General features: G+C 43.6%; 2 protein-coding genes and 1 long non-coding RNA gene across 5 annotated transcripts in view; 2 read left to right on the top strand and 1 right to left on the bottom strand.

The window, feature by feature from the left end:
* Nucleotides 1-7,643: 7,643 nt before the first annotated feature.
* ATP2C1 (ATPase secretory pathway Ca2+ transporting 1) lies at nt 7,644-225,604 on the bottom strand. 3 transcript variants are annotated; one of them, XM_068236269.1, is made up of 28 exons: nt 169,957-170,058; nt 169,662-169,875; nt 122,453-122,563; nt 113,739-113,855; nt 105,047-105,136; nt 102,438-102,473; nt 100,387-100,448; nt 97,311-97,419; nt 86,827-86,982; nt 83,575-83,643; nt 77,323-77,398; nt 76,848-76,914; nt 70,881-71,005; nt 64,864-64,961; nt 52,812-52,907; nt 45,956-46,045; nt 36,848-36,952; nt 35,620-35,776; nt 32,913-33,083; nt 31,414-31,511; nt 29,227-29,277; nt 28,343-28,509; nt 27,754-27,822; nt 25,430-25,546; nt 18,876-19,023; nt 15,004-15,099; nt 12,065-12,206; nt 7,644-8,965 (listed from the first exon to the last, which is right to left on the bottom strand). In XM_068236269.1, exons 1-28 carry the CDS (start codon nt 170,028-170,030, stop codon nt 8,835-8,837), a joined length of 3,042 nt encoding a protein of 1,013 aa, XP_068092370.1. In that variant the 5' UTR covers nt 170,031-170,058; the 3' UTR covers nt 7,644-8,834. The 3 variants fall into 3 exon arrangements, with proteins under 3 accessions (XP_068092370.1, XP_068092371.1, XP_068092372.1); XM_068236270.1 differs by lacking the exons at nt 169,662-169,875; nt 169,957-170,058 and adding an exon at nt 225,456-225,604; XM_068236271.1 differs by lacking the exon at nt 169,662-169,875 and having other exon boundaries at nt 169,957-170,024.
* Nucleotides 170,066-194,424, top strand: LOC137518430 (uncharacterized). Its single transcript, XR_011020809.1, has 3 exons — nt 170,066-170,180; nt 175,863-175,967; nt 194,204-194,424. It is a non-coding gene; the product is annotated as an uncharacterized lncRNA (long non-coding RNA).
* A 62,384-nt stretch (nt 225,605-287,988) lies between the features above and the next one.
* The window catches only part of PIK3R4 (phosphoinositide-3-kinase regulatory subunit 4), a 69,044-nt gene continuing 68,674 nt past the window's right edge, over nt 287,989-288,358 (top strand). The window contains exon 1 of the mRNA XM_068236273.1: nt 287,989-288,094. Within this exon, the coding sequence (XP_068092374.1) occupies nt 288,021-288,094 (74 nt within the window). The 5' untranslated portion in view covers nt 287,989-288,020. The remainder of the gene's footprint in view (nt 288,095-288,358) is intronic.

The raw sequence follows: 288,358 nt of genomic DNA on the forward strand, positions 1-288,358 counted from the left end.
CGTTCTTCTGATCGCCTCCGGCGGCCAAAAGTAACACGGAAGGCCGCAATAAGCAGCCTTCCGTGTTTGGCTTCTCCTGTCGCCATGGCGACGAGCGGAGTGACGTCATCCGACGTCCTGACGTCAGCCGCCTCCGATCCAGCCCTTAGCGCTGGCCGGAACTATTTGTTCCGGCTGCGCAGGGCTCAGGCGGCTGGGGGGACCCTCTTTCGCCGCTGCTTGCGGCGGATCGCCGCAGAGCGGCGGCGTTCGGGCAGCACACGCGGCTGGCAAAGTGCCGGCTGCGTGTGCTGCTCTTCATTTGATCAAAATCGGCCCAGCAGGGCCTGAGCGGCACCCTCTGGCGGTAATGGACGAGCTGAGCTCGTCCATACCGCTAAGGTGGTTAATCATGCAACAATGGCTGAACAGATTTGGCACACACATAGTACATTACTTGGAATAACATATAGGATACTTTCTATCCCCATAACCAAAAAGTGGGTGAAGACAAATACAACATACAAAAATACAAAACAGCCAATCAGATTTGTTTCATTTCAATGCAAATTATTGATGCCACAGACTGCAAAGCTCACAGACTTGGTCATTGAGTAAGAAGAAAAAGTAAGTAGAAAAAGTGGGCACAGCCAACGGCCTCTTGCACACTGCATGCATTTCTGATTCCGCTTTTTAATCGTTTTTTACATCCGATTCCGATTTTTAATCTTTACTGCATGCTGCGTTTTTTTATCCGTTTTTCTGTTGAATGTATTCAGGGAAAATCGGAATTGAAAATCGGAATTGGAAACTGAATCGGAAAACGGATTTGCAGTGTGCAGGGAGCCAAATACATACCCGGGGCAATGCCGGGTCATCAGTGGGCAGAGACAAATGCAAATTTCACTGGGAAAATTTAAACTGTAGCCATTCTTACACTGTTAATGGTGGGGTTCTCAAACTTTGCACAGTTGGTGATTGGGATTAATATTCAGAAAAGTGGGTGGAACCTACAAAAGCCAATCAAAATTTACCTATTGATTTTCAAGGGTAATATTTAATTTCTGCCATTCTTGCACTGTTAATGGTACAAGCCTCAACCCTGGTACAGTTCAGGGCCGGCCTTAGGTTTCACAGCGCCCTGATCGAAACCTGATTTTTGTGCCCCCCCCTTTATCCTCGTGCGCACACACAGGCCTTTATGCAATTCACCTTTTCTCCTAAAATATATATCCTAGGACAGTGGTTCCCAACCTTTTTGACGTCGTGAAATAAAAACAGGGAACACCAAGAGCCCCAATAGTGTAATTCGTACTGGACAAGGTGGCAATAAGTTTGTATTGCTAGATACTCACAAGTCAGGGTCACCAGCAGGCAACCACTGTAAAGGCAGGTGGGGAGATTGTCCTGACCCCACTCAGGATTAAGAAGTCGCTCTCTGTAGACAGGAAGAAAGGGTAGCAACCCTCCACCAAGGGTGGACTCAAAATTGTATACAATGAACAGAGGCGCCAAAAGTATAAGATTAGATTAAATGAGCTTAAAAACCAACTTAAATGGCAAAATTGGAGGAAGTGGTGGTCTTACCTCCCTCAAGCAGACACGACAACGACTGCGATTCAGACAGTCAAACACATTTAAATTAAGCGCCTCTGTCACAGAGGCGCTTAATTTGAATCCTTGTGCAGATTGTTTGATACTCCTCCCTATATTGCCTGATGAAGCGGGGTTGAACCTGCGAACCGCGTTGCATTTCTTTTTGGAGTTCCTAATAAATGTGTTTGACTGTCTGAATCGCAGTCGTTGTCGTGTCTGCTTGAGGGAGGTAAGACCACCACTTCCTCCTTCAATTTTGCCATTTAAGTTAGTTTTTTGACGTCGTGACACATCACACCAAATGCTTAGATCTTTGTGACACATCACAAATGTATAATAGAAAAAATACTATTGATAACCAATAATGGATTGAAAGAGGGCATTATCCTTTATATACTTAAAAATGAAGCCCAGAACTTTTTTTCCGGTATATTAATAAAAACAATCAGTGGGACAGTTAGCCGCTCCCCCCCCCCCCCGGCCCCCATTTAGAATGATAGCACAGCACCGACAATTTGCATTACCCGTTATAACCACAGCACGCCCCCCCTCCACCAAAAAAAAATATGCCCTCAGATTCAGTATAGGTAGGCAGCCAAGTATAGGTGCCCCCAGTATAGGATCTCATGTGTAAGTGCCCTCAATATAGGTTGCCAAGCATAGGTGCCCCCAGTATACGAAATCAGTTAAAGGTCTCCATCTCCTCCATAGGTAGCCAGGCGTAGGTGCCTCCAGTATAGGTAGCCAGGTGTTGGAGCCCTCAGTAAAGGTAGCCAGCTATATGTGCCCCCAGTATAGGAAATCAGGTGTAGGTGCCCTCAGTATTGTTAACCAGCTATAGGCACCCCCTTGGAAGCTGGCGCCCTGAGCGACCGCTCCAGTCGCTCAGGTCAAAAGCCGGCTATGGTACAGTTGCTCATTGGGTGACAGGTACAAATTCAGAAAAGGGGGTGGAGCCACAGCCAGATACCCGGGCAACACCAGGCCATGAGCTAGATGAAATATAATTCAGATCGGCGCCGTCCTTTTTATGTCCAGTGTATAAATGCGCATGTAATGTGTGCAATTAGACATTACCTGTCCTGGGTAGAAGTGCCCATCCATCTTCCGCAATCCGCCACTCTTCCGTTGTGCAATCTGCTGGCAGCGTGTTATGTATAAATGCACACATTACTAGAATATGATCCTCTATGAGGTACAAATGTCCATCCAAGATAAAATCAGATGTTTGTGGACATGCTGTACAGATTTGCAATGGTTAATTTACATAGATAAGACAAAATCTGCTACAGTCAACTCAATTTGGAAGATCTTGGGACCGATTGTGCCACCTTCAACTCCTATAAACTTAACAGGTTCATGGTAGCAGGTGTGGCATTAACTGAATACAAAAATCAATACTTCTATAAAAATCCATAGACTGAAATAAAAGTTTATTTACAAATCAATCATTTTACTTTCTAAATAAGCCTAAAATCTGGACCGTTTAGTTCTATCAGGTCAGAACGCCTTTATGATTATGAGTGAATTTTAAAGAGTTTTTCACTACATTATAGATCTTGCCTAATGTATTGAAGGAGCAGTACAGACTAATGGAGAACATTGCTTAGTATTGGATGCACAGTGAATTCTAACATGATTGACTGGCAAGGGGGACTGTGAGGGGGTCAGTGCGCAGTTAGTGTCACACATACAGGGTTTGGACATGTGGTGCAATTTGTAGAATTGTTGCTGTAGATCTTTTTATATGCATATTTTTGATTGACTAAATAGGTACTCTAAGGACCCTTTTCCCAATGAAAATTGCAAACACACTGTGATTGCAGTTTTACCCTTTACACTGCATTTGTTTCCAGCCTCTATTTCCAGCAGAAAAAATAATTAGACTAAGGCCCTGTACACACAGGCTGCATAGCGCTGCGATTCAAAATCCCATGCGATTTTTAATCGCAAAGCTTTCATGGGAAAAAAAAAAAAATCACATTGCACCACTGAGTACAGCTCCTCACGATTAGCTTTATTTTCATGAAGGCTATATGATTAAAAATCACATGCGATTCTAAAATCGCAACCCAGCCAGCGTGTACAGGCCCCAAGTTGCAAAATGCTGGAAATGCAGGTAAATGCTGTAGACAATCAGTTTGTGATGGGCCAAAAATCTAATCGCACTGATGGAAAAAGGGTGTCACAGTAACCATGTATATCGTAGTGCCCTTGCCATCAGCAAATCAGACGTGATCGAAACATTGGATCAAAACAGGGCTGGTGGAAAAGCGACCTAATTGGTTGTGGAACTGCTGGCATTTAGACTGATATATTGAACATTATTGGGCTTAATACAATCTGTTGATTTAGGATGGTATTATGTAAGTAATACATAGTGTTATAGTGCCCCCTTAAAACAAAAGCTGCAGCTTCCTGCTATTACATTTGACATCCAGAATTTCTGCACCCCTCAGATAGTTTACACATTATAAAGCTACATATTCATTCACTCAGTGAGCCCAGACTGATAATCTACACAAATATTTTCCACCTTTATGTTTCATAGACAGTTGAAAAGAACCTTTTTTTATGTAAAAAAAAACAAAAAAAACAATGACAAATGAATCAGAGAAATAATGTTATATTTTCAGAATAATTTACACTGGTGTTTTACTGCACATTATATAAACCATGAAAAGAAATCCCAAGATAATTCTGACTTTTTTTTTTAAAGCAGAACTCCTTCCAAAAATGGAAACGTTTATTTGGAGACATATGAGTGAAGACTAGCCACCAATGCTAACTCGCATGGAGTTTCCTCAATGTCTCACATGGATCCACACTTTCCTCCGCACTCCAACATATTGCCATAGTCAGTGGCAGCAGAGGGCACCGCTATGTATGCAGTGGGGGCAGCAATGAATGTACGCCTTTCAACCATCTAGCACAGTACTCAGAACTGGCAACATGCTGATGGAGGAGGTCAGGAATGTCCGCTAGATCTATAGAACTCATGTAGGAGAAACATGCAAAACTAAACTTCCAGTTTTGGAAGGAGTTGTCTTTAGTAGTCCATAAAATTAAAAATGATACAAAAGTAATAAATAACACACATTCTCTCAAGTCCATTGCTCATGAATCTGTTGCCTGGGATGGATCCTACCAATGGAAGTATTTTACCCCTCGATTCAGAATTTATGGACATTATCTAAATGAACTACAGTATGTGTGACAGTTTTCTAGGAAACATTATTATGCAATCAGCTGTGCAAATAAGAAGACATAAAAGCAAATGATAAACAAAAACTATTTGCCATAAAACAATACTACAGTGTATCAGAAAACCAAAAACCGCTATTTTAGCCTGGAACGTTTGGAAGAAATTACATGGGGCTTCCACTGCTTTCTAGAAACCAGGCATTATGGGAAGGTCTTGAAGCAGAAAAAAAGAAAGACATCTGAAGAAAGGAAAGCATACATTATGTGCTCATTACTATTATATGTACCTTCCTCCCACAATGCTTCAGCATGTTCCATTGCCTGAGGTACAACACCTTCTTAAAAACGTACCTGAGCCAAAGCCAGATACTTACAGAGTACGAAATCAGATACTTACCTTAAAGAGGAACTTCAGCCTAAACAAACATACTGTCAGTAAGTTACATTAGTTATGTTAATGAAAATAGATAGGTAATATAATCTCTTACCTACCCTGTTTTAAAAGAACAGGCAAATGTTTGTGATTTCAGGATGGCAGCCATCTTTTTGGTTGAAAGGAGGTGACAGGGAGCATGAGACACAGTTCCAACTGTCCTGTGTCCTGATCATCCTTCCCAGTTGCTAGGCAATGAGATCATCATCATTAGAAATCGCGTCATGCTTTGCACAGCATCAGGGGAAAAAAGCCCGGGCAGTTTTCTTTGATAGGGCAGAGCTTAGCTAAAAATGCAGCTAAAAATGAGACTTCGGTAAGAAAAACAAGTTCTGATGCTGTGAAACTGTTAAAGAAACACCAAGCCTTTTCAGTGCTGCTGAGTAGATTTTTAGTTTGGAGGTTCACTATAAGAGGGAAGCAATTACATCAGGGCTGCGCAGCTCCTCTTCCTGGATCATGGCTGCACAATAGCCAACCGAGCCTGCCCGCGCATATGCAGTAAGCTAGAGCCTCGGGCTCGCAAGGTCAAGATCCAGGAAGAGGAGCTGCGCAGACCCGATGTGAAGGGGGCCACAGTCAGCAAATGAGGGAAACCTCAATAGGATCCTGAGGCTTCCCTCTCGTCAGGTCTTCAGGGTAAGTATTGGATTTAAAGTTTTCCCTGACAAACATATAAAGTGTGGCACAGTAATCTAAGCATATACTATGCACAGCATGCTTAGTCTGGGAAATAATTTCCCTGATCAAAAAAATCAGTAAATCATTCATTTTACCACCTTGAAGAACCTGTAATTGGTGCTTTGAGTCCACCAGGAGAAAAGCATAATGTTCTCTGGCTTGTCCTTTTCAATCAGGTTTTTGCTAACACTTGAACTTAATGGTGGAGCTGCTAGCTTCATACCTGAAGCAGATAGCATAGCACAGCCTGAAGCAGATCAGTTCCACTATGGAACTGATCAGAGTGGAGGCTGGCATGTGGCTGTGAATATAAAGCACTATAGAAAACAGACTGTTAAAATGTTTCATTCTTAAATCTACACAGCATGTATTTATAGACATACTGCATCTGTCCTTCAGATTTATTTCAGTGATCCTTTTATAGACGGCGGTGGTGACAATCACTAATAGTTACCTCTTCCCACACATGCTGTAACTGTACAATCCCAATGACTGACACAGAGACTATTAAATCAAATTCACCATATCTTATGAATCAATATTTTATACAAACTAAACCAGGTTCCATAATTGGATCCTCTGACTCCTGCCCATGCCTTTGACACAGGAGACCTGAGTTCAAGTCTTGGCACTTCATGTTCAATAAACCAGCACCTATTCAGTAAGGAGTCCTTGGGCTAGACTCCCTAACACTGCTACTGCCTACTGATCGCACCTTAGTGGCTGCAGCTCTGGGGCTCTAAATCCGCCAGGAGAAAAAGCGCAATGTAAATGTTATTTGTCTTGTCTTATGTAGCCCCATATATGATGAAATTTGAGTACAATTCCGCCTTTAAGCATTCTGGGAGGCTTTAATGTGCGACTGGCGTCAGTGGCACCATCCCTAGTTCTTCTCATTGGAATGTATTGTTACTGAAGGAAAGTAGGAAGATACACGTCACGCTTTTAAGCATGTTCTTCAGTATGTTGAGAAATCTCCACAGACTTACTTCTATGGTACCAGTTGCTTCAGTGCACACTACAAAATATACACAGAATCCAAGGTGCACAGGGACTTGGTGGCACAGCACTGCTGTTTATTTATCTAACAAAACTGTGAGAATTGTGCACTTGTTCACTAAAAGAAACACAGAGTCAAAAACAGAACAAAGTGCAAAAAAAGTCTATACGTATCTCTAAGTGTGTGTCATAGCTAAAGCACACTGGTAACTATAAACTGCTGATACCTTTAACCTCGTTCAGTCAATCTCTGCATTCATAACATATGGAGATCAACTGTAAGAAAATTGCGTGAGATTTCTTTTGCCCATGTGCTTTTTAGCCCTTATTTTAAGCTGTAATTTCTAGGGTTGTAATTCTTATTCACACTTAAAGTGAACCAGAGACGAAGCATCCTCATGTATTTTACCATATATATCAGTGGGAACATTAGAGAAAACACCTACCCTGCTCTCGGTTTCATTATTTACTGTTCAGATTGCTTCTTATCAGCCCAGATAAAATCCCAGACTGAGCATTCAGTCTGGCTTTGCTAGAATGACTCAGCTATAATGATTCCTGAGCAGAGCCACAAGGGGGCAGGCTTGGGCTTGAAAAGACAGCACAGAAGACAGACTCCGCTATAAAGATTCCTGAACAAAGCCAAACTGAATGCTCACTCGGGGATTTTATCAGGGGTTATAAGAAGCAATCTGAACAATAAATAATGAAAGAGAGAGCAGGGTAGTGGTTTTCTCTAATGTTCCCACTGATATATATGGTAAAATACATGAGGGTGCTTCGTCTCTGGTTCCCTTTAAGGCCTTGTTCACATTAGAAAATACAGATGGCCGCGTGTCTGGAACGCATGTCCTCTGCGTAACCGTGCGTTGTGCTGCTTATTGCAATAACTAGTGAATGGTCTGTGCTGCATTTTGGGCGAAATATGTGCAAACATATAGTGTGAACGAGGCCTTATTAATCCCAATGACCATTTCACTGACCCTCATTATGCAGCAGCTGAGTATCAGGACATGCAGAGAACACTTGGCTTGTTCTTTATCAGCGATTTCCCAAACACAAGGATAACCGTAACAAAGCTTACATTTTTTAGAAACAAGTAAAACACATCAGTTTCCATAATTCTATATAGACCATTTTCTTTAAAGCTCTTTACAAAGGAAAATACACCAGCCTACTGTCGGGATGAAATATTCTGTGATGGAAATGGCTATTCCATACAAATGGTGAATGCCTAGCCTCCAACCTTCAGACCCACGATAAGAACATCTATCTGGTTGTTAAAACAATATAGTCGCTTCTAAAGCCAATTATTATGCTAACAGCGGACACTTCGATTGCAGCTAAATAGATAGAGTAACTGGAAGTTAGTAGAACTGATAAACTAAACATCACATCCGAAATTTTCAATCCTGGGTCAAGTCCGTACACATCTTTTTTCCCATGAGTTGGAAGGCGTGACATACAACACAAATATGATCAGAGGAACTGTGACATGATGTGCGTTTCAGCAGAACACATTAGAAAACGGTTTAAGTAATAAAACCCACCATAAAGCAGAATATAATTATATCATTATGTACATATATAAAAAAAATTCTGACTACATACGGCGATTTGACTGTACAAAATTCCTCAAACCTAAATTCTGGTAGAGGGAGAGAAGGCATAAACCCAACAAGATTGTTCATCCTTTATGAGTCAGTCTTGCAGAACATTAGGAAACAATAAGAGATGTGTATGGTTCTTTATCCGTTGCAGCTCAGTTTATAAGAGTTCCACTTGTCGGAAATACCCTGTTGTGTTAGACAAGTCCATTCTGGTGTACGGCACCTCAAGACTTCACAATATCCTGCAGGTGGTTTCCTGCTGTGTGAACCGTCACAGTACCTTGGAGATGAAGCATTGTTTCCCAGTGTGCAGTTAAAAAATGCAATATGCATCATACATCGAGAAACAAACAGCCGGAAGATCCTTTGCGTTTCTGATGTTCTTCTTTACTCCGCTCAACCTTCTTAATTATTTCTGACACAATGCATACAGAAGACGTCAGTCCTATTAAGAACACCAAATCTGAAAAAAAAAAAATATTCCATATGAAATAATAAAAAAGTCACAACAGTCAAATAATGTAGCACTGGATTAATTTATCAGTTAAAGAACATTTATCATTTATTCAGTATGGGCTGGTGCACACCGTGCGGCTTTTTCCGCGTTTTCAGATCCGCTTGCGGCTGCGGATCTGCTTGGTCAATGTATCTCAATGGGGTGGTGCACACCAGAGCGGCAGGCGTTTTGCAGAAACGAAAAATGCCTGGGTGAGGCATTTTTTGGATTTCGGATGCGTTTCTGCCCCAATGTTAAGTATAGGAAAAACGCAAACCGCTCTGAAAAACGCCTGTTCAGAGCGGTTTTGCAGGCGTTTTTGTTACAGAAGCTGTTCAGTAACAGCTTTACTGTAACAATATATGAAATCTACTATACTGAAAACCGCAGCAGCAATCCGCAAAACGCCTCATAAAAATAAAAAAAAGCGTTTAAAAATCTGCTAGCGTTTTGCGGATCTGCTAGCGGGTTTTGGTGTGCACCAGCCCTATGTTGTCATTTGAGCCCCTATTTCCCGTTACAAAGCAACTGCAGCCAAGTAGAGGTTTACCATATTGTTTACCAATGTAGGTTAATATTTACAGCTAGCACATTGAGAACAAACAAAAAAAAATGTTATCCTTAAGGGCCCATAAGTTATCCTTAACCTCTTGAGGACCATGGTGTTAAACCCCCCTAGTGATCAGGCTAATTTCTGCAAAATTGGCCACTGCAGCTTTAAGGCCAAGCTGCAGGGTTGTACAACACTGCACACAAGTGATCCCCCCCCCCTTTTCTCCCCACCAACAGAGCTCTCTGTGTTTATTTTTTTTTTTTAAATAAATATTTGTGTCTGTTTTTTTGTATTATTTATTACTTTTTTCCCCCCCTTTATTTAAAATCCCCTCCCTCCACCCAGCCGGCCAATCACGGCGATCGGCTGTCATAGGCTTCTGCCTATGAGAGCCGATCGCTCTCTTGTCCCCCAGGGGGACAGCCGTGTCACACGGCTGTCCCCAGTACAGCGCTGCTGCTGATCGCAGCGCTGTACATGTAAATACACGGCGATCGCCGCTCAGAGACTGAAGGCTCCGCCCACCAAGCGGGAGATGCGCGCGATCTCCTGCAAACTGCTGCCCCAGGACTTTACGCCAATCGGCGTTAGCTGGTCCTGGGGCTACCGTCGCGGCCACGCCCATTGGCGTGACGCGGTCGGCAAGCGGTTAAAGAGACTAACAAAAAAAATTCCCCTGGGGGTACTCACCTTGGTAGGGGGAAGCCTCAGGGTCCCAATGAGGCTTCCCCCTCCACTGTAGCTGCAGTCAATCCAGCGCTGGCTCCCCCAAAGTCTCCTACAATCCACGCTCGATGAGCCTGACATGGCTTGCTATATTTACCTTAATATAAATAATTTGGGGTTTGCCAAGGGGTTGTGGCCATGCAGTGCAAATGCTCAATTTTAACTTCAAGAACCAGTGGTTTGGGGCAGCCAGTACTCAATAAGAAAAAACAAAACAATTATTAATTGGCCTCACGCTCCATGTCATCTTGGTTCAAACAACGATTACTTTTATTGCACAAACATGATTCAATTCACCAACGGGCTCCTTTATTGGATCCAATACACAGGTATCAGTTAAAAACTTTTTTCTGCGCAGAAAGTTTCTACATTAAAACCACCAGAGCCTGCCCACATTACCCCTCAATAGATACCGGGCTTGCGTGCATGGAGTCTGTCCTCAGACTATTATGCTCCATGCGCCCAAGCCCAGGCCACCCAACTGTCATTCAACAGCACACCACCAAGCACACAGCAGCTGCCTCCCCCTATTGGGGATAAGTCCTTTCAGGATATAAAGCACAAAGCTGCAGCACAAATAGGTTAGCCGGTGTAAGCACAAAAAGGCAGGTTAGTAGACTTGGCAAGCCACATCGAGACAATGCTGCCCAGACATCTTTCCTCCAGCATTAATCATGGATTATTATACTTGCGTTAGTCCACAGGGTATAGCTTCTCCCAACTGGATGCCAGAGCGCTCCTTTCATCAGATGATCTGTGGCTGTTACTGTTAAGGGCAATCTCATATTGATCGCATTCCTTGTATGGGAGCTCAGTCTCCTCCTGGCGCTTCCCAATATCTTATACCAGTGCCACCTCACACGTGCCCCCTGTTTATGGGTCGCTGCACTCAGCTGCCATCACCCTCTCATGTCTTTTAGTTGGCGCTTGCTGTTGCCGGCTGACTGTGTCAGTGTATGGTGGCGGGGGACGCTAGTACAGCGTGGTGCGGGGTCAGGCTCCTCCCACCGACCAGTTTCGCGTCACATATTTACCTTCCCTGGCTCCAGCGGAGCACGGAGATTACAAGTGTGGTTTAGGGCCCATTTCCACTAGACACGAATTTCATTCTGAAATCTATTGGAAATCTGTTCCTAGTGTGTGGTACACATCAGATAGATTCTTGTCAGATTCGACTTGACAGGCATCTGACAGAAATCTATCTGATGGTCCAATCTGCTGAAAATCTGTAAGTGTATGGCCACCTTTACCCACATGATCAGCAGAATCAATTTCTTGTAAGCGAGAGCCAATATCTGCAAACCACAAGCTATGTGCATGCTGCTTGTGTTTTAGCATGGCATGCAGTATATACATTTTGTATAGGAAAACTACCAGCGTTTCCCACAAAAATAAGACATCCTCTGAAAATAAGCCCTAGCACATCTTTTGGAGCAAAAATGAATATAAGACAGTGTCTTATTTTTTGGGGAAACACGGTACCAGGATAACTGAAGCTCCTCCCACTCTCAGTGCTCCACTTAGAGGAGGGCAAAAGGATGCCTAGCCTTCCTGACAACTTTTCTATGCTATGGAATGGTGATCAGCAGTAATCACCATAAAATGTAAAGTACACCTAATATCACCATGACACAGGTTTTACACATAGTGTAATCTATCTGCATGTAGTAAGATGATATTTTTTTACCTGTGAAATAAACCATTTGATCAAAAGATCAGACTGAATAAATCTTTATTTTATAATACCCAATTAGGTCAGAAAAAAGCAAACATATCTTTCCCAATACCTTGTATGCTGAGGCTTTCAGTTTGAAAAACCTTCTGAAGAGGTGGGAAGTAAATGACGAGCAGCTGACCCATGATGGAACCAAGGACGGCATAGCAGAACATCTTATTACTGCACAGGCCTATCTCAAACACAGATTTTGTCTGCAAGAAAACATGAAACCGTTAACAAAGTATGGGTACTATTCACAATCAAGCATACACAAAACATTTACAAATCCAAGTTAAATCTCGAGGAGGCGTCACAAAGTATACACAAAACATTTATAAGTCCAAGTTAAATCTCATTTTCAGCAAATTATGGTTAACAAGACCTCCCACACAAGCTTCCTCTACAGTGAGGTGAGCAAGATGCAGCTTGTAAATTAATCAAAGGCATTAGCTGCATACACTTACATACAATAAGTATCAACTCAAAAGTATCTCTATTTATCGTTAAGATGGCCATACATCATTCGAATGGGCAACCAATCGACCATATGATTTGATTATAATAATTAGATAAAAATCGGTGCCACCAAGTGCATGCCCGATCGACTATGCAACCAATTGTGGGCCGAAATTGGTCGCATGTACAGTCCTGGCCATAAGTTTTGAGACTGTCAAAAATATTATAAAATGAGAAAAGTTGGTGCTTACGTTTTTATAATACCGATTTGCATATACTCCAGAGTGTTATGAAGAGTGTTCATATGAATTGCATAATCGTCCTTTGCCATGAAAATTAACTGAATCCCCAAAAAAACCCTTTCCACTGCATCTCATTTCTGTCATTAAAGGACCTGCTGAGATCATTTCAGTAATCGTCTTGTTAAATCAGGTGAGAATGTTGACGAGCACAAGGCTGGAGATCATTATGGCAGGCTGATTCGGTTAGAATGGCAGACTTGACCTGTAAAAAGGAGGGTGATGCTTGAAATCATTGATCTTCCATTGTTAACCATGGTGACCAGAAAAGAAACGCATTCGTCCATCATTGCGTTGCATAAAAATGGCTTCACAGGCAAGGATATTGTGGCTACTAAGAGTGTACCTAAATTAACAATTTATAGGATCATCTAGAACGTCATCTAGAGCGTCTAAGAAAGTCCAGCAAGCGCCAGGATCGTCTCCTAAAGAGGATTCAGCTGCGGGATCAGAGTGCAACCAGTGCAGAGGTTGCTCAGGAATGGCAGCAGACAGGTGTGAGCGCGTCTGCACGCACAGTGAGGCAAAGACTTTTGGAAGATGGCCTGGTGTCAAGAAGGGCAGCAAAGAAGCCACTTCTTCCCCCCCCAAAAAACACCAGGGACGGATTGATCTTCTGCAGAAAGAATGGTAAATGGACTGCTGAGGACTGGGGCAAAGTCATATTCTCCAATGAAGCCCCTTTCCAATTGTTTGGGGCATCTGGAAAAAGGCTTGTCAGGAGAAGAAAAGGTGAGCGCTACCATCAGTCCTGTATCATGCCAACAGTAAAACATCCTGAGACCATTCATGTGTGGGGTTGCTTCTCATCCAAGGGATTGGGCTCACTCACAATTTTACCAAAAAACACAACTACGAATAAAGAATGGTACCAAAACACCCTCCAACAGCAACTTCCCACAATCCTACAACAGTTTGGTGAAAAACAATGCATTGTCCAGCACGATGGAGCACCAGGTCATAAGACAAAAGAGATAACTAAGTGGCTCGGGGACTAAAACGTTGAAATTTTGGGTCCATGGCCTGGAAACTCCCCAGATCTTAATCCCATTGAGAACTTGTGGTCATTCCTCAAGAGGCAGGTGGACAAACAAAAACCAACTAATTCTGATAAACTCAAAGAAGTGATTATGAAAGAATGGGTTGCTATCAGTCAGGATTTGGCCCAGAAGTTGACAGAGCATGCCCAGTCGAATTGCAGAGTTCCTGAAAAAGAAGGGCCAACACTGCAAATACTGACTTTTTGCATAAATCTCATGTAATTGTCAATAAAAGCCTTTGAAACATATGAAGTGCTCATAATTATATTTCAGTGCATCACATAAACAACTGAAACAAAGATCTAAAAGCAGTTTAGCAGCAAACTTTGTGAAAACTCATATTTTTGACAGTCTCAAAACTTTTGGCCAGGACTCAATCAGCCGGCAAGATGTAGGGCAGACTTGCATGATCGGGTGTGCAGCGGTAACGGCGAGCGATATCAGGACGAGTGATGAAAGCTCTGATACTGCCCCCCCCCCCCCCCGATGTGCAATGTGCGCTGTCCCCTCCCCCCCAGTGCACTATACATTACTTGTCCGTGTCTGCCAGCTCCGGGCGCAGACCTTGGTCCATACTCGCGCCCCACCTGGTTGAGTAACGTGGGCGACCATGTGGGGTGCCTGTACGAAGGATGGAGCCAGCGGCGGACACGAACAGGTAATGTATAGTGCACTGGGGAGCACATTGCACATTAGGGGGACAGTGTCAGTCCGGCGATGTGGCGTCACAAAGCCTATTCAGGATCAATTTCATCACTCTCTGACTCATGGGTCGAGACTGCTAACAGGGTAGCCAGCGCAGGAACGATGGGACAAGGAGAGGAATTGGAAGGCTCTATAGGATCCAGAGCCTTCACCCTCCTGATGCCTGGCATACACGGGTCAACCGGCGGCTCGATTAGCCGCCGGATCGACCCCAGCTGCGCCCCCGCGGATCGATTACCGCTCGTCCCCGCCGGCGCTTCCTTATCAGCGCTCGAGGGATCGAGCGGGCGAGGGTCGAGCGGCATGATCGGGCCAGCTGAATATTATCAGCTGGCCGGATCAGCTGAATATTATCAGCCGGCCGGATCAGCTGGTCGATACACGGTACAGAAACGTATCGTGTATCCCCAGCATGAGACAAGTATCTGTTTTCTATTTAAGATTTGGCTTCAGACTCCCTTTAAGCTTGTGGAGAAAAAAATAATACATCATTCAGGAAGTTCTCTTACCTGTGATCTTGAGCTTAAAGCATTGAACATGTCAAAGAACACAAAGCATGTAAAGGTCATTGTTGTGTCTCTTGGAGTGATCAGGTTATCTCTCAGCTGCCAAACAAAAAGATAGAAAGGTTTAAAGCCATTCAAATAGCTCAGGTTTCCACACAAAACAAACTGAACAATACAAGATTACGGTAATTGTATACATTTATTTCCTGAGGCAATCAGAGCATTTTAGAAGCTGGCTATCTATACAGCTACAGCATATTTTTCAGGAACTAAAGGTGCGTACACATGCACTACAAAAGGAAACGACGGGTCCGCGGGACCCTCCCGCTGGGCGGTCTTTAGCAGACAGTATGCACGTGTGTACGCGCAGTCGGTGGATTGATAAGGCTGTTTCTTAAAGCGGTATCGTCACCATAAAAATCAAATTTCAACAGCAACTGGTCTGAGTGTATTAAGTGATAAAGATGCTAATCCTGCATTCAAAACTTTCAAAACTTTTTATGCTGTTATGATTTGGAGTTATCACATACTTAACCTTCTTGGCGGTAACCCCGAACGTAGTTCGGGGTAAGCCGCCGGAGGGTGCCGCTCAGGCCCTGCTGGGCCGATTTGTTTAATTTTTTTTTTGCTGGACGCAGCTAGCACTTTGCTAGCTGCGCCAGCACCCTGATCGCCGCCGCCGCGCGCCCGATCGCCGCTATACGTTGCGGCGCGCGGCCCCCCCCCCCCCAGACCCCGTGCGCTGCCTGGCCAATCAGTGCCAGGCAGCGCCGAGGGGTGGCCCGGGACTCCCAATGACGACCCGACGTCAGTGACGTCGGTGACGTCATTCCGCCCCGTCGCCATGGCGACGGGGGAAGCCCTCCAGGAAATCCCGTTCTTTGAACGGGATTTCCTGATCGGAGATCGCCGAAGGCGATCGAAGAGGGCGGGGGGATGCCGCTGAGCAGCGGCTATCATGTAGCGAGCCCTGGGCTCGCTACATGATATAGAAAAAAAAAAATAAAAAAAAAAACTGCCGCGCTGCCTCCTGGCGTATTTTTTTATACCGCCAGGAGGGTTAAGGAACACTGGCCCTTTAGTAGTCGTGCCAAAGAAATGCATGCTGGGGGTTCTTTTTATCTATAATATATTCCTCCTCTTCCCTTTATTTTCCTGCCAGCTTCTTATCTGAAACCTAATCCCCTACTCACTTGTGTTTACAAGCAAGGCTGAGGCGACTCAGTGATTGGAGGAGACAAGAAAAAAAGTAAAGGGCAGAAATGACATCACGAGTTAGCCTTAACTGTGGGCAAAAGACATGGCCCCCACCAGGAACAGAATTCTCGTAATTTACTATAGAACATTCACTGAAATCAAAATGTGAACAGTACAATACATTTGTTATGTAAGTAGATCAAGTATTAAGTATCTACTTATATATGTGTTTTTTCCCCTGGCATAGTATGGCTGATACTACTGCTTTAACGATTCGCTCAGCGGGAGGGTCCGGCGGACCCGTCGTTTCCTTTTGTAGTGCGTGCGTACGCACCTTAACTCCCCCTGGCGGTATAAAAAATTCCGCCAGGAGGAAGCGCAGCAGTTTTTTTTCTTATATCATGTAGCAAGCCCAGGGCTCGCTACATGATAGCCGCTGCTCAGCGGCATCCCCCTGCCCGCTTCGATCGCCTTCGGCGATCTCCGATCAGGAAATCCCGTTCAAAGAACGGGATTTCCTGGAGGGCTTCCCCCGTCGCCATGGCGACGGGGCGGGATGATGTCACCGACATGACGACGTCATTGGGAGTCCCGAACCACCCCTCAGCGCTGCCTGGCACTCATTGGCCAGGCAGCGCACGGGGTCTGGGGGGGGCGCGACGGATAGCGGCGATCGAGCGCGGGGCGTCGGTGATCGGTATGCTGACGCAGCGCAGCAAAAAAAAAAAAAATTAAACAAATCGTCCCAGCGGGGCCGGAGAAAACCACCTGCGCGGCTTACCCCGAACTACGGGGTTACCACCAAGGAGGTTAAAGCGGAATATAACCCTGCATTTCAACTTTGCTCTAAAACATTATTTACAGTATATTATATGCAACCAGCATTTTTTTTTACTAGACCAGCATTGGAAGGGTTACACACAGAGCTTTAAAGTTCCTGGAGAGAAATGCAGACCCATCCGAAGCTTCCATAGATACATTTTGTTTACTTAAATGTATCTAAGTGTAGAATGTGACTCACTGACTGTGCAGGAGCTGGAGGACAGCCAAAGAGTGTGTAACATTTCTCACTTGTTACATTCTATTTAGTTAAATGTATCTATCTGAACTTCGGATGACTCTGCATATCTCTCCATGGAACTTTAAACCTCTGTGTGTAACCCTTCCAATGCTGGTCTAGTAAAAAAAAAATGCTGGTTGCATATAATATGCTGTAAATAATTTTTTAGAGCAAAGTTGAAATGCAGGGTCATATTCCGCTTTAAAAGTGGCCATACATCAGGCGACTTGGTGGCTGATCAACCATCAGATTAGATTGTTATAATCGAAATGGATGAAAATCGGTACCGCCAAGAGCATTCACAATTGACGATGCTACCAATTTTGGGCCACATGTATCAATCGGACATGCTGCAAGATGTAGGGCCAACATGCTCAATTGACTGCATAGCGGTAATGGCGTGGGATTTCGGGACGATCAACGAACACGATGGAATGCTCACGTGGATGCCAGCTTAACGTGGGAGGCAGGTGTGATGTCACACGCGCGTTCACATTATGCCGGCAGGCAAATACGCGGAGCACGTCTATGTGAGGAAGTGTGGAGACAGAGCCGGCGGTGGACACCGACAGGAAAAGTATTCACGCGTGGGAGTTAAAGTATAAGTAAAGTTTTCACCCCATTGGGTGGCACAACAAAGCCTGGGTGACGTCACTAGGCCGAAACCCGAAAGATTTCATGCAGAAATTGATTGGGAATCAGCCTGCAGTGCACGGGCAGCTGAAATATTTCTCTCTGATCAGATTCGACCAGAGAGCAATATGTCCCTTGGTCAAATCTGTCCATCATCGCTAGATGTATGGCCACCTTAAAGTGTACCTGAGATGGGGCAGGAGAGAAAATGTATACATACCTGGGGCTTCCTCCAGTCCCCTCACTGGCCATCCTCCGCCGCCTCCTTGTTCATACACAATCAGCCCCGGTAAGTTGTCCAGTCGGCGCAGGAGCAGTCTGGCCGCACACGCACTCCCCTGTCGCACTCCCATAGCCAGGGGAGTTCTGCCCCAGCGCAGTAGTACTGTACAGGTGCAGAACGCTCCCAGAAACAGGAGCACTATGGGGCGCGCATGCGCAGTTGGCTCCAGACCGGTCGACTTAACAGAGCTGATTATGGACGAACGAGTAGGCAGCGAAGGACAGCGAGGGTGCGATCAGGCCAGAGGAAGCTCCAGGTATGTATAATTTTCCCTCCTGTTCCATCCATCTCAGGCTTACTTTAAGCCGCCACACACAATTACACATCCACCAGTATGCATGGGACTGGTGAGTACACGCACCAGCAAAAGCATGGAGTATAAGGTGCAAAGGATAGCCATTCAGTGATAAACAAAGGAGGCTCCCTTTGTTTTCATGGATTTAAAGGGCATTTATAGTCAAAGGTTTTATGTTTTTAAACTATTTTTACTACCATAGTTGCTATTATTTATTATTAAACAAGGCACTACCCAGAATATATACATATATTTTTAAATTGCTGTAAGTCTGTCATTGGTCTAGTATGAAATTTGTACAAATCTAATTTTGATGTGAATTAATAAATCTGAATGGAGTAATCATATTTGAGGTTTAAAAATAAGACAAAAGAGACAAAAGCAATGTGAACAAAGAAATAACAAACCTCTCTCCAGAATACAAACAACGTGCCGCACACTATGATGAAAGATGATATCAGGATCTTAATAATTAGGTTCTTGGTTAGAATGCTGTCCTTAAGATTTCTTGGTGGCTTTCTTATTACATCCTTGTCCACAGGCTCTACCCCAAGGCTTAAAGAAAACAAAAAATAAATTAGTAAATACCGACCATTAGGCTGAATACTGAAACATAAGGTAAAGTGAAGCCAACTTTGCCCAGTCTGCACTGTGCAAGATACTGTACTGTATATGAAATATGTATAAATGTATATGAAACATGGCAAACCTAATTTAGAGCTCACATTACCTAAAACTAAATAAAGATTTGAGGCAGAGTTGGGAATGGAGAAGGAAGGGGGGGGGGGGGGGGGGGGGGGAGGAGAAGGTAAACGAAGTTAAGGTTAGTAACCTATTACATTAACCACTTAAATTACCTTTTTCACGAAAATCTTACAATTTGAAATACATGTAAATATATACAAATAAGAAGAACGTTTCTTCCTAAGTAAAATGAGCATACTTTTCTCCTATGTTGCCGTCACTTACAGTAAGTAGTAGAAATCGGACATTACCGATAGATTTTGAACTAGCCCATTTTCTTAGGGGGGGGGGGGGGGGTTTCTCAGGTTTTTTTTTTTATTTTTAAAAGCACTTAGTAAATGGCAGTTGCTCCGTCCAACTGCCAAAACGTGTGCAGCGAACACAGAGGCTGGCCAGCATCTTTGTATAAATCTTTTTCACGGTATGTATTTATAAAGAATGAAGGCCATGCTGAGAATCCCCTGTGGAGAGATGAACTGGCCCAAATTCTGTCAGGCAAAAACGCCTGGTCCTGCGCAGTATGCTCCGGTCCACGTGGGGGTGATTAACAGCGCCGCGTGCGCAGTACAGGCCGACCTCCAGGTTGGCCTCGCCTCATCACCGTGGACTGGGAGTGAGAGGAGGCAAACGGCTGCTGGCAGAGCTGCGACGAGGGGCATGCTGGGAGCTTGGGGCTGGACGAAGCCCATGGTAAGTAGCACTTATTTTGCCTAATAATGCCTGATAACTCCTTTAAGGGGGGTTAGGCAGCTGGTCCCCGATAGGTTAAGCACCACAGTGTTAAACCTCCCCTAGTGACCAGCCCATATTTTACTGATTCGGCCACTGCAGCTCTAAGGGCTCGCTGCAGGGCCACATAACTCAGCATACAAGTGATTCCAAACCCCCCCCCCTTTCTCCCCACCAATAGAGCCCTCTGTTGGTGGGGTCTGATCGCTCCCTAGCTGTTTTTTTTTTCTCCTTTATAAATATTTTTTTATTTTTTAATAAGTTTGCCTGTAATTTTAATTATTTTTTTTAACACCCCAACCCCCCCCCCCCCCCCCCCCCCGGCTAGCCAATCAGCGTGATCACTTTCCTGTCTACAGAGGGGACAGCCTTGGCACACGGCTGTCCCCAGTACAATGCTGCCTTTGATCGCAGCCCTGTACACAGTTATTCCCCGCTGGGAGACAGATGGCAGGGCGGAGCTCCGTCATCCATGTGGAGATGGGCACGCATCAGCGTGCGATCTCCTGCAAACCCCATTCCCATCCATTCATGCCAATCGGCGTGGAGTGGTCCTGGGGCTGCCGCAGGTTAAGGGCCCCTTCATACTTACCACGTCATGGCCCATTTCAGTATTCCCAGTGGTTCCCAACCTTTTCCGGCCCGGGGAACACTTTCTGACCAAATTTTTCTCCGGGGAACGGCGGGGGAGGGGGGGGGGGGGATTATCGGGATGGAGGTGTGCGCGACCTAGTGGTCAGTTGCCCCAGTGTAGGGAGTTTAGTTGCCTCAGTATAGCTAGTATAGTGCCCCAGTATAGCCAGTATAGTGCCCCAGTATAGCCAGTATAGTGCCCCAGTATAGCCAGAATAGTGCCCCAGTATAGTGGCCCAGTATAGCCAGAATAATGCCCCAGTATAGCCAGAATAATGCCCCAGTATAGCTAGTATAGTGCCCCAGAATAGGGCCCCAGTATAGCCAGTATAGTGCCCCAGTATAGCCAGTATAGTGCCCCAGTATAGCCAGTATAGTGCCCCAGTATAGCCAGAATAGTGCCCCAGTATAGCCAGAATAGTGCCCCAGTATAGCCAGAATAGTGCCCCAGTATAGCCAGTATAGTGCCCCAGTATAGCCAGAATAGTGCCCCAGTATAGCCAGAATAGTGCCCCAGTATAGCCAGAATAGTGCCCCAGGATAGCGCCCCAGTATAGTGCCCCAGGATAGCTAGTATAGTGCCCCAGGATAGCCAGTATAGTGCCCCAGGATAGCCAGTATAGTGCCCCAGGATAGCCAGTATAGTGCCCCAGGATAGCCAGTATAGTGCCCCAGGATAGGCAGTTATTACCTTAACAGCTGCCGCTCTCCCCTCTCCGGCGCGTGTATTTATTCAAGCAGCGTATCTCCCGGCTGCTCTGTGTGATCCGGCAGGAAGCAGGGCAGCGGCTTCCTGTAGCGGCGATATGTATCGCCGTTACTTTGGTAACCAAGCCCTGCTTCCTGCGCATCACACACAGAGCAGCCAGGAGACACGCTGCTTGAATAAATACATGCGCTGCAGAGGGGAGAGTGGCTGCTGCTAAAGTAATAACAGCGGCGGGGACGGGCGGGAGAAGAGGACGGCACACCAGGCAACGTCCCGCGGCACACTAGTTGAAAAACACTGTTCTAGTCCACCGCCGTGTGTCGCATTGGCCATTTATGTTTATGAAACATGCCACAGTACCCATGGTATGACAGAAGTGCTCTGGCCGCCACAGAGGTAATGTACACACTGATGTGCGTTACCCTGTGATTCCCGGAAGTGGTTGGAAAATCCCATGTCAATTTGTTTTTGTTTTTTTTATGGTTGCACCATGGCTATAATGCGTGGTGCAACTTACCTAGCTTGTTGCAATGCAATCGGCCAACAAATGCTGAATGATTGCACTCCACTTGTCAGTTTTTGTGCATGAGTTATCTGACAGTTTTGCATTGCTGTCAATTGTTTTTCTGCATGCGAAAAACGCAGTTAGTTTGAACTAGCCCATTGATTAACATTGGTTGCAGTATTCTTGTGCAGAAAATGCACAGTGGAGTGGAGACAGGCCCTTAGGAATGATACTAAAGGCTTGCACGGGAAAGGGTGTGTCTTTTACAGGAAGTTGAAATTTACATATTGATTCAGCAACCTATTATCTATGAACCTACAGATCATTTTGACATGTAAATTTCCCAAACCGTAACCAGATTATATAGGGTTTTTTTTTCATTATGTGTTTGGTTCCTTGAGCCCAAGTTTAGGACTTAAAAATGATATGTGAAAGTAAGCATCTCTTTATATCCTAGAGTCCCAAGGCACTCTCAGGCCTGGAATCCACTATAAATTGCAAAGTGCTATCGCAATCGTTTGCGTTTTTACATTAGCGTTTTATAAGCGATTTCATGATCATTTTCCTGTGATTTTGGTAGCGATTTTAAAAAGTGTAAGATTTTTGCCAGCGATTGTGGTAGCAATTTGCGATTTTAATTCTGATTGGTCCTTTCAAATTATAATTTTTTTTACAGTTTTCAGTAGTTTAAAAATCACACAAAAATCGCTATTCATGAGCGATTTGACAGTGCTTATATACTTTACATTGAAGCGCAAAATGCTCACAAAATGCTGCATGTCCTGAGATTGTGATTTTGCTAATCGCAATCGCGATTGTGGAATTTGTTACATTTATTTAGATTAGCTGAGTGTTTAGGGGAATCGCTAGCAATTTAAAAGCGCTACCTAAACGCTCAAAAAAAGCACTCTAGTGGTATCTAGCCCACATACAGGAAATCGATTGTGTTCTTTGCAGTTCTAGTCTAGCCCTTTCCTGCCTCTAAGCTGCATGACTGGTTTTTGAGCCCCTTTTCACCTCCAAACCTTACTATCCATTTGCAAGGCTGTTCTTTAACCATTTCAGCCCGCGGGAATTTTTCACATTATGGACGAGAGTAATTTTCCCATTTCAGCGCTCCTCTCTTTCATTCCCCAATAACTTTATCACAAAGAAATGATCTATACCTTGTTTTTTCCGCCACCAATTTTGCTTTCTTTGAGTGGTACATTATGTTAAGAATTATTTTATTCTAAATGCATTTTAACGGGAATAATTAAGAAAAAATTGAAAAAAATCATTATTTCGCAGTTTTTGGCCATTATAGTTTTAAAATACCACAGGCTACCGTAATTAAAATCCACACATTTTATTTGCCCGTTTGTTCCGGTTATTGCAACGTTAAAATTATATCCCTAGTATAGTATAAATTACTATAGTATATGTATGAAGGCAATATTTTATTTGGAAATAAATGTACATTTTTTTCAGTTTTACATTCATCGCTAATTTTTAGCCCATAAATTTATAATAAATATGCCCTCTTGACATACATATAATTTTTTTTTTAATCCCTAAAGTCATTAGGTGTAATTTTACTATTTGGCAACAAGATATCCCCGCTGAGCAAATCTTATGTAGCGTAAAAGTACGCTACAGAGAAAACAATGTGTTGCTACATTGTAACTAGGGAAGTGACAGGTGGCCAGCGGGGACATTAATGCATTCATAAATCTGTCGGCGGTGAAAGGAAGCATGGCAGCTCTATTTAAGAATAAACACAGTTTTTGAACAAAAACAGTGTTTATTCTCAGCTGACATGTATAGATTGGCACAGGGGGCATCTGCCCGCACAATCGAATGCAAACCCTCCCCCAAACTGCAGGGACGTGACTAGCGCATCCCTGCTGCTGTGGACATCAGGCTCACATCTGCGCACCATAAATGGTTAAAGAGGCAATCAGAAGGGTAATAGAAAGGGTTTGACCACAGCTGCAAAAGGACAATTGTGGTTTGTCTTATTCGTGTGGCACCAGATTATTCATGAGCAATCTTGGAGATATTTATATAGCTGGTATATGGACGGTCACAAACTGGGTGGCGTGAAAGTAATGTAAATACAGTTTCACCTTAATGTGGAGCTGGAAGTATTTAGACACTTGTGGTTTCTGAACAGGATTTTCACGTCCAGTTTAGTGCTTCTGTAGGTTTCTGGACATGAGATTCAAGACCTGCACTTAATAATAAAGTTGCTTAACCTCCCTGGTGCAGGCGCAGAACGCTCCCGACAATGGGTGCACAGCAGGGCGGGCACGCCCAGGCCGCACATATGCAGTACACCTGACTGGCCGCAGAGAACGGAGCTGCTACCGGGGGATCTAGGAGGTTTTGGACTGCACGGAGGGGGCTGAAGGAAGCCCCAGGTTTGTATAAAAAAAACAAACCCACTTTTCTTCCCCCTCGTCTCTGGTTCACTTTAATAAGATCTGTTGACACCTGTAATGGCTGCCGTACATAGCGATCCGAAATGCGATCACTAGGGCAACAGTTCGTCAACCCAACGCTGTACAGATGCATCACTGTGCTGTTGCCTAGTGATGGCATCTGTTCAGCATTGTGGTCCCCAAACTGTGCGCGCTAGCAATCGCATCCAATTGCTACAGACGCACAGACTAAAGATAATGGTCCGCTACATGCACTAGTATTGTAACCATGACATTTATGGTTTAATTTTAACAAAGACAAACCTAAGAATATATTTTGAGGCGTTTTTATAACTGTGGCACTTGTCAGATAAAAAGTAGGAAAGGTGAAATATGAAAAAAAAAGTGTATTTTCTTAATTTACACCTATTTTTCCCTGTAAAATTGCCACAAAATTAAACAATTCTTGGTAAAACTGTTGCCCAATGACAGCTTATGCTATCCCAAAAAATAAGTGTTATAAAAGTTTCTGCTGTATCAATAGCATGCAGCCAAAATGATCAGGAACCTTGAAGTGAACGCAAAGTGAAAATAATAAACTAATGAGATAACAATTGTATTTATCCTCCTTTATTTTATATTTAAACATTTACAAAGTGGATTGGATGTTTTATTGTCTTTGCTAAATGACAGTCTATTAAGAGTCCTAGAGTTAAAATGCATGAACTATTGACCTTTTTTTCCCTCTCCCCCTACCCTCAGAAGTTGTATTCTGCCAGGAAAACTTTTATGGCTGTAATTTGCTTATCAGTGAGGTTTATTATATCCCAAAGGTGCCAAGACAGAAGCGGTCACTTGCATACCTGAAAATTAACGCTTTCAGGCAGCAAAATAAAAAAAGATAAACAGCCTGGTTATATAATACACGGATACACTTTAAGGGGTGAAAACCCAGAACCTGAAGTGGTTAATCTCAAATTAGAAACTGCATCTACTGTAAAAAAAAGTTTGCAGCCCTTGTCAGCAAAGCAGATCTGGTCAACGTGTTAACAGGAAGTACATCTTTTGTGCCCATACTTATGACTGTCATGTTCAGTGAGAGAGTGAAAGACACAGATTGTGCCTATATTATTAATGTAATTTACGCGATCATATGTAGGCTCATAAATCAGAATATGAAAAGAATGGCCAAATTTATCTTTGTTCCTTAAACACATTGCAATTACTTTTCAAACTTACCTTTGAGCAGGAGGACCATCCATTATGATATTAATCCATAATATCTGCATGGCATTGAGAGGGTTGGGGAAATTCATCAGAGTTGCAAGAGAAATTAAAGTAAGTGCAGCAATACTCCTAAAACAAAAACATTTCAAGAGATTTATTAGCTCATATTAGATGAGGCAGCCACAAGGATAAATTATGTGCTGAGATCAAAATAAACTGGTCCCTTTAAAACAGCAGGATCAACCACACCATTATTTGAATGATTTTGTGTTAAGGACAACTGATTCACTGTAGGTATTCTGTGGCAAGAATGCCAAATGGAATAATGTTACCTGTTGAGCACTACATAACAGTATATTTATGTATGCTGATATGTAAATATAAGCTTGCAGCTTTTAAAAGGCACTGGACACATGCCATTGTGCTACTGTGCTCATTTTCCCTGGGTTCTACACAAAACTACATTCACCAACTGATCAAGGAAGCCCAACCTGTTGTTGGATTGTTCCTCCCTCTATCCCTGTAGAAACTGGAAACACAAGGATTGCTGGGTACAAGTGCCAATACACTATGTGATTGGTGGTATATAAGATGCACAATCAATATAACAGAGATATCGATCCTCAGATATTGACCATACTTGTCTAATATCGATCTGACCACTGCAGTTGCTATGTTTGTCCCGTCTGATGCATGGATTGTGCACTGCTGATACCTGCTGCACCTCTGCTGGGACTCAGGGATCGATCTCGCAAAAGAACAGATGTGTCAGCTCTATATTCATTCGGTATATTGATGGAAATATAGATGGAAAATGTCATAGTTTCAATAGATTTTCATTTGATTTGAAACAATTGTCAAATGTATTCAAAAACAAAATTGACCAGTGTATATGCACCTTATGCATTATATTTACCTCTCTACTTTCATGCAGCACCTTTATGTTTGGTGTGGAGCATGGTGTTCCCATCCACAGTCCTCCTCACCAATCATCAGGCCAGAGGCCAGGAGAGGCTTAGAAAAAGCACTGGGGATGGGATAATTATGGTCAACACCACAGGCACAGGGCGAGGTGAATATAATAAGTCACAGCACTTCTCCCTCATGCCAGGGCTAGAGCCACTATTGGAGGCAAAAATGAATGGGGTGCACTGTAAGAGAGATGGCAATATATAGGTGGCACTACAAATAAGGGATGCTATATGAAGGGGAACTAAGACAGGACATTGTATAAGGGGCATTATAAGGACGGTAATGTGACCTTCTTGCCCACTTTTACCATTACATTTTTAAATAATAGTACAAGGAAAAAGTTTACAAAGCAGAAGAAATGTACTTTTTATTTTAAAATTGAATATCACCATACATCGTACAGGCAACAAAATTCCTGTTTTTATCTAAAGCAGCAAAATAAATTGACTTTGCTGTTTTGTTTGCCACGCCTCCTCTAGCACCTCCCTCATACATATTAAAATATTTAAATGTCCTAGCTTGAGGTGAGCAGTCTGGATTTTGTGTTTTTCTTGTATTTAATCATTGTGGCTAGAATTTTATACCAGTGCCCTCCCTTTTTCCCCATCAGTGACCATTGTCAGCTTACACACAGCTTATGCTGGTGTGCGCATGGTACACATGGATGCCTTTATTCGCTCCCTTGGGGGATTAGTTTGATGCAGATTAGTCTGTCCCAGGAGAGGACGGCAAGGATATGTGCTCCTATTCGTTAGATAAGTTTGACGCACTGAATGCTTGCAGGTTTGTGCTATGCATGTTGCAGGGCCAGCATTAGGACACATACTAAAATGAGGAACCTCTACGGGGTATATGTGACTGTAACAAAGACACCAGTTTTTAACTTAGATGCAGGGATAACGTTTGGTACCTGCATGAATTTTTGTGAAAGAATTCAGAAGATTAATATACTTTGCTGTTTTGTTTGCCACACCCTCTCCAGCACCACCCCATTACATATTCAAATATTTAAATGTCCTAGCTTGAGGTGAGGTTTTTTTTCTTATTTTTATCTAAAGTAGCACGGTTTGTGAGAGAGAGAGAGAGAGAGAGAGAGAGAGAGAGAGAGAGAGAGAGAAGGCACACACAAACGTTTAAAGATAATATAAAGTTATTGCTGAATTGGTAGACAGAGCAGAAATGAATTGCTCTGGACCAGAAGGTATAAGCATACGCTTTATGTGAAGAAGCTATTAGAAAGAAACAGCTGTATTCTGTCAGAGCCATGCCTGTTGCTGATACACAGTGAGTTAGACAGTAATAATAAGGGTGCAATGCATATATTGATGCCAAGGCAGTAGTAAATGGAATAACACTACACTTACGTGCTAAGCTGGAACCGAACAAAGTTTTTAATGTTATTGTAGATTCCTTTCCCTTCTTCAATAGCTGACCTGTAATTACAGCCATTTGACATGTTATTTCCTGGAAAAGGAAATGCTACACTGCTAACAAAAGTGAATCAATGATAATATCAAATAACAGGCTTTCTTTGCATCCATTATATTACAGCCACAAGAAAAAAAGTTTCCAAGATCTGTAATACACACATTAAAATTGTGTCTAAAAGATACTATCAACAGTATTATCAGCCCAACACACTGTACATAATTCACTTTTAAATAATGAAAGAAGAGAGGGGAGACAAGAATGACTGATAAGAGTAAATGGAGATGATAAGGATAGCTGGAGGAGATAAGGAAAGTGTGTAGATGAGAAAGGAGAGGGGGGATGAGAGGGGAATGGAATGAGGAGAAAGTGCAATGGGAAGTGAGGAGAAACAAGAAGGGATGAACAAAAGGTCTGACTAAATTTCTCCAGATATTTTGCACTGCCCCTACTCTCTCCTTTTACTGTTTAACAATACTTCATGTACAATCATGCTTTATAATAGCAAAAACATATAGCACTCACATTATTGTGTGGAAATCATCCTCCACCAGGATCATGTCAGCTGCCTCTTTACAGACATCTGTTCCAGCCTTGCCCATTGCAACACCAATGTCTGCAGCCTTCAGTGCAACAGCATCATTTACACCATCCCCAGTCATGGCAACCACTGCACCAATATTCTGCAGACTCTGAAAAACATTAAAACAAGTTCATAGGAATTCAATAGCTATATGCCACTTGAAGAGTGAACTAGGGTTTTGCTTCATTGACAAGAGCTCTCTTGTGCTACAGAAACACAGGTTGACAAATAAAAGTGACAGGGACTGGTGATACTGGTTACAAAACCTCACAAGAATCACAAAGGATCCAATTATCACTGCCAACCAGGGCCAGGACAAGGCTCTCCAGCACCAGAGTTAGTGATTCCAAAGTGCACCCGACACTCCTCCCACCTCCAAACACCCCCCCCCCCACACACACACACGTTGTGCCCATCAGAGTATAGGTAGCAGAGGGGCCCCTGGTAATAAGTAGATCACCCTCCACCTAGTGTATGTTGGCCTTATCACACCCCCCCCCACGAATTTAGAAAGCATTATGCCCACCCCACCCATCCCCCCCAAAAAGTATAGGTAGCCAGATTACACCCAGTAGAGGTGGCCTTATGTCCCCCTCCCCAGTATAGGTAACCAGAATCCCACCAGTATAGGTAGCCTCGCCTTAACAACTATAGGAAGCCCTCCAGTATAGAAGGCCTTATGTCCCCCACAGTATAGGTAGCCAAATTCCCCACCAGTATAGGGAGCCTTTACTTCACTCAAAGACCAAAATTAGCTCTGTAATCTGCAGCTAAAAGGTTTCTATAATCCCCAATACCTATTTTCACAGAGAAAGTAATAACTTACCTTTACAATTTTTAACTTGTGCCTGGGACTGGCTCTATAGAACACAGATACCTAAAAAAAAATTTAAAAAGAACACTAAGCAATTTATATAGTTCTGGGCCATGGTTGATTAGTATTTTATAGGTTTATCTAAAACAGCGGTGGCAATTACATTTTCAACACTAAGCATAATTAGATACCATGTGTATTTACCAGAAAAAATAATTATATAGGGCTTCTGGGCTTCTTTACCACTGAGACTGACCTGAACCACTTAAGGACTGCAGTTATAAAACCCCTTAAGGACTAGACACTTTTTTCCATTCAGACCACTGCAGCTTTAATGGTTTATTGCTCGGTCATACAACCTACTATCTAAATTAATTTTACCTCCTTTTCTTGTCACTAATACAGCTTTCTTTTGGTGCTATTTGGTGGCAGTGACAGGTGGTGACAGGGGGTGATTGATAGGTGATCAGTGGGTGATTAGAGGGAAGAATAGAAGCAAGCTATGCACTGGCGAGTTGATCAGAGGGGGCCTGAGGGCGATCTGAGGGTGTGGGCGGGTGATCAGGTGCCCGCAAGGGGCAGATTAGGGTCTGATCAGATGGGTGGCAGTGACAGGTGGTGACAGGGGGTGATTACAGGGGAGAATATATGTACACAGTACACAGGGGGAGGGGGGGGTGGTCGGGAAGGATCTGAGGGTGTGTGTGTGTGTGTGTGTGTGTGGGGGGGGGGGTGATCAGGAGCCCCCAGAGGGCAGTTTAGGACCTAATCTAAAATATAGCGTTGACAGATAGTGACGGGGTGATTGATGGGTGATTAGGGGGGTGATTGGGTGCAAACAGGGGTCTGAGCGGGTGATCAGGGGGGGCCTGAGGGGTGCTGTGGACGATCAGCGGGCAGGATCAGTGTGCTTGGGTGCTTACTAGGGGGGCTGCCTCCTGCCCTGGTGGTCCCTTGATCACTGGGACCACCAGGGCAGGAGGCAGCCTGCATAATACGCTTTGTATACATTACAAAGCGTATTATACGCTTACTATGCGGCAGATTGGGGGTTAACAACAAGAGTTGAACTTACCCGGGGCTTCTAATGGTCCCCCGCAGACGTCCTGCGCACGCGCAACCACTCACCAATGCTCCGGTCCACCTCTGAAAACCACTGCGCCTGTGTGGCCCATGTCCTTGTTCCCACTGACGTCACCAGGAGCGTACTGCACAGGTGCAGACCCTACTGGGCCTGCACAATACACTCCTGGTGACGCCAGTGGGAGCGTGGGCACGGCTGCGCAGGCACAGTGGTTTTCCGACTTTGAAGTCGGAAATTCCATAAATGAACCGGATGCGGGGGCAGGGGCATCGTCGAGTGGCTGCGCGGGCACAGGACGCCTGCGGGGGACCATTAGAAGCCCCAGGTAAGTTCAACTCTTTTCCCCCTACCCCCTATAGTATTCCTTTAATTAAATGAAATGTCGTATATACACTAATCTTGGGGCTGGAGGAAGAGGGCTAAAAGTGGTGCACACAAGACTGGAAGGCACTCAGGGATGCCCTTTCTCATGCGAGGCAACCAGGCAATCATATTTTTCATCAACAAGTCTCACAGTCCATCATATTTCAACAATAGGAATGATACAATCTAAACCGTTCCAATATGCAGCCCTATACACTAATCCAACCACCCCTTCTAAGCTCCTCCACTTTCTCTATCCTCTAGCAGCCTCCACTGCTTTAACTGAACATAGGCCTCTATTCGGTAAAATACTGCATTCTGTATTTTACACTTTTTTTTTTTCAAATTCACAAAAGATTTTTTGCATGAGGTAGAAGTTTGGTAATTTACCAAACCCTGCATGACCAGGGTCGCCCCACTAGTATTTTTCATCTCTGTGGTGCTTATCTTCTTGTGGTTTAGTAATTGAGCTGGATATTCCAGCTGTACTGTACAAAAACTACTGATGCATTTATGGTCCTCAATATTGTCTATTGTATAGTAACTCTGTATGATGCCACAAAGTATGATGGCACGATACAGTATAAACAATGTGGCATGCAGATTTGGCTAAATATTTGCCGAAAGGTCACAATTCATTGCTAGAGCACCGTATCCACAGTACATTTTTGGATCGCAACACTGTAAATGAATTACAGTTGTGCTTTGAGAAGACATAACACATGTATGGTAGTTGATGGACTTTTACTGACCTTTGGTACAATCTGAGAGAGGTGCTGAATGTCCATTGCATCTACCTCTTCTCCAGAGACAGACTGCAGGCCATTGGAATAGAAACCCAGACGGCTAGCTGCAAGAATCAGAAACTAATGGTGAGACATTATATGCTACAAACACCTGTCAGTCTGCCTTTGTATTAAACACAAATGGCTCACCCCTTCATTCTCCATAAATGGTCATTAAAGCGAATCTGATATGAAAAACTAACTATAACAAGTACCTTGTCTATATATCTTATCTAAAGATTGGATAGTTTACACAGCAAATCTAGCTGCAAACAGCTTCAATAGAATATGATTTCTTCTTCCTGTGATACAATGAGGGCAGCCATGTTGTTTGTAAACATTACATAGAGGCAAGGTTATCTGCATCTTGAGCACTCGGCCTGTGAAAAAAACCTACCCCCCCCCCTCCTCCTCTGAAATCTCTGGCTAGTAATACCTCCCCTCCTCCTGTCCAGAATGAGCTCCCATAAGCCCTTGCTACTGTCTGAAAATGCCTTGGCTCTCTGAGAACCTGTGGGCGAGGCTCGTTTAGTTTACAGGGAATTAGAGTATTAAAACTAAAACAAAAAAGTATTTGGCTTGAGGAATGCCCTATAAACAATAGGAAAGGAACACAATTATGCAATGAGTAAAAGTTCATCTCAGATCCACTTTAACAACACCAAATGCCCAACCACAACGTCCTAACCCTGTCAATTAATGCTAACTACCCCTAGCCCAATGACCTAACGCTAATCCTATTAATCTCCTAACTGTAAACAATACTCACCTACTATTGGTTTTGGCTCCAGTATAAACTGATGACAACGCCCATAAATTCTTCATGGTGCACCAGTGTATGCCCAAACTGGGCACCTGCAGCTAATCCCTTTGGTTATTCTAGTGTTGAATGTTTGCCCGGAATCCACCCACTGTGGATTAGCCATGGCCTACTCACCACAAGCGTACGAATTAGGTGACAGTCATCCAATGTATGCATGTAGCTTTTAGGCAATAACTCATTCTAAGGAGAGCTTAGCTTCTTGAAGTATACAGCGCACAACAGTTAAACCAAAGTTAAACAATAACACTTACCTAATTAAATTGAGAATGTGAGTAACAAGTATAATCTGCTTTGCAATATAAGCTATCACGTTAACTAGCCACCTGGTTAATTTTAAGTATACATTCAATATGACCTTGCCAAGTGCAGTCAGTAAAAAGCACTCATTGCAATCAGCTTCCATTTAATGTGATCCCTACAACTTAAAATGCATTGTGCATGCTTAAAAGGCGAATTTACAAGGAAAATTGACAGTGCGCACTCCAACATCATTAAAGCTAAGAAGACACCTATAAATACAATTTATATGGTAATGCATGAAAGACCCAAGTGTTTAATCACTTTTGCTTAAATACGATAGACAGAAAATGCAGTCCTGCTCTAAACATTAGAATGAAGCAACACACACTGTTTATTTCTTTACCTATGGCAACAGCTGTTTCCTGAGAATCTCCAGTAATCATTTTAATGGCAACCCCAGAGTGTATGAGTGTAGTAATTGCTTCCTTAACACCAGTTCGAGGAGGGTCAATTATGCCTACCAGACCCAAAAATGTCAGCTGCCCCAATTCTGGACCAGATGCTAGTGCAATAACTGCAAAGAAAAATAAATATGCTATAGTGAGAAAATATATTCTGGTGAGATAAACCACATCATATAAAACTGACATTATTATTTTGTATTTTTACGGCGCCACCATATTCCGTAGCGCTGTGCATAGTGCAAAACAAATATTGGGGAACACATATACATGAGAAGTTCAAGATACTGTGCGATCATGACATCCAGCAATACAAGTACAAAATACATACACGATTAATGCGTGGTTTGAGACATCACTAAAATTGGCACCTGTTCATATGATGAAAATAAGAAACAATAGGAGAACATTCCTGCCCTTGCGAGCTTACAATCTTAAGGACCATGAATAAATATATTGACTCAAGAGGGCGTACTCAAGCCTTTATGAAGATACAATGTATGCAGTAACAGCAAAATACGATTAAAGGAATAACATCCTCTGACACAGAAAAATCTTCTTAGGTGTTCTTTTGTGCGAAGGATACATAGCTGTGCGCTTACTAACTGTAGAGTTTTGGAAAATAGCCCATGAATGTTCTGTGCTGTTGATGAACAGCCATTGGTCTGATCTTCCAGTCTATAAACTTAGAGCTAGAAAGAGCTACCAAATTAAATCAACTTGGGTTGCTGCAAATGGTGTTAGAGGATTACAATCAATGAAAGTGATCAATGTAAAGGTAAATACAGTACATGCACCAAGACAGCCCCTCAAGTGATCATATCTTCCTGCCCAGCTATACCCTATACATGCAAATCTGGGACATTAATACAGACTCTGCAATAAACAGACTGAGCATGTATTCATGGGCTTGCATTACAGTGACAGAATTAGATGCATTAGATTATTACATCTCAGTCTGGATTATGTTTAACCACTTGAGGACCACAGTGGTAAACGCCCCTAAAGACCAGGCTCATTTTTACTAAAATGGCCACTGCAGCTTTAAGGCCAAGCTGCAGGGCCGCACAACACAGCACACGAGTGATTTCCCCCTCCCCCTGTTCCCCCCACCAACAGAGCTCCCAGTTGTTTTTTTAAATAATTTTTTTTTTTTTTTTACACAAACCCCTCCCTCCCCCCAGGCGGCCAATCCTGGCGATCGGCTGTCATAGGCTTCTGCCTATGAGAACCGATCACTCTCTTGTCCCCCAGGGGGACAGCCGTGTCGCACGGCTGTCCCCAGTACAGCGCTGCTGCTGATCGCAGCGCTGTGCTGTGTAAATAGACGGCGTTCAGACTGCAGACGGGGCGGAGCTCCGCCCCCGAGAAGTAGATGCGCGCGCAGCCTGCGCACGATCTCCTTCAGTAGCCGGCTCCAGGACCTGACACCAATCGGCGATAGGCGGTCCTGGGGCTGCCGCCGCGACCACGCCCGTTGGCGTGGGGCGGTCTTGAGGTAGTTAACCACTTCAGCCTGCGGGTTATTTTCCCCTTATGGACGAGAGGAATTTTCATATTTCAGCGCTTCTCCATTTCATTCGCTAATAACTTTATAACTACTTATCGCAACAAAATGATCGATACCTTGTTTTTTGCCTCCAATTAGGCTCTCTTTGGGTGGTACATTATGCTAAGTATTATTTTACTCTAAATTAATTTTAATGGAAGTAATAAGAAAAAAAATGGAAAGCATTCAATATTTCTCAGTTTTCGGCCATTATAGTTTTAAAATCATATGTAAAACTGTGGTTAAAAGCCACACATTTTATTTGCCCATTTGTCCATGTTATTGCAATGTTTAAATTATATCCCTAGTACAATGTATGGTGACAATATTTTATTTGGAAATAAAGGTGCCTTTTTGGTGCATCCATCACTAATTACAAGCCCATAATTTAATAATATACCCTCTTGACATACATAAAATATATATATATATATATATATATATATATATATATATATATATATATATATATATATATATATATATATATATATATATATATATATATATATATATATATTATTCCCTAATATCTGTAGGTGTAATTTTACTATGTGCCCACAGTATGTCCTCACACATTTTCTATTGCGTACAATAGGTTCGCAAATAGGAAGTAATGCGTGGCTGTGTTACTTTGGAAGTGACGCAGGCATCTCATTGATGCTGGCAATCACGGGGACCTAGAGGGGAGATGAATTAATGGGAACAAAGTCCCCATTCATTAACCTAACAATCGGTGATGGGAGCAGCGGGACCAAGCGAGCGAGAGGAAGCGCAGCCGCACGATCGGTCCTACATTTGAGAATAATCACTGTTTTTGAACAGAAACAGTGATTATTCTCGTTGCACAAGTACAGATTGGCTCAGGGGACTTCCGCCTGCACGATCGCTTCGCAGCCCCCCGCAAACTGCACAGACAGCAGCACCAGCCGTGGACATGAGACTCACATCATGCGGCTGAAAAGGTTAAAGACAAAACAAAAAAAACAAAAAAAAAAAAAAAAGTTATTTCTCTGGGTGCATAAAAGCAACCATAACACAGTCAATTCATCAACCATTTAGGTACACCATTATATAAAAGTATAACAATAATAATATACCTCGTAGCCCTGCAGAACCCATGTATGCAGTCTCCTGCTGGTACAGGTCTCTTTGCTGTTGGGTTAGAGGCAAAGACTGTCCTTTACTGCAGTAGCTTGTACAGTATCGAATAACTTGCTCATATGCACCTTTCATAAAGCAAACTTCTGCTTTATCCTACATTGGAAAGACAATTATATATACAAAGTTAGTTTCATATGTGTACATAGCAAACTTGAAAAGTGCCTTAAAACTCTTTAAAACTCATATACTGTAGGTCTTATCAACAAAGATATTGCCAAGCTGGAAATAATCTTTGAGCCTGTAATTCTGGCCTGGATTAATTAGAAGGGCTATAATAATCCCCCCCCCCCCCCCCCCCATCCATCCACGCTTGCCCTTCCTACCCCTACAGTGGTCAGTAGTCTCCCCCTCCTGTAACAAATGACTGCTGTAAAAACACTTGTGCCTCACTTACTCCAATCACTGTACCTAGAAAACTGTATGGCTCTAGCTCCTGTACCATTATTATGCAGAGAGTACAGCAGAAAACTATGGATGTGGTGTCCAGAGCATTGTGCCGATACTGCATTTGTGGGCAAGGTTTAGGACCTGTTTCCACTACACGCAGATTCTGGGTGCAGAAAAACTGACTCCAATGAATGCCTATGGGCCTGTTTCCACTAAACGCGATTTTTCAGATGCAGATTTCCCATAGGCATTCATTCATTCAGAGTCAGAGGCATTCAGAGTCAGAGTATTTTTGTACAGACGCCACAGCCCTGCCCACTTCAGCTCCTTTGACCTCACTTTTACTAACCCACTATGCTCGCCCAAGCATGGAAATATTATATATATATATATATATATATATATATATATATATATATATATATATATATATATATATATATATATATATATATATATATATATATATACACATACATACATTTTATATATATATATATATATATATATATATATATATATATATATATATATATATATATATATATACATATACATACATAATATATATATATATATATATATATATATATACACACACACACACACACACACGCTTCCACTTCTCTAGGTCAACCACTTTACAACACCTCTCCTGCACATCCTACAACAAGAAACCACCTCTTACCTATCCGATAATCCCACTATAAGGTTTTTCTCATTTACCTGTCTTGCCAATCCCCAATTTGTATTACCAAGGTTATCAAAACAGCATACCTGTTGAGTTCTGTGCACACATTTCACCGCCATCCACTTTTGCTCAGAGCTAAATGGATATTCTGCTCTTCGGATATAATCATGTCGAAGCCCTTCAAGTCCCATCTATTCATAACAAAAAAGGTGTCACATTGTCAAGGAACAACATAAAAAATGACATTTCAAGTGAACTACCTCGAATGATAAAGAATTCTTATTACATTGAAGTCAAATTTTAGTTAATTATCTGTGTGGAGTTTTGATTTTGAACAATAGGAGGCTATATTCATATTTACTTGCCAATTATATTTTTAAATGCTGAAGGATAGGATAACTAAAGAGTTGTTATAGCTACATATTCTCAATACATTACAGTGCAGTAAAGTGAAAGTTTTAAGGCCAAGATTCCTATTATTTCAAGTCAACTGGGGAAGTTTCTGGAAACCAGCAAAAGTGGAATTTCACTTTGAAAGTGGAACAAATCTGGTGTATCTTTCGAAATTTACTAGTCATGAGGGAGGATTTGGCTACGAATGGTCTTACACTTGAAAGTGTGTCAAATTTACAACTAAATCTTTGATTATGCAACATAGCTGTATGGCACAATTCCGGAATACGTGCCATTTGTACTCTAATCACGTAAGGCTGGCACCACAATAAATAGTAAAAGTTCTTTATTGATAATTCATTTAAACGACATTAAGTCCATATAAAAGTGAAAAAAGTTATGGCCATGGCGACAGCCTGCTGTTTCCAGCTTGCCACCCTTTATCAAGCCATATAGCCCTCATATGACTATATGGCTTGAAAAAGGGCATCAAGCTTGAAACAGCGGGCTGTCGCCATGGCCATAACTTTTTTCACTTTTATATGGACTTAATGTCATTTTAACGACTTATCAATAAAGAGCTATCTTTTACTTTTTTTGTGGTGCCAGCCTTACTCGATTGCTGATTGACTGGTCTCGTTGGTACTGAGACTTTGGGCTTGGGCGCTCTACAGGTCCTTTAGCCTGGGTGCTCCTCCATCACTTATTTCTGCTATTTGTACTAATAATATTTTGTTACTTTTTTATTCAATAAACATAATTAAATGTAGGAAACAAATACAAAGAATGGAACTAATTGTGTTTTTTTTTTAAAGCAACTGCTCTACCTTTCTCCTAAAATAAAAAGAAAGCCACTCTGTTGATGTCATAATGTTAGTAAAAGCAGTGTATAAAGTCCCCACTTAGTATAATGACATGGGGGGGGGGGGGGGCAGCTATATAAAATAACATATTAAGACAAATACCGGTAACTGAAACAACACACATTTACTAAATTTGTTACCAAAATGCATTACCTAACATTTACCACTAGATGGTACTAATCACACATGAATAGACACTGAAGCGAAAAAAAATATGATACCATTGGTTGTGTAGTAGAGGTAATTACTAGAACATTGCTAGCAAAAAAAAATATTCTCATTTTTATTTTCAGTTATACAGCTTTTTTTTGTAACATTGCTTCATTCTGTAATATTTGCAGTTTACACATTACTCAGCATTCTACAGGCCCTAAAAGTTTTTTTACAGAACAGGAAGTGAACTTTTGATCTGTCCTGAACTGTTCTCTGCAAAGGAAAAACAATACAGCTGAGATAATTTAATCTGAAGTCAGAGCTCTCAGCAACTTTCAAAGTGGCAGAGCTCAATGGCTATTTGCATAGATAACAACTGGAGTTTCTTAACTCTTCCTGACTGGAAAGAAATATTATGCTGGGCATACACCGCTCGAGAATGTGCCGGTATCGAGCCAGCGGCTCAATGCCGATGCATCACCGCTCGTCCGCACGTGCACACAGATCGATTCCTGCTCGTCCCCGCGGGCGCGGCTTATCAGCATTTCGTTTGCTCCCATTGTTCTCCCCGCCGGTATCGAGCGCAGAATCGATCCGTCTGTGTATCGGACAGGTTGGAAATTATCAATCGAGCCATCAGCGGAGAGCTTTGGGCTGTTGCTGTCTCCTGCGTTGATCGCCACCTCTCCCCCGCCGGGTAGAGGCGGCGATCAGCGTAGATGGACGTGAGTAGAGGCAGAGCAACAGCCCAAAGCTCAGCCTTTACACGGAAGCGCTGCCAAAATCTTCCCCGGGCATTCCGGTGGGTTATAGTGAGCATTCAGCCGCGGGGATGCAGCGTTTCAGGTGGGTCATTAATACTTAAAAGGAATATGAAATAAAAACTGGGTTTTTTGAGACTTCAGAGAGTCTCTTTAAAGTGTACCAGAGATCTTAATAACTAAAGAACTGATACTTACCCAGGGCTCCTCCCGTCCCATAAACACGTCTGAGTCCTCCCGTGGTCTGCCGTGATCAGCCCGGTAACTTGCTCAGTCGGGTCCAATCTGGGTCTTCTGCGCATGTGCAATAGACCCAGACTGGCGCGACTAAGCCTATTACAAGGGCTGATCACAGCTGAATGGCAGACCGCGTGAGACTCATATGTGTATATGGGGCGGGAGGAAGCCCGGGTAAGTATCAAATCTTTAGTTATTAACCACTTCACCTCCAAGGATTTTTTTCCCTAAAAAAAAAAAAAAAAGCAACTTTCACCTGTCAGCTCGCTCACATATATATCTTTATATATCTATATCTATATATATATATATATATATCTCTATATATATATATATATCTATATATCTATATGTATATGTATATGTATAAAAACTTATCACAACAAAAGAGTCTATGGCCCAGTGCACACCGAGCGGTTTTTGGAGCGATCCGCCGGCCGCATTCGCCTACAAAACCGCTTGTCTAATGTATTGCAATGGGATGGTGCACACCGGCGGTTTGCGGTTTTTGCCAAGCCGCAAACGCGCCTCCTGCTGTGCGTTTGCGGATATCGGAAGCGTTTTGTCCTCAATGTAAAGTATAGGAAAAACGCAAACCGCTCTGAAAAACGCTACTTCAGAGCGGTTTGCCAGGCATTTTTGTTACAGTAGCTGTTCAGTAACAGCTTTTACTGTAACAATATGTGTAATCTGCTACACAAAAACGCACCCAAAACCGCTAGGTATGTTTAGAAAACCTCTCTAAACATACCTAGAATCGCTCTGAAATCAGCTCCCAAAACCGCTAGCGTATTGCGGATCTGCTAGCGGTTTTGGTGTGCACTGGGCCTATATCTTGTTTTTTTCGCCACCAATTAGGCTTTCTTTTGGGGGTACTTTCTGCTAAGAATTTTATCCTACCTGCATTTTAACAGAAAAAAAGAGAAAAATGGAAAAAAATGAATCAGTTTTCGGCCATTATAGTTTTAAAATAATACATGGTACCGTAATTAAAACTCACATTTTATTTGCCCATTTGTTCCTGTTATTGCAACGTTTAAAATTTCTCCCTAGTACAATGTATGGCGCCAAAATATTTGGAAATAAAGGTGTATTATTTCAGTTTTGCGCCCATCACTAATTACAAGCCCATAATTTATAAAGGAACAGTAATATACCCTCTTGACATACAAAGTTCAGTCCCTAAGGTAACTATGTATTTTTTTTTAATTGTATATATTTTTTTATTGTTTATTTTTACAAAATACATTTTTGGGTAACTATTGGGGAGTGTGGGAGGTAAGGCGTTAATTCTACATGTAAAAATAGTTTGTTAATAGAAAAAAAGATGTCCTCGCGCATAGCTTTCCTATGCATAGTATTACTACGCAAGCAAGAAGCTATGCGTGGATGTGTAAGTATCCGTTTTTGTGAATGGCGGCATCATCTCCTAGAAGGCGGCGGGCATTTACACGGGGACTCCGATCATTGATCTCCTGGCTAACGGGCACAGGGGAGGGGGGGGGGATTGGGCGAACGGGAGTGCACAGCAACAAGGGACATAGTAGCTACATTCCTGCAAGAATATATGAGAATTTGCAGGGACGTAGTTACTCATCCCGGGGGAAGTCTGAAGACAAATTTTTAAAGTGGACCTGAACTCTTAAAACAGAGAGAAATGCACCCTGTATGTATTTAGAGAGCTTAGCCTGCTTAATTTCCCCTCATTTGTGTCTTATCACAAGTTTTAATTTGATCTCTCCTCTGTGTCATGACTGCCATGGCAGAGAAGCTCATTTGAAAGCACAGGATGTTAACAATATGTCTGCTACCATGAATAGGAAAGTAGAAACGGTGCAGATTTATTTTAGGATTTGTATCAGCTATAACAGAGAAATGTTTTTATGCTGTTGCGTATCCTTTAGGGCTCGTTTCCACTAGTGCGGCGTGCGCCTCGCAGACGCACGCCGGCATTGAGCGGGTGGGCGGGATCGCAGGCAAATCCCATGAGCCGTGCCATGCACGGCTATGGGATTCGCAGCCTCCGCCGCAAATTCTGCGGAGGGTTCCGGCCGAATCACTCCCGCAAGCGATTCCGCCGCAGCGTCGTCATCCCCTTTGGCAGAGTTTCCCCGTGCGATTCATGTGCGGGGAAACTCTGCGGAATCGGAAACCGCGATAGTGGAAACGGGCCCTTAGAGCAGAGGGGACATTCTGAGTCCAGATCTGCTTTAACCTCTTGAGGACCACAGGCTTACAACCCTGTAGTGGCCAGTCCTTTTTTACAATTCAGCACTGTGCAGCTTTAACAGATTATGGCTCGGCCATAATTTTTTCCGTTTTTAGTAAAAAAAAGTCGAGTGGTTGCCGTGGCAACCAACCAGAACCGTCGCCATGGCAACCAACCAGAACCGTCGCTGTGGCAACCAGCAGAGCCGTCGCCATGGCAACCAACCACAATAGTTGCAACCAGCAGAGCAGTCGCCGTGGCAACCAACCAGAACCGTCGCCATGGCAACCAAATGGTTAACGTGACAACAAAATGGTCGCCACGGCAACAGACCAGAACCGTCGCCACGGCACCCAACACAACCGTCGCCACGGCACCCAACCAGAAAGTCGCCACGGCACCCAACCAGAAAGTCGCCACGGCAACCAACCAGAAAGTCGCCATGGCAACCAACCAGAACGGTCGCCATGGCAACCAACCAGAACGGTCGCCATGGCAACCAACCAGAACGGTCGCCATGGCAACCAACCAGAACGGTCGCCATGGCAACCAACCATAACAAGAAGGCGTAAAGAGGCACCCAATGTAGTATAAAAGAGTTAAAACCACTAAAAGCTAAAATGTTGAGGTGGCTTACCTCATAGACAACTCACTTTAAGAATATTAAGTTATAAGCACAGGAAACGCGTTTTGTGGGAACTACCCCACTTCCTCAGGCCAAATAAAGTGCCACTGCAGTCTGCCGCATTAGAGGCGCGGCAGACAAACTGCAGTGGCACTTTATTTGGCCTTAGGAAGTGGGCTAGTTCCCACAAAACATGTTGCCTGTGCTTATAAATAAATATTTCTTCTTAAAGTGAGTTGTCTATGAGGTATGCCACCACAACTTTTTAGCTTTTAGTGTTTATAACTCTATTATACTGCATTGGGCGCCTCTTTACCCCTTCTTGTGTCATACTCCTCCCCCCCCCCCCCCCCCTTCCACTATCCAGTGAGGGGAGTCCCATACACCCAGCCTGAGGTGGAATCCCACCACCTCACGGTCCTAGAGTGCACGTGGTTTTACACTTAGAGAGCAACCGCCTCCAGGATTGCTGGTATACCTGAGTGGAGCCAGGTTGAAGACACTCCACCTGTTCGAAGTGGTCGGTTGCCCCGCGTGCAACCCACCTTTGTGAGTATTCCCTTTTTAAACAATTCCATTTATCCATCCATCTGTGACATACTGCACAATTTGGGCTCCTGTTGTCTGTGCGTTTCTTTTCCCAGTACCCCATATAACCAACCATAACGGTCGCCACGGCAACCAACCATAACGGTCGGCATGGCAACCAACCATAACGGCCGCCATGGCAACCAAAACTGAATTCACTCCAAGCCCAGTGAGCGCGATTGTGAGCGAGGCAACCGCGTGCTCGCGCAGAAGATGCCAACCTCACAGGAAGCGGAGCTGCGGTGAAGGCCATATTGGCTGCCAGGGTCTAGAGCACATGTGTCGAACTCCAGGCCTGGAGGGCCAGATCAGAATCAGAATCATTTATTTCGCCAAGTACGTCGTGAGTTGTACCCGGAATTGATTTTGGCACAACAGGGTCGGTGGTGGTACAGTACAGAAATTGAACAGGCAGCATACAGTAGGTACACAGTAAATACATATAACGCATACATATATACGGCGATACATACAGTAGGTACAATGCATAATTACAGAGTAAAGCAAAACAGGTAGAGAACCCATAAGAAATGGACCCAAAAAGAAGGATCAGGTGGACATCCGCTGCCGTCTATGGCACTCAAAACGCTTCTGCAGCGATACTTTGATTCAGATGCCCCTGGTCTATCTTGGGGGAGAGAAAGAGAAAGATATACAGTGCATAAAGGATATATACAGTACAGTGCATACCATGCATGTGCACAGATAAGGGCATGGATAGAAGGATAGAAAATGAAGAATCCAGATGAACCAGGGGGGTAATCCGCTGCCTTCTATGGCACTCAAACGCTTCTGCAGCGATATTTGAATCCATGCCAGTGTTTAGGATGGACTGAGAAAGAAAAGGTATGTGTTCTACCTGATGGACCACACCATTCCTGATTCAGACCCATCCATTCATTTGAGCTGTATCAAAAATGTGTGAGGACCCCGGCCCTCGCAGGACCGGTTTGACATGCCTGGTCTAGAGGAAGCCTCCGTAAGCAGTTTCCCCCCCCCAATTTTGCTCAGATCTTACCCATTACACCTAATCTAGTTTCTGCCTCTGACAAAACCACATAATGAAAGACCTGCCTATTCAAATGTTTTATTCTGCATAAATTACTGCTATGTCTCTATTATGTAAAGTATGGCTGTGAATGATGCTAACAGCAGCTGCAGTATTGTCTTGAAGCTTCCACTTTTTCGTAAAACCTGCCTATTGTACCCCATAAATATAGAGTCCAGGACTTTCTGTAACCTAAGGGCTACAATTGGAGTGTATAACTTCGCATCAGCATTTGTTATTGAAATTGGTTGGAATTGTGCACAATCTAGATGTGTTTACCCATCTTTTGGCAGGACAGATTTTGCCGCCTTATTTATTTCTTTTTAGAAAATATGGTATTAAACTATCTAGACAACAGTAATAATGCTAACCATTATGCCCAATCTCTTTCCTGCCATTTTAAATCCTTAGTTGTGATGACAGCTGGATTTGTGCCTGATGCATTACATCTATGGAAGAGAAACACAAATTGGATCTCAAAAGACATCAGATTATATCCATTGTCTTTCAGGACTAATTACAAATAGAGAAGTGAGGGAGAGTGCTGTTATGCATCACAGGATTAAATCTTAGAACAGCGCATAGGATCATTTTTTTAAAGCTCTTTTTTTCTGTTAAAGAGTAGCGGTCAGCCATACGATCTCAGGAAAAAAAAACACAAATATATAAGTAGATAAATACTTGCTCTACTTACATATCATATGTATTGCATTGTCCACGTTATGACTGTGAATTTTATAAAGGAAAAGTAGAGAATCCTATTATAGACAGTTTACATATTACTGTGGCTATTTTGAAGCCAGTCGTGATGTAATATTCGCCCTTAGTCTCCTCTGCCTGATTTGCCCCCCCCCCCCCCCCCCCCCCTTCACTATAGAAAGTGCATTGTTTCAGCCTGAGAAATTTTGGCCAATCAGAGAGGAACAGAGGTGTGGGAGGGGAAAACAGGAGGGAAAGAGGCTACAGCCAATCAGGCTGCATTAGTTAAGTCTGAGGGGAAGTAGAGAAGCAAAAAAAAGACAACCCAGCATGCCCTGCAACTTCTCTTTTGTGTACTACATTTTCTGTGTACCAAATAAGAGTCATGTAAACTGGGGAATGATAATTTATCAACAAGAAAAGTAACAGTGATTTTAACTTTTGGATTGACTGATTAGCATCCTTATTACTTGTTTACCAGATAAAAATAAAGAATGATTTATTGATTTTATGCCCGACAGTTACTCTTTAAAGCGGACCTTAACTCAGAACTTCCTCTCTGCAAAAAATGCAGTAAAAACACAAATACAATACAAAAAAAAAAATGAGGACATGAGGGACTGAAATGCAAAAAATAGAGAGGCCAGTAAGACAAAGAGGTCCAACAGCCCAGCTTGGCTGCCGAGCCCCTATATAGGAACCGAGAACCCTCCTACCCATAACCCCAACCCCAAAATACAAACAGAAGAGAAATGAGAGCGAGAGGGAAAAAGAGAAAAGAGAAAAAGAAAGGGAAAAGAAAGGAAGATAGACCCAAACCATGGAGGCCCACTAAATCCGATCAGTTTTCACTCCGTTGCCACTCAGCTGCTTCCGTCTCCATTTCCCCATATTCAAACCCCCCCCCCTCCCCCCCCCCCTCCCCCCCCCCCCCCCGGTTTTCCCATTGCCCCCAATGCAGTGCTTCAGTATTCGTTTCAGTTTCGCTGGGCAGTCCAGAAAGATTGCTGCAGCAGGAAATTTGCGGTCCGTTCAACGGATTATGCGGAACGGATCTATTTTAACAGACCAATGTCAATGGATCCGTAGGTTAACATTGGATACGTTTGCACCCGTTAGGATCCGCAAATGGACCGTTTTTTACTGCCAGTGTGAACTGGGCCTTAACATAATTATTTCTTTGTTACAGCTGATACAAATCCTACAATAAATCATCTGCACGGTTTCTACTTCCTTCTTTTGTGGAAGCAGACAGATTGTTAACATCCTGTGCTTTCAAATGTGCTTATCTGCCATGGCAATCAGCTGACACAGGGGAGAGATCAAATTACAACTTGTAATTAGACACAGATGAGGGGGAATTAGACTAAACTCTCTAAATACATACAGGGTGCATTTCTCTCTGTTTTCCTTCTGTCCTGTGCAAATGTTCAGGTCCACTTTAAAGAGAAACTGTTTTGGGTAGTGTTGCAATGATCTACATCCTACAACACACTACTTGACAATACCGGCACAAAGACAAAACCACTAAGATACAGTAACTATATTAACATAATATAAAGGTGCTGCTGCTGCAAAAGAAAAAAAAATACTTGTACAACAAAATGTTATCATTCACCTTCATAGACAGGGATATCAAAGCCCCTTCTGTTGGCTTGCCCATTAAGGTATTATTCCTTATTTCTGCATCGTTGCACACACATCCTGCCTGCAAGAAGAAATTTATAAAAATGATGTACATTCCACACCAAGTTATCTGTACAAGTTAAATTAAAGGTACACTTCGACATGGTCTTTAATGACTGTTAATTTAAATTAATTGTTGACGTAATGCATTTAATGAGAATTGATTTAGAGGAGTGGTTGTGTCCAACAGTGTGGTTATAAGAAAGGAGAACGTAACTGAGAATAACGCACTGGCTCTGCAGCCCCTGATGAGGGAAGGACGAAACACATTGGTAGGAGCCAGTGCATTTGACATAATTCATTGAGCTAGCAGCCTTCGGAGTAAGGTAGGATGCATGAATACAGGGAGTGCAGAATTATTAGGCAAGTTGTATTTTTGAGGAATAATTTTATTATTGAACAACAACCATGTTCTCAATGAACCCAAAAAACTCATTAATATCAAAGCTGAATATTTTTGAAAGTAGTTTTTAGTTTTAGCTATTTTAGGGGGATATTTGTGTGTGCAGGTGACTATTACTGTGCATAATTATTAGGCAACTTAGCAAAAAACAAACATATACCCATTTCAATTATTTATTTTTACCAGTGAAACCAATATAACATTCACAAATATACATTTCTGACATTCAAAAACAAAACAAAAACAAATAAGTGACCAATATAGCCACCTTTCTTTGCAAGGCCACGCAAAAGCCTGCCATCCATGGTTTCTGTCAGTGTTTTGATCTGTTCACCATCAACATTGCGTGCAGCAGCAACCACAGCCTTCCAGACACTGTTCAGAGAGGTGTACTGTTTTCCCTCCTTGTAAATCTCACATTTTATGATGGACCACAGGTTCTCAATGGGGTTCAGATCTGGTGAACAAGGAGGCCATGTTATTAGTTTTTATTCTTTTATACCCTTTCTTGCCAGGCAGGCTGTGGAGTACTTGGAAGCGTGTGATGGAGCATTGTCCTGCATGAAAATCATGTTTTTCTTGAAGGATGCAGACTTCTTCCTGTACCACTGCTTGAAGAAGGTTTCTTCCAGAAACTGGCAGTAGGACTGGGAGTTGAGCTTGACTCCATCCTCAACCCGAGAAGGCCCCACAAGCTCATCTTTGATGATACCAGCCCAAACCAGTACTCCACCTCCACCTTGCTGGCGTCTGAGACTGGAGCTCTCTGCCCTTTACCAATCCAGCCACGGGCCCATCCATCTGGCCCATCAAGACTCACTCTCATTTCATCAGTCCATAAAACCTTAGAAAAATCAGTCATGAGATATTTCTTGGCCCAGTCTTGACGTTTCAGCTTGTGTGTCTTGTTCAGTGGTGGGCGTCTTTCAGCCTTTCTTACCTTGGCCATGTCTCTGAGTATTGCACACCTTGCGCTTTTGGGCAATCCAGTGATGTTGCAGCTTTGAAATATGGCCAAACTGGTGGCAAGTGGCATCTTGGCAGCTGCACGCTTGACTTTTCTCAGTTCATGGGCAGTTATTTTGCGCCTTGGTTTTTCCACACGCTTCTTGCGACTCTGTTGACTATTTTGAATGAAACGCTTGATTGTTCGACGATTACGCTTCAGAAGCTTTGCAATTTGAAGAGTGCTGCATCCCTCTGCAAGATATCTCACTATTTTTGACTTTTCTGAGCCTGTCAAGTCCTTCTTTTGACCCATTTTGCCAAAGGAAAGGAAGTTGCCTAATAATTATGCACACCTGATATAGGGTGTTGATGTCATTAGACCACACTCATTCTCATTACAGAGATGCACATCACCTAATATGCTTAATTGGTAGTAGGCTTTCGAGCCTATACAGCTTGGAGTAAGACAACATGCATAAAGAGGATGATGTGGTCAAAATACTAATTTGCCTAATAATTCTGCACTCCCTGTAGACTGCAGGGGGAGGAGAGAGCAGAATACCATGGTTTCAATACCCAGCGCTCGGGTGGACGCTGCAAAAGTATACTTGTACTATCTTTGAATCTTCAGAATGTAAGTGCACATTTAGAATGAAAGGTGAGAAGGTTTTAAAGGATTTTACACTTTTTTGGTTGTATGCAATACATTGAGGAATAAAGATGAAGATACTGTAAAGCGCCAGGATCCAGTAATATGAAATTAACGTTCATAACAAGTAAGATAACCACCTGTGACCAGAGGTAATGTATTTTTGGCTCTATATGACACTTTCTCCCGCAAAAGGGAGGGGAAAATGTTTCTGTGTCTTACAAACCAAATGTTGCATCTCTGCAGAGTCAGTGACAATACAAAGAGACCTGTCGCAGTAACACTGGATGCAAATACGCGTCCAGTTACAGTTTCACAGCTTCTACAGCTTTAACCACTTAACTCTATCTGGACGACTAGACTCCAGATACAGTAGCAAGAAACAGTATTTGAACCCTATGGAATTAAACAACAAACAAACACTGAACACTTATATCGCACTTTTCTCCTGGCAGACTCAAAGCGCCCGAGCTGCAGCCACTAGGACGCGCTCTATAGGCAGTAGCAGTGTTAGGGAGACTTGCCTAAGGTCTCCTACTGAATAGGTGCTGGCTTACTGAACAGGCAGAGCCGAGATTCGAACCCTGGTCTCCTGTGTCAGAGGCAGAGCCCTTAACCATTACACCATCATTTAATTATATAGATTTCTGCACAAATTGGACATAAAATGTGATCTGATTTTAATCTAAGTCACAGCAATAGACTATTACAGTCTGCTTAAACTAATACCGCACAAATAATTAAATGTTTCCATATTTTTATTGAACACACCATGTAAACATTCACAGTGTAGGTGGAAAAAGTATGTGTACCCCTAGACTAACGGCATCTCCAAGAGCTAATTGGAGTGAGGGGTTAGCCAGCTGGAGTCCAATCAATGAGATGAGATTGGTTACAGCTGCCCTGTCCTATAAAAACACAAAGCAGTTTTGGGTTTGCTTTTCCCAAGAAGCATTGCCTGATGTGAATGATGCCTCGCAGAAGCTCTCAGAAGAGCTAAGATTAATAAGTGTTGACTTGCATAAAGCTGTAAGGGGTTATAAAAGTATCCCCAAAAGCCTTGCTGTTCATCAGTCCACGGTAAGAAATTGTCTATAAATGTAGAAAGTTCAGCACTGCTGCTACTCTCCCTAGGAGTGGCTGTCCTTCAAAGATGACTGCAAGAGCACATGATGCTCAGTGAGGTGAAGAAGAATCCTAGAGCTAAAGACTTACAAAAGTCTCTGGCATATGCCAACATCCATGTTAGCTAGTCTACAGTACGTAGAACACTAAACAAGAATGGAGTTCCTGGGAGGATACCACAGAGGAAGCCACTGCTGTCCTGACCTCAACCTGATTCAGATGCTGTGGCATGACCTGAAGAAAACCATTTACACCAGACATCCAAAGAATATTGTTGAACTGAAACCGTTCTGTAAAGAGGAATGGTCAAGAATTACTCCTGAACACTGGGCACGTCTGATCTGCAACTACGTCAAACGTTTGGTTGAAGTTATTGCTACCAAAGGAGGTTCAACCAGTTATTAAATCCAAGGGTTTACATACTTTTTTCACCTGCACTGTGAATGTAGGCATGGTGTGTTCAATAAAAACATGGAAACATTATTTGTGTGGTATTAGTTTAAGCAGACTATTATTGTCTATTGTTGTGACTTAGATGAAGATCAGATCACATTTCATGACCAATTTGTACAGAAATCCATATAATTCCAAAGGGTTCACATACTTTTCCTTGCTACTGTAGAGGGTGGTTAAAGCAACAACAGGAAAGAAAATACTCAAAATAATTTTGCTAGTACTGTTTCAACTATTTTTGGTACCTTTTCAATTGTTAAGTGCTGAAAATTTTAAAGAGAAGATGAAAAATTATCTCCATGAAAAAGCTTCATGAAGAAAAAAAAGTGAATTGATTAAGGGTCATAAAGTCAAACATATGATTCAAATATCATAACAATGTAACAAGAGGAGATATAAGAAGGTTATCACAGTAAAAACTGAAACACAAAGTAATGGAATGCTGTAAGGCGCATGTTCAGTATGGTTTGCTGTATGCTCCCGGTGAGCAGGAGCAGTGGTTTGCGACTTTAAAGTAGCATTTAAAGTAGCAAATTCCGGAAGTGATCCGGCGGCAAGGACTGGAGCATCGGGGAGTGGCTCAGCGGGCACAGGACATCTGCGGGGGAGCATTAGAAGCCCCAGGTAAGTGAGACTCTTTTTCCCACCCCATCTTACAGCATTCCTAACAAAACAGTAGCAATTTTCCTCATACTGCCATAGCAAATTTACTAGTCATTGAGGAGCACCTGTGATAATGATTATTAGACTTCAGACATATCAAGATCCTCTGCAACATGACAGAAAAATAGTGAAATAGCCAACAGGGAAAGTAGGAAATATAGATATGTTCCAATAAAAAAAAAAAAGAACCTTTATAATGGTGTGTGTGTGTGTGTGTGTGTGTGTGTGTGTGTGTGTGTGTGTGTGTGTGTGTGTGTGTGTGTGTGTGTGTGTGTGTGTGTGTGTGTGTGTGTGTGTGTGTGTGTGTGTGTGTGTGTGTGTGTGTGTGTGTGTGTGTGTGTGTGTGTGTGTGTGTGTGTGTGTGTGTGTGTGTGTGTGTGTGTGTGTGTTTTCAGATAAGATATCCATTTATCCAGGAACTAATTCCTTCCCATGGATGTGTTGTACATGTCCTGCTTCATATTGTTATCTAGTCACTGCTCCCATAGATTTCTTATAACAGTGGGACTTTAAAGCTGACCTGTGTCATTTTACTACAGTCATTAGAGAGGGTCAGTGAGATGCTGATTATTTTGAGTTCATGCCAATTTTATGTTAATTGCTTGCAAATGTCAGCAGCTTAGAATAGGATAATTAAAATGTAATAGCTGATGATTTTAATTGGTCCAGTTCCCAAAAATGTTATATGTATTGCATCAACTCGGCATTCTTGGTCATCTCTCATAGTGATTAGGGATGAGCTTCCATGTCCGCGTTTAGTTTCATATAAAATGGCAGCTATACACCTGCAGGCTGCAGCGGAGGTTAACCCGCTGAGTTGTTTATCGCGTTTCATATCACTCCAATGCTTCCTCCTTCTGGCTATGAAGGAGGAAACATTAGAAAGATGAGGAATGCAACAGCCAAAGGCAGTTGATAAGTGCGAGTTTAACGCTACTTTTGTTACCTGCCAGTGTGAAACTTCCGTTTCATAAGAAAATGTGAATGTGCACACAGACGTTCATCCCTTAGGCCAGTTTTACACCTGGCCAGTGCGTTCACACTGAATCGTCATTCATATGGCTCTGCGGCAAAATGCGCTGATGGTCATATGAATAGCACCGCCCCCTGCATGCCCTTCACTGCCCCTCACCCAGTGACGTACACCCTGCTGGACAGGAAGAATGTCACTGGAATTCCCGACTTCCGCATGGTAGTTGCGTCGTTCCGTGCATGGGAGCCGAAACGCGGCCAACAAATTTAACAATTCTACATCACTCATCGACTTCCATGCATTCCACCGCCACTGTGTCACTGCAGAAGTCCAAGGGCAATGCTCTGTTGACTTTATGGCGGGTCAGCGGCCAATCGGAAAGTGATCAATACTGAGAAATATAAAGCCATTCAGTAATGCAGTACTGGTCATCATATTGCTGGGACCGTAGTAGTATTTGTGAAATAGCTTATGCCTGCCAATAAACCAATAAAACACTGGGAGAAAGGCGTCGTTCTAGAGTAAAATAAATTAAAGACTATATAGGCTTATTAAGGTTCTTAATCGACCCCCCTCCCCGTCATGCTCACCGAGTCCCTAGAAAACTCAGAACTAGGGATGATAAATGAGATACAATTAATTCAGAGTTGCAGGGTTCTGGGAAATTTGTATGTAAATTTATGCCACTTGAAAATGGGCCAACTGAATTCCACCTTGATGGGGCTGGTTCATTTTTAAGTTGCCAAAGTTGACCATTCCTACTCAGGACATTAGAACCAAGCAAGTCTCAAGGACATCACTCTGGGTCATGCCTATTACATGCTCTGATCTCCTCCCCTACATATCATTTGAGCAGGGAGGGGAGGGTGCTATCGTCACGTGGCATAGAAAAGGTCACTGTAATGTTGGATCAGCATGGGGGAGCTTGTAAGATGGGGTGAAATTAGGACAACAACCACTGAGTGCCTTCATGCTTCAGAGATTGGTGGCTTTCAAAACCACATTAGCTGTTTAACCTCCCTAGGGTTACTGCTGATAACAGAGAGGTGCACTCTAAACTCAAACACAGCAGTTCTCGTGCACTTAGTATAAAATACTGCAATAGTGTTTTAACATAATGCCTTACTGTATTAAAATTCAGATCTAAGTACAGTAATGCATAAAGGTAGAATGTACCCTCATGTATAATAAATCCATTAGACAGTCTCAGCATCCAGTCATCTGTGCAGCTGGGGAAGAATTCCATAGCCTCTAACAATGCCATTTTTGGAATTCTTATTGGCCTAAGTCATGTTTACTGTTTTTGTCTACTGACCACTTCAATCACTTCTGTGGAAAATAATGACAAGGTTAGCACTGGCATAATGAAAAGCCCAGCCAAGCTATTCATCATAAATAATACACTCTCCATACAGAAGGTCATTGCTATAAATGTTTTACAAGATGCTGTGTAGTTACAATTCATTTATTTAACAGCAGCTCTGTCTGCAGGTCAAGCTTGAGACCTGGTATAAATCAGTTTGCCATGAAAAAGAAAACGGCCTATAAGGAATGGAAACTAAAAAACATCTTACCTCAACCACCTTGGTGATAGATTGATTAGAGAAACCATGAATAATATCACCATCAACAGTCACTTCACCAAAACGATTGTAGCCAACACCAGAAACCTAGCAAAGAACACAAAAATGTGATTGTTAAACCTAAGCTAAGAGGATTGTAAAAAAAAGTTGTGATTCACTGTTTAAATCAAACAGAATTAACACATACTTTTTATTTATTCATTTTCTAATTCCACCGACTCAGATTCCTCGTCTCTCTCCAGGCCCTAGGCAACTGCCTAAGTTGCCTTCTGGATGATCCGGCTCTGCATTTCAGCCATCTCAACCTGTCATTGCAAAGTTTGTACAAGATTCTCTGGAGCTCCATATCAGCCAGGTTTCAGCGTGTAGCCCTGTCACCTTGCAGAAAAAGGCCTCTGCCTTTTCTACATCTGATATGGAAAAATCCTGGGCCATTTTCTGCAAGGGGCAGAGCTATGCACCGGAACTAAGCTGATCTGGGGTTTCAGTGAATCTTATTAAACAATGTGTTGGGACATCCTAACTTTTAAGCATTAGTGTACCTGTGTGTGTTTTTTTATGTACACCAGGGATGCATTTAACTAAACTTAGGATATAGCTGTAGAGTAGCTGTTAAATAGAAATCATTGTAAGAGTACTTGTAGAATGTAGAAGGTGCAGACAGGAACAAAGAACCACGATCGGGGGCGAGGCAATCTAACTGTGGGTACAGCCAAGAGTGATGTGCAGGTACTCTGCAGGAGAATGAGGGCATTTTTCCTGCACGATCTAAACCAGGTTTATGGGTGATAAACAACCTCTGCGGTCAATGTGCACAACATTCCCAGTGGATTCACTACAGCTCTGCGTGGAGCACATATGTCTAGTATAGTATTAGGGCTCTTTCACATCTGACAACGCGAACAGGAGCCGTTCTCCTGCACGCGTTGTCTGCCTGCGGCGTGCCGTCGGGTATCTGCGGTGCGACGCAATCAGCGGCGGTAGCTGGTAATTAAACCCGACGGAAACCGCCGGCTCGCGGGTGCGTTGGAGGAAAAACTGCGCCGGGGTGCGTCGGAACCGCAACGCATCGAAACGCAGCGTCGAGTGTGAAAGGTAAAATGAAAGTCTATGGACTTTCATCTTACCTTGGTTAACGCAAACGGCTTCCGTTTGCGTTAACGCAGAAAGTCTGCCCTAATGTGAAAGAGCCCTTACTGCATGACCCCAAATGTAACAATGTATCAAATTAATGGATTTCATGAGCAAAATGAGTACATGCATTTGCAACTACATCAATGCAGAATTATATGCATCTCTTTGGCCATTCTTATTAGTGACACAACTACACATCAGGTTTTATTCTTACAGCAAATGTTATTTATTTTACATTAAAGTGGACCCAAATTAAAAATACAAGATTTCAGAAAATTAAATTATAATAATAAATAGCAGCCTTTTTTCATCTGCATGATGACAAATCTAAAATATTTTACATTTATTGGAGGAACCCCTCCCTTCCTTTCATATTGCCGGGTCAGAATCCGGCAGACTGGTGGAGGAGATAAACAAAACACAGGCTGCTACTGATGATGTCACAGGGGAGGTGATCTCAGCTAGTGTGAGATTTCACAGACGACTCCCCTGTGAGAGAGGGTAGCTGATGACAAACACACCCATGATCTAAAACCTCCTACTAAGCTCAGAAGTAATGGCTGCCACCTGTATAACCCTAGTTATGAAAATAGAAGCGTGAAAAGCATGCACTGAAATGCTCATAGGCTTGAAGTAGTGTTTATTTATCTTTGTATGCATCAGAGTGGTGCAACTAAATATTATGAATTAAAAAAATGTTTGGTTTTGGTCCGCTTTAAAGATTCCTGTGTACACAAATATACAGTCACAATCAGATAGGTACTGTATGTCTGATTTTAAAAATACAGTGACTGCTTTATTGCAGCAGCACAAATAACTTTTGATTCTTTTTTTGTTTTTGTGGACTAAGCACTGCATATTAGAAGGATACAAAAATTGAAAACCCGAGAGCCCAATATAGTGCAGTATGTCAAGACAAAGGAGCGTAATGCAAAAGTATGAGAAAGTTATACTTACAAGTCTAGGTTACCACAAAGGTAACCACTGACGGTGCAGGTGGGGAGAATTATAACCTGACCCCACTCAGGTATAAGAAGTCGCTCTCTGTAGATCGAAGAAATTGGGGATACACCCCTCCACCCAGGGTGGACTAGATAGATGAATAATAGATAGTAACAGAGGCGCCAAATTAGGATAAAATAGTTAAAAACTGTTTAAAAGGAGGAGGGTAGGTGGACACCACCCTCAGGTATCTAATGATCAGCCAACGAATCATTGTAAACAAACAATTACATTTATTACAAGTTCTCCAAGTATGCAACGCGTTTCACGGGTCAACCGCCCGCTTCATCAGGCAATCAAAATTTGGAGGTACACTGTTAAAACAAACAAAAACAATACACCAACGGACGCTAGGTACATAGTTCAGCCAAATTACATGCAACAATCTGTCTAGAGCAGGGGTCTCCAAATGTTTTAGGTCGAGGGCCGGATCAACATACTTCAGACTGCTGGGGGGCCGGAGTATACATAAAATGATGTAGAAGCCGGACAGTGAAGCATACCCAGGTGACTACCTGAAGTCCAATTGGACAGCAGTGTCACCTGATGTGGAATTTGATTGGAAACCAGCAAATGACTGCTTTCTGGCTTCCATATGGCTGGGTGGTGCCAGTACTGCTATTCTATATGCTTATAACCAATATTTAAAGATGTAGCTGACCGCACCTATAAGCAATACATTTTGTGTGTGGAGGGCCGGTAAAAAAGCCTCAGGGGGCCACATTCGGCCCGTGGGCCTTAGTTTGAGGACCACTGGTCTAGAGTATGTTTATACAAAGTGTGATATATCCACTCAGGAGCATAGTAATTAGCTTATCATTTGTGACAATTGCCATACGTCTATATGGATGCATGTTCAAATCTGAAATATAAGTCTATATGCATGTATTATAACCCTAAGCACAAAGTTGTATATGTAAAAATTGGGGACAGCACAAAGTAGTATATGCAAAAAACACTGCACAGACCAATCAACTGATAAAAGTATATTTAAACAAACCAAGTCCGCCTCTTATGAGACCTTTTGATCACCAGTTGTACGTCAATAGTCAACAATTGCATTAATCAGAAAGAGAGACAGTGTATTGTCACTTACCAATGCTGCATCCGTCTATGGGCCAAGCGCCTACTGTGAGAACCTGATGCATCTGGCGTAGTAGATATAGTGTCCTTGGCGCCAAAGTAACTGGTCTCTTGCGCGGTGCGCACCACCGCTGTCATTTTCCGGTAGCGGGGAATTACAGGAAGGCAGCCCTATGTGACTCTGCCGTCGCTCTGTTTGTTGCGTATAATGGGGGCGGATGAGGCCAAAGGGACGCATCAATACAATTGCTGACGTGGGGAGCGCATGCGCAGTGCGGCCAAAGGGACGCATCAATATGGCAAAAAGACGCATCACTATGGGTGCTGGCGTGGGAAGCGCATGCGCAGTGCACCGCTGGCGCCGCCATCTTGGTAATGGGCTGCACATGGTTCCGTGCTTCGTATAGACCCAGAAAGGGTAGTTATTCAAATGTCCTAGTTAGTGAACAATTGGGGGATATGGGGGAAGGCTAAACAAAGAGTATTATTTCCTAAAACATCTATTCAGATGGAACGTAGCATAAGGGGATTTTCTATATAGACTGCTGCCATCTAGTGGTTGTTTGTGATAACGCATTAGTAACATAAAATATGTAGCTGGATAAGGTTTGATTGCACTCCATATAACCTTATTTTAAGAGACATAATGTGCCATCCTCTGTCTCAACTCCATAAAACCCATATATACATATATTCAAATTAAAAGATAGTACATAAAAGACATAAAACAATGTATATACATAAAAATACATACTCATATGTATATACACAACTATACATACATACACACAAAAAATTACCACGACACATGTACAGGCACCTTATACCAGGATTGCCAGAGTATGTAGTTATATAAACATAAATATACTATTAATAAGAGAACCATTTTCAAAAAGACCAAAAGGAGAAATAAATTAAAGAAATGCTAAAAAGAAGGGATAATAAAAGAGAGGACCAATCAGGATAAAAATGTGATAAAGAAAGGCCAAATCAGTATAACTTGTTTCAGTACATACTGAAACATTATCCCCTTCACAGCGTCTCCAAACACTTTAGCACTTATCACGGTGGAGACCTTAATCACTCACCATCACTCTAATCGATTCTATACAGTCACCCAACAATATTTTTGAGGTTTTGAGGAACAGGGAGATGTTTTGGATACAAATTCTCAGGACCCTAGCTCCAGAGGGCCTGAATCACAGGTGTCGAACTCCAGGCCTGGAGGGCCAGATCCATGCCAGTGTTTAGGATGGACTGCGAAATGGAGAAATGTGTTCTAGCTGATGGACCACACCTTTCCTAATTCAGTCCCATCAATTCATTTGAGCTGTGTCAAAAATGTGTGAGGACCTCGGCCCTCGTAGGACCGGTTTGACATGCCTGGCCTGAATGAAGTTTTAGAAAAGTTATACTGATTTGGCCTTTCTTTATCACATTTTTATCCTGATTGGTCCTCTCTTTTATTATCCCTTCTTTTTAGCATTTCTTTAATTTATTTCTCCTTTTGGTCTTTTTGAAAATGGTTCTCTTATTAATAGTATATTTATGTTTATATAACTACATACTCTGGCAATCCTAATATAAGGTGCATGTACATGTGTCGTGGTAATTTTTTGTGTGTATGTATGTATAGTTGTGTATATACATATGAGTATGTATTTTTATGTATATACATTGTTTTATGTCTTTTATGTACTATCTTTTAATTTGAATATATGTATATATGGGTTTTATGGAGTTGAGACAGAGGATGGCACATTATGTCTCTTAAAATAAGGTTATATGGAGTGCAATCAAACCTTATCCAGCTACATATTTTATGTTACTAATGCGTTATCACAAACAACCACTAGATGGCAGTAGTCTATATAGAAAATCCCCTTATGCTACGTTCCATCTGAATAGATGTTTTAGGAAATATTACTCTTTGTTTAGCCTTCCCCCATATCCCCCAATTGTTCACTAACTAGGACATTTAAATAACTACCCTCTCTGGGTCTATACGAAGCACGGAACCATGTGCAGCCCATTACCAAGATGGCGGCGCCAGCGGTGCACTGCGCATGCGCTTCCCACGCCAGCACCCATAGTGATGCGTCTTTTTGCCATATTGATGCGTCCCTTTGGCCGCACTGCGCATGCGCTCCCCACGTCAGCAATTGTATTGATGCGTCCCTTTGGTCGCATCCGCCCCCATTATACGCAACAAACAGAGCGACGGCAGAGTCACATAGGGCTGCCTTCCTGTAATTCCCCGCTACCGGAAACTGAAAGCGGTGGTGCGCCCGGCGCAGGAGACCAGTTACTTTGGCGCCAAGGACACTATATCTACTACGCCAGATGCATCAGGTTCTCACAGTAGGCGCTTGGCCCATAGACGGATGCAGCATTGGTAAGTGACAATACACTGTCTCTCTTTCTGATTAATGCAATTGTTGACTATTGACGTACAACTGGTGATCAAAAGGTCTCATGAGAGGCGGACTTGGTTTGTTTAATATACTTTTATCAGTTGATTGGTCTGTGCAGTGTTTTTTGCATATACTACTTTGTGCTGTCCCCAATTTTTATATATACAACTTTGTGCTTAGGGTTATAATACATGCATATAGACTTATATTTCAGATTTGAACATGCATCCATATAGGCGTATGGCAATTGTCACAAATGATAAGCTAATTACTATGCTCCTGAGTGGATATATCACACTTTGTATAAACATACTCTAGACAGATTGTTGCATGTAATTTGGCTGAACTATGTACCTAGCGTCCGTTGGTATATTGTATTGTTTTTGTTTGTTTTAACAGTGTACCCCCAAATTTTGATTGCCTGATGAAGCGGGTGGTTGACCCGTGAAACGCGTTGCATACTTGGAGAACTTGTAATAAATGTAATTGTTTATTTACAACGATTCGTTGGCTGATCATTAGAGACCTGAGGGTGGTTTCCACCTACCCCCCTCCTTTTAAACGGTTTTTAACTATTTTATCCTAATTTGGCGCCTCTGTTACTATCTATTATTCATCTAAGCACTGCATATGTTGGGGCTTTATGAATACAATATATAAATAAATATGACTGTATATACAAGTTATTTATGATAACTATTATCTGTGAAACATTTTATTATATTTTCTGTTTTAATTACAGTTTAAATGTATTAGGAGTCGGAGTATTTTGTTCCAGACCGACTCCAGGTGCCAAACATTGCTCCGATTCCGAATCCACAGCCTTGTTTACAAGTACCTGTATATTAGGCTAAGGCTGCTGCACTTTCTTTGTATAGCACTTTTCAGAAATCCAGGTTCTAACCCAGTGGGGTCCCTGTTGGGAATCACTGAGGTGTATGTTATAGGAGTTATAGGATTTGTACAATTGGTGATTTATGTACAGTATATTTTTGGGGTACCGTATAATAAATGTATTGATTTATATGAAGACAGGATCTCGTGTGCTTTTGGGAGGCAAGCCCACCACTTCCTCCAAGCAATTTTTAAAAATGTTATTGACTTATCCTGCTGGCGCCTCTGTTCTACATACAAATATGTACAGTATATGCAGACTGGGGAAGACATTATGCTTTTAGTTGTTTTTACTGTATTATGCGTTATACATGTAAAAATAATAAAGATTTATACTATTTACTGTGGCACTGATTGAAACCTCTTTTTGAGAGCTATTTTACAATCTTATGAAATTGAGGGGTCGTCTAGCATGCTGTGGTTCTTTCAGATTTCAAAATCTTACAGTTGAGAATAAATATGATCAAAAAGATGCTAATAATTAGTAGTAATAAGAGTTGGTGCGCATCTTATGTAGCTTGGAATTGGTCCAATCAGAATTATCAGCTACTGAATTTAAAGCAAACCTGTGCGTTTTTGTTTTTTTTTCTATTAAAGAGTTAGATAATTACCTCCAGCTTCCAACATCCTCATCCACCCCAAAGTACCAAGCCATGCTCTCTTATGATAATGAGCATGGCCGCACAGTGCCCACCCAGTAGCACAGACCCACTTAGGCTTTGGCGAAAAAATCCAAGCCCGATTAGGTCTGTGCTACTGCACAACAGTGAGCCGGCAACAAGCCATTGTAGGTGGTTTTCTGTAGGACACAGCGCTGGTACAACCCAGTGATGATGGAGGATGGGGGAAGCCTCTGAATTATCCAGAAGTTTTACCCATTTGGGGCACTTTTTGTCACAATTGGGGGGCAGAATAACTTGTGGCTGATGGGAGTCCAGCTGATTACACACCTCGTAGCAAGCCTGTAAGTCTCCTACATGCAGGCTGGCCGCTGCCTCATACGAACCTGATGGCAACGTGCAGCCGAACTCAGCTAAGATGCTGGAACATTCGCAAAGGAGCCCCACGTCAGACGGGTGAGATCAAACAGCTTCATGTTGGCAGTGTCAGCGGCTAAACTAATGTTTGCTTCATTGCACCAGCTGTAAGCTTGTCATTCGAGTGGAGTCTGCTTTGAATTGTTCGTGCTTCAAATGCGATGCTTTCCCTGTACATGGAGGCTTGCCAAGTTCTGGCTTATTGCAAACTGCTTAGGATTCTGGCTAACAAACCCTTTCATTTTTTGGATGAACTAAAACTTGCCATATTGTATCTGCTACTCAAGTGGATTGTGAGTTGAATTGACCATGCAATTAATGCAATGCTTTTCCTGTGCATGCAGGGCTTTTTGCTTACCGCTCAGCTGGAATGCCACTTACAACTACTATTGTTTACAAGTCAGTTTAGTTGGGAAGATATTAGAGGAGCTGAATGGTACAAAAGGGTTCTGACATCCCTGCACCATTTTTGAAACTGTGGACTTCTTGAGATCATGAATATCCCATAGAACTTAATTTTATCCCTTTAATGACCCATGCAGATGTGGACCCCCTCCCCCCGTTTATTGCAGTGTGTGTGTGGTTGGTGTATGGTTGTATAGAGGACTGCATGGTAGCTTGCAAGTTTTTGCATGCAACTGCATCATGGCTTTTAACCTTTCTTTAACCACTTATAGACAAGCTGACTTATAAAATCGTCCTGCTAGAGCCTCTTAACCTCCCTGGCGGTTTAATTATTTTGCCAGGGAGGCTGCAATGTGGTTTTTTTTTAATAAAAAAAAAAATATTTCATGCAGCCAACTGAAAGTTGGCTGCATGAAAGCCCACTAGAGGGCGCTCCGGAAGCGTACTTTCGATCGCCTCCGGCAATCGAAAGTAACAAGATAGGCCGCAATGAGCGGCCTATCTTGTTTCGCTTTCCTCGTCGCCATGGCGACGAGCGGAGTGACGTCATGGACGTCAGTCGACGTCCTGACGTCAGAGCCGCCCGATCCAGCCCCTAGCGCCGGCCGGAACTGTTTGTTCCGGCTGCGCTGGGCTCGGGCGGCTGAGGGGACCCTCTTTCGCCGCTGCACGCGGCGGATCGCCGCGGAGCGGCGGCGATCGGGCAGCACACGCGGCTGGCAAAGTGCTGGCTGCGTGTGCTGCTTTTTTCAGAATGTAAATCGGCCCAGCAGGGCCTGAGCGGCGACCTCCGGCGGCATACCCCGAGCTCAGCTCGGGATTACGGCCAAGGAGGTTAATGGCTCCAGGAAGTTTTTATAAGTTAGACAGTGCTGCTGCTGTGCGCACGCCCCGCAGGTGCATTCTTGTGCACGTGCACGTGAAAATAGTGAAAAAAAACAACCAAAGAAATAAATACACCTTTATTTCCAAATACTATATTATCCCCACACTTTGTACTAGGGACATAATTAAAATCTTGTGATAACCAGGACAGATAGGCAGATAAAATGTGTGGGTTTTATGTACAGTAGCAGTGTTTATATTAAAACTATAGCGGATGAAATTGGAAAAAGTTTTTTCATTTTTCCTTGTTTTTCCCTTTAAAATGCATAGAAAATAAAGTAATTATTGAAAAATATCAACCCCAAAAAGCCTAATTGGTAGTGAAAAAAACAAGCTATAGATCATTTCATTGTGATTAGTAGTGATTAAGCTATTGGCAAATGAAAGGGATGAGCACTGAAAGGTGAAAATCGCTCCTGTCCGTTAGGGTAAAAACCGCTTTGGGATGAAGTGGTTAAGGTGTGTTCACGCTTATTAAAATTCACATGCAATTTGGGAATGTTAACCATGCATATAATGAAAGTCAATGGAGATTCTTAATGCAAAAATTTGCGGAGCTGTTCGCACGTGTGCATAAAAAAAAAAAAAAAAAAAAAAAACTTACATCTTTTACCATAAATTTGCACATTGCATGCAAATTCCCATTGACTTTCATTAGCTGCAGTAAAAACCACGCGCAAAAAAAATTAAATGTAAACCAAAGTTTTAATGCGAAAAACGCACGAAAAACATTTTTCTAAATGAAAAAATGTGAGCCCTGCCCTAATATTCTGCATCACCACATTAACTTGTTAAAGGAACACTATCAATTAACCTCCCTGGCGGTTTAATTATTTTGCCAGGGAGGCTGAAATGGGGTTTTTTTTGAATAAAAAAAAAAATATTTCATGCAGCCAACTGAAAGTTGGCTGCATGAAAGCCCACTAGAGGGCGCTCCGGAAGCGTACTTTCGATCGCCTCCGGCAATCGAAAGTAACAAGATAGGCCGCAATGAGCGGCCTATCTTGTTTCGCTTTCCTCGTCGCCATGGCGACGAGCGGAGTGACGTCATGGACGTCAGTCGACGTCCTGACGTCAGAGCCGCCCGATCCAGCCCCTAGCGCCGGCCGGAACTGTTTGTTCCGGCTGCGCTGGGCTCGGGCGGCTGGGGGGACCCTCTTTCGCCGCTGCACGCGGCGGATCGCCGCGGAGCGGCGGCGATCGGGCAGCACACGTGGCTGGCAAAGTGCCGGCTGCGTGTGCTGCCTTTTACAGAATGCAAATCGGCCCAGCAGGGCCTGAGCGGCGACCTCCGGCGGCATACCCCGAGCTCAGCTCGGGATTACCGCCAAGGAGGTTAACATGACTTTTTTTAACCTGGGATTGAGAGAGTGTTCCTAAAGTGCTGGTAAAAAATGATGTATACAATTCTCTTGCTTATCATTTGTTTACTGTATCAAATTCCTTTCACTCTAAACTGACAGCAGTCTGCTCTAATCTGATGGCCATGAGGAGCCATGAGGAGAGGGGGAATTCCCTCAAAGTGCATCTGTGTGTGAGAAAGCTCTCAGCAGCTGTAGTGTCCTGTGTCATGTGTCCATGGCTGAGGTGTCTGAAGATAGCAGAGGAAATGTAATTTGTTAAAAACATTTGTTATTGTCTGTGACACCACAGTTTTTCATACTTTTTTTTTTCCTTTCAGAGAAAAATAATCTGTAGTCTGATATGCAAAAAACAACACTTGCTGTGCATTGAAGCAGACACCCCTTTTGAGAAGGATTTGTCCCAATAGAGCTAAATCCTACTCACAATGACTTAAAGGAATACTATCGATACCCAAGTGTTCTAAAATGACAGTGTGCAAATAATGTCTAAGTAGCTGTGTAAACATTTTCCTACTTTTCATGTTAAATATCAGAGGCAAAAGCTGTAATTTATTGAGGGTAGGATTTAGCTATATTGGGACAAATCAATTGCAGAAGGGGTGTCTGCTTCAATGCACAGCCAGAGTTGCATATCAGACTACAGAAAGAAAATATCAAACATATCAAACTCTGAAAGCAAAAACAGTATGAAAAAGCTGTGACAATTAGTTACATTCCTCTGCTCTCTTCAGACACGTCAGTCAGAAACACAGGACACAGGAGCTGCAGCTGTTCTCTCTGTCACACACAGAGCTACACATAGAGTTAACTGATCAAGTGTGAGGGGAACTTCCCCTCTCCTCATTGATCAGTCAGCCGTCAGTTTTGGCGTCAGTAAAGTTTGAATGTATTTTGATAACAGTAAACAAAGAAGTTGCTACTAAAATGTATACACCAGTACTTAGCAGCACTTCCCAAACAATTCCTGTGTCAATTGAAAAAAATATGTGAATCGATAGTATTCCTTTCAAGCATTGGCCTCTGATATTTAACATTAAAAGTAGGAAAATGTTTACACTGCTACTTAGACATTATTTGTTCAATGTCATTTTAGAACACTTGGTTTGATAGTGTTCCTTTAACTACATCTATTTGCAACATGTTCTACCAATTGTGTCCTCAAAGTGTTCTGAAACTGACATTCCATTCAATAAAAATGTGTTTTCCTACTTTTTATTACCCATACAGTTCTTATATTTGCTTTTGAGCATAAGTAGTATTGCCTGTTTGCAAATTACAAGTTACCAAAGCACAGTTCATCTGCTCTGAAAGCTGCCACTGCATTTTATTCAAGCGGTTTTTATTATATATTAAAATCGTCTATTGAGCTTTCCTGAATGGTGTGTGCATGCTAGAAGCACAGACATCTCCATTTGAAAGCAGCTAAGCATGTAACTGTGGAATGTAAACAAATGATAATGGTTTCTCCACTTTGGATACAGATCATAAGCTGAAGTGGCTTTTCCACTGCAGGACAAAGTGCTGTGTTCAACTGTTTAAATGCGGTTCTGCCAAAAAAAAAAATAAAAAAAAAAAAAATGTGCTAGTAGGTTTAACACTATAGGGAATCTTTTAGAGCAAAAAGAAGAAATGCTGAGTTTCAGACCACTTTAACAGATGTGTACAAGAACACAACTAGTAACTGAAAAATGCAGAGCAGAATTTTAGTCAATGTTTTTCACTGTTTATTCAAAAGACACAATCATAATGCAATGCATTCCCCTCTGTGTCTCAAAACAAAATCAAAAGCAAAGGGAAAACTCACAGGGCCATTACGCCCACATACCTCTGCATGAATTCCATCTGATGTGAAAATATGTGTAACCGTCATCTCGTTCTTTGTTAGAGTCCCAGTTTTATCAGAGCAGATTACATTGCAGCAGCCTGAAAAACAAACATTTGTCACCATTACAGTCTGGAAGCATATTGCAGTATTACATATGTTTACTTAACAAAAGGCAATGTTAAAGAGGAACTCCATGGGTCTCAAAAGTACCTCATACACTCCTGACCCTTCATGGATTGGGGTCACAAAAAAAAAAAAAAACCAGCTTGCAGGTGGCCTGAAATAGTTTTTAATATCCTAAGGCAATACCCCTTCAGACCTCAGTGTACTACACTAGCAGCAAGGCTTCTAGGAGGGGTTGGAAAAAGCAGGAGAAATACCGCTCCACTCACAGAATGGAAAACAGTGCTGGAGAAAAGGGGCTGCCTAGCCCGGAACACTATAGGAAGCAATCGATATCCGCACAATGTTTCCAAAAATCCAAAAGTTAATTTATTCAGGACGTATCCCAGTCATATAAAAACGAGTACTTAGACTGACATGTTTCGAACCATCCCGGTTCTTAATGGGCTATGATTAAGAACCGGGATGGTTCGAAACATGTCAGTCTAAGTACTCGTTTTTATATGACTGGGATACGTCCTGAATAAATTAACTTTTGGATTTTTGGAAACATTGTGCGGATATCGATTGCTTCCTCTAGGAGGGGTTGGTGCTGCCTCCTTGACTCTATTGCTTACCCAGATGGCTGTCAATACAGAATAATAACCCCACAGTACCTAACTACAATTGTAAGGTGAAAACAGGGAGCTCAGCTATTTAATACCAATTATAATTGTGTATTTCCTGCTTGATCTGGAAAACATATGCACAGAACATGAACGCTTTAAGAGGCCTCAATACATCCATTCTGATTATATAGCAAATGGCACACTTTTTAGTGCCAAGGCAGTTCTGCAGTGTAAGTTTATATTCCCCATCTTTCTTAAAGCGCCTACAGGCACAATCAATGAGCCCAGAAGCACAGCAGACTAATTAAGAAGCTGTAGTAGACGATTACTTCAACAGGTTAGCATGAAATCATCTGCTTGCTTTATAAAAAACCATCAACAGCCTCCCCAGAGAGTCAGCAACATCTCCTCAACAGCATTCCAGACAATCTATGTTCACATTAGAACCTCTGAAGGCTCAGAGGAGCAAAAGAAAACACACCAAGTCTTGCCTATAAGGGTGGGGAAAAAATGTATAGGACTTTGTACAAAGCTAATAGCAGCTGCTAGAATCTTCTCTGTGGTGGGTTAATGAAGCCAATTTGTACAGTTTGACAGCATTCCTGCAGTGTTTGAATAAATCACCGCAAGCTATTTCAGTCTACCACAGGATGTTAAAGTGTATTTCCACTTTCCCTAAATAAAAAAAACTGGTGTGGTTGACAGGTCAAGAAGGGTGAGTATGGAAAATTGACCTTTGGATTTGGCTGTAAGAAGGTCATTGGCCACTTTGGTAAGGGCTGTTTCCGTGGAGTGGTTAGAGCGAAAGCCAGACTGGAACTGATCAAGTAGCGAGTTAGCAGATAAATAATGGCTTAATTCTGTATGTATATGGCGTTCAAGTAGTTTGGATGCAAATGGGAGAAGTGACACTGGGCGGTAGTTGGCCAGTGTGGTAGGATCTAGAGGAGGTTTTTTAAGTAGTGGTGTCACAACAGCTTTTTTGAGTGGGGATGGAAAGATGCCAGTAGAGAGGGACAGGTTAAATAGCGTTGTTAGTGCAGGTAAGAGAGATGAGGATAGCTGTGGAATGAAATGGGAGGGAATAGGATCCAAAGAACAGGTGGTTAGATTAGCTTTGGCAATTATAGAGTAGAGAGAGTGTTCAGAGAGTGGAGAGAAGGCAGTTAGAGAACAGTCAATGAGAGGTGTGGAGGTGGGATTTGAGGGTTGCGTGGAGAATTCAATTTTATCAGTGAAGTATGTTGCAAATTCTTCAGCTGATAAGCAAGATGAAGGAGGAGGGGGATGGAGAACGGAGTTGAATGTGCTGAACAAGCGTTTTGGATTGTGTAAATGGGCGGATATTAGGGAAGAAAAATAGGACTTTTTTGCCACAGAGTGCGTTTCTGAAGTTGTTCAAGGCAATTTTATATGAAATAATGAAATAATATAAATATTTCATCTTTACATAGATATTTAGAAAGTTTAGACCCTTAGCTAAATATTTGTGTTTTTTATTGTAATTTTTTTATTATTAAACATTTTATTTGGGTATTTTTGGGAGGGTGGGATGTAACTAGTAATTTTTTTAATGTAAATATATGTTTGTTTTTTTTATGTAGATTTAGTTTTACTTTTGGCCACAAGATGGCAACCTTAGGTTTGTTTACCTGACGTCACTCTAATGGCCCATACTCACGGGCTACAATTGTCGCCGCAACACGCGGGGCGCGCGTGTTGCGGCGACAGGTCGCCCGTGAGTATGGGCTGTCGCACGGGCGCGCACCCCGAACTGTCGCCCGTCGCTGATGTCGCCAGGCGATTGAAACTTTCAATCGCCTGGCGACAGTCGCCACAACTGTCGTTAGTCCGCGTGAGTACGCGGACTAGCGACAGCAACCTCCATTGAGGTATGCGGAGCTTCCGGCGGGGGGAGGAGGAACGTCGGCGACAGCTTCCGTCGCACCGCTGGTCCCTCTTCCGCGTGTGTACGCGGAGGGACCTGGCGACATGCCACTTTTGCTGCCCATGAGTATGGGCCATTAGCGTAACATGTACGCTTAGGGGGACGTAGGAGGCAGAAAAAGCGAGGCTTCCGAGAGAAGCTGTCGCTTTTTCTGCGGGGGAGAGGAATCAGTGATCGGGCACCATGGCCCGACTCATTGTTTCCTGGGCTAATGATCCGCAGCCGGGAGCCTGCGGGAGCGCACATGGCCTCCTGGACGTAGCTTCTACGTCCAGGAGATGAAAGTAGTTAAGGAAGTACCTTATTCACTTCAGCCCACAAGTGTTTTCACCTTCAGGATGGAAGCAATTTTCCCATCAGCGCTCCTCCCATTCATTTGCCAATAACTTTATCACTACTCATCACACGTAAATGATATATATCTTGTCTTTTTTCTGCCACAATTTAAGCTTTTAGTGAGCAATACTTGTTTTCAGCAATTACTTTATTTTCTATGCATTTTATAGGCAAATACACACACAAAAAAGAAAAAATACACTATTTCTCCAATTTCATGTCCTATAGTTTTAAAATACGCAATGCTACTATAAATAAAACCCACTCAGTCCTGGCTATCACAACATTTAAATTATGTTCCTAGTACAATGTATGGCGTCAATATATTATGTGGAAATAAAGGTGTATTTTTTCAGGTTTTTTTTCGTTCCCATCAATTGTAAGCCCTTATGTATTTATAACAGTAATACGCCCTCATGACATACATATTAAACAAAACAAAAAAAAAAGCTACCGTATATACTCGCATACAAGCCGACTTTTTGACCCCCAAAAAGGGGGCCAAAAGTTGGGGGGTCAGCTTGTATGCGAGTCTTGGGTGGTCTTGATCCGCGGCGCCCCCCGCCCGCCCGCCCGCTCGCTCCCTCCCTCCGCGGCCGCCGCTGCTATTACCTGTTCAGCTGGCGGCCGCTTCCTCTACTCCGGGTGCCTCTCGCTCTGCTCTCCATTTCTCCATCACGCGTATTCTTCGTGTATGCCAGCAGCGCGCCCGGCGCTGCTGCTGTGACGAGGCAGGAAAGAGCAGTTCCCCTGGTAACGGCGATGACGCCGTTACCAGGGGAACCGCTCTCTCCTGCCTCGTCACAGCAGCAGCGCCGGGCGTGCTGCTGGGATACACTATGCGTGATGGAGACATGGAGAGCAAAGCGAGCGGGGCACCCGGAGTAGAGGAAGCGGCCGCCGGCTGAACAGGTAATAGCAGCGGCGGCCGCGGAGGGGGAGGGGGGATCGCTATACTGAGCACTATACTAGCTATACTGAGCACTATACTAGCTAAACTGGGGCACTTTACTAGCTATACTGAGCACTATACTAGCTAAACTGGGGCACTTTACTAGCTATACTGAGCACTATACTAGCAATACTGAGCACTATACTAGCTATACTGAGCACTATACTAGCTATACTGAGCACTATACTAGCTATACTGAGCACTATACTAGCTATACTGAGCACTATACTAGCTATACTGAGCACTATACTAGCTATACTGAGCACTATACTAGCTATACTGAGCACTATACTAGCTAAACTGGGGCACTTTACTAGCTAAACTGGGGCACTATACTAGCTATACTGAGCATTATACTAGCTATACTGAGCACTATACTAGCAATACTGGGCACTATACTAGCGATACTGGGCACTATACTAGCGATACTGGGCACTATACTAGCGATACTGGGCACTATACTGGCTATACTGGGCACTATACTAGCTAAACTGGGGCACTATACTAGCTAAACTGGGGCACTATACTAGCTAAACTGGGGCACTATACTAGCTAAACTGGGGCACTATACTAGCTAAACTGGGGCACTATACTAGCTATACTGAGCACTATACTAGCAATACTGAGCACTATACTAGCGATACTGGGCACTATACTGGCGATACTGGGCACTATACTGGCTATACTGAGCACTATACTGGCTATACTGAGCACTATACTAGCTATACTGGGCACTATACTAGCTATACTGGGGCACTACCTACCCATACTGGGCACTTTACTAGCTATACTGGGACACACTCGGGGAATAAGGCGGCCAGCATTTCCTACCCCCGGCTTATATGGGGGTCAATCATTTTTCCCTGTTTTTTCAGGGAAAAGTTGGGGGGTCGGCTTATGTGCGGGTCGGCTTATATGCGAGTATATACGGTAAGTCCCTAAAACAACCATTTATGGATTTCTTTTTTACAGGTTTTTTTTTCAATTTGTTTACCTGTTAACTGGGGTGGGGGTAGGCGTTGGAAGTGATTTAATTATATAATTTTTGTAAATTAAAAAAAAAAATTCTGTGGTATGTAATCCAATTTTTTACCAGGAAGGGTTTTGTTTGTTTGTTTTTTTCACTTTCATTCATTCTTATGAATGGACATGGCCCCTGACCGGGGTCAAGTCCATTTATTACACACACTGTAATTGGTTTGGGGAAGCCTTGCTTCCCTTCCACGATCGCCAAAACGGAAAACTGATGGGGTATGCAGGGCCACGGCCCCGCTCATATGGCTGCTTAAACAATGAACGAGAATACTTGTTCAGTTTGCCTTGAGCAGCGCCTCTCTGGACGAGTATACTCGTCCAGATAGACTGTGGTTAACATGATGTCATTTGTTTTCTCGTGATGAAAGCAGCATTGGATTCATGTGCTAAGGGTTATGTACTCTGACAGAATGCCAGGGAAGAGGTAAATATTGCATTTTCTCTCCCTCCCCTGACTTTAGTTATAGTCTGTACCCAAAATGACAACTCAACACTCACAAGTCTGACAGCTTGCCTTCAAAGCTGAACATTCAGGAGTCTGACTTAATTCATATATTAGTCAAAATATACTAAAGTATATGGGAGCTGTCATATCTGGAGGCATGTTATAAAACAAGTTTCGCTAAACCAAAATGACATACATAGAAACCAATTTTGTTTAAACACCTATGTGAACCATTCAGGAGCTAATCAACACGTCACAGCTTGTGATTTCTCACTAAAAACATACAGTGCTGCGCATGGAGATGTGAAACTTCAAGTAAAGCCCTTAAGACAAGATCTCTGATTAGCGAAAACAGAGTCACATAGAAAAACATCTTTCAATGCACACTGTGCGCTTGCAACTCAGAAAAATAATTGTTCGGAAAATACAAACAACAATAAAATATATTTACATCTATGTCTAAAAGATTGTAAAGTGGCCTTTCCTCAGAAAAGCATTCATTCTTATCAGCTATGAAGAGTGCAGACAGTTAAACAAGTCTAATACAGTAATTTTATTTGGGATTCATACCAAGTGTTTCTACAATGGGCAATTTCTTCACAATAGCCCTTTTTTTCACCATTCTCATCACTCCAAGTGCGAGTGTTACAGTTACCACAATGGGTAAACCCTCAGGGATAGCTGCCACAGCAAGACTGCAAACAGAGAATAAAAAACACATTATAGCAAATATATTTTTAAACATAGGTTGCAACATTTGAGCACATGTACATATTTGCTAGTTAGCTGGGCTTTTAGAAACTACTATGGTACATGCACTGTAGGCAGCTACCGGAGACTGCAGATATTTTGTAGTTTCATCTGAAAGGTCTCCCATGCCTTCTCACCCAAAGTACTAAAATATAAAAATACCAACCACACTCGCTGAACTTTATGTTGGACTCTCCCCCCTCCCATACAGGGGGGGTGAAGTCAGAAGCAATATTTAGGTCACCAAAGTCTGAGCTAATAAAAATGCATAAATGGACTCTTAATAAATGTAAACACTATATACATGAATATGAAGAGATAGTAAGTAGTATAAAAAGGCCCCCTTTTTACCTGAGAGAGCATAAAGTTTTGTCCTGCTTAAACTGAACGGTAACTAAATATTTGCAATTTCTTTAACAATTAAACCAATAAGCCAAAAGGGCATAACTACACCTCTTAAACTCGAGCGTTAACAGGTTATGGTTCTAAAAAGTAGCCTGATGATTCACATTGGCAGTGATCACAACAGGAAATGTTATTTGCATATTTATAATTTATTTCCTATATCTATATTTAATTAAAAGGAGTGAGGGGTGGAGGTACCATAAATAAACCAATTGATAGATGAAGGGTTTGTGTGCCAACTCCTCAGTCCTATACCCAAAGGTTTCCACCTTCACAGTGTTGTGCAATAGGGAGGCACAGAATATAAGGAGTGGGAGACTTTCTATAGAATTAAAATCTGAGTATGGTATACTTCTAGAAATCTCGGAGATTCCGGACACTGTCACAGATTTAGGCTGCTTGCACACCAAGACGTTACAGGCGCACGTTAGTGCGCCTGTAACGCTCCCCCAACGCACAGCAATGTAACACAAGTGGGCTGTTCACACAGCCCACGTTGCGTTACATGTAATGCTGCACGTTCGGTGCAAAGTGCAGCATGCTACGGCGTTGGAGCGGCTATAGCCGCGTTAGACTGTTTGCACATGCGCAGTGGGGGGGCGGAGAGGAGGCGGGGAGAGCCAGCTACAGTAGCCGCGCACATGGCTACTTAATATTCACTGCACTGGCGGCAGCTGATTGGCCGGCGGGACCACGTGATGCGGAGTGTCTCGCTCCGCATCACGTGGTCCCGCTGGCCAATCAGCGCCACTCTGGGAGACATTATAGGAATCGAGCCGCCGAACGCGGCTCACTCTACCGTTGGCTTTTGCAGCACCATACGTTGTGTTAGGTGCACGTTATGCGACCTTAACGTGGCACCTAACACAACGTCTTGGTATGCAAGAAGCCTTAAGGTAAAAAATTACATACAATAGGCATTGGCTGTTTTTTTTTTTCTTAAATACGGGTACAATACTTAAAGAGATGAAAACTTTTAAAACAGGCCATTTAACTTGCAAGAAGTTTGACACCAAGAAAACAACCCACAAGAGGTAAAAATGAATCTACTCAAGTAATTCTACTTGCGATTCGGGGTATATTTTGGTAACAGTTTAAGCTGATTAGATTGGACAGAAGCTGGGCATGTGTGCAGCGTATACCCCACTATACAAAATATTTAAGGTCAATTACGGTATATACATTTCTTATTAAACAGGATGCAGCAAAATTTGGCCATTTCCTAATGTTCTCAGTGGAATGTATTGATAAGCTGGTGTACAGCTATACTAGCAGTGTTTGGCTGTGTTTGAATACAGTGATATTTCACTCTTGTTAAGAGATTCCTTCAGATCAGATCTATAAAAAGGCTTTTTTAAAACCTGTTATACTCCAGTAACTCCCCTCTCTTTGTACGTGTGATTAGCAGCACACAGCAGATTGCTTTGCAACTAGAAGCACCAGCTGCACTTATAAAAAAGACATAGTTAATACTGCTTTTGCTGGCAGGAAAGCTTGAGCTATGCATCTGGATGTCTCTACATATAAAACCAAAGTACAGTAATACATTTGAAATGTTATTTTTCAGTGCAGGCTATAAACGCAACTACATACTAATGATAATCGGACCCAGCTTAATGAAATGCACTGCAAAGATCTGGTGTAGCATTTCAGGTATGTACAGCCAAACTGTGTCAAGTTCAGGTTGTATGTGCTAACTTTAGGTGTGTCAAATGAGTTATTATATAGCTGGAACAGTGTCTGCTTAAGACTGGAGGCAAGAACTGGTTAGATGTACAGAGTTAGAGGGTTAGTTATAAGGCAGGTTTGCTTTACTTATTAGTCAGCGTCAGGGTGAAAGGTCAGGTTAGGCAAAATTAAGAGACCAACTTTAGGGGTGGAGGTCAGGCTAAAAGTGGCGACACACGATACAATAAAATGACCAGATTTAAATGAAATTAAAAAAAACAATTGTTTCTACAGAAAAATCAAACTTTTTCTTATTTGATTCGATCTATCGGATTTCCGATTTTCTTTTTCTCTATCTAAAGTGCCAGAATTTATTTAGGGGGAATTTTCAATATTTTTTCTCTGAATTGGGGAAGATTGAACACACATGTTGCACATTGGTTGGTTGGATTTTTCAAATGTTACAATCAAACAGAAAAATTAATTGTACATCTTGAATTGAAAAGAAATGTAAAATACTGTGTGGTGTGTGGCCACCTTCAGGGTGACAGGAAGAGATTAAGACATTAAGGATAGGAAAGATGATCGTTGATATGAAAATTGAGAGATAAAAATTAAAACCCCATAAAAAATCCAAAAGTACAGTATTGGTAAGAGCATACTATGGATACCCTAACCATCTTTTGGGATTCTCGCACTGAATCCAACATAAGTTCATGTGCTGTTCCTATGGCGTTTACTGGGCATTTTTGCATTTCACACACAGCTCTAAAAGGTTTACTACAGAATTTGGCCTTCAAAAACAAACACACAACAAGATGGAAACTAAACATGAAGCTTATTTTTAAGAACATCAAATCACAAAACTATTTGTATACCTCTAATATATATCAGAACTTTTTTTTTAAGTGGAATTTCGCTTAAAGCGGGATTGTCACCATAATAACCAAATTTCAACAGCAACTGGTCTGAGTGTATTAAGTGATAAAGATGCTAATCCTGCATTCAAAACTTTTTCTGCTGTTATGATTTGGAGTTATCACATACTTAAGGATCACTGGCCCTTTAGTAGCCAGTGCCAAACAGTTGCATGCTGGGGGTTCATTTTATCTAGAATATATTCCTCCTCTTCCATTTCCCTGCCTCGCTGCCTATCTGAAACACGATCCCCTGCTCACTTATGTTTACAAGCAAGGCTGAGGCGACTCAGCGATTGGATGAGAAAAGGAAAAAAAAAAAAAAATAAATAAAAATAAAAAAATCGCTGAGTCACCTCAGCCTTGCTTGTAAACACAGTGAGTGAGCAGGGGATCGTGTTTCAGATAGGCAGCTAGGCAGGGAAATACATGGAAGAGGAGGAATATATTATAGATAAAAAGAACCCCCAGCATGCAACTGTTTGGCACCGACTATTAAAGGGCCCGTACTTCTTTAGTATGTGATAACTCCAAACCATAATAGCAGAAAAAGTTTTGAAAGTTTTGAATGCAGGATTAGCATCTTTATCACTTAATACACTCAGACCAGGTGCTGTTGAAATTTGATTTTTATGGGGACAATCCCGCTTTAATACTGCAGATGGGAAAGAAAACATAGCAACAGTTGCAGGTCGCATTGCTTCAAAACATGATGCACTGTATAAAGCAATATATAAAATCATTGATTCTAGTCAGAATTCTGTAGTAATTTGCTCACAATCAATTCAGAAGTATAAACAAACACAGATGAAGGCACGGTGTTGTCTGATATCAGGTGTATATATGTATATATCTATCTATATATATATATATATATATATATATATATATATATATATATATATATATATATATATATATATATATATCTATATCTATATCTATATCTATATCTATATATATATATATATATATATATATATTCGGAGTAAAGTGCATGAATAAAAAAAACAAAAACAAACAAACTTACCCTAGTGGTTTGTGTCTTGAGGAGGTAAGATCTCTTTACTCCGAATATATACAAACTTGATACTAGACATACAGGGTGTCTCCATCAGTGTTTGTTTAGACAAGCCATACCCTCAGGGGTCCCCTATTGTAAACTCTAGCGTTCAATAAGTCCAAGGAGTGCGACCAACCAGAACCTGCTGAGCAGACCTGGAATACCGAATGGGAACGGTTATTTTCCTCGCAGGCTCTAATGGTGGTTGCAGTTCTTTGCAACCCACCCTTGCGAGTATAAAATGTATATACTCTTTATCATACCAACACGCACAAAGTAAACAATACTGCACCATCCGGCTCCTGGTCTCTCTCGTCTAGATACCTGCTGGAAGTTTATTCGATCACCAGGAATCGCACCAGAATTCAGAAGTATGGCTTTTCAATCAATGCTTCTGGGTCTACATTTCAATATTGATATGTAGGCATTGCTGAGCATGTGCCAACATTAGAAGAGATTTGTCAATCTTCAACAAACCACAACGGCACAATTAGGTCTTTGACATATTTCTAGAGCTCAGATTTCACAAGAACATTCATTTACATCTTCTTATGATTTTTTCTGGTGATACATAAATATGTGCACATTAACCCTAATACAAGGGCAGGGCTCTCTCACCTGCTTGTGTCTTGGAATTCATTATACATTTTATTCATCATGTTACTTTTGTCACCGTAATTACCAATTCTGTATTGATTATTTTACCAATTCTGTATTTTGTTTATTAGTGTATACCATTGTCTGTATTATGTACGCCAGGATTATTTCTTACTATGTACAGCGCCACAAAATACTGTATGTTGGCGCTTTATAAATAATAATACATATTGGATTAAGGCTACGCTCATAGTGGGACGTTGTTGTCCTGCGTTACTAAAGTGTTAGAACGCAGATTACCGCACTGCAATGTTAAGCCTATGCAAAGTGCACAGTGCAACGTTAACGTAGCGTTGTAAATGTTGCGTAATGGTCATGCACTGCTAAAGTGTGTTACCTCTAATCGCAAACATTAACAGATACAGGGAAGCATACTTTGCCTTTATGCTCCACTGTATCTACTGTATGCAACAGTAACACAACATTAAAGGGAATCTAAAGTGAAAATAAACTTATGATATAATGCATTGTATGTGTAGTACAGCCAAGAAATAGAACATTGGTAGCATAGATATGAGTCTCATGTTTCCAGTACAAGAAGAGTTAAACTTCACTTTTTATCTATGCAAAAGAGCTTCTCTGAGATCTCCAACTGATTTAGTCAGAGAGCAGTGCTATTTTTTGAAGCACTTTGTACATCAAAGAAACAATGAAAGACAAATTCAGTTAACATTTTACTGCTACTACAAAAAGGGTCATTAGCTCTGCTCTGTTTCATAGTATAAAAATACAGAGTGTAGTGTGTAAACTGTAAATATTAGAGAATGATGCAATGTTATAACAAAAGCTATATACAGTACCTGATAATAAAAATATGAGACTATTTTCTTTGCTACTAATGTTCTATGAATTATCCATACTACACATGCAATTCATTATATCATACGTTTTGTTTTCGCTTCAGTGTAACTTTTAGGTGCATTCAGCAACTTTTTTGTTGCTTTGCAATTCTGCATTGCAACTAATGGCGCATTGCAACGCAAAGTCCCACTGTGAACCTAGCCTAAAATAAAAAAAATAAAGTAGTGTATTCCTTTCCAGTTCTGTATAAAATTGCTGGTACAGTAAATGACCTACCTTACGCCAATTGTAAACATATCAAGTATATGCTTCCCTTGAAGCCACCCTACTAGCATTATAACACCTAGACAAAACAAATGGAAAAGAGACAGTTCAGCATGACAGCCCCAAGGCACCACAGAAACTGCAATCATTTTAGAAATAAAACAGAAGACCTTTAATTTACAACTTAACATGTGAAACATACTGTAGCTCAGCTTATGGACAAATAAAGATAACACAGAAAAATGGTGTTACATAAACAGGCCATCTCCCTAAAGAAGGATGATGTGCTTTAATTCATAGTAATGTTTGATGTTCTGCGCAGAAAGATGGAAAGCAGCCAAGAACACTGAGCCAAAAATACCTCCTGACACCCTGAAAACAAGATATCATTTTCTGCTGTGATAATTGAATGACAGTAACTGTGAAGCACAAATGATAAACACTCCGCACTGCCAGGGGGAGGCAGGAACTCTGCATCCAGGCTTACCTATTATACCAAAAGAATACAGGGAGAGCTGCTTTCCTAAAATATCCATGCTCTTCTGCAGAGGAGTCTTCGGCGCCTGGAGAAAGAAAATGTTCTCTGTGAAAAGTCAACACAACCAGACATAAACCAAACAGGAAAATTACCTCTGTGTCTTTCTAAATGGCATCTAGTAAATCATAATAATGAAATATTCGCGTACTCTACTGTAAAGTCTGAAAACACTCCTGGGTAGCTAATTCATTACAGTTTGTCAATAAAACTTGCATTGCTTAATATGAGAATAAAGTAATGTAAATAAAATTATATACACATAATGGAAGTGTTGCAAAAAGCAAGATATTAAAATTGTAGTAAAAAGCTCCTAAAAGTAAACTTGAGACAGATGGGAGGAAAGGATTTTTATTTACTTGAGGCTTCCTCCCGCTCCCTGTAGTCTGCTGCCTCACCGTCCTCCTGGACCGTTACGTTGTGCTCCTGTAAAGTCCTCAATCCAGCCGGGTCGTGGATTGATGCACAAGAGCAGCCCCGGCCATGCGCACCACCCAATTGTGCTGCAGTCATTGGAAGCAGTAACAGTCTTAATGAACTGCACATGCACAGAACACTCTCAGCCATAGGAGCACATGGCCCGAAACCTACATGCACAGTAGTCCACAACTCAGCTGAGTTGTGGACTTTACGGGGGTTCCAGCGGCACAATGGAGGGGACCGGGAGGCCAGCGAGGGAGCAGGTCTTGGATACACTTTAACACTAAGGCTACTTTCACACCAAGACGTTGCGTTTTAGGGGACGCTATGGTCGCATAACGTGCCCCTAACGCAACGCATGGTGGTGTTGAAGTTGGACGTCAGATTGACCTGCGTCAGGCAGCTCTCAAAGCTGCCGCTCCAGGTTAGTGATTGGAAGTCCGGATCTTTTTAAGGATTCGGATCATTTGAATCGGATCATTGAAAAGATCCGGATCTTTGAACCGAATCGTTTGAATCATTTTACTAGGGAAGCAGACTGGGTGAAATGACTAGCAGGACAGGACTTTCCCTGCACTGTACATTCTGTATGTTCCTGTTTCTTCCAGACAGACATCCACTGTGAACCAAATCTTTCATTGTGATGATCCGGATGATTTGACTCACAAAAAAGATCCGGATTAAATGAACGATTCGTTCATGATCCTGACAACACTACAGTCCCACCACGAGTCACCACAGTGCAGTGAATATTAATTAGCCATGTGACTGGCTGCGGAGGAGGAGGGGAGACCTCCTCCTCCAACATTACTGAGCATGTGCAGTCTAACGTGGCTTAGCCCAGTATGACGTACAGCATGCAGCACTTTGTTTAAACGTGCTGCGTTACTATGTAATGCAACGTGTGCACTGTGAACAGCACATTGATTTTACAGTGCTGTGAGTTAGGCTATGTTACTGGCTGCTGTAACGTGGGACTTTAACGTCCCACTGTAAAACCAGCCTAAAGCCATGTACAAGCTAGAGATGACCAATGAGATGCAAACAATTCTGAGTTGAGCAGGATTAAGCTAATTTCAATGTAAATTCATCAGCTTCATTTGATTGGTCTATTTTCAAGTTGCAGACATTTGCATAAAAATTGTCATAATACTACATAAACTAGGATTTATTTGCATCTCACTGACCATCCAAAGAACAAAATGTAAAGAAACGTTACTTGAAAAGAAAGTTTCAGGTGACATTTCAGTAGTAACAGGCATATTGAGCAGCATGTTCCACTTTATGGAGAGGGGAGGGGGCATGGACATGCATGCAGTGCCCCTGCTGCAAAAACCGTCAAAGAGAAAAAAAATAAACAGTCCTGCAGGGTGGTTGGCATGAGGTGATGCCTGAAAACATGTAGATGTTCAGCTGAGGAAATCCTAAAGTGTTTTTAATTAACACCTGAGGTGAGAAGGGTATGGTGGTTACCACATCTATTCCTTTGAAATAAAATCAGTTGCCTGGCAGTCCTACTGATCTCTTTGGCTACAGCAGTGTGACACCTGAAACAAGCATGCAGAAAATCCACTAAAACTAGGTCAAACATCTGATACGCATGCTTGTTTACGGTCTATGGTTAAAAGTATTAGAGGCAGAGGATCAGTAAGACCTCCAGGAAAATTACATTGTTTAAAAGCAAATAAATATGTCAGCCTACATATACCTCTTACTTCAAGAATCCTTTAACTGCATCTAAACTGCCCCACACATAACTAATAATAATTTTTTTTAAAAAACGAACAGCATAAACTACAACAAAATCTGAGTTTCCATGAAAGTCTTGGACAGTGTTCCCTGCCCTTTTCCTCAGAACATATCAATAGTACATGTTTAAAACGAGTACTTAATCTTTTGAGGACCGCTCTACGCCAATTGGCGTGGATGCAGCGGCAGCCCAAGGACCACCTATCAGCGTGTAGTCCTGGTGGCGGAGTTTGCAGAAGATCACGCAAGCATCCCCACTTGAATGACGGAGCTCTGCTCCGCCATCAGCCTCCGAATGGCGATCGCTGCTTGGAGACTGTTAGACGGCGAAACCACTGTCTAATAACAGTGTACAGCGCTGTGATCTCCGTGGGGGGAGACAGGAGTGTTCGGCTGTCGTAGGCTGACGGGGGGGAGGGAGGGCGGGATTGAAAAAAAAAATACCACGAAAATGGTCAAATTTATTTTAAAAATAGTATAAATATTTATAAAAAACTAAAAAAATTTGGGAGGAGCAGTCATTGCTCACCAACAGAGAGAGCTGTTGGTGGGCAGAAAAGGGGGGGATGGGAAATCACTTGTGTGCTGAGTTGTGCGGCCCTGCAGCGAGGCCTTACAGCTGCAGTGGCCTATTTAGTGAAAAATGGACTGGTCTTTAGGGGGGGTTTAACACTGCGGTCCTCAAGTGGTTAATGTACACTGCTAAGATACTGGTATTTACTGGTCCACTATAGATAATGCACTGGCAGTGGGATATAAAGACTGGCTCAGTAAGTACGGTTTGTGAAGCTTTCTCTAGTCCACTCTACAGAACTTGAGCAGAATCATGTTGTAGTGGAATGGTTACTACAGATGCAATGATCCGGTTTACCAATGCTTATTTTAATAAATCCAGGGTAGCCTTAAAGGATCACTTATACTCTTCAATGATCTTCAGCCTTACAATATTCTTAGTGGATCATGCTCAGATTTAATATGTGCTGCCTTTATTAAAAGAAAGGAACAGATTTCCCACTTAAACATTTATATTTGAAACTCATAATTCAAAGTGGTCTAGGATCAAAACAAAGCGGAGTTTCTAGCTATAAATAGGCACCAAGAGTTTACATTTCGTCTAGGTATAAAGCCGAAGCAATGGCTGCCCAGTCAGGACGCTTCTGGCTGAACTTAGCAAACTTTGGAGTCCTACAAATGTTTGGCCTTGCCCTGCTATGAGAATACTTATCAGCTGGACTGACATACTATTGCATGCATACTACAAACGTAAATACTCCTCTGGGAGATCTCCTGAGCCCTGCACAGAAAGGAACATTCCACTGTGTACAACTGCATTTTTTTTTTTAACTTTTGTTTCAATAATCATTCAGTTTCCAGACTACATTTTACAGGCTCTGCTTCCATCCTCTATATCTCATAGAAGTACAGAGACAATTTCAACTTGTCCAAACTGACAGCAAAGCAGCACACTGCCTCCACCCACACCCAGCTGCAAATGCCAGGTAATGGAGTCTCTGGTTTCCTGCTGGGTTCTCTGGAAAGCAAAGCGTATGAGCAGCCACATAAGTTGTATTTGCGGTAGGGAGTTTGATGGAAGCAATTTCTGTGCCAACGCTATTTGCTTTAGTCATTAGATAGTTTAGCATTCCCTGCAGTTTTATGTAGGGGTATTGCAAGTATAGGATCATAGTTCGATCACTGCTTGTCATTGTTGGGTGTTAAGCCCCATTTACATCTTACAATTTTTTGTCCGATTCGTTGATTCGATTCAATTCAATTGGGATTCGATTCAATTTGCCATTGCTAATGGCAAATTGAATTGAATCGAATCCCGATCGGACATGTCGAAAAAGAAGAGCTTTACTTACCTGGGGCTTCTACCAGCCCCCTGCAGCAGTCCAGCGCCCGTGCCAGTCCTCTATGATCCTCCGTTTTTCCGCTGCAGCTTAGTTTTGTTTTCTCTAACACTGAGTTGGCGGGTCACTGCACCTGCACAGCCCTGGCAAAACGTATACGACAACACGAGCAAGGATAAGTGTTGTGAGCTGCGCAGGCGCAGTGGCCCACCAACTCAAGAGTCGGTGTAAACGAAACTAAGCTGCAGCAGGAGAAGGGAGGATCATAGAGGACTGGCACACGCACAGGACAGCTGCAGGGGGCTGGTAAAAGCCGCAGGTGAGCAAAACTTTTTTTTTTTCACATGGCTTAAGTATCCCTTTAAAAGAACTCCAGGCAATTTACCTGGATTCCTGGAGGCTCTGTAACTAAAATTGTAATTTATACCTATTAAAAAAAACCAATATGGCATCCAAAAGTCTTTCACTGCTGTCTGGTAAGAAGCCTTCTCAAGCCTTTAGGGCCTGAGCCCACTGATGCAGTTGTGTCCGCTTTTCAGCCACACATCAATGTTACAGATGCTGAAAAGCGGACAGAAGCGGATACAACTGCGTTAGTGAGTTCAGGCCCTCAAGCAAATCTTTCAGTTTCAATGGGTGCAAAACATGCAGGTCTTTAGAAAGTCATTGGAGAGATGAAACCTTATGATGGTTATGGTTAGAATCCGTTCTAAACTACAATTATGCTTAAGGAGCCCCTAGTAACATTGGTGAATTGCCTGAAATTTTTATTAAAGCAGCATACTAATATGAATATTTTGTAGCCAATAGTCTGTTGTCAGTGCAGAGGTCCAGTATCCTCTACATCTGTGTCTCATGAGATAAAGTTCAGTGTTACTATATTCCCTGCAGAGGGTGGCCTCCTCCTGCTCTCTTCATCCCTTCCCTATAGTAATAGGTCTGTTCTAGGGTCAGTGCGCATATGTACCCAATATCAAGCAATACCAAGACTTACAAGTTGCTATATCCGGAGTCAATGCTGCTGCACTCCTTCAGGCAGGTACACAACTGTCACCACATTGTGCACTATATAACAGAGGGAGGCACTCTGTAGGCTTAAACTGCTTTCAACAGTATATTTATGTGCATGACACAAAAACTGTTGAAAGCAGTTTAAAAGTGGCCACACACCATACAATTTTTTAAGTATCTGTTCAATCCTAGAATAGCAATCAATTGTTCTGAATGATTGTAACAATTCAAAAATCTGACCAATGTACTACACACCTATGTTCAGTTTTCTCCAATCATGAATAAAATAATTGAAAGCTCAGAAAAAAATTGATTAGAACTGTGCATCAAGTAATTAACAATCCATCTCACACACACCATACAATTCTTGATAAAGTTGGTTTGAAATTTCTCCAAAAATTGAAAAAAATGGGAATTTCAATCGGATTTACTGATCGAAAATAAAGAAAAGCTCTTGATTTTCTGGGACAACTGATCAAAATGATCGAATTGGTGAAAAATTGGATCTTTTAATTGTTTGGTGTGTGGCCACCTTAAAGAGACTCTGAAGAGAGAATAAATCTCACTTCAGAGCTCATATTCAGCAGGGGCATGTGTGCCCCTGCTAAAACGCCGCTATCCCGCGGCTAAACGGGGGTTCCTCCACCCCCAAATCCCCCCTTGCAAAATCCACAACCAACTTGGTCGTGGAGTTTGCTCCTCCTGAAGGCAGAGCTAACGGCTGCAGCCCTGCCTCCAGTCGCGTCTATCAGCGGCGCATTGCCGCATCTCCCCCGCCCCTCTCAGTGAAGAAAGACTGAGAGGGGCGGGGGAGAGGCGGAGATGCGCGTCTGATAGATGCGCGTAAGGCAGGGCTGCGGCGGTTAGCCCTGCCTTAATAGGGAAGAGATCCCCCGCTGCACAGAGGGGATTTCCCTGACCCCCGTTTAGCCACGGGATAGCGGCGTTTTAGCAGGGGCAAACATGCCCCTGCTATCTATGAGGTTTGAAGCGAGATTTAGTCTCGCTTCAGACTCTCTTTAAGCCTATAGAGTGCCTCCTATGTTATATAGTGCATATGTACCCAATTTCTTCGTAACAAAAGTCTCATGTATGTATATAGTAGTAATAATAATAATAATAGTCTGAAACAAAAAGCTTCCATTGTTCCCACGCACACAAAAAAACTCACCTCTTCTGCCTGCATCATTTTAAATACTTCTCCAAATTCAGAATTTTCTCCAGTGCCAATAACGATTCCCTGCAACACAAAGAAAGGATGAAGTCTTGAGCAGAGGAGTTTTTGTTCTAAATCTCCTACTTACTAACAGATTCGGTTGCCGGAGATTACTTGTAAGAGTGAGTGTGTGTGTGTGTGTGAGAGTGTGAGAGTGTGAGTGTGAGAGTGTGAGTGTGAGTGTGTGAGTGTGAGAGTGTGAGAGTGTGAGTGTGTGTGTGTGTGAGTGTGTGTGTGAGTGTGAGTGTGAGTGTGTGTGAGTGTGAGTGTGTGTGAGAGTGAGTGAGTGTGTTTTTAGATATACTTTTAGATCTTTTTTTTATCATTTTCAATGCACTTTGAGGCCTCTTTCACAGTGCAACGTTAAAGTCGCACGTTACAAAATGTTCCAACGCAGACTACCGCACAGCAATGCAAAGTCTGTGTGACATTAACAGTGCACACGTTGTGTTGTGTGTAACGTGTAGCAATATTTAGAAAGTGCTGCATGCTGTGCGTTTAGCAATACATTTGCTGCGTTGTGTGTGTTGCACATGCTTAGTAATTTTTTTTTAATTTTTTTTTTAAATGTAACGCATGCGCCTTTTTTGTTCCATCAGTATGCAACGAAAACGGCGCATCAAGAGACACATAACGTAGTACAAAATAACATCCAATGTTATAACCTACATGCGCTGCATTAGGGGCACGTTGTGCGACCTTAAAGTGAACCTCCGGACTAAAAATCTACTCAGCAGAACTGAAAAGGCTTGGTGGTTCTTTAACAGTTTCACAGCATCAGAACTTTGTTTTTCTTACCCAAGCCTCATTTTTAGCTGCATTTTTAGCTAAGCTCCACCCATCAAAGAAAAAAAGCGCAAGCTTTTTTTTCCCTGATGCTGTGCAGAGCATGATGGGATTTCCTATGTTATTATTCACGTTGCCTAGCAACTGGGAGAGGTGCTCAGGACACAGGACAGTTGGAACTGTGTCTCATGCTCCCTGTCACCTCCTTTCAACCAAAAAGATGGCTGCCTTTATGAAATCAAACATTTGTCTGTTCTTTTAAAACAGGGTGGGTAAGAGATTATATTACCTATTTTAATTAACATAACTAATGTAACTTAATGACAGTAGGTTTGTTTAGGCTGGAGTTCCTCTTTAATGTCGCATCAAACGCAACGTCCTAGTGTGAAAGAGCCCTTAACAACAGTTTATACAATAAGTAATAAGGAAACAGTGTAGTTCATTTTGTACACAAGGACCACTTTGTATGTATAAGACATTGTTTACAACTGTTGGTAAGTAGGGGGCCATCTGCGCTTCCAGATCATATAAAACTATCTACAGCTAAGTGTGGCAGCACCCATAATTAATATGTACAACCATCAGCTTTAACCATTTACAGTTTTTTTTCTTTAAATAATATATGATAATCTTTTTGCCTCACTTTTGTGACATAAAAATCCAGCACCAGAAGGCTGTGCTTTCTGTTCATGTTTCTATACTGAACTAAACATTCTGTGAAACAACTTTTAAACCATACACTTATACAACATTAAATGGCCATACCAACCAAAATGGGCTTCTCCATTTTAAAATACTATCAACGTTAACTAAAATTCTAAATGCCACATATTTCCAGTAATTACTAGCAAATAGCAATACAAAGTGTTTTTTTTTTCATCTTTTCAGGCAGTGTAAGGTAAACAGATTACAGCCAGGAAGAGCTAATTCTGAATGGTTAGTGTAAGCATGCAGGTACAGGAATAAAGTACAGGTCTTTCTCTTCAGATCCTTTCTCTGTAGCTGAAAATTCTCTCAGCTGTTCTCAATGATCTGTGAGAAAGTAGTGTGTTTGTGTGGGCAGGGCAGATACAAACAGTAAATCATTCCTCTGTGAATAGTGACAGAGAAGTGGAGTGACAAAAGTACAGAATTACAGTTTCTTTGATAGTTCCTCTTTAAATGGTCCAAGGATTAATCATACGCTATGGAAATTATTACTGCCTGGGACCATTGTTCCACTCCACAGGTGCACCAGTCCAAACTTAGGTATATTAGCTGATCTACTAAAAAAAAAAAAAAAAAAAAAAAAAGCTTAACTCAGTACCCTTTCATTTTCTGTGCTGGAAAGCAATATCCAGATTATGACTTTCGGGTGTCTGAATGCTCTCATTTTAGATAGGCTACTCCAATCTACTGAGATATGGACACCCATGATTGACTATAGTGGGGGCCTGGGAGTCCAGTCTATACTGCAGTCATAGAAAGAAATGATCCTAGAATATTGTCGGTTTGGTTTTATGATACCTGGGCTCATGCCATCTATTGTGTAGGCACTCTGTGGTCTTGACAACCTTTATTTTGTGCAGACCATGGCATCATCCGGTTCTATTTTTGCTTAGTTAATTTTCCTTTGTTTTCCTTTCTTGTTTTGATATGCTTTGTACTGTCCACGAGCACAAACTGGTAGCTCACTCCTGAATATTGTAGGTTATGTTACCGACTTTTTTATTCTAAAAACCATAACTTTCTAATATTCCAGTGGATAACTCACTATAAAACACAAGGATGAACATCTTGGCATTCTGAGTTTTTATTTCAGACAACACCACAACTGATCACAGAGGAAGGAGTTTTTGCTGGAGTGGGTAAAGCAGCAGCAAGAGATTCGAAAATTAAAGGGAACCTGAAGCGAGAAATAAATGGAGGCTGCCATATTTAATTCCTTTTAAACAATACCAGTTGCCTGGTAGCCCTGCTGATCTATTTGGCTGCAGTAATGTCTGAATCGCCCCAAAAACAAACCTGCAGCTAATCTTGTCAGATCTGACAATAATTGTTAGAAACACGTGATCTGCTGCATGCTTGTTCAGGGACTATGGCTAAAAGTATCAGAAACAGAGGATCAACAGGGCTGCCAGGCAACTAGTATTGCTTAAAAGGAGATACATATAGCAGCCTCCATATACCTCTAGCTTCAGGTTCCCTTTATAACAAGCTCGTTGATCAAAACTATTTCAAATCTTTTAAGTGGCAGTCTGTAAAAATTCTGTTATTTACCTACAGCAGATTACATTCAAATTGAGACAGCTTTTGCTGTAATTTTGTAATGAGTGCTTCCCACATTTCTCTTCTCTCTCTCTCTCGAGGATTAGTTTTAGATCCATCATGAGCCCCCCAAAAACTTGTTTGGATAACAGAATCCATTAAAGAAATTCTTACCTTTGCTTTGCCACATCTAACTAGTGTTCCCATAAAAGCAATGTTGCTCCTGGATGTTAAATCTCCATTTGTTGCAGCTGGCTGTGGGGTTGTCGATTTGGAACATGGAGCCGTCTCACCTGTTAAACTGGATTCATCCACAGAGAGATCTATTGCCTTGGAAAATAAACATTAAATTAATCTGTGAGCTAGCCATTCAACACAAAATCTATGAAAATTTTACATATAGCTAGTTTTCATTAGCTAAAATGGTAACTAGTTTATACTTTTTTGCACTAACCGCTTTTTTTTCCCCTCAAAAGATTTTTATTAAACAAAATAGAAAAATACAGAAATGCCATATACAACTGTATACAAATCAATGAACATTGTAAAGTACCACCTAATAGTTTAAATAGGAAAAGTGCACTGTATGGATTTTGTTGCAGTAAGGATGTATGAATAAGTCAACCAAGTTCACTGGCTTTAGGTTGAAGTCTAGTCTGCAGCGTCTTGTGTACAACTCCAGCCATTTAACTCACTAATACAAACAATACACCTCCAAAACAATGAGAGAGATTAGTTAGTTATTTACTGACACAGAGGCAATCTGAAAGCTAGAATGTCGCTTCCTCATGCCTAGTACACACCATGCAATTTCCCGTCAGACGGGTCTAATCTATTTCTGATCATTCTTCTGATCCATTTTCCAAACACTTCAAATCCAACCTGTTGGAAATAAATCGATTCGGCCCATCTATCTGATGAGAAATTGCATGGTGTGTACCAGACATCAGATTTCTGTACAGACTGGCATTTTTGGATTGCTAATATGTAGGCAGAACATACAATCAGCCACAGCAGCAACCCTTATAGATTAGCTCTGTGATCAGTAACTAGCAACCACAGGTTTCAGTTGTTAGCCTAAGCAAGGATTCTGAACGGTTGATTTGGTTGGCTGGACTACTTTTGCTCCAGTTTTCTTTACATATGTTGACATATTGACCCCTATGTTACTACATGCACATGTCAACCTGAAGGTGATAGCGCACTAGCATGTCAAAACCGCCACAGGTCCGGCACGATGTGCTCTGAACACTAATCATCAAAACATACTGCCGACAGGATCAGTTTATGGCAAAGTAATCTGAAAACCCAGAGGCATGAAGTAGTAACGGTAGTAACTAGCAAATTACTAAGTGCACTGGATCTCCTTAACATCTGGGTGACCACTTTGCTTGGGCACCTTTGAGTTTCCGTAAATAGTCTGAAATGAAATCACAGCTGACATGTGCTCCATGTGCAGTTACAATAAGAGTAAGCAGATTTGTACCAACATCTAAAAACACGAGTTTTGCGAACAGTGGAAGGATGCACAGATCCACTTACAGAAAGCTTAAAAAAAAAGGTACTGTACGGAACAGTCACAGAATGAGCATAAAACGTTCTACTCCTTAGGCTTACTATTAAAAATAAACTTTGCCACTTCAGAATACAATACTGAAAACCTAATGTCTAGTTTGCTTTATTTGTCAGGAATTATGAAAAGCAATGCCTTCCCTGTTGAACATATGTTAACTACAGGGTGCCCAACAGGAAAAACTACTTATTTAGTTGAACATTCAGCTGCAGAATAATCTGGAGAAAGTGGTAATCTGCTGTCCCTCAGCAGTGCACCAGTTAATAAAAGCAATCTTGCTTCTCTAGTGGGCAGGCAAATTTATTTTCTTCCAGTGTCCCCTGGGCTTCCAGCGCTTGACAATTTGATGTATCTGAAAGCAACGGGCTAGATGCACTTACTCCATATGCATTCTGATCAGCTGTGAAGAGTCACACAAAAAAAAGAATGTCTGCACATAAGCCTCCCGTGCTCGGTACCTAGACTGATCCGTCACTCCTTAGCTATAATCACATTCTAACAGGGTAAGCTGAACCAGGAATCAAATGTGCATTTTCATACACAACTACTTTATCATATATTATAAAAAATACACTGCCAACAGCCTTCTTGTTAATCCAATGAACAGGTTTACTGCAGACCAAACTAATAAAATGGGTGGTCAACTTAAAGAAAATGCATCAGCGAACCTGAACTCAGAACTTCCTCTCTGCTCTAAAAGATAAGCAACAGCATATCATAACATATAGCACCTTCAAAGAAAAAAACTTTTCTTTGTTACAGCTGATACAAATCCTGCAATTAATCTGCAGCGTGTCTACGTCCTGCTTTCATGGAAACAAACAAAGGGCCTGATTCACAAAGCGGTGCTAACAGTTAGCATGCTGGTGAAAAGCCCTTTATCACGCCTAAACTCAGTTTAGGCGTCATAAGTTTAGGCTTGATAAGTTTAGGCGTGATAAGTTTAGGCGTGATAAGTTTAGGCGTGATAAGTTTAGGCGTGATAAGTTTAGGCGTGATAAGTTTAGGCACCAACTGGGTTAGCACCGCAGTGCACAGCTGATCAAAAGTTTTGCGCTAGCAAAGTCTGGTGCACTTCGCATAGAGTTTAAATGGCGCCTTTGCGCGCGGGACTTTGCGCGCAATCTAAACTTATCTAAAATTATCATGCCTAAACTTGTCACGCCTAAACTAGCTTTTCACCAGCGTGGTGCAATGGTTATCACGCCTAAAGTCTCTAACTGGGTTAGCACCGCTTTGTGAATCGAGCCCATAGGGTTAACATCCTGTATTTAAAAATGAGCTGCTCTGCGAGACAGCCGCCTGACACAGCTGAGAGATCAAATTACAGCTGTGATTACTCACAGATGAGGGGGAATTAGACAGTCTAAACTCTCTAAATATATACAGGGTGCATTTCTCTAGGTTTTCCTTCTGTCCTATGCAAGAGTTCAGGTCCACTTTAACACGGCCACACGATTTGCTGTCCTTTTGAATGGGCCCATTTTCAAGCTGCACAAATTTTCATAAAAAGAACGTGAAATCTGAATCGGTTCACAATAATTAGAATCTCATTGACCATCCCAATACATGATCATGTTTGGATGGCTCTGGGAGGGTGACTACTATCTGAAGATATGGAGCTAAAAAGAACACCCAACGAGATGCTCCAGCCTGCATTACATAGAAGTGCCCACAGTTTTTCAGCTTGCAAGCTACTTTGAAAATTACAAATTGAAAATGATCTACCAGATAGAATCTACTAATAGATGTAAGCCACAACTGCATGCACAGTGGCAGTCCATCAATGTTTACCACAAGCCGCCAGTCACATGGAAATCAGAGTCCTCTTCAGTAATCAGCAGTAGCACATACTGCTTCTAAATGTATGGCTCACCACCTTGCAACATCGTAATCCTCTTCAGGACAGCATGTCACACTAAGCTCATCCAAGTCAGAGTACAACGCGTACATCACTCAGGCGGGTGGTGTGGGATCTACCCAGAAGAGATCACAATCTACCTAATGGGCACCCTTGCATTAGGCCATTCATCTCACAATGCCCAGACCAAAGCCTTCATAGGAAGCCAAGCACCTTAGTATGTATTATTACCATATTTTGCGATTGTCTGCAAGATTTTTTTTTACGATATCTTTCAATGCCGTGGCCATTGTTTTCAACCAATTCAATTCACAGTGAAAAGTTCAAGTACTCCCTGAACCCAACATAAATATTTTGGGGAATGTACAGTATATTGCATGTTCAGAACCTAATCCATATGACAAGACCTTGCTTCACTCAAGTCACGTATGCAGTATTACACAGCCTGACATCCTTACACTAGAGTTACATACATCTTACCCAGTGCTGGGGGTAAGCGTGCAAAGAAAACATTTTACCAATCATGGTACAGACAGCTGCAGTGTGAATATTGGTAGGCTGAATTCATTTGACTTTTTTCTTTATACAAGGTACACATAGTAAAAGAGAAGAATACCCTTAGAAGCACTACTTCACAGCATTGGTGCACTTGCCTTATACCTATTAGTTTCAAGCTCTTATCGCATTTTAAGTGTCCTCTTTCTTCCTAATAAATCACCTACTGCCTGGCTTAGCAACATAGACCACAACCTTCAAGAGCTCAAAGAATGCAAGATATCTTCTCCTAAGTTAAAGTATTTCTGTAAGAGACACTATCATATTGATTGATTCCCCTCATCTGCGGCCCGGCTCTCCTTCAAATCACCCTTCTGGCCTTTAAGAATTACACTTTGAAAACGTGTTTCTAAAAGGTGCTGTTCAGAACCATTAGGAAATTGTACATTTCAACGCATGCTGTGAACTTAATTTTCGCAAATCTGCTACAGACAAAACATATATAATGGATAAATATTTTGCCCAACATTATATAGCACAGTAAAGTTGTGCTGCTAGGTAAGCTGGCACATGCAGAAAATGAATGGTTGCATTACTCAGACAGAATTAGGCGTAGATGTATTAGGTGAAAAAATATAAGAGGCTCATCCATTTCCTAATATCCATGTAATATTCCATTAATTTAACCACTTAACCTCCAAGTAGTTTTCCACTTAAAAAAACCAGAGCAATGCTCAACTGTCAGCGCTCCTTCCATTCATTCGCCTATAACTTTGTTACTACTTATCCCAATGAAAAAAAAAATCTATATCTTGTTTTTTCTGCCACCAATTAGGCTTTTGGGGGGTACTTTTTTTTTTACTAAGAATTATTTTATTCTGAATGTGTTTTAACAGGAAAAAGTATGAAAAATGGAAAAAAAATTCATTTCTACTCAGTTTTCGGCAATTATAGTTATAAAATAATACATGCTACTGTAATTAAAACCCACACATTTTATTTGCCCATTTGTCGTGGTTACTGCAACGTTTAAAAGTTTTCCCTAGTACAATGTATGGCGCCAATATTTTATTTGGAAATCAAGGTGCATTTTTTTTGTTTTGCGTCCATCCCTAATTACAAGCCCTTAATTTATAAAGTAACAGTAATATACCCTCTTGATATACATAGTAAAAAAAAAAGTTCAGTCCCTAAGGAAACTTTTCTTTTAATTGTAATTATTTTTTTGTTTACAAATTTTTTATTTTTTTTTGGGGGGGGGGGGGGGGCAACTATTGCGGAGTGTGGGAGGTAAGGGGTCAATTTAAAAAGTAAAAATAGGTCTTTTTATATAAAAAAAAATGTTTTTAGGTGTAATTTTAATATTTGGCCACAAGATGTCCTTGTGCATAACTTCCCTATGCATAGTATTACTACACATAGAGGAAGTACGGTAATGGGTGAATGTGTAAGTATCTGCTTTTATGAATGGCGGCGCCGTCTCTAAGATGGCGGCAGTCATTCATACGGGGACTTAGATCAATAAATGGGAACTGGGTTCCCATTCATTGATCTCCCGGTTAACGATTAGAGGTGGTAATGATCGTGGGAGCGCGCAGTGGGCGAGCAGGAAGGAGATATTGCATTTTGCAGGAACGTAGTTAGTCGTCGCAGAGGAGGGGAAGTAGTTAATAGAATTATATTTAAAAGCTCAAAGGGAATAAAAAACAAAAAAAAACAAAAAAAATAAAAAATAAACTTTCAAGTACTGCATGATTGAAAGTGCTTCTTTAGTAAACATAGGATAGTAAGGATTTAAAAATGGCAAATCAAAAATCTATCAGCTTATTGCTCGTTAAGAGTAGATTCGAGTATTGAAGCAAAAAACAAAAACAGAAAATCCCTATGTAGCCAAGATAGGATCCAGTTCTGGTTGGCACTGTCGTTATAGGTCAGGCGTAACTTCACATTACGGATATTGTTACTATCAACATCATCTGTCCTAGTACCGTTAATGCTGAATACACATTAACGGTAAATATATGGCCAGCTTAAGTGGTGGCCAATAGACCTTTTTTTTTTAAACACAAATCTGTACTGTCTTTGGCCACTCTTATGCTGGATACACACGGTGCGTTCCCACACTCGATTTCCCGTTCGATTCCCGTCGATTCGTTTATTTCCAACATGTCCGATTTGCATCGCAATGGATCGTTAGATCGATTCGCATGCAAAGTATGCAAATCGGACATGTTGGAAATAACGAATAGATGGGAATCGAGTGGGAAATCGAGTGCGGGAACGCACCGTGTGTATCCAGCATAAGAGTGGCCAAAGACAGTACAGATTTGTGTTTAAAAAAAAAAGGTCTATTGGCCACCACTTAAGCTGGCCATATATTTAACAGACTGCAACCTGATGTGGCAAAACAATCAATTCCTCTCTCATAGCAATATAATTCAGAAAGGAATCGATTTCTTCCACAGACAACACATTAATTTTCAAAAGATTCCAGTAGGGAATCTAATGAAAAAAAAAATAAAAAATAAAAATAAAAAATCGATCAAACTGCAGCATTGCACATTGTGATGCAGTGCAGCGCTATGGTCTATTGATTGACTACAACTCCTGCACCATGCCAAATCAAACTAGATTTATTATGGTTTCCTATTGATACTTTTGAACGAATTTGATCAATCAGACATTTTTTGGGAATAGAATCCCAGCAGATGAATTCAAATGGGGAACCAAATGGGAAATTAAACAGACACCAACGTAGCATAGTTGTCAAACTCAGAGGGTGGTTTAAAAATAAACTGCGGTGATCTCTTATTTTTCCCAGAGCTTTATGTCCACAAACAAGTTTTTATACTCTTTTGCATATTAATTAGGTTTACCTTTACATCTCTTCTGCAGAATTATTTTGAGAGTAACATGGCAACCATAACTATTATTCTTTCATTGCCTATGCTGATTACTAGTCTGTGGTCTTTCAAACACCCCTAATAATCCACTGATAAACAATTTTAATTTAGCTTTGTATTGACTAAGGCTGGAGATGAGGCAGAGACATATGGACGGGAGATTGACCTTATCAAATGATTCCCTGGTGTGCAATTCAGCATCGTCTCCTTATAGCCTTAGTAAGTAAAAAGGTACTTATCCGTTAGCCGGGCACATCCGGCAGGTGGCGACAAAGCTCCACCAGAGTTACAGCTTTCCCTACTATACATGTCGGCCTGGAGGGGGAATAGTAATTAGCGCCACCTGCCGGATGCGCCCGGCTAACGGATAAGTACCAGTAAAAATTCCAGTGCAGTATGCTACAAATAGCAGTACAATATTATCTATGTCATTTTAAATACATCATATGTGCACATCGGCACCTGACCCCATCCCTCCACAGCAACGGACGTCGCTCCATGCCTGCGCACTCACAGCTTGACACGATCGCAGCACATGAACACAGAATCCAAGGCTTTTATTAGGTAGAATGGTAAGCCTGTACAAACAAGACTGCCTCAGTAGTGGGCACCTTAATACAATCTTACCACTTCTATGCAAAATATATTCGACCAGTTTACCCTTCTTTGCCCATATACTACATAGTTTTGGTAGGATGGGAGAAAAAAAAAATATTTCATCATTTGTGGGCACCATTGATGGCGATCTTGCTTGCACAATCTTACCAAATCTACATAGTCGACGGGCAAACTGACTATACTAGGAATGCATACTGTAGGCCAGTGTTCCTGTCCTCAAGGCCCACCAACAGTATGTTTTGTGGAAATCCACAGAGGTAGTTAATCAGCTCTGCATGAGACAAATTACCTCACCTGCATGAGACTAATTACCTCACCTGTGTATGTTTGTGATTTACTGCAAAACATGTACTGTTGGTGGGCCTTGAGGACAGGGTTGGGGAACTCTGCAGTGTAGGCAATTCCTCACTCCCTCATGTTGCATGGAAAAGGTAAGATTATTGGTGGGCATTCCCATTCCAGAACCTTCAATTTTAAAAGTCTTACTTGCTAGAAGAAAGTTTGGTACTTATCCGTTAGCCGGCCGCATCCGGCAGGTGGCGCTAATTACTATTCCCCCTCCAGGCTGCCATGGATAGTAGGGAAAAATGCAACTCTGGTGGAGTTTTGTCGCCACTTAGAGGATGCGCCCGGCTAACGGATAAGTACCGAAAGTTCTTTTTTTTACGATATCCGGCTGTCCCAAGAAACTTTGTTGTTTTGGGGATAGGACAAGCCCTGGCTTCAGGAAGCAGCGTCCTACACGGTGTCTCAGATGCAAAACAAGACGTCTGTGCTGCCAACCTGACACTACATTTTCTAGTGCGCAGGACTAGAATCTAAGTACTAGGGACGGTCAATGAGATGTAAATAATTCTGAGTTAAAGTCAATAGGAAACATAAAAAAAAAAAAAACAACATGAACATTTGTATAGCGCTTTTTTTCCTGTCAGACTCAAAGCGCTCAAGAGCTGCAGCCACTAAGGACACGCTCAAGAGGCCACCCAGTTAGCTGGCTATGAGCCAAGTATGCAGATCTGTCTGTGGAAAACCACTGCCATTCTTCCACAGGCTCAAATGTGACCACTGCCTAATACCAGTAGTAATGCAAAGAAGTGGGTTAACAGTTATTTGTAAATGCTGCCTGACAGAGTTTCCTTGTGAGAATCCCCTGTGGTTATGGGGCAAAGTGTACAGATGCTTGAGGAGACAAGCAGTAGCTTACTCAATACAAACATAACCAAAATTTAAACATAAAATTCTTTATCATGTATTAACCAGCATGAAGAAGAAAATACACAAAATATACATTTTTCGTTACAACCAAAGAGTTTTCTGTAAACTTAAATTTCAGGCGCCAGAGCTTGTGATCGCCTTTAACACTTATATATCATTCTTATTCCAGGGTATTAACCAGATTTCTTGTAAACCAGCTTTCCCTTCAATCCACAATTGCAGACATGGATGCAGTCATAGAAACAGATGGCATGTCGTTAACACAGGCTTTCATCTACTTCTTAAAGCCGGTTATTGCAGATGAAAGAGCTCCGAGAGCATAATACTGACAAAAGCTCTATTCACTTGTTACTCAGTTTTCTGTCACATGAGCATAAGCAAAGACATTACCACGTAGCACATATTTTGCTGCTTTACCACACTTCTCTAAACCTCTAGCCTTTATATCAGTTTAAAGTGGTTTGATGTAATGACAATATACCTAAACTATTATAAACAATAGATAATATTGACATTTCTTTGAACTGTACATATTAAATTGCTTAAAAGTCAGTCAAAAAGCTCTAACATACAATTTTTACAGCAGAAATTCTTGCACGACACCATTACTGTCACAGCTGACCTGCATAACCAACAGTGTTCCACTTAAAGGGAGGATCCGAGGTACACACACACACACACACACACACACACACACACACACACACACACACAAACAAAACACTCCAGGCCACATGAGTGTAATAAGGAGCGGTGCAGCAGCGCAGGCACAGAAGGTCGGCATCTCCAACTGAGGGGACCCCGGGCCATCAGCTGGGAGTGAAGCTGCGGCAAGGGTAACATCGGCTGCCCGGGGCTGGAGGAAGCAACGAGTAAGTAGAACTTTTTTTTTTTTTTTAACCTTGGGTGGCTCTTGCAGACCACTGCAGTCATTCTGTGCCTGCGCTGTCCTTCCACAACCCTCCCGCCACCAATGGCGACCCCCTCAAACTGGGAGGCCATGGCCAGTTGGAGGCTACTGTGCATGCGCGGGCCTCAGCAGCGTGCACTCAGATCGCTCTTCCATTGCATGGAGCATTCTACATATGTACAGTAGTGATTTTCACATACTAACACATAATGCAACCGATTGGCAACTGGCAATTGACAAGGCTAGATATTATTGGCAGGGTGCTTTGCTCCCACATTATTCATTTTTAAACATTAAACTGATCCCAAGCCAAAGCTCAGGTTCATAATTAGATGTTAATGAGGGAAACCACAGGATCCTAATGAAGCTTCCCTCGGTGGTCCGATGTCCGCGGCCCCTCTCCACACAAGCACAGTCGCACAGGCACAGTAGCACAGAGCAAGTAAGTATCTCATTGTGCACCCGAGCTTCAGCTTGGGTACACTTTAATGCCTAGACACTAAACTACATAAAAACACTGAATATAAGGAAAAGCTATAAAAGATAAAAATCCTCTCAAACTAATATTTAATAGCGATCAATTATTGTAAATAAATGACCAGAAAAAGGGGTTGGCAAGAACAGGTGGGGAGGTTGCCAGCACACGTGCGAGGACTACAGCGCTTTGTACTGCCCTTTTTAAGTACAAAACTAGCAGTGGTGTGCTTGTTATTAGAAAAAAAAATGTCTCTCCTGAAATCTGATCTAATATGGTGCAAGGTGGCTATAAAACTATTAATTTAAGGTAAATATCCGCTGTTTACCCAATTCAATAGTGTATACCTAGCATTATTCATAGGGAATTTCAACCCAACAGATGTAAACAAGCCTCATTATGCAGGATTCCTAAAGGAAATATGAAGCATAAAACAAAGAACTTTACATTTAAAAGCTGATGCTCAATGGTGGACAGTCTGCTAATTGCATTGCAATTTAACAAACAAAAAAAAAAAAAACAAAAAAAAGAGAAAGACAAGGGAAAAACATCGAGTTTTAGTGCTGTGGTGTTACTTTTCCAAAAGAAAATCAAAACAGAACACCTACCTCAAACAACCGTAGATCAGCAGGAACTCTGTCTCCAACTGACAAGCAGACAGTGTCTCCAGGCACTAGTTCCCTGGCAAGTGTGTGCTCCAGTCTCCCCTCTCGAATACTAGAAAACATATAGAAAGTCATGGCATGAATACAATGCTTTTTTTCTTTCCCATTAGAATGTTTGTTTTTAAGACTTTAAATCAGATCCGTAGGAAACCGTAGCATAGATTCCAAACATATCACATGAGGCTAACGAATGCACATTCAGACTGAAAAAAATGCTCATTGCTGCTGTCGGGCCCCTTTTACACTAGAGCGTTTTGCCGGCGATTTCGGCAAAACAATCAAGCACTAGCACTTTTTAAAGCGCTAGTGCAATAATAACCTATGGGCCTGTTCTCACTTGGGCGATTTGCGTTAATCGCCGGCGATAAAACGCAAATCGCCCCCCAAAAAAATCTGTATCCTGCACCATTTTCAGGCGATTTCCCGTCGATCGCGTTTAGTGCTATAGAAGCGCTAATCGCGATCGCTGGGAAATCGCCACAAGTGTGAATGGCATTAATCGCCAAAAAACGTCAGAGCAAAATGCTAGCAAAAGCGCTAGCGTTTTTTAAGTGTGAATGGGGCCTTAGATCTGATAACTCCGCACTTCTGTCTACTAACAAGACCTACTCCAGAGCGCTCATTAATATATAAATGTATGGCAGTTTGTTAACTTGCCAACCTTCTAGAAAATGAATAAAACAGACCAACAAAATACACTTTCCCTACATTAACGAAATTCCACACAACCACAAAAGCAATAGACACAAATGTATAGTATAGTGTGTGGCCACACACACACACACACACACACACACACACACACACACACACACACACACACACACACACACACACACACTGTTAAAACAACTGGATAAAAACCTGTTGTACGGAAAGAGTTTTACTTTTTGTTTTATTTTTAGAGAGAGAATTCAGGTATTCCCGGAGGTTTTTTTTTTTTTTTTTTTTTTATAAAAAGATCGGGAGAGGTGGATTTTTATGATCATTTTTTTTAATTGTATGGTGTAGGGTAGATTGTCCATTTTTTAATGTATAGACCCAAGCAGTATTTTAGGCTCGGTTCACAGTGGCATATAGCACATATTAAAATGTGTGAACTGCAACAAAGACTGGACATAGACTTTAATACAACGCCTGCATGCAGCTAGTTAGAATAACGTGATCAGTTACAACGCAGTACTGTGTGCAGCCCCATAAAACTGTATGGGCAGTGAGTTGACATGCAGAATTATTCTGCAATACAACTAAGCACAACAGGGCCTCAGAGTTTTCAATTATTTTTTTTCATAATTGAGGAAAAATTTTAATACGTGTGAAACATTGGTTAGGATTTCTGAAATGGTACAATCAATCAGCAAAAATATTGTTTATAGATACATACATACTTATTGCGTGTGGTCACCTTAAATCTCAACTCCACAGAAAAACTTTTGATAAATGGACAAATCTCTTTCGATTTATTTATATTTACAAAAAATATTAATGTTAGGGAGGCTGCAGAAGAGGTCTCACCTGCTTGTCGAGGCTGGAGAAGCCTGTAAAGGTTTGCCAGCTGTCAACCTTATGTCGGAGACCCGGCTTGCACAGGTATCTTCGTGTTCTTGGATGGTGATCCAGTCAAGATTCCACAATGGTTATTTTGAACCAGCTGCAGTGGGCGTGTATATGTTTTATGCACTCGGCCGGTACGAACCTGTCTCCCAGGCTGTGAATTCAGTAAGAGAACAGCTAGGAAAGCAATGTGGTGTTACTCGCAATGATGTGCAAAGGCTGTGTTTAAAACTTCAAGCATTAAAACGGCCTTGCTTTGCTAGCTGTTCTCTACATCTTACTACACTCACAGCCGGGGATTAAGGCACCGGCCAAGCGCATAAAAAAAATGTACCGCACCTACCCCATCGTGTTCCAAACAACCATCCTGGAATCCTGACCGGATCACCATCCAAGACCACAAGGATACCTGTGAAGGCCAGGTCCTCAGCACAAGAGGGACATTAGCATGACAGCTGACAAATCTATGCAGGTTTCTCCAGCATAGACAACCAGGTGAGACCTTTCTTATAGGGCCCTGTGCCCTCACTAGTATCACAGTATGCAGTTTTCTACCTTCTGTCTCCATATCCAGCACTGTACTATACAGGTAACAGCACCTGTAATACAAAGGGACCCACAGATCGCACTCTGAAAGTCAATCCAACTACCAGAACTGACAGATCTACAAGTAGGGATGATCAATGAGATGCAAATATCATCTCCTTGCATTCACATTTAATGTAAATGTTATGTAGCTTGAACCTGGACCAATGTAAATTGACAGGAAGTTATTTTGGTCCTGTTTCAAGCAGCATAACATTTGCATGAAAGTTGAGTGCACGGAGCAATTATTTGCATCTCATTGATCATCCCTAGTTACAACCACTGCATTTTAGTAAGGCTCCCAATATCCCAAGGGGCTTTTGGAGATTGTATAATGCCCAATACACACAATGAGATTTTCTGGCAGGTTTACTACCAGATCGATTATCTCCAACATGTCCGATCAATTTTCTGTTCCCTTCTATGGAAAATCTATCACAAATCAGATCGGATATAATGGAAGTAATCGATCTGGCATTAATCTGCCAGAAAATCTCATTGTTTGTACTTAGCATAAGGCCTCTCTGCTGGCAGCCAAATGGGTCCTGGCCTTTAACTAGACATATTGGTCCCTCAAATAAAAAGTAGGATTGAATTGATTACGAATACAGATAGATAGTTTCAATTATATTCAGAATTCATATCACAAACTCCTCTCCGATTGAAAGAACAGATTGCTTACAAAGATCATGCCCATGGACCGGCCTGATTATTTTGCTTTATGATTTTTTTTTATTTTTTTTTAAACGAGTGCATTCCACAGTTGGATGAATGTTTAGCCATTTGCTGGATCACCGTTTTGAAACAATTTTGTTTTTATAATTTTTCCATAAAAACCCATTTGTAAGCAGAAAAAGAAAAAAAAAAACCTAAAACCTACCAGTGGCATTCTGGAGGTACCAGCTTGCTTAGTTCTTCCAGAGATTTCTCAGACCGATACTCCTAAATAATGGGTAGAAAAATAAGGTTAAGATATACTAAACACCACCAATTAAGAAAAAAAAATAGTAGAGGTCCACAGCAGCTAAGTATATCTCACACTCGCAAATTGTAGGTAGGTCAACAGCGCTACTTACAACCTGCAGCCAACAACTTGTAGCTGGTAATACAACTAATAAGCAGAGTATCTAGCTAGGAGACCTAGCGGCCTCCTGCCGGGAGATGCACTCGCAATGAATGACTACATATCCCAGCATGCATTGTGGTGGCAAGGCGCATGCAACACCACCGGGAGTACTTCAAACTTTTGCAGCTGTGGGTTTGCTTGGAAAGATGGGGGACCCCATATAGGGATTAGGGAATTGACGTATTTTGTCCATTGAGGAAGCGGACCTAATCCCCCCTTGGGCAACATTGCCTGTACAGATGCGTGACAGCTATGTAGCTGACAATGCGTCCTGTACACTATGCAGGAGGGGAGGGGTCAGAGGGACGACGGAGCGGTGCATACATGATTTCATGCTGCGGGCAGGAACAAAGGAGCCGGCTGTTGCTCAGCCAAGATGATTGGGCGGAATGCTTGCAGAGCACAGGTCAGCGACTACTGTACACAAGACTATCGGCTGAGGTGGTCGTTATTGGACGACTTTAGGCGTGCGAGCGTATGGCGCTTTAGTGTGGGAACTGGGAAGTGAATAGTATATTCCTTGAACACGAACTGCCCTGTGTTTGTTTAATCTTATCAAATGCAAAGTTTTTGTTCTACAAAATTCAACAGAATATAAAAACAAGTTTCTATAGTGTGGTACGCCAGACTGTAATTCCCCTGGAAAGTTAAACTACAAAAACTGTAACAGACTTCTCTTCTTGCTATAGCTTCAGAGGAAAACTGCAGCAAAAGGCAACCAATCCAAATCTTTGATCCGGTCAACTGTTCCACTTCTGCTCCAATCTTCCTTACAGTGGTTTGATAAATCTGTCCCAGTTCTTCTAAAGCTGGCCATACACTCAGATTGCCACCAATGTGAATCGATTCAGAGAAGAAAATCAATTCCCACCACAAAGAGCACTTTGATTTTCAATAGCGCCCTGCACTTGATCTTTGAAAATCCATTGAGCCACAGAGTTGAACTGTTTTATGTAGTGCAACGCTATGGACCGTTGAACTACTGCCACTGTCATCAGACTGAACTAAAGTACAAAAAAACAAAAAGTTGGAAGCGCTGGATGCTCAGTAGGGAAGGTTAATGATATGCATATACCTGTAATTCAAAGATGATGCAGAATTGAACAAAGTGGAATAAAGCGGAGGTGGGATTCAATTGATGCATTTGCACGTGGCATAAATCTGCATAATTCTGCATCAACTTGGAAGTAAGTATTTGCATCTCACTGACCACCCATGCAGGACAGTTAGCAGTGGGTCGGGGAAATTGGAAAATCCCTAAAGATATAATGCCAGGTGAATTTATCTCATCTAGACATTTGGAATGAAAAGTGATCTCCAAATATCCTCTCCCATACCAGGTATACCACCTAAAGCTAAGTGCGCACTCAATTGTCGAGTTTTGTACAATTGCTTGGCTAGTCTACAGGCTAGTGACACATCTGTTGCTATGGAGGGAGGCTTAGAAACTGGGAGCCAGGCGCTACAACATTTCTTCCTGTGGGCAGGGGGAGTGGTGAGAACAACGTGTTCACGGCTGCTCAGGCATCACTAAGGATCCAGCATGCTGGATGTTTAGGCGACATTGAGAGGGCACATTAGATTCAAGCACATTTCTCCCGAGTGACTCTAGTTTGCATATGTAGCTTAAGACCTTAGGTTTGATGGCACTGAAAACAAGTAATCATTTCCATGCTGGTAAAATAATTTGTTGAATGTGGAAGCAGTACCAACAATTAAAACTGTAGGATTCAAACTCGTTTGGCTCAATACTTTATATGAAATGAGAGTTTCATAACAACCACATTGATGAAAACACATCTTACCTGAACAAAGGCCACTGTGACGACAATAAGTATTGCCTGCCAAAACACAAAAGAAGATAAAGCCATGTAAACCTCTATGATTATCTGTGGCAATGGCAGGATTAATTAGCCTCACCTGGAATCCCTGCAAAGTTCTGGAACTGAATGAGCTCTACTTCTCTAACACTAACATATTGTCACTTCAAATTCAGAGCTCAAGTCAATAGTCTATTTAAGCTTTAATTTATACAAATTTCCATCACAGATGTCTATTCAACTGTTAGTTGTTTGGCCAAAACTTCACCGTGGCTACACAGGATGCTTTTTCATTTTCCTTAATTACACCATTAAACTGGAACAGGCATTTCAAATTGTACTAGTGCAAGTTTTCCCTGCTGCACTGAGAGTGCTCTGTCAGGCCTCAGTACCACTATGTTATGACAATTATACTGAGATCTGCCCTGAGCACTCTCAGAAGAGCCTGGAGTTGACAGCCACACACAACAACTCTACAATAATACACATTCTTGCTTCATCATGAAAAATATACAACACATGCATTAGTAACTTTCTAAGAGTGCTTTTTGTCACCTTCATGCCTGCTAACATTACCACACATCACACAGTAGAGTGATATGATTGCAAAGGAACAAAGCGTAAGCAAATGATGCTTTCTGAATATTCATTAGTCTGTCCAGAAATAGCAGCTGAACAATCCATGAAGCAGGTTGCCAAATGGAACAGAAGTACAATTCTGTGCTTTACTGAAAAGTTATTACGGACCAAGGCCAGAACCGCCTTCATTAATGCCCTCCCAGCAAAGCTCACGACACAGAAAGAAAAGAATAGGCAAATGTCCAGCTTTCTGTAAACCCCTTGTTGGCAACCAAAATCAATAAAATGTTATTTGTATCCATTAAGGTTTACTTGTATCCTTCCTCCAAGCTTGCATTGTGGTAGTGTCAGAACAAGGTACACAAACGGTACACCCACGACAAAAACATTAAAAACGGCCTACAGTTGCAATAAACAAGCAAAGCCCAATATACACCAAAATATAAACAAAGATTATAATAAAAAAAACAAAAAACAACAACAAAAAAAAAAAAAAAAAAACTTACACATGCACAATCAAACATACAGCTTGAAAATTATTTATAATATCCCTTTAAACAAATTAAAGCATATACCTAGAACAGAGCCCTAATTAACCGACAACGCCCCAGATTCACTTAACTGTGGTAAGACTGCAGTGCATAGGCAGCGCACAGCAATATTACGGTTCCTATCGCAGACAGCGTATCGAGAGTTGCCCAAGTAGCGTAACCTGCGTCACCCAAGTAATGCAACCATTGCAAGGGTATAGTGCACTACAATGCGCATTATCTTAGCAACCCTCCCGTTACTTAGGTAACGCGGGTCACACTAATTAGGCAACTTGCGCTATGCTGTCAGTGGTACGAATGTAAAATTGCTGTGTACTGCCTGCCCACTGCAATCTTAATGCAGTTTACTTAAAGAGACACTGAAGCGAAAAAAAATATATGATATAATGAATTGGTTGTGTACTATGAATAATTAGTAAAATATTAGCAGCAAAGAAAATATTCTCATATTTTTATTTTCAGGTATATAGTGTTTTTTCTAACATTGCATCATTCTCTAATATGAGCAGATTACACAACACTCAGCATTCAAAATGATTCTTTCAGAGCAGTCTGTGAACTAATGACCTCTCCTCTGGCAGAGGAAAAGAAAACAGTTGAGATAATAAAAGTCAGATAACAGCCCTCTCCACGACTTTGAAAGTCGTAGAGCTTAATGGCTTTTTTGCATAGAGATAACAACTGGAGTTTCTTAACTTTTCCTGTACTAAAAACAATTAGACTGATGTGTCTGATCTTAATGTTTTATTTCTTAGCTGTACTACACATACAAATCAAAATATCATTTTTTTTTTTCACTTCAGTGTCTCTTTAATCAGACCTAAGGTTTATAACTGCATTTGTTAAAAATGCATTTTAAAAAGTGAATAAAAAAATGTGCAAAGGCAATTTGTTACAGCAAATTTGTAACAAGTTTATGCTAAAACAGATTACAGTTTGCAAACTGTTCATAGCTCCTCTCTGTCAGCCCAAACCTGGTGAGGAGAAAGTTCTGCAATCGCTGTATACATATGCCTCCCTTGTGACTGACAGTCAAACCACTTGTGAGGGTTAAAATGATACCACATATTGCCTCATTTAGTAACAAACTGGTGGTGCACTCTCCACAACTACACTGGACACATATATCTGTCCAGTTATCTTTAAGTGGTTAAGCACAGCCTGCAATCGACATCACAACTGACATCACAGATCGATCGCAGCAAAAACTGCCTATGCCAATTGTGGAATGTTGACCTGGGTGACAACTGCTATGCCGTGGCTAACCACAATTTCTGCCCAATTAAACATTTTTGTTGAATCTAACATCTAATTGGGCAAAATATTGCATAGTGTATGGATGTCTAAGAAACGTTACGTTAAAATGAACTTTTCTGCATATATGTATATAATAATGAACTAGTACAACATGCCAGTAAAATAAGTACAAGTACTTAGCAATGCATTCATCGGTCAATTTCTTACCACAGTGATACTGACGGCATCATCAAATTGATGCATTAAAATACTGATGACAGCAGATGCCAGCAAGAGCATAAGAAGGGGATTTTTAAACTGAAAGACAAAGAATTAAGAGTTACACTCAATAACTACCATTTTACATAGTTGTTACTACAGCAGAGCCAGACTTAGAAACGTGACTTATTAAGATTGGTCTCTATCTGAAGCAGAGATGAGTGGTAATTTGCAAATTTGCTGACTTGCTAAAGCAGAAACCAAGAATAATTTGTCACTGGTGCCTGTCAGGCTTGAAGATCAATGGGAGTCAATGGATACAGTGCTATGTCTTTGCTCACCTCACAATTGACAGTACGGCCATGATGAGGGAGGAGGAGTAGCCTCACATTCATTTTTATTCTTCTCTTGTAATCCCAGCTTCAAGGACACCATAACCAGAAAGTTTACTTTTCTTCCCCCGGAGAGAGTTGTAAGTATTTCATTAAAGAGAACCTGTGTCAGACAGTGTTTCACCTTTGGTAAAATTATATAGCCTATGCAGCTTTACAATCCTCCTTGCCCTGCCGATTTTGAAAAGGAGCGTGTATGTAGTACTGGTGGCTCATTCTGCTGTCAGTGCTTTCTGGCATACGCTGAAGAAACGGTTCCTATGCCCCTGCCAGCCCGTGTGACCATACAACAGTTCCAGCTTCGGCGTAAATGATGGCTAAGGATCAGGTCAGTGGACAAAGAGTGTGGTTGTGGATGAGCACAATAAAAGTGGACCCAAACCAAAAATTTTATTTAATTCAAAATATTTAATTGCACCACTCTGACACATACAAAGATAAATAAACACTCCTTCAAGTCTATAAGCATTTCAGTGCATGCTTTTCACCCTTCTCTTTTCATAACTAGGGTTATACAGCCATTAGCAATTCCTCCTTTGCCGGACACCGCCTACTCCACCAGTTTGACGGATTCTGCCCCGGCAATATGAAAGGAAGAGAGGGGTTCCTCCAATAAATGTAAAATATGAAAAAAGGCTGCTATTTATTATTATAATTTAGAAAATAGATTTTATTTCTGAAATCTTGTATTTTTAATTTGGGTCCACTTGAAGTTTAACCTCATGCTGCCCACATGATTCCAAGTGGCTGGCTAAATGCCTCAGGGCCCTTTCACACTGGCACGGTGCGTCTGGGAAATTTACTGCACTGCTAGCGCAGGGCAATTAAAATCTATGAGTACTATCATCAAAAACAGAAGTTGGAGGAGCACTCATCCATAGGAAGGAACTGTTGTGTGCCCAAGCCTTGGATCCCTGTATCCTCAGAATCCCCAGTAGTCAAATGTAGAAAGGAGGCTGGCACCACCAGAAGTAGAAAAGTAAAAATTAGCTCTTTATTGATCAGTCATAAAATGACAGCATGGTCAAAAATAAGGCTTTGGCGGCGACAGCCCGCTGTTTCGAGCTGTTATAGCTCTTTCTCAAGCCGAACAGCCCATACAATGTTAGCAACAATGACCACACCCTTATATACTGGTCTATGCATCAATTAGCCAATCATTTCAAAATCAGAAACACCAATCAGAGTGCAAGGGCATGTGGATGGACCTGATGGGGAACAGGCAGTGTGTGATGTCATCAAAACATACCTCCCAGTCAGCTGACCAAGGACAGCCCATCGCAGCATGGTAGAGAAAGTTCCACATGTAAAAGCAGGAAGTGCATTGTAAACAAAGATCACATGCACCAATAGGGACAGGCTCCAACAGCCCACCCATCATAATATGGCATGGTATACGCGTACAAATGTCCGCATAATACGCGTCCTATAGACGCAATATCAATGCATAATAGCCGCCGTAACTCGCCATCCAAACGCATTATCAAAACGATGCGTACAAAAAGACGCATAATGCGTAATAATGGACGCTGTAAAACCGCATACCGCTACTAATAAGCTAATAAGCACCATGGAGGACATTATTACTGGGGATACCCCAGAAACTTTATCCTACACTGCTGATCAGGCCAACAGGATTATGGCACGATTTGATGGTGAAGCAGGTTTTCTTCAAGCACCGGATATTAAATTGGTTAAACGAGAGTTGGAGAATTTACGCAAACGGTGCATTGATTTGGACTTGCATGTCAAAACCTTGGTGGAGTATTGTAAATCTAAAAAGATCCCCAGGGCAGTACGCTCCCCTATTTACCCTATGCTGTTTACAGATGATGTTGATTTCTGTTCCGGATGGGTGAGGATATGGAATAAGGCCTCTTTTGATGCCATGATACATACGGTGGCACGGATCCAAAAATAATTACCCATTATCGACAGTAAGATCAATGTCATTGGTGATCGATTAAAGGAGTGTATGCCGGATGGGGAATTTCAGTCATATGTCGATGGCTTGAATAAAAAGATGGAGGAGTACAGGAAAAATGGTGAGGAGATCAAGAGATCGAAATATCATCGTGATCTCTCAGATTACACTACGGGCTATGTTTATGCCTGGCAAAGGGCCTCTGGAGCCTCGAGAGGCAGAAGGAATCCTAAACCTGGACGCCCTAAACTGAGGGACCCTAGACCAGTTACCTCTGAGCCACAATCCTCATCCAGTGATTTTTTACCATCCTCCCGGGAGGTCTCACCGAATGGCCGAGGAGGAGGAGAAGGAGAGGGGGCAGGAGGTATAAGCAAAGTAGGCACCAAAGGCCAGATGACCCTCAGACAGAGAAAGGACCAGAAGGTCCCTCACTAGTAGTGAATATCTCCAGCTATGAATTATCTACCATTGAAGAACGAGTACTGAATTATGGACTCTCTTTTTGCCCGACTCATAAACCAGATTTTTTTGTGATTGATCAGGAACTGTTTCGCTTCTTCCGTAACATCAAACTAAAGCATTTTTTTGGTACTAGACATGACTTTCCGGTGGAAAATAGCGAAAACATGGATGTGCTGTCACTGAGGAACACTGGACTTAGGAACAAAAGTCGTTTTACACCCCTTAGCCACCCAATGATTGATGTGTTTATGGAGAGAGTTAAGGAAGAGATAGGTGGGATAGAGTCAAGGGCCGGTACCTTTAGTGTGGACTTTAATTTGAGTAGGGAGGAGCATATAGCATTAGTTGGTTTAGGACAACGCACGGAGATAACAATACGTCCAGCAGATAAAGGAGGTGCAGTTGTAGTGTTAGATACATTGTATTACGAACAGGAGATCTTGGGACAATTAGCACAACAGGATGTATATGCTAAGGTGGAGGGGGACCCGACAAGAGCAGTGCAGCTGTGTATCAAATCTGTACTTGATGATGCGAAATCTTGTAATATTATTGATGATAACCTTTTTACTTTCCTCCAACAGGACTCACCCAAGATCCCAACTTTTTACACTCTTCCTAAAATACACAAGGACCCACCCCGGCCACCGGGGAGACCCATCGTGGCCGGCGTGGGTTCTGTATTTGTACCCCTTGCCCAATATGTAGATCGTTTACTCCAACCTATTGTTACCTCTCTTGCATCCTACATTAGAGATACTGACATGTTCCTTACCAAATTGAGATCACTTGACATCTCTGGAGATGAGACTCTCCTTGTTACTCTTGATGTCGAGAGCCTCTACACCTCCATCCCTCACGATGGGGGTGTAGAGGCTGTAGAATGGTATTTGATGCAATATGCAGATATGTCTGAACCTCAGAGACAGTTCATTGTGAAGCTGTTGAATATTATTTTGAGACGTAATTATTTCTCTTTTCAGGATTCTTTTTATGTCCAGCGACGAGGTACTGCGATGGGGTCGAATGTGGCCCCGTCCTATGCGGGACTTTTCATGGGTCAGTATGAAGACAGTTTTGTATACACCCACCCACTTTTTCACCAGCACGCTAAGTGCTGGTGGAGATATATTGACGACATTTTTTGTTTGTGGGCGGGGCCACATTCGACCCTCGTTGACTTCGTTGCCTCCCTACATTCTTGTTGTCCAGCGATTAGACTAACTGTACATGCTGACAGCTGTGAGGCAACTTTTCTGGATACACGTATTATTAGGAGACAGGATAAATTAATTACCAATTTATATGTAAAACCCACCGATAGAAATTCATTGCTACACTACCAAAGCTTCCACCCTCCCCCAATAAAAAATGCCATTCCAACCGGCCAGTTAAAACGTGTTGAAAAAATAGTCTCTTGTGATGCTGAGGCAGTAACTCAGAAGAATATATTGAATCAAAAGTTTTTGGACAGGGGTTATCCTGACAGGACCCTGATTCCAAGAAAACACAAAACTCGTCGTGATCTTAAGCAATTTCGTATGCCATTTGTCTCTACATACAACACGTGTAGCGAACTGGTTGGACGGGCAATTCGACACCATTGGCATCTGTTACAAGATGCGTTTCCCACGATACCTGAATTTAGGTACCCTCCATTAATGTCTTTCAGAAGGGCCCCTACTGTTAGAGACAAGGTCTTCCATCAGCACCAGCCAAGGACACAAGTCATGCAAAACAGACATGGTACTTTTCCGTGCCTCAGTTGTCATCTTTGTAGCCATATAGCTAAAGGTGGGTCTTTCACGCATCCCACCACAGGGGAAAGATTTACGGTTAGACACAGATACACCTGTGATTCTAGTTACGTAGTGTATTTAATTAAATGCCCCTGTGGATTGGGATACGTGGGTATGACCACCAATGCTTTGAAGCGATACGTGGCAAGGATATGACCCAGGCTGTGTCCAGCCATTTTGTTTCAGCTAGACACAATTTGTCCCAATTTAAAGTTCAGGTTATTGACAGTGTTCCGAGTAATTGGCGAGGGAGATTAAATAGACAGGATGAGTTGGCCAAAAGAGAGGCCTGGTGGATTAAAAGGTTGCATGTGATGGGAAAGGGAGGACTTAATAGGGAATACGATCTAAGTTTTTGTGTTTAATTTTCCTGTTGAATCTGTAAATAGTGATGTGGGATATTTACTATGATAAGAGGCAACTATTATGCTGTGCTAGGAGGTGTGGAGTACTGGTTGGGAGCATTATAATATTTTTGAATACTCTGATACTTTTTGCAGTGATGTGTTTTTTCTCTTTCTTTTTCTTTAGTCCCTGTGAGCTGATGGAGTGAAGAACTTTGTGGCCTGGTGAGAATTGTTCTTTCTAGCTATGCGATTTCCACGTGTATAATGTTGTGCATTAGTTCTAGGCGTGACTTGATTTAAGTTCCGCCATGATGCTATGCATTATATCCTTTTTTTTGTGCATTCATTTTGTATGCACCGGAAGGCATTTTTGCGTCGTTTTTTTCGCATTAACATGGCATTGGTATGAACAGTATGCGACTATGTTGCGTTCAGTACCACGCGTTATGCGTCTTTTTGTACGCGTCCATTATAGAGTTATGCGGCCAGGGGGGCGTTTTTACGTCGGTTTGTACGCATTATTATTGCGTTGGCATTAGTAGCGGTATGCGGTTTTCTAGCGTCCATTATTACGCATTATGCGTCTTTTTGTACGCATCGTTTTGATAATGCGTTTGGATGGCGAGTTACGGCGGCTATTATGCATTGATATCGCGTCTATAGGACGCGTATTATGCGGACATTTGTACGCGTATACCATGCCATATTATGATGGGTGGGCTGTTGGAGCCTGTCCCTATTGGTGCATGTGATCTTTGTTTACAATGCACTTCCTGCTTTTACATGTGGAACTTTCTCTACCATGCTGCGATGGGCTGTCCTTGGTCAGCTGACTGGGAGGTATGTTTTGATGACATCACACACTGCCTGTTCCCCATCAGGTCCATCCACATGCCCTTGCACTCTGATTGGTGTTTCTGATTTTGAAATGATTGGCTAATTGATGCATAGACCAGTATATAAGGGTGTGGTCATTGTTGCTAACATTGTATGGGCTGTTCGGCTTGAGAAAGAGCTATAACAGCTCGAAACAGCGGGCTGTCGCCGCCAAAGCCTTATTTTTGACCATGCTGTCATTTTATGACTGATCAATAAAGAGCTAATTTTTACTTTTCTACTTCTGGTGGTGCCAGCCTCCTTTCTACATATGAGTACTATCAGGTTACCTGCGGAGCACCTAAAGTGCTCAATCTTCGATAACTACGCTGCCGCGCGCATCTGCATCGAAGTGCGGCGGACAGGTAGTCATGTAAGTCTATGGCAACGCAGGGATTTTAAAAATGTTGGCCGCCGTGAGGAGACATTGTGATGCACACACGCAGAAGCATATTTTTACAATATGCTTCCATGCACTTACGTATACCCGGAAAAGGAAGTCACTGCAAGCGTCCATCACTTCCTGTTTGGCCAGATGCAGAATAACGCAGTATTCCCCGAAGGCCTGTTTTTGGTGGTGCGATGCAGGCAATAGTGTGAAGCCGGCCCCAAGCACAGGGGAAAAGGTAAACAACCAGTGGTGTAGCAACAGGGGATGCAGAGGTTGTGACTGCACCAGGACTAGAAAGGCCCAATCAGGGGCTCACCTTTAATCCCTGTATTAGCTCTTTAATGGTGCTATGCTGCGAATGATCACCTCCATCATCAAACTGTTCTCCTTCCCTGACACAGTGGCTGTCCTTGGCAGGTTTTGCTGTTCATATCAACTGTTAGGTATCGAGAGCTTGAGGAGGTCCAATGAAAAACACACACTTAAGCCTGTAGCTCCTTAGCTATGCAACTAATAACACATGGTACAGATTTCTACAGACTAATTCTCTATAGTTGTCTATCATCAGGTGACTTTGTGGGCTGAGGCGGTACAGAGGCTAGCAACGCGTTCTGTTGCTATGCAGTGGAGCGGAGGGCGGATAGAGAGGCGGTTTTAATCACATTCATGCACCCCCGATCGACCATGTTGGCTCTACATTTTCCAGATTGCTTAATCAATACATTAGACCGATTTTGACCCAAAATGTTTGTTGCACCACCGATTTTCATCCCATTCGATAAAATGATTGAATCTGATGGCTGTTTGGGCCCGCCAAGTCACTACATGCATGGCAATCAAGGTGATCAATCAAAATCACAGATAATTAGTTAACTGGCTCCCCCCTAAATTAGCCCTAGACTATGATGGACATATAGTAGGACTATAGTAGAGATTAGATTGTGAGACCCTCTGAAGGACAGTTAGCGACAAGACTATATACAGTATACACTTTGTAAAACACTGTGAAAGATGTCAGTGCTATATAAACACTAATCCTATATAATAATAGCCCTGTGTCTCTACGTCCCATCCCTCACTTCCTGTGTGTCCCGTGTTTTGCGCTACGGCGCATGTGCAGGGAGGGATGCAGAGACTGAGGAGAGCTGGGGGAGGACAGGGCCAGAAGAGGCGGGCATGTGCAGCGGGGGTGCATGCAGGACGGACATGCATGTGGAGGAGGGGGGGATAAACCTAGCCCGTTTTTAAACAGGATAAGGTCACTAGTTAGTAACAATATAACTTCTATACGTTTTCAGCAAAGAACATGCACCTTGAAAACGAAACAATGAAACACATGTTCCATGTTAATTGCAACAAATTACTCTCTCGCTGATCCTCTAGTGACATTGGAGACTGCTCAAACACACTTCTTTCCCCAACCTCCACCTTGCCCTGCTCACACCTCAATAATGCAAAAGAATATGTTTGATGTATTAAGAAAAAGGCATCGATAGCTTCAATGATAGTGATATTTATGCATCAGAGCCGTGTGACAAACTTCTGCTGTAGGTTCTCTTCTACCTGTTGGGCAAAGGTACATGTACGGAAGGTTATTTGGGTAAATATACCTTTTGAGCACATAGAGGTTATATAGGGATATAGGTTATGGTTGAGCAGTCAACTGACCTCCTTTCCAGTAGGAGGAGTACAGAAAGGTGACAATATTTTGATAGGGGGCTCTCAGGAGTCTGCCAGTTAGTCGCACAAAAACATGGTATATCGCATGTTATGTGATCGTTATGCATATTACTAAAATACATTTGTTTAGCCTTTTTTTTTAATATAAATTGTACATATTATTCTGCATTGGTGAGCTAGATCGGAATGGAAAATTTGAAGGTAGAGAAAACATGACTGCACCAGTATTAAATATTACGTTTGTAAATGCTATGTAAAACATATTTACCTCAAAACAACATAAATCCATTTGGGAACTAATTATCTAAAGATTTTCTAATTAAAATACCAGTAAATACCAGCAGTGGTTCCCTTTAAAAATAACAGGAACACCTTGAAATCATATGTGACTTCCTCATATCAACAAGAGAGGCCTCTGTTGTAATTAAAATGTAAGAAGCAGGTGCCGATTAGATCTCTTTTGCTGGCTTTCAGGGATGAATGCTGGAAATAATGTTTCAAGCCTAATAAATCCTGCTGTCTTCTAGACCAGACTTTATCCCAGTTTATTGCAAAGCATGTGCAAGGCACTCCCCCTTCAACCCCCCCCCCCCCCCCAAAGAAAAAAAAAGACAGTTAAGTGCCCAACACAATTATTCAGTCTTCAAATGAATGCTGTTACTCCCTAACCATCTATTATCCACATGTACACCTGGTTATACTGCAAATTGTCTTACAGTGTTACCAGCATAACCAGGCTGGAAGTCGTCACAAATACAACACGATTCCTCTGCCCTGGATTTTAGAACAGCTGTCTTCTATCTGAAGTGTGGAAGTGCACATCTTACCTGTGCAATATATTTCTTCCACAATGGTTCATCTTCACTGATATCAAATTCATTCCAGCCATGGGTGGCTCGTCTGAGACAAACTTCAGCATTGTTCAATCCACTCTGAAGATCAGCCTGTAAACATAAAATGGATGAATGCATCTAAAAAAACTGAAATACTCTACACAGAGTGGACAAATAATTAGACATATCTCCACTGTAAAACCATTCTTCCCTGAAGCTTGGTAGTACAACTGAAAGCAGGCATTGTCAAAAGATTTCAGGCCATGGACAGACGAGTTAAAAATAAATACACCCCCCCCCAACAATAAAAAAATCAAAATCAAAGGGCTTATCAATTTCCTGAAGGCACAATAGAGAGGGACCCAACACTGGAACAATGGGTTCGAGGAGGATCGTGAAAACCTGTGGACTATCCAGAGGCTTCCCTCTACTGAGATGAGTAGAAACTTTTATTTCAAAGCCTGCAGCAGGTTCACATTAGGAAGTGGAAAAGGTTGAGCACTATTGGAAACATTCCTAGATGTTATTCCTCAAAATTGGATGTAAAAGCAAGGATGCTGGTCAAAAATACTGCTATTATAGCTTTCATCTTGCTGTAGTACGGTAAGTTCCATTGGGTAAATACAGCAATAAAAATCATTTTTTAGTCATTTTCATTGCGTGGTACAAAGCACCAGTATGTGAATATTTTGAAGGAGAAATTTTCTTCTGTGCCACTGTTTCCATTCAGATCTGGCATCTTGCAGCACCATGTGCATCTCAGTACGTCTATACACAGTCATTTATATGCAAAACTGGCCACAGCCATCAAAGCATGTTGACAAAATACTGCACTTCCTGTAGACAGCCAGAAGAGAGATGCAGTCAGACAGGTCCACAACCTGCCTCCCAACTCCTGGAGGCTGAACTGTGCATGTCTATGAAGGCCTCTGCACCATGCACTTCTACCGTATGGTGATGTCCTTTGCACTACCTATAGCAGGGCATAGAAAAAGCCAGACTCTGTATTCTCCCCAGGCTCTTCTAGCCTGGTGCTTCACCCGGCTAGTTTTGGTGATCACCCAGCTGTTATCAGCTCCCATCCTCCTATGCTTTAAGCGGAGTTGCACACAGAAGCACCGGCCCTGCATTCTCTCATCTCACCCCACCCGGCTACTTTTTCCTGCCACCCGGCAGGAAAAAAATTCTGGTGAGAACAGTGCAGACTATACCGAAATAAAAGTTGTGTCCATTAGCCACAAATGAATTTGAAGCATACATATATTGACTCCATGTGAATATGTTTATAAAGTGAAACGTTCCACATTTCTGCCCAGGTATTGGTGTGCTTCCATGAGTGCATGCGTCACCAGCCTTTGTCTTATGGTTATGGCTAGGGGTGTATTGTATGGTACATGCTCACCTTTGTGCAGCATGGCTTCAGACTTTGGCATTTCCATTATGTACAGCGCACAAACTTTCAAATCAAATGCTGTAACATTAACGCTGTACTCTGGTTTTTTTGAGCCTATCCTTACCAGTGCTACCTGAGTATTACCAGCCTGCCTAACCTGTTTAATCCATACTTCCATTTTGGACCTGGCTTGTTTGACTATTTTTGATATTCTCTCTTCGTCTGACTTCAGGCAGTGACCTCAACTATGCCTGCCTGCATTCACCATGGCCAGTGAGCTAGAATACGGCTGCCAGGAGTCTGCTACGACCATGGCCTTTGACCTCAATTACACCTGCCAGAAGCCTGCCCAGACCTTTGCACGTGGCCTGGTCTAGCCAGCTAACAGCCTGCTTTGGCCTTTACCTTTTTGTATACAAGGATTTTTAATAGGTTTTTAAATGTTAATGTTAACATTATCAAAATTAATTTGATCCAAAAACTACAAGGTCTTTTTGAAAAATGTTTTGCCTTATTCCCACTATTCCCCTTAACAAACCCAGCAATGTTTGTTACAATAGCATGTTTGAGGGCTTTGCTATTAACTGCTAAATTTGGAACGAAAAATACACGTAATTATGATTTTTCCCAAAATGTAGTATTACGTTTTTGCATCGTAATTGCGAATTACAATAAGAAGTTATGATTATGGGAAATTCATGCTCATTACTACAAGTAATACATGCAGATGATTACAACAAATAATAAAATCTGGCTTCGGACAAGTTTTTAGCATAACCTTAAAAGTCAGAGTTGCTTTACAAAATTCCTATTTTACGCTCCCCACCTTCATTAAAAATACAGTATAAATGTCTGTAGAGCTCTTGTAAAAGAGCAGACACATGACTGATGGCTCTCACACGGTGCTGGGGGAGGAGAGCTGCATTTAGTATAAAGCCTATAGTGCTCTCAGGGGAGATTAATTAATCTGCCTACAGCTTGTAACCTCACAAGTAAGGTTACAGTAGAATGTACTTTGCAGTGTAGTGCAGCCTGTTAATAATACTGCCACCCTACTGCCCTCTCATACAGTTGCATAGAAATAGCATGTGTCTTGTAGAATTTATTTCTGTGCCTTTTTTCTGGCCCAACTGCTTTTCAAATCCAACATGTGCTCATACACTATGCAAAGTCATGGCAAATCTGCCAAAATCAGAGGAGACATACGGAAGTGCACATCTCCCTATATAAAAAAAAAAAAACATCAAACAACCTCCAAACATTTGAGTATTTTAACAAACTAGTACTTAGACATACCTATGGTTGCTCATGTGTTTTTGTAAGTCACTGCAGCAGCTCTGCTTGTCCCATTGTAAAGGATGCCTTTCATGCCTGTCTGAGCCCTATTGCTACATACACTACACACTCTAGACTAAAAACGTGGCTGAGGCAGCCATTTGGGGGCATCTCAGGCAAGAATCCAGCTTGTGTGCTGGTGTTTTTAGAAATGGTGCCAGTGTGAGAGTTCTTTGTGTCTTGGCATGATCGGATCATGCATAATGTCACGTGTGTGCATGCTGAATAGTGTACAGACCAGTTCATAGGAAGAAAGCTTGTCAGGCCTGGAACCCACTACAGCGATTGAGTGTTTAGGGAGTGCTTTCAGTTGCTAGCAATTTCCCTAAACGCTCTGCCATTGTAAATGGATGAGACAGATTCCACTAGAGCGATTGCGATTAAGGACATCGCAATTGCAGGACATGGAGCATTTTGGATGCGTTTCCATTCTGATGAATTGTATAGGAGCAGGGAAATCGCTCCCAAAACGCTAGCGATTGCGATAGCGTTTTGCGCTTTCTAGTGGGTTCCAGGCTCACTGGGGAAATGGCATAAAGTACTGCAGTTTTTTTTCCAAAAGCCAAAATTGTCAATTTTAAACAATATTACTGGTTTTTATCACAGTCTAATGTGTACATATATTTTGGGAGCACAACCGGTCAATATTGACTTGCGTTTTCACAATGTAATATGCAGAGCTACTAAGAGTAATGCGAGATAACACAGTCATCACAAATATGTCTGTGTAATAGTTTCTTAAAAGACCTGATCCATATAGAAGTGATTGATAATGATCTCTTTATACATGCATGAACTTGCACACAAAAATAGTTTTAATTATACCATCGGTACCGAAGAAGTTCTGTGGCCTGATCTTGTCTGCCACATCAATAATAGTTGTATTAAAGTGTACCAGAAGCGACATGTGACATGATGAGATGAACATGTATGTACAGTACAAAACAATGTGTGTCCTCCCGGGTCCAGTGCTTTAACTACCTGCGGACCGCCACAGTATAAATCTACGGCGGGCAGGGGGCGCTGCGGTTCTGACCTGACGTAAACTACGTCCCATTGACCGCGCGCCCCCGCCCGTCCTCGCCGCTGTCGCCGCTCGATCTCCGCCGCAATATGCTGCCCTGCCGCCTCTATGACGGCAGAGCACTGTGAGCCGGGCAGGAGCCGTTTTCATTGGCTCCTGGCCCTGTCATTCATGTAAGCCGTTCCCATTGGCTTACATGGAGTGACAGGGTTAGGAGCCAATGAAAGCGGCTCCTGACCGGCGCACAGCGCTCTGCCGTCATACCGACGGCAGAGAGAGCAGCCTGCGGCGGGGACAGAGCGGCGGATTTTAGCGGCGATTCGTCGGGAAGCGGCGGTTTACTGGACCAGCACCCTCTGGTCCTTAAGGGGGCAGAGGGTGCTGCTTCCCGAAGTGGTTAACCTCTTCAGGAGGGCCGGCAGTATACAACACGGCAGCATTTTAACTATTCCAATTGCAGTCAAGAAGAAGAAAGCTGGGCACCGCTTAACAACTATTTATTGTGGATGAGTTAGCGCCACGCCACATACAGCAGTGGGGGTGAAAGAAAAAAAAAACTGACAGCTGTTTCGCAAGGTCTAGGACTTTGCCTCTGACGAAGGAAGGCTAGACCTTGCGATACATCGGTCAGGCTTTTTTTACCCCCACCGCTGTATGCCACGCTAACTCATCCACAATAAGGGGGTTTTATTAAGTGGTGCCCTCCTTCTCCTTGACTGCAATTGGACTACATATTACAGAAGTACGTTTGAGGTGAGCCCACTGTGGATTGTCTGTCCCTCTTGCATACTGGTGCCAGGACTTTGTCTTTTTTGTCTTTATAGCATTTGAACTAGCTTGTCTGGACCTGGGAGGACACATGTAAGTCGGACAAGTGAGAGTACTGTTGCTGGCTGGGAGGGGTGAAAAGATGGGGGGGGGGGGGGGGGGCCTGGGGCGGCAGCTTCACAGATTTTGAATCAATTTCATGCTGAAATCGATTCAAAAATCTGTGTGCAGTGTATGGTCAGCCAATAGACCCTCTCTGATTAGATTCAGAGAGGTATCTATAGAATAATTAAATGATAATAAATCTGGTATCCATCCAGAAGTGTATAGCCGACGTTACTCTGGGGCACTTAATAGGCTGCCATTGAGTAGAGACAATTTTGTACTAATTCTGTATTTTGGTGTACACCATTGTCTGTATTGTTTTGTACCCCATGTTTGTTTCTTTCTTTGTACAATGCCACAGAATATGTTGTTTCTTTATAAATCAATAATACTAATAATAATGTCAAAGAAGAAAGTGCTACAGCTAGTCTACACCATCAGCAGTTGGCTGATGGTGTAATGGTTAAGGGCTCTGCCTCTGACACAGGAGACCAGGGTTCGAATCTCGGCTCTGCCTGTTCAGTAAGCCAGCACTAATTCAGTAGGAGACCTTTGGCAAGTCTCCCTTACACTGCTACTGCCAATAGAGCGCGCCCTAGTGGCTGCTGCTCTGCTCTGGCGCTTTGAGTCCGCAAGGAGAAAAGCGCAATATACATTTTATTTGTCTTGTCTACAGCTAAACATCAAGAAAATTAAAGTTATGATATTTGCTCCAATGACCTATCTGCAAACAGTAGGAAAAAGTATGTTCTGTAGAGTGAATATAATTGTTTCATGCAATCAGTTTATTGATGCAAGTTTGATCTTAAGATTTAAATTATTGTTATTATGAATGCATAAATTCATTATGGCAGTCCACAGGCTACTATCCATGTACCCTGTTTAGGGTCCATTCCCCTTTTTTCTATTTACCACTGTAGGTTATTTCAGATGCACCCCACTAAGGACAGCTCAATTGATTATTTTTAATCATTTTTAATTAATGTGTTATTCATGGTATATATATTGAATTCATTTTTATTTTACCATAGGCTGTGAACCCTTTTGTGTGTTTATTCACAGACACTGTACTGTAGACATGAGGAAGTGGGCAGGTCCCGCAAAAGGTGTCATCCTTTCCTGTGTCCAATAAAATGATTATCCTTAAACCTTCTACCTGAGGTGAGACTGTTTCATTATCCACGTTTACCCATTTCATACTACATGGGGCACCTCCTCCCATTTTGTGTACTTTACCATCAAAGGTTAGGATCGGTAAAGCTATGGTCTTCCCAGTAGTAACGTATGGCTGTAAAAGATGGACAATAAAACTCATGCATAGAAAAATGGATGCTTTTGAGCTGTGGGTGTGGAGAAAGCTACTAAGAGTTCGTCGGTCTGCCAGAAGAGCTAACGAGTCAATAGTACTTAAAAAATAAATAAAGCCAGACTGTTTACTAGAAGGGCTGATACTAGTTAACCTCAAATATTTTGACACATTGGCCCATATGCATTTCACTTTTTCGCCTAAGTTTTCTCCCCGTTGATACTTTCAAACTTGTCAATAAAATTACCTTTAACTGCTTGCCAACCGCCTCACACTGATGGGCGTGGCGGCGGCGGCAGCCCCAGGACCGCTTAACGCAGATCGGTGTAAAGTCCTGGGGCAGCAATTTGCAGGAGATCGCGCACATCTCCTGCTCGGGGGGCGGAGCTCCGCCCATCCTTCAGTCTCCGAGCGGGAGACTGTTAGATGGCGAAAACGCCGTCTAATTACATAGTACAGCACTGCGATCAGCAGCAGTGCTGTCCCCTGCAGGGGATCAAAGGTGATCGGCTGTCATACGCCGAAGCCTATGACAGCTGATCACAGTGATTGGCTGGCGGGGGGGGGGGGGGGGGGACAGGAGGGAGGGAGTGAGGGGGGGGAGAGTATTCAAAGCACTAAAAAAATACATATTTTTATTTAAAAACACACACAAATATTGTTGTGCGGCCCTGCAGCTCGGCCTTAAAGCTGCAGTGGCCCATTTTACATAAAATGGCCTGGTTTTTAGGGGAAGGGGGGGGGGGGGGGTTGAGCACTGCAGTCCTCAAGAGGTTAAACCACCAGCAAGAAAGTAAATATGCAAAATAATTTTGATAGTATCTTTTCATCTATTTTTTGGTACTTTTTCCATTGCAAAGTGCTAAAAAGTTATTATAAAATCGAAGATGAAAAATGATCTCCTAGGAGAAAACTCAGGAGAAAAAAAGTGAATTGCATATGGGCCTTAAAGGGAATGTCCAAGCAAAATAAAAAAATGAGTTTCACTTACCTGGGGCTTCTACCAGCCCCATGCAGCCATCCTGTGCCCTCGTAGTCACTCACTGCTGCTCCAGTCCCCCGCTGGCAGCATGCCGACCTCGGAGGTCGGCGGGACGCATTGCGTACATTTTTACGCATTCCCGCCAGTGCAGGAACATTAACACATACATTTTTACGCATTACTGGTTCAATGCATAAAAATTTACGCATTGAACCAGTACGCGTAAAAATGTATGTGTTAATGTTCCTGCACTAGCGGTAATGCGTAAAAATGTACGCAATGCGGCCCGCCGACCTCTAAGGTCGGCAAGCTGCCAGCGGGGGACTGGAGCAGCAGTGAGTGACTATGAGGGCACAGGATGGCTGCATTGGGCTGGTAGAAGCCCCAGGTAAGTGAAACTCATTTTTTTATTTTGCTTGAACCTTCCCTTTAATGAAAAGACCAGATTCTCGGGAGAAATCCTTGCCTGGAAACAGAAATGGATAGACAGCATATGTGAAGCTATGAACATGCCTATGCAATAGCTGAAAGAAGCAGTAACTTACAGAGAAATCTGTCGTGCAGACGTGCATATGGTCAGGAAGAGTCTGAATAGACTAAATGAATGAGGAGACCACACCACAAGTCACTTGTACTACTTGTATTACTAATAGCTGTATATAATCTGAAATTATGAAGAGTGTACCTGAGATTACCTTAATTGCTAAAAGTTATTTGTACCTGGGGCTTCTTTAGTGGACAGATAAACTTTGTGGGCCCTCATTTTATTTGAACTCCCCTTCATAGTTCTTCCATAGCCATCTTCACTATCGCAAACCCTGTTCTATCGCGCAATATTAGATCAGATTTCTGTTTAGATATAAATATTGAAGCAATCTTGCAAGGTAGTAAATAATAGAAATGTACTACCCATCAATCGTTGACCACAGAGGTACCCACACTTCCTCATCTTAAAAAAAAAATTATCTACGAGGAATAAATATACCTACAGATGCAAGCCACAACTGCAGCACATGCACATCACTCAGGTGGGAGATGTGAGATCTACCCAGAAAAAAAAAAAAATAATCACATTATAAAATTATTTTCAATGGCATTTTCTCTTGAAAGTGAAAAGTAGATTGGCATTTTCACTCATCACTGCCCAGGATACCGTACGGTTGAGTCAAAACCCTTATCCGGATACTTGATCTTGATTAAACAGCAGCCAGGCGGCAAGTGTTTTTTTCTTTAATTAGCCAGAGCTTGCAGAGGAAACTTTCATACTTTATCAGTAGAGGTCTAAAATAAAACTTGTCAAGCTCATCTAACCTTTGACCTGGTGCTCACAAATGTGCGTGCCCACCTGCATTCATATTTTCATACAGGGATGCTCCTTATGGGCCGCTTCCTTGCCTTCTTTGTATTGCTATACCAGGACAGATGCTGGAATGGCCCAATGTGAGTGCATTACGATATTTCATTAATTAGAGTTCTGAATAAGTAGTTTTTTGACTTATAGCAGTTGTCAGTGGCAGATTCTTACAGAGACCGTCTTCAGCTGCCTTTTTTGAATATGGTAGTTATAAACTGTTTTCATATTGATGGTTTTTAAAACCGAAATAAGGACAAGCACATTCAAAACAGAGTTCTGTGTCATAACTATGGATCAGGCTCAGGTATGCTAAAATAGATCTCTCCAGCCCAATGAACATACTATATGAAGAAGTTGGACAAAACAACTATCATTTTTTCAGTAAGAATCTTATATACTTTTAACAAAAATTATGTTGAAACTACTTAGAAAATAGCTCACCTTCAAAGTCCAAGCAACTTCACTGACCGGTAATTCACTCGCTTTTTTTGAAGACAACACAGGAATCATTTTATCATTTTCACTGTTCACCGTTTCATTAAACTTGGATGCCTGCAACAAATGAAAATGCTTTAACATCGTCCAGAAATTGATATTGTTATCTTGAAGCACAACCATGATTCAGTATGCAAAAAAACTAGGACAGCCAGCCAGCAAATGGACCAACCCAGCAAGCGGTACATGTACACGTTATGACATGACATGTTCAGAAACTATTTCTGATTGCCAAATTTAGAAAAGCTTTAAATTAGTAAATGAAACAGGTCATGTATATTGATGCTTAGACTTTACTTTGCTTAATAGTTGGACATGCTTACTTGTCAGATTACAGGTATGAATGTTACTTGCAGCATAAAGTACCATGTTTAAAGGTATTCTGGCAACTGGAGCGCCTAAGTATGCTGATAGCCCTAACATAATGAACACAAGCGCAGGATGCACTACATTAAAGCTGACCTAAACTCTTGCACAGGAGATTTGGAAAACTGACAAAGCCACTCAGTTTCTGTTTACAAAAAAACAGCCCAATTCTTCTTTATCTGCAAGTAATGAGCAAATGTAAATCAAGTCTGTCAGCTTTGTCTGAACTGTTGACTGTGCCCAGGTTCTGTGCTAATATGTAAACACAGAAGGTTAACCCTTTCTGTGCTCCCAGGAAAGTAAACAATGCAGGATCTCTGTTGGAGTTCTAGGAATTGTAACAAATAAAAAAAAATATTATGCTGTTGCTTATCTTTTAGAGCAGATAAGAATATTCTGAATGAATGTCCACTTTAAAGGGTATGTAGATTTCTTTTTTTTCTTTTTTTTAAACGACGTTTTATTGAGAATTATACAAATTTCATGAACAGAGTATCATTCCCTCAATGAGAAAATAAACTACAGAAACTTAAAAGAAAACAGGCAGTAACTTTTACAAACCAATTTGTACAATCATAAAAGGTCCCATGAAAGACTACCCCTGTAATGACTTGAGAGAGTGTTCTCCAGATCATCTTTACCCACCCTGAATCCCCCCCTCCCCCCCCTCCCTTCCCCGTCACTCCCGACCAGAGGCTTCTGAAAAACCTTAGGATATGTCTAGTTTTCCCAGCGTGCCCAGCAAGTGTTCCGTTAAATACCATTTCGTGTACTTAAAGTGTTCCATCAGGTCTCCTATTTCTTGTTGTGTATAAACCTTTAAAATAAAGAGTTTCCACTTTTTAAAGAATGTCTTTGTTTTCTTATCTTTATGGTTTAGCGTATCATGTTTATCCAATTGGTGAAGGTGCATGAGTTCTTCCTTGACATCTCAGATTGAGGGAGGGCTTGAATAAATGCACTTGCTGAAAATCACCTTTTAGAGCTGCGATTAAAATCAGATGAGCTACTTTACTCATGACTTTGGTAGTTGACTGAGGATTGTCCTCCGCCTCGGATTTAGGTTTTCCTCATAAACAACAATAACAATGAATGCAATTCCAATTGAACTTTACACAACTGCTTGGTGTAGTACAACACTTTTTTCCAGAATTCTGAGACTATTGGACTACTCCACACACAATGGAATAGGTCTGCATCAGCTTGATTACATTTGGGGCATTTGGCGTATAATACGCTGGTGGGCTCTTATATTTATTATTAAAGGCATACTTGGCTTTATGGATGAATTTGGGATGGGAGTCTCGCCAATTTTCCCCAACTATCAGCTTATGGACCACCCCATATCCCTCAAGAATTTTGTTTGGGAGGTCATCACCTGATATATGTCTGGACAAACTAGCTAGGTTATTTGCTGCTTTTTTAGATACCGTTATTTGTTGGAGGTCTGTCTGAATCGCAGACAATGTATAGTTGTATGTTTAGTGTAGTTATTCTTCTGAATTGATTCCCCTTACTTTCTAGGAATGATCTCAATTGGCTGTCATAAGAAATGATGGCGAGGAATACAAAATTTTGACCTGATACCCCCAAAGGATAACAATTTACCTACATTTAGATCCAATAATTGCCCCAATCGATGAATTCCTTTGTCCTGCCATTCAAAAAAACCTCCATGGGCTAGGCTCGCCAGGAACTCCGTCAATCCACATAAAGGCATATATTTAGAGACCAGATGAGGGCCCATTCACACCTGAGCGGGAATCGCACGATTCCCGCTCGCGGCAAACCGCTAGCGGTTCTGCAAGAACCGCTACACATTGTAGCCAGTGGCCGTGTTCTCACTGCCGCGGTTGCGGTTAGCGATAACCGCAACCGCGTTGCATGCAGCGGTTTGCCGGCGACGAGCGTTCCGCGATTTGCGATCGTGATTAGCGTGCATAGCACGCTAATCGCGATCGCTCCAAAACCGCCGCAGTGTCCAGTGATTTTTCCGCGCTAATCGCGGGAAAATCACTCCCGCAGAACGCCGGCGGTAATCGCCGGCGTTCTGCGATTGTAAGTGTGAATGGGCCCTAATAAGGCAGGTTAAATGTTTTACAAAGCTCTCTCCAAGTCACTATAGTATCATTCAGAATTTTGCTACTTCTAAATTTTGGTGGTAGGTGTCTGAGTGATGTGTGTAGCAAGCCAGAGAAGGACCATGGCTCGGCACATGAGGACTCTAGATCATAGTTTAAATAAATGCTCGAATTGTTGATCCAGTCCCGTACATGGCGGGTTAGGCAAGCTATATTATATCTCCTTATATCGGGTATAGCTAGGCCCCCCCAAATTTTAGGTAGCTGTAGCTTGGAGAGCCATTCTTGCTTTGCCTTCTTCCACAGGAAGCGAATAAATGCACTGTACAAATCTTTGCCATCTGAATGCCTCAAAAGTAATGGAATCGTCTGCAGGGGATAAAGCAATCTGCCAAAAGACACCGACTTGATTAGTGAAGCCCGTCCCATTAGATCAATGGGCAGGTTTTCCCAATTGGCTAACTGGCGTTTGATATCTACTATCAGGGGGTGATAATTTTTTAAATATATAAGAGATGGATCCATGGGGAATGTAATTCCTAAGTAAGTTACCTGCGAACAAATTTTCACGGGGAGGTGGGTCAAACTTATTTTCGGGGCCAATTTGGATAAGTACATTAACTCGCACTTGGAAACGTTAATTTTAAAACCACTTAATTCGCCTATTTCCCCTATTATTCCCAGTATCTCTTCTAATTGAACCATGGGATCCTGTAGGAACAATAGTATATCGTCGGCAAACATGGCTTGCGAAACCCTGTGTCCCCCAATATTAATTCCCGCTATATTTGCCTCGAGGTATCGAGTCATAGGCTCCAAAGCAAGATTGAAGAGCAGGTGTGACAAAGGGCACCCCTGTCTCGTTCCCTTCTCAAGTGTGAAGGGGTCAGACAAGAAGCCTGGAGTGTAGATACGAGCACTAGGATTTATGTGCATAGCTTTTATTACATTTCTTAGCGAGCCAGTTATTTTCATTTTGTCCAGAACTCCCTCTAGCCACTACCAGGATACATTATCAAAGGCCTTTTCCGCATCGATTATTAAAATGGCATAATTTTTGCATGTTTCGGGGTAGGCCTTGGCATAGTCTTGGACCAGAAGTAGTTTCCTAACATTGGCTACTGCTGATCGGTTTGTAACAAAACCCACCTGATTTGGACTAACAAGCTTGGGAAGTAAATTAGCCAAGCGATCAGCCATTATTTTCGATAGTATTTTTATATCTTGATTGATTAGTGATATAGGCCGGTATGATCCTGGGTAGATTTCTTTTTAAGAACAAAATTATAAAATTCTATGTTTTTCAAACAGTTGACTGCAGCCTGGTGTATATGGCTCTGTAAAACTGATCAGCTATAGATGAGCTACAACCAGCAGGGTGGATATATGCCTGGCTTTTTGGGCATATAAATAAATTATTTGCATATTCGGTAATGGAGCTGAAGTGATGTGCAAAAGCAGCACCTTCTGAGTCTGGTGCATCTAAATACTTACAAACAACTTCAGTTTTAGAAAGGCAAAGTGTACTTAGCATAGCATTTATAGGAGGGGGCTTTTTGGCTACATTTGGCTCTGAAAAATCCTAGTGGTTCTGGCTGTCCATTAGTTATTTAGGTAAACAAGCGTGAAAACTCATGGTTTAACCATATTCTTTCTTAGCTCAGCAAGCGCCATTTTTATGTGTTGTTCAGTGTTTGCCTTGAGTGTGAGCCTTTTCCTGCCTCACTAAGCTGATCCATTTGGCTAACTCATCTCTAGTCATGTGATGTCTGTGACCGAATTAGTGGGCACCAGCCTTCAGACATAAAACTGTTGCCCAAAGCATCAAATTTGGGAAGCATTACTTCCCTTTACTTCCTGGACCCCCAAATAATTGAAAACTTAAATTAGTAAATATACTTATTGTAAATGGGAGAATAAGATGTCAGGTAAGTTTTTATTACTGCCCATTATATCTAAATGCATTCAATTTGTTCAACACATTTTTGATACAGGATTGCCTTAAATCTTAATGGCTGCACTTTGATGGACTGGAAATAGGAGATAAGTTGCTGCTACAAGGAAGCCAAAATTATACTTTCACTCACAAACATTAAAAACTACAAATAAGCACTAATGCATTTTGTTATAAATTGTGGTGCCCCAATTGCAACTCCACTAGGAAAAATCTAGTGTCCAGAAGAGAAAGTGGGGCTCAACCATAAATAGAAGTAAACAAATCAAAATAAGTTGGCACCCCAACTGACTGTTAACCCAATTAAACATAAAAAGAATGGTCAATATTTTGGTTGTACTATATGAACAAAGCTTCATAAAACCACTGGGATAAACAGATGGTCTAAAAATGGGAAAAAGCTAAACAATACATTGAAAAGATAACTTGCGGAGATGTCACATTAGATAATTTAATCACCTGAAGACACCCTGACAGGTTTCTAGTCAACAAACTACACCAGTGGAAAAAAAAGGTAGCCATACATCTAGCGATGTATGGGTAGATTCAACTAAATTATCGAGTCTGATGAGAGATCTGTCAGCTGCCCATACATCACAGGCCGATTCCCAATCAATTTCCTACTGCCTCCTCTGTGTACCCCCCTAATGCCCGCCGTACCAAAGAGTATAATTTAACAGTCCACGGCCTCCGCTTGCCCCCTGCTGCTCCGGGTGCATTCTCTTCTGCATACATGCAGGCCCCACGTGGTTTCCTATCAAGGGAGCGTGTGTGACGTCACACGTACGCCCTTACCAGGAAACCACATGGAGCGTGTGTGTATGGAGAGGAGAATGCACCCGGAGCAGCGGGGGACAAACTGAGGCCGCGGACAGGTAAAGTATACACTTTGGCATGGCAGGCATTGGGGGGCATAGCAGTGCGGCGGATGGTTTCGTGGGTCGTCGGGAAATTGCACGCCATTCCCGCTGCGCACCTGACCAACCAATTTTGACTAAACATCTTGCAGCATGCGCTGTGGATAATGTGACCAATTTCCGTTCCGAAATTGGTCGCTTTGTCAGTCGGGCATGCACTTGGCGGCACAGACTTTGGCTGATGCTTAAAGTGGACCTGAGCTCTTGCAAATAACAGACTGAGAACTGTTCATTGCATGTAGAAATCAGCTGTAGTAATCAGCTGCATGCTGCACTGAGCAGTGTTTGTTTATTTAGATACAGTTGAGTGTGTAATCTGTAATCAGTAGGCATGACTCACCTCCTGAGTTAGCTGTACAGGAAAGACAGAGGCTTTAACCCTTCCTTTGCGCCCTGAAAGTTCATCCGGTAAATTTTCAGGGGGTTTTTTGTGGGATTTCTGTGCATCATATCATAATTTTTTTTCTACCTGGTTGTTTTTATACTGTCCCTAATCTTTCAGAGCAGAGTGGAAGTTCTGAGCTCGGATAAACTCAAATGTTTGGTTAAGCAATGTCAGCATTAGAATAACAGGCTATATACAAGTTAGTATATGTAAGTAACACACCACGGGGATCCCCACTCAAGAGGCAATGCAGTATGAGCAGATGCTTATGAGGTTTGCTTCCAGAAAATAAACCAGTTTCCCTTTAAAAAAAAAAGAAATCATCACTAGGTCAGATTTTTTTTGGACAACAAAAAGGAATAAGTTCTCAGTGATCTTAGGTTTCATGCAACTCATCCTAATATGATATGTTTTCTGCACAGAGGGGAAATGTGCAATACAATCATAATAGCCTTTCAGTAGTCATGCAAAAGCATCAGTCAACGTTATTCCCTACAACCAAAAGGAAGGAAGTGGTCCGCAACAACGTCTCTCCAAAAAGTTCAACTTTTATTTAGGACATATCCTCAATGCAGGTAAAAAAAGTACAAATGCTGACATGTTTCGGGCTGTTCAGCCTAGCTCACATAATGTGAGCTATGATTAAAGAGAACCCGAAGCGGGGTTCTTACATCGCAATCCCCATACAGAGGCTGGGTCTGCCTATAGAGCCCAGCCTCTGTTGCTATGTAGCTTCCTCCAAAGCCCCCCCTGCGCGCTGTGAGACCCCATTAATAACAGCCTCATTGTCCGAAATCAGAAATCAGAAACTTTTATTTCGCCAAGCACGACTGGGTCGTGCCCGGAATTGGGCTTGGCACTTACAGGGTACTGATACACGGTACACAGTAGTTACAGATAGAGGACATGCAGTAGTAACAGAACATTATACAGAAAAACAGAGCATTAAAGAACATGTATGCAGAGGGAGACAATGGCATAAGTTACAATACAATAAAAAAACAACCAAAAAAAGTACGCTTGAGCTATGTGCAAAGTGCCTCAGTGCGTCTTGGTATTTTGGGGTGGGGATAGGCATTTCCATGGCGAGAGTTCAGGAGGTTGACAGCAGAGGGAAAGAAACTGTTCTTATGTCTTGAGGTCCTGGTGTAGATGGATCGGAACCGGAGCTTCCGGCTCGAGGGGAGCTGATTAAAGAAGCGGTAGCCTGGGTGTGAGGGGTCGTTGGCGATCTTTAATGCTCTGGTGTTCAGCCTGGAGTGGTAGAGGAGGTCCAGAGTGGGAAGGGATCTTCCGATGATCCTCTCTGCAGATTTGATGACCCTCTGCAGTTTGAGCTTGTCGCTGGCGGAGGAGCTGGTGTACCAGACCAGGATGGAAGAGCATAGGACGGATTCGATCGTGGCTGAGTAGAAATTTGTCAGCAGTTTTTGGGCCATACCGAACTTTTTCAGTTGGCGGAGAAAGAAAAGTCTCTGTTGGGCTTTCCTCTGTGTTGAGGTCGTGTTGGTGTTCCACCTCAGGTCATTGGAGATAGTTGTGCCCAGTAGGCGGACACTGGGGACTCTTTCCACTTCCATGCCATCCATGTGGATTGGAGGCGGGGTAGAAGCGCTCCTCCTGAAATCAACAATCATCTCCACCGTTTTTGCTGTGTTTAGGACCAAACCGTTCTCTCTGCACCAGCTGCATATGCTTTCGACCTGGTGGCGGTACGCCTTCTCATCGTTTTTGGTGATGAGACCCACAATGGTCGTGTCATCGGCAAATTTGATTACTTTTACCGAGTCCGAAGTGGATTTGCAATTGTTCGTATACAGAGAGAACAGGAACGGCGACAGGACACAGCCTTGTGGGGCCCCTGTGTTGGTGATCCTAGGTTGTGAGGAGATGGTGCCTAACCTAACGACCTGGGACCTGTTGGTGAGGAAGTCCGTGATCCACAGGCGTAGGGTGGGGTGGACTCCTAGCGCAGCGAGATTGTCCTGAAGTATTTTAGGGCTGATAGTATTGAATGCTGAGCTGAAGTCCAGTAGGAGGATCCTGGCGTAGGAGTCCGGTCTATCCAGGTGATCATAGACGTGCTCCAAGCAGAGGTTGATGGCGTCATTTGTGGACCTGTTCGCTCTGTACGCGAACTGGTGCGGGTCCAGCAGTCCCTCAGTAGAGTGCTTAAGGAGAGGTAGCACCATGCTTTCAAAAGCTTTCATGATCACGGATGTAAGTGCCACGGGCCTGAAGTTGTTGAGGTCGAGGATGCCCTGCTTTTTGGGGACCGGGATAATGGCAGACCTCTTAAAGCACGCAGGAACTTTGCCTTCCTGGAGGGACCTCGTGAAGATGGAAGAGAGGGTGGGAGCGAGCTGGCGAGCACAGGTTTTCAGGCAGGCTGGCGACACACCGTCCGGACCTGAGGCTTTCCTAGCATTTAGCCTTAGCAAGTGTTTCAGTACATCCTCCTCCCTCACTGATGGTGGGGGTGAGTAAGGGCCTAGGGCTACCGTGGCAGATTGTGCAGGTGGCTGTGGGAGTCCTGCAGGTGCTGGCTGACTCTCGAATCTGCAGTAGAAGTCACTGAGACTCTCGGCAAGCTCAGAGCTCGGTGTGGCGTGCTGAGGGGGGGGCTTGTAGTTGGTGGCAGCCTTCAGTCCCTTCCACACGGCTCGTGAGTCGTTTGAGGAGAGGTTCTGTTCCAGCTTTTCCGCGTAGCCCCTCTTAGCGGACCTCAGTTCTCTGTTTAGGTCGTTTCTTGCCTTCTTGTATTCCACCTGGTTGCCGGACTTATGTGCGGCTTCTTTGCTACGACGTAGTTGTCGTAGTCTTTTTGAGAACCACGGTTTATCATTTGGATACAGTTTGAAGGTTTTTGTTGGGATACAGGAGTCCTCACAAAAGCTAATGTACGAGGATACATTGTCTGCCCACTCGTCCAGGTTAGGCGATTCCAGAGCCTTCCAGTCTGTGCAGTCAAGGCAGGCCTGAAGTTGAAGTTTAGCCTCACTTGACCACACTTTGGAGGACTTAGTGACAGGTTTTGAGGTTTCCAGGCGCCTTTTATAACTAGGTACCAGGTGGATGATGCAGTGGTCAGATGAGCCTAGGGCTGCCCACGGTGTCGCTTTGTATGCATCCTTCAGGGCCGTGTAGCAATGGTCGAGGGTGTTGGCACTCCTGGTGGGGCAGGTGATGTGCTGATGGAAGCGGGGCAGCTCTTTGCGGAGGTTTGCCTTGCAGCGTGTCGCTGTGCGCTGTGTTTACCTCACTGATGCCAGTCTCGCCGATCCCCGCCTCCTGAATCGCTCCGGTCCCCGCCCACATCCCTTCTCTCGCCGCTGATTGGAGGGAAGGGACGCGGGCGATGACCGGAGCGATTCAGGAGGCGGGGGAGAGCTGAGACTGACATTAGTGAGGTAAACACAGCCGCATAGCGTGGCTGTGTTTTATGGGGTCTCACAGCGTGCAGGGGGGGGCTTTGGGGGAAGCTAAATAGCGACAGAGGCTGGACTCTATAGGCAGACCCAGCCTCTGTATGGGGATTGCGATGTAAGAACTCCGCCTCGGGTTCTCTTTAAGGGCTGAAAAGCCCGAAACATGTCAGCATTTGTACTGTTTTACCTGCTTTGAGGATATGCCCTGAATAAAAGTTGAACCTTTTTGGAGAGATGTTGTTTCGGACCACTTCCTTCCTTTTGGTTGTCTCGTTGGGCTTGGCTGCCTTGAGTCCAGCACTGCTTTCCAATAGTGCAGTCGAGCAGTTAAGTCTTTCTTTACTTTATTCCCTACAACCAAGGCATATATGGCTGATGGTTTCCCATCTACTGGTGATTCTGTGTTGGACAAAAGCTAGCAAACATCCAAACTGACATTCACTAGAATTTCTGCCCTACTTCAAGGCATTTTGCTGGGCTAGCGGCTGCACCATTAATTCTGTTGCATTTTTTAGTCTTCTACAGATTCTTGAATTAAATCTAAACTAATGAACTCCCAGGTAGATGAAAGATAGAGCAGTGAATAAAAAAAAAAAAAAGCACATTTTCCCTTAAGAGGCCTACTAAATTGGCCCCTACAGTAAAAACTTATAATTGACTGATAAGAGTGGAATTCCAGCATTAAATAACCAGTGCCTAGACATGGGAAAACCACCAGAGGGTGAACAGAAACAGCAGTAAAAATCAGACATATGTTCTATTCCACTTCCCACATTGTGAGAGGTATCGCATGATTTCCTTTTGTGGTAGTGTTCTGTGGACTGATAAAACAAATTAGAACTGGTTGGGCCCATGGATCAACGCTGTGTTTGGAGGAGGAAGAACAAGGCCTATGAAGAAAAGAACACCTTGCCTACTGTGAAGCATGGCAGGGGGTCAATCATGCTTTGAGGCTGTTTTGCTTCTGCAGGTACAGGGAAGCTTCAACGTGTGCAAGGTACCATGAATTCTCTTCAGTACCAGGAGATATTGGAAGAAAATGTGATGCAGTCCGTCACAAACCTGAGGCTTGGGAGACGTTATACAATACAATACAATAACATTTCTCTAGCGCTTTTCTCCCATAGGACTCAAAGCGCCTAGGCTTTCTCAGATTCAGTAATTGATAGTAGGATGAAGTATTCACACAACAAAAGTTATATTTCTGCAAATGTCAAACTGAACAGGTGGGTTTTCAGTCTGGATTTGAACACGTCCAGAGATGGAGCTGTCCTGATCTGTTGAGGTAAGGAGTTCCAAAACGTAGGGGCAGCATGACAGAAGGCTCTGGGACCAAAAGTTTCCAAATGGACTCTGGTCCTTGGCCCCCTACTGTTCTCCCTATACACATCCTCCATTGGCAAGGTTATCTCCTCCATGGGTTTTAACTATCATCTGTATGCAGATGACACCCAAATCTACCTCCACACCCCTGACATATCCACCACTACCATGGACAAGGTCTCCTCCTGCCTATCTGCCATCTCCTCCTGGATGTCCGCTACGTTCCTGAAATTAAATCTAGACAAAACAGAATTTATGATCTTCCCACCCCGGCCATCCATGGATCTCCCAGATGTGCAGGTCACTGTTAACCACACTACCATTCACCCTACCTCTCAAGCCCACTGTCTGGGTGTCACCCTGGACTCCACACTCTCCTTCACTCCCCACATCCAAAACCTCACAAAGTCCTGCAACTTCCACCTTCATAACATCTGTAAGATTCGCCCTTTCCTGACCCCTGCCACCACCAAACTCCTCATCCATGCCCTCATAATTTCCCGCCTCAACTACTGCAATGCCCTTCTGTCTGGTCTCCCTAAGACCCGAATAGCCCCACTGCAGTCCATCAAGAATGCGGCAGCCAGAATTATCCACTCCTCCCATCGCTCCACCAGGGCGGCTCCCCTCCGTGAATCCCTCCACTGGCTTCCTATCCAGTCCAGAATCAGATTCAAGATATTGTGTCTGACCTACAAATCCGTCCACAAAACCTGTCCAACCTACATTTCTGACCTTACTCAGAGATACACACCAAGCCGCACACTCCGCTCCTCCAATGAACTTCGCCTGACCGTCCCCCGCATCACCCAGTCCCATGCACGCCTCCAAAACTTCTCAAGAGCCGCTCCAACACTATGGAACTCCCTACCTCCACCCATTAGGGCAGCCCCCTCCAACACCTTCAAGAAGGCCCTTAAAAAAACTCACCTTTTCACTCTGGCCTACCACCCCTCACAATTGCTCTAAACCCACAGCTGAACTCTGGTCCCCTACCTCTCGTGTCCCTACCTCTCCCTCTAGATTGTAAGCCTTTGGGCAGGGTCCTCCTCCTTTTGTGTCCTACCTGATCATGCACCTCCATTACTGTGAACCCATGCTATGCATCTGAGTGAACCTAACTTGCCTAATCTCCATGCTCCCCTCCAGTGACTGACTAAGCATTACCTTGTACTCATACTGTGCTGTGTGATCTGGTTTTCTTGTATTCCTGTATTGTCATATTGCTGTTTGTCACCCCTAAATATTGTCTGTAACCTAAATTAATGTCCAGTGCTGCGTAATATGTTGCGCTTTATAAATACAATAAATAAATAATAATAATAATAATGTTATATTTGTCTGACTTACAAGTGCCTCTGATTTAATTGTTAACAAGATGACTGAAATGATCAAAATCAATGTCAAACTGGCCAAAACACTCAATTTCAGTGGGGGTTGAATAATTTTGAACACAACTGTAAAAGATAAGGATAGCCATATCATCCGGATTCCAAACTTTCTGCTTTTCTGTCAGGTATGCCTTCAACTGCTGTTGGTTATTGATGGCAAGTATGTTTTGAAAATTTTGGCTGGAAAGCAGATTTGCTTTCACCTTGCAAAATGAAAAGGCCCACAATAATGAAAAAAACACAACAACTCAGCTTAGTTTGACATAGGTTGAAACAGAATGTTCTTACCAAGATATTGGGAAACACTAAAAATTGCTGTTGGACAGAAAAGGTTGTTTGCCAAACTTCAGGTGTGGTTAATAAAAGCTTATTTGACTATGCTATCAGACCTGAACTGACAAGGCCAAGTAAAATATTTAGCTACTTGAATATACAAGCTCATCGCCTCAGAACGCATGTGCATTCTTCTTCTTCTTCTTCTTCTTCTTCATTTCCTTATTACAGGAAAAAGATAGGGATTTGACCAGTACAGGCAAGTTGAAGGTCTAATTTCAGAGGTGAAAGACATATGGATGCTGACATTTATTTCCTTCAGTTCACATTGTCTGTCTGTCCTGCTGATCCTCTGCCTCAAATACCTTTAGCCTTAATGCTGGGGATACACGGTACGTTTCTGTACCGTGTATCGAGCAGCTGATGCCGGGAGCTGATAATATTCAGCAGGTCCAATGACCACGCTCAATCCCCGCTGGCAGACAATGGTGGGGAATCGAGCGTCTGATAAGGAGCGATCCGCGCGCACACGGGGACACGCTGGCTCGATATCGGAGGTGTCTGACAAGATTAGCTGTAGGCTTGTTTCAGACATAACTAAATAATGACAGCGCTCCTCTTCATCTGTACTGCGGTGTCACCCCCAGTGTGGCTTTGCCGTGACAGTGCTGGGCTATCAGCCCGATAGGCTTGCAATACATCTGACTATGTGAGTGCGCAATATGGTGCAGGGAAGTGTCGGTAATTTTAATGTTTTACGATATGATTGTTTTATTATTATGTATTTTTTTATGAGGATACTGGATTAAATACTTGAACTATCTGCTGTTGGAATGCTTCTGGCTGATTCATTGAAATTTAACGCTAGACCCACCTGGATTTGAGGTGGATGACCTCTGGTGAGCTGATAATTTAAAGGTGACGTGTATGGTTTTGTGCATACAGTGAAGCACGGGTGAAGCACTAGGCACTTGGGGTGTTTGCCTGAATGATTTTAGTCCAACAGTTACGCACTATGTTGAGCTCTATTTAATTTCACAGATTGTGCAGTACAGATGAAGAGGAGCGCTGTCATGTATTAATATTTATTCCATTGGACTTTGTGGATAGCGAAGACTCAAATGATTTAACTGTATAAGCGAATGATACGATTGGGTGGGCGCAATTTGAATATTACATGTTGTTTCAGACATTACTGACCAGAAAGAGCAGCAGGCTTGCCAGGCAACTAGTATTGTTTAAAAGTAAATTAGCATTGCAGACTCCATATGTCTTTCTCATCAGGTTCCTTTTAAGAGAAGTACACATGCTAGATGCACAGGGGAGAAGTATTACTGTGTCAGCTGAAGCCCTGCCTCCTTGTTGACTCCGCTTATCGCAGCAGTGAGATAGCGCATCGCATGGCAGCACGTATAGTTTGAATGAGCCCTAACTGCCTGCTCACACATGCTGATGGGAGGATTTACTGCTTTGTCAGTGAAGCTCTCCCTCATTATTGGTTCTGCCTATTGGGGACATGCATATGTGGAGATATCTAAAGGCCAGCTCTAGTCTGTGCTAACTCAACCTATCATGTATTTTTTTTTCCTTTTATAAAAAAATTTTTTTGTAATACCAATACATATTAAATTTAAAATTCTGTTGCAAATAATGCATATAAAAGAAAAAAACTGTGCCTGAGTTTTTTTTTTTTTTAATACATGGAAAGCATGGAAGAAAACCCATGGTTACTACCCCTGCATGTTAAATAGTAAGCATAAGAGAATAATAACTTCAAAGCAACACGCAGCGGTGTGATAACAGAATCCTTTAGCACAAGGGACTGTAGCTGCTCCAGTTAATTACTAATACTAGATGGCCGTTTGCAGACAAAACGTCCACAAGCCGAGAATACATAATGAGGCTGCTGGATTACTGTACTAGTCTGACGAGATCTGCAGTAACAGTAGCATAGTTTCACATATATTCATTGCTAGTCAATGTAAGGTTACCTTGATATGTGGTGTGAAACGTGGCTTAGAATGTCAGCCTGACCTTTCAACTCAGCTGACTCACAGCTCCGATAAACAGAAGCATTTAACTGTTGAGTGGCAATATTATTGTCTATTAACATTGTGTGCATTGAAAATAATGTATGACTAAACCAGATTTTACACACCAAATACTTAATATAAAAAATGTCTCACAATAAAAAAAAACTGATCATTTGCATATTCAGCAGCAGTGCATTGTGGGTAACCACAGGTACACATTTATTGCTATTATTGATTTATAAAATGCCAACATATTCCGTGGCGCTGTACAATTTAAAGCTGAATTATCACAAATATCACAAATACCTTCTGTTTTAAAGAGGAGCTGTTAGGTATAGGGTCTCAGAGGAAAAAAAACCAAAAACAAAAAAAACATATCAGTAGCTAAATATTGGCTGTACTTACATTACATATGCATTTCACCGAATTTTTATATAGTATTTGCAGAGATTGATGCTCCTGACAGCTCATGGCAGGTTCCATGTTTGACTTGTATGAAGCCAACTGTGATGTAATATCCTTCCTCACCCTGCTTCCTGATTGATGATTCTTTAGCTCTCCCAAGTTCCAGCCCTCAGACACTCCCACCAGTCTCTGGTCTAACGGGGCATATTGTCTGTCACTCACCGAATATGGGGGGTTGCGGGCGATCATGCTGTCAGAGGGGGGGGGGGTGTGGGCAATCGTCCCGGGGAGGCTGTCTGAACAGAGGTGAGCCGTTTTAGTTCTATACTGGAAGCTGCAGTTCCTGTTTCTTCCAGACATCCACTGTGAACCGAATCTCGGATGATTCGCCTCGCAAAAAAGATCCGGATCAAAGAACCGAATCGCTCATGATCCGGACAACACTACTGTGCAGTGAATATTAATTAGCCATGTGGCTAGGAAAAATAGCTGACTCCTGCAGTATACTCTAATGAAACATGTGCACTGTGAACAGCACATTGATTTTTCAGTGCTGTGAGTTAGGCTGCTGTTACAAGCTGCTGTAACATGAGCCTGTAACTTCCCACTGTGAAAGCAGCCTTAGGGCGGGACAGGGAAATGAAGGGGAGGGACCAGGGAGTGCAGTAGGGAGAAGAAGCAGCCCCAGCATGCTCTGCAATATCTGTTATGCGGCCTGCAGCCTCCTTAGGAGCTTGGGAATAAAGAGGGAATAAAGAGGATTGCTATTCAGCAAACATCAAAGTAAGAGAGATTTTTAACTTCAGTATTGCCTTTTTGGCTTCCTTCTAAACTGTTTAACACAGGAGAATAGAGGTTTAAATTAGCTTTTGTAGCCTAAGAGTTACTCTTTAAGAAGGCAAACCACACTAAGCATTGCTTTCTAGTAGGAGGGCTTTTTGGTCTCTTTTAGTCCTCTACACTCTCCTAGCGGTTTTGGGTCACCCCGAGCTGCTTAGGTACTCGATTGTACTGGTCCAAGCCCTATCCCATAGAGCCATATCAATCCCTGCCATGCACGGAGGAGGACCAAAAGTCCGAAACAGGCTGTCTGCATGTGGGGTTGATGTGGCTCTGTAAAATTTTATTAGCTATAGGCTTGCTATACACACCATTGGTACTGGATGTAAACCTGGGCTCAGGAGCATAAAGAGAATTTGCATATTCAGCAGAGGTGCATTTTGAGTAGTCACAGTTACAAATTTAAAGCTGAATTATCCAATTGCCTTTTGTTTTAAGAGGCAAACCACAATAAAAAACAATGTTTTAAATAAAGGAGAAACTAGATTAACCACTTAAGCCCAAGAGCAATTTTCACATATCAGCGCTGCTCCCATTAATCGCCAATAACTTTATTGCTACTTATCACACCTAAATGATCTATATATTTACTAGGCCTTAAGTATGGCCAGTAAAGAAGTGAAGCCAGGGGTTTGCTTCCCAGGAATCGCGCACTGCCTGCTAGGACGTCTGAGACTTTGAGGTCCTGCACAAAGGTATTTTTTGGGGGAAGCTAGAGTGATAGGCTGGTGCACTTCCAACTTCATCTGAGATGTATCATTTAAAATTCACAGTGGACCTAAAAGTTTTGAAAAAAACAAACATGGTTTTTAAAAAATGTAAATCTCATAGGTATGGAGGAGGAGAGTGATTTTTCTATCAGCTGAAGCCACACCTCCCTGGTGACTAATAGGCTATCAGGAAGCATGTTTTCAGAATGACTAAGAGGTGGAGAGTGAGAAACAAGCTGATTTAATTATACCTATGCATAAAAAAAAGTTGTATTTTTTTCTATAATTAGTGTTAATTACAGATTAAAAAAAACAAACCGTATGTTGGAAAAAGCATGTCGAAATGCCCTCTTGTGGTTAGTGTAGGAAATAACCCTTCTATCACAGATGTGTCAAGGTTGTGGATTAATTTACTTTCGGATAATGTGAACAGAAACTGTAGCACCAGTTGATAGTTTTACTTGTTATATGGTAAAATCTGTCTCCCCCCAAGTGCTAAAATTGAGGGGAACTCACACTGCCATAAGCAAGCTGAACTCTGTGTTTCTTTTCCAACAGAGACCAGACTTGTCTACACAGGTTTTCAAACTATCTACAAACAGAATGCAACGAATGAAAGGAGCTGGGTAAATAATAAAAAGGTATACAGATCTATACCGATCATTATTCCACTCTACCTTCACTCTCCATGAAGACAATTTGAACTGTAGCTTGTAGACCACAGGAAATGAATAGAGACCCTGCTGCCTCCTCTCAGCTCATTTCTGGGCCAAAGGAAAGCAGACCGTAAAGCATAAAGATCAATACATAAAAGAGCACTACGTTGTGGTAATAACTCAGTGGTTTTCTCTAAATAAAGCACAGTGTATGAAAAGAACCCACAGAGTTCAACGAGAACACTTCCTTGTAAGCTACACAAGAAAACATTTTTAAGAGGCTTTATAGGACAACACTGGAGCCCTGCTTGCATGAGGTTTGTATGTGCTCCAGTGTTTGTTTTGCTGTTGGGATTTGGTGAAGGAACCAGAAAATGTAGGAGTAAACACACAAATTGCTTATTCCATTATCCCAAGCATCTCAGCTCCACTGGGAATGTGGTCACATTTCCTCTGCAAAAATGAAAGACAGGTTGGTAGTGAGATTAAAGCGCTCTACGACTATGAATTATTGCATATCTAGCAGAGCTGAGTCATAAAGGAATATTAAAAACTTTGCTTCCCTGCCATCTCCATCCATGTAACTTGGCTTATCTCCCTTCAGGGAAAGGAGGATGCTGTGCAAGTATATTCGCAGCATCAATATGCCAAGACATTCTCATAAGAAAGACCCCAGGGATGCCGGCATTTACAGAACTCCCTTCTCCTGGGTACTGCTGCACGACAACTAACTGTGCTTAGCTGGTTTGCCGAGGAACTCACATCAACGTTAAGAATTAGGAAAGGAGAGTAAAAATATTATTCACTAGACCTGCAGATATCTAGGACATAGATCTACAAATGGAAACCCTACTTTTATCTGATGTGAAGCTCTGCTTAGCACAGATCATAGTGGTCACACAACGGAGAGCAATAACAAGCTCTGCTCTCTCTACATCAGCTTCATCCCTGACAAGTGTGCAGGGGAAGCTGTCTCCACAGTCCTCCTATATAGTGTCCCATGTATGCACTGCCGTGCCTCCACAACTGAGAGCAATTAAACAATGTATAGCAGTGACTTGGATTTACTCCCACACTAGAAATAAACAAATTATTAAAGGTGGCCCACACACTTTTTCCATCTATATTCTGCCATTTCGATAATTCGACCGAAACTGTTGGAAATCCGTGTCACAAACTACTCCCGAGCTATTTTTGCTTGAAATCGATTGATTCGGTCAGTTCTGGTTGGAATATTTTGCTCAATCTGCAGCAAGTCAGGAGTGTGCCGTTAGCAGTATTCAATTTCAGGCCAACCGATGCAGTAACGGAGCTACTCTCACCAATCCGCCAGCCCTTCTTCCTCTTCTCTCCACTGTAGCAGGGCTTCTCCCAATCTCTTCACTCTCAGGGAGCTGTGTGTCATGTGACAAACACTAGAGGTCAAACACTAGAGGCCAAGTATTGAGAGAAAGCTATTTGATGGCCTCATCATCCAGTCTATGGCCAGATTCACATGCAGTATCATCCACCAATATAAAAGTCAGCCTAGACTGTTACAAATGAGATTCACAATTGTATATGTATAGTAGTGAAATGAAACAAAGCATTTCCAATTATTTAATCCATTAACAGCTTCAACAGAGTTCTCTCATTTGAGATATGTGTACTGCTTTTAACCTCAGTCGGCAGAACTTGTTGCGCTGTAAATTCTTGGAATGTTTCAATATCGGTCTGCTAGCAGAAAATAAACACTGAAAGCAGAAATCCCCTGTTATTCTCACACTGTCCCCTAGTGTCAAGCAGCCATTAATACACATCACAACAGTATTACGGTAATTATTAGCAGGGAAATGTAACAAAGAAATAAATGTGCTAAAATAAATTGGCCTAGAGTACTTACATGCCTCTAAATAAATTGGCTGCTAAAGGCACTGCCACACAAATCAGAAGTTTGGCTCATCCTGCAACATACAGATATTTCTGGTATAACCACAAGTGTTGGTCAAATAGGTTCTCGGAAAAGCTAACGAGTCACTGACCTATAAATGGCCACAATATAATTTTAGAATGAATATTTCCTTTTAGATGGAAAATAAAAAAAACATTTTACTCTTTCTTGCACCCAGTGATAAACATATGGATGGGAACCTTGAATTTTGTGTTCTTGGTGTTTTTACTCCTACACCTCAGAATGTCATAGCTCAGTGCGTCTGAGCCACTTAAACGGAAGAACAGACTCTGCTCCCATGATGTGAAAAGCACTTTCCCTGCATGTGCTGCGCTGCCAGGAACGGAACTGTTGATTAGCATACAATCGCATTGAAAGGGAAGCAGGCAAATTTATATGGTTATACTTGGCAATTCAATGCACATTAACAGCAGTATTTGAAGCTCCAACCAGCTCTTGGCCAGGCAGCACTGACTACAGCCAAATGCAAACTAATGTGGATCGGACTCTCACTAAATGCTCATCTAACCTGTGTTTAAAGTGAAATGTTGCTTTACTTCTTAAAAAAAGAAATTGCTTTTAATACAGTTTATACACTGCAAGGATTAAACGCATGATGTTTGTTTTTTTGCATACAAAAATCCCAACAGATTCCACAAGCTTTGTGAAAAACTCTAATGCTGGGAATACACGATGCGATCCGGCGGCTCGATTAGCCGCCGGATCGACTCCCGCCACGTCCCAGTGGCCGTCCGGATCGATTCCCGCTCGTCCCCGCGGGCGCTTCCTTATCGTCCGCTTGATTCCCCGCCCACGGGTATCGAGCAGGGAATCGATCCGGCGGGCAATCGGACCTGTCGGATATTATCAATCGAGCCATCAGCGGCTCGATTGATAATAAAAAAACGAGCCGTGTATGCCCGGCATAAGGCCTTGAATACACGTATAAGACATGTCGCCCAGCCCCTTCCCTTGGGATTACATTGCTGGGCCAAGGCTGTACAGAAGTGCCACTAGCCTGTGGGAGGAGAGTGTGACTGACTTCATGCATCAGGCATTGAATAAATCTTTAAACATATTTTATGTCCTTATCGTAGGTAGGCTAAGGGTGGCCATACACAGATTTGCAGCAGATTCGACCATCAGATAGATTTCTGTCAGATGCCCGTCAAGTCGAATCTGACAGGAATCTGATGTGTGCCACACACTAGGAACAGATTTCCAATAGATTTCAGAATTAAATGTATTGGAAGTCAATCTAAAGTCAATCTAAATGAATTATTGGACCATTAGATCCAATGCAACTCTATGGGCCATCGATCTGCTGCCAGCAGCAGATCGACCTAGGTTTTCCATCCTGTCAAATAGATCAAAATTGAGCAAAAAAAGAGAAAAACTGGCAGGCACATGCAGGATAAAAAACCTGACACCACTTTATTTAGCATTCCATGAAAACTTCAGTCACAGACTAAGCAGACTGCTACATGTGACATGTGGGAACCACAAACAGCCCATACATAGATTATACACATAAGCACAAAAAGCATGTGTAGCACTTGCGAAGCAAAAAGCCCAGAAAGCATGCGGGGAGCAATGATTGCAGCAGTGCAGACAATACTTGCGTGTCTTTGTGGTGGCAGTGTGGGATCAGTGTAGAGCCGCGGATGCACTGCAGAAGATCGAAATCGGACACAAATCGATTGATTCCATAGAAAATCGATCAATGCCTGAAATCAACCAGTGTATGGGCCCCTTAACACTTACTTCCTTTTTAACAATTTTCAATCATTTTATGCTTTTCGGGCATCTCTTCCCGTTTATCTTTGACATGTTTGACTGCATGCATAGATAATGTGGTGCATAATGTACTGATAGTACCACTGGAACAGACTGCTGGATGAGTGCTCAAGCGGAGGTTAATCCACTTACACAACTTTGGTAAAATGGAAGAGGCAAGGTACAGTTTGTTTGTTTTTTGTTATTTTTATTATTTTAACATGTGCTAAATGGAAGCCATTATGAGGCACTTTAAGGTGGACTTATGCTAGAAGTATAAAGTTCAGTGTTTAAATTATTTTTATACATTAACAAATTTATGTCTGGAAGCCAACAAACATTATTAAAGGGGAACTGAAGAGAGGGGTATATGGAGGCTGCCATGTATTTCCTTTTAAGCAATACCGGTTGCCTGGCAGCCCTGTTGATCCTCTGCCTCTAATACTATTAGCCATAGCCCCTGAAAAAGCATGCAGCAGATCAGGTGTTTCAGACTTTATGCCCCCCTTTGCATATCCCCCTCCCCCCCCCCCCCCAAGAATCTATAGCCAGATGTCCCCCCCCCCCCCCCCCCCCCATCAGGCAGCCCCCTCCATGCAGAGAGAGTTTAAAAAAATGCACAAGCAAGCAGCCACACTCACCTACCTCGGTCCTGCGACTATCCTGAAGCCTGATCCTCCGATCACCGCTCTGCAGTCAGCCGCATATTGCCGGTAACCCGGGTCCCGGCTTGATGACGTCATCAAGCCGGGACCCGGATTACCGGCAATATGCGGCTGACTTCAGCGCGGTGATCGGAGGATCAGGCTTCAGGATCGTCGCAGGAACGAGGTAGGTGAGTGTGGCTGCTTGCTTGTGCATTTTTATATACTATTTGTGCGCCGAGGGGGACAGATGAAGGATCGCTGCAGTTCACTACTGCAGCGATCATTCATGGGAGGGGGGTGGACTAATTGGCCAAAAGGGAACATGTTCCCTTCCACCAATTAGTATTGCAGCTGACAGTGCCGGAGGGTGCACTCTAAAGAGCACCCGACCGTGCACAGCAGGGCTGCAGCCAGGTCAGTATATCTACGTCGCTGTGGCTTGGAGGGTGCCACGCTGACGTAGATATACTGTAGTGGAGGGGAAAGTGGTTAAAGTCAGATCTGACAAGACTAGCTGCATGCTTGCTTCTGGTGTTATTCAGATACTACTGCAGAGAAATAGATCAGCAGGGCTGCCAGGCAACTGGTATTGATTAAAAGGAAATAAATATGCAGCCTCTGTATACCTCTTACTTCAGTTCCCCTTTAAGCATTTTTCCACCACTACATTATATCGATGTCCTCTGTGACTTCATCTAAGCCACGAGGACGTAGTTATAAGTTGTGTAGCTGAAGCAGTTGTGCACGATTGGGCTTGCTCCTGTGCACTCATCCGGCACCATTTGCTGCAGCACTAATTAGTGAAGGGGAATATAGGTTTCCTGAACCAATAAGATTGATTTTTACCATTAAAAACACTTTTATTTTCTAAGTTCATAGTGAAAAATACACACTGCAGCATTATTTCAGAAACAAATATCTTCACCATAAACTGTGACAGGAACGGAATTTACATTTTGTGATAAACCGTAGATAAACCGTAGAAATAGCCAAAAATATGTGTTTTTATCTACGATACTGTTTTTATACTAAAATTGGTAAAAAAAAAAAAAACTGAGAAATGTGTTTTTTCAAATTTTTCCTCTTTTTTTCCTATTAAAATGCATAGAAAACAAAATAGTTTGAGGGAAAAAAATTCCATACAATGAAAGCCTAGTTAGTCTTCAAAAACTATATTTCATGTAGGTGTCATAAGCAGGGAAAATGTTATTGCTGATTAAATAGGGGCATAGCTAAAATGTCAAAACTTATCTGGCCCATAAGGGGGAAACAATGTCTGAATGCAAAGTGGTTAAATTAGATGGTCTTCTCTTTTTCCGTCAATTAAAAAACAACAAGCAAAGCAATACTAGGTAAATATCTTCTAATACAAATGCACACTGACTTATTTAAACACTCTGTATGTTACTCTGTATGTTTGCTCTGTATTCCCATTGCTGAACACTGCAGACAATTATTTATATACAGAGACTGATGGGTAGCTCTGCACCAGTCCAAGATCCACTATTTAAAAAGTGCAGATGGACTATTTAAAGAATGTTAAGTAATATTGATGGTCATCACTGTTTACTACAAACCAAACAGATAAGAATCAATCCAAGCTAAGAACTACACTGACTAGGCATCACTGGCTTGGAACATATTTCTGGAGGAATGTAAAGTGACACTGTAATCTTACAGAACAATGTCCAGACACTGAACAAGGTTATAGCAAATGATAGGCTTTTCCTATTTACCAACAATAGACTTTCAGGATTGCTAATGATGGTTATACACAGTAGATGCAAATCTAATGATGGTCCAAAATTGTAAGATCATTCGACCACTAGCAAGTGTGTTTTATCCAATGTTTTATAAGCTGTTCTACCTGCAGTTGTCATCGGTTGGAGGTTTAAAAGCATGTTTTTGGCTTTTGTATTGGTTATTAGAGATGGTCAGTGAGATGCAAATTAATTCTGGCTCGCATGCAAATTTAGTTTACAAAAGGTTTTATTGAAAGTAATAAAAATACAAACAGATTGCATAAAACATATAAAAGGGCACACAATCAGATGGTCTTAAATCCACATAGTGGAAATATTTACACACATGATATCAGTAGAGTAGAAACATCAAAGATAAAAATGATGCAAAACTGATGTTTCGGCAAACTAAACACAAACAAAAAACATATATACTGTATATACTTGCGTATAAGCCTAATTTTTCAGCACATAAAATGTGCTGAAAAGTTACCCCTTGGCTTATATGTGAGTCAGTGAAGCAGAACAGATGGTAAAGCTTGCTGGTAAACAGATGGTTACTGGCAGGTTTTATTACTGGCTCCCCGCTGTGTCCGTGCCCCCCATCCCCTGCAACATGGTGTGCGCTGCTCAGGACTACCTGTGTCCCCTGGCTTGTGGAGCAGAGCGTGCACACAATGTGTCAGCAGTGCAATGATTGGAGATTCTTCCTGTGTGGCAATCGCTTTGTCTCATATATATGACGCCATCTAGTGGGGCCTTAAAACACAGCTGTATCATCCTTGGGGTACATCTGGCTATGGGGATGGATGCTGACTTGTACTGGGGGCACATCTGGCTACTGTGGAGGGGGCTTTTATGTGAGTCAATCACTTTTTCCTGGTTTCTGAGGGAAAAGTGGGTACCTTGGCTTATCCGTGGGTAGGCTTATATGCGAGTATATACAGTAATCCTTACAGGCAAACTAAAGAGCTACTCAAATGTAATACAATAATTTCCAACCCATAGGTTAAAGAACCCTGAAAATTAAGAAGAAGATCCAGGTGAATGACAAGTTAGCCATCCTGCCCAATTATATTGAAACTTCTCATTAGAGGCTGAGATTGCATGGGCCAGTCTAACAGTTTCCATCAAAACATCCAAGTGTTGTTCTAATTGTGTGTGGGGAAGAGTGGGAGACTTCCAATTGTAAGCAATCACCCACTGGGTAGCCAAGATGTACGGTAAGCCTAGTAAAACCTTCTAAATGCCTTAGAGACACCAGGAGCATATGCATATATCAAGGCTTGGGCAGAGGTATGAACAGAGGTGACATCATGTAACAAAGTATACATCTTACCCAAAAGGGCCTGCACCTCCACACAGTCCCAAAAAAAACATGCACAAGACTCCCCATGCCACCACAGCTACGATTGCATGCAAATTTAATGCAGGCTGCATGCAGCTTTTTAACTGGGCCAATCAGATGAACGTCTTATTTTGACTGGCCTAACTACAGTCCGCATATAGTCGGCATGAAATCTGCATACAAGCTGGCATCATTTGATTCCCATTGACCATCTCTTGTAGTTAACAAACAAAAGTTGTCTGCTAGTGGTTCATCAGGCAATTTTGAGCACAATGGCATTCAGTGGACTAGGGAGGTTGGGTATGTCACTTGTTGCACAATTTTAATGTGATGTTTGTGTTGTATTATCAGATGATCGGCCTCCGCAGTGACCTCCTTCCATCTGGTGGCAGAAAAGTTTGGTTGACAGAGACTGATAACTTTCTTATCTGGTGAAGCAAATGACCTGTTAGATTTTTATCTGCTGTGTATGGCCACCTGAATTCTTGCACAGGACATAAGGAAAATAGAGAAATGCACCCTGTATGTAGTTAAAGAGTTTAGCCTTTCTAATTCTCCCTCATCTCTGACTAATCACAACTGGAATTTGACCTCTCAGCTGTGTCACCAGGCTGCCTCGACAGAGCAGCTGATTTGTAAACAGGATGTTAACCCTAGGTCTGATTCCATGAAAGCAGGAAGTAGACACACTGTAGATTTATATTAGCTTTAACAAATACTTTTTTCTTTAAAGATTATGCTGTTGCTCATCTTTTAGAGCAGAGGAGAAGTTTGGAGTTCAGGTCCACTTTAATCTCTGGGTTGGGGTGAATAACGTTGTACAGTACACTAATTTGCATGCCTCCACATCTTAAAATCCTGGGCTGTTGAGTTGGGGTCGGAGCAATTTTGGGTACCTGGAGTCGGAGTTGGTGGTTTCATAAACTGAGGAGTCGAAGTCGGGTGGTTTTTGTACCGACACCACAGCCCTGGATTTGTTCTCTGCAGCAGGCTAACAACTTGCAAGATCTCCACAGAAATGGTTTTGTGGCCTGAACCCAAGTCAAGAGAGCTGTACAGCAGTGCACAATAGGAAGTGTACAAATAGTACCAGTGCTATGCCTCTGTAAAGAAACATACATGGCACTAGATGCATGGTGCCTACTATAAACTAAACAAGATCACTCAAGGATATCCTCCTTCAGAGATTCAAGAAAACTGGTATCCAAAATGCTATCTCCACCAGAATCCACCACGTGCCAAGCATGAACTTCCCCACAATACCTGGGGACAAATCAGTTGGTTGAAGATATTCTCATTTAGAATCCTACCAAATTTCCAGAATTTACAATCTCGTGGAAAATATAGATAGGAGTCTCAATTGATTAAAAGTCTGCTCAGCAATCGATCAGAACATTTTATTTACACTGAAGGCTACATCAATTTTGTGTACTGTTATTTGCCTGCCATCATAACAATGCCATGCATGTTCCCTTAAGTTGGCCACTAACTGTCCAATTTCTAGTGAAAAATCGTTCGAGCGATCAGAAATTCTGATCGGACGAAAAATCGTTCACTACACCATCAACTAACCAATCATTGCTTCCTATCTATCACGACCACCAAGAAAATCCAAATTTTCGTTCGACGAAAATTCATTCGGGCGACATTTTTTTCACCCATTCATAATCGATTGTGTCCACCAATGGAGATTATTTACAACCAATCCGATCAGAATTTCTGATCGCTTGAACGATTTTTTCGCTAAAAATTGGACCGTTAGTGGCCAGCTTTAGTATCACCTTTGCAGACTTAGGAGAGGGTAGGTAGGCACTCAGTGCAACTGCAGATGGAAAAGGTCTCGCTGAAAGGCAGTGTGTAAAACCTTTGTAGATAGAGGTTAGGTGATATGTACTGCTCGGTACAAATAGTGATTAGATGCTATCTCACTATAATGATCTGAGAGCATGACCATGGTGATTGTGTAATAACTAATTACAAGTATTAATGCCAGAGGAGTGAACAAAAGAGGAGACCTAGTTTTGTACTTCTGAAACCCTAAATGTTGCAGGTTTCTTTATAGATTTGTCAGGTTAAGGAGCTCTTGAAATGCAGATTTCAAGCAACATAACCACATCAACTACATCTTATGTATGAACTGTCCTCTTGACAAGGCTGTTGGAACATCTACTGTAGTTCCTGGGTGTGCCTCCGGTTCATCCCCCACCACCCCTTTCCACATTCAGGGCTCTTGCACACTACAGGCAGCGGTAAAAAGGCTAAAACACTGCGTTTTGGCTGCAGGCGTTTTTAAGGCGTTTTAACGCCAATACATTAGTATCAATTGTAAGGAGAAACGCCGCGGTCAGCCCTAAAAAAAGCTCCTGGGAGCTTCAAAACGCAACGCTCCAAAACGCAGCGTTAAGTGTGAAAGGTAAAATGAAAGTCTACGGACTTTCATTTACCTAGGAAAAACACCAACTTCGGCCGTGGCGTTAAAACGCCGAAAAAGCCCTCTGGTGTGAAAGGGCCCTCAGGAATAGGCTGCTCAGGAAATAGCCAATGGGCATGTTTATACAGCAATCGATCCTAAACAGTCACACAAAATGATCGTAAATAATTGTTTTGGGTGGCAGAAATCTGAAGTGTTGACTAGGGTTGCCGCGATTTACCGGTATTACGGTATATCACGGTTTTACAATGCACGGTAATCACTTTTAGGAAATACCGGTTTTTGCTGTATTTCCGCATCCCCGCCACTGCTCCGGCATTGCCCTGCTCTGTGTCTCCCTTCCTAACAAAGACAAGCTCCCAAAGCTTGTTCTTGATTGCGGGAGGCTTGCCGATATGAGTGCAGGAGCTGGGCGGTGATGCGCGTCCTGTAATGACGCGGCCACGGCTGGAGCGCACACGGCGAATGATTTTCCCCGGCAATGTATCTGCTTGTGTTTTTTTTTTGTATTGTGGACTGTACCACAAAGGCAGAGGGGGAGTCACCAGGTCATTCCTGCAAAATAAATAGGCAAATGAGAAAAGGCTACAGCCCGTTCTCCCTTCTGCTAGATGCATGCAGCCCCCTGCCTCCCCCGACTGCAGAGCTGACATAAACACTGATACAGATCAGTGTTCAAAGGAATGTCCAGCGCTCCTCCCCCATGAAAATGATGAGTATGCCGCCCGCCTGGGAGAAGGAGCGAGAGACACACTGCACGTGGGGAGCTGAAGCTTGCGACACCAGATAAGCAGTGCTACTGTGTGAGAGGTGCTGTGTTTGTATGAATGCAGCCAGTGTGTATACGTACTATGGCATGTGGGTGTGAAGTGTCTGCCTGATGTATGTGTGTGTGATGTCTGGTGTGTGTGTGTGTGTGTGTGTGTGTGTGTGTGTGTGTGTGTGTGTGTGTGTGTGTGTGTGTGTGTGTGTGTGTGTGTGTGTGTGTGTGTGTGTGTGTGTGTGTGTGTGTGTGTGTGTGTGTGTGTGTGTGTGTGTGTGTGTGTGTGTGTGTGTGTGTGTGTGTGTGTCCTCATGCCCAACGCTCCCCCCTGTTCTACTCTGTCCCCCTACTTTTTAATGAAATCGCCCGCAGTGGCTTAGCACAGGACTTCACCTAATTCATGTCCGCTCCACCCATTTGCATTTTATTTTTCAGCTCTGGTATCCTTTAAAGGAAACCAGAGATGCAGCATAGTGAAAGTTTTATACATAACTGCGGCTTCCTCCAACCCATTATGCGCACAGATCCCTCCCTCGCTGCCATCCTCAGCCTCTTCTATCGCTGTTACTGAGTCCCGTAACTTTGGCCAGTTGCGGCCAGTTTTACGCATGCGCAGTGCACTCCCTCCATCTCTGGCAGAAAATAGTACTACGCCTGCGTAGTATTATTCTCCGCTGAAGAGAACGCACTGCGCATGCTCAGACTGGCCGCGACTGGCTCAAGTTACCGGACTCAATACCAGCGATAGAAAAGGCTGAGGATGGCAGCGTGGGAAGGATCCATGTGCATAATGGGTTGGAGGAAGCCGCAGTTATGTATAAAACTTTCACTATGCTTCACCAACATTTTTGAAGTGGACCCGAATTCAAAACGTCCTCTCTGCTCAAAAGATATGCAACAGCAATTTCTTTCTTTGTTACAGCTGATACAAATCCTAAAATAAATCTGCACAGTTTCTACTTCCTGGTTTATGGAAGCCGACATATTAACCTACTGTGCTTTCAAATGGCCTTATTATCTGCCCTGTCTGCCATAGGCAGTCATGTGACACGAGAGATTGAGATTTACTTTTGGTATTGTTTTTTTGACATGTAGAAGAGTAAATATTTCAAGCATGACAGGAGGACCCTAACCATTAAGAGTTTAATAAAGAAGAGTTTGTTCAACTTTGACATTTTCTCATTTTTATAAGGGTAATTGTAATGAGAATAATTGAGTAATACCGTATACCGTAATACCGTCATACCGTGGTATTTTTTTTGACGGTTATCATACCGTGAATTTTCATACCGTTGCAACCCTAGTGTTGACGTAGTTAAATTTTGCAAGTCAGAAAACATGCTTGTTTATGTAACAAGGAGCCTGGTATGGCCATTTCCTCATGGCACCTTCAAGAGTGGAAACTCTTATCCTTTGCAAAGCAAAAACTAAAGAGATATGTTTAAACTGAAGTAACCTCATTATGTGGGAAGCAGAGTAAGGACTGCTTTACAGCAAACAAGTGACAGAAATGGAACATGTGATAGAAAACCACAATCAGAAGGTCGTCCACAGCAAAAACGGCATGTGTAAATCTTCAGTAGTTCCAGACATTGCAGTCAAATGTACTAAAGCAAGGTGAATGCAAGCTGAGTTCCCCCATTTGTTAGTGAAGCCATACTTCACATTAAAGGGCAAAAAGCCAGGCCTGAAAGTTACAGGGAGTGGGATTTACAAATTACATTTGTACACTTGACATTGTAATGGATCCAAGCTTGTCAATACACAAAAATATTTAGAACAACTGCTAAAAGTCTTTTGTGTTGTTTATTGCTGTGTCTAAAGCTAGGCACACACGCCAGGGCTGTGGAGTCGGTGCAAAAATCCAACGACTCCGACTTCTCAGTTTAGGATTCCACCGACTCCGACTCAAACTCCTCGACTCCGACTCCTCTAATTTGCATATTACAATTTTGTTGATTAACAGTATGTAACGTGAAATTCGTCTCCTAACTTCCAACGCTTAGGAATTTTACAAGACAACTGAAGTGAGAAGGATATGTAGACTACTATATTTATTCCCTGTAGACTAAAATTAGTCCTTGGTAAGGCCCGGTTCACATTAGCGGTGGCCGTCCGGAATCGCCGTGCCGGAGCCGGACCGCTTTCAGAATGGACGGAACGGACGCACGGCATGGCAATGAAAGCCTATGCGTCCGTTCACATGCGTCCGTTCTGCCGGACCGGAGCCGGACCGGATCCGGGCCGGATCCGGACTCCGGCGTCCGTTCCAACATGCGCTATTTTTTGGTCCGGCTCCTCCGGCAGCCATATCCGGAGCGGAGCCGGACTGCACCATCCGGCCAATACAAAGCAATGAGAGCCGGAGAGCGCACAACACACTGGCTACAAAAACCGGACGTTCTACCCCACTTCCTATGCATTTTGGATGGGGACCACATGGGCCCAGCGAAGAGTGGGGCAGCAGCGATTTCATGCTGGAGCTCTTTTTGCCAGCAACATGTCTGATATGTCTGAAGGAGGCGAACAACAGAGAGAATTCCCAGGTTTACGAGTAAAAAATGCCTGGATCCATGGTCCCAACTGCAGTCTCTGTATCCACGGATGGTCTCCACACGTCCACCTGTCTCCAACAATGACCCCAGACCCTTCTGCTGACCTCCCAGACCCCAGGTAATTAAAAGGATGTTATCTCCTTAAGAAACCGGATCCGGACCGCAACCGTGTTCACACCGCACGGAAACCGGATGCAAACGGACCGGATCCGGACCGGATCCGGATAGGAACCGTACGGATCAGGTCCGGTCCGGATACGGTGCGGTCCGGACATCCGGTGCGGTTTTTACTAAACCGCAAGTGTGAACGGGGCCTAAGAGTACTTGTAAAAAGGTACAAACCGGAACAAAGAACATCTATCAGGCCCTAGGCAATGTAAGTGTGGGTACATGTAAGAGTGATGTGCAGGTACTCTGCAGGAGAATGAGGGGATTCTTCCTCTATTACACATCTGAACATGGATCAGGCCCCAGGCAATGTGACTGTGGGTACATGTAAGAATGATGTGCAGGTACTCTGCAGGGGAATGAGGAGATTCTTCCTCTATTACACATTCTTCATGCACAATCTGAACCAGGTTTATGGGTGATAGACAACACATCTCTGTTCAATGTGCACAACATTCTCAGTGGATTCCCTGCAGCTCTGTGGGGAGTGCATATGTAGAGTATAGTACTACTGTGTACCAAAGTAAACCTGAGACAGATGAAATTAAAGTTTTATACATACCTGGGGCTTCCTCCAGCCCCCTTCAGGCTAATCAGTCCCTCGCTGTCCTCCTCCGCCACCTGGATCTTCTGCTATGAATCCAGGTACTTGAGCCAGTCTGGTGTAGTGCGCATGCACACACTCCACCGCCGGGGGCGTACTACACCTGCGCAGCACTATTGCACAGGTGCAGAATGCTCCTGGCTGTGGAAGCGGCACGTAGCCAGACTGCTCTGACTGGCTGAATTACAGGGACTCATAGCAGAAGTTCCATGTGGTGAAGGAGGACAGAGAGGGACTAATTAGCCTGAAGGGGGTTGGAGGAAGCCCCAGGTATGTATAACACTCTTCTTTTCAGCCGTCTCAGGTACCCTTTAATTTGTAGTCACCAAACCAAATTTTAACAACATATCAAATTATTTGATTTCATGAGCAAAGAGAGTGCATACATTTGCATAAACCAGCATCAATGCAGAATTATTTCCATCTCATTGACCATCTCTATTAGTGACACAGCTACACATCAGGCTTTAGTCTTACAGCATAGATGTTATTTAGTATATATAAAAGATTCCTGTGTACACATCATATATACTGTACAGTCACAATCAGATATGTATATCTGACTTTAAAAATACGGGGACTGCTTTATTGAAGCAGCACAAGTAACTCATTTTGATTGGTTTATGTCATTTTTGTGGACTGAGCACAGCTATTACTGTATATATACATTATTTTTAATGACTATTTGAGAAATAGAACATTTTATCATATTTTCTATTTTAATTACAGTTACAAATTCATTCCAGTGTCCAGTGCTGCTGCCGGAATGGCAATTCTTCCTGCCGTGGGCAGGCTGCCACTCAGCCACAGAGGAGATGGTGCTGCTCCCCTCACAGTGGAGCTGGCTGCCGCATCTGGGCATCGGTGCCCTGCCACCACCAAAGGTAGACCTCCATGGTCTGTCCACCACTGCTGCCCAGCCGGGGTGCCCCAGGGCCCCACATCCACCACCCAGGGGTGCCCCCGGGTGCACCCTGGCCCCACAGGGCCCCCACTGTGTCTGCGCCCTCATTGCCCAGCCGGGCGGACTCAAAATCGGGAGCGCTGCTCCTCGGGCAGCCTGGTCCGAGTGAACTCTGCTTTCCGCCTCCATCATGATGTCCCTCAGCTTTCTCAGCTGCTTTCTCAGTTTCTCTCTCTACTTTCGTGGACAAATCGGAGCACCTGTCTTGTTGAGAGCGTGTCGCTGTGTAGCGTCCAGTGCCGAAAATGGCAGCGCTCATGTCAGCTCTCAGGCTGCTCCTCCAGTCCCACTCTTTTCTGTTCCTGCTATCAATGTATGCGTTGCTATGTTTGTATTACGTTAACTGTACGTGTATGCTGTAATGCTCTGTACTGCTTTTTATTTTTGCTTTTATTGTTTATACGTATGACCCATGCTTGACTGCATGTGATGCTGCACTCTGCTTAATTGTACGCACAAGCTGTAATGTTGTCCTATGTATGCTTGTCCCACGTCTATGTATGTGCCATGCTTAACTGTATGCTATTTCTTGTCTCTTCACCAACGACCCTGTATGTGGCAAAACCAATAACCATATGATTAACTTGAAAAAGCGGAGGGCGTGCCTCCGCAAAACGCGGTGTTTGTTCTTAATAAATTTGTACTTTCCCAGTACAATTTTAGTTTGATGCACCTCCTTTCTCCACGCAGCCGTGGGATTTACCCACAGCTGTCTTTCCCGGATAGTAATACGACTCGCCGCCTCTGGGGGCGAGCGTCCTGGTTGTCATAGCCACTGGTCCCGAAGGAGTCTGGGACGTGACGTCACATCCGCCTCTACGTTGAGAGCTCGGTCCCCGGCTCTGCTAAGCGGGACGCAGGCTTGCTGAGGCTGTGTACGCTGTACCAGCCACTTTGGAATCAGGTGAGACCTGCCTAGTAGACGAGGTCACTGTTTTGTATAGAAGGCTAAAAGCGCCCCTACTTTTTATGAAAAACCAATTCCGGGTACAATCCACCGTTGTACTTGGCGATAATAAATTCTGATTCTGATTAGGAGTCGGAGTCGGTGCATTTTTCCCGACTCAGACTCCAGGCACCCGAAATTGCTCTGACTCCGACTCCACGACTCCGACTCCACAGCCCTGACACACGTTAGATTAATCTCACCCAAAGCATCTATTAAAGTAAACCAGAGAAAAGGAAGATAACAGGTTTAATACTTACCTAGGACTTCTACCAGTCCCCTGGATTGCGCTTCCAGAAGTGTTCTGGGCATGCACAGATCAATCCCGACCACGGGAACGTGATTGAGTAGGGCACACCTGAACTGAGCCACATGGCTGGACAAACACAGAGGGAGCAGACAGACAGGGGGGCTGGAAGGAGCCCCAGGTACGGTAAGAATATATCCTCTTCTCCCCCTTGTGACAGGTACACTTTGAGGACTGTCTTGGCTGAGAATCTAGCATGTACAGGAGCATGAAAACCTGCTGGGAGGATAAATGGCTTCCCCTCAAAATGCACTTGAATCTGTAGGGGTTTTAGTCTGTGAACCAAGCTAAAGGATGGTTAGTTACATGATTTACTTGACCACTTAGTACTGTAAAAACGTGTCTACCCTATAATAAATGGATAATAATAGAGAAATAATAACTACTGTGAGTGATGGAAAGCATAGTAAGGTTGGTTTGACAGGAAAGGGGAGAGGCCTGGCCTTATTGACTCAGACAAGAACAAGTTTCCTGTCTATATACATTCTTTAGTTCTCTGGGGAAAAAAAAAAAAAAAAACTTACAACACTAAACGGAGCTACCATCTGGGCTGTGAGCTAATGATTGCTTCACACTTGATTAACACATGATGCAGAAAATGGTATAAACCTGTGAAGTAGGTGGTCTGCGAATATTCACATATGAATTAAAATTGTATTTTAGGAAACCTCGTGCAGGTATGAACTAAGTGCAGAAAACTCGGAAATTTTAACTGACTGTCACACCAAAGGTCTGTGATCATAAGACCACTGGATCCCAGGTGTCACACCAAAGGTCTGATCATAAGACCACTGGATCCCAGGTGTCACACCAAAGGTCTGATCATAACAACACTGGATCTCAGGTGTCACACCAAAGGTCTGATCATAACAACACTGGATCCCAGGTGTCACACCAAAGGTCTGATCATAACAACACTGGATCCCAGGTGTCACACCAAAAGGTCTGATCATAACAACACTGGATCCCAGGTGTCACACCAAAGGTCTGATCATAACAACACTGGATCCCAGGTGTCACACCAAAGGTCTGATCATAACAACACTGGATCCCAGGTGTCACACCAAAGGTCTGATCATAACAACACTGGATCCCAGGTGTCACACCAAAAGGTCTGATCATAACAACACTGGATCCCAGGTGTCACACCAAAGGTCTGATCATAACAACACTGGATCCCAGGTGTCACACCAAAGGTCTGATCATAACAACACTGGATCCCAGGTGTCACACCAAAGGTCTGATCATAACAACACTGGATCCCAGGTGTCACACCAAAAGGTCTGATCATAACAACACTGGATCCCAGGTGTCACACCAAAGGTCTGATCATAACAACACTGGATCCCAGGTGTCACACCAAAGGTCTGATCATAACAACACTGGATCCCAGGTGTCACACCAAAGGTCTGATCATAACAACACTGGATCCCAGGTGTCACACCAAAGGTCTGTGATCATAGACAAAGACAAATAAGACAAATAACATTTATATTGCGCTTTTCTCCTGGCGGACTCAAAGCGCCAGAGCTGCAGCCACTAGGGCGCGCTCTGTAGGCAGTAGCAGTGTTAGGGAAACTTGCCTAAGGTCTCCTACTGAATAGGTGCTGACTAACTAAGCAGGCAGAGCAGAGATTCGAACCCTGGTCTCCTGTGTCAGAGGCAGAGCCCTTAACCATTACACCATCCACCATAGGAACACTGGATCCCAGGTGTCACACCAAAGGTCTGCGATCACAGGAACACTGGATCCCAGGTGTCACACCAGAGGTCTGTGATAATAAGACCACTGAATCCCAGGTGTCACACCAAAGGTCTGTGATCACAGGAACACTGGATCCCAGGTGTCACACCAGAGGTCTGTGATCACAGGAACACTGGATCCCATGTGTCACACCAGAGGTCTGTGATCATAGGACTACTGGATCCCAGGTGTCACACCAAAGGTCTGATCATAGGAACACTGGATCCCAGGTGTCACACCAAAGGTCTGTGATCATAAGAACACTGGATTCCAGGTGTCACACCAAAGGTCTGATCATAGGAACACTGGATCCCGGGTGTCACACCAAAGGTCTGTGATCATAGGAACACTGGTAACGGAGATTTGATAGCAGTTATGAACCACAAAAACATGTAAGTAGTTTCCAGCCCCCTGGCTTATCTGAATACAGTTTATCTAAATATGGTAGGAAGAGAAACGTTACACGTTATGTTTCTCAGAGGTTGCACTGAGGCAGGAGTCACACTTCTGATTCTCGTGTTTAGCCGCAATGCAAATTCTTATTAGAGCACAATTATGGGCTCATTCATATCTAGTGCAAGTTTTTGCATGCAGGAAAAAAGTTGACATCCTGATGCATTGTCAGACACTGTGCATGTTTTTATTTCTATTTCTATACATTAGCGGCAGTAGAAAAAAACATGAACATTTTACCCGCGAGTTCATATGATATCTGAAAACCGCATGCGAAAATACATGCACTTTTTCAGGGCGTACAAGTGGCACTCTTATTTCAATTTAAAATCTAATCGACCTGGAAAAAAAAACAAGTCCTGAAGTATTTAGTACTGAAAAAGAAATTTTAAAAAATGAGTGTGCTTCTCTCTCTGTCATGGAGGATCATGCATCTCTTGTGCCACCAGTGATTAAGCAGAGCTATACTAAGAGATTATGAAAGCTGTCACTGGTTATTTATCTAAAAACAAAACAAAATGTTTCCCTGACAGCGTTCTATGTGTACAATACTATGAGGAGGAACATCTGGATTTCCGGTTACATGTCAGCAAATGGCAGCTTTCATAATTTATTAATGAAGGTCCTAATAAAGTTTCTTTACAGTATCCAGAGATTTCAATGAGGAATCACAGGCATTATTTGGAAATAAATGCAGGTTGTAGCTTTTTTCCAACGCTATGCAGAATCGCAGATACCTCCTTCAAGGGAACGTAAGCGCTAATTAAGAATGTAACTTGGATTTGGCTGCCTCCAGCCACCCGTAGCCCGCGAGGTCTCCAGGTGTCCTCCTGGCTCCTCTCCTGGGCTCACTGGTGGCTCAGTTAATCGTCTGTTAATCTGTGACTTCGGCTTGAAGTCAGGCATGCGCGCCCCGCCGCGCGTTATCACACTGGCTAGTTTGGATGGCAAAGGACTGCTGGACATATCTACATATTTACAGTGTTACAAACAGTGGAGCACTGTTAGGCTAAACAGTATATATACTGTTTAGTGTACTTTTACCAGGACTATAATAGTCAGCTTTTATATATGCGGACCAGGGCTCACACTTGCCACACATATAATAGGGCCAGCTACACACCGGACATCCAACTTATCCTTGTGACCCGGTGTGACTTGACCAGCACAAAATCAGTCCGTTAGTGTTTATTTTTATCTCGAACAAAACTTTGTATGTATATTTTATACAAGTTGCTTATAGATGACGACTATTTATGTGTACGAATAGGGCTCGAGTCTCTTATGACCCATGTGTTGCATATTTTAATCCCCTGTACGTTATTGCTGCATCAAAATCTGACAACTGGACACGTCAGAGAAGAGCAGCTTACTCCAAACTTCTACAGTCCAGTTCTTATGGTCTTTGCTGCGCACATTTTTCGATGAAGCTCACTCGTTCACTGTAGTGAAGGGGTTCAGCAACTCACAGCAGCGCAGATGGTGTGCGAATGCGTACATTGTGTTCTGATCGCACAGCCATCTGCGTTTGCAAGTGTGAACAAGGCCTTAATATTAGCAATATAGAGAGAAAATATAAAAGTACCAAGATGGAATAGAACAAAGGGCACTAATGCTGACAGAAGCTGGGTTTTGTGTATTGTGGGGAAGGAATGTGAGAGGGATGAGTGGGAAGTGTTCTGCTGCTAAAACCACAATAGACTCAACAAAGATTTTCTGTCATCACTGAAGATAAAGCCACAGATGTCAGGGCCACCTGTATATATTTTCATTTAAAAACAATCACAAAATTCTTTCAGTAGATAAAAATCTCATGCGTACATTGCTCTTGCACTTCTATCAGTTCTATGTGTGGATATAACATTATCCTTCATTCGCATCTCTATCCGTGAACTCACATACAACTATTTTAGAACTCTTGGTTATGCTGAACTGAATGCAATGGGTTCTGGCCACCATTAGCTAGCTTTCAGTTTTGTTTTTCATTTTTTTTAATGAATTGCAAATTTATGCATACACCTGAATCCAGTTTTACACCTAGCCCCTTGCATTTGCGGTGTGACGCTCCGATCACATCGCACAAAAATTAATTTCATATAACCCTGCAGCAGAGTGCATTGACAGGGTAATATATATAGCGCCGCCACCCCCCAAGCCTCACCACCACATGCCCCTCACCCAAAGATGTACTCCCAGCTGTTCAGGAAGTATGCCACTGCGATTCCCGGCCTCCCCGACGAATTTGCGTTGTTTCGTGCATATGCGCTGCCGCCAACATATGAAAGCATTCCGTCGCCACAGTGTCAGTAGCTGATCAGTGCGATGGGTAAGTGTACTGGGCCCCATAGACTTTAATTGCCGTCATGTTACCCTGCGTGCAATGCATAATTAAATTATGTAGAATTGTAAGAAATCTTCACAAGTTTCCTTAAACACTTGCCAACCATCATCTGCTGCTTACACGTTTTCAGTAGAACAGATTGTTTGCTTCTATTCCTGGTTGCAAAGTCTGCTATGATAACAAATGTATAGCATTTCATTCACTTTATTCAATGCCAAGGTATGGCATGGATTACCAGCTATAGGCTGTAATCCACACCTATACGCAGAAAGCAGAATAGATTCCTAAACACGAACACTCCCCAAGGCTGCCACTATCATGTGAATTCTTATGATGCACCAAAGGCTGTAGAATTACTGGGATGCTGTGTCTGCAAGACCAGCCTTCACATCAGAGCAAGTCTGCATGCCTGCTGAGCAGCAGAGACATTTGTCGCCTCCTTTAGTTTCACCAACATTTCAGGTCTGTGGACAGCTTCATTAGCAACAGTTTACTACATACTGCAATCTAATATGAAAAGAATATAAAATTGCTTTATAGACATTTAAAATAAGCACTACATCAAAAACTTAAAAATGAGCTTTAACCATCTGTAGCGGTTTGACAAGCAAAGCCGATCAGATCATCAACTCAAAAATGGTAGAAAAGTCTCCAAATAACCGCATGGGCCAGAGAAGAAATGGTGCTTATAGAAAAGCTATCATTATAAAGCAATCTTTACACTCAAGATGGAGACAACCACTGAGAAGATCGCTCTGCTCAACACTCCTAGTTATGAATGGCACTCAGTAAAGTATCCCCTCTGACCTCCTTCTCTTCCTTCAAACATTCTTACATGGTGTGCAGAAACATTTGCATTACTCTACTGCAAGAGTGCATTGGGCCAAGGCTGGATGATAGTTTTCAACATTACTATCGGCTGTGATGAAAGGCATTCCATCAGGACACTTTTCATTACACATTGGGACAGCATCATATCGTAAAAGTTCAAAGACAATATTTTCTGTATACACAAAAATGCTGATGTGGGCAGAGAACTGCTGACATAAGTCATTTCTATTCTAGTTGCAGTTTGTGGTCAAAGGTTTCTGTGCTCCAAAATGATTTTTTTTCCACAGTCTAGTACAGCAGCCATACTACTGCTCACCAAATAAAATGAATGGAGGCATCAATACCCACTGATGCTTTGCCCAATAAAAATTATGCTGTCTCACAGGGTCCTTGACCCTGTGATGTAGTCGCAGGTGTGCGTGTATGTGTGTGTGTTTTGCCAATTTTTCCCTTAAGAAAAAGTATATCCGATTTATTTGGTTTTATTTATTTTGCACTAAAATCCAGCTCTTAAAATTTAGATCACTGTATTGTCCAGTATGGTTTTTTAAACTGTTTTACAAAAGAACATTAAAGTGGACCTAGAAGTCATTTCTTTACATTGCACTTACAGCCTGCCATAGCATGCCTTAATTAGAGTAGGGGCAAAGTTTTCACAAAAATACATACTTTTCTTACCAAATTGATTTTTTTTCTGGTAGGCTTTGCCACGGTTTATTGCAGCTGCTGCACATGCCAATATTGATCCTGAAACTCTGCCCCCGATGCCTTCCTCCGCACTAATAATACACAAAGACACCCACCCTTGCACTGGAATGACATGCTGTGCAATGACATCATCATGCTTGTGCACCGAAGGGATAGGGTGGATGCTCTAGGAATGGAGCTGGCCTCAGAGCAGTCCTTAAACAAGTCAGTGAACATAGGGGTGGCAAACCAGGGACAGTCGTCCTTTGAATGGTTAGAATTACAAGCACAATTTAGGTGCAGCTTGCAGTCTTAATTGCCAGTTGTATACAATGCTGGGTTCTGTAAATAAAAGCCCACTACAGCCTTATTAGCCATTATTATACATTAACATAAAAAAAAATCTGTAACTACAGACCCTCAGCATGGAGCGCTCACTAGTGAACACAAATATGAAAACACATGGAATAACCTTATACTAATTCTCACACCAACTTTTCAAACATGGCCGCCTTCTGTATCAATTATAAAAACAAAACAATAACAACTTGCCACTAGGATCACTTTAGTGTTGTAAACCTGTGTGCATAAAGTAGTGCTGTATGTCTAAAGCCCCATCTACATGATACGATATTTTGTACGATACGATTACGATTCTATTTACGATCCGATTAAATCAGACATGTCCGATCGGGATTTGATTCGATTCGCCATTGTTTTGCAATAGCAAATCGTATTGAAATCGTATCGTATTGAATCGAATCCCGATTGGACATGTCAGATTTAATCGGATCATAAATAGAACCGTAATCGAATCGTACAAAGAATCGTATTGTGTAGATGGGGCTTAATAAGTGCTGTTTGTGCAGGAATTGTGTGTCCCAAGCCTGTAGCTGAGTGGAATGTGATGAAGGGGTCACATTTCCTCATTGCAAAATGTTCTGGGGAAGGCACACTTATCCCAATATAATGCATCAAGTGATGCTTACATTAAAAGTAATTACTTATTAAAAAAAACATGATTGGTTTAACCTGAAAATCCAGAGGCGCCCTCTACTGTTTAAACTTCCTGCCGGGCAGGAAGAAGTGAAGCATGCCGGAGACCAGACCAGAGCGGAGAAGACAGCAGTGACAGCAGGGATTCGCGCCGGCCGGAACAGGCAATGTATACCCGCTGTATTGCGTCGGTCGTCGTCGGGCATTCGAACACCGCTATCGAAGCACTCTCGACCTGCCGGAGATCGAGAAAAATCTTCCGCACGGACGGATCGTCGGGAAAGATCGATTTCGGGCGGAAATCGATCGTCCTGTCAGCGGTGTGCGCAGCGATTTCACAGCCGATTCGATCACTGTGATCAAATCAGCCGTATATCGGCGGGAAAATCGTTAGGTGTATGGGCCCCTTAAATTTCCCAAAGGAATAAAGCTTCATGGCATTCTTTAATACTACCACCACTATGCTCATAACCCTGGGCATCTAGAATATTGATTCACATGCTAACCTACAGCTCAGTAAAGTCCCACCACATTTTACCATGGTGGCAAACCTGGAATGACGCACCTGTCTCCATCTCTAATAAAGTAGAGCCACAGACTTTTGAATAGAAATGGTCTGAGCTCCATAAGTATGTGGATACAGAGGCAACCATCCATCTTACCATTATTGTAATCAGGCACTGAGTACGTGCGAGAGTGGATTTCACCTAGAAATCAATCACATTCCACCAGTCATTACTCAGAGGCTGGTTTGAAAATGAAGGGGAGAATCTCAATGACTACTGCAGACAACATACACTCCTCATGCTAATGCGCCTCCGATGCAGGAACTGCATAATGCATGCTATAAACCCCGCCGATGTTTGGTCACCAACATAATGTGCTGTCATTTTGAACCAGGACAAAATAAATAAATGCAACACTCTGTGCTAGTTACATGTACAGTATTAATTCACTAATCTCCACAGAAGCCTCCAACACTGAATCTTTGTAACCATGTATATGTTATTGGTAAAACCCAAAGTCTGGCCATTTCAGGACCTGGCTGGCTAATGGTAGAAGTGGCCAGCTACTGTGGCCAATACAGGAAATGTTTTGAAGTAACTGGGCATGATTGCACTTCGGCCGGCCAGAACACGACCTGACAAGAGCTGGCCGGCCAAGTCCCGAAAATCAGTAAAGTGCAGTGGCTGCAGCAGTGTGGGTGTCTGACATAACCAGGCTCCTCTAACCTCTCCACTCTGTGTCCTGACTTCTGCACGCTGTGTCACCTCACAGTGACGGCGTCATAGATGGGGCAGCCCCTCCCAGCAGCGGGCCTGTGTGTGTGTGTGTGTGTGTGTGTGTGTGTGTGTGTGTGTGTGTGTGTGTGTGTGTGTGTGTGTGTGTGTGTGTGTGTGTGTGTGTGTGTGTGTGTGTGTGTGTGTGTAGCCTCTCCGGCTTCTTATTGTATCCTCATGTGTTGCCGGTATTTGCTTCTCTATGAAGTAAAACACACACACTGCCCCATCTATTTTGCCCTCACTTATGGATGTAGGTCTGGAGAGGATAGAGGAGCCTGGGGATGTCAGACACCACCGCAAACGCTGCACTTTTACTGATTTTCGTGACTTGGCCGGCCAGCTCTGGTCAAATCGCGTTTTAGACAGCTAGTCCGAAATGAGGATTTTTTTTTGAATACTGACAGCATCAGATGGCCAGGTTGGGTATTAGCTGGCCAGATCCTAAAGTGGCCAACCTTGGGTTCTGGTCATAACATATATTCACATTATGTGCAGTGCGATCTGCATAGTAACATGAAAACCCATTGACTTTCAGGTTACCATTCACAGTACAGAAAGAGATCCTGCGTGTTCCGATGTAACACGTCTTGGAACATTTTACCACAAAGGGCAAGTTAATTTCCATGGAGTGAATAGTATTGCACCCGACGTCATCCACGTTACAATGTACTTTTTGGAAAAGCATGCACGCAATCCTTTCATGCTAACGTTGTGTAGTGTGAATGACCCCCTTCAGAAAGAAAATTTTAACAAGATTATTAAGAAGTGTTAATGGATTGTTTATTCAACAATTATAATCATAGCTTGTGAACATTGTTTTGACCTTTAGTATAAAAGGTCCTTTTCCACTAGCTGCTATCCACATAAAAAAAAAACTGATTGCTTGCATTTTGCCGATCGCAAGAGCTCTTAATAGAAGTACTTTTTATTTTGCCCCAAATCGCTATTGCCGGCCTGCACGATTTTTGGTGCCTTCGTCAGGGGATTTGTCAGCCTGATGTATGACCTGACGAAGGCAAACGCCGAAGCCCTGGGTCAGGATAACATAATTTGTGATGTGCTAATAAACAAGATCTTATGCGAGTGGGACATTATTGGCACAGCTTCCACCTTTGGGCGCAGTCTGCACTATTTGGTTTTTTGTTCCTCTTCTCCCTCCATAACCAGGAAGCTGTGCTGCCAACAGATGCTTGGTCACATGACTGTAGATGTAGCCAGCTTGCCCCACTGACATACGCTGCAGGACATCAAAACGAGCAGGACACACGTGCGGTTTATATACCAAACTATCGAGCCCATCCGAGGGAGGTATCCAAGATTCCACCAAGTGTAAATACTGTTAAATTTCATGTGCTCCCCGCAGGACTGGCATATTAAAATGTGTGCGATTACTACTTCACAAGGAGTTTGGACTGAACTTTTAATAGTTTAATATAGATATAGTGTGTGCAGGGGACACGGTTTTGTATGTAAAATTGTGCAGAATTGGTCGCCCCTGGAAGCACTAATTTGCATTTCTCTGTATTTTGAGTAGGAAGCAGGAAATACAATTTATTACACCCCTCTGCATCAAACACACTCCGCTAGATTTACTGGAAAGACATTAATTTCTCAGGCAGGTGAGATTCTATATAAACATGGGGATACTTGCACTGAACAACAGCTGAGACGGATTGACTTCTTATCAGTCTCATCAGCTTTTTGAACAATAGCAAAATACTTTTTTTTTAGTTATTTCAACTTGTTTCACGACAAAAGTCTTTTGACAATTGTGCTGCAAGACCGCTGTTAGAGTACATTTGAAATCAGCGCCGGTAGACTTGGGTGCAGGATACAACCGGTATATGGCTGATCCTGCATCTGCACAAGTCCGGGCCGATTTAATTACTATTCCCCCTCCAGGCCGCCATGGATAGTGGGGGAATGAAATAATTCGGCTTCCAGCGATTGCTGGAGACCGAATTATTATGTTTTTAAGCAACTTCGGCTCTGTCTTCTGGACGGCTCCGACATTACTCACTGAGCGCTGCAATAGGAATGATTCCTATTGTAGTCTATGGAGGCGCCGGCTGCGCCCAAATCTAGCAGCGCTGAAAAGCAATGCTCCGCGCTGTTGAGCGTTTGTATGGGGCTTCAGGAGAGAATTAGATAAGGATTGTAAAATTATGTTTGTAATGTGCCCAGATTAGCCACAGTCCCCCAAACTGATGCCCACTGGACGTTTTACTGACATACTGCACTGCTGGATGGAGGAGGTTATTAAAACATTGTGTGAATTAAATTATCTCAAGCAATGGAAAGTTATATTTGTTTTGTATTTTTGGCCATGCAACACATTTTAAAACCCTGGTTAATGCATTTTTTAAAAACTGCATAAAAAATTGTATGTATAATAGGGGAAATGTACTTGATATTTGCACAATGTAACGTATGGCTGTTAGAAGTCACTAGGGCTGCTGAGTAAACAGCCTACAAGCCTCTCCTCCCCCCCCCCCAGAGAAAACCCAGCATTCCACTGTGATGGTGTTACTGCAAGTGCTAGGCCAGTGGACAACTGAGGGAAAACAGGTGGGAAGGGGGCAATGTTAGCAAGCGGTTAACAAAATCCGAGTATTTTTTTTATTTATTTATTTATTTATTTTTGCAATATTCCTTGGTTTAAACTGTACAAGTTATATAATAGCATTTCTGTAAAATACAATAGTAAAAATGAAGCGAGAACTAGGGACTTTAATCCAGGGTCAACTGCATTTTTAAAAGCAAACTTGAACTACTTTAATAAAAAAAAAATGTAACTAGAGAAGGATTGTGTGATAACAGCAGTTGATATTTTCCTGCCAATTTACTTATCTGAATATTTTGGGGGTGTGGGAGGAAACGGGAGTGCCCGGAGGAAACTTACCCAGACACGGGGAGAACATACAAACTGTGTAGATAGTGCCCTGGCTGGGATTCAACCCGGGAACCCAGTGCTGAAGTGCGAGTGCTAACTACTACGCCATCATGGTGCCCAATATCCTTGCCCCTTTATTGAGCCAGGATAATATACGGTTCTAAGTGCATCTACAATTTTATTCTAAGCCCATTTCCTTCCCCCAAAACTATTGCGAGCCCCATTCCATGTAAAACCCCTAACAATACTCACCTGGACGTCACAAGTTCCAGCAATGTTATCATACTGGAGCTTTACAACTGGGTGTCATATCAGCTTCTGTAAAAGTGCTGTTGCATCATCACAGCAGCCTAGCCTCCTGCTGTCACTTTTTGGAGAGACAATGCAATTTAACCATAAGTGGCGAGATGGGGCTGTAGCAGTTTGCTTGATGGGTGGAGTCATAAGACCTATCTGGAGGGTACAAGGAAGGAGAGAACAGAGGGAAATAGTGTTGAAGGATGAGGATTGCAGAGGAAACGGTACAGAAGTTTGGAGTCAACTGAACGGTGGATGTAAGGTGATATAGCAGGGGGAGAAACTTCAAAGAATGAAGCCATCTGGGGGATAAAAATGTTAAAGTCGCATTAACAGTACAATTTTTTCATCAGATGTGATCTTTGAAAAACATATTTACAATTGAATTGTACAGAAAACAGCACAGTAGTGAAAAATCGATGTGAAACGATTCTTTGGTTGACTGGAACTAAATATTCCATCAATCGAATAGTTCGATTTTTACGATCCTATCTAAAGAGAGAAAATGCCCTAATTAACTTGTTTATGAGAACAATCGCGAATTACCTTCCGATTATTTTTGATCATAAAAAAATGTGTTGATGGATCGCATCTGATGATGAAAAAATACTTCCGTTAATGGCCAACTTTAGTTTAGTTAAGAGATTGGAGGTGTCAGGTCCCCTTCACACTCGGGTGTCTCTTTCCTGCGATTCGCACTTTGCTGATCACCGGCGATCAGCAAAGCACTGCTGCACAAGTAATCCTACTGGATTGTGGCGTGTTTGTGATTATTGCTGATCACAAACGACCTGCATGCAACATTTTCCCAGTAATCACGTCACAAATCTCATTCACTAAAATGAGAATAACAAAACGGGTAGGCTCCAGAGTAGGATGTAGCCGTAGCATAGACAGGAAGTCAAGCATTTTTATAGTCTCTTGTCTGTGGAATGGGCAGATTCAAAATTAAAAATCTGATTCTGAGACAGAAGAAGTGTGTGTGTGTGCTCAGACTAATATTACCCTAGAGAGTGGGCACTAAGGGTTTTTGGTTATAGAGTGTTCTCTACATTTAAAGGCAGCAGAAAAAGACAATGGAAAAATATCAAATTTAATTTTACTCACATTAAATCTGAGGAAATAAACATGAATGCAGAAACAGCAGATAAAGACTTGAAGTAATAGGGTCGAGAGGTGAGGATCTGAGGGATAGATTTGGGTGTGATAAGCACAGACGTGTTACTGAAAAACAAATGAGCCTATTGATTGACCCATGCCATGAGTGTAAATGGAAAAGAGAAGGGGTCCAAAGACAGAACTTTGCAATATACAAGACAGTGAACACGGGGAGGAGTTATGAGAGTAGGAAACCGTTAAAACACATTAGAAATCGAAAAAAAAAAAACTTGCAAGATGCCCATACCTGGGTCTTCTTAATTGCCCCCATAAAATGTGCAGATCCTCAGCTGCGCCATCCTCCCCTCTGTGTTAGAGCTATAAACCACCTCCTCCACCATGCTATGTCCAACACACACACACGTCTCAGCTAGGAACATCTTCGGCATGTGCAGCTACAAATGATATAAAACCGTGTATGCCCAGAGCACTCCCAACCATGGCTGTTCTGCACAGTCGTCCCGGTACACAGTTGAGGAGGGTGCACAAAGTGGACATTGATCCAGTCATAGATTTGAACAAGAGGCAGAGCTCCAACATGAAGGTGAGGCTGGCAAAGCTGAGGATCAACAGTTTACAGGGACACTGAAGAAGTCCCAGGTAAGGCCTTCTAATAAAAAGACTGAGTTCAGGTACCCTTTAAAGAAGGTTCAGACAAATTAGGGGAAATTCAAGAACAGGCTAAACTTAGATACCTGGTGACTAGAGAGTCTGGAGAAGCAGAAAATGATTGACAGGGTAAGAGACAGAAGATAGGTCAAATAGTAGGATTATGGAGAACGTGTCTTTTGCTACCAGGAAGTCAGTGACTATAGTAAGGATTGTTTCACAGGAATAATGTGGACAGAAAAACTGAAGAAGGGTCAAACAAAGAGTTAGCAAAAACACAAAATTGTGAATGGATGTGCCATTCCAACAGTTTAGTAGCAAAGGTGAGAAGCAAGACAGGACAGTAGCTAGAGAGATCTGTATGGTCCAGAACTATTTAATGGATATGTAGCTGCTGGCTGTGATTCAGCCATTGCCAATTCCATTTCCTATCAGGTATTTTGCACATTTGTCAAATATTCTGTTCAATTGAGCAAAAGTCAAGCAGTTCCTCAGAGCAACCAAAAAAATGGTTCTAGCTGGTAAAGTAAACAAAGCTTTTGATTGGCTGCTCTGCATTTCTGCCTGAATTTTCTTCCAATTTATTTTGCACTTGGTTATTCCGCCTAGTGAGTGTGTAGGCATTTAGTGAGTTGTATAAAAACAATCCTGGACCATAAACAAACATAAGCAAGATCAGAATGTCACCCACCAGGGGGAGTGTGGTCCACTAGGCATTTGCTCTCTTAAACACAGAAGCAAGAACACAGTAAAGTTTAAAAGGAACCTCCAAAAATTAGTCAGTTATGTGGAACTATTCAGACATGACTCCAATGCAGGCTCTTCTGTATGTAGCCAGCTGTTCTCGCGTCATAGTGACATCATATGGTGTACACAATTCAGGCACCACAAGCTACTTCCCATTCCCAGCATTGTCTCACCGTGACAGGAGAGCCGCTGTCAGGCTGCGATGTGCCGCCTCCTCCTCCCCGGGCAGCAGAACCGTCACTTCTCACCTTCCACCCCGATGCCACTACTGCCCCTCCAGCCTCCGCCACAGACGTCATAGCCCCTTCAGCTGGCAGTGATGAGGGGCGGCCCCCAGCGCAGAGCCCCGCACCGCATCCAGGAAGCGGGGACTTGTTGCTGTGACACCTGAGATACAGCAGCACACATCAGATCAGAAGCCTGACATATGGCGAGCATAGAAGCCGTGCGTGCTGCCGCCACACGTACCTGAGCCGGTGTCTCCTCTCCGCTGTCTCCGAGCACTGCCTGAGTCTTGTCTCTACCGGAAGCAACGCTGCCATACACTTCCCTAGCTGCGCTTGTCCCGGCCCCCAGCTCCGCTAACAACCAGTCAGCACTAGGTGCAGAGGCATCCAATAGCGGGGCGGCTCTCACACCCAGTCTCTGCTGTGATAAACCTACGCTGATGGTTGGCTTATGATGACAGAGAGGTACAGGGAGGACTGGGAGCTTCCTGTATATATATAGAGGTGGAAGCAGCGTAGCAAAATGTAGCCAACTAGCCATGTGGAGGATTGAAGGGGACAAGCAGAGGAAGCAGCATGGAAGGAAGTGGGCAACAAATGGCTGTTGTAGCTATCTGGAGGCTGGGATAAGGGGACAGCAGGGGGAGCAGGTTGGAAGGATGTAGCTATCTAGAGATTGAAAGTAAAGAGACAGCAGAGGAAGCTGAGTGGAAGGAAGGGGATAGCTGAGGAAGTAGCATGAAAGGCTGGTAAATGGAAGGAAGGGGACAACCGAGGAACAGCATGGAAGGATAATAATAATAAAGGATATGGCTATCTGGAGGTTGGAATGGAGGGAAACAGCTTGGAAGGATGTTGCTATCTAGATGTTGGAAGGAAGGGGACAGCAGAGAAAGCTGTGTGGAGAGAGTGGAATGAAGGGGATAGCTGAGGAAGCAGCATGAAAGGCTGTAGATACCACCTGGAGAATGAAAGGAAGGGGACAAGAGGGACAGCATGGAAGGATGTAGTGTATAGGGTGGAAGGGAGGGGACAGCAGAGGAAGCTGTGTGAAGAGAGTGAAATGAAGGGGATAGCAGAGGAAGCAGCATGAAAGGCTGTAGATACCACATGGAGAATGAAAGGAAGGGGACAACAGAGAGACAGCATGGAAGGATGTAGTGAATAGGGTGGAAGGAAGGGGACAGCAGAGGAAGCTGTGTGGAGGGAGTGGAAGGAAGGGGATAGCTGAGGAAGCAGCATGAAAGGCTGTGTAGATACATGGGGAATGGAAAGAAGGGGACAACAGAGGAACAGCATGGAAAGATATGGCTATCTGGAAACTGGAATGAAGGGGAGAGGCGTGGAAGGATGGAGCTGGAGGGAACAAAGAAGGAGAGAACAGTGGATGAATTGCAGAGGGAACAGCATTGAAGTTTGGCCTCATCTGGATGGTGGTAGTAAGAAGGAGCAGTTTGGGAGGATGTGGCTATCTAGAGGTTGGAAGGAAAGGGACAGCAGAGGAAGCTGTGGGGAGAGAGTGGAAGGAAGGGGATAGTTGAGGAAACAGCATGAAAGGCTGTTGATACCTGGAAAATGGAAGGACGGGGACAACAGAGTAACACCAGGGAAGGATGTAGTGATGAGGGTGGAAGGAAGCGGACAGCAGAATAACCAGCATTAAAGGATGTATCTGGGGGCTAGAAGGAAGACAATAGCATGGAAGGAAGTTGTGCAGCACGGTGGCATAGTGGTCAGCGTTCTCACCTTGCAGCGCTGGTTCCCCGGGTTCGAATCCCAGCTAGGTCAACATCTGCAAGAAGATTGTATGTTCTCCCCGTGTCGGTTTTCTCCAGACACTCAAGTTTCCTCCCACATCCCAAAAACATACAGATAAGTTAATTAGCTTCCCCCTAAAAACTGGCCCTAGACTATGACACATGGACTACACGATACATACATAGACATATGACTGTGGTAGGGATTCGATTGTGAGCCCCTCTGAGGGACAGTTAGTGACAATATACTCTGTACAGCGCAGCGTAATATGTCGGCGCTATAAAAATACTCTAAATAAATAAGTTGTCTTCTGGAGGGTGGAAGGAGTTAAAATGATGAACGCAAGAACACTATGAAAGGATGTTTTGATCTGGAGAGTAGAAGGAAGGGAATAGTGGAGTGGTAGAGGAAATAATATGGAAATATATGGCCATCTGCAAGGTGGAAGGAAAGGGAAAACAAAGGAAGCAGCATTTAAAGATGCAGTTATCTGGTGGGTGCAATGGGGCAGAAGATAAGGCTGTGTAGAATGCTATAGTTATTTGGAAGATAGAACAACAGAGTGTATAGCGCAAATAGAAGTAGGCAGCAAATTAGTGCAAGTCTTCCCTGCAACAATATAAACTGCTATGGAACAGAGAGCAGCAGCAGTGGCATCCTAACTATAGTGAATGGGAGTCTAACCTCCAGAAATAATGCCAGTGGTTGGATGTGCTCCAATTGAGCTGCTCTGCATTCTGGAGCATTTTAACAAATAAAACATCTCATACAGTTAAAATGTGCAGTACTCTGATCTACCACTAGGAGGCAAGTTCCCGGGGTTTAGTTGGGCTTTACAGCAGTGGTACTCAAACTACGACCCGCGGACCGAATGCAGCCCCCTAAGGTTTTTTCACTGGCCTTCAAATAAAAAAAAAATGTATAACTTACCGGTAGATGTTGCCCACAGCACCTTTAAATATCGGCGGCCCGCGTATAGAATAGCAGTGTTGGCACCAACCATCCACATACTGTAGTGTAGAAGCCAGCAAGCAGTAATTCGCTGGCTTCCAATGCAATTCTGCATCAGGTGACACTGCTGTCCCAGCTGGAAGGCAGGTTGTCACCTGGATATGCTTCACTGTCTGGTGCACAAAGATGTTCTTCGGGCGCTGCATGGCTGCTGCTGAGAGTTGTCCTCCGGGCATGATTGGGGGAAAGCAATACCTAGATTCAATGTTTTTCAACATCATTTTATGTATGTTCCGGCCCCCCAACAGTCTGATGTATGTTGACCCGGCCCTTGACCAAAGTTTGGGGACCCCTGCTTTACAGCAAACCTAATGTAGTCTTCTATTGTTCTCATATCTGTCCTGTTCTACAAGCCAAGCCTAAAGGTGGCCACACACGATACACTAAAATGATCCGATTTTACAGTACTTCGATAAAAACGATCGTATCTCTCGAAAAAATTGAAAGCTTTTTTTTTATTCGACTGAAAAATCCGATCGGATTTTCCGTTTTTTTACGATTTAAATCGATCCGGAATGCCAGATATTTCTCTTCAACTTCTACTAAAGATTGTATGGTGTGTGTTGGATTGTTAATCTATTAATATACACACCCTAGCAATTTTCTCTGAGTTTCCAATCATTTTTATCATAATTGAGGAAAGAATTGAACATAAGTGTGTGGTACATTGGTCATATTTTTGAAATGTTACAATCAGTCAGAAAAATTGATTGTAATTCTTAAATTGAACAGATATTTAAAAAATTGTATGGTGTGTGGCCACCTTTATATTGTTTCATTAATACACTGTTAGCTCTCTTTGTTGGCCCAAACTGCAGAATGTCAGATCTATGTCATGGAACGTCTATCTTGCACTCTGCAAATTCTAAAAATGGTATTGCCTGTATCTGATTCTAATTTTCTGTCTCTAAACAGTTTATTTGACCTTATAAAGTCTTGTACACATGCTAGACAAAACTTGGCTGAGGCAGCCATTCAAAATCTTTTTGGCCAACAATCTAGCATGTGTCCAGCTGCCTGCAAATTTTCTGGTGAAAACACTGGTGAACTTGCTAGCTTAATGCTGCATCTACCCTATATTTTAGGGGAGTGCTAAGGAAGTATATTTCAAGATATTTGTACACAAAATCCACTATAGGGATGATTGGAAAGTCCAAATTCCGTTCCACCGGAATTCCGCCAGGGCGAAATTCAGTAACCGTTAAATGTCCGAGGAATTTTGCGAAATTCCGCGGAACTCTGCGCTCCATCGGAGAAATTAAAGTAATCGCAATTGAAACCTCGATATTGCTAAATGGTAGCCCATGGGACCTAGTGGCTGTTCCACCGGTCATTTTTTGGGGGGGGGATTTTTTTTTCCGCAGCAGCAGCAGCAGGAGTTGTCACTTAAGCCATGGGGTTCCATTACAAGTGTGGTTTGGAGCCGCAGGAGTTGTCACGTAAGCCATGGGACCTAGCGGTGGTTCCATGACGGTCATTACAAGTTTGGTTTGGAGCCGCAGGAGGTGTCGCGTAAGCTTTGGGACCTGGCGGTGGTTCCATAGCGGTCGTTTTGGCGCCGCAGGAGGTGTCGCGTAGGCTGTGGGACCTATACAAAATGGGTGGGATAGCTCAGATAGCTAGGGAGCTGGTTGCTAACATAGGATTGATTGGTTTTTGTTAAGACTGTAATTGGTGCTGAAATAATTCCGATTTTCATGCAGAAATCCGTTTGGCTGGTTTTTGTTAAGCCTCTAATTGGTGCAGAAATTCCTATTTTCAAGCAGAAATCCTGTTGTTTTCACTTTAAAGAGGAACTCCAGTGAAAATAATTTAATAAAAAAAAGTGCTTCATTTTTACAATAGTTATGTATAAATGATTTAGTCAGTGTTTGCTCATTGTAAAATCTTTCCTCTCCCAGATTCACATTCTGACATGTATTACATGGTGACATTGTTACTGTGGGCAAGTTATGTAGCTGTTTCTAGCTGCTCTGGCTGTTACAGACAGCTTTAAACAGCCATTTCCTGTCTGTGAACATTGTTACATTGTGGCAGTTTGCCCAGAGTACCGCGGTATTCAGAGCCTCTTGTGGGAGGGGTTTCAGCACAAAATTAGTCACACAGCGCCCCCTGATGGTCTGTTTGTGAAAATCATTCTATTTCTCATGTAAAAGGGGGTATCAGCTACTGATTGGGATAAAGTTCAATTCTTGGTTGGAGTTTCTCTTTAAGCTTCTTCTAGGGGCTTCCTTGTGATTGACTTACAAAAATCTGCATTCCGGCGGAAGTACGCATCGCAATTCCGGAATTCCGTTGGATCGCTAAGGCAATTTCGTTTCGATGCAACGGAACGGAATCACCAATTTCCGACCGGAATTGTGGAAAACGGAATTCCGCGGAATGCGGTGAGCATCCCTAATCAACTACTTTTGCTCTAACGATGCTTAACTGCTTTATTGTTCAAAATCACATCAAAACCACACATGAATATAACCCATGACATCACCCTTCTTAATTAAAATCATGCAGGCTTGAAAACATGGAGCGCTTCTCACACCCATACACTCCAACACATACAGCTCGAGACTTCTAGCCAGTTAATTCAATGCTGTCCATGCTTCATGCACTCTTCAACTGCTAATTAACAGTAATTTGCTCTCTTATGACAGGATCCTCCGTCTTCATCAACAGTCCTTCCAGACTCCCTACGCTGTCAGCGTGCAGCATACAACTGCAGAGATGGCAACTTGGAACACTGCCCTCTCCTCTGAGGACAGCTGCCTCTGCAGCCTCTCCCTCTATTATAGATGACAGCCACACATGTCATAAACTTGATTGCATAGCACTCGCCACCTTCATCACCCCGCTCTGTATACAGAAGCAGAACAAATAGACACCAGGAAATTTGGGTGCACTGTGCACCACTTTAGGCTGTAATGTGAATTACGGCTATAGAGGCACTCAGAAGGTTATTTGGGCACCGGCGAAAGATGGAGCCCAAATTACCGTACAAAAGCTGGCAGCCAAATTACGTCTTTCCCACTATCCATGGCAGCTTGGACGAGAAATAGTAATTAACGCCGCTGGGACTTGTGCAGGAGCAGGGTGAGTAGTTTTATCGGCTTTATCCTGTGACCAAATTTTCTTGGCGCTGTTTTTACATGTATGCCTGTATACTGCCGTTCTCAGGCTTGCAGCAGTGGCGTCCTGCGGCTCACCACTGTCTTGCACTCCTGGGTTGCTGGGTTTTCACTTGCCGGCCAGAACATTTGCTTTAGTGTGGGTATGGGGAGGCATGAAGCATCACAGCACTCTCCCTTTCTCTGCAATTAGACCGTGCCTGTATACGCGTTACGCCCCCCAATCACGTGGGCTTCATCTGTGCATTTGCTGTAGGTTCCAGCTGCCTTCCAACCAGGGCTGTGAAGTCGAGGAGACAGTTGCCGTTCTAACCGAGCCGCGGGGAATGAGTGGACTACGAGGGGCTGGAGAAAACTCAAGGTAAGTTCATTTGGACATTTTTCTGTTCTGCTCAGGGACCCTTTTAGAATATTATGTATCTTACATGAATGATTTTCATTTGGTATTTTCCCAGGGAAAGCATGCTACATGCATCACTTTGACTTCGGCAAGTTCCTCTTAATAAATATTGAGCATCTAAACCTGTAGTTGCGAGCAGTGTAAATCTTCTTTATTTGGAAACAGTTAATCGATAAAACTAGCCTACAGGATTCAGCCCACACAGAGGCCTTACTCCTAGATTGTCACATATACAAAAGTACACAGTTTATAAGCCTTGTAGCTGCAATTAATACATTCTAATAAATATAGTCTATGATATACACCTGATGTTGGTGTTAATAAAATGTACCCTGCAATAGTGGCATGTAGGAGAGCCAAACATGTTTAAAGAGGAGCTATAGGGAAAATAACGTAATAAATAAAATTGCTTATTTTTTACAATATTCATTTATAAATGATTTAATCAGTGTTTGCCCATTGTAAAATCTTTTCTCTCCTTCATATACATTCTGAAATGTATCAAAGGTGACAACATCTTTTGTTCTGCCAGGTGATCTCTTCAGAATGTTTGTTTCTGAGAGTTCTATGTAAAGAGGGAGATACTGCTTGGTTGGCAGTTGGAAACAGCTGAAATTTTCCCACAATGCAATCAAGTTCACAGATAGCAAACCCTGATATCAGCCGTACAGTTGTCCCTGATGACCTATTTGAGATCTCTTGTGGGAAAAGGGATGTCAGCTACTGACTGCGATGGAGTGGAGTCCAAGGGTTAAAGCAGGGCTTTTCAACCTGTGGTACGCGTACCACCAGTGGTACTTAGCTGTTGGCCAGGTGGTACATTCCAAGTTTGTCTGCTACTTAATTGCCTACCTGCCACTTGTCCTGGTCCCGTCCTGCCTCCAGAAAGTTTGGCTACCCCTCACTCGCTCCTCTGCCTCCCCACCAATGCCTCCTGCTATTCCCCTACCATATGCCCCCTCCCCCCTTTCTTAAAGTGTACCTGTAAGAAAAAAGTGCCCCGAGAGGAGAAAGCCTCTTGATCCTAAAGAGGCTTCCCCCTTCCTCCTCAGTAGAGGGGATCCAGCGCTGGAACCCCTCGAAGATCTCCTTGTTGGTGTGAGTGTATGTGCGGTAGCGGCTCTCCGCTCGGGCTCCTCTGGAAACAGCCGAGCCTGATCTGGTCAGATCTATTGTGCTGGCACACTGATGGTACTTCAAATTTTTCAGGTGATAAAAGTGGTACAATGAGTGAAAACATTGAAAAGCCCTGGGTTAAAGGACAACTGTAGTGTGAAGAATATGGAGGCTGCCATTTTTATTTCCTTTTAACCACTTCAGCCTTCAGTCGTTTTCACTTTATGCATCCAAGCAATTTTCACCTCCCATTCATTAGCCTATAACTTTATCACTACTTATCACAATGAACTGATTTATATCTTGTTTTTTCCGCCACCAATTAGGCTTTCTTTGCTTGCTTTGTATTTGCCCATATGTCCCGGTTATTACACCGTTAAAATTATGTCTCTATCACAATGTATGGCGACAATATTTTATTTGGAAATAAAAGTGCATTTTTCCGTTTTGCATCTATCACTATTTACAAGTTTAAAATAAAAAAAAAATAGAAATATTTCATCTTTACATTGATATTTAAAAAAGTTTAGACCCTTAGGTAAATATTTACATGTTTTTTGTTTTTTTTATTGTAATTTTTTTTTTTTTATGTATTAAACATTTTCTTTGGGTATTTTTGGGAGGGTGGGATGTAAACCATAGTTTTATAATGTAAATGTGTCTTGAGTTTTATTTTTTTCACTTTTAGTTGTAGTTTTACTTTTTGGCCACAAGATGGCGGCCATGAGTTTGTTTGCATGACGTCACTCTAAGCGTAACATACGCTTAGAGCGACGCAGGGGGGACGTTACAGCCAGAAAAAGCGAAGCTTCCGAGAGAAGCTGCCTCTTTTTCAGTGGGTGAGAGGAATCAGTGATCGGGCACCATAGCCCGATTCACTGATTGCCAGGCTAACCAACCGCGGCCGGGAGCGCACGTGCACGCGCGCGATTGGCCGTGGGAGCGCGCGGACGCGCACATGGCCTCCTGGGCGTAGCTAGTACGTCCAGGAGGCCAAAGTAGTTAAACAATACCAGTTGCCTGGCAGCCCTGCTGATCTATTTGGCCGCAGTGGTGTCCGAATAACACCAGGAACAAGCATGCAGCTAATCTTGTCAATAATGTACGAAACACCAGATATGCTGCATGCTTGTTCACAGTCTATGGCAGTCATTCTCAACCACGGTTCCTTGAGGACTTTGCAGGGGTTCCCTGGCATTTTTGCCCTTCGAGGTGAGCTGTCTCAGCTGGCAGGTTGAGGAAGTTTCAAAATTACATCTTTAGCTTCTCAGTGTCCTCTTCACTCATTTTCTTCCTATCCTGAATTCTAACTTCCTTACTTGCCAATCACTGGTGCAATGGCCTTGACACAATAACACATTACATTAGTGATGACGAAACACGTGGGATGCCAGAACTTAGGATGTGTATACAACAGATAAAGAGGAAAGAGAGAAAACCCAAACACAGTTGATTGCAAATGCCTTCTGTTTAAAAGGGAACCCGTGCCGAACACCGGGTTCAAAAAGTTATTTACCTAAAGAGTGGGAAACCTCAGGATTCTATTGAGGCTTCCCTCCATGCCCGATGACCCCCCCTTAATCAGCACGGTAGCTTACTGAGCATGCGCGGGCATGCTTGCGCGGCTACTGTGTGTGAACTGATGAAAGGGGAGGAGCGGCCCTAATATGATTGGCACCAATTTTCCAGGGGCATCAGCAAGGAAATTGGTATCAGCAAAGGGGGGGCATCAGAGCAATGAGGGAAGCCTCAATAGGATTCTGCGGCTTCAGTCTCTTTAGGTAAATATCTGATTTTAAGAAGGCAAATTTATATTCTGGTTGCTGTGCAATACAAGGTCCAATACTGTATTTTCTGCTGTACCTGGTTGAGGTTATGGAGGAACTCAGAACCTCATCCTGCCTCCTCCACATCCTCAACGTCAGTGTTACAGAAATGTCCTCACTCTCCTCTGCAATATCTCCACACCCACAGGATCTCGTGATGTTCACAGTAACAAACGGAAAGCTAAGAGCCAACATTTTCCCAATATCTCTTTCAGACAGAAAGAAGTAAAGGCAGCTAGAAGATTGCTGGACTTTATTGCGTTTTGAGTCCTATGGGAGAAAAGCACTTTACAAATGCTGTTACTGGGTAAAAAAAACAGGTCTATTAAGCAGGGCTGTGGCGTTGGAGTCAGAGTCGAGGAGTTGGAGTCGGGGCAATTTTGGGCACCCGGAGTTGGAGTCGGAGTCGTTGATTTCATAAACTGAGGAGTCGGAGTCGGATGATTTTTGTACAAAATCCACAGCCCTGTTAAGTATTAGACTAAGGAGTCGGGGAGTCTGAGCCATTTTGGGTACCGGGAGTCGGAGTTGGAGTCGGATTCGTGGTTTCATAAACGTTGGAGTTGGAGTCGGAAGATTTTTGTACCGACTCCACAGCCCTGCTATTAAGAGTATACAGTTGTTTTCAAAATTATTCAACCCCCACTGAAATTTAGTGTTTTGGCCAGTTTGACATTGATTTTGATCATTTCAGTCATCTTATTTACAATTAAATCAAAGAGGCTTTGTAAGTCATACAAATATAACATTTTAAGATAGTGTTCTGTGGACTGATGAAACAAAATTAGAACTGTTTGGGCCCATGCATCAACGCTATGTTTGGAGGAGGAAGAACAAGGCCTATGAAGAAAAGAACACCTTGCCTACTGTGAAGTATGGCGGGGAGTCAATCATGCTTTGGGGCTGTTTTGCTTCTGCAGGTACAGGGAAGCTTCAGCGTGTGCAAGGTACCATGAATTCTCTTCAGTACCAGGAGATATTGGAAGAAAATGTGATGCAGTCCGTCACAAACCTAAGCTTGGGAGACGTTGGACCTTTCAACAGGACAATGATCCCAAGCATACCTCCAAGTCCACTAGAGCATGGTTGCAGATTAAAGGCTGGAACAATTTGGAGTGGCCATCGCAGTCACCAGACTTAAATCCGATTGAGAACCACTAGCAGTTGCAGCGCGCAAGCCTAAGAATGTGACTGAACTGGAGGCTTTTGCGCATGAAGAATGGGCTAAGATACCCATAGATTGCTGCAAGACACTTGTGTCAAGCTATACTTTACATTTAAAAGCTGTTATAACTGGAAAAGGATGTTGTACTAAGTACTAAGAATGAATGTCACTTGGGGGTTGAATAAAACTGATAATGATGTGAGCACTAGAGATGTCGCGAACGGTTCGCCTTGCGAACGGTTCCAGACGAACTTTGGGGGTTCGCGTTCGCCTGCACCAGGCGAACGTTTGCGGAAGTTCAATTCGCCCCATAATGCACTATGAGGGTCAACTTTGACCATCTGCATCACAGTCAGCAGGCACATTGTAGCCATTCAGGCTACACTAAGCCCTGGAGCCCCACCTCCCCTTATATAAGGCAGGCTGCGGCGGCCATTAGCCTCGCTCGTGTGCCTGCTAGAGAGTAGAGACAGACTAGGGACAGCTGCTGCAGACTTGTTCTTCTATGGACAAATTAGTTAGGTTCTTGGCTGCTTAGCTTGCTCCTGGCTGATTGTTATTGCTTTTATAGCACCCCTCAATAGCTCTTTTCAGAGCTCATCCTGTACTTTTTTGGTTGCATGCACAGCCTTGCTAATTGATAGTGTGTGTGCCACTGCCATCAGCCAAGCACATTCAGTGACTACCTGTGTGTGTGACAGGGAGCTGCACATTGTACTGCATATACCCAGTACCTGTTGTGTTTACTTAGCCCACATCATCACTGCATATACCTAGCTTTGTTTTGAGTGAACCCAGCTCACTGCATCTAAGTACCTTTATTGTTCAGTGAACCCAGCTCACTGCATCTTACTACCTGTTGTGTTGAGTGAACCCAGCTCACTGCATCTAAGTACCTTTACTATTCAGTGAACCCAGCTCACTGCATCTTACTACCTGTTGTGTTCAGTGAACCCACCTCACTGCATCTAAGTACCTTTACTGTTCACTGAACCCAGCTCACTGCATCCAACTACCTGTTGTGTTGAGTGAACCCACCTCACTGCATATACCTAGCATCCCCCCCCCCCCCCCGAGATGGACAAAATGGACAAACCAGGTAGACGAAGAGGTAGAGGCAGACCCAGAGGAAGGCCACCAGGCACCGGCAGGTCTGTGCGAGGTGGTGTTGCTGTGATTTCGTGCAGACCTGGCCCAAAATACAGTGCTCAGAAGAAGGCACATGCCATCACTTCCCAAGATCAGGACGTGCTTGACTATTTAACACAGAACACCTCATCTCCTGCAGCCACCAGCGCTACAACAAGCACCACATCCGCTGTATTTAACACTTCGCAGGAGTTATTTGGTGTTGAAATCACTGATTCACACCCACTACTGCAACAACAAGAAGAAGTCGCAGGTACACCACCTCATACATCTGAGTTAGGTGGCGATAGTATGGACGTAACGTGTGAGGAGGGGGATGTTGAACCACCTGAAGTTGGTGCAGTTGAGGTGTCTGAGGAAAGCGAAGCTGGCCAGGAGGATTATGATGACGATTATACGGATACCACATATGTTCCCGGTAGAAGAGATGACCAGGGGGACAGTTCAGAGGGGGAGTCAGAGAGGAGTAGGAGGAGACGACTCCATGATGGAAGCAGAGGGAGCTCGTCCTCAGAAACAGCTGGGGGCAGTGTCCGGCGCCATGTATCGCCAGCTATGGCCAGCCAGCCAACATGCCCTTCAACGTCAGCTGCTGATGCCACCGTAGCGCCATCACCCCAGGGGGGCTCAGTGGTTTGGAAATTTTTTCACGTGTGTCTCAGATCGGAGCAAAGCCATCTGTTGTCTCTGCCAACAAAAATTGAGCCGTGGAAAGGCCAACTCTCACATAGGGACAAGTGCCTTACGAAGGCACCTGGAGAGAAGGCACAAACAGCTATGGCAAGAACACCTGAGGAAAAGCAGCACCCATCAGAAGACAAGCCACCCTCCTTCTCCTCTTCCTCCTTCAGGTGCATCGTCTTCATCCGCTTTCTCCCTTGCACCTTCACAGTCACCCTCCACCACACCGCCTCTTCCCTTCAGTGGTTCCTTCTCCTCTGCCCACAGCAGTACCCAGCTGTCCGTGAAGGAAGTATTTGAGCGTAAGAAGCAAATGTCTGCCAGTCACCCTCTTGCCCGGCGTCTGACAGCTGGCGTGGCGGAACTATTAGCTCGCCAGCTATTACCATACAAGCTGGTGGAGTCGGAGGCTTTCCGTAAGTTTGTGGCCGTTGGTACACCACAGTGGAAGATACCAGGCCGCAATTATTTTTCACAAAAGACCATACCCAAACTGTACCGTGCAGTTGAGAGGCAAGTGGTGTCATCTCTGGCACACAGCGTTGGGTCAAGGGTCCACCTGACCACGGATGCCTGGTCTGCCAAGTACGGGCAGGGCCACTACATTACATACACAGCCCATTGGGTCAACCTGGTGACCGATGGCAGCAAGCAGGGAGTACGTGGCTGCGCAGCGGACCGACTTGTCACACCTCCACGGCTTGCAGGCAGGCCTCCAATCACCTCCTCTCCACCTGCTACCACCGCTTCGCTGTCGTCATCCTCCTCCTTCTCCTTGGCTGATGCCGCGATCTCCTCTCCAGCTACACAGCCCCAGCACCCCAGGGCCTATGCTGCATGCCAGGTACGACAGTGTCACACAGTGTTAGACATGTCTTGCCTGAAAGCAGAGAGTCACACTGGAGCAGCTCTCCTGGCTGCTCTTAACAAACAGGTGGAGCAATGGCTGACCCCGCACAAGCTTGAGATCGGCAACGTGGTGTGTGACAACGGCAGCAATCTCATTGCTGCGTTGAATTTGGGAAAGCTGACACATATACTCTGCATGGCACATGTGCTGAATCTGGTCGTGCAAAGATTTGTGTCCAAGTACCCAGGCTTAGAGGACGTCCTGAAGCAGGCCAGGAAGTTGTGTGGGCATTTCAGGCGCTCTTACAAGGCCATGGCACGCTTTGTGGACATTCAGCGTAGAAACAACTTGCCGGTGAGACGCCTGATTTGCGATAGCCCAACTCGCTGGAATTCCACCCTGCTGATGTTCTCTCGCCTGCTAGACCAGGAGAAAGCCATCACCCAGTACCTGACCTGTATCATTACAGTACAAGGACACAATCTGGGAGGATGGGGATGTTGTGGCCCACTGGACACTGATGCGAAATGCATGCAGGGTCATGGAGCCCTTTGAGGAGGTGACCAAACTGGTGAGTCGCGATGAGGGCACCATCAGCGACTTGATCCCCTACGCCTACTTCCTGGAGCGTGCCGTGCATAGAGTGGTGGATACAGCTGTGGAGGAGCGTGAACGAGAAGAGTTACGGCAGCAGGAGTCGTGGGAGCCATTTACACCCGAGCCCGATGTTTCCACAACACCTGCGGCAGCACAGAGGGGGGAGGAGGAGGAGGAGGAAGAAGAAGAGGAGTCGTGTGGGGAAGGAGAGGAGTCAGACTCTGATGATGAGGAAGGTGTTTCTGTGGAGGAGGAAGAGGCGGCGGAAGAAGAACAACCGCGGCAGCCGTCACAGGGGGCTTCTACTGCTCCACGTTCCCGTGGTATTGTTCGTGGCTGGGGGGAGGAAGATGAGTTGCATACCGTCACTGAGGAAGAGCAAGAGGAGATGGAGAGTACGTCTGCATCCAGCTTTGTGCAGATCTCCTCTTTCATGTTGTCCAGCCTGTTGAGGGACCCCCGTATCAAAAAACTCAAGGCGAATGACCTGTACTGGGTGGCCACGCTACTAGACCCTCGGTACAGGCACAAAGTGGCGGACCTGTTACCAACTCAACACAAGGCGGAAAGGATGCATCACTTGCAGAACAAGCTGTCTATGATGCTTTACAATGCGTTTAAGGGTGATGTGGCTGCACAACGCAATCAAGGTACCACTGGCAGTAACCGTCCTCCTCCCAAGTCCACGCAGGCAAGGACAGGACGCTCCAGCGATCTCAGGGTGATGTTGGACATGCGGACGTTCTTTAGTCCAACTCCTCGCCATAGTCCTTCCGGATCCACCCTCCACCAACGCCTGGACCGGCAGGTAGCCGACTACCTGGCCTTGAGTATACTGAAATATTGGGCAGTGGCGCAAGGTAGATGTAGAGCGATACAGGTGTACTCAAGGCCAGTCACCAAGCCTTAAAAGGAAGAAACAATATAAAAACTGGAGCACCTAGCGCTCAATTGCAAACACAATATGATCGATATGATCCAGTTATAAAGAGCTGTCAATGCAGCAAAGTCTCATGCATCAGTTCAAACACAATTCCTGTGGGCGCAACTGTGCTCCTTACTGATGGTAATGTGTCCGTTCAATGATAATGATAATATCAGAGTACCTCTCTTAAGTCAGGTGGCCAATACCTCCATACAGGGAACCACTAGTCCTCCCGTCCGTTTCGGCGTGTGTGGAGCAGTTCCAGTTTTTATATTGTTTCTTACCTGGCCTTGAGTGTGGATGTAGACACTGCGAAAAGCGACGATGAAACCTTGGACTACGGGTTGCGCAGGCTTGACCTGTGGCCAGAGCTGTCCCAATTTGCCATACAACTTCTCTTTTGCCCTGCCGCAAGCGTCCTGTCAGAAAGGACCTTCAGTGCAGCTGGAGGCATAGTTACTGAGAAGAGAAGTCGCCTAAGTCACGACAGTGTTCAGTACCTGACCTTTATCAAAATGAATGAGGAATGGATCACGGAGGGCTACTGCACGACCGAAGACTAAATCAGTCCCCACACACGGCATCTCTGCCTGCAGGCCGCTTGCCTTCTCCGCCACCACCAACAGGGTCCAGGACTCTAGGCGGATTCCTGAATTTTTAAGGCCGCTGCTAGCAGCGGCCGCTACACTAATTTTTCTGGTGCGTGTACATGCCTGGCTAATTTTTCTGGTTGCACTGCGGGCGGCTGCAACAAAAAAACAAAAGGCATGTACATGTGCCCATCCCCCTTCGTGATCATTACCTTGCCGCGGTGAAGGGGCTTGCGTATCACAATGAAGCAATGACCGCCGGCTATTTGAGTGTCTCGGGTGGGGGTGGCACACAAAAGATAATAAGGTCGGTGCTTCATTGTGGTCAGACCAAATTTGATCAGCTGGACAGTCACTATTGTTCTATCATTGAGCTACCACAGCCCGGCGACCATATGGGCCTGAAAAACACCACGGCCTACACTCTGGCCACGGTGCGCACCAGTCCAGCACGGCCGTCACTACGCAAACAGCTGCTTGCGGTGCGTTACACAGTGAGTTTGGTGTGTCAGTGTGAAGCAGAACTCTAATTACACTCCCTGATTGATGTATACCCATGCAAGATGTTTGAAAGCACTTTAGGCCTGCAATTTAGCATTCAATGTGATTTCTGCCCTTAAAACGCTGCTTTGCGTCAAATCCAGATTTTTCCCCGGGACTTTGGGCATGTATCCCACTCCGCCATGCCCTCCTCCAGGTGTTAGACCCCTTGAAACACCTTTTCCATCACTTTTGTGGCCAGCATAATTTTTTATATTTTTCAAAGTTCGCCTCCCCATTGAAGTCTATTGTGGTTCGCGAACTTTTACGCGAACCGAACCTTCCGCAAAGGTTGGCGAACAGGGTTCGCGAACCGAAAATCGGAGGTTCGCGACATCTCTAGTGAGCACAGACATTTGTGGTTATTTCAGTACAAATGTTATATTATATTTATCTGACTTACAAGTGCCTCTTTGATTGTAAACAAGATGACTGAAATGATCAAAATCAATGTGAAACTGGCCAATCGATCGGCGCGCAGGACTCCTGCACGCAGCCGCAGCAGTTTTTTCACTGCCCCGACCTGAGCTCGGGCTTACCTGTAGCAGCTGCTTTTTCCTACCCCAAGCTCAGGTCGGGGTTACCGCCAGGAGGGTTAACATTGGTTCTCAGTATAAAGTGTACCAGAGATTAGTAAAATCAAAGAATCGATACTTACATGGGGCTTCCTCCAGCCCCATAAACACGTGCGAGTCCCTCGTTGTCCTCACGCAGTCTGCCGTTCAGCGGCAGTCAGCCCCGGTAACTGGCTCAGTCGGGTCCAGTCTGGGTTTTCGGCGCATGCCACCACGTGTTTATGGGGCTGGAGGAAGCCCCGGGTAAGTATAGATTCTTTGACTTTACTGATCTCTGGTTTACTTTAAGTGCATTTGTGCATGCAGAAATGCGCAGGAAAACAGACAAGTGTGACCCCTGCCTTTTACAATTACAAATTCACAATTTACAATTGCAAATTCACAGCTGTCAACATGAACCTAGATCATAATGAAAGGCTCAACGTGTTTCGTGAAGCAGCAAACTTCCTCAGAAGCACAAAGCATAGGAGAGGCAGTACCTCTGAAAAATGATATAAGAAAAGATCCACTGAAACAGGTAGAAGAGAAAAAAAGGGGGAGGAGAGGAGGAAGGTAGAAATAAAGGAAAGAGGGGATAAGTTCAGGTCAGAGTTCCACTAATAGCAATTATTAATTATAGCTGGAAGTGAGGGGCATGATGACTACATGTTTAAATGATTTATATTGAGCTTTGAGAATAAATTTTCCTTCTGTTATAAAATTTCCATAAATATAGATGGGTGCTGCACAAATCATCAGGGGTCTCTGATGAGTCATGTACAGTGATGAAACACGCTGGTGTGAAGAGGAAGAGAACCAGTGCCCGGAGGTTTTGTAAATGTCCTCCGCCTACTGCTCTGCGAACTACAAAGGCATGCCTTCATAGCTCCTCCCAGTGACCTCCAGTTAATACTCCAGTTTATACTTCCGGATGGCCAATGACCTTGGAGGCTTGGACTTCCATGTACATTTAGCAATGTCAGGAAACAGTAGGACAGGGTGGCTTGTTTCACCACTGAGGGGTTTTTCCCCTTTAGGACCAGAGCAATTTTCACCTGTCAGCACACCTGTCAGAAAGTGGTTAAACAAACTCAAAATCTTCAGAAGCAAACACATTAGAAAATGGAGCGCTTGTCTAGAACCTTTTTGAAATGCTGATGTCCTGCTTTTTTACACCTCTGTAAACATGACAACTAATGAACGCTGCTCCCAAACTTCCATGCTGATTCGCTGCTCAAACTTGCTGAGTTCCTGTAGTACACAGGTGTCAAACTCAAGGTCTTCGGACCGCCTCACCATTTTATGTGGTGCTCAAGAGCTTTAAAGGGAACCTGAGGTGAGAGCGATACGGAGGCTGACATATTTATTTTCTTTTAAACAATACCAGTTGCCTGTATGTCCTCCTGATCCTGTGTCTCTAATACTTTTAGCCATAGACTGGGAGAAGCATATGCAAATCAGATACTAAGACTCAGCTGACTCAGGTTTTGTTGGATTAGCCATATGCTTGTTCCAGAGTTTTGACTCAGACACTACATACACCACAAGATCAACATGATTGCCAAGCAGTACCAAGCAGTACCGGTACCGACATGTTAAGGTACAACCACAATAGGCTAGTATAGGCAGTCCTGGGTTACAAACGTGATAGGGACTGTAGGTTTGTTCTCAAGTTTAATTGGTATGTAAGTTAAAACAGGTGCATTTCACTATTACAGTGCCCTCTTGTGACTTCCATGTGCTTCCTGTGCCCCCTTTTGTGCTTCCTGTGCATTCTGTGCCCCCTTTTGTGTGTTCTGTTCCCCCTCCAGAGGAGTAGCTATGGGTGGGCAAGGGGGGACATATGTCCCCGGGCGCAGCACTGTGTGGGCGCTCAGCATGGCCATTGCACCTCCATGTGCATGAGAGGTGGCTCGCTGGCTGCCCAAAGTGCCCCTGCTTCTCTCCCTCCCTATGCAGAAATGTTAACAGCAGCAGAATAAGGCTATCTAAAGGGGGCACATCTGGCTATCTAAACGGGGTGAAAGGGGGCACATCTGGCTAACTAAAGGGAAACACATTTGGCTATTTAAAGGGGGCACATCTGGCTATCTGAATGGGGTAAGAGGACACATATAGCTATCTAAATAACTTTTGACTCCATGACTACATTCTGGTGTGTGGCCACGCCCATCTTGTCCAGAGAGGGGCGCAAAAACTGTCCTTGTCCCACGAGTGCTGAAAATCTATGCCTCCTATGCACCCTTTTGTGTCTCTACTCCTTTGTGTGTTCTCCAGTCAGTCCCCATTTGTAAGTACAAGTTTCTCTCAATTAGAGGTTTGTAACTCAGGCACTTCCTGTGATATTTTTTCCTCAAATCATTCAGTTATTTGATCTGGACAGAGATACCAGAGGACCCAAAAGCATTTGAATATTTCTGGATCCAGTCATGAACATATGGATTGGGTATTGATTATCACAAGTCTATGGGCATGTTAAATGAAAAAAATGTTGTTACACAAGTACCGTATATTCTGGCATATAAGACGACCCTCCAACTTTTCCAGTTAAAATAGAGTTTGGGATATACTGCTGTATAAGACTACCCCTCTCCCAATGCACACCAAATCAAAATAAAAAAAAAACATCATATACTGGTGTACTGATGCTATTTATGAACAGATACTGGTGCTGTACTGTATGTGGTACCCAGTATATAGGCGATTGACTGGTTGGATTGATATCCCTCTCCCTAAGTCGATTGGTCAGCTTTCCTTGTCTCCCTGTTTATCAGAGAGGTATGGAAGAATAGATTGCACTATGTGCATAAAACACGCCTCTTTCACCCTACTGGCCCACCCTTGTATCCTATTTACCTCCTTCTCTGCCTCTCACTACAGTCCTATGCAGCGAGATCTGAGAGTCGGTAATAGGATAGGGTGTATCACCTGGCATCAATGACACTTGACGTATAAGACGACCCCTGACTTTTCAGAAGATTTTCAAGGGTTAAAAAGTAGTCTTATACGCCAGAATAAACAGTATTTATACCAACATCAGATTACATAAAATTTTAGTACAACCAAATAATATACTGGCAGGATGAACTCTATCATCACGTATGACAGATCACAAGCTCAGAATCTGCCTCTTAAAAATGCAGAATTGTCATCAGTCTGTAATGAGTTTCTTTGCTATGGCAACCGGATATTATGACTAGCTCTGACTACGCTCACATACAGCTTCATTGCACTTTCACAGAAGCCTCCTTGGTTACAAAAACGGTGTTCTCTTTAACGTGATAATTACTGCATTAGACACAGAAGGACTCCAGGCAAATGTTAGAACCCTTAGTCACCCATTGCATTAGATGCTCGTCGTTCCTTGCTCCCCAACTGACATTTCAAATTAGGTGCTCACTAGAGAAAGCGAAAAGCAATGCTCACTGACATTACAATCACATTGGCCATCCCTCTATTCAGCTGATCCGCTGTCATATCTCATGCATTAAGGTGTGGATGGAATAGAGAGGCAGACACTTCTAACCCTCTTCTAAAAATGCTACTTTCCTGGTTGCCATATTAATTCTAGTTCTCCATTTCTACACCGAATGAATAGGAGTGTAGAATGAGTAGAAAGTACAAGTGTATTGGCTTCATTGCATGCATGCTTTCTCTAGGGCACTGACTGCTGAAGCCAAAAATCAGTACAGGGGCAAAAATCATGTTGGCAGTTTCATCCTTCAATTAGTACAGGTACAAATTCAAGAACAATAGCACACCGATTGCTAAAACAACGTGATTTAAAATACATATGCATATATACCGTTACATATAGGATGTGCATTTGCTCCAGAGTAGGCCCGGTTCACATTAGCGGTGGCTATCCGGAATAGCCGTGCCGCAGCCGCACCGGAGCCGCACCGCATGCTGGCCGGACGAAACGGACGCACGGCATAGCAATGTAAGGCTATGCCAGGGTTCACATGCGTCCGTTTCGTCCGGACCGGAGCCGGACCGGATCCGGACTCCGGTGTCCGTTCCAACATGCGCTATTTTTGGGTCCGGCTCCTCCGGCAGCCGTATCCGGGGCGGAGCCGGACTGCACCATCCGGCCAATGGAAACCAATGAGAACCGGAGAGCGCACAACACACTGGCAAAAAATCCGGATGTTCTACCCCACTTCCTATGAGGATTGTTGCGGCGATATTTGCTGGGGACACATGGGCAACCATTTTGGAGTGGAGCAGCACGAGCTGGAGATGTTGGCAGCATGTTGGAGGTGGAGGTGAGTGCTAAACAGCGGAGGGCCTGATTCCACAGGCCCCCCTTCTGCTGACCTCCCAGACCCCAACATTTTTTTTTTTTTTTACGTGACTTTTGCCAAACGGATCCGGATCGCATCCGGATGAACACCTGATGCAACCTGACCGGATCCGGATCGGATCCGGATCAGAACCGTACGGTTCCGATCCGGATCCGGTCCGGATCCGGTCAGGCCATCCGGTCCGTTTGGCTGAAAACCGCTAATGTGAACCGGGCCTAAAATGCACTGTAGATGACTTTCTTTCTAGGTACAGTAGCTAACGCACTCAGTACGTTTTTTTTTTCTTTAAAGTGAATTCATTTAGTATTTTTAATTGGATGTTTCTGACTGACAGGTTTTGGACTAGTCCATCTTCTTATATGGGATTCTCAAGATTTTATTTATTTTCTGAATGATGGCTGCTCAGTCCAACTGCCAGAATAGTGTGCAACCAAGTAGACTGGCTGTCTGACATCTTTGTAGAGATCCTTGATAGCGTGTGCTTTTAAAAGAATAAAGGAAACCTGAGATAAAAATTAATAAAGCATTTACACTTACTAGTGGCTTTTTTTAGCCCATTTAGGCCGTTCGCTCCCTCACCATCCTCCCAGGCTGGTCCGATCATTTGCTGGTTGTCCCGGTCTCTTTTTTTTTTCCAGTCAGTTCAATCATGCTGCTCTGTGCATGCCCAGCTGCGTGTGTGTGCCCCATCACACTCCCATTGCCTTGAGCGTTCTGTGTAGTAGTACTGCGCAGGTGCAGGATGCCACCGGCAACAGGAGCACAATGGCTGTGTGCGCAGTACTGTACTATTTATTTACACATTTATGTTTATATGTATTAATTACACTACCTTAAATCTGGCTCCTTTTCTTCCCATGCATTATATGGTTTTAATTGTTTTTATGTGGCACTCAATATAGATTTTGTTGCTATTTTTGCATCAAGTTGCATTTTCTTGAGAATTACTTTTCCAAAATGGATGTCTTTTGATGGATATGGATATATAGTTTATAGTCCATGGCAGCATATACTGTGAAGCTAGATCCTTTTTCTCTTGTAAACGTAGGATCTTTATGTGATGTCGGGGTAAACTTCTACATTATAAAGCGTTTACTTCTCTATTTAAACACAGTAAGGCCTCTTGCACACTGCATGCATTTCGATTCAGATTCCGCTATTTAATCGTTTTTTACATCCGATTCCGATTTTTAATGTTTACTGCATGCTGCATTTTTTGATCCGTTTTTCTGTTGAATGTATTCAGGGAAAATCGGAATTGAAAATCGGAATCAGAATCGGAAAACAGAGATGCAGTGTGCAGGGAGCCTTAAAGAGAACCCGAGGTGTGTTTAAAAAATGTTATCTGCATACAGAGACTGGATCTGCCTATACAGCCCAGCCTCTGTTGCTATCGCAAACCCCACTAAGGTCCCCCTGCACTCTGCAATCCCTCATAAATCACAGCCGTGCTGTGAGGCTGTGTTTACATCTGTAGTGTCAGTCTCAGCTGCTCCCCCGCCTCCTGCATAGCTCCAGTCCCTGCCCCCATCCCTTCCCTCCAATCAGCAGGGAGGGAAGGGATGCAGGTGGGGACTGGAGTTCTGCAGGAGGCGGGGAGAGCAGGGGAGACTGACACTATAGAGATAAACACAGCCAGCTCTGACAAGCTGTTTGTCAGCAGAGTGGCTGTGATTTATGAGGGATTGCAGAGTGCAGGGGGACCTCAGGGGGGTTTGGGATAGCAACAGAGGCTGGGCTGTATAGGCAGATCCAGCCTCTGTATGCAGATAATATTCTTCAAACCCACCTCGGGTTCTCTTTAAAGAGAAACTCCAACCTAGAATTGAACTTTATCCCAATCAGTAGCTGATACCCCCTTTTACATGAGAAATATGATGCTTTTCACAAACAGACCATCCAGGGGCGCTGTATGACTGATTTTGTGCTGAAACCCCTCCCACAAGAAGCTCTGAGTACCGCGGTACTCTGGGCAAACTGCCACAATGTAACAATGTTCACAGACAGGAATTAGCTGTTTACAACTGTCTGTAACAGCCAAAACAGCTAGGAGCAGCTACATAACCTGCCCACAGTAAAAATGTCACCATGTAATAAATGTCAGAATGTAAATCGAGGAGAGGTAAGATTTTACAATGAGCAAACACTGACTAAATCATTTATACATAATTATTGTAAAAATTAAGCACTTTTTTTACTACATTATTTTCACTGGAGTTCCTCTTTAAGCTGTAGAAAAAATGCTATTAACTTTTACTGGCAATAGATATGATAAATGATGTTACCCATATGTTTAGGCCTGGTTCACACTGGCGATTGCAGGTCGTTTCCCGCCTGCCGTGATGCTCGTCATTATAGTGGACCTGAACTCAAAAGTTCCTCTCTGCTCTAAAATACTGCGATAAATCTGTAGTGTTTCTACTTACTGTTTTCATGGAAGTAGAATATTGTTAACACATCCTGTGCTTTCAAATGAGCTTATCTGCCGTGGCAATCAGCTGACCCAGGGGAAAGATCAAATTACGGCTTGTGATTAGACACAAATGAGGGGGAATTAAATAGGCTAATGTTAGGTACGCACCATACAATATTATGTAAGATAGATGGTTCGATAGATAATTTCCGACATGTCCAATATTATTGGAATGGAAATAGATTAAAAAAAATAACAAAATCGAATCGGAAATCGATTGGAAAATTGAGTCGGAAATCAATCTGATGGAAAATTAACCGAAAAAATGTATAGTGTGTACCTAGCATTAACTCGCTAATTACATACAGGGTGCATTTCTCTCTGTTTTCCTTCTGTCCTGTGCAAGAGTTCAGGTCCACTTTAAAGTGCTGCCCATTCAAGTGAATGGGCAGTGCTTGTACCGATGTTTGCCCCTGTTTATTACCATCAATTGCGTGAACGCCGCATTCCGATCCTGATTTTTCCCATTGTTTCAGCCAACCCTGGAAGCAGCGTCTCTGTGTTCCTCTGCAGGGACTGGAGGAAAACCACCGAAAGCTGCCAGATGTCAAATGCTTTTCTGCGCCCTTGCAGAGAAGCATTTGAGCCTCACAAAGAATCTCTGACTTCAAGGTTAAAGGCACACCCCCTCTCATAGTGGGGTGCTGTATCAACCTTGGAAATAAAATAGATTTTTACAAGTTAAGGCTCATAGAGACATTAATTTGCTGTTGGCCAATACAGCAGCCTTTTCGCTTCTATGGAAGGGCAGGGAGTAGGAAGAGGAGTGAACGAGAAGGAGGAGCTAAACAATAGTATTTATTCATGTAAATCATTTAGAGATCCAGCAGGCGGATGCAGGGTTGCAAACCTCATATTTAATTTTTGCAGGACGATAGGTCAAAAAAATTGTGCTTTGAAGGGGTGTAGCCAGCAGCACACTCTCTGGGGGTAGGGCTAAATTATAGGTGTGGTCACAATATATATATATATATATATATATATATATATATATATATATATATGTATGTATATTACACAAACATATAATACAGTAGGATGCAGACATTTTAAATGCATAGAAATATAGCAATAATATACACAATTCCTGGTGTGTTGTGGGGACTTATGACTCACCTTTTCACCCTGGAGGAACCCTTCAAATAATTTTTAAATTTCAGGGAACCCCTGTATTAGCGGAGGGAATTAGGATTTAATTTGCAGGTGGCATGTTTTTTAAAAGAAGGTGTGGCTAAAAACTTTATTAACTGTAACTGACTCCTTGTTTAGTCCCCATTCCATGTTCCTCCTCAAGTAGTTTTTCTTATAATATATAGTGCACCCCTATGATATGGCTATTTAATATACTTCCTTACTATCATACTGTTTGTTATTATGGTGCTTCTTATTATACTGATCCACAATTTAGACTTTCTTTTTAATAGATGAGCCAAGCAGGTACATTTCCACCCTGACAACTGAGGCCAGTCTCACCAGATAGAGAAATGCCAGGGAACCCCTGCAATGTCCACTCCTCAAGGAACCCTGGTTCAGAAACCCTGCTCCACACTAATCGAAAGAACAACACCACGGAATTGTACAGCGCAATGTGGGTGCTTTATAAATCAATAATATTAACAAGAAGACTTTAATAACATGAATAAAGATGGAGCTTACATGGGGAATAAGTAATACTTGCTTATGTATGAATGCAACAGATTCAGGCTATATAGCAGGTGTAATGGACAATTTTGCAATCCATCATATTTTGCAACTTGCCATAGAGGACAGTGTATGACTGTGTAGGCGTGGCTGCCCTGTTAACACGCCTGTAATTTTTTGCAACCAAGGATCCCATTGAGCTAGAAGGGGGATTGTTCCCTCCGGGGGGGGGGGTTATTAGTTGAGCAAAATGGGGGATTGTTCCCTCGGTGGGAGGGGTTTATTAGTTTAGCAACAGGGGAGGGGGGATTGTTCCCTCCGGGGGGGGGGGGGTTTATTAGTTGAGCAAGAGGGGGGATTGTTCCCTCCGGGGGGTTATTAGTTGAGCAAGAGGGGCAATTGTTCCCTCGGGGGGGGGGGGTTATTAGTTGAGCAAGAGGAGGGGGGTTATTAGTTGAGCAAGAGGGGGATTGTTCCCTGGGGGGGAGGGGTTATTAGTTAAGCAAGGGGGGGGGGGGGGGGGGTTCTGTGTGGGAATAGGGTTTGGTTGGGTTGCATTTTCTGATACAGATAGGTTGAAGTCAATGGTTAGGTTGCACTTTCTGATAGCTATACCTATAAATAAGTGCAACCGGTTGCAAAATCTGATAAAGTTGCAAAAAATTTCACAGGAAGAGGACCTCCAGCAGACACACAGAACTGCTGCTGCTGTTTTACTAAGTCCACACGAGCAGCTCACATCTTGGATGGCTAAACAATAACAAGAAACACCAGTAAATATGTTAGATCCTTGCCTGAGGTGATGTCATGAACTGTTCGTTGGCGAAAAGATACCCATATAGCTGCTTTAGGGTCAGCAAGGTCCACCAGTAGTGCGCAGGTGCTGGCCTGGTGGAGCACGTCCTTGATTGTGCACCTGCATGATGTCATGACTACGTGACGCATGCACACTACATAGTCCTGATGTCATGTGCAGATGGCTCCTGGTGATTAAGGACGCGCGCCGCCAGCGCTGGTGCACTACTGACGGACCTCGCTGACCCAGAAGAAGCTACATGGGCAACTGTTCGTCAGCAAACAGTTCGTGACCTCATTACCTGAGATGATATGGAAAAATTGCCACAACCAGGCAAAATCCAAATACAGCTATGTTCAGAGAACCAAGACATCAAGTTACACGTACAGCTATAAATATAAGTGCATACTACCACCTGCTGGTAGACTTTAACATTACATGAAAGTGTTTGCCTGAGCATTGCATTTTTAGCATTATCTGTTTATTTATTTACAGTGCTGCCCATAATTATTCATACCCCTAGCAAATTTTTAATTAAAGTTACTTTTATTTGACCACCAATTAATTTTGTGACAGGAAATGACATAGGGGTCTCCCAAAAGATAATAAGACCATGTACAAGAGGCATTATTGTGGAAAAAAACATTTCTCAGCTTTTATTTACATATGAGCAAAAGTGTCTTGTCCAAAATTATTCATTCCCTTCTCAATAATCAATAAAAAAAACCTTTATTGGCTATTATAGCAATCAAATGCTTCCTATAATTGCAGACCAGCTTTTTGCATGTCTCCACAGGAATTTTTGTCCATTCATCTTTAGCAATGAGTTCCAAATCTTTCAGGTTGGAGGGTCTTCTTGCCATCACCCTGATCTTTAGCTCCCTCCACAGATTCTCATTTGGATTCAAGTCAGGACTCTGGCTAGGCCACTCCAAAACGTTAATGTTGTCTGCTAACCATTTCTTCACCACTTGTGCTGTGTGTTCTGGATCATTGTTATGCTGAAATGTCCACTGCCGGCCAAGGCCAAGTTTCTCTGCAGACTGCCTGATGTTGTCGTTGAGAATCCTCATGTATTGCCCTTTTTTATGGTGATGTTTACTATGATTAGGTTCCCTGGTCCATTGGCTGAAAAACACCCCAAAGGATTAGGTTTCCACCACCATGTATGACAGTCGGGATGGTATTCTTTGGGTTGAAGGCTTCTCCTTTTTTACGCCAAATGAAGGAAACATCATTGTGACCAAACAATTCAATATTTATTTCATCTGACCATAACACAGAAGACTAGAAGTCTTCTTCTTTGTACAGATGAGCATTTGCAAAGGCCAAGCAAACTTTTGTGAGCCTTATCTGGAGAAGTGGCATCCTCCTTGGTCAGCATCATTGGAATCCAGCAATGACCGTGGGATTGTCTGCTTTGAAAAATTGCCCCCAGCAGAGCCCAGATTCACCAGGATGGCGTTTATGGTAATCCTTGGATTATTTTTCATCCCTCTCACTCTCACTTGCCAGCACAGGTGTCACTTTTGGCTTCCGATCACATCCTCTGAGATATGACAGTGTGAAAACATCTGGTATTTTTTAATAATACTTTGCAATGTAGTCACTGGACCTTAAAAACATTTAGAAATGGCCTTGTGGTCCTTTCCTGACTTGTGAGCAGCCACAATGCGCAGCCGCAGGTCCTCACTGAGCTCCTTTGTCTTAGGCCCGGTTCACATTAGCATTTGCCAACGGAACCGGCCGTACGGTTCCGTGGTCCGTTCCACTGAGCGGACGAAAAAATGCTGCAGGACCCAATTTTCCGGACTGTTTCGCTCAGCGGAACGGAAACGGAAGGTTTTGCAGCATATAGGAACCAATGAAAACAGATGTTTTACAGCACACTGGCTGTAAAATGGACCGTTTTCACAGGATCCAGCTGGCCTGATCCTTATGTCTAGTTCCGTAAAAAAACGTTAATGTGAACCGGGCTTTCGCCATGACTGTCCACAAACTAACTGCAGAGAGCTACTGTTTTCCACATGCTGAGTTGATTTAAGCAGCTGTTCCCAATTAATCAGGGTAATTAGGATGCTTTAGAACACCTTGGACTATTTGGAATGGTATAGAACTTTTGATTTTCCCACAGACTCTGACCGTTTGTGAAGGGTATGAATAAATTTGGACTGGACACTTTTTGCTCAAATGTAAATAAAAGCTGAGAAATTTTTTTTGCCCACAATAATACCTCTTGTACATTGTCTTATTATCTTTTAGAAGACACCTATGTCATTTCCTGTCAAAACAAATACTTGCTGGATTAATAAAAGTATCTTTAAGTCAAAATTTGCCAGGGGTATGAATAATTATGGGGTGCACTGTATAAAGCACTGACAACTTCAGCTGCACATTATAGACTAAATGTTTATGTTACCAATTGTTCTTCAGAGAAGCTCACAATCTAATCCACACCACAATCATAGTCTAATGTCACTTCCATACTCTAAAGCCAGGGTTGTTTTTGCTTATTTTTTGGTGGGAGAGGATGGAACCAATTAATATGAATGCTTTTGGAATATGAGAGGAAACCAGAGGAAGTCAATGCAAACAGGAGGAGAACATACAAGCTCCGTGCAGACAATGTCCTGGCCAAGATTGGAAACTAGAACCCCAGCACTGCAGGGCGAGACTGAAAATTTTAGTTATTCATAAAAATGCTTGTATAAAGTCATATGCAAATCTGTGAATAGACTGTCTCTGAGATTTCTCATTTGTTTACTCTACTTCTAGATTTCCTGAATCCAAACAGAAAACATAGGAGATTTGAAGAGTTATTGTATTTACTAGCAGACCTAAGCCCATTAACATAATGGGCTCTAGGCCTCACTCACAACCCCCGTCCGCTCCCTCCTTTGTGACCGCCGCCAGATGTAAGCGCGCATGTGCACACCCGCCCAACGGCTGCCCATGTGCTACACATGCGCTGTAGCGCTAAATCACAGACACAGGGAAAGAAGGGGATGCATAGACACAGGGGTTTTATAATATAGGATACTTAAAAAGCCCTAAAATGAATAGAACCTCAGTTTTAAGGTTGAGATATCATTCATGTTGAGATTTGTTTTTTCCTTCCCATTGTTAAAAACCATTTGTAAAAAAATACTCCTGGGGTAACTCATTCACACCAGGCACATGTTCAAATATGGTTTCAATAGAAGCAAATAAAGAATTATTACATAAACTAAGATGGGGCATGAATTGTGGAAATTGTCTTGAGAATGTTCAGCCACAAACAGTACAAATTGATGCTGATGAAAAGAGAATGTACCACGAAAAGGTATTCTTTCTGTGTAACTTCTTTTGCATTTTTCAGGTTAATCTCTTCTCTCCCTGCACTGTTTATGACATGACTGCAGCATACCGGTTACTTTGTTCAGCAGCATTAACATAAAGCTTCCTCTACTCTTTCCTCCAGCCCATGGGTGAGCAGTGTGATACTAATACAACAGAGGAATACCCAGACAGCTCGTGGTGACCCAGAACCACCTAGAAGGTATAAAGGGTTTAAAGAAACCAAAAAAATCCTCTATTAAAAAGCAATGCTAAATGTAATGTTGCCTTCTTAATACAGAAGGTATTTGGGATAATTCAGTGAGCAACTGTGGTTTCCCATGATGCATCACTCCCAAATATGCAAATCATCTCTTTCGGAGATCATCATCGGATCATCAGATCATGATGTGCAAGGCTGCACATCTGGAACCACTGGTGTATAAGAGCCTGTACCTAATACATTTTATGCTTGGTACACACAATACAATTTTCTGGAAGATTTACCGGCCAGATCAATTTTTTCTAGCGATCTGAATTTTGATCGATTTTTGGATCGATTTCCATAGAAGTGAATAGAAATCAATTGGAAAAAGGATCGGAAAATTGATTGAAATTTAGATCGGACATGTTGGAAAAAAATCAATCTGGCAGGTAAATCTGCCAGAAAGTTGTATCGTGTGTACCTAGCATTATGAAGCCGCACCAATCCAACATGCATACAGCCTGTTTCTGACTTATTTGTCCTTATCAGTGCATGGTATGGATGGATATATCTCTGTGGGATAGGGCTTTGACCAGTACTAAGAAATACCTAGTACTGGTCCAAGTATTACAACAGAGGGATTGAAAGCCTTGTAAAGAGATATGACAAATGCTTAAATAAGATGTCATTATGTGAAAAAATTATCAGAAAGTACAGTGTGCCCGATACAATTCACGGTTTCTCCTATGAGATAATTTTCATCTTCTGCAAGTGAAAAACTACCAAAAATAAGTGAAAAAGTATTTTCTTGCTTGCTGGTAGCTTAACCACTTGCCGACCGCCTACTTCATATTGGCGGCGGCAAAGTGGCAGCCCCAGGACCACGTAACGCAGAATGGCGTCGGGTCCTGGGGCACTGTTTTGCCAGGGATCGTGCGCTGAGATGCGCGCGCATCCGCCGGCAATAGGCTCCACCCACCCGCGACGTCAACCCGCTGGCCAATCGGAAGCACCGGCGGGTTGTTAACCCGACGATCGCCGGATCGGAAGCGTATAATATGCTTTGTAATGTTTACAAAGTGTATTATACAGGCTGCCTCCTGCCCTGGTGGTCCCAGTATCCGAGGGACCACCAGGGCAGGCTGCAGCCACCCTAGTCTGCACCCAAACACACTGATCTGCCCCCTGATCGCCCACAGCACCCCTCAGACACCCCCCCCCCAACCCCCAGACCACTTTGCACACAATCATCCCCCTAATCACCCATCAATCACTCCCTGTCACTATCTGTCAACGCTATTTTTTTTTTGTCCCTAAACTGCCCCCTGGGGACTCCTGATCACCCCCCACCCCTCAGATTCTCCCCAGACCCCCCCCCCCCTGTGTACTGTATGCATCTATCCCCCCTGATCACCTGTCAATCACCCATCAATCACCCCCTGTCACTGCCACCCATCAATCAGCCCCTAACCTGCCCCTTGCGTGCAATCTGATCACCCACCCACACCAATAGATCGCCCGCAGATCCGACATCAGATCACCTCCCAAGTGCAGTGTTTACATCTGTTCTCTACTCTAAACACCCACTAATTACCCATCAATCACCCCCTATCACCACCTGTCACTGTTACCCATCAGATTAGACCCTTATCTGCCCCTTGCGGGCACCCAATCACCCGCCCACACGCTCAGATTGCCCTCAGACCCCCCCTTATCAATTCGCCAGTGCATTATTTACATCCGTTCTTCCCTGTAATAACCCACTGATCACCTGTCAATCACCCCATGTCACTGCCACCCATCAATCACCCCCTGTCACTGCCACCCATCAATCAGCCCCTAACCTGCCCCTTGCGGGCAATCTGATCACCCACACACACAAATAGATCGCCCGCAGATCTGACGTCAGATCACCTCCCAAGTGCAGTGTTTACATCTGTTCTCTACCCTTTAACACCCACTAATTACCCATCAATCACCCCCTATCACCACCTGTCACTGTTACCCATCAGATTAGACCCTTATCTGCCCCTTGCGGGCACCCAATCACCCGCCCACACGCTCAGATTGCCCTCAGACCCCCCCCCTTATCAATTCGCCAGTGCATTATTTACATCCGTTCTTCCCTGTAATAACCCACTGATCACCTGTCAATCACCCCATGTCACTGCCACCCATCAATCACCCCCTGTCACTGCCACCCATCAATCAGCCCCTAACCTGCCCCTTGCGGGCAATCTGATCAACCACCCACACCATTCGATCGCCTGCAGACCCGACGTCAGATCACCTCCCAAGTGCACTGTTTACATCTGTTCTCTCCTCTAAACACCCACTAATTACCCATCAATCACCCCCTGTCACCACCTGTCACTGCTACCCATCAGATTAGACCCCTATCTGCCCCTAGGGCACCCAATCACCCGCCCACACCCTCAGAACGCCCTCAGACCCAAGCCCTGATCACCTCGCCATTGCGTTGCTTGCATCTATTCCCCCCACTAATCACACCTTGAGACACCCATCAATCACCTCCTGTCACCACCTGTCACCCCCTAACACACCTACCCATCAAATCAGGCCCTAATTTGCCCCGTGTGGGCTCCTGATCACTCGGCCAAACCCTCAGATCCCCCTCAGACCCCCTTCCGATCACCTCCTCAGTGCATTGATTGCATCTATTTTCCCCTCTAACCACCCCCTGAGACACCCATCAATCACCTCCTGTCACCCCCCTAGCACTCCTATCCATCAGATCAGGACCAATACAACCTGTCATGTAAGAGGCCACCCTGCTTATGACCGGTTCCACAAAATTCGCCCCCTCATAGACCACCTGCCATTAAAATTTGCAGATGCTTATATCCCTGAACAGTCATTTTGAGACATTTGGTTTCCAGACTACTCACGGTTTTGGGTCCGTAAAATGCCAGGGCAGTATAGGAACTCCACAAGTGACCCCTTTTTAGAAAAAAGACACCCCAAGGTATTCTGTTAGGTGAATGAAGCGTTCATAGAAGATTTTATTTTTTGTCAAAAGTTAGCGGAAATTGATTTTTATTGTTTTTTCACAAAGTTTCATTTTTCACTAACTTGTGACAAAAAATAAGATCTTCTATGAACTCACCATACACCTAACGGAATACCTTGGGGTGTCTTCTTTCTAAAATGGGGTCACTTGTGGCGTTCCTATACTGCCCTGGCATTTTAGGGGCCCTAAACCGTGAGGAGTAGTCTAGAAAACAAATGCCTCAAAATGACCTGTGAATAGGACGTTGGGCCCCTTAGCGCACCTAGGCTGCAAAAAAGTGTCACACATGTTGTATCGCCGTACTCAGGAGAAGTAGTATAATGTGTTTTGGGGTGTATTTTTACACATACCCATGCTGGGTGGGAGAAATCTCTCTGTAAATGGAAAATTGTGTGTAAAAAAAATCTAATATATGTAATTTACAGAGATATTTCTCCCACCCAGCATGGGTATATGTAAAAATACACCACAAAACACATTATACTACTTCTCCTGAGTACGGCAATACCACATGTGTGGCACTTTTTTGCAGCCTAACTGCGCTAAAGGGCCCAAAGTCCAATGAGTCCAATGACGAGTTCATAGAAGATTTTATTTTTTGTCACAAGTTAGCGGAAATTGATTTGTATTGGTTTTTTTTTTCACAAAGTGTCATTTTCCGCTAACTTTTGACAAAAAATAAAATCTTCTATGAACTCACCATACTCCTAACGGAATACCTTGGGGTGTCTTCTTTTTAAAATGGGGTCACTTGTGGGGTTCCTATACTGCCCTGGCATTTTAGGGGCCCTAAACCGTGAGGAGTAGTCTTGAAACCAAATGTCGCAAAATGACCTGTGAAATCCTAAAGGTACTCATTGGACTTTGGGCCCCTTAGCGCAGTTAGGGTGCAAAAACGTGCCACACATGTGCTATCGCCGTACTCAGGAGAAGTAGTATAATGTGTTTTGGGGTGCATTTTTACACATACCCATGCTGAGTGGGAGAAATGTCTCTGTAAATGGACAATTGTGTGTAAAAAAAATCAAAAAATTGTCATTTACAGAGATATTTCTCCCACCCAGCATGGGTATGTGTAAAAATACACCCCAAAACACATTATACTACTTCTCCTGAGTACGGCAATACCACGTGTGGCACTTTTTTGCAGCCTAACTGCGCTAAGGGGCTCAAAGTCCAATGAGCACCTTTAGGCTTTACAGGGGTGCTTACAATTTAGCACCCCCCAAAATGCTAGGACAGTAAACACACCCCACAAATGACCCCATTTTGGAAAGTAGACACTTCAAGGTATTCAGAGAGGAGCATAGTGAGTCCGTGGCAGATTTCAAATTTTTTTTGTTGCAAGTTAGAAGAAATGGAAACTTTTTTTCCCTTTTTTTTGTCACAAAGTGTCATTTTCCGCTAACTTGTGACAAAAAATAAAATCTTCTATGAACTCACCATGCCTCTCAGTGAATACTTTGGGATGTCTTCTTTCAAAAATGGGGTCATTTGGGGGGTATTTATACTATCCTGGAATTTTAGCACCTCATGAAACATGACAGGTGCTCAGAAAAGTCGGAGATGCTTCAAAATGGGAAAATTCACTTTTTGCACCATAGTTTGTAAACGCTATAACTTTTACCCAAAACAATAAATATACACTGAATGCTTTTTTTTTTATCAAAGACATGTAGCAGAATAACTTTCGCGCTCAAATGTATAGGAAATTTTACTTTATTTGAAAAATGTCAGCACAGACAGTAAAAAAAGTCATTTTTTTGACAAAATTCAGGTCTTTTTTGATGAATATAATAAAAAGTAAAACTCGCAGCTGCAATCAAATAGCACCAAAAGAAAGCTGTATTAGTGACAAGAAAAGGAGGTAAAATTCATTTAGGTGGTAGGTTGTATGACCGAGCAATAAACCGTTAAAGCTGCAGTGGTCTGAATGGAAAAAAAGGCTCTGGTCCTTAAAGGAAAACTTAAGCCAAACAAAAAAAATGACATTTACTCACCCGGGGCATCCCTCAGCCCCCTGAAGCTGGATGGTGCCCTCGCAGCCCCGCTCCGATCATCCTGTCCCCGCCGGCGGCTACTTCCGGGTTCGGCGACAGCCGCCGACAGGCTGGGAACGCGGCTGTTTTTCCGCGTTCCCAGCCGCTATATCACCCCTCTATGCTGCTATAGAGGGGTGATATAGCGGCTGGGAACGCGGAAAAACAGCCGCGTTCCCAGCCTGTCGGCGGCTGTCGCCGAACCCGGAAGTAGCCGCCGGCGGGGACAGGATGATCGGAGCGGGGCTGCGAGGGCACCATCCAGCTTCAGGGGGCTGAGGGATGCCCCGGGTGAGTAAATGTCATTTTTTTTGTTTGGCTTAAGTTTTCCTTTTAAGGGGTTTTATGACTGTAGTCCTTAAGTGGTTAAAATGCATTTTATTTATAAGATGTGAAATATCACCTTGGAGAAAAAGCGAATTGGATTAAACTCAGTGGCCCATATGCAATACACTTTTTCTCCTAAGTTTTCTCCTAGGTGATATTTTTAAATTTGTTAATAAAAAGCATTTTAAGCCACCAGCAAGAAAGAAAATGCTGAAAATTATTTTGATAGTCATTTTTAATTTACTGTTTGGTACTTTTTTAATTGAAAAGTGCTGGCAAGTTATTTTCATTTGAAGATGAAAAATTATCTCCTAAGAGAAAACTCAGGTAAAAAAGTGAATTGCATATGGCCCAGTGTGTCTAAAATAAAATGTTTCTGTAATTAATTAATTGAAACCAGCTGTTACTTTCCAGATGACTCTTGTAATAAAATTATCCTCCTAATTGTATCAGGTAATCCAATTCATATTTGAATATATATCCCTCTTGTTTACAATCTGGTTTATGTGGTATTGTTTTTTTACCACTTGATTTCTCTTACACTAAACGCATACTGTTTACAACAGCCAACAATCACTGTGTCCAGCGCTCCCATATGTTACTATAGGGACCAATTTTCCCCATTGCAATCAGCGTTTTTTTTGTTATTATTTATGTTATTATTTTATCTATTTGAATTGCACAAAAGATTCTGAAATAATGCTTGCAGGCTCATGTGTGTCATAATTTAAGATTTAATTGTAGGTACTCTACACCCCCTCCTACGTTACCAATGATAGGTAAAAAAAAAATGTAGGAAGAATTCAGGAATTCTTTTGTTTTCAAATAACACTGTTTCTGGAAATGCCAATCAAGTTTCTCTACTTATCTCTGACGCATTCAAATACAGTGGGCAGCGGCAGAATTGCAGGAAGTGACGTGAGCGGTGGAATGCAGTGCTGGATCAATTAAGTAGGTGAGTCATTCCTACCCCCGCTGCCTAATTAAATATTGCGCAAATAGCTGGAGGGGTAGCACGGACGCGGAAGTCCGTCCCTCCTCCCCACAGCTGTGCCCGCTGCTCTCCTTTCCTGGCTGCTACCCCCTCCAGCTCGGCGACCCCCCCCCCCCCCACTTCTGCCGCCTGAGTAACCGCCTCGCCCTGCCTCATGGGCGGCCTGGGGCTGAGGTTTATTCCAAAAGAGAATTAATGGAATTCTTCTCATGTATCTTCATTGTACCACCAGAACAGAAAGCTGATTTTCATAACTGGGTACCCTGTGTTGGTAGTTTTCAAATCAAGACTTTAGAAGCAATATTATAATGTCTACATCAAACTTAAAGACAATCTTCAACTTTCCCTAAGAAAAAAAATAGTCCTTAACAAATCATCAACATGCTGCTTTATACTGAAATACCTGTGATTACTCACTCTTTGCCCTGATCTCTCTCTCTTCATGTGCTTCACAGAGAATCTACTAAAAAAAATGAACTGTAAGGCCTGGCAGATCGCTCGCCTTCTTTAAGCCTCTATACCCCAATCTGACACCCCCTGCTTGAACAGGAGTCAAGTATCATCTGACTTCAGTCGACCCTAGGACTTAGGATGCAAGGTCTAGCGACTAAGGTCAGGAAGGCTCGAGTACCACCAAGATTTACTAGGCAGTGATACAGACAAATATAGTCAAAACAGTCCAGGGTCATACACAGTAATCAGATGGCAGTCAATCAGAGGAGTAAGCAATATCGTAGTTGACAAGCCAGAGTTCATACACAAACAGACAATACGAGGTACAAGGGATGAGACAATGGAGTGGTTAAAACTAGCAAAGGTCGGTCCAGGTGGCAATCAGAATTGTCAGGTGCACAGGCAAGGTGATAGACAAGAGACACAGAGATAACACCCAGCAGCTAGCTCTGGCGACTAATGTTATCATGGGCATCTTGCAGGTCTGAAAGCTTGGTTTTTATACTGACATCAGCCAATGAGAAGGGCAAGTCCGCGTATGCGCAGTGCACCCCGACTCGCCTAGCTATCGGGGTTGCTAACAGGAAAACGAGGAGGTGACGGAGAACTTCGAAGCAGCAATTGGTGCAGAAGCGGTTGCCCTGCGGGAATTAGATCATGCTATATTAGCATTATCCAGGAGCGCCACGGGGAGGCTTCTCAATGCCCCCAGCTTGGGGCCCTGCGGCACCCTGGTTGAATGGGGGCATTGGGAAGCCTCCCCGTGGCGCTCCTGGATAGTGCTAATGTAGTATGAACTAATTCCCGCAGGGCAACCTCTTTGCGGTATTGGTTTTAACCCTGCAAACTTTGGAATGCGAAAGCAAATGCATATTTGCATGAGCTATGTCTCATGAGTAGCCAATTAGGCCAAATTTGCAAAGCCAGATTTGCCAGGTGTTACTTGGTTTGATGCACACATAAATTCTCTATAAAGTGTAGTGTTTCATTTCTATCCCCCCTTTGGAGGCGGGTGGTGGATGGCTTGTTCTAGGAGGTGAGAGCCCTGGAGCGAGCTGTCTGCGCCTGCCTTCCCCCCTTCCTTGGAGTGTTGTGTGAAAGCCAGCTCTGAGCTCCAAAGCTTGGGGTGGCCCATGCTTCACTCCTTTCTCATGTGTTCGCTCCCAAGTTGCGCTCATGTAACAGAACGCAATGGACGTTAAGGTAAGTGCCTGTTTCTAAATTTTGGGAGGCAGGTACGGGTGGCTCTTCCCGGCGCTGGCCACGCTTGGGGGGGTCGCCTGCACCTCTCGGCCTCCCCCTCCGGGATGCCTCTGTGGTTTCCAAGTAGTGAGAGCGCTTGGGGCCCTGCTGCACCCTGGTTGTATGGCGGCACTGGGAAGCATCCCCGTGGCGCTCCTGGATAGTGCTAATGTAGCATTAACTAATTCCCGCAGGGCAACCACTTTGCGATATTGGTTTTAACCCTGCAAACTTTGGTATGTGAAAGCAAATGCATATTTGCATGAGCTATGTCTCGTGAGTAGCCAATTAGGCCACATTTGCAAAGCCAGATTTGTCAGGTGTTACTTGGTTTGATGCACACACACATAAATTCTCTATAAAGTAAATAGTAAGTAATCCTGGGACTACGTATTTAGAGAACAGTACTTTTCTGAGGGTCAGTGGAGGTTGGAGGGAGGGAGTAGAAAGCTATTTTATTGATAATGTGTGAAACATCCTTATGAGAAAATGCAGAATAAACATTTTCTGAATCATTACCAATCGTATTTGTTTCTTTGTGTAGCCACAAATAGCAAAGGCATATTGAATGGAAATAGCAAACAGAACATTCATTTTAATGTCATGACATTTTTACTTTGTATGGAAGTCCTTTGTGAATAAATAACAGCTGCAACTCCCAATAATGTATGAAGCTTTCTTCTGTACTTACAAAGAAAGGTATGGTAGCTGCCAGGTTTTTATAATATAATTCTAATTTTATTTTTGATAACACTGCAGCAAATAAATTTGAAGCGCCGTGAGATATGAAATTGCTGTGTGCAATTAGAGTGTCACAGTCAGAATGTAATAGGTCAGCCTTGCTACTGATTATTTAGCTAACCGGTGTTGTGAGGCCATTGTATTTTTGGGGACTTATTTTCACCATGGCAGCCTGAACTGTGCTTTCAGTTGAATGACCAACTGCTGCGACAAATTATTGCATGAACTTGTTTGGTCTTGAATCTAAAATGTGAGCATGATTTAAGCTTTAATACTAATGCTTCAGTTGAGTACATTGTCCTTTAAAAGCACAGTAACATCCTTGTCTATAGGTACAACTTTAATTGTTGCTAAGATAAAATGCAATAGCCAGTTATTAAAACTACAATTATACTAATATTGTACTACAGCTAAACCTAACCCATGTCTCACACTGTACCCTCCCACTTCCGATGCCTCTACCATATGGCTAACCTTAACCACCCCCTCTCACTCGGCTGTTACCAACCCCATGGCTAACCTTAGCTCCCCCCCTCCCCCCCATTCCGCCGCCAATATTTATCGGATGCCCAAATGTCCCATTATTACTGGTATTACAATAGGAGCCAAGGGCGGGCCCAAACCTCCGCTGCTAGCAGGCGTTCAAATTTCCTGCTTCCTTTTTTCAGTACTTTTCACTTGTGTAAACTGTAAAATAATAACTTGTGATAACTCTACATTTTCTGAAAGGTTATACTGTACCCAAAGAGAAATAATAAAATAAAACATATCAGCCATTTAAGTAAGTACTTAGATGTTTTTCCTTTGGTAGTTTAAAACCCCACCCATTTGCAACAGAGAGATCAATATATTATGTTCATGGTTTTAGTTAACACAAGCTGATATTCACTTCAAATCAGCAATAGATCAAATAAGAATACTGCATGAGGAGAGAAATGGTAAGTGCTCTTGCAATATGTGGAACTAATGACTTTAGCATTTGGTTTTCAGCTCCTGCTGTATTTGTGCTGGAGAAGTACTGCATATTCTGGTGTATAAGACTACTCTTTAACCCTTGAAAATCTTCTGAGAAGTCAGGGGTCGTCTTATACCCTGGGTGTCATTGATGCGGGGTGATACGCCCTATCCTGTTACCTCCTCTCAGATCTCGCTGCTGAGGACTGTAGTGAAGCGGTGCTGGCGCACATGTGCGAGATCTGAGAGGCAGAGAAGGAGGTAAATAGGATACAACAGCGGCCAGAAGGGTGAACGAGGCGTGTTTTATCGGCACAGCGCTATCTATTCTTCCATACCGCTCTGATAAACAGGTAGACCAGGAGAGCTGACCATTCCAACCAGTCAATCAATTGCCTATATACTGTTATATACTGGGTACAACATGCAGTACAGCACCAGTATCTGTACATACAAGGCACCAGTACATGGTTTTTTTTTTATTTGGTGTGCGTTGAAAAAGGAGTAGTTTTATATGGGGAGTATATCCCAAACTCTATATTTTAACTGGAAAAGTTAGGGGGGGGGGGGGTCGTCCTATATGCCCAGTCATCTCATACGCTGGAATATATGGTCATTGCAGTCATACACAAGCCTGGTGTTGGTTTGTTCTAACCATTTGCCATTTCTCTTTGCATGCAGTATCCAATAAGAATAATTAGACTGTGTGTTGACTCGTAGTGGATACATCTGCAGACCAATATAAAATGACCAATAATGTATTATTTTATCAATCAATGAGTCATAGGATTTGCTGGGAAATTGTGTGCTTGTGCAAACAACCAATTGAGGTAATGTGACTAAAAAGAGAACCATGGGAACTTGCCTGGAACAAAATATGTTACATTTAATATGTGTGTGCATGTTAACTTGGCATTCCCAGCCAATCAATCACCAAAAGAGAAGTCGATTGGAACAATTTATTTCCTTAAACGTTGGCTGAGGATAACTTTGTGTGTTCTAGGCCTTTGTTAAAAGCTTGCAGGAGCTCTTTCACATGTTTGTTTTTTCAAGGTTAACATTCATAGGGCTTTAACAAATTTTAACATGTGACTGTTGAGGAAATATCTATAGCAGGATTTCATTTAGCGGTATTACCTTAGGCCGTTCTGCATCAAGTGACTGCTGTCTTGCAGAACAGCTTTGGTCAAGTGACTCTTGGAAAGGCATTCATAGCAGGATATATTGAAATCTATTATGCTAGTGTGCTCTGGCCACAGTACAATGTCCCAGCTGTCATTTAATGCATTGGAAAGCATCCAAATTACACAGATATTTAAAGCAATTCCTTGTATAAAGTAACAGCAAAGAATAATCTGTGCCAGCTACAGCTGCTTAGTGCTCCAAAGGATTTGGAATGACGAAGGCTTGAGACTGCAGAGAAGTCAATTCATTTTCTTTAAGGGGTTAGACCAACCAAATTTGATATTTTACTTACCAGTGGCGTGTGTTGCGATAAAGCTGGGTACGCACCTGAGAGCTGCCAGATGTTCAGGCACAAGTCAGCAGCCTTTGGGACTAGCTTTGAGTAGGCTTGTGTGGCTCAGCCAAATGGTGTTAGTCATTACTGTCAAGCTAACATTTTAGGGGATGCTAGTACAGACGAGTAAAGGGGCATACACATGCACAATAAGTGTCACCGTTAATGATTGCATTCAGTTGTTAGGGTGACACCTGGGGAACAATCGCTATACATACATGTCCCTTGGCCATATTCGATGGAGGGGGAGGAGGGATGATGGCCTGGGGTGGTTCACGCTGGAGCAGCTTCTAGTTGGCTGGGTAAGCACGAGAACAATGCGCTCTCCTGTCGCTTGATTGATGGTGTCACTCATGCCTAGTACACACCATAAAATGTTTAATTTTCTTTAATGCTGGGCATACACGGCACTTTCTTTCCTTATCAATCGAGCCGCTGATGGGATAATATAGATTCCTCGCTCAATCCCCGCCGGCGAACAATAGCGGGGAATCGAGCGGCTTATAAGGAGCGCCGCCGGGGACGAGCGGGAATCGATCCACGCTCACGCACGGACGAGCGGGGATGCGCCGGCATCGATCCGGCACATAATTGCATCCAGAAACGTGCCGTGTATGCCCGGCATAAGATTTACCTGCCAGATAACCATCTATCTGCCTAGCAGTTAAGCATTGTTCTACTTAGCAGGAGATAACCAGAAGACAATGCACCAGAGATAATGACCAGTCTCTACCAGTAAGGCCCATGATTTTCGCAAACGACCCGTCGTTTGGACGTCCAAACGACCAGTCGTTCGAACGTCAAATCGGGCGTGTGTACAGTCTGTCGTTCAGCTGATAAGACTGACTGGACTCAGTCTTATCAGCTGAACGACAGACTGTACACACGCCCGATTTGACGTCCGAACGACCGGTCGTTTGGACATCCAAACGACGGATCGTTTGCGAAAATCAGATGTGTGTATGGGCCTGTACTTTACAGAAAATAATCTAATTACAGAAAATCGTATGGTGTGTGCTGAGCATACATGGTTCGTTTTATATTATCAATGGCTCGATTGATAATATTCAACCTGTCCGATCACTGCGGCGGGTCGATACCGTGCTCGATCCCCACGGGCGTATATTGGTAGAAATGAAAGGCAGATAAGGAAGTGCCCGCGGGGACGAGCGGGGATCGATCCGCGAGCACGCGCGGATGAGCGGTGACGCGCGGCGCATAATGTAACCATGTATGCCCAGCATTATAGATCTGGCATAATTGGTGTTAGGAGGCTATCATCTGATGTCTGTAGACAGCTTAATTGGCTTTTTATATTTACCTATCGTAATTCCTAGCTGTGTTTCTACCCACTTGGAGTCTCACTCCTATAGCTACTGTGTATGCTTATTATTATTATATAAAATCAATGTAAAAATACTGTACAGTTATACGAGACAGTCAGACCTACTGGTGAATACTGGGTAACTCAAAGGCAAAGCTACTACAAACAATGCTGTTTTATCTCCTACTAGGCAAGGAGCTGCACAATATATATATATTTGTAAATGTATTTCCAAAGGTAATTCATATATTTTACACTAATCAACCTGATTGCTTTGAGAAATTTCCTTGTTCAGTTTGGGGTTTGCATAGAAACAAGTAGTCAGTGTCTCGCAGTGAGCTGCAGGTTAAATACTCTCATCGCATTTTATACTTAGTATCGGAGTATTTAACCTGCAGTTGAGTTGACTAAGTTACATACATACATACTCACACTAATTGTTGCCCTTAAAGAGAATCTGTAACAAAAAAAAGAACCCCTGGAGGGTACTTACTTGGGGAGGGGGAAGCCTCTGGATCTTAAAGAGCCCCCCTCCCTTTCTCCTCGTAGAGGGGATCCAGGGCTGGGACCCCCAAGGATCTCCTTGTTGGCCGCTTGTCCTGCACAGTAGAGCAGACCCAATTGTGCTTGGCTATTTCCGTGAGCCTGAGCAGAGAGCCGCTACTGCGCATGTGCGCAGCAATTGTAAATATTATTGTGGCTCTGAGTCCGAGGGCTGCTGGCGATGGATCCAGATGGCTGAGCAGGATGGGGGAAGCTTCTTTAGGATCCAGAGGCTTCTCCCTCCCAAAGTAAGTATGTCCCTGGGGCTCTTTTTTTTGTTACAGATTCTCTTTAATGGCTGTGCATCGATTGTTGGGGCAAATGTTTGGAGCATGAGCAATATACTATTGCCAAGCAGTGTATACAGTTCAATTGAGAGGAGAGGAGGGATGAGGTACACAAGTGAGCAGCTTTCAGTGGGGAAAGTAGCACAATGGACTTGATCATGGCTCACTCATTGGTTGTCATTGAGCGATTTCTAAATGACATTGGAGGGCAGCTATACACATGCTAAATTCTTGGCCAATGCAGCTCCATAGCTGACCGACTGTCCTGGCTGAAGTTTGTCTAGCGAGTGTATGAGACTTTAGAGGTATTACTTATCTGTAAAGATTCCAATTTGTCATTAGTTGTGATGGTTTAATTATTATCTCATTACAGTACATACTTTTTGAGCACCATGGACTGTGAAATAAATTGGGGTTTAGTTGGGTATTAAAGAGGAACTGTAATGACGCATAGTAGACCATAGTAAATAGAAAACCCATTATTACTTTAAATATCCTGGTTTCAGCATGATAAACGTCTTTATAGCTATATATTGCTGCTCATTTCACAGAGAAAAAACAAAAACATTCCACAGTGATTCACCTTGCAGGCAGTAAAGATGCAGCCATCTCTGATACATTTAAGAATGCAAATCATGGTAAGGAAGGGGTGTGTGTGTGTTTGCGTGTGTGTGTGCATGTGTGTGTGTGTTTGTGTTTGTGTGTGTGTGTGTGTGTGTGTGTGTGTGTGTGTGTGTGTGTTTGTGTGTGTCACCCAGTAATTAGAGCAAAGTTGCTAGACAGAATACAAAGGGTACACAGTAAAATGATTGATCAGCATTAACTATGAAAAGTTCATATGAAATTTAAAAGCACAGTATGTAGGGAACCTGAATACAGTGATCCAAAAGCCCATGTAATAATATGTTCAGCTAAGTACACCTTGCCAGCAGTACAGAGGCATGCATCTCTCTGATATATTGAAGAATGTAAATCAGGGTAAGTACCTTACCCTGATTTACATTCTATTGTACCAATATTGTACCTCCTTCCCCTTTTACACCTATTGTACCAATAGGTGTAAAAGGGGAAGGAGGGGAGAGGGGTCAAACCTGAGTCATAAGGGTAATAAGTCCCAAAATAGACAAAATACAAAGAGTAAACTGTACATGGTAATATGATTAATCAACTTTAATTATGAAAAAGCTCATATGAAATTTAAAAGCACAGTATGTAGGGAACCCTCATACAGTAAACCAAAAGCCCATGTAATAAGCTGATCAGCTATGTCATAAAAAGGTGTGGCCATACTGAAGTATAAAGTTCTACGCTCCACTGATATAGTGTTATGTACTGGTGGGTCACTGCTGCATGAGAGCCATGGAGACAGAGATACTGAGGATAACGGAGATTCGCATAACTGGAGGCTGAACAGGTAAGTTACCTCTCCACTCCATTCAGTACAATTCAGAGGGCCTACTGCAGATCTCCATGAGGCCTGTAGCAGATCCCCAGGGGCGTTTTTAGGCATAGGAGTTCCAGGCCATTTCCTGGAGTGCCACTGGTCCTGGGAAGCGCCCTGCCCCTGGATTAAGCCCTGCCCCCGAACGATGCCTCGCCCCTGGACTAAGACCCGTCCCACTGGTCTCCTATTACCTGCTTCTGCTACATGTGTGCAGCAGCAGGAAGTTCTGTCTCCTGAGAAGCAGCAGCTTTGAAGGTCCCTGGAGAGCAGACATTACAAGGTCGTAGTAGAAAGTTTCAGGCAGATGCCACTGTACCACTGTGCCACTTCTCCCCCCCCCCCCCCTACCCATGCATCCTTCTGTCCCTCCCTTTGTGCCTCCTTTTTTCCCGCTTGTGACCTCAGTCCCCCTGTGCCTCCTTCTGTTCCCCCCTTTGTGCCTCCTTCTGTCTCCCTGTGCCTCATCCTGTCCCTCTGTGCTTTCTTCAGTCCCCCTCTGCTTCCTTCTGTCCTCCAGTGCACCTCCTTCTGTCCCCCTGTGTGCCTCTTTCTGTCCCCTTGTGCTACCTCTGCCCCCCTGTGCATCCCTTTGTCCCACTGTGCCTAGATTCCTTCTGACCTAGACAGAAGAACAGCATTGATGAACGCACAGCTTCTGCTGCCCTATACTCAGCCTTTACATGCTAAGCTGATTGCAACGAAAATGTGACAAGGATCAGTGGGTTGTTTGTATCTCGGGGAATCCCGGTTTTAAGCATCCACCTTATATGCCATGTGGTTCATATATTCTTTAGTGTGTGCATTTTTTTCCTTGGGGGACGGTGACACAGGGCTTCTTGCCTGGAGTGACAAAAAAGCTGGAAACGGCCCTGAATACCTCTTTATTACTCAATGTTCCTATTAGGCACATTAAAGTTGCCTTGGAGGTAATCTGACTCGGCCCATATTATTACTGCTGAAAATCCTGTGCAGAAGTAACTATCTAATTAGAAAACACAGACATACTGTCTCTTTATCATATTTTGTCTAGCATATATTTTAGATAACAGGGTGGGATCACTGTTCACACAGACGATGCACAAAATATTGCCTAGCAGCATCTGGAAAAGGAAGAGAGGAATAGTCATGGCAGCAGTGCTTAGTTTGCCAAAATACCCACAAATAACTTCATTCTACATATCGTTTGAAGATATTTGAGGCCATCAGCAAAAGAATAGTTAGGCTTTGTAGATTTTGTAATCGTATCATTCCTTAACCATGTATATTCCACATTTACTAGCGCTCAATGTCCCAGACTACAACCACCAATTCGATACTTGGGCCTTCAGACACATATACGTGTAGTAAAAGTGGAATATACGTTTGGACTGGCCTGAGGAGGCGTAAAACTTTAGCGCTCCACCGAAGTAAAAAAAGTAGGCATAGGGTAAAACAGTGAGCGCGGTTTTTGCTCTGTGTATTTTCCTTAACCATGGCTTGCCAATTGACTTTAGAGCAGCCCTGCAAAATTGCCATTTGAAAGTTTTTTGTCTCAGTAAACTGCAGTTTAACAATAGTTTGAGAAACTTTATGACTGTCACACTGCCCCAATGTGTAAAGCCCCATCTACACGATACAATTCCACGTGCGATCGATTGAATTCGATTGGATCAATTAAATCCCACATGTCCTATTGGGACTCCATCGATAGTGTGGTCAATTTTGCATTGATATCTAACCAAAATCGATCACACTATCAATCGAGTCACGATTGGACATGTCGGATTTAATCGATCCAATCGAATTCGAACAGATCGAATTCGAACGATCGCACGTGGAATTGTATTGTGTAGATGGGGCTTAAAACAATTTACTCTATCCATGGCAAGTTTCTCATAACAGGATCTGTTTTTGACAAACTACGTAGCAGAATGCCTGCTACTACCACAACCGATGAAAAACATTTTTTTTAAAGAGAATATTTATTGAGTTTTAACAAAGTTGCTTTTCAATAGTAGAGAGCCACAAAAATTACAAATAATTAAGACGTCATGGCAAACAAAAAATAAGTACAATAACAATCCAAGAAGATGTATACTCACAGTAATGTGATACATAATCATATGCTGCACTATACAGAGAATTCATATACTGAGCACGGTTATAGGGCACTGAGAAAGAATAAATGACCATACTACTTTTACAGCTGTAACAACTCCATTCTGAGTCATTTAGATCAGGGGTCCCCAACCTTTTTCGGCCCGGGGACCGGTAACCGTCCAAAATTTTCTCTGGGGCCCGGCGGGGGGGGGGCGGGAGGTTGGAGCGGCGACACAGCAAGCACAGTTGCCCCAGTATAGGGAGTCTAGTTACCCCGGTACAGCTAGTATAGTGCCCCAGTATGATTAGTATCAAAGTGACCAAGTATAGTTGCCCCAGTATAGCTAGTATAGTGCCCCATGTGCCCCAGTGTAGCTAGCATAGTGCCCAGTGTGCCCCAGCATAGCTAGTATAGTGCCCAGTGTGCCCCAGTATAGCTAGTATAGTGCCCAGTGTGCCCCAGCATAGCTAGTATAGTGCCCAGTGTGCCCCAGCATAGCTAGTATAGTGCCCAGTGTGCCCCAGGATAGCTAGTATAGTGCCCAGTGTGCCCCAGTATAGCTAGTATAGTGCCCAGTGTGCCCCAGGATAGCTAGTATAGTGCCCAGTGTGCCCCAGTATAGCTAGTATAGTGCCCAGTGTGCCCCAGGATAGCTAGTATAGTGCCCAGTGTGCCCCAGGATAGCTAGTATAGTGCCCAGTGTGCCCCAGTATAGCCAGTATAGTGCCCAGTGTGCCCCAGGATAGCTAGTATAGTGCCCTGTGTGCCCCAGGATAGCTAGTATAGTGCCCCATGTGCCCCAGTATAGCTAGTATAGTGCCCAGTGTGCCCCAGGATAGCTAGTATAGTGCCCAGTGTGCCCCAGTATAGCTAGCATAGTGCCCCAGTATAGCGCCCCATGTGCCCCAGTATAGTTAGAATAGTGCCCCATGATAGCTAGTATAGTGCCCCAGTGCAGCCGACTCCCCCCCCCCCCCCCCGCGGCCGCCGCTCCTGTTACCTTATGAGCTGGCGGCCGCTTCCTGTCACAGATTCCCGTAGTCGCTCTCCTCCGTGCAGCATCTTCTATTTACAGCAGCGCGTTGCACGGCTGCAGTAAGGAGGGAAGGAGGAGGGGCAGCGGTTCCCATGGTAATGGCGAACGCCGCTGCCCCGCCTCCTTCCCTCCTTACAGCAGCCGCACAGGAAGCGCTGCTGTAATAGGAGACGCAGACGCTACACAGAGGAGAGCAGCTACGGGGAATCTGACAGGAAGCGGCCGCCAGCTCATAAGATGACAGGAGCAGCGGCCGCGGGGGGAGGAGGGGCGAGAGGCCAGACCCGCCGCGACCCAGCTGGCAACTGCCCACGGACCGGCAGTGGGTCGCGGCCCGGTGGTTGGGGACCCCTGATTTAGATGGCTCGATAGATAATTTCCAACACGTCCGATATCCCGCCAGATCAATTCTGCGCTCGATTCTGCATCGAGGACAATGGGAAAAGATAAGAAAAATGAGCAGAAGATAAGAGAATCGCCTGCAGAATCGAGCGGCAAAAATGATCGGGCGCAGAATCGAGCGCCAGAATCGACCCGTGTATTCCCAGCATTAGTCTAAGATAGATACATTAATATCTAGATTAGGTATAGTTATATCAGAAGCGTCTAACCATGTACTCCCCACTTTATGGGGAGTGGAAGGACTAGGTTAATCAACTCCAAAGCTCTCCCTGTGCTGGTTTCGGGTTGTTCAAAAACATCAAGTGGAAGATTATGGTGCTCGTGTGGAAATGTACAAATCACTCCTGCACCATTATAAAAAAAAAAACTCAGAGACTTGCCTCCAAAGATGGCTGAAAATCAAAAATGGAAGTGCTCATATGGAGGTATAAAACAAGTTTTCGGCCCCGTTTTCACTAGTGCCGCACGCGTCAGGGAGACGCGCAGCGGCACTTCCGGGTGTGTGGGATCGCAGGCGAATCCCAGAAGCCGTGCCATGCATGGCTATAGGATTCGCAGCCTTCTGCGAGAAATCTGCGGGCAGTGCCGTCCGAATCACTACCGCAAGTGATTCGGCCGGCGGCACCATAGCTCCCTATGGCAGAGTTTCCCCGCATGATTTGCCGGATTCGAAGCGGTTTCCGCTCCAGTGGAAACTGACCCTTCAAGGCATTGGACCTGGATCTCAAGCCTAGCAAGTAAAATTGTAATTACTCATTGGAACTGGATAGCAAGCCTAGCAAGTAAAATTGTAATTACTCATTGGAACTGGATAGCAAGCCTAGCAAGTAAAATTGTAATGACTCATTGGAACTGGATAGCAAGCCTAGCAAGTAAAATTGTAATGACTCATTGGAACTGGATAGCAAGCCTAGCAAGTAAAATTGTAATCACTCAAAATGTGATGGAAATACTTTTTTATGATGCTAGTAATGTAAATAAACTCTTTTTTTGTGTTATTTTTATGAAATTATTAAGTGTGTAGTGACTGTTGGTAGACCCTGTATAAAAGAAATAGGGCAGTCGCAATAATATGGAATTATTTGGAAGTTCACTTAAAGTGTACCTTAAGTGTCCCAAAAAAATTGAGTTTTACTCACCTGGGGCTTACCTCAGCCCCCTGCAGCTGATCGGTGCCCACGACGAGTCGCTCTGATGCTCCGGGTCCCGCTGGCGGCCACTTCCGGTTTCGCCGTCAGGACCCATCAGGCTGGGGAACGCGGCTGATACTACGCGTTCCCAGCCAAAATAGCACCCGTATGCGGCCATATGTCCGGGAGCATCAGAGCGATTCGTCGTGGGCACCGATCAGCTGCAGGGGGCTGAGGTAAGCCCCAGGTGAGTAAAACTCAATTTTTTTGGGACACTTAAGGTACACTTTAATGCAATTGTAACCAAAATAGATACATCTTAAAGTGTAACTGTCGGGCATAAAATAAAAAATCAATTCTTTATTTCTATCTGGTAAACAAGTAATAAGGATGCTAAGCAGGCAATACAAAATTTAAAATCACTATTACTTTTCTTGTTGATAAATGATCATTCCCCAGTTTACCTGACTCTTATTTGGTACACAAAATTTGGTACACAAAAAGGAAGTTGCAGGCCTCTTTTTGCTTCTCTATTTCCCCTCAGACAAAACTAATGAAGCCTGATTGGCTTGAAGCCTCTTTCCCTCTTCTTTTCCCCTCCCACATCTCTGTTCCTCTCTGATTGGCCAATATTTCTCATGCTGAGACAATGCACTTTCTATAGTAAAGGGTGGGCAAATCAGGCAGAGAAGAGTAGGGCAGGAAATTACATCAGGATTGGCTTCAAAATAGCCACAATTAAAATGGGAAATGCTAAGAAGGATTTTCCCTTTTTTTACTGTAGAAAAATCACTAAAATCAAAACATGGACAGTGCAATACATATGTTATGCAAGTAGAGCAAGTATTTACAGTTGTGTTCAAAATTATTCAACCCCCAATGCTGTAGAGGGTTCTAGGGAATTTCGTGTACATTTGTAATTGTGTTCAGAATGAAATCTTACAAGGACTTTTTAAAGAACCAAATGCAACTAAAATGACATTGTTTTTGTAATACAGTATTACATTTTTTTTTTTGTGATCTCTTCATTGACACAATTATTCAACCCCTTAAAGAACAAGCGACACCCATGCTAACCTAGAAATAAAAAACACATATGTAAGTAGATAAATACTACTTCTACTTACATAACAGATGTATTATGTATTGTGCTATCCACGTAATGATTCCTGTGAATTTTAGAATGGAAAACCAGAAAATCCTATTCTAGGCAGTGGCCATTTTGCCAAGCTAATGCTGACATCATATCCTACCTGACTCTTTTTTTTTCCCCCTCCCTTCTCTTGCTCGTTGTGTATTCATTAGCTGCCCTCCTCCCAGAGTCTTCAGACAATCCCACTGAGGTGTATACTAGGAACTACACTGTCTTAAGCCTCATCTACACGCGTAGATGAGGCTCCGATCCGGCGGCTCAATTAGCCGCCGGATCACCTCTTCCGCGTCCCCGCTCGCTCGCGGGTGCGCCAGATTCGATACCCGCTCGTCCCCGCGCCGCACATCTTCCGCTCGATTCCCTGCCATTGTCCCCTCGCCGGGAATGAGCAGGGAATCGGCATTAGCAAGATTCGACCTGTCGGATCTTATCAATCGAGCCGCATCAGCGGCTCTATTGATAAGCCACATCGCCGCCTCATCTACGCGTGTAGATGAGGCTTTATCCTCCAATCACTGAGTCACCTCAGTCTTGCTTGTAAACACAAGTAATCAGAGGGTGTTTCTGATGAGCAGCTAGACAGGGATATAAATGGAAGAGGAGGAATATATTATAGATAAAAAGAACTCCCAGCATTCAACTCTTTGGCACTGTTTGGCACTAGAGCCAGTGCTCCTAAAGTATGTGATAACTACAAACCATAACAGCAGAAAAAGTTTTGCAAGTTTTGAATGCAGGATTAGCATCTTTATCACTTAATATACTCAGACCAGTTGCTGTTGAAATTTGATTTTTATGGTGACAATACCGCTTTAAAGACTACCACTCTTAAGAACAGAGGTTCATTCAAGTGTTTTCGTTCAGGTATTGAAAACACCTGTGGATGTTAACGAGCAGCAATCAAGCATAATAAGCACCAATTAGTTAAAATTGGTGTGATACTCAGCTCCTTCTAGACATTTACGGGTGTGTTTACAAACATGGTGAAGTCAAGAGAATGGTCCAGGAAGACAAGAAAAGAGGTGATTTCTCTTCACAGGAAGGGCAATGACTATAAGAAGATTGCAAAGATGTTAAACATACCAAGAGACACCATAGGAAGCATCATTCGCAAATTCAAGGTAAAGGGCACTGTTGAAACGCTACTTAGTCGTGGCAGAAAGAAGATGCTGACTTTGACTGCTGTGCGCTACCTGAAGCGCAAAGTGGAGAAAAGTCCCCATGTGACTGCTGAGGAACTGAAAAAAGATTTGTCAGATGCGGGAACTGAAGTTTCAGCTCAGACAATAAGGCGCACACTGCGTAATGAAGGCCTCCATGCCAGAAATCCCAGGCCCACCCCTTTGCTGTCTCCAAAGAATAAGAAGAGTCGACTGCAGTATGCCAAAAGTCATGTGGACATACCATAAAAGTTTTGGGATAGTGTTGTGTGGACTGATGAAACAAAATTAGAACTGTTTGGGCCCATGGATAAACGCTATGTTTGGAGGAGGAAGAACAAGGCCTATGAAGAAAAGAACACCTTGCCTACTGTGAAGCATGGCGGGGGGTCAATCATGCTTTGGGGCTGTTTTGCTTCTGCAGGTACAGGGAAGCTTCAGCGTGTGCAAGGTACCATGAATTCTCTTCAGTACCAGGAGATATTGGATGAAAATGTGATGCAGTCCGTCACAAACCTGAGGCTTGGGAGACGTTGGACCTTTCAACAGGACAATGATCCCAAGCTTACCTCCAAGTCCACTGGAGCATGGTTTCAGATTAATGGAACATTTTGGAGTGGCCATCGCAGTCACCAGACTTAAATCCGATTGAGAACCTCTGGTGGAATTTACAGAGGAACTGTAACGACAAAACGGCCCCTGGGGGGGGTACTCACCTCGGGTGGGGGAAGCCTCAGGATCCTAATGAAGCTTCCCACGCCGTCCTGCGTCCCTCGGGGGTCTCGCTGTAGCCCTCCGTACAGCCGTGACGCAATATTTACCTTCCTGGCTCCTGCGCAGGCGCTCTGATGCCTCTCGGCGCCGAAGTAGGCGGAAATACCCGATCGCCGTCGGGTCTGCTCTACTGCGCAGGCGCAAGTTTCCGGCGCCTGCGCAGTAGAGCGGACCCGACGGAGATCGGGTATTTCCGTCTATTTCCGTGCCGAAAGTCGCCACAGCGCCCCCGCTGGAGCCAGCAAAGGTAAATATTGAACTGACAGTCGGCACAGTCGCCGGCTGTTCGGAGGGCTGCGGCGAGACCCCCGTGGGACAGAGGACGGCGTGGGAAGCCTCATTAGGATCCGGAGGCTTCCCCCACCCGAGGTGAGTACCCCCCAGGGGAGGTTTTTGTTGTTACAGAGTCTCTTTAAGGAAAGCAGTTGCAGCGCGCAAGCCTAAGAATGTGACTGAACTGGAGGCTTTTGCCCATGAAGAATGGGCTAAGATACCCGTTTATCGCTGCAAGACACTTGTATCAAGCTATGCTTCACGTTTAAAAGCTGTTATAAATGGAAAAGGATGTTGCACTAAGTACTAATAATGAATGTCACTTGGGGGTTGAATAAAACTGATAATGATGTGAGCACAGAAAAGACATTTGTGGTTATTTCATTTTAAATGTTATGTTATATTTGTATGACTTACAAGTGCCTCTTTGATTTAATTGTAAACAAGATGACTGAAATGATCAAAATCAATGTCAAACTGGCCAAAACACTCAATTTCAGTGGGGGTTGAATAATTTTGAACACAATTGTATCTACTTTTATATGGTTTTTTTTCTGAGACAGTATGGCTGACAGCTCCTCTTTAAAGAACTTGTGCTTGAAATATCCATGCGTGCGAGATGGTATGATTTTGTATGATGCAGATAACTGGATGAATGACAGTGGCCACTGTATTCGGTTAGTGCAATTTTTCTTGCAAGCAAGTGCTTTCCCCAGCATAGCACTTTAACCCCATTGTGCATGGGTTTTAATTAGTTAGAGCTTTACTTGCGTATTTTTTGAATTTATCGCTTTTACTGCAAAATAGTAATTGACTGCATTTGTATGAAAAAGTCTTATTGGCTTGGCAGTAGATGAAACCATGATTGTTCCTTTCCTTATGATTTAATGCACTAATCTCCTGTGTGCACATAGCAGTTTAACAGTTATTTATACAATTAACGTAGCACGTATTGTGCAACTCACGCTAGGCACACAATGCACGTTTTGCGAGTATAATGCGCGTTATGCAATTTGTGTTTGACTTGAACTGCACTATGTACACAAGGCAGCGATGCTGCTTGTTAGTGAAACAACTGCAATGTTATTAAAATCTCAAATATGGGGGGAAGGGGGGTGTTTAACATAAACGAGAGGTCATCTTTTCCACCAAAATGGGGATCCAAGATCTCCATTATGGTCTAATTGTTGCAAAAAAGTCTCACATTTACCTAATCTAAGCTAAGCTTACAACCCCAAAGCTTAACCTTTTTGTTTCTTAATTTATAGTGATGGTCATGTCTAGGAAAACTCATGGCGAAGCATGCAATCAGTTTGGTCATTTGATAGATATGTAAGTCTCTGATTTGCTAGTCATGATTGTGTACTAAAGCAGGATGTGGTCACAGCGAATCAGAACTATGCAAATCTATCAGCTGATCAAACAAATCACATGCTTTTCCATGAGTTCTCGTAGACATGACCATCACAATTTATCTTTAGCTAAAAGCTTTTACTTTTCAAAAAAGAAACCACAATGGAGATCATGGACCCCTCATTAACAAATCCCTCTCCCACCATTGTAGTAACTAAGGTGGCGGCTGAGCATGACATCATCAAAGAAGAAACTCAGTTCATAGCAGTTACAGTGACAAAGATGGTGGCTGTCATTTTTCCCACGGGATATTTTTTCTCAGGGCATGGAATTAAAATGTTTTTCTGCCATGGGACCATAGCTCAGAGCATATTGGCATATGACTGTTATTGTGGTGATAGTTATAAAATGTAAGTTAAACATTTGTTTCATATAAATAAAATATTTAGGGTGTTTGTTTTTTAGCTTATGGGAATGAGTAACTACACCCATTCCACCAACACAATACAATACCATTTGTAAAGCGCTTTTCTCCCATAGGACTCAAAGCGCATAGTTGTGTCTCAAATCAATACAGGGTTGCAGGCTGGGTTGTGTTACAGAGGAGATAGTCAGATGTTCATGCATGCCAGACTGAAGAGGTAAGTTTTCAGTTTAGACTTAAATGCTTCCAGGGATGGAGCTGTCCTGATTGGGTGTGGCAGGGAGTTCCAAAGTGTAGGAGCAGCATGACAAAAGGCTCTGTCTCCAAAGGTTTTGAGGTGGACTCTGGGGGTGACCAAGGTGTTACGTCCTTTTGATCTAAGATTGTGGGGGATGTGATGCAGTTGCAACAAGTCCTTCAGGTAACCAGGGCCCAGATTGTGCAAGGATTTGAATGTCAGTAAGCCAATCTTAAACCAGGGTATAGGAGACATCTAGAGTTCTCTATATTATTAAATGAAACTTCAAGATTCCATCATGCATCATCCTTGACCCCTATAACAGGATGGGTTAGCTACCCTGGTCCCTGACTTCCCTGAAAATTGGGTGGGCAAGAGTACCCTTTCCATAACACTGGATTAGGGTGCTTTGCAACGAAGATAAATCTTGCCATTAATTTCCAAAGTGCCTACATTATTCTGTTGATCATATGGGGGTTGATTTACTAAACCGTGCTAGGACAAATAGCACACCTTATCAGAGATAGCACGCCTTATTAGAGATAGCACGCCTTATCAAAGTTAACATGCCTTATCAGAGTAGTATAGAGAGCGCTACAAACCCGCAGGGGATCAGGGCAGGATGAGTGCCATTGCCAATTAGCAGGCATAAGTTCGTAGCGCTTGCTATTCTACTCTGATAAGGCGTGTAAACTTTGATAAGGCATGTTATCTCTGATAAGGTGTGCTATTTGTCATAGCACGGTTTAGTGAATCAACCCCGTGGGCTAGTATTTCTTAGATGACAAAGTCCCGTACTGGTGGGCTCTGAATTTCTGAGGGAATAGCATGCTGCATGGTGAGTTGGGGTGAAAAGTGCTTGAGGGTGGAGGGCACACTGTGTTTTGTTTTGTTTTTCATGTGAACAGTTGCTTGAATGTTATGCTTATTGTAGTGTAAAGTGCGGATGTTCTATTACAAATGGGACACAGAGGCATGTTCCTTGTTCAGTGACATGCCTCTATGTTATCTCTGCACAGTCCAGATAACAGAGGTTGCACGCAATGCAAAAGGTCTCTTTGCCCATGGGAGGCTGAACTGCACATCTGTAGGACAGTTCAGCCTTCCGGCCTCTGCCCACAAGACCTTCGGCAGCATTTGTAAGTCCACATATGGCAAACCCTACGAGAGGGGTGCCTCTCCAATTCCCACACCATACACCAGCAAGGGCCTGTCTAGTGTACAGGAGCAGCTGACAGGCGGTGAATTCACATCCCTCCAGAAGCCGCTCCATCATGCGCCATGGAGTTGTCCCTCCTACCCATAGCATTAGTATGCGTCCCTGTGGTATAGCAGAGTAACATGTCTGTATAGCACTAGATTCCTGTTGTGTCACCCACATGATCGAAATCCATCCTGGGAGGGCAAATATTGTTTGTGTGTGTGGTTGTGAATTTTCTCTAGGTGCTCTCGTTTCCAGCTAATGCTAAAACATAATTGTGGTGAACTATCCCCTTGCATGCAGACATAACTGTGGTATGAGTTCATGTGAAGACAGGATCAAATGTGAATCTATGTACTCGGTAAAATATGGGGAAATACAAAGTAATACACAGTTTAAAAAATAAATGTGCATAACTGCATGGCAACACTGCACAATGTGCTAAAATTAAGAGTTTATCAAACAATCTTATAGAACATCATATAACAGTCTGGTAGCACAGGCACACTAATAACCGAACACTTGTACTTGGTCAGTATATACGGTAATGCTAAGCAGTACAGCAAAACAAGAAAAAGGTGAATTTAAGTGTTTTACCTGTTCCTCTGAGGCTTCTTTGCCTGCAGAACGCTTGCTCCATCGGAAAGCGTATTGGATAAGGTAGGGAAAACCAGGCATCATTGAACTCCTGGTGCTGAATGCAGTAATTGCAGCCTCCGGTTCAGTAATAAGATCAAGCAAATTCCCAGTCGTGACCTATATATTAATCCAGTTTTGCCAGCTCACTGTGCTCATTTACCACATGCTAGGGACTCTGTTCCTGAGCAGTTTTTGAAGTAAGTGCACAACTGAAAACCAGACAATCAGGTTATGAGTTCACAGTGAGCCCTGGTTACGCCTCCTGAGTTTGAATAATTGGATTATGTGAAAGAGAATGCAGTAGAAAAACTAAACTGAGATACAATCTCTGTCACTGCACCTTTTCATTTACACCAAGTAGATGCAAACATAAGCAAAGCCAGACACCATTACCATTCCACAAACACAAACTATTCCAAACTCTATTATCTTTCTACAAAGATAAAGAATGCCAAATGCCACTGTCATTCTATATATGCAAATTAGAAGAGATAAGCAAAGAAATGAAAAAAGAATAAAAGAAAATGTGTACAGAATAGTCTCAGGAATTAAAATCTAAGGAGACATTTATCAGGTTAAGGTGCCCATACACTCGTCAGATTGGCAGCAGACAGATAAGAAATGCATCTGATGATCTATCTGATGCGTTTTTAGAACATTTTTTACCAGGATAGAATTCCAATAGATTTCAGTTTGAAATCTGTTGAAATTCGATCTGATGGCATTTTTTTGCCATCAGATTTCCATTAAGGCCAATGCAAACTGATAAGCAATCTCATCAGATCGACCTAAATTTTCCACCCTGCTAGTTCGATGGAAATCCATCGAAATCCATCGAAATCGGCCGTCGATCGGTCGATTGGCCAACCGATTTGCGATCGATCGATCGATCGATCGATCGCGATCGATCGGTCGGCCAGAAAATCGGCTGAATGTATGGGCTGCTTAAGGCTGTGGCAGAATCAGCTGTGTAGCTTGTGTAAATTAAGGTTAGATAGATTAACGGTATGTGCATATATTTAGGCTTTGTCTCCTGAAATCCATCCTTTATGCTAGTTACACACAATACAATTTTCTGGCATTTTTACAGTCAGATCGACTATTTCCAACAGGTCCAATCTGATTTCCGATTTGACTTTCCGTTCATTTCTATGGCAAATCAATCGGAAATCAGATCAAACCTGTTGGCAATAGTTGATCTGACAGTAAATCTGTCACAAAATTGTATTGTGTGTACCTAGCATAAAGGCTACCAGAACCAAATGAAGTAGGAAAAACGGGGGGAGCAGGCATGTGCTGGCAGCTGTTCTGATGCTCACTGCTCCCCCTTTCTCCTCTGTTCCCCTTCTTTCCTACCTAAGAGGCTGCCGAGGGGCATTTAGGTAGGAAAGCAGGGGGACAGAGGAGAACGGGGGGGAGGGGGGTCAGGGTAGCGGTGGGCATCAGGACAGCTGCCACTGCATGACTGCTCCTCCTTTTTCCTACTTCATTGGGCTCTGGTATCCTTTAGTACCAGCAGTCTCAGGCCTCTTAAAGACCAGAGACTTTCTGGAACAAAAATGGGGCTCACCAACATCACGCCGCACGGACCCATCGCTCTCGCCGTTCGTGACTCTCTCCCGTTACTGAAGCCCACTCGCTCTGCCATCGCTATGACAGCAGAGCTCCGCGAGCCGGTAAGGAGCTTTCATTGGCTCTTGACCCTGTGATCACTTTGAGCCAAAATGTCGGATCAATCGATTTTTGATCGATTTTGCCTAAAAACAGGATGAAATTTTAAACAATAAGAGGCGGGGCAAATGTATTGGGAGAGTGATGGCCTTTAGCTTTGCACTGCTTCGGAAAGTACAGCTCTGCAGCTCTATCAATTTTCAATACATTCCCTGCTGCAATCTATTGGAAACTGTTGTGCAGTGTATGGTAGGAATCGATTCTTTTCAGAAAGGGATTGATCATTTTAGAACACTGGGTGGTACCTAATAGGGAAGCCTCTGGATCTCTAGAGACTTCCTGCATCCTCCTCCAGACTACCGCCCTGCCCAGGACCCTCTTGAAGATCGTGTCTGCACTCCTCTTCATTCATGCACAAGTGGCTGTGCTGCAGCCGTGCGAGCATGGGTGGGCCTGAGCAGTAGCATGGAGCTGCTCATGGACAAGCGGCTCAGGCTTATTTCACATTATAAAGCACCAGGCGATGGCAACGGGGTTGCACGGGTATGTATTTGGCTGGTGTTGGCTCTGTCCACTTTTTCTAACCCTGACACACAATTACTCAATGACCTAGTTTGTGAGCTTTGCGGTCTTTGGCATCAATAATTTGCATTGAAATGAAACAAATCTGATTGGCTGTGGCTCCACCCCCTTCTGAATTTGAACCCCAGTCACCCATTGATCAACTGTACCAGGTTTGAGGCTTGTGCCATTAACAGTGCAAGAATGGCAGCAATTAAATATTCCCCTTGAAAATCAATAAGTGAATTTTGATTGGCTTGTGTAGGTACCACCTACTGTTCTGAATATTAATCCCAGTCACCCAGTGACCAAAGTTTGAGAACCCTACCATAAACAGTGTAAGAATGGCTGCAGTTTACATTTTCCCAGTGAAATTTGTATTTGTCTCCGCCCACTGATGACCCAGCTTTGCCAGGGTATGTATTTTGCTGGTGTTGGCTGCGCTCACTTTTTCTAACCTTAACACACAATTACTCATTTACTCAATGACCACGTTTGTGAGCTTTGTGGTCTTTCGCATTAATAATTTGCATAAAAATTAAACAATTCTGATTGACTGTTTGTGGCTCCACCCCCTTTTCTAGATTTTAACCCCAGTCACCCAATGACCAACTGTACCAGGTTTGAGGATTGTGCCATTAAAAGTACAAAAATGGCAGCAATTAAATATTCCCCTTGAAAATCAATAGGTGAATTTATATTTTTCTGAATATTAATCCCAGTCACCCAGTGACCAACTGTGCATAGTTTGAGATCCCTGCCAGTAACAGTGTAAGAATGGCTGCAGTTTACATTTTCCCAGTAAAATTTGTATTTGTCTCTGCCCACTTTTTGGTTATTGGGATAAAAAGTATCCTATATGTTATTCCAGGTAATTGAATTACTATGTGTGTGCCAAATTTTATTCAAATCCGTTCAGTCATAGTTGTGTGATTGAGTAATGGTGGGAATACACAATGCCTTTTTCTCTGCTCGATTCTGTGCTTGATCGATTTTGCTGCTCAATTATCCACTCAATTCTCTTATCTTCCGCTCCTTTTTCTTATCTTTTCCCATTCACTTCTATCAGTAATCGAGCGGCAAAACGATCGAACGGGAGATCGGACATGTCAGAAATTATCTATCGAACCATCTATCTGCGGCAGAAACGAACCGTGTATTCCTAGCATAACAAACATCCAAACTTTCACATTTATAATATTAGTGAGATTATTTGAACATGTCCATACAATTGTACGGGCAGTGCACTGGCATACAGTAATGCAGCACAGCACAAAAAGTGTGATGGTTCTGGTATTCCAACACATCACTGGGTATTCTGGATGGTGTAATGGTTAAGGGCTCTGCCTCTGACGCAGGAGACCAGGGTTCGAATCTCGGCTCTGCCTGTTTAGTAAGCCAGCACCTATTCAGCAAGAGACCTTAGGCAACTCTCTCTAACACTGCTACTGCCTATAAAACGCGTCCTAGTGGCTGCAGCTCTGGCGCTTTGAGTCCGTCAAGAGAAAAGCACGATATAAATGTTATTTGTCTTGTCTTATTCTGTTTAGCAGTGGTTATCCATCTTGGCAGATTTGGCTAAAAAAATTCCATTATCCAGAATAAAAAAACAAACATACCTGGTTTTATTTGGATGATTTTCCCCAGACAAAGGCCTCAATTCACTAAGATCATGCTGGAGATAATAAGGCAAGAGATAACTTACCTCCACACAGTGAGAGAGTTATTTTATCTCTTCATTCCATAAGTTACCTCTTCTGTAGTTAATTTACCTACTCTGTAGTTAATTTACCTCCTCTGTAGTTAATTTACCTCCTCTGTAGTTATTTTCACACGCAGTTAATAAACAGCCTGTCTTTAACTCTGGAGTTATTTTAAGGATTGAAGAGTTAACTTAAAGACAGAAGAGTTAACTTTAGGTTTGCCTGAGGTAAACTGTTTCCAGAATACTACATGCCTTATCACCATGGTGATAACTCTAGAAGAGTTATTAAAGACAGGAGATAAGCTTAGTGAATTGAGGCCATTGACTACTATTGCTGTGATGGTCACATGATCATTAAGAGGTTTACTGTGCATCCTCCTCTTCCTCATTTGTTCAGTTGACTTGGACTCCCAGACATGTTGGAAAAAATCGATCTGGCAAGTAAATCTAACAGAAAATTGTATGGTGTGTACCTAGCATTAGTGACCATGGCCTCAATTCACTAAGCTTATCTCCTGTCTTTTATAACGGTTCTAGAGTTATCACCATGGTGATAAGGCATGTAGTATTCAGGAAACATTTTACCTCAGATAAACCTAAAGTTAACTCTTCTGTCTTTAAGTTAAGGTGAGATCTCTAAAGTTAACGTTTCAATCCTTAAAATAACTACAAAATTCTAAAGTTAAAGACAGGCTGTTAATTAACTGCACGTGGAAATAACTACAGAGGAGGTAACTTAAAGGCGCGTACACATGCCATACTTTAGCAAACAACGAGTCCTTCAGACCCTCCCGCTGGTCTTTTCAGTCTGCCGACAGCGTGTACACATGTCCTACTGTACTGTCGGCAGAACGTCCGCCCAGCGGGATGGTCTGACGGACCCGTCGTTTGCTTAAGTATGGCGTGTGTATGCGCCTTAAGGACTGAAGTGATAAGATAACTCTCTCACTGTGAAAGCTTATCTCTTCACCTTAATAAGGCAAGATCCATGTGTGGTGGTAAGTTTTCTCTTGCCCTATTATCTCCAGCATGATCTTAGTGAATTAAAAGCCTATGTGTACTTCTGCACATGGGTTGTCTCTGTCGATCACTGCTTCTTTCAGCTGTTGCATGGGCATGTTCATAGTTTCACATACAATGTCTATCCATCTTAGCCTCTGTTGTCCTCTTCTTCTTTTGTCCTTAATTTTTCCAAGCATCAAGGATTTCTCCAAAGAATCTGGTCTGCTCATTAGGTGATCAAAGAATTTCAGTTTTAATAGTAGTATCAGCCCTTCTAGTTAACAGTCTGGCCTTATTTCTTTAAGTATTGACTGATTAGATCTTGTAGCAGTCCAGCCAACTCTCAGTAATTTTCTTCACACCCACTGTTCAAAAGCAACACTTTTCCTACGCATTACCTTATTTATCGTCCAATTTTCCCAGCCATACTGAGAAGACCATAGCTCTAACTATCCTTAGCATTGTTATATGTTATTGTTATATAGATTTCTTTTCTTGGCATTGGACAAACACAAAAATGCACAGGAGAAAAATTCCATGCAAAACATCGAAAATGGCCTGGACAAAAATATTGACACCTTATCAGAATAGTACAAATTAACTGTATTTCAAATGTGATGCCCCTGTATTTTGTAATTCAACACACTTGTAACAATTAAAAGGGGCTGTGACATCCAAAATTAAAAATGGGCCAAACATAGTTGGTACCCCAAATATATAAGTAAACTTTTTCTTTTTCTAAAATATAGTAGGTCCCTATATGTCAAAGCAGGTCTTTTCAGCGCTCATTAGCCCCTGCCCAGCGCCTGCATATGGGCGCCGCTATATAATCCTATAGATCCGCGGCCAGCGTACATGTAATTTGGGTGCCAGCAATAGCCAGACCCGGAATTACACCGCCAGGGGGGAGGCTAGGTAATTAGTAGGGGAATATACTGTATTTGTTATATTCCCCTACTTTACTGCTTGCAGGGAGATCCATCGCTCGAATTCTACCCACGCCCAGCTGACCAACGCCAGGACAATATGTATGCCTATATGCCCCCAAGCTGTGGCAGTAGGGAGGGAATATGAACACTGATCTGGGTTGAAAGAAAAGGGCAGAAGTGATGTGAAACAGTTAAGATGGACACCAGCAGAAATATTCTTTTCTTTTTTTCATAGCACAGTTTTCCTGATCTGACAGTGAACACTAAATGGAGAAATTACAGCAGGCCAATGACCAAAAGCATACCTCAAAAATAACTCAGAAATGGTTTAACCACGTCCCCTCCCACGGGGCGAGGATCTACGTCGCTGAAAACTTCCCCTGAGCTCCCACGGATTAGATTATAATCCCTGTCTGTGCGCCCCCCCCCCCCATGCATGCATGTTGCATGTGTGTAAATGCTTCCGCACGCCCCCCCCCCCCCCCATGCATGCATGTTGCATGTGTGTAAATGCTTCCGCACGCCCCCCCCCCCCCCCCCCCCCACACACACACACACACTTGCAATTGCAACAGGTTTCTGGAAGAAGTGGTGCATTTTCTGACATAAATGCAAGGGTGCCAATATTTTTGGCCATGGCTGTATTTATATTTAGTAATGTTACAATGAGACACCCCCTCCCCCTGAACAAAGTATGTGTGTTTGGGGGGAGGGGTGTTGGGGGTCAGGCAACACACAATGAAACCATTACAAATACAAAATGTGAACAAAGCAACATTGAAGTAAACATCTTCAAATTGTACCTGAGCCAAAGCTCAGGTACACAAACTCACATACTTACCTAAAAAGAGGGAAGCCTCAGGATCCTATTGAGGCTTCCCTCGCTATTCCTTGGTCCCCCGTTGCTGAGCGCGGCCCCCGGAAGATTAGCGACAATGCATTGTTGCTATTAATCACATGGATCAGGATCCTAATGAGGTTCTAACAAGCCCCCCATTGCTGAGCGCGGCCCGCTTCTCATTGGGGCTGCGCAGCTCCTCTTGCTGGTTCAAGTGCACCCAATAGCCGACTGAGCCTGCACGCACATGTAGTGATACAAAGCCACGGGATCCGTGCTACTGTGCATGCATGGGTGGGCTTGCGCAGCCATTGTGCACACATAAACCAGGAAGAGGAGCTGCGCAGCTCCAATGAGAAGCGGGGCCGTGCTCAGCAATGGGGGGCTTGTTAGAACCGAGGGAAGCCTCATTAGGATCCTGATCCATGTGATTAGCAACAATGCATTGTCCTAATCTTCCGGGGGCCGCGCTCAGCAACGGGGGACCAAGGAATAGCGAGAGAAGCCTCAATAGGATCCTGAGACTTCCCTCTCTAAATGGTAAGTCACAGATTTTGAACCCGAGCTTCGACTCAAGTTGGTTTTAATGCTGGGAATACACAATGAGTTTTTTGTCAGATAGATGGCTGGTTAGATAATTTCTGACAGGTCGGATCTGATTTCAATCATTTTTCTGATTGATTTTCTCATAGAAGTGAGTGAAAATCATTCGGACAATCAATCGTAAAAATCTATCGGCCAGTAAATCTGCCCCCAAAAAAACGCATTGTGTATTCCCAGCATTACTGAACAACTCCTTCAATTCTATTGCTTTTAGGGTCCCATGTCTGTCATCTACCAAGCCCATCTCGTCAGCAGTCTGACCCAGAGATCCATCCCGTCTACCTTTCTTACAACTTGTAATAAACACCATTTTATTTGGATAACATTGTATCCCACCTCCACTACATACTATGCCAGTGGTGAAAACGTATGCTGGGTACACACGTTACGTTTTTTCGTGCATATTTTGCAACCTGATCGTTTTTTCGCCACGATTCCACACTCGATTTTGTGCTCGATTCTTGTATCTTCATTCGTTTTTCTTATCTTTTTCCATTCACCGCTATGAGAAATCGAGTGCGGAAATGATCGGGAGCATTATCATACATGACGGATTTTATCAATCTGATTCATCCATCGCACGGAAAATCGCATTGTGTGTTTTCAGCATTAGGAGTACCACTCTACATTATCATACTAGTATTGTGTCCATGTAATGTACATTTTTTTCAGTTTTTTTTTATTCATTAGGTTGTCTGCTAAAATAATTTTTAAATATGATTTTTAAGAAAAATATTTTTAAGGAACAACAAAACTCCCCCTTTTTGTAAATATGATACTCATCCATAACACAGTACTAGCTGCTAATACTCATGTCATGCAGGACCCTGGGGAAATCCCATATAGTTTGTATTAATTTTTGCAGTGAAAATAAATCTCACACTTAATATAGTCATTGATTTGTTAATGTTCCCACATTGTTTAACAATTATATAAACACTTCAAAGGACTGAGTATGATTTTATACAGGGACCAGTGATAACAATGTTATATCATAGAGTGAAATTGGCTATGAGGTCGCATTCACAGTGCCACGTTGCAGAGCTGCGTTATAAGACTTTATAGCGCTGCTTAACGCACTACAATGCTAATCCTATGGGGCGTTCACAGTGCGACGTTAAAGTCGCGTTGAAAAATGTTGCATTGTGGTAACTCACTGCTTGCAGTGTGTTACTTCTCAACGCAGACACGTTGCGACTTTAATGTGGTGTTTTAGGAGTAAACCTCTGTACTGTATTTTTTTTACTGCCTTAAAGAGAATCTGTATTGTTAAAATCGCACAAAAGTAAACATACCAGTGCGTTAGGGGACATCTCCTATTACTCTCTGTCACAATTTCGCCGCTCCTCACCGCATTAAAAGTGGTTAAAAACAGTTTTAAAAAGTTTGTTTATAAACAAACAAAATGGCCACCAAAACAGGAAGTAGGTTGATGTACGGTATGTCCACACATAGAAAATACATTCATACACAAGCAGGCTGTATACACCCTTCCTTTTGAATCTCAAGAGATCATTTATGTGTTTCTTTCCCCCTGCAGCTATCTTCCACTGAAGTGTCAGGCTGTGTCTTCCTGCAGAGTGCAGACAGCTCTGCCTGTATGTAATTCCTCAGTATGTGAAAGCCCAGCCAGCTCAGAGGAGGATTTATCCAGCTTGTAAAAGATAAGAGAGAAGAGAGAAGCTGCCCTAATCTAAATAATACACAGGCAGTGTGCAGAGAGAGGCCTGGAGGGGGGAGATGCATCACAGAACCACAACACTGAAGAACTTGGCAGCCTTCCAGACACAGGCTGACAAGTCTGACAAGAGAGAGATAAGTTGATTTATTACAGAGATGGTGATAGTAGAACGTGCTGCAGTAAGCCAGAACACATTAGAATAGCTTTTGGAACTTGTAGGATGATAAAAAACAGGATGCAATTTTTGTTACGGAGTCTCTTTAAATATTTATTTCTGCATTTTCTTGATATTTCTGTATTGATTAAAAATGCAAACTATTTCTGTTTGTCATTAATAAATTTTATTTTATTTTTGACACGAATTTGTGTTTGACACTTTTATTATACTCATAATGTATACTAAACTATTGCTTGGCTCATTTTGGTAAGTTACAGGAAAAAAGGTTCTGAAAATGAATTGTACCACTTTTTGCACGGAAATCCTGAGGAATCAGAACACCGAGGTGGTTAATGTCGCATTAAACCACAACGTCCCAATGTGAATGCGACCTGAATCAGGTAATTTGCTTGTATTAGCAAAGGCATGACATGGAAATCTGAACTTACCTGGAGCTTCCTCCAGCCCCCCGTAGCCGGCGAGGTCCCTCGGAGTCTTCTGGGTCCTTTTTCGTGGTTCTGCTGGGGGCTCCATTAGGGGTGCGACTTCAGCCAAAGTCGTGTGCAACTTTGCATGCGTGGCCGGTCCGCCCACCTAGCTTAATCAAGCGCCCAACGCCGTAAGCATCCTGTGCATCAGCGGTTCAGTCTTCCGAGAACCGCACATGCGCTGGATGCTTATGGTGACGAGTGTGAGATTGAGCCGGGCGCGCGGATGGGCAGCACATGCGCACATGCTTCAGCCGAAGTTGCGCACCTAATGGAGCTGCAAGCGGGACCGTGGAGGGGACCCAAAGAACGCCAAGGGACCTCGCGGGATGCAGGAAGCCCCAGGTAAGTTCAGATTTCCATTTCATTCCTCTACTCAGGGTCCAGGGTCATCCACCTGTTTTTCATAGAGTGAATGAGCCCTGAGACCTTGTTTAGCAGTATATTTGTACTGATGGAAGCTGATCTTATTGTCTCTGTGAGGAATCACAGAACAATGGTTGCTTGGAATACAGAAAGTGGTTGGGGGTAGGGGAGTGTTTGCTCATTAGACATCTTGCTGGAGGAGAATTAACATCTGTGCTCAATGTCCTGAATCACCATATACTGCAGAACATTAGGAATTATTTTTTTATTCACTATGCATTTATATATTGCCCTCATTTTCAGCAGCATTTTACATGTACGTTGAGCAATTCATGTCACTAAAGATAGCCATACATCTAGTAATTCTGATTCAATCGACAAAGCCATCAACTTCATTCAAGACTCAACTTCAGTATGGTTGATGGAAAGTCATCTTCACTAATCGATCTGACCGAAGCTTTGTCTCCATGCTCTGAATGCAAAAATCGATTCAGAGATGATCGAATGACATGTGAACAGTAGCCAAATCCTGTGCGATCGACCGATATCTTCAATCTGGCTCGATCCACTAAGATGCTCAATTTGACCTGATATCAGCCACTTTTCATCGATTGGGAATTCTGGAACACACTCGATTCTCTCTCGATTCTATTTAAAGATCGAATCGAATAGTCAATCGTTCAGCCAAATCGCTAAATGTATGGCTACCTTAACTGTCCATTAAAAAAGATCACAGGCTAAAGGTGCACACCCACAATTATTGTCACCCACAGGGATCAGGACTTGATTCTTCGGTTGACAGTTTGGGCTAGAGTTGTGTACAGATACGTTGCTAGCCTACAGGTCTATGAACAGCAGTTAGGAGAAGGAACCCTTCAAATCCATAGAGGCTGTAAACACCATTCGGGTATAGCCAAGCATAGTTTCTGTTTGGTGCTCGTTCCCTGCAGTGTCAATCACAGGATCAAATGTAATGGTTTTCCACCACACACAATTGTTAATGACCAACCCATGGGTATCAGGGACATGTGTGCGTTCAGGCTGTTCGGTTCCTAGCAGTCCTCCCAAGGTGCCTAGGAGGCCCGATAATTCAGCCAGTCGGGGCAGTCACAGTTCTGCGCTCCCCCATCGTACTCCCATTGCCAAGAGCATTCTGCGTCTGCGCAGTATTACTGTGCGGGAGCCGAACGCTCTCGTTCCCAGGAGACCAATAGGAAGGCACATGCGCGGCTGAGCATGCGCAGTTCCCCCCGACTGGCTAAATTACCGGGCTGCTTAGCGGAGAATCCAGGCAGCCCGAGAGGACAGCGAGGGACAGATGAGCCTGAAAGGGGCTGGAGGAAGTCCCAGGTATGTATAAAACGTTTCTTGTCTCCATCTCAGGTTTAATTAAAAGTGAATGGATCTTCTTTGACCACACGATGGGAGCGGGGTGCCCCCTCTTCTTCTTCTCAACCTTTCCTCCATGAATTCTCCCCTTAAATGTGTCTCAATAAATGCCCAGGGTCTCAACTCACCCCTAAAAAGGACCAAAGCCTTCCAGTATTTTATACTAAGCGCAGGTTCAGAAACGCGGTGTGTTGATTGCTATTAAAAATGGTTTGAGCTTCTCTTTTTCTAAGTCAGTCTCGGATCCGGAAGGCAGGTATATCTTACTTGTTGGCACTGTTCAGGAGAATCCATTCACCATTGTCTCCTACTACGCCCCCAATGATAAGCAAGCTCCCTTTATTTCACATCTTCTCAACGTAATCTCTAAACATAGTGAAGGGTTCCTTCTTGTATGTGGAGACACCAATCACTGTTTACACCCGTTCTGGGACAAACAATCACCTACAGGGGCTACAGATTTAGGGAACACTAAACAGACTGAAACAATTAGGTCAGCATTCAGGTCGCTTAAGGTAGCCATACACTGGTCGATTTGCCACTAGATTCGACCAACTGACAGATCCCTATCTGATCGAATCTGATCAGAGAGGGATCGTATGGCTACCTTTACTGCAAACAGATTGTGAACCGATTTCAGCCTGAAACCGTTCACAATCTGTTGTGGTGGTGGTGGTGCCGCCGCTCCCCCCGCCCGCATACATTACCTGCTCCGCCAGCGCGACTCCAGTCCCCAGGTCACCGCTGCTCCGTCTCCGCTCTGGTCTCCGGCCCCGGCATGCTTTACTTCTTCCTGCCCGGCAGGAAGTTTAAACAGTAGAGCGCCCTCTACTGTTTAAACTTCCTGCCGGGCCGGAGGAACTGAAGCATGCCGGAGACCAGCGCGGACACGGAGCAGCGGTGACCGGGCGTAGACGTGCCGGCGGAGCAGGTAATGTATGCGGCTCTATTGCGTCGGTCGTCGGGTACTCGAACGCCGCTAGCGACGCGCTCCCTACCCGCGGGCGATCGACGCTAATTTTCCGCACAGAGCGATCGACGGGATCGGACGAAAAGGATCGAAATTCGGCGTGTAGCGCGAATGATTGGCAGCAGATTCGATCCCAGTGATCGAATCTGCTGTCGAAACGGCGGTGAATCAGGCCAGTGTATGGCCACCTTAAAGCTAACTGACATCTGGCGGGAATTAAATCCCTGTAAGAAGGAATTCACGTTTTACTCTAGTATTCATTCCTTTTTTTTTTAGAATTGATCACTGCTGGACACTATCTTCCCTGCTTCCCTCAATTAAATCAGCTAAAATTTGCCCCACGCCCTGGTCCGACCATAATATGTATGTCATTGTGCTCTCTTCCCTGATTCAACGCCCCACCGAATTTCGGTGGTCCTTGAACCAATACCTCCTCACAGACGAAAGTATCTCACAACAGATAAGTGAAAAACTATCTGAATATTTTACCCTTAACGGTTCAGACCCAGACATCCCTGCCCTAACAGTATGGGAAGCACATACGACAGTGATTAGAGGCATATTTATTCAAATCGCTTCTAGAAAGAAAAAAGAAAAACAGCAAACACTATCAGATCTGGAACAAAAGTATACAGAAGCACATAAGTTATTTCGGGAAGTTCCCTCTCCAGATAATAAAAAAGAACTTTTAAAAGCAGAAACTGCGCTCAACCTCGCCCTGACAGAGTCGGCAGAGAAGCAACTTACCTCCGCTAAACTTAAATTTTATCTTAAGTGCAATAAGCCAGATACCCTGTTAGCCAATAAATTGAGACAATCAGATCTATCCTTTAAAGGTCCGTACACACGCCGGACTGGAGGCAAAGACGGGTCCGTCGTCACCTCCCGCTGGGTGGGCGTTCCAACGACAGTCCGGCGTGTGTACAATCTGTCGGCGGACAGGTTGAACACAACCAATTGTCAGCCAACCCTGTCAAAATTGTTCAAACCTTTCGTGCTAACCTCAAAAATTGTACAACTCCCCCGACAACGCTTCCTCCACACAGTTTAGCGACTTCTTGTCCAAAATACCTCTTCCAGCACACCCCGTGGGACTGAAGGAATCTCTTGACAAAGAAATTTCCCTTTTGGAGGTCCAACAAGTAATAAAACATTTAAAATTAAACAAGCAACCAGGCCTGGATGGTTTTAGGGCCATTTACTATAAGAAGTTCAGCAAGACTTTGGCCCCGCATTTAGTCAACGCATTCAACAATATCCTTAGGGGGGCCCAATTTCATCAGGAAACTATCTCAGCACTCATCAGTATGATCCATAAACCAAACACCAACCCGCAAATCTGGTCTAACTACCGCCCTATCTCCCTACTAAACTTAGACATCAAAATTCTGGCCAAAATCTTGGCTAATCGTTTAAATAACAAAATCACCACACTCATACATAACGATCAGGTGGGCTTCATGCCCCAAAGGCAAGCTGGAGATAGTGTTCGCAGACTAACACACTTAATTTTCAAGCTCATCTCACCTCTACCCCAGCAATGTTATTGGCATTAGACATCACAAAGATTCATTGATTCGGTAGCATGGTCTTATTTGCTAGTGGCTTTGCACCACTGGGGCTATGGTGACAACATGATTAACTGGATTAAGGCCCTGTATTCTACACCATCAGCAGCAATCTCATATCAAGGTTTTAGATCATCCTCTTTTCACATCACACGAGGTACCCGCCAGGGGTGCCCCCTATCCCCACTACTTTTCGCTCTACTCATTGAGCCTTTGGCCATTCTGATCCGTAATTCTCCAGATATTCAGAGAATACAGGTAGGCAGCAGAATGCATAAAATCGCGTTATTTGCAGATGACCTAGTAATGTGTATTACCAGCCCTACCAAATCCCTACTCGCTTTAAATAAAATCTTAACATAATTCGGGAAAGTTTCGGGGCTGCACATCAACCCCACAAAATCAAAAGCATTAAACATATCCCTACCCCCATTACTAATGCAAACTCTTCAAGATACTTTTGAATTCCAAGTAGAGAATTGTAAACTCCCTTACTTGGGTATCTATCTCACTGGCTCCTATGATACACTATTTCATTATAATTACCCTTCCCTGTCCCGGGAACTCTGTGAGATGCTGGAGTGCTGGAAGAAGTATTCAATCTCATGGATGGGCAGATTTGCAGCCATCAAAATGACTTTTCTCCCTAAGCTTCTTTACGTGTTCCGGTTACTCCCAGTCTCTGTCCCCTCTACATTCATCAAAACTTTACAAAATAAAGTTAATGACTTTATTTGGGGCTCCAAGAAACCTCGCTTCAAAAGGAAATACTCATACAACGCTCCAATGGAGGCTTAGGCTTCCTAACCTAAAGCTGTACTATAAGGCTGCCCAGCTGGCCTCATTGACCAGCTGGCATGCCAATGGAGGGAAACCCTCTTGGGTGAGTATAGAGGAGCATATCATTCATCCCATCAAAATACAAAATCTGCTTTGGATCCCCCCCTCTACCCGCAATAGAATCTCCAACCCCATAATCCAAAACTCACTTGTAATATGGGACAGTTGCAAATACCTCCCCACCGACCTTTAGTATCCTTCTTAGGTAATCCATCCTTTCCAGCCGGATTAGCATCCCCTGCTAGTTACCACTGGTGGACTAGAGCTAAACTAACAAGAATATGCGATCTTACAACAGACCAAGGGATAAAAACACTAGACTATCTGAAAGAGAAACACAACTTACCGCAAAGAGAAATTTTTAGATATCGACAGATAACTCACTTTGTGAAATCCAATATGCCTGATACCTCTTCTCTTTCATGTAGAACAGCTTATGAGGCAATATGTGCAACAAACCCCTTTTCCCCTGGGGTAATCTCTATGATATACAAAGATCTGATAAGAGCGTTCTCAGAATGGAAACCAGAATATATAATAAAGTGGGAAAAAAAATGGGGCGTGACAATAGCAACCGAGGACCTACAGGACATTTGGAACAATATTCCTCGGGTTTCTGTGAATGCTGACCTAATTGAAGTCAATTATAAACTGCTGTTTAGGTGGTATCTAGTCCCACAAAGGCTAGCAAAAATCAAACCGAATTCTACGCCTAACTGCTTTAGGGGTTGTGCAGAGGCTGGTACCCACACCCACACGTGGTGGAAATGCAATAAAGTAAACAGATTATGGATGAGGGTCTGCACGTGGGCCTCGTCACTGCTCAACACACCCATCCCTAAAAACCCTGTCCACACGCTTCTAGGCCTCCCGTATCCGAATCTGACCTCCACTCAAAATGCTCTAATTAACTTTATTTTTACAGCTACAAAATTAGTAATCGCAGCCTCCTGGAACACCACCACTTTGTCCTTTAATCAAGTTCAACAGAGGCTTTGCCACATCTTATTTTTTGAGAAGCTTAAAGCTAGAATAATGGATAGTATGAAGAAATTTGACAAAATATGGTCCCCCCCTCACCAATTATATTCTAGGGCCAGAGATGAGTTCACAATTAGGACGATATTGACTACATTTATCTGGGCTAACACGCTAAATTCAAATGTTTATATTTCTACTTTATGGAGAACTGGTGGGCCCCCGCTCTCGTGGTCTTGATCTTCCTTTCCTTTTCTTTTTCTTTCCTTTTCCTTCCTTCTCTCTTCTTCCCATTTCAAGTACTCCCATTTAGGAACCGATAATCTGACATGATATAACCCTATGGATCAGTACTATTTCTACAACCCCAACTAATCTCAAGCCCCAAGAGCCTATCACGATGTAAATGCAATCCATCTAAGTTTTCTAATATAGATCTTGTCTCACTGGAGACAAGACCTTACAAGCTCACAGTTGTAAATAGGGGAGGGTGGCCCTGCCCAGCCATTTTGGTTGTGTGAATGGGCGGCCGCTACCATCCCTGACTGAGTTATTAAGCCTCTTAGCACTCCACTCTTGAGAATCACACTATCTCACAAGGGGTTGTTCTCTGTACACGCCAAATCCCTGATAATTGTTCTGTAACTCCTATAGGCCTGTACAGTGTTATGATTCATGTTGTCACGATATGACTTTTCAAACATGTATTTAATTTGCACTAGTGTTATTTGTATATACAGCGATGTACTGTATGGTTCATTACCTTATCTGTAATCTTGTTCTGATTTTATCTTAAAATCAATAAAAATTATTGAAAGTAAAAGTGAATGGAAACCGCATTTGAAAAAAAATGAAGCAAATACTTACTTAAGGAGAGGGAAGGCTCAGGGTTGTATAGAGCCTTCCGTCTCCTCTCTCGGTGCTCTCTATCCTGTACTGGCTTCCCCCCCGTTTCAATCCCCCGCCGAAAGGGTATTTGGAAGTCTTTGGGAGCCGTGTCCTCCCAAAGATGTGTGGCTCCATACTGCACAGGCGTGAGCGTGCAAGACAGCATGCTTGCACAGGTGCAGTACAGGGCCGCCCTTCTTCAAGAGCACTCGGGCTCCCTGAAGACTTCTGAAGCCTCCTTCGACCGGGTAAAGCAGTATTTGACTAATTTAGTCAAATGCTGCTACCGGGCGAGCCAGCACCGGAACGACGGGACCAGGAGAGGAGCCGGTAGGCTCTATAGGACCCAGAGCCTTCCCTCTCCTTGGGTAAGTATCTGTCTCATTTTTTTAAATGCGGTTCCCATTCACTTTAAGTAAGCAAAATATTAAATATACAAAATTAAAATGTGATACTTGGGTAGAGCTTCAACTGCAGGCTAGACCTGCAAGCTCTGTAAGTACATGAAAGGTCTTGTTTTCAACAAGGAAGTTAATGATGACTTCACCTAAGATGCAAGTTTGCACGCTTTCATTTGGCAGGGAGATACCTAATTGTGCTCCCCCTCCCCTCTGCATAGTACAGAACAGGATATTCCTAGGTAGAAACAATCAAAAAGGGGTGCTAGTCTAGTAGCAAGGAAATTGTGCTAATGTGACTGGGTGGACAACCTTATAGGGGAATTCCACTTACGTTATTGGGTGGACAGCACCTTCTATAAAGGTGGCCATACATAAGGCGACTTGGCGGCCAATCAACCATCCAATTTGATTATTATAATCGAATTAGATAAAAATCTGTGCTGTCAAGGGCATGCCCAACCGACAAAGTGACCAATTTCGGGACGGAAATTGGTCGCATGGTTGATTGCGTATGCTGCAAGATGTCGGGCCAAAGTTGGTTGGTCCGGGGTGCAGCGGTCGATTTTGCAACGAGCGATGAAATGAGGAAACCCCCGCTGCTGCAATGTATAAATGTGCCACCGAGTGTGCATTTATACATTACCTGTCCGGTGTCAGCCTCCAAGCGTTTTCCGTCCATCTCGATGGGTTCCGCATATTTATACATGCTAGCGGCGCATAGCATCTGACGTCAGCACCGCTAGCATGTAAGAGTGTATGCGGCTATTACCCGGTAAGATGGACGGTCACCGCACGGAAGCTGCTACAGGACAGGTAATGTATAAATGCACACACTGGCGGGGCACACTTATACATTGGGGGGCAGCGGCGGTGCAAATTTCATGCTGAAATTGGACGGGAATCAGCCTGTAGTATATGGGCAGCTTCGACAAAAGATAAATGTATTTCTAATCAGATTTGATTGCAGATAAATTTGTCTCTTTGTCGAATCTGCCCATTATCGTCAGGTCTATGGGCACCCTAATGGTGCCCATACACGATACAATAAAAACGTTCGATTTTCCCGTTTATTCGATCTAAATGATCGAATTGAATGAAAGTTGAAAATATTTTTTTTTCGATCAAGAAATTCGAACGATTATCCCGTTTTTTCGGGAAAAATGATCGGACATGCTGGAAAAATCTTTATATTCGATCTAACAGAATAATCGAACTAAATTATCTAATTGAAAAATTGTACCATGTATGGCCACCTTTACTTTAATACTCGGAACACGATGCAATTTTCCATCCAATCAATGGGGGATCTGACAGGAAGTGGTAGCATGTGTACATATCCAACCTGCTCTGGATCAGTAAAAATGATTGATTTTCTGATGATAACTTCACAAAATCTGTCCCTTTCGCGATCGGAAACAAATTGGACATGTCGGAAATAATTACCAGATTCCCGCTGATTGGATAGAAAATTGTATTATATGTTCACAGCATAATGCTTGGTGCACACCATGCTGCAATTTCCTGTCAGATAGATAGATCAAATAGATAATTTCAGACAGGTCCGATCTGGTTTCCAGTTTTTTGATTGGTTTTGTATAAAACTGATCGGAAAAATCAGAAATCAGATCAGACAACAGGTCCGATCTGATTTCCGATTTTTCCGATCAGACAACAGGTCCGATCTGATTTCCGATTTTTCCGATCAGACAACAGGTCCGATCTGATTTCCGATTTTTCCGATCAGAAATGATCTATTCGACCCGTCTATTTGACGGGAAATTGCATGGTATGTACCAGGCATTAGGTTTCGGAATAGGTTGTAATAAGTTCGCCTACACTATTCAGGCCAATTACAATGTTCAAGTTGTAGAGGGTGCTGTGATTGGAGAACTTTTCCCTGAGGTTTCTCGATGGGTCACTTCAAGTAAGCAAAACTGCATCTGTACATAGCTCCCCTAGCTCTTCATTGCTCCTCCAAAAGACTGACAGTCCCTGTTTGGGAACCCTGTCCCTCTTTCTTTCTCATTTGTCCCTCTCTCAGGACTGATGTACAGTTCTATGCAAATATTTGTATTTTTCTATTGAAAAAATTAGTTTAATTGACTCTAAAGGTGGCCATACACGATACAATAAAAACGTTACATTTTCCCGTTTATTCGATCTAAATGATCGAATCGAATTAAAGTCGAATTTTTTTTTTCGATCAAGAAATTTGAACGATTATCCCGAAAAAAATGAAAAATTGTACCATGTATGGGCACCTTAAATCTTTATTCCCATCCTATACATTTATATATTTATTATTTGAAATGTTAATATGAAGGAAAATGAACCAAGATAGAAAAAATAATGTGGTTTGAATGATAAAACAACATATTTTATGGCAGGGGTCAGGAACCTTTTTGGCTGAGAGAGCCATAAACTACTCATATTTTAAAATGTAATTCCGTGAGAGCCATACAATATGTTTTCAAACTAGGACAGTGCACATGCGCAGCAGAGGGCTCAAGTCCCTGTTGCCATGGTGATGAGTACACAAGTTGATCCGTTGGGCAGCGACAACGTCAGACACGTCTTCAGCTTCTCTTGGGTTTCAGCAACATCAGCAATTTCCCCAAGAGCCAGACAGGAGAAATATTGACTAACAGCTTGTACAATTAGCTAGCTGACTTGGGGGTTGATTCACTTTATAGGACGAGATCACCGCACTTTGGCCCAATCAAAGTGCGCAGATCTCATCCTACAAAGTCACTGGACCTGACAGGGTCCAGGGTGGGACAATTGGAGCGGCCGTTCGTTTTGGGGGCATTGTGAGGAAGTTAGTAGTGCATGCTACAGCAGTAGCATACCTACTTTGAAAACTAAGCTGCGCTGCTTGAGCAGTGTAGCTTAGTGAATTATCCCCTACTGATTTGTCTGTGAGCCAGATGTAGCCATCAAAAGAGCCACATCTGCCTCCCGAGCCATAGGTTCCCTACCCTCTACCTAGTTCTACGCAAGCTTTGGACAACATGGCCGTGATTGACATCGGCGCTTGACGCAGGCACAGTAAGGGTGACCTCGAGGTCGTCCTCTACACCATGCCGCGACAGAGCCGCAGAGCAGAGGTGACAGCGTGGGACAGTCGGCTGCAAGGGGCTGGAGAAAGCCCCAGGTGAGTAAAGCAGATTTTGTCCAATTTGCCTGATGATTTCTAAGTGTCCCTCTTTCTTATCTCAAAAAGTTGGGATATATGGCATCTGTAGTCTATATCTACACTTTCTCCTGGTCACAAAATAGTACCAGACAGCACATCAAGAAACAGAAATAGTTTGTTCTAATATTTTAATTAAATGAAAAAAAAATACTCATTTATTTTTTAATGTTTAAAGAGAACCAGAGAGGATCTAAAGAAAAGCTTTTATACATACCTGGGGCTTCCTCCAGCCCCATACGCACCAATCGCTCCCACGCCGCCGTCCTCCACTGCCTGGATCTGCCGGTACCGGGTCCCGTCATTTCTGCCAGTCGGCCGGCGGACGCGGCCAATTCTCCGCATCACAGGGGCTGGCTCCCTCCATACACTTACGCGTGCGGCTGCCTAAGACGCAGCCGCATGCGTAAGGGTATGGAGGGAGCCCCTGTGATGCGGACAATTGGCAGCGTCTGCCGGAAGTGACGGGACCCGGTACCGGCAATAGAGGAAGCGGAGGATGGCGGCGTGGGAGCGATCCAGGCTTATGGGGCTGGAAGAAGCCCCAGGTATGTATAAAAGCTTTTTTTATTTTTACAGTTCATTCCTCTCTGGTTCCCTTTAACAATAAAAAGGTATTCTAAGAGATAGCTCTAGAGATAGCTCACAGACCTGGGGGTGATCCCTTCCTTGGTGTCACTCACACTCTGTCCTTCCTACTCCTAGCCTGACCCCTCCCTCGGAAGAGTCTCAGGCTTGCGGAAGGAACGTGTTACTGTGCAGTACTCAGGGCCGGATTTGTACTTTTTACCGCCCAAGGCCAATTATACCGTCTGTATGGTTGTTATCTCCGTGTGCCCCAATGAGAATTCTACTTACATCATTGGATGTCACAGACAATAACTATTTCAGTAATACGTGTATAGATTATAAGTTGTATTTTCCTTAAGAACTTTTACGTTACGTTTGCCATCTCCTTAATGATGGACCCATTGTGCCACCATGTGAGTTAGGCCGAAGTATACCTGCAGGATAGAGCTTACAGGTCTAGCAGGGATGACACAAGTACACAGGACAGAGAGTTCAAAGGTTAAAGCTGTCCTTGTAGATAGGAATGGCTGCATGGAACAGCTTTACTGTCCCTCACTGAGCCGCCCCTACATTTCTGGTGCCCTAGGCCATGGCCTATGTGGCCTTGCCAGAAATCCGGCCCTGGCAGTACTCCTTACTGCTGTGCACCTGCTCCTCAGGTGCAGTCCTCAAAGTATTTCTGTTGCACCAAACACTCTTATTACCCAGGTGTCCAGAGGTTAGAGATATATCTGATTATCGGTGATACTGCAGATCATCAATAATCGGGTATATATCTGTATTCTCTGTGATACTGCAGATCACCGGTAATCAGACCCTCTCTGTGCTACACCGATCGTTACAGAACGCCAGACCGAAAAATGCAAATGGACGCACACACCAACCGTCTGGGCGCACTTACCACTTCGGTGGATACCATCAACCAAGTGCTGGGTAATCACCGGGCGTTAATTGACGCTTTGTCCAGGTCTTTACAAAACCTCCAGACGGCTGTGGATGAAGTGCGATCTCTTCCTAGCACAGACAAACGCATGCCTGTACCTGAAAAATTTTCTGGTCACAGATCTGATTTCCGAAATTTTAGGAGTAGAGTGTTATCATACTTTAAGTTGAGACCTAGATCTTCAGGAACTATGGCCCAAAGGGTCAAATTTATTAAGACTTTGTTATCAGGCGATTCTCAGACCTGGGCGTACAGTCTACCCGCTGGAGACTTAGCCCTAACCTCAGTAGATGAATTTTTTAAAGCCATGGCAATAATTTACGACGATCCAGACATTGCCTCGACTTCTGAGCGGAAGCTCAAGTTGTTACGTCAAGGCAAGAGTCCGGTCGAGGAGTATGCTGCTGAATTCAGGAGGTGGTCAGTATCAGCCAGGTGGGGCACCTTTGCCCTGTTAGATTGTTTCTTATCAGGGTTGTCAGATGAGGTCTCTGATCTTATGTTAAGTCAGCCTGAACCTAAGACCATTGATGAGGCCATTTCATCGGCCATCAGGATCGACCGTAGGCTACGCTATCAGAGACAGACCCGAGGTAGAGACCATGTAAGGATGGTGTCTTACGCTGTGCCTCCTGTGACTCCACCTCCTCCTGTTTCACCTCCACCCGAACCAATGCAGATTGGTCGGTCAAAGTTGTCTCAAGTGGAGCGGAGACGCAGGATTTCAGAGCAGTTATGTCTTTATTGTGCAGAGGGGGGTCATAGAGTACAGAATTGCCCTAAGAAATCGGGAAACGCTACTGCCTAGGAGTAGTTGGGAGTAATACCCTAGGCGTACAACTTTTACCCCTAGATGATAAAAGGTTGCTTCTTCCTTGTACGATTACATGGGAAGATAAATCTGAAGTCACTGAGGCCTTCGTTGATTCGGGCTCAGCAACTAATTTTATGGATTACGAATTTGCTAAGAAATTGGGTATTCCGCTCACCCCGGTAACACCACCTATCCAAGTTACGGCAGTGGATGATTCCCCCCTGCAACGTAACCGCCCTCTGTCTCATACACCAGAGGTGGGAGTCACTATAGGGGTGCTGCATAGGGAGAAGTTGTTTTTTTTTGTGTTACACATGACAACCTCCACTATCATCCTTGGCATGCCTTGGTTACACCTTCACTCCCCTCAGATTAATTGGGCCACTGGTCAGCTAACAAGCTGGTCAGCCCATTGCTTTCATCATTGTTTAGTGAGGGTAACCTTGGGTCAGACCAGGATTCATGTGAAGGGAGTACCGGAACAATATTCTGAATTTTCAGATGTGTTTTGTCCCAAAGCTGCAGAGAAACTACCTCCACATCGCCCTTTCGATTGCCCCATCGATCTTCGATCTGGTTGTATGCCCCCTAGAGGTCATCTCTACAATTTGTCTGGGCCAGAAAAAGTGGCCATGCGAGAGTACATCCGTGAAAACTTGGCTAAGGGTTTCATTCGCCCTTCCCGGTCGCCTGCCGGAGCAGGTTTCTTTTTTGTAAAGAAAAAAGACGGAGGCCTTCGGCCATGCATTGATTACCGGGGCCTGAATAAAATCACAGTAAAAAATCGCTATCCATTGCCTTTGATAGACGATTTATTCACTCAGGTCACCAATGCTAAGATTTTCTCGAAATTGGATTTGCGGGGTGCATACAACCTGGTGCGGATCAGAGAGGGCGATGAGTGGAAGACGGCCTTTAACACACCCGATGGGCATTACGAGTACCTGGTGATGCCCTTCGGGTTGTGTAACGCCCTGGCCGTCTTTCAGGAACTCATTAATGAAGTATTCAGGGAGGTGTTAGGTAAAATTGTTCTGGTATATCTGGATAAAATACTAATCTTCTTAGATAACCTCTCTGAGCACAGGGCTCATGTCAAATTTGTGCTGCACAAGTTAAGACAGAACATGCTTTATGCTAAATTGGAGAAATGCATTTTTGAGGTAACATCTGTCACTTTTCTGGGGTACATAATTTCCACCTCGGGCCTTTCTATGGATCCTGCCAAAGTCTCTGCTGTCCTGGAATGGCCTCAGCCAGTGGGACTGAAATCTCTCCAGAGATTTTTAGGATTCGCTAATTACTATAGAAGGTTCATAAAGGGGTACTCCACAGTCATAGCACCCCTCACCAGTCTTACTAAGAAAGGGGCAGATACCAACCACTGGTCACCCGAAGCTCTGGCTGCTTTCTCCACTTTGAAAGAATTGTTTTGCTCTGCACCCATTTTGAGACACGTCGACACCTCCTATCCCTTTATTGTGGAGGTGGACGCCTCGGAGGTCGGGGTAGGGGCTGTGCTGTCTCAGCGTTCTGGGTTGCAGGGAAGATTACACCCGTGTGCCTATTTCTCTCGTAGGTTTTCACCAGCAGAGAAAAACTACAATATAGGCAACAGGGAGCTCCTAGCCATTAAATTGGCCTTCGAAGAATGGCGTCATTGGCTAGAAGGAGCAGAACATACGATTACCGTTTACACTGATCACAAAAATGTGGAATACATTGAGGGGGCTAAGAGATTGAGTCCCCGTCAGGCTCGGTGGTCACTGTTTTTCTCGAGATTCAGATTTGTAATTACGTACACTCTGGGTAGTAAAAACATTAAAGCGGATGCTTTGTCCAGATGCTTTGAGCCAGAGACAGCACAGCCCTCAGACCCAGAGACTATTATCCCACAGAGAGTAGTGTTGGCAGCCACAGAGACCTGGAAAAACTGAATGGAGACTTTAAGTCCCTTCCAGCAGGATGTCCCTGAAAGAAAGCCTGAAGGGGTGATGTTTGTACCACTGCCATTTCGTCTCCAGATATTGCAGATGTTCCACTCCCACAAAAATGCTGGACATCCTAGGGCCACCAGAACACAGGACCTTGTTGCTAGGTGTGCTTGGTAGCTTTCATTGGCAACTGACTGCAAGGAGTATGTTAGAGAGTGTGCAGTATGTGCAAAAAGCAAACCCTCCCGTCTGGCACCTGTGGGAACGTTGCAGCCTTTGCCCACCCCGAGTGAACCATGGACCCATTTGTCCATGGATTTTGTGGGTGAGCTTCCCGAGGTCTGAGGGCATGTCGGTCATTTGGGTGGTAGTCGACCGTTTCAGTAAAATGGCCCATTTTGTGCCCCTGAAAGGACTCCCCTCGGCCCAGGAGTTGGCAGATCTTTTCATCATCCACATTTTCCGGCTACATGGCATTCCGGAAAACGTTGTGTCAGATCGGGGAGTCCAATTTGTTTCTAAATTTTGGAGGGCATTTTGTCATCAAATGGGCATGGAACTGTCATTTTCGTCGGGCTACCACCCACAGACCAATGGTCAGACTGAGAGAATTAATCAGTCGTTGGAACAGTTTCTAAGGTGTTATGTTGCGGATGCGCAAAATGATTGGGTCAAGTTTTTGCAGTTTGCAGAATTTGCGCACAATAATTTGAAAAGCTCTTCCTCTGGATTTTCTCAGTTTCAGGTGGTAACTGGAAAGTTGCCTAAGTTCTCCCCACTGCCAGTAGCTTCCACTCCGTTTCCAGCTTTGGAGGCTTGGCAAAAGTCATTTAAGAACATTTGGGGGATCGTGAAAAATAATTTGGAGAAGGCTTTTCAAAGTCAGAAAGGTCAAGCTGACAAGAAACGCTCCTTAGAGTGGAAGTTCCGGCCAGGAGACTTGGTCTGGGTGTCCACACGTCATTTGACCTTAAAACAGCTTTCGCCCAAGTTAGGACCCAGATTTGTGGGCCCTTTTCCAGTGACCAGGAAGATCAACAATGTTACTTATGCCATTGATCTCCTTGCCAGCATGCGTGGTGTAAGATCCTTTCATGTGTCCCTGCTTAAGCCAGCAGTTCATGTAGGTTCCACTCCTCCTCCTCCTGTGATGATAGATGACCAACCTGAGTACAAAGTAGAAAAGATTTTAGACTCACGTGTTGTACAGAACTCAGTGCAGTATCTAGTTCACTGGAAAGGGTATGGTATTGAGGAGAGAACATGGGTACCTGAGTGTCGCATGCATGCGGATAAATTAAGGAGGGAGTTCCACGCTTTGTATCCTGAGATACCGGGTAGGAGCTGTCCGGAGTCCACTCCTCAGGAGGGGGGTACTGTGAGAAAATGCGGAAAAGCCGCCGCGAGTACTCAGAGTAAGGCGGCTGATTCCGCGTTCAACATGGCAGCTTGCGCGCATGGGCCTGCATCCACTAGCCTGACGGAGCGCAGAGAAACCGTCGCATGCCCAGTGAACAAGGCGGCGGATTCCGCGTCCGACGCGGCGGTTTGCACGCATGGGCTTACCACTAGCAGTATGGCTGAACGCGGGGAAACCGCCGCATGCTCTGACAGCGGTGCGGCTGGCCCCGTGTTCAAACCAACAGATGCATTACAACACATGTCTGGTGTGGCTGGGACTGATAGTCCACACAGGTTCAGAAGGACGCGCGCGCGCGCTGAGAGGCAGAGCCTTTATGGCAGTCAGAAGGGTGTCAGCTGACAATTCTATCAGGTTTCATTGGTCCAGCACTTAGGGGAGGCGCTGGTGTATATATACTGGGTGCTGGTCATTTCTCTGGTGTCTGGCGTTGCGATCACTACGTGGTAGCACTCAGACCTTGTCAGTATCTGTGATATTATCTGTGTTATTATCTAGACCAGTTCCTGGGTGTTGATGATCAAGGACCTCACACCTCAGTCTAGGGAAAACTGTATATTATCTGTGTTATTATTCAGACCAGTTCCAGGGTGTTGATGATCAAGGAGCTCACACCCAAGACTAGGCATTGTTGATTATTTGTTATGACCTTCTGCTCTTCTGATCTCTGATTAGATACTTCGCTATATCTGATACTCTGTTGCCGAACTCTGCTTGTCTTAGGATTCCGCATCTGTCTCCTGTCTCTGTCCCTGATCTGTCTGTCTGTTGCCGACCCGGCTTGCCCGACCTTGAGAGCTATCTCCTCAGTCTAGAGATAGCTCACAGACCTGGGGGTGACACCCTTCCTTGGTGTCACTCACACTCTGTCCTTCCTACTCCTAGCCTGACCCCTCCCTCGGGAGAGTCTCAGGCTTGCGGAAGGAACGTGTTACTGTGCAGTACTCCTTACTGCTGTGCACCTGCTCCTCAGGTGCAGTCCTCAAAGTATTTCTGTTGCACCAAACACTCTTATTACCCAGGTGTCCAGAGGTTAGAGATATATCTGATTATCGGTGATACTGCAGATCATCAATTATCGGGTATATATCTGTATTCTCGGTGATACTGCAGATTAGTGTTGGGCGAACAGTGTTCGCCACTGTTCGGGTTCTGCAGAACATCACCCTGTTCGGGTGATGTTCGAGTTCGGCCGAACACCTGACGGTGCTCGGCCAAACCGTTCGGCCATATGGCCGAACTAAGAGCGCATGGCCGAACGTTCCCCGAACGTTCGGCTAGCGCTGTGATTGGCCGAACGGGTCACGTGGTTCGGACCCGAACGCGCTCTGATTGGCCGAACGGTCACGTGGTTCGGGTAAATAAATACCCGAACCACGTCATATCTCCGCCATTTGTCTGTGGGTTTAGCTTTGGGTAGGCAGGCAGGGTAGTTCGCGCTCCAGCCACGCTAGCCAGGGTCCCCCCTGTCATTGTGTCACTGCTGGGAACAGTAGTACACCGCTTGCTCAGCCACACTATATAGCATTCTGTTTACTGCCACTCTGTGTACCTCGCTCAGCCACACTATATAGCATTCTGTTTACTGCCACTCTGTGTCTGCTGGGAATAGTAGTACACCGCTTGCTCAGCCACACTATATAGCATTCTGTTTACTGCCACTCTGTGTACCTCGCTCAGCCACACTATATAGCATTCTGTTTACTGCCACTCTGTGTCTGCTGGGAATAGTAGTACACCGCTTGCTCAGCCACACTATATAGCATTCTGTTTACTGCCACTCTGTGTACCTCGCTCAGCCACACTATATAGCATTCTGTTTACTGCCACTCTGTGTCTGCTGGGAATAGTGGTACACCGCTCGCTCAGCCACACTATATAGCATTCTGTTCACTGTTCTGTGTCTGCTTGGAATAGTGGTACACCGCTCGCTCAGCCACACTATATAGCATTCTGTTTACTGTTCTGTGTCTGCTGGGAATAGTGGTACACCGCTCGCTCAGCCACACTATATAGCATTCTGTTTACTGTTCTGTGTCTGCTGGGAATAGTGGTACACCGCTCGCTCAGCCACACTATATAGCATTCTGTTCACTGTTCTGTGTCTGCTGGGAATAGTGGTACACCGCTCGCTCAGCCACACTATATAGCATTCTGTTCACTGTTCTGTGTCTGCTGGGAATAGTGGTACACCGCTCGCTCAGCCACACTATATAGCATTCTGTTTACTGTTCTGTGTCTGCTGGGAATAGTGGTACACCGCTCGCTCATCCACACTATATAGCATTCTGTTCACTGTTCTGTGTCTGCTGGGAATAGTGGTACACCGCTCGCTCAGCCACACTATATAGCATTCTGTTCACTGTTCTGTGTCTGCTGGGAATAGTGGTACACCGCTCGCTCAGCCACACTATATAGCATTCTGTTCACTGTTCTGTGTCTGCTGGGAATAGTGGTACACCGCTCGCTCAGCCACACTATATAGCATTCTGTTTACTGTTCTGTGTCTGCTGGGAATAGTGGTACACCGCTCGCTCAGCCACACTATATAGCATTCTGTTTACTGTTCTGTGTCTGCTGGGAATAGTGGTACACCGCTCGCTCAGCCACACTATATAGCATTCTGTTTACTGTTCTGTGTCTGCTGGGAACAGTAGTACACCGCTCGCTCAGCCAGAGTATATAGCATTGTGTTTACTGCCACTCTGTGTACACCGCTCAGCCAGACTATATACCATTGTTTACTGACACTCTGTGTACACCGCTCAGCCAGACTATATACCATTGTTTACTGACACTCTGTGTACACCGCTCAGCCAGACTATATACCATTGTTTACTGCCACTCTGATTCTGCTGGGAACAGTAGTACACCGCTCGCTCAGCCAGACTATATAGCATTGTGTTTACTGCCACTCTGTGTACACCGCTCAGCCAGACTATATACCATTGTTTACTGACACTCTGTGTACACCGCTCAGCCAGACTATATACCATTGTTTACTGAAACTCTGTGTACACCGCTCAGCCAGACTATATACCATTGTTTACTGCCACTCTGATTCTGCTGGGAACAGTAGTACACCGCTCGCTCAGCCAGACTATATACCATTGTTTACTGACACTATATAGCAGACTATATAGCATTGTGTGTACACCGCTCAGCCAGACTATATACCATTGTTTACTGACACTCTGTGTACACCGCTCAGCCAGACTATATACCATTGTTTACTGCCACTCTGATTCTGCTGGGAACAGTAGTACACCGCTCGCTCAGCCAGACTATATACCATTGTTTACTGACACTCTGTGTACACCGCTCAGCCAGACTATATACCATTGTTTACTGCCACTCTGATTCTGCTGGGAACAGTAGTACACCGCTCGCTCAGCCAGACTATATACCATTGTTTACTGACACTATATAGCAGACTATATAGCATTGTGTGTACACCGCTCAGCCAGACTATATACCATTGTTTACTGACACTCTGTGTACACCGCTCAGCCAGACTATATACCATTGTTTACTGCCACTCTGATTCTGCTGGGAACAGTAGTACACCGCTCGCTCAGCCAGACTATATACCATTGTTTACTGACACTCTGTGTACACCGCTCAGCCAGACTATATACCATTGTTTACTGCCACTCTGATTCTGCTGGGAACAGTAGTACACCGCTCGCTCAGCCAGACTATATAGCATTGTGTTTACTGCCACTCTGTGTACACCGCTCAGCCACACTATATAGCATTGCGTACTCTGCCAGTCAGTGTGTATATTGCTGGGATCAGTAATACTCCACTCACCGTCAACCACTATATGAGCTCAACATGAGTTCCCCAGAGACCTCCGCTGTGAGCAGCACTCCCAACAACAGCAACAGCCAACGCCCCACGCAAGCTATAACATCCACCCCAGCAGCCAGTGGTCAGCAGCAGCCCTCCCCGGAGGAGAACGTTGTGTCCATCAGTCCGTCGCCAGAGCGATTAATGAGGGCTGCCATTGAGGAGATGATGGGGCCTGATGTGGAGGAGGAGGTCTGGCTCAGGCCAGCATCCCAAGTTAATGTTGAGGACGATGAGGGGTCTGTGTCTGGGGATGTTGGGGTGGCAGAGGTGGTGGGTGGGTCAGACTCAGGAGAAGAGTTGTATGATGAGGATGATGATCGGGACCATCTGTATGTGCCTCAGAGTCCGACCCCGGAAAACATGTTGTATCGTGTGTTTAGGTACTAAAATCTGCGTTCCCTCCCAGTAGTGTTGGGCGAACAGTGTTTGCCACTGTTCGGGTTCTGCAGAACATCACCCTGTTCGGGGTGACTATATAGCAGACTATATAGCATTGTGTTTAATGCCACTCTGTGTACACGGCTCAGCCACACTATATAGCATTGTGTTTACTTCCACTCTGTGTCTGCTGGGAACAGTAGTACACCGCTCACCCGCCACTGTATAGCATTGTGCTCTGTGTCACTGCTGACAATAGTGGTACACCGCTCACCCACCACTGTATAGCATTTCTGTACTGCCACTGTACTGCTGCCAGTCAGCGTGTACTTTAAGGATAAGTGAAATGAGGAAGAAATCCGGTGAAAGAGGGAGGGGCAAGGGAAGAGGTGTTTCCCCTGACGGTTCACGTACAGGCCACAGGGGAGCACCCAAGAAAACCCACTCAATACTGCCCATGTTGTCCAGGACAACAACCCTCACAGATCCAAAAGAACAGGACCAGATAATTACTTGGATGACCTCTCAAGCGTCCAGCAGTGGGTTAAGCAGCACCAGCACATCACGCACGAGGTCCGAGTCCTCAGCCAGTTAAAGTCTGGGCTTTCTTTGAAGACTGCACTGAGGATGTTACCATGGCGATTTGCAAGGTGTGCAAGACCCGCCTGAGCAGGGGGAAAAGTATTAACAACCTCTCCACCACCAGCATGAGCCGCCACATTCTATCCAAACATCCCACTCTGTGGGCAAACGCGGCAGGACAGGGTACCACCAGCAACACTGCCTCCCTTGGGTTCACCAGACTCACCACCAGACCCGCCTCAGCAGCAGCAGTAGCCCAGCCATTGCGTGGTTCACAACATTCACAAACATCAGACGATGCTGACACTGTCACTTTCCGGACTAGTGCTCTTGAGGTCTCCCAGTGTTCATCAAACACAACAACCAACAGCCCTTCGGTGTGCAGCGCTACGGTTGAGTTGTCTGTCTCTGAGATGTTTGAGCACAAGAGGAAATTGCCAGCAAATGACCCCCGGGCCGTGGCAGTAACAGCCAGCCAGCATAGCCAAGCTTCTGGCCTGCGAAATGCTGCCATATCGAGTGGTGGAGACAAACAGCTTCAAGGGCATGATGTCAGTGGCCATCCCACGTTACGTGGTTCCCAGCCGCTACCACTTTGCGCGCTCTGCAGTGCCTGAGTTGCATGAGCACGTGGTCAGCTAAATAACCCGAAGCTTGAAGAATGCCGTTGCCTGCAAGGTTCACCTCACCACTGACACCTGGACGAGTGCGTTCGGCCAGGGTCGATACATCTCCCTTACCGCGCACTGGGTGAACCTTGTGGAGCCTGGCAGCGATTCCTCACCTGCTACGGCGCGGGTGTTGCCCACGCCGCAAACAGCTGGATAACAACAGCAGCACCTACCTCTCTGACTCCTTCTCCTCCAACGCATCTCAAAGCTGTACCTCATCCGGAAATGCTAACCCAGCACCAGCAGCAGTAGGATCGTGGAAGCAGTGCAGCACAGCTGTTGGCATGCGTCAGCAAGCGTTGCTGAAGCTGATCTGCCTTGGGGATAAGCAGCACACAGGGGAGGAAATTTGGAGGGGAATAAAGGAACAGACGGATTTGTGGCTGGCACCGCTGGACCTGAAACCGGGCATGAAGCTAGACACCTGGCACGAACTGGCAATGTACGCAATAGAGGTGCTGGCTTGCCCGGCAGCCAGCGTTATGTCGGAACGCTGTTTCAGTGCTGCCGGAGGCATCATCACAGATCGGCGTATCCGCCTCTCCACAGAAAATGCAGACCGTCTGACTCAAATTAAAATGAATCAATCCTGGATTGGAAACGACTACGCAACACTCCTGGACCCCAACCAAGTAACATGACCGATGAACATCTGGGATGGTTTAGCGTTTCCGGTCCCTGTTTATTGAACCTCTCATCTGTATTACATTTATGACTGCATGGCGGCAAAAAGCATTGCTGCTATATCCGCACGCTTTTTGTCCTCATGCAAGGCCTGGGTTGTTGTGTCTCACAAAGCGTGGCCTTCTCCTCCTGCGCCTCCTCCTGTTCCATCACGTGTGCTGCTGCTGCTGCTGCTGCTGCTGGGTTACCGTTGCCGGTCCCTGTTTATGGAACCTCTTATCTTTATTACATTTATGACTACATGGCGGTACAAAGCATGCTATCCGCACGCTTTTTGTCCTCATGCAAGGCCTGGGTTGTTGTGTCTCACAAAGCGTGGCCTTCTCCTCCTGCGCCTCCTCCTGTTCCATCACGTGTGCTGCTGCTGCTGCTGCTGCTGGGTTACCGTTGCCGGTCCCTGTTTATGGAACCTCTTATCTTTATTACATTTATGACTACATGGCGGTACAAAGCATGCTATCCACACGCTTTTTGTCCTCATGCAAGGCCTGGGTTGTTGTGTCTCACAAAGCGTGGCCTTCTCCTCCTGCGCCTCCTCCTGTTCCATCACGTGTGCTGCTGCTGCTGCTGCTGCTGGGTTAGCGTTGCCGCGTGGTCCCTGTTTATTGAACCTCTTATCTTTATTACATTTATGACTACATGGCGGTACAAAGCATGCTATCCGCACGCTTTTTGTCCTCATGCAAGGCCTGGGTTGTTGTGTCTCACAAAGCGTGGCCTTCTCCTCCTGCGCCTCCTCCTGTTCCATCACGTGTGCTGCTGCTGGGTTAGCGTTGCCGCGTGGTCCCTGTTTATTGAACCACTTATCTTTATTACATTTATGACTGCATGGTGGTACAAAGCATGCTATCCGCACGCTTCTTGTCCTCATGCAAGGCCTGGGTTGTTGTGTCTCAAAGCGTGGCCTTCTCCTCCTGCGCCACCCTCCTCCTGTTCCATCACATGTGCTGCTGCTGGGTTAGCATTACCGGTCCCTTTTCCTGGAACCTCTTATATGTATTACATTTATGACTGCATGCCGACAAAAAGCATGTTACCTGTGCAAAGAAAACAGACATTTCCCGCATTTAAAAGACAGTTTTCCCTTTGAAACTTTAAAATCGATTTTCTCAAAAACTATAAGCTCTTTTTGCTAAATTTTTTTTTCCTCTTGTACCCACTCCCAAGGTGCACATACCCTGTAAATTTGGGGTATGTAGCATGTAAGGAGGCTTTACAAACCACAAAAGTTCGGGTCCCCATTGACTTCCATTATGTTCGGAGTTCGGGTCGAACACCCGAACATCGCGGCCATGTTCGGCCTGTTCGGCCCGAACCCGAACATCTAGATGTTCGCCCAACACTACTGCAGATCACCGGTAACCAGACCCTCTCTGTGTTACACCGATCGTTACAATTAGCCGCCGGATCGACCCCCGCCACGTCCCCACTCGTCCCTGCCGCCGTCCGGATCGATTCCCGCTCGTCCCCTCGGGGGCTTCCTTATCTTCGGCTCGATTGCCCGCTATTGTCCTCCCGCGGGCATCGAGCGGGGAATCTATCCGACGGGTCATCGAACCTGTCGGATATTATCAATCGAGCCATCAGCGGCTCGATTGAAAAGCCTGCCTTGACCCCGTGTATGCCCAGCATAACTCCCCTTCTCTCCCTTCAGCCAGCCTCTCAGCTCCGGACTGCTGACTGAACACAATAGCGGGTCAGCTGACATTGCAGAGGCCTTCAGCTATTGGTAATTTCCTCCAGCGCTTCTATTGGCTGCAAATCATTCAGGAAGTGGGCAGGAATATTTACCAAATGCAAAAGTCATTAGTTCCACATATTTCAAGATCACTTAACATTTCTCTCCTCATGCAGTATTCTTATTTGATCTATTGCTGATTTGAAGTGAATATCAGCTAAGGTTAGCCATGGGGCTGGTAACAGTTAGCCGAGTGAGAGGGGGTGGTTAAGGTTAGCCATATGGTAAAGGGGCTTAAGGTTAGGCATCGGAAGTGGGACAGTACAGTGTGAGACATGGGTTAGGTTTAGCTGTAGTACAATATTGGTATAATTGTAATTTTAATAACTGGCGATTGCATTTTATCTTAGCAACAATTAAAGTTGTACCTATAGACAAGAATGTTACTGTGCTTTTAAAGGACAATGTACTCAACTGAAGCATTAGTATTAAAGCTTAAATCACGCTCACATTTTAGATTCAAGACCAAACAAGTTCATGCAATAATTTGTCGCAGCAGTTGGTCATTCAACTGAAAGCACAGTTCAGGCTGCCATGGTGAAAATAAGTCCCCAAAAATACAATGGCCTCACAACACCGGTTAGCTAAATAATCAGTAGCAAGGCTGACCTATTACATTCTGACTGTGACACTCTAATTGCACACAGCAATTTCATATCTCACGGCGCTTCAAATCTATTTGCTGCAGTGTTATCAAAAATAAAATTAGAATTATATTATAAAAACTTGGCAGCTACCATACCTTTCTTTCAGGGCTGGCGCTACCATAGAGGCAAAGGAGGCAATTGCCCCAGTGCCCCAGAGTCTGTAGGGGCCCCCAGTGGCTACAAGAGGAAAAAACATTTTTTTCAAAAACACCTTATAGTTTTTGAGAAAATCGATTTTAAAGTTTCAAAGGAAAAAAATACACACTTAAAATCCCGCCGAATTAACGGTTAATAGCAAATCCACCTTAAATGCTAGAAACCCTAAATCTGCAGGATATGTTAAGGAGATCATTGGGAATAAGAGGGAAACCATTTTTCAAAAAGATCTTATAGTTTTTGAGAAAATCGATTTTAAAGTTTCGAAGGAAAAAAGTATACTTTTAAATGTGGTAAATGTCACTTTCAGTAGCAAACCTAACGGTAGTGTAATTTTACATGCATCAAAAGAAAGAGCAATGAGTTTCCTGACGGGGTTTCCAGGGGGTCCATACCCTCCGCAGCCGCAGCACTTTGGCCTGGGACCGCTATACAGCCGCAATATGGCTGTATGAAGATCCCTGGCATTTTTTCCTATTTTCCCAATTTTTTTTTTTGTGGAGTGTGGGAATTTTTTTTTTTTTTTAAATTATGTGATGTCCCCACTCCTGAAACTTTTTAACCCCTTGTCCCCCATACAGGCTGGGACTGGCTATCAATAAAATAGCTTTCTACTCCCTCCCTCCAACCTCCACTGACCCTCAGAAAAGTACTGTACTCTAAATACGTAGTCCCAGGATTACTACTTACTATGTGCTTGAAGTGGATAAAAAACACTGGAAATGAACATGCTCCTAGGTAGTCCTACTACTAGTTTTTTAAAAGTCATTTTTAGGAATAAAAGGATGCTTAAAGTGAGTACATATTGTCTGGGCGCCGCTCAGTTCGGCGTGGGGAGAGACGCATTACGGCTCTCCCTGCTGCCTCTAAACTCTGAGGTGGCATTAAATACTATTCCCCCTCCGAGTTGTCACAACTTGGAGGGAGATGTAATTTGAGGTCTGGCAGCCGCCAGAGTCCCGGATTACCGCTACATGGGGTTTGCAGAATAGCATTGCTGCCATGACAGCACAGCGCACCGAAGTAACCTACATCGACTTAAAGTGTGCCTGAGACATCTCAGGTACCATACTTACCTAAGGCTTCCTTAAAGTGACCCTGAGACGAATAAGAATAAAAATGTATACATACCGGGGGCTTCCTCCAGCCCCTTCTGCACCAATTGTTCCTTCGAAGTTCTCCGTCACCTTCTCGTTTTCCTGTTAGCAACCCAGATAGCTTGGTGAGTCGGGGCGCACTGCGCATGCGCGGACTTGCCCTTCTCATTGGCTGATGTCAGTATAAAAACCAAGCTGTCAGACCTGCAAGATGACCATGATAACATTAGTCACTAGAGCTAGCTGCTGGGTGTTATCTCTGTGTCTCTTGTCTATTACCTTGCCTGTGTACCTGACAATTCTGATTGCCGCCTGGACTGACCTTTGCTAGTTTTAACCACTCCATTGTCTCATCCCTTGTACCTCGTATTGTCTGTTTGTGTATGACCTCTGGCTTGTCAACTACGATATTGCTTACTCCTCTGATTGATTGCCATCCGATTACTGAGTATGACCATGGACTGTTTTGACTATATTTGTCTGTATCACTGCCTAGTGAGTCTTGGTGGTACTCCAGCCTTCCTGACCTTAGTCGCTAGACCTTGCACCCTAAGTCCTGGGGTCAACTGAAGTCAGATGATACTTGACTCCTGTTCAAGTAGGGAGTGTCAGATTGGGGTATAGAGGCTGAAGGAAGGCGAGCGATCTGCCAGGCCTTCATTTTTTTTAGTAGATTCTCTGTGAAGCACATGAAGCGAGAGAGATCAGGGCAAAGAGTGAGTAATCACAGGTATTTCAGTATAAAGCAACATGTTGATGATTTGTTAAGGACTATTTTTTTTTTTAGGGAAAGTTAAAGATTGTCTTTAAGTTTGATGTAGACATTATAATATTGCTTCTAAAGTCTTGATTTGAAAACTACCAACACAGTGTAGCCAGTTATGAAAATCAGCTTTCTGTTCTGGTGGTACAATGAAGATACATGAGAATTCCATTAATTTTCTTTTGGAATAAACATTCAGCCCCAGGCCGCCCCCATGAGGCTGGGGCTGGGGCGAGGCAGGTTACTCAGGAAGAGGAAGTGGGGGGGAGGGGGGCGGCGCCCGTCTGGTCATGGGTGGGGGGAGGGTCGCTGAGCTGGAGGGGTAGCAGCCAGGAAGGGGGAGCAGCGGGCACAGCGGTGGGGAGGAGGGACGGACTTCTCCGTCCGTGCTCCCCCTCCAGCTATTTGCGCAATATTTAATTAGTCAGGCAGCGGGGGAAGCAATGACTCACCTACTTCCTTGATCCAGCGCTGCGTTCCACCGCTCACGTCACTTCCTGCAATGCTGCGGCTGCCCACTGTATTTGAATGCGTCAGAGATAAGTAGAGAAACAGATCGCTTGATTGGCATTTTCAGAAACAGTGTTATTTGAAAACAAAAGAATTCCTGAACTCTTCCTAAAAAAATGTACTTATCATTGATAACGTAGGAGGGGGTGTAGAGTACCTACAATTAAATCTCAAATTATGACACACATGAGCCTGCAAGCATTATTTCACAATATTTTGTGCAATTCAAATAGATAAAATAATAACATAAATAATAACAACACAAAAAAACGCTGATTGCAATGGGGAAAATTGATCCCCATAGTAAAATATGGGAGCTCTGGACACAGTGAATGCTGGCTGTTGTAAACAGTATATATTCAAATATGAATTGGATTACCTGATACAATTAGGAGGATCATTTTATTACAAGAGTCATCTGGAAAGTAACAGCTGGTTTCAATTAATTAATTACAGAAACATTTTATTTTAGACACACTGGCCCATATGCAATTCACTTTTTCACCTGAGATTTCTCCTCAGTTTTCTTTTCATAACTTATAAATAAAACGCATTTTTAATCACCAGCTGTAACGATTGGTGTCAGCATGCAGAGAGAATCTGATTATTGGTGATCTGCAGTATCACCAAGAATGCAGATATATACCTGATTATTGATGATCTGCAGAATCACCGATAATACAGATATATTGATAACCTCTGGACACCTATAGGTATGTGAGTGTTTGGTGTAACAGTAATAGTTTGAGTAACACACCTGCAGAGCAGGTGATAATTGACAGTGAAGAGACACGGCTCAGAGAGCACAGGAACCTTCCAGCAGCCTGAGGCTCTTCAAGGGGTGGAGTCAGGCTAAGGATAGGGAAGGCCAGAGAGTGAGTGACACCTGAGGGTGGATGTCACTATCTGGTCTGGAGACTATCTCTTAACAGGAGAGATAGCTCTCAAGGTCGGCGTCGCCTGGTCGGCAACACACTGACAGATAAAGTACAAAGACAGAAGGCTGATTCGGTATCCAAGGCAAGAAGGGTCTGGCAACGGAATATCAGATATGCGAGGTACCGAATCAGAAGACAGAGGAGTAGTCGGAAAAGCTATAAGTCATAACATATAACAAACAATGCCTATTCTGGGTGCGAGGTCCTTGGTCTCAACACACCGGAACTAGTCTGAAGTATACACAGATGATAATACAGTTCCCTAGACTGGGTGCGAGGTCCGTGGTCTCAGCACCCTGGAACTAGTCTGAAATATAACACAGATGGTAGTACAGTTCCCTAAGCTGGGTGTGAGGTCCTTGGTCTCTACACCCTGGAACTAGTCTGAAGGTATAACACAGATGATAACACAGTTCCCTTAACTGGGTGTGAGGTCCTTGGTCTCTACACCCTGGAACTAGCTTAAAGGGGCACTATGGCGAAAAATTGTAAAATTTAAAATATGTGCTAACAGAGACAAATAAGAAGTATGTTTCTTCCAGAGTAAAATGAGCCATAATTTACTTTTCTCCTATGTTGCTGTCACTTACAGTAGGCAGTGGAAATCTGGCATTACCGACAGGTTTTGGACTAGTCCATCTTTTCATAGGGGATTCTCAGCAAGGCTTTTATTCTTTATAAAGATACTCCCTAAAAAGGATTTAAACAATGATGCTGGCCTGCTTCCCTGCTCGCTACACAGTTTTTTGGCAGTTGGACTGCCAAAAAACTGCCATTCACTAAGTGCTTTAGAAAATAAATAAATCCCTGAGAATCCCCTATGAAGAGATGGACTAGTCCAAAACCTGTCTCTTCTGTCAAATTTCTACTACCTACTGTAAGTGACCGCAACATAGGAGAAAAGTAATTTATGGCTCATTTTACTCTGGAAAAAATGTACTTCTTATTGATATATGTTTGCCAATATTTTGAACTTTACAATTTTTCGCCATTGTGCCCCTTTAAAGTATAACACAGATGATAACGCAGTTCCCTAAGCTGGGTGTGAGGTCCTTGGTCTCTACACCCCGGAACTAGCTTAAGCATAAACAGAATACAATTCAAATAATCTGGCTAAGTGAATTCCCAGGTCCACCTGGTTCAAACACACTGAAGGATCTGACTAGGTCTGAGTGCTTCCATGTAGTGATCGCAACGGCAGACAACTTGCAAGTGACCAGCAGAAACTATATATGGAGTAGTGCTCTCCAGCACCACCCCTAATTGCTCAACCAATAGTATCCTACTCTGGAGTCAGCTGATCGGCGTGGTCAGCTGACTCTTCCTGCTTAGTATAAGAATTCTGCCTCTCAGCGCGCACGCATGTATTCCTAAGCCTGACTCAGCCACACCAGACACACTCTGCTGCGTGCAAACCGCCGCGCTGGACGCGGAACCAGCCGCCTTACTGTTGTTGCATGCGGCGGCTTTTCCACGTTCTGCCCTGCCACCAGACACACGCTTCCGCGTGCAAACCGCCGCACTGGACGCGGAATCAGCCGCCTCCTTAGTAGCACATGCGGCGGCTTTTCCGCGATCTCTCACACCAGCAAGCAAAAAATAGTCAAAATAATTTTGATAGCAGTTTTTCAACTACTTTTTGGTACTTTTTCCATTCCGAACGCTGAAAAGTTATTTTAAATACAAGGTGAAAAATTATCTCCTTGGAGAAAACTCAGGAGAAAAAGTTAATTGCATATGGCCCACTGATTCTGATCCAATTTATTTTTTCTCCAAGGTGATATTTTACATCTTATCAATAAAATGCATTTTAAAGGATACATCCAGGCTAAATCCACTTACCTGGGGCTTCCTCCAGCCCCTGGAAGCCGTCCTGTGCCCTTGCCGCAGCTCCGCTCACTGCCGGTGTCCTCCGCTGCAGAAGCCGACCTCGCCAGGTCGGCTTCCAGTGCGCTCCATGCCGCGGGTCATGTGGTCTAGCCGACGCCATCAGGTCTATACTGTGCAGGCGCAGAACTACCCCAGCAGGGGGAACCAGCATGCATAAATCTCCCTCTCATCCGCCCCCCTCCTAACTAAACCGTATAAGGAGCTACAAATGAATTAAAATATGCAAACACTAGTGCACATGACACTCGGGGCCCCTGCCTGTCATGTGCACTAGTGTTTGCATATTTTAAACTTTATTTGCAGCTCCTTATGCAGTTTAGTTAGGAGGGGGGCAGATGAGAGGGAGATTCCTGCACGCTGGTGCCCCCTGAAGCATATAGACAAAGGCTTCAGTCGCATATAGCCTTTGTCTATATGCGACTGAAGCCCTCTCCAACGATTGGCTGTATTGCACAGCCTTTGCTTAATTAAGTACTGCAGACTAGGTCTAATGTATTTGCACTTCTTATTAGCTGACAAGCAGTCTGCAGACTATATATAAGCGGCAGAGTGCGGTCTGTCAGTGAGCATTTTCTTTGGTGTTTGGTAAGTTGAAGGAGTAGTGGAGGCATGTTCCTGGTGGTGGCAGCTCCAGGGCTTGCCTGCGCCTCCTTATTGTGTTACATGCTGGTTTTGGGGTCCCGAGCAGTGGCAGTGCTCGGGGCCCCTACCTGTCATGTGCACTAATCTTTGCAATGATGATCACAATGAATGAAAATAAGTGACCAATAGCAAAAGAAGACTTCAATGTGTCAGGAGTGATTTTCTGGATAGAAATGATCAAGTAAGATTCACAGAGGTGCCAAGCTCCTTTTGGACACCGTGCTGTATATTGCTCCTGTTGTTTATTGCCTGATGAAGCGGGATTTTGCCTGCGAAACGCGTTGCAACTTGTGCTAGGAGTATGTGAATAAATTGCTTTTGACTATAATCGACAGTACTTGTGTCTGCTTTTGGGTTGGCTGGTCCACCACCGCATCCTGAATGTTTTAAACATTTTAGTGATTTTTATCCTACTGGCGCCTCTGTACAGCTCTACAGATCAAGTAATATTGTTTGTCTATAAAACACCAATTAAATGGTACATTTTCTTTTCATGAGCATCAACTTGTCCCGTGGCTGAACTTCTCAAGACAATTTCCCTAATTCATGCCCCATCTTAGTCTATGTAATAATTCTTTATTTGCTTCTATTGAAAACATATTTGAACATGTGCCTGGTGTGAATGAGTTACCCCAGGAGTATTTTTTACAAATGTTTTGAACCATACAACTGAGGTTCTATTCATTTTAGGACTTTTTAAGTATAAATACAATAACTCTTCAAATCTCCTGTTTTCTGTTTGGATTCAGGAAATCTAGAAGTAGAATAAACAAATGAGAAATTTCAGAGACAGTCTATTCACAGATTTGCATATGACTTTATACAAGCATTTTATGATAATTAAAATAATCAGTCTTGCCCTGCAGTGCTGGGGTTCTAGGTTCCAATCTTGGCTAGGACATAAATATTGTCTGCATGGAGCTTGTATGTTCTCCTGTTCGCATTGACTCCCTATGGTTTCCTCTCATATTCCAAAAGCATACACATTACACATAAGTTAATTGGTTCCCTCCTCTCCCACCAAAACATAAGAAAAAACAACCCTAGCTATAGAGTATGGAAGTAACATTAGACTATGAGTGTGGTGGGGATTAGATTGTGAGCTTCTCTGAAGGACAATTGGTAGCATAAACATTTAGTCTAAAATGTGCAGCTGAAGTTGTCAGTGCTATATAAATAAATAGATACTTCTAAAAATGCAGTGCTCAGGCAAACACTTTCATGTTGTGCTAAAGTCTACCAGCAGGTGGTAGTATGCACTTATATTTATAGCTGTAGGTGTAACTTCATGTTTTGATTCTCCAAACATAGCAGTATCTGGATTTTGCCTGGTTGTGGCGATTTTTCCATATCATCTCAGGTAGTAGTGATGTCACGCAGTGGCGTAGCTAAGGAGCTATGGGCCCTGGTGCAAGTTTTACATGGGGCCCCCCCAAGCACTCTATACATAGCAATTGATACGGCGCACCAAAACCTGCCAATGGCAACTACAGTGTCAGAGGTGCAAGAAGGGGTTGGGAAACAGTTTGTTAATTATTACCACTATTCATAGTATCTATAGAAGGGATTATTATGAGCACAGGACCAATAGAGAGCTAATATTGTAGTTGAGGGAGGGCCCTTCGGGGCCCCTCTGGCCCAAGGGCCCCGATGCGGTCGCTACCTCTGCACCCCCTATTGCTACGCCCCTGATGTCACGAATTGTTCGCTGACAAACAGTTGCCCATGTAGCTTCTTCTGGGTCAGCAAGGTCCGTCAGTAGTGTGCAGGAGCTGGTCCTTAATCACGCTCTCGCAGCCAGGAGCCATCTGCACATGATGTCACGACTATGTAGTGTGCATGCGTCACGTAGTCATGACATCATGCATAGTGCTCCCGGCCGCAGGTGCACAATCAAGGACTTGTGCCGCCAGGCCAGCACCTGCGCACTACTGGTGGACCTTACCGACCCTGAAGCAGCTATATGGGGAGCTGTTTGCCAACAAACAGTTCATGACATCACCTCAGGCAAGAATCTAACATATTTACTGGTGTTTCCTGTTAGGGTCTGTTTCCACTACACGCAGATTGGATGCAGAAAAACTGACTCCAATGAATGTCTATTGGCCTGTTTCCACTAAATGCGATTTTTCTGATGCAGATTTCCCCATAGGCATTCATTGGAGTTTTCTGCATCCAATCTGCGTGTAGTGGAAACAAGCCCTTATTGTTTAGCCATCCAAGATGTGAGCTGCTCATGTGGACTTAGTAAAGCAGCAGCAGTTCTGTGTGTCTGCTGGAGATTCACTTCCTGCTATATAGCCTGAATCTGTGACATTCATATATAAGCAAGTATTACTTATTCCTAATGTAAGCTCCATCTTTATTCATGTTATTAAAGTCTTCTTTTTATTATTATTGATTTATAAAGCACCAACATATTCTGTGGAGCTGTACAATTCCGTGGCGTTGTTCTTTTGATTAGTGTGGAGCAGGGTTTCTGAACTGATGTTTTCAAGAGATTTGGAACAGTCCTTCACCTCATGGGGCAACCTTAAAGGAAGCCTGAGATAAAAAATCCATTTATTCTTACCTAGGGCTTCTTTCACACCCCTGTGGAGCCAATGACTCCCTCACCATCCTCCCAAGCCACTTCGATTGTCAGCTGGCCGGCCCAGTCTCTTCTTCCAGTCACCATGAGTCCCACAGTACTGCACACACAGCCATTGTGCTCCTGTTGCCTGTGGCGTCCTGCACCTGCGCAGTAGAACCGTGCAGAACGTTCCAGGCAATGGGAGTGTGATGGGGCACACACACGTCTGGGCATGCACAGTACAGCATGATTGAACAGAGTGGAAAAAAAAGAGACCGGTACAACCAGCGAATGATCGGACCAGCCTAGGAGGATGGTGAGGGAGTCAATGGCCTAAATGGGGCTAAAGAAAGCCACAGGTAACTATAAATGCTTTAATAGTTGTATTTATTCTTTTAAAAGCACAAGGATCTCTACAAAGATGTCAGACGGCCAGTCTACTTGCTTGCACACTGTTCTGGCAGTTGGACTGAGCAGCCACCATTCAGTACTTTTGAAAATAATGAAAATCCTGAGAATCCCATGTGAGAAGATGGACTAGTTCAAAACCTGTTGGTCAGAGGTCAGAAACATCCAATGAAAAATAGTTAATGATTTCATTTTCAAATAAAAATATACTTACTAAGTTAAGTACTTTCTAGGTATGTACTTACCTAGAAAGAAAGTCATCTACAGTGCATTTTACTCTGGAGCAAATGCACATCTTATATTTAACAGTATGTATACATATACATATGTATTTTACATTTTAGTTTTCATAATAGTGCCTTTGTAAATTCAATCAATAATATACTGTAAAATATGGGACCAAATCAGGTTGTTTTAGCAATCAGTGTGCTATTGTTCTTGAATTTGATTTGTACCTGTACTAATTGAAGGATGAAACTGCCAACATGCTTCTTGCCCCTGTACTGATTTTTGGCTTCAGTAGTCAGTGCCCTAGAGCAGTGGTTCCCAACCTTTTCCGGCCCGGGGAACACTTTCTGACCATATTTTTCTCCGGGGAACGGCGGGGGGCGCGCGGGTGTTTGCGCGACCTAGTGGACAGTGCCGTGTGTAGCAGGCTATGGGGGGGGGGGGGGGCTGGGGTGCGGCTGCATAGCTAGCATAGTTGCCCCAGTATAGGGAGTTTAGTTGCCCCAGTATGGTTAGTATAGTTACCCCAGTATAGCTAGTATAGTCCCAGTATGGATAGGTAGTGCCCCAGTATAGGTAGGTAGTGCCCGGTATAGCTACTATAGTGCCCAGATAGCTAGTATAGTGCCCAGATAGCTAGTATGGTGCCCAGTATAGCTAGTATAGTGCCCAGCATAGCTAGCATAGTGCCCAGCATAGGTAGGTAGTGCCCCAGTATAGCTAGTATAGTTGCCCCCAGTGTAGCTAGTTTAGTTGCCCCCAGTATAGCTAGTTTAATTGCCCCCAGTATAGCTAGTTTAATTGCCCCCAGTATAGCTAGTTTAGTTGCCCCCAGTGTAGCTAGTTTAGTTGCCCCCAGTGTAGCTAGTTTAGTTGCCCCCAGTATAGCTAGTTTAATTGCCCCCAGTATAGCTAGTTTAATTGCCCCCAGTATAGCTAGTTTAGTTGCCCCCAGTATAACTAGTTTAGTTGCCCCCAGTATAGCTAGTACAGTTGCCCCCAGTATAGATGCCCAGGAGGGGGGAAGCAGCGCTAAAAGGAGGGGCAGTGGAGGCAGCGGTGGGGAGGGGGGAAATATCCCCCCCCTCCCTCACCTGGGACCCCTCCTTCTGCCTCTCTCCCCCTCCATTTATCGGTGGCAAGTGCGGGGCGGCTCGGCGGCGGGGAGACATGCGTAGACTTACCACTTCTGCGTTCCAAGCGCCGGCAGCGTCATGTCGTCAGATCTCCGCCTTCAATGCCGCCCACTGTGCTTCCTGATTAGCGGAAGCACAGTGGGCGGCATTGAAGGCGGAGATCTGACGACATGACGCTGCCGGCGCTTGGAACGCGGAAGTGGTGAGTAATTCTCCGCGTGCCTCCCCGCCGCCGACCCCGCACTTGCCACTAGTGATGGGAATTCCGGCTCTTCTCTGAGAATCGGCTCTTCTGAATCGGCTCCCATTAAAGAGCCGGCTCTTACGGCTCTCAATCGGCTCTTCATTAAATATTACTGGACACCACTCAGAATCGGAGGAAAAGCCCCGCCCCCGTCTCCATGACTACTCCTGACTGCTTCGCTGACTGGGGCAATCCCTCCTGCTACTGCTCTGCTCCGCCCCATACACTCCTACAAGCTGCAAGAGAAGGACTACATCTCCCAGCATGCCTCAGCGCCCTTTATTACACAGCAAATCAGAGCTGTGTGGGGCGGCTGAGGCATCGGCTCTTTCAAAACTGAGAGCCGGCTTTTGTCGTTCACAGCAAAGAGCCGGCTCTTAGAGCCAGCTCGTTCGTGAACGACCCATCACTACTTGCCACCCATAAATGGAGGGGGAGAGAGGCAGAAGGAGGGGTCCCAGGTGAGGGAGGGGGGGGATATTTCCCCCCTCCCCACCGCTGCCTCCACTGCCCCTCCTTCTAGCGCTGCTTTCCCCCTCCTGCGTTCTACATACAGTAGGAACGCACGGCACACCAGGCAACATGCCGCGGCACAGCGGTTGGGAAACGCTGCCCTAGAGAAAGCATGCATGCAATGAAGCCAATACACTTGTACTTCCTACTCATTCTACACTCATAGTCCATTCAGTGTAGAAATGGAGAACTAGAATTAATATGGCAACCAGGAAAGTAGCATTTTAGAAGAGGGTTAGAAGTGTCTGCCTCTCTATTCCATCCACACCTTAATGCATGAGATATGACAGCGGATCAGCTGAATAGAGGGATGGCCAATGTGATTGTTATGTCAGTGAGCACTGCTTTTCGCTTTCTCTAGTGAGCACCTAATTTGAAATGTCAGTTGGGAAGCAAGGAACGACGAGCATCTAATGCAATGGGTGACTAATGCTGGGCATACACGGCTCGATACTTCTTATCAATCGAGCCGCTGATGGCTCGATTGATAATTTCCGACAGGTCCGATTGTCCGTCGGATCGATACCGCGCTCGATACCGGCGGGCAGAACAATAGCAAAAACCAAAGCGCTGATTAGGAAGCGCCCGCAGGGACGAGCGGGAATCGATCCGCACGCACGAGCGGTGACGCGCCGGCATCGAGATACCGGCGCACAAACGAGCCGTGTATGCCCGACATAAGGGTTCTAACATTTGCCTGGTGTCCTTCTGTGTCTAATGCAGTAATTATCACGTTCAAGAGAACACCGTTTTTGTAACCAAGGAGGCTTCTGTGAAAGTGCAATGAAGCTGTATGTGAGCGTAGTCAGAGCTAGTCATAATATCCGGTTGCCATAGCAAAGAAACTCATTACAGGCTGATGACAATTCTGCATTTTTAAGAGGTAGATTCTGAACTTGTGATCCGTCATACGTGATGATAGAGTTCATCCTGCCAGTATATTATTTGGCTGTACTAAAATTTGATGTAATCTGATGTTGGTATAAATACTGTACTTATGTAACAACATTTTTTTTATGTAACATGCCCATAGACTTGTGATAATCAATACCCAATCCATATGTTCATGATTGGATCCAGAAATATTCAAATGCCTTTGGGTCCTCTGGTATCTCTGTCCAGATCAAATAACTGAATGATTTAAGGAAAAAATATTACAGGAAGTGCCTGAGTTACAAACCTCTAATTGGAAGAAACTTGTACTTACAAATGGGGACTGACTGGAGAGCACACAGAGGAGGCACAGAATGGAGCACAGGAGGCTCAGAGGGGGACAGAGGCGTAGCTAGGGTTTTCAGCGCTCGGGGACAAGGAGTTTTTTTTGCCCCACCTCTGGACAAAATGGGTGTGGCCACATATCAAAATGTGGTCGTGGGTGGAGTCAAAAGTTATTTACATAGCTATATGTGCCCTCTTACCCCATTCAGATGTGCCCCCTTTAAATAGCCAAATGTGTTTCGCTTTAGTTAGCCAGATGTGCCACCTTTCACCCTGTTTAGATAGCCAGATGTGCCCCCTTTAAATAGCCTTATTCTGCTGCTGCTAACATTTCTGCTGAGGGAGGGAGAGAAGCAGGGGCACTTTGGGCAGCCAGCGAGACACCTCTCATGCACATGGAGGTGCAATGGCCATGCTGAGCGCCCTCACAGTGCTGCGCCCGGGGATATATGTTTCCCCTTGCCCACCCATAGCTACTCCTCTGGAGGGGGAACAGAACACACAAAAGGGGGCACAGAATGCACAGGAAGCACAAAAGGGGGCACAGGAAGCACATGGAAGGCACAAGAGGGCACTGTAATAGTGAAATGCACCTGTTTTAACTTACATACCAATTAAACTTGAGAACAAACCTACAGTCCCTATCTCGTTTGTAACCCAGGACTGCCTATACTTGCCTATTGCGGTTGTACCTTAACATGTCGGTACCTGAAGGCGAACACTGCACTAGTGTGCTGATATGTGCAGTAAAAGAAAGGAGGAAAAGGAGAGCACCAATCTGTGCAGTATTCTGTATTCCATGAACGTGCTCAAAGCAAACTGAAAGTAGTATTTCTATTGTAGGATGCCCAGGCAGGTGGATGATAGGGAAGCTCCAAACAGCTAACATTTGTTTTGTATAAAAAGAATGCATGCTTACAGCTTTCGGAGGTATGGACGGGAAGGGCAAAGATGCAGTTTGTTGTGAGCATCTACACACCACAGCCTGGTGCTCTCCATTTCCTCCTTTCTTTTACTGCTTACAATCATGCACATTTAAAGCGGATCCGAGATGAAAAACTAACTATAACAAGAAACTTGTCTATATATTTTATCTAAAGTTTAGATATTTTACACAGCAAATCTAGCTGCACACAGCTTTAATAGAATATAATTATTTCTTCCTGTGATACAATGACAGTAGCCATGTTGTTTGTAAACATTACACAGAGGCAGGCTTATCTGTATCTTGAGCAAAAAAACCTAATCCCCCCTCCTCCTCCCTGCCTCTGAAAACTCTGGCTAGTAATACCTCCCCCTCCTCCTGCCCAGACTGAGCTCCCATGAGCCCTTGCTACTGTCTGAAAGTGCCTTGGCTCTCTGAAAACCTGTGGGCGTGGCTTGCTTAGTTTATAGAGAATTAGAGTATTAAAACAAAAACAAAAAAGTATTTGACTTGAGGAATGCCCTATAAACAATAGGAAAGGAACACAATTATGCAATGAGTAAAATTTCATCTCGGATCCACTTTAAAGGGAACCCGAGGTGAGAGTGAAATGGAGGCTGCCATATTAATTTCCTTGTTGCCTGGCAGGCCTGTTGAGTCAAAACTCTGGAACAATCATATGGCTAATTCAACAAAACCTGAGTCAGTTGAGTCTTAGTACCTGATTTGCATATGCTTCTCCCAGTCTATGGCTAAAAGTATTAGAGACACAGGATCAGGAGGACTGCGGGGCAAGTGGTATATTTAAAAGGAAATAAATATGTCAGCCTCCATATCACTCTCACCTCAGGTTCCCTTTAAAGCTCTTGAGCACCACATAAAATGGTGAGGTGGGCCGGATTTGGTCCGAGGACCTTGAGCTGGAGACCTGTGTATTACAGGAACTCAGCAAGTCCATGCAGCGAATCAGTTCTGAGCCTGCGCAGTACAGCCCGGAGGACGTCCGATGACGTCAGCGCGCCGGCGTGGAACGCACAATGGAGCGCAGAAGAGGCCCCGACCTGGCCGCAGGCCTGGCCAGGTCGGGTCGGCCACCGGGAGCCTGCGGAGCGGCGCCGAGGGCACCTCCAGCCTGCCCTTACCTGGGGGAGGAAGCCCCAGGTAAGTGGATTCGGATTTTTATTTTTTACCAACTGTCCCTGAACCTTCCCTTTAATCAAACACTTTATCAAAGGTTTGATAATTTACCTCATGGGTAAAATCGAATTTTGAATTCACTAAGTTGTTATATATTTATCGAATGTTTTATCAATAATACGTTTAATACATTTATAACACCTTAGTGAATTCAAAGTTTGATTTTACCTATGAGGTAAATTAACAAATGTTTGATAAAGCTTAGTGAATTGAGGCCATGTGTCAATAATGAGGACAGTTTACAGGGAAGTTTGGGAGCAGCGTGCATTAGTTGTCATGGTTACAGAGGTAAAAAAAGTAGAACATCAGCATTTCAAAAAGGTTCTAGTCAAGCGCTTCATTTTCTACTGTGTTTGCTTCTAAAGTAGCTTCTGAAGATTTTGAATTTGTTTAACCACTTTCTGACAGGTGCGCTGACAGGTGAAAATTGCTCTGGTCCTAAAGGGAAAAATCCCTTCAGTGATCAAACAAGGCACCCTATCCTACTGTTTCCTGACATTGCTAAATATACATGAAAGTCCCAGTTCACCGGAACTCAACCATCCGGAAGTATCAGTTAACCGGAGGTCACTGGGGGGAGCTATGAAGGCATGCCTTTTGTAGTTTGCAGAGCAGTGGGCAGCAGAAACTTACAAAAGCTCTGGGCACTGGTTCTTTTCTTTTTCACACCAGCATGTTTCGTACAGGACTCATCAGAGACCCCTGATGATTTGTACAGCACCCATCCATATTTATGGAAATGTTATAACAGTAGAATGTATTCTCAAAGCTCAATATAAATCATTTAAACGTGTAGTCATCATGCCCGTCACCTCCAGCTATAATTAATAATTGTTATTAAAGTGGAACTCTGACTCTTATCCCCTCTTTCCTTTATTTCTACCTTCCTCCTCTCCTCCCCCTTTCTTTCTCTTCTACCTGTTTCAGTGGATCTTTTTCTTATATAATTTTTCAGAGGTTCTGCCTCTCCTATGCTTTGTGATTGTGCTCCTGAGGTGGTATGCTGCTTCACAAAACACGTTGAGTCTTCAGCTTGCTGCAGATGGAGTCACTGCACATTGTTCAACCATTCGGCGCACTTTACACAAAGAGATGCTGTATGTGAGAGTGATGCAGAGGAAGCCCTTTCTCTGGCCACAGCAGCACAAACAGAGCTGCTGAAGGTATGCTAAAGCACATTTGGACAAGCCAGCTTCATTTTGGAATAAGGTGCTGTGGACTGATGAAACTAAAACTGAGTTATTTGGGCACAACAAGGGAGTTATGCATGGAGGAAAAACACAGCATTCCAAGAAAAACACCTGCTACCTACAGTAAAATGTGGTGGTTCCATCATGCTGTGGGGCAGTGTGGCCAGTGCAGAGACTGGGAATCTTGTCAAAGTTGAGGGACGCATGGATTCCATCAGTATCAGCAGATTCTGGACACCAATGTCCAGGAATCAGTGACAAAGCTGAAGCTGTGCCGGGGTTGATCTTTCAACAAGACAACGACCCAAAATCCACTAAGGCATTCATGCAGAGGAACAAGTATAATGTTCTGGAATGGCCATCTCAGTCCCCAGACCTGAATATAACTGAAAATCTGTGGTGTGAGTTAAAGAGAGCCATCAAACCTGAATGAACTAGAGATGTTTTGTAAAACGGAATGGTCCAAAATACCATCAACCAGAATCCAGACTCTCATTGGAACCTACAGGGAGCGTTTAGAGGCTGTAATTTCTGCAAAAGGAGGATATACTAAATATTGATTTCATTTCTGGTGCCCAAATTTATGCACCGACATAATTTTGTTTAACCACTTTGTCCTCCTTGACGTATAAAAACGTCGAGGAAATGCACGCTCCCGCGGCCGATCGCGCGCGTGCACGCGCACTCCCAGCCGCGGATTCGGTAGCCCAGGTATCAATGTATCGGGCTATGGTGCCCGATCACTAATTCCTCTCCCCCGCTGAAAAAGCGTCAGCTTCTCTCGGAAGCTACGCTTTTTCTGAAGCTATGTCCCTCTAAGCGTACATTGTACGCTTAGAGTGACGTCATGTAAACAAACTCAAGATTGCCATCTTGTGGCCAAAAAGTAAAACTACATCTAAAAGTAAAAAAATACATTACAATACACAAATATTTCCCCAAATAAAACACTATTTATATCCTACCCTCCCAAAAATGCCCACATAAAATGTTTAATAAAAAAAAAAACAAAAAAAACATTACTATAAAAAAAAAAAAAAAACACAAATATTTACTTAAGGGTCTAAACTTTTTAAATATCTATGTAAAGATGAAATATTTCTCTCTATTTTTTTTATAAGCTTGTAAATAGTGATGGATGCAAAACGGAAAAAATGCTCTTTTATTTCCAAATAAAATATTGTCGCGATACATTGTGATAGGGACATAATTTAAACGGTGAAATAACCGTGACAAATGGGCAAATACAATACGTGGGTTTTAATTATGGAGGCATGTATTATTTTAGAACTATAATGGCCGAAAACTGACAAATAATGATTTTTTTCATTTTTTTTCTTATTCTTACTGTTAAAATGCATTTACAGTAAGGTAGCTCTTAGCAAAATGTACCCCCCAAAGAAAGCCTAATTGGTGGCGGAAAAAACAAGATATAGATCAGTTCATTGTGATAAGTAGTGATAAAGTTATAGGCTAATGAATGGGAGGTGAACATTACTCGGATGCATAAAGTGAAAACGACTGAGAGCTTAAGTGGTTAAACAATTATTGCACACTTCCTGTAAATCCAATAAACTTCCTTTCACTTCTCAAATATCACTTTCTGTGTCTCTCACATGATATATTTAACATTTTTATTGTAATAACCAATGATGTATAGAGGAAAATCATTGCGATTAACAAGGTTGCCCAAACGTTCGCATCCCATTGTATAGTGTGTTGAGGAAGCACTTTTCCCTTGTTTTTTTTTAATATTTGGTTTCCTATTTTTATCATAAGATTAATGAATGGTAGTTTTATATAATGACACCTATGCTTCTTTATACTTACCGTATCTATACTTCTTAAAGGATACCCGAAGTGACATGTGACATGATGAGATAGACATGCGTTTGTACTGTGCCTAACACACAAATAACTGTGCTGTGTTCATTTTTTTCTTTCTCTGCCTGAAAGAGTTAAATATCAGGTATGTAAGTGGCTGACTCAGTCCTGACTCAGACAGGAAGTGACTACAGTGTGACCCTCCCTGATAAGAAATTCCAATAGAAACCTGGATGTTTCCTATTCTTGAGGTAAATAACTTTTTGAACCCGGTGTTCGGCACGGGTTCCCTTTAAAACAGAAGGTCTTTGGAATAAACTGTGTTTGGGTTTTCTCGCTTTCCTCTTCATCTGTTGTATACACATCCTTAGTTCTGACATCCCACGTTTCTTCATCACTAATGTAATGTGTTATTGTGTCAAGGCCATTGCACCAGTGATGCGCAAGTAGGGAAGTTAGAATTCAGGATAGGCAGAAAATGAGTGAAGAGGACACTGAGAAGCTATTTTATTTATTAAGTTATTCTCCCTACAGTTCCTCTTTAACCACTTGCCGACCGCCCACTGCCCATGGGCGGCGGCAAAGTGGATGCCTTAAGGACCGCAATACGCCTTAGGGCGTTGCGTCCTTTTCCTATGCCGGGGGAGCGATCGCGTCATTGATGACGCGCGCTTCCCCCGGCAACTGGCTCCGCCCACCCGCCGTAACATCCCGCCGGCCATACGGAAGCGCCGGCGGGATGTTAACCCCGCGATCGCCGCTACAAAGTGTATAATACACTTTGTAATGTATACAAAGTGTATTATACAGGCTGCCTCCTGCCCTGGTGGTCCCAGTGTCGGAGGGACCACCAGGGCAGGCTGCAGCCACCCTAGTCTGCACCCAAACACACTGATCTGCCCCCCCCCCCGCCCACTGATCGCCCACAGCACCCCTCAGACCCCCCCAGACCCCTGTTTGCACCCAATCACCCCCCTAATAACCCATCAATCACTCCCTGTCACTATCTATCAACGCTATTTTTTTTTTATCTCCCCCCCCTGCCCCCTCCTGATCACCCCCCCAACCCTCAGATTCTCCCCAGGACCCCCCCCCCTGTGTACTGTATGCATCTATCCCCCCTGATAACCTGTCAATCACCTGTCAATCACCCATCAATCACCCCCTGTCACTGCCACCCAACAATCAGCCCCTAACCTGCCCCTTGCGGGCAATCTGATCACCCACCCACACCAATAGATCGCCCGCAGATCCGACATCAGATCACCTCCCAAATCCATTGTTTACATCTATTCTCTCCTCTAAACACCCACTAATTACCCATCAATCACCCCCTATCACCACCTGTCACTGTTACCTATCAGATCAGACCCTAATCTGCCCCTTGCGGGCACCCAATCACCCGCCAACACGCTCAGATTGCCCTCTGACCCCCCCTTATCAATTTGCCAGTGCATTAATTACATCTGTTCTTCCCTGTAATAACCCACTGATCACCTGTCAATCACCTGCCAATCACCTATCACCCATCAATCACCCCCTGTCACTGCCACCCATCAATCAGCCCCTAACCTGCCCCTTGCGGGCAATTTGATCACCCACCCACACCAATAGATCGCCCGCAGATCCGACATCAGATCACCTCCCAAATCCATTGTTTACATCTATTCTCTCCTCTAAACACCCACTAATTACCCATCAATCACCCCCTATCACCACCTGTCACTTTTACCTATCAGATCAGACCCTAATCTGCCCCTTGCGGGCACCCAATCACCCGCCAACACGCTCAGATTGCCCTCTGACCCCCCCTTATCAATTCGCCAGTGCATTAATTACATCTGTTCTTCCCTGTAATAATCCACTGATCACCTGCCAATCACCTATCACCCATCAATCACCCCCTGTCACTGCCACCCATCAATCAGCCCCTAACCTGCCCCTTACGGGCAATCTGATCACCCACCCACACCATCCGATCGCCTGCAGACCCGCAGTCAGATCACCTCCCAAGTGCATTGCATCTGTTCTCTCCTCTAAACACCCACTAATTACCCATCAATCACCCCCTGTCACTGCTACCCATCAGATTAGACCCCCATCTGCCCCTAGGGCACCCAATCACCCGCCCACACCCTCAGACCCCAGCCCTGATCACCTCGCCATTGCATTACTTGCATCTATTCCCCCCACTAATCACACCTTGAGACACCCATCAATCACCTCCTGTCACTACCTGTCACCCCCTAGCACACCTACCCATCAGATCAGGCCCTAATTTGCCCTGTGTGGGCTCCTGATCACTCGGCCAAACCCTCAGATCCCCCTCAGACCCCCTTCTGATCATCTCCCCAGTGCATTGAGTGCATCTATTTTCCCCTCTAATCACCCCCTGAGACACCCATCAATCACCTCCTGTCACCCCTCTAGCACTCCGATCCATCAGATCAGGCCCAATACAACCTGTCATCTAATAGGCCACCCTGTTTATAACCGGTTCCACAAAATTCGGCCCCTCATAGACCACCTGTCATCAAAATTTGCAGATGCTTATACCCCTGAACAGTCATTTTGAGACATTTGGTTTCCAGACTACTCACGGTTTTGGGCCCGTAAAATGCCAGGGCGGTATAGGAACCCCACAAGTGACCCCATTTTAGAAAAAAGACACTCCAAGGTATTCTGTTAGGTGTATGACGAGTTCATAGAAGATTTTATTTTTTGTCAAAAGTTAGCGGAAATTGATTTTTATTGGTTTTTTTTCACAAAGTGTCATTTTTCACTAACTTGTGACTAAAAATAAAATCTTCGATGACCTCGCCATACACCTAATGGAATACCTTGGGGTGTCTTCTTTCTAAAATGGGGTCACTTGTGGGGTTCCTATACTGCCCTGGCATTTTAGGGGCCCTAAACCGTGAGGAGTAGTCTAGAAAACAAATGCCTCAAAATGACCTGTGAATAGGACGTTGGGCCCCTTAGCGCACCTAGGCTGCAAAAAAAGTGTCACACATGTGGTATCGCCGTACTCAGGAGAAGTAGTATAATGTGTTTTGGGGTGTATTTTTACACATACCCATGCTGGGTGGGAGAAATCTCTCTGTAAATGGACAATTGTGTGTAAAAAAATCAAACAATTGTCATGTACAGAGATATTTCTACCACCCAGCATGGGTATGTGTAAAAATACACCACAAAACACATTATACTACTTCTCCTGAGTACGGCGGTACCACATGTGTGGCACTTTTTTACACCCTAAGTGCGCTAAGGGGCCCAAAGTCCAATGAGTACCTTTAGGATTTCACAGGTCATTTTGCGACATTTAGTTTCAAGACTACTCCTCGCGGTTTAGGGCCCCTAAAATGCCAGGGCAGTATAGGAACCCTACAAATGACCCCATTCTAGAAAGGAGACACCCAAAGGTATTCCGTTAGGAGTATGGTGAGTTCATAGAAGATTTTATTTTTTGCCACAAGTTAGCGGAAATTGATTTGAATTGTTTTTCTTCACAAACTTGTGGCAAAAAATAAAATCTTCTATGAACTCACCATACTCCTAACGGAATACCTTGGGGTGTCTTCTTTGTAAAATGGGGTCATTAGTGGGGTTCCTATACTGCCCTGGCATTTTAGGGGCCCTAAACCGTGAGGAGTAGTCTTGAAACAAAAATGACCTGTGAAATCCTAAAGGTACTCATTGGACTTTGGGCCCTTTAGCGCAGTTAGGGTGCAAAAAAGTGCCACACATATGGTATCGCCGTACTCAGGAGAAGTAGTATAATGTGTTTTGTGGTGTATTTTTACACATACCCATGCTGAGTGGGAGAAAGATCTCTGTAAATGGACAATTGTGTGTAAAAAAAATTAACAAATTGTCATTTACAGAGATATTTCTCCCACCCAGCATGGGTATGTGTAAAAATACACCCCAAAACACATTATACTACTTCTCCTGAGTACGGCAATACCACATGTGTGGCACTTTTTTGCAGCCTAACTGCGCTAAGGGGTCCAAAGTCCAATGAGCACCTTTAGGCTTTACAGGGGTGCTTACAATTTAGCACCCCCCAAAATGTCAGGACAGTAAACACACCCCACAAATGACCCCATTTTGGAAAGTAGACCCTTCAAGGTATTCAGAGAGGGGCATGGTGAGTCCGTGGCAGATTTCATTTTTTTTTGTCGCAAGTTAGAAGAAATGGAAACTTTTTTTTTTTTTTTTTTTCCTCACAAAGTGTCATTTTCCGCTTACTTGTGACAAAAAATAATATCTTCTATGAACTCACTATGCCTCTCAGTGAATACTTTGGGATGTCTTCTTTCCAAAATGGGGTCATTTGGGGGGTATTTATACTATCCTGGAATTCTAGCCCCTCATAAAACATGACAGGGGGTCAGAAAAGTCAGAGATGCTTGAAAATGGGAAAATTCACTTTTTGCACCATAGTTTGTAAACGCTATAACTTTTACCCAAACCAATATACACTGAATGGGTTTTTTTTTTTATCAAAAACATGTTTGTCCACATTTTTCGCGCTGCATGTATACAGAAATTTTACTTTATTTGAAAAATGTCAGCACAGAAAGTTAAAAAAATCATTTTTTTGCCAAAATTCATGTCTTTTTTGATGAATATAATAAAAAGTAAAAATCGCAGGAGCAATCAAATAGCACCAAAAGAAAGCTTTATTAGTGACAAGAAAAGGAGCCAATTCATTTAGGTGGTAGGTTGTATGAGCGAGCAATAAACCGTGAAAGCTGCAGTGGTCTGAATGGAAAAAAAGTGGCCGGTCCTTAAGGGGTAGAAAGCCCTAGGTCCTCAAGTGGTTAAACATGTTTGGCACTCCTTCATGCCACTATTGCAGGGAACATTTTATTAACACCAACATCAGGTGTATATCATAGACTATAGTTATTAGAATGTATTAATTGCAGCTACAAGGCTTATAAACTGTGTACTTTTGTCTATGTGACAATCTAGGAGTAAGGCCTCTGTGTGGGCTGAATCCTGTAGGCTAGTTTTATCGATTAACTGTTCCCAAATAAAGAAGATTTACACTGCTTGCAACTACAGGTTTAGATGCTCAATATTTATTAAGAGGAACTTGCCGAAGTCAAAGTGATGCATGTAGCATGCTTTCCCTGGGAAAATACCAAATGAAAATCATTCATGTAAGATACATAATATTCTTAAAGGGTCCCTGAGCAGAACAGCAAAATGGCCAAATGAACTTACCTTGGGTTTTCTCCAGCCCCTCGTAGTCCACTCTTCCCCCGGCGGCTCAGTTACAACGGCAACTGGCTCCTTGACTCCGACTCCACAGCCCTGGGTGGAAGGCAGCTGGAACCTACAGCGAATGCACAGACGAAGCCCACGTGATTGGGGGGCGTAACGCGTATACAGGCACGGTCTAATTGCAGAGAAAGGGAGAGTGCTGTGATGCTTCATGCCTCCCCATACCCACACTAAAGCAAACGTTCTGGCCGGCAAGTGAAAACCCAGCAACCCAGGAGTGCAGGCCAGTGGTGAGCTGCAGGATACCGCTTCTGCAAGCCTAAGGAGGGACGTATACAGGCATACATGTGCCCGGAAATTTGGGCACAGGATAAAGCGGATAAAACGGCTCACACTGCTCCTGCACAAGTCCCAGCGGCGTTAATTACTATTCCTCATCCAGGCTGCCAGGGATAGTGGGAAAGACGTAATTTGGTTGCCAGCTATTGTACAGTAATTTGGGCTTCCGTCTTTCGCCGGTGCCCAAATCACCTTCTGACCGCCTCTATAGCCGTAATTCACATTACAGCCTAAGGTGGTGCACAGTGCACCCACATTTCCTGGTGTCTATTTGTTCTGCTTCTGTATACAGAGCGGGGTGATGAAGGGTGGCGAGTGCTATGCAATCAAGTTTATGACCTGTGTGGCTGTCATCTATAATAGAGGGAGAGGCTGCAGAGGCAGCTGTCCTCAGAGGAGAGGGCAGTGTTCCAAGTTGCCATCTCTGCAGTTGTATGCTGCACGCTGACAGCGTAGGGAGCCTGGAAGGACTGTTGATGAAGACGGAGGATCCTGTCATAAGAGAGCAAATTACTGTTAATTAGCAGATCCCACATGAGTGCATGAAGCACGGACAGCATTGAATTAACTGGCCAGAAGTCTCGAGCTGTATGTGTTGGAGTGTATGGGTGTGAGAAGCGCTCCATGTTTTCAAGCCTGCATGATTTTAATTAAGGAGGGTGATGTTATGGGTTATATTCATGTGTGGTTTTGATATCATTTTGAACAATAAAGCAGTTATGCATCGTGAGAGCAAAGGTAGTTGATTTTGTGTACATATATCTTGAAATATACTTCCCTAGCACTCCCCTAAAATATAGGGTAGATGCATCATTAAGCTAGCAAGTTCACCAGTGTTAGAAAATTTGCAGGCAGCTGTACACATGTTAGATTGTTGGCCAAAAAGATGAATGGCTGCCTCAGCCGAGATTTGTCTAGCATGTGTACAAGACTTTATAAGGACAAATAAACTGTTTAGGGCTCTTTCACATCAGAGCTTGCGTTGGAGAACGCTCAAAGCATACGTTTTGTTGTATGCGTTTTTATGCGTTTTGCACTGCAGTGCACTGCAGTGAGTGTGCGTTTTTAATCCGTTTTCAATGCGTTACAGGACATAGGAAAACGCAGGTAATTTTTTTTTCTTTTAGTTTTCAACTTTCTACATTGTTCCTCTGTTGCATTCTGGGACTGATTGCCTGCGTTAACGGATTAAAAACGCGCATAGTGTGCGTTTTACATTGACTAACATTGCAACGCATAAAGCTAGCGTTGGCCGAAAAACTGCGCCTGGGTGCAGTGTAACGCAACGCACAAAAAGGCTGCGTTATATGTGAAAGCTAAAATGAAAGTCTATGGACTTTTATTTCACCTTGGGTAACGCAAACTTTATCCTTTGCGTTGAAACGCAGAAAATCTGCCCTAATGTGAAAGAGCCCTTAGAGACAGAAAAAGAATCAGATACAGGCAATGCCATTTTTAGAATTTGCGGAGTGCAAGATGGACGTTCCATGACATACAGTAGATCTGATACATTCTGCAGTTTGGGCCAATAGAGAGAGCTAACAGTGTATTAATGAAACAATGTTACTAAAAGTTCATACACACCAACCAACTTTCTGCCAAAACCTGTCTGTAAGCCCCATTCACACGCTCAACAGAGGTCAATTGTCAAACAGCTTTTGTTGTAAAAAAAGTTGAAAAAAACTAAAAAGTCTTTTGCTATTGTTCAAAAAGCTGAGAAGAAGTCAATCCAACAGTTGGATTGACTTCTTATCAGCTTTTTGAACAATAGCAAAATACTTTTTTTAGTTGTTTCAACTTGTTTCACAACAAAAGCTGTTTGATCATTTTGCTGCATAAAAGACCTCTGTTGAGCGTGTGAATGGGGCTTAATGCTGGGAACACACGACTCGATTCTGAGCCATTTAGATGGCTCGATGTATCATTTCCGACATGTCCGATCTCCCGCCCGATCGTTTCCGCGCTCGATTCTGCATGGAGAACAATGGGAAAAAATAAGAGAATCTTGCGGAAGATAAGAGAAAACGATCGGGCGCAGAATTGGGCGGCAAAATCGAGCCATGTATGCCCAGCAAGAGACAAGTTTGGCAGATAGTTGGACAGATAGTTGGTAGGTGTGTATGAACCTTTAGGCTTAGCTTGTAGAACAGGACAGAGATGAGAACAATTGAAGACTACATTAGGTTTGCTGTAAAGCCCAACTAAACCCTGGGAACTTGCCTCCTAGTGGTAGATCAGAGTACTGCACATTTTAACTGTATGGCCCGGTTCACACCAAAAACCGCTAGCAGACCCGCAAAACGCTAGTGGTTTTTGAAGCATTGCTTATGAAGCATTTTAGCTAGCACTTTGCGGTTTTCGGTAGCGTTTTTGGTGTAGTAGATTTCATATATTGTTACAGTAAAGCTGTTACTGTACAGCTTCTGTAACAAAAACGCTTGCAAAACCGCTCTGAACTGGCGTTTTTCAGAGTGGTTTGCGGTTTTCCTATACTTAACATTGGAGGCAGAAATGCCTCCGCAATCCAAAAAATGCCTCAGCCTGGGAGTATGCGTTTCAGCAAAACGCCCCCGCCTCTGGTGTGACCACCCCATTGAAATACATTACCCTAGCGGATCCGCACCGCAAGCGGCTGTAAAAACGCGAGAAAACCCGCTCGGTGTGCACCAGCCCTATGAGATGTTTTATTTGTTAATAAAATGCTCCGGAATGCAGAGCAGCTCAATGGGAGCACATCCAACCACTGGTATTATTTCTGGAGGTTAGGCTCCCGTTCACTATTGTAAGGGTGGCCACTAACCATCCAATCTTTTTCATCCAATCTTACCAAATCTCTGTAGTAGAAGAGTAAATATATTGAATAGGTACTATAAGCAGTCTATTACATAGAAATGGTAAGATTGGATGAAAAAGATTGTATCGTTAGTGGCCACCTTTAGGATGCCACTGCTCTATGTTCCATGGCAGTTTATATTTTTGCAGGGAAGACTTGCACTAATTTGCTGCTTACTTCTATTTGCGCTATACACTCTGCTGTGCTATTACTTCCATCTTCCAAATAACTATAGCATTCTACGCAGCCTTATCTTCTGCCCCATTGCACCCACCAGATAACTGCATCTTTAAATGCTGCATCCTTTGTTTTCCCTTTCCTTCCACCTTGCAGATGGCCATATATTTCCTCTACCACTCCACTATTCCCTTCCTTCTACTCTCCAGATCAAAACATCCTTTCATAGTGTTCTTGTGTTCATCATTTTAAATCCTTCCACCCTCCATAGGACAACTTATTTATTTTGAGTATTTGTATAGCGCTGTCATATTACGCTGCGCTGTACAGAGTATATTGTCACTAACTGTCCCTCAGAGGGGCTCACAATCGAATCCCTACCACAGTCATATGTCTATGTATGTATCATGTAGTGTATGTATCATAGTCTAGGGCCAATTTTTAGGGGGAAGCCAATTAACTTATCTGTATGTTTTTGGGATGTGGAAGAAAATCTGAGTGCCTGGAGGAAACCGACACAGGGAGAACATTCAATCCTTGCAGACGTTGACCTAGCTGGGATTCGAACCAGGGAACCCAGTGCTGCAAGGCAAAAGCGCTAACCAATATGCCACAGTGCTGCCCAACTTCCTTCCATGCTAGTCTATTGCGATCATCTTCCTTCTAGCCCCCAGATACATCCTTTCATGCTGGTTATTCTGCTGTCCGCTTCCTTCCACCCTCATCACTACATCTTTTCCTGTTGTTACTCTGTTGTTCCCGTCCTTCCATTTTCCAGGTATTAACAGCCTTTCATGCGGCTTCCTCAACTATCCCCTTCCTTCCACTCTCTCCCCACAGCTTCCTCTGCTGTCCCTTTCCTTCCAACCTTTAGATAGCCACATGCTCCCAAACTGCTCCTTCTTATTACCACCATCCAGATGAGGCCAAACTTCAATGCTGTTCCCTATGCAATTAATCCACTGTTCTCTTCTTCTTTGTTCCCTCCAGCTCCATCCTTCCACGCCTCTCCCCTTCATTCCAGTTTCCAGATAGCCATATCTTTCCATGCTGTTCCTCTGTTGTCCCCTTCTTTCCATTCACCATGTATCTACACAGCCTTTCATGCTGCTTCCTCAGCTATCCCCTTCCTTCCACTCTCCACACAGCTTCCTCTGCTGTCCCCGTCCTTCCACCCTATTCACTACATCCTTCCATGCTGTCCCTCTGTTGTCCCCTTCCTTTCATTTTCCAGGTGGTATCTACAGCTTTTCATGCTGCTTCCTCTGCTGTCCCCTTCCTTCCAACCTATTCACTACATCCCTCCTTGCATTCTCTAGGTGGTATCTACAGCTTTTCATGCTACTTCCTCCTTCCACACAGCTTCCTCTGCTGTCCCCTTCCTTCCACCCTATTCACTACATCCCTCCATGCTGTCCCTGTTGTCTCCTTCCTTGCATTCTCTAGGTGGTATCTATCTACAGATTTTCATGCATCTTCCTCAGCTATCACCTTCCTTCCACTCTCCCTACTGTGTCTTTCCTTCCAACATCTAGATAGCAACATCCTTCCAAGCTGCTTCCCTTCATTCCAACCTCCAGATAGCCATATCCTTTATTATTATTATCCTTTCATGCTGTTCCTTGGTTGTCCCCTGCCTTCCATTTACCAGCCTTTCATGCTACTTCCTCAGCTATCCCCTTCCTTCTACTCTGCTTCCTCTGCTGTCTCTTTACTTTCAATCTCTAGATAGCTACCTCCTACCAAGCTGCTCCCCCTACTGCCCCTTATTCCAGCCTCCAGATAGCTACAACACTCACTGTCTGTTGCCCACTTTATTCCATGCTGCTTCCAGTTCCACCTCTATATACACGAAGCTCTCAGTCCTTTCCTGTACCTCTCTGTCACAAGCCAACCATTGGCGCAGATTTATCACAACAGAGACTGTATGAGAGCCGCCCCGCTATTGGATGCCTCTGCACCTAGTGCTGACTGGTTGTTAGCGGAGCTGGGGGCCGGGACAAGCGCAGCTAGGGAAGTGTATGGCAGCGTTGCTTCCGGTAGAGACAAGACTCAGGCAGTGCTCGGAGACAGCGGAGAGGAGACACCGGCTCAGGTACGTGTGGCGGCAGCACGCACGGCTTCTTTGCTCGCCATATGTCAGGCTTCTGATCTGATGTGTGCTGCTGTATCTCAGGTGTCACAGCAACAAGTCCCCGCTTCCTGGATGCGGTGCGGGGCTCTGCGCTGGGGGCCGCCCCTCATCACTGCCAGCTGAAGGGGCTATGACAACTAAGGGTGCAGAGTGTAAGGGGCCCTACACCTAACGATTTTCACGCCGATATACAGCAGTATCGATCACTGTGATCGAATATGCTGT

Source organism: Hyperolius riggenbachi, chromosome 5 (genome assembly GCF_040937935.1).
Source record: "Hyperolius riggenbachi isolate aHypRig1 chromosome 5, aHypRig1.pri, whole genome shotgun sequence".
NCBI lineage: Eukaryota > Metazoa > Chordata > Amphibia > Anura > Hyperoliidae > Hyperolius > Hyperolius riggenbachi.

Coding starts and splice junctions, on each gene's coding strand:
- ATP2C1 (XM_068236269.1), bottom strand. CDS start 170,030: ATGGCAGCGTTGCTTCCGGTAGAGACAAGACTCAGGCAGTGCTCGGAG. Junction 86,983..97,310: donor CTGATCTACGGTTGTTTGAG/GTAGGTGTTCTG, acceptor TTATTTTCCAAG/GCAATAGATCTCTCTGTGGA. Junction 83,644..86,826: donor TTAGATGTGGCAAAGCAAAG/GTAAGAATTTCT, acceptor TTTGTGTTGCAG/GGAATCGTTATTGGCACTGG.